The sequence below is a fragment of the Schistocerca americana genome, chromosome 2 (genome assembly GCF_021461395.2).
Source record: "Schistocerca americana isolate TAMUIC-IGC-003095 chromosome 2, iqSchAmer2.1, whole genome shotgun sequence".
Classification (NCBI taxonomy): Eukaryota; Metazoa; Arthropoda; class Insecta; order Orthoptera; family Acrididae; genus Schistocerca; species Schistocerca americana.
In genome coordinates, this window is record NC_060120.1 from 749803621 (window position 1) to 750091978 (window position 288358).

Here is a 288358-nt window from a genome sequence, read left to right on the forward strand (position 1 = left end):
AGGTTGCTAACCGAATGGACCTGAGTTCGATGCCGGCCAGGGTCGGAGATTTTATGCGCTCGGGGACTGGGTGTTCTGTTGTCCTTATATGCGTATCGTCATTACTTACATGAATACGAGTTCAAACACGCTGTCGTATCGTCTCTCCATTGTTGAGATGCTTGTGTGGGCACGAAAAAAGAAGGGGCCGAGGAGACGTGTGTATACATGCACTCAGTACGGCCGCGGTTTGATTTATTGGCTGTTCATATGAACTTATCTCAACAACCAGTTATTAACAGATAAGTTAGTATTCTAATCAAGTAATGAAATTCTTCTACTAAATCTAAGCTGTTTCAGATACACGACTTCATTGCAAGGAAACAGGCAGAAATTCCTCGCACTGGGTGGTGACTTCATTATGACAATGCACAGCCTCACGTCGCAAATAAAGTCATGCAGTTTCTGGAATAGTTCACGATTATGTATGTGCTGCATTCGCCTTATAGCCCCGATCTTTCACCCCGTGATTTTTTCTAATATTCCTTCACTAAAGGCAAAGTTTCGGGGCATTCGATTTGAGAAATCTGAAGCAGTGCTCAAGAAAAGTGAGGCGATTTTCAATGACCTGACAAACAATGGCCTGCACCATGTATTTCAGAACTGGCAGAGAAGCTATAAAAAGGGCATTCAAGTAGGACTACTTTGAAAAAGATCATGAAAACACCGAAATGGAGAAATAAACATCTGTGAAAAGAAATCAGTCTCAAGTCTTTGTTGACCAGCCTTCGTACCTCTACTTAAGAACTATAATAGTAACAAATTGTTGCAACGTTGACAATGTTATAATTTATACAGTATGGAGTCGAAGTGTGCACTCACCATTATCAATATTTCACTTAGGACGAAGACTGTGGACATAGGTCCTATGGACTTCATGAAGCGTGTCAAGAATGGTGTTGACGGCAGGTACAGTAAGACTGCGAATCTGGACCTTTACGTGGCTAGATGTTACCGGTTAGATTGTAAACTCACTCACATAAGCAACTAAAAGTATCCTGTCATAACTGTAGCTTGCAATTTACAGAATTTCTTGCCATTTTCGAGAGTCTTGGTTTTAATGCTACTTTCTTCTCCGAAATATAGCTGTGAAATCTGAAAAGTGGTACACGCAAAAATATAGACGCTTCTACTGTAATGTGATTTTTTGGAGGAGGGAGGCTGGGGTGGGACAACGACCCTATCAACACCTTTCCCCTGGATCTGCACCCTCTACCCTGGATTCGCGCCCACTATACCTAGACATCTACATCTACATTATGCTCTGCAAATCATCGGAGGGTGCTTTCGTACCACTATCTGATTCCTCCAGCCCTGTTCCACTCTCGAACAGAGCGTGGGAATAATGATTGTCGGTAAGTCTCCGTATTGGCTCTAATTTCTCGAATTTTCTCCTCGTGATCATTACGCGAGACGTATGTCGAGTGCAGTAGTATGTTGCCCAACTCTTCCCAGAAAGTGCTCTTTCGAAATTCGAACAGTAAATCTCTCCCTGATGCACAACGCCTCTCTTGAAGCGTCTGCCATTGAAGTTTGTTGAGCATCTCCGTAACGCTCTCGCGCCGGCTAGAAGATCCCGTGACGAAACGCGCCGCTCTTCGTTGGATCTTCTCTATCTCTTCTATCAGTCCTACCTGGCAGAGATCACAGACAGATGTACAGCAGTCAAGAATCCGTCGAACAAGCACATTATAAGCCACTTCCTCCGTGGATGAGGTACACGTCCTTCAGATTCTTTCTATGAATTCCCACTATTTATTTTGTTTGTAAACAACCACGCATGAGCAGCGCCTAATAGACGGAGGGGGTCCGACAGCCGATCAGTTCCAGTCATCCCACCAGGAATGAGGTACACGGCTCGTGTTGTCTGTGGTTCAACCATGCCTAGACAGTCAATACCGCGGTTCGATCGAGTCCGCATTGTTACTTTGTGCCAGGAAGGGCTCTCAACAAGGGAAGTGTCCAGGCGTCTCGGAGTGAACGAAAGCGATGTTGTTCGGACACTGAGGAGATACAGACAGACAGGAACTGTCGATGACATGCCTCGCTCAGGCCGCCCAAGGTCTACTATTGCAATGGATGACCGCTATCTAAGGATTATGGCTCGGAGGCACCCTGACAGTGACGCCACCATGTTGAATAATGCTTTTCGTGCAGCCATGGGACTTCGTGTTACGACTCAAACTGTTAGCAATAGGCTGCATGATGCGCCACTTCACTCCCGAAGTCCATGGCGAGGTCCATCTTTGTCCCCACGACACCATGCAGCGCAGTACAGACGGGCCCAACAACATGCCGAATGGACCTCTCAGGATTGGCATCACATTCTCTTCGCCGATGAGTGTCACATATGCCTTCAACAAGACAGTGTTTGGAGGCAACCCAGTCAGGATGAACGCCTTAGACACACTGTCCAGCGAGTGCAACAAGGTGGTGGTTCCCTGCTGTTTTGGGGTGGCATTATGTGGGGCCAACGTACGCCGTTGGTGGTCAAGGAAGGCACCGTAATGGCTGTACGATACGTGAATGACATCCTCCGACAGATAGTGCAACCATATCGGCAGCATATCGGCGAGGCATTCGTCTTCATGGACGACAATTCGCGCCCCCTACCGTGCACATCTTGTGAATGACTTCCTTCAGGATAACGACATCGCTCGACTAGAGTGACCAGCGTGTTCACCAGACATGTACCTATTGAACATGCGTGGGATAAACTGAAAACGGCTGTTTATGGACGACATGACCCACCACCCACTGTGAGGGATCTATGCCGAATCGCCGTTGAGGAGTGGGTCAATCTGGACCAACAGTGCCTTGACGAACTTGTGGACAATATGCCACGACGAACACAGGCGTGCATCAATGCAAGAGGACGTGGTACTGGGTATTAGAGGTACCGGCGTGTACAGCAATCTGGACCACCACCTCTGAAGGTCGCGCTGTATGGTGGTACAACATGAAATGTGTGACTTTAATGAGTAGTTCAAAGGGCGGAAATGATGTTTATATTGATCTCTATTTCAATTTTCTGTACAGGTTCCGGAACTCTCGGATCCGAGGTGATGAAAAACATTTTTTGATGTGTGTATAAACAAAAATTTAGTTTCTCAATAACTTTTCTAGCACTTTTAATGTACACTTGAAATACAAATTTTAAAACAATACTGCTATTACGGAGCTAATCATAGTCTGCCAGCTACCACTTATAGAAACAAACAGGTGAAGATACAGAAATTAACCAATTGAAGAGCGTATCTCTTCCTTTTTTGGTATCAAAACATTATTTCTGCTGCAAAACAACTCGTTACTTTACTTTTGGCTTTGTGTACATATAGCTTAAATGTACAAAAAGAAAAGTACGGAGAAAGAAAAAATAATAAGAACCGTTACAATGTTTCAGCCTCAGATCACTCAAATGGTTATCATTACCATTTTCGACTTATTACCAAATAATCATTAGGTGATCCATTTAAAAAGAAAGGAAAAGGTGGCAGTAAAATAACAGTCAAGTAAATTATAAATAACAATAACTTCCATTATCTGATCACAAATGTGCAGGCACCAATTAGTGGACTTTCGTATGGGCTGTGTCCATCCTTAGCCTTTACGACGGCTTGAACTCTGCTGGGGACATTTCAAGTGAGGTGTCTGAATGTCTGTGGAGGAAAGGTAGCCCATTCTTCACCAAGAGAAGTAGCCAGAGGAGATAGAGATGTCGGACGCTAGGGAAAGGAGAGAAGCCAGCATTCTAGCTAATCTTAAAGAAGCTCCATTGGGTTCAGGTCTTGACTCTAGGCGGGTCAGTTCATTTCAGGAATGTCAATTTCCACAAACCATTGCCTCACAGATGCTGCAGTGTCATGGAGACACAAACAGTCATCGTCTCCGAACCGTCCCTCTACTGTGTGCGATACACAGTGGTATAAAATGCGTTCGTATACATCCGCATTTAGCGTTTTCTTAAGCGCCCTAAGCGGACGACACCCTAGCCACGAAAAACAACCACCTACCGTATGCTACTCCGCCACCTCGTCCGTAATTCATTGCTGGCATTACATACGATGGCAGGAAATGTTCTCCAGGTATCGGATTGCCACAGGATATAACGTGCTTCATCTCCGCACATTAGTCCTTTCTAGTCGTCCACTGTCCAGTAACGTCGTGCTTTACACCACCTCAAGTGGCGGTTGGCACTGACATACACTGAAGCGCCAAAGAAACTGGTATAGGCATGCGTTTTCAAACACAGAGATATATAAACAGGCAGAATATGATGCTGCATTCGGCAACGTCTATATAAGACAACCCGAACTACCATTTTACGAGTGTACCTTGAATATCAGGAATCCGGTAAAACATCAAGTCTCCGACATCGCTGGGGCCGGAAAAAGCTCCTGTAAGAACGGGACCAATGGCGACCTTCCTCAAATTGCTGCAGATATCAATGCTTGGTCATCGACACGTGTCACCATGCGAATCATTCGACGAAACATCATCGATATGTGCTTTCAGAGCTGAAGGCCCACCGTGTACTCTTGATGACTGCACGATACAGAGCTTTATGCCTCGCTTGGGCCTGTCAACAACGGCATTGGATTGTTGTTGACTGGAAATATGTTGCCTGGTCGGACGAGTCTCGTTTCAAATAGTATTGAGCGGATGGACGTGTATGGCTATGGAGACAACCTCATGAGTCCATGGACCCCGCTTGTCAGCAGAGGAATGTCCAAGTTTGTGGAGGCTCTTTAATGGCGTGAGGCATGTGCACTTGGAGTGATATGGGACCCCTGACACGTCTAGATAGGATTGTGTCAGGTGACACATACGTAAGCAACCTGTCTGGTCACCTGCATCCACTCGTGTCCATTGTGCATTCCGTTGGAGATGGGCAATTCCAGTAGGACAATGCGACACCCCACACGTCCAGAATTGCTACAGAATGGCTCTAAGAACACTCTTCTGAATTTAAAGACTTCCACTGGCTACCAAACTTCCCAGATGTGAACATATTGAGCATATCTGGCATGACTTGCAACGTGCTGTTCAGAAGAGATCTCCATCCCCTCGTACTTGTATGGATTTATGGACAGCCCTACAGAATTCATGGTGTCAATTACGTCCAGCACTACTTCAGACATTAGTCGAGTCCATTCCACCTCGTGTTGCGGCACTTCTGCTTCCTCGTAGGGACCCTGCGCGGTATTAGACAAGTGTACCAGTTGCTTTGGCTCTCCAGTGTATGTAGCTTATGGGGAGATGCTGTACCATTGTACCCCATTCTTTTTAACTCCTAAAGCACATTCATCGTGCTAGCTACGCTGCTGATAACACTTTGTAACCCACGCGCGATTTCTTCTACTGATTTCATGCAGTTTTTTTATTACCAGCCTTCGCAATGCTCGCGTTGCCTGTCCGTCAGCATATGAGATCCCACTGGCCCTGGTTTAGCTGTGGTTATTCCTCTGTGTTTCTATTTCAGAATCACAGCACCAGCAGTCGACTTGGGCAGCCTTAGAAGTGTTGAAATGTCCGTGATGGATTTGTTATTGACGTGACCTCCAGTGAGTAGTACACGTCCGGAGTCACTGAGTTCTCCTGCCCGCACCATTCTGCTTTTGCTGCTTCTCTACTGATGACACAATACTCCACGTTTCCTTTTATATTCACGCTACCGCGCTTCGTGACAGCTAGTGGTCAGTTTCGCTTTACATAGGCGTGTACGAATACTTCTGAATACATAGTGTGTAGACACAACTATACGTACTTGGACACGTTACTTTTTAAACCGTCGACTGAGACCCTCATAGTATAAGCATATCGAAGCTCACATTGTAAGAACAGAAAGGTACACTTAACTAAGTAATAGTATACAGTTCTTAGCTCTTAATTCGCCTTAATAAATTTGAAAATACTCACAACGTACAACTGATTGTCAGACAAAATCTTCTCAAAGTGGAAAACTAGTAAAAATTTACTGCACCACTGGTGTTCACTATTCAAGAGAAGTAAAAACATAGCTGACAAACAAAAGGTGAACGAAGCAAAGACGAGCGTAAGAAGAGCAATGAGAGAAGCGTTCAATGACTTTGAAAGTAAAACTTTGTCTGCCGATGTGCGTAAAAATCCTAAGAGGTTTTGGTCGTAAAATCAGTAAATGAGTCAAAGTCCTCTATTCGTTCACTCAGTGACCATACTGACACCGAAAAGGAAGAGACAGAGAGAAGGCCGAAGTACCGAATTCGGTCTTCGGAAATTGTTTTACCGCGGAAGATCCAACACGGCCCCTCCTTTCAATCGTCGTACGAACATCGAAATGGCAAATACTGAGATAACCTATTGCGCAATAGGAAAACAACCGCAGTCGGTTAGTAGTGGAAAGGCGTCAGGGCCAGATGGGATACCTATAAGATTCTACGAAGAATTCGCGAAAGAACTTGCTTCCCTTCTAGCAGTAATTCATCGTAGAACGCATGAGCAACGAAGGGTGCCTAGCGACTAGAAGAAAGAGCAGGTCATTCCAGTTTTTAAGAAGGCCCGTAGGACAGAGGCATACAGTTATAGACCTATATCGTTGATGTCAATCTTTTGTAAAATTATGGAACATATTTTATGCTCAAGAATTATGACTATTTAGGGGAATGAAAATCTTCTCTATAAAAATCGCCAGGGATTCCGTAAACCGAGACCCTATGAAACTCAGCTCGCTGTGTTTATCCATGAGATCTTGGCTTGGCTCTGAGCACTATGGGACTTAACATCTGTGGTCATCAGTCCCCTAGAACTTAGAACTACTTAAACCTAACTAACCTAAGGACAGCACACAACACCCAGCCATCACGAGACAGAGAAAATCCCTGACCCCGCCGGGAATCGAACCCGGGAATCCATGAGATCCACAGCGCCTCAGACAGTGGCGCTCAGGTTGATGCCGTGTTCCTTGACTTCAGATAGACGTTTAACACCGTCCCGCACTGCCGTTTAGTGAAAAAAAAAATGAGCGGATCGAGTATCGGAGCAGATTTGCGACTGGATTCAAGACTTTCTCGCAGATACAACTCATCACGTCGCTGTAACGAAACAAAATCGACAGATGTGGAGATAATTTCCGGAGCACCCAAAGAAAGTGTGATAGGACCTTTACTGTTTACAACATATGTAAATGATCTTGTAGAAGGTGTGGGATGCTCTTTAAGGCTGCCCGCAGATGATGTCTATAACAAAGTAGCAACGCCAGAAGATATTAACGATTTGCAGAATGACGTGCAGAGGATTTATGAGTAGAACAGGCTCTGGCAGTTGACCCTGAACGTAAATAAATGTTACATATTGCGCATACAGAGGAAAAGAAATCCACTACTGTACAGCTACACTATCGACGACAAACCGCTGGAAATAGTATCTAACGTAAAATACCTAGGAGTAACTCTCCAGAACGACCTTAAGTAGACATCTCTGAACAGTCAGAGGGAGTGTATCTGTGATACAATATCCACAGTCAAAGGCTGTCTTCAGGAGTTCTGGGAACCGGGGTGATGCAAAACTTTTTTTTATATGTGTATATTCTCATCGACCGCACTTATCTGTTCATAATTTCGCTCGTGCCGTGAATCCTGTGTCAGGAGGTTCGGAACAGACAAGAGGAATTTGCGCGAGCAGCGGAGAAGAAATTCTGCATCGGCATTGTTATAATCAGGACTACATTCTACATTTATACTCCGCAAGCCACCCAACGGTGTGTGGCGGAGGGCATAATAGAATTAACGTGAAGAAGTACGTAACTTAAATGATGAATATTGATCTTAAATGTATTGACATTGAAGGTCTGTTGAGGTTAGTACCAGTTAAAGTACACCCAGGATATGTGTACCTTCCAATTTCTTTCAATTATTCATTCTAATTAATTTTTTAATTATTCAGACAGCAGTTATAAATTAGTTTCCATTATTTATTCGCCCTCCTATATGCCAATATTCAACATATAATAAAAATATTTAATAACAATATTTATAGGATTTTCACTTTTGTCCTTAAGGCAGTATGTCTCGTCTGTGCGCTGTTGAATCCTTCCAAACCCATGTTCTGGAGATACCAACACCAGAATGGAAAACATGTTTCTAGAATTAGTGCAAACCCATACAAGGAATATAGATTTTAAAATGAAGTATCCTAAAAGAGATAAAAATATTCGTAGCAAAAAATATTTTCTTTTCATTATTTCTGGAAAATCGTACAAGGGTGTTCTCGTGTGGTTGCTTAAACTTAAGAAATTAACCACACGACCGCTTTCCACCCTACCGAAATACTTGTTAGTTCAACATACTTTCGAAGTCGTGTTACTAAAATTTGCGTTGAGATTTTCTAACTTGTTTTTGATTCCGCGCTGAAATTAGCCTCTCCGTTTTCGTTCTGGGGTTTGAAATTCAGACGAAAAATTAATCATATTCTGACACGAATGCAAGCAGACACTTGAAAGATTAGCCATTCCGTTACAACGTCATTGACGTCGGCTGTTATGAAACGAAACGGGCAGAGCTCTGCCGCTGGACAGGCCGACATTTTCTGCGTAGCAAATGATTGCGTGTCATATTGAACCCATATTCAGTTATAGCAAAGGGTTGACTGGAAGTATCTTGTTAATAACACAGTGCCAGCTTTCGCTGTCCCTGTCGGTATCAGTTTTCCGGGCATTAGGCCATGGCCATCAACTACATTTTTTGGGCCTAGCGTTTCGTCTAATACTGCGTGAGACATCCTCACAGATAATGAATATTTACACTATTGGCCATTGCAAGTTCAACACCATGAAGGCGACACGCAACAAGCGTCAAACCGTCACGAAGTGTACTACGTGCTAGGATACGCAAGTTTCAAATAAATCGCACAAAGTAGATAGAAATAACGCCATCTAGCGTCTATGTACAGGGTGATTCCGTGGCGATGTTATAAACTTCCAGGGGTGAGAGATGAGGGTAAATGTATCAATCTGAAGTAAGGGATCCTGGTCCGGAAACACCAGTGTCGTAAGTTATAGGCAAAAATTGTTCTGATACCTCCGACAGTGGAATACGTGTACCGGTACAGCCGTTGCTAAGACTGAAGAGTAGGCAACTTCCAGAGGTTGTAGTTCGGATAAAAATAAGAAAAAAAATGTCTAATAAAAATGAGCTCCAAAGTCCATACCTTAAGAGCTATGAGCACGTGTTCATTTTCGCTACAGTGAAACACATCTCTTCCATTAAATAAGTGCCAATGGCGCTTAAGGTATGTATTTTAGAGCCCGTATTTATTAGGCCCTTTTTTTCTTCTTTCGGTCACCCTCAAACTATGTCTGAACTGACCTCAGAAGACCCCGACGGTACTGCCTGATCACAAGTGTCATCCTCAGCTGACAGGCGTCACTGGCTGCAGACATGGAGTGGCAAGTGGTCAGCACACCGCTCTCACAACTATTGTCAGCTTTCACGACCGGAGGTGCTGCTTCTCAGTCAAGTAGCTCCTCAATTGGCTTCACAAAGGCTGAGTGCGTCCCCCTTACCAACAGCATTGGTCAGACCTGGACGGTCACCAATCCAAGTGCTAGCCAAGCACAACAACACTCAACCTGGTCTGACAGGTACCGTTGTTACTAACGCGGCAAGGCCGTTGGCGTTTGGTTCATAATACCTCCACCAAAGACAGATTAGATTAGATTAGATTAGTACTTGTTCCATAGATCATGAATACGACACTTCGCAATGATGTGGAACGTGTCAGGTTAATAAAAGGTGTCTGTAAAAGATATTGCACTACACAAAATATTACATGACACTTAATTTTTTTCTTTTGTTGGGGTGGCGGGTGGGGAAAATACCCACTTACTATATCCAAAAATTCATCTAATGAGTAGAAGGAGCTGCCATTCAGAAATTCTTTTAATTTCCTTTTAAATGCTATATGGCTATCTGTCAGACTTTTCATGCTATTAGATAAGTGACCAAAGACTTTTGTGGCAGCATAATTTACCCCCTTCTGAGCCAAAGTTAGATTTAACCTCGAGTTTTGAAGATCATCCTTTCTTCTAGTGTTGTAGCCATGCACACTTCTATTACTTTTGAAGTCGTTCGGATTGTTGATAACAAATTTCATAAGTGAATATATACATATTGTGAGGCTACAGTGAAGATCCCTAGCTCTTTAAATAAGTGTCTGCAGGATGATCTTGGATGAGCTCAAGTAATTATTCTGATTACACGCTTTTGTGCAATGAACACTCTTTTACTCAGTGATGAGTTACCCCAGAATATGATGCCATACGAAAGCAGGTAATGAAAATAGGCGTGGTAAGCTATTTTACTGAGATGTACGAGTATATCGCCAAAATTTGCAATGACCCTAATAGCATAAGTAGCTAAACTCAAAGGTTTCAGCAGATCTTCAGTGTGTTTTTTCCACTTCAACCCATCGTCAATGCATACACCTAGAAATTTTGAATATTCTACCTTAGCTACCGATTTCTGATCGAAGTCTATAATTATTAACTGCTGTGTTTTGTCAAAGTTTAATGAGAGCCCATTTGCAGAGAACCACTTAATGATTTCCTGAAAAACATCGTTTACAATTTCATTAGTTAATTCTTGTCTGTTGGGTGTGATAGCTATATTTGTATCATCGGCAAAAAGTACCAGCTTTGCATCTTCGTGAATGTAGAATGGCAAGTCATTAATATATATTAAGAACAGCAGAGGACCCAAGACCGAATCTTGCGGCACCCCATTCTTGATTGTTTCCCAGTTTGGGAAATCACCAGTTTTTTTGCATATTGTGTGAACTGCTTATTTCAACTTTCTGCACTCTTCCAGTTAGGTATGATTTAAACCATTTTAGCGCTGTCCCATTCGTACCACAGTACTTGAGCTTATCTAGAAGTATTCCGTGATTTACACAATCAAAAGCCTTTGAGAGATCACAAAAAATCCCAATGGGTGACTTCCGGTTACTCATAGCATTTAATATTTCATTAGTAAAGTATATATAGCATTTTCCGTTGAAAAAACTTTCTGGAAACCACACTGGCATTTTGTTAAAACTTTATTTTTACAAAGGTGTGAACCTACTGTATAATACATTACTTTTTCAAGAATTGAAAATGAAAACCAAAGAGCTTGCTGTAGAACAGATGTCTTTCACAGTATTCAAGATGACCAAGTACCCATAGCTCTTAAGGTATGCACTATAGAGCCCATGTTTACTAGACATTTTTTTCTTGTTTTGATGCATACTACCACCTCTGAAAGTTGCCTACCCATCAGTCCCAGCAACAGCATTACCAGTACACGTATTCCACTGTCAGAGATATAAGAAAAATGTTCGCCATTAACTTTCGACATGTACTTTCCAGAGCTGACTCCCTTACCTCAGATTGATACGTTTAGCTTTCTCCATAATCCGTGGAACTATGTTACATGAGCATGGATTCACCCTGTATAAGGAAAGATTACACAACAGATTTCTCGTTAAGAAATTACATTTGAATGCTGCTTGATCCTGAGAACATCGTGTTATGCTACGTATAAGAAGGACAATCGTCAATCACCACAATAACTGTCAGGATCGTGGCTTATTGACAACAGGTTTATCAACGTACGGTTTTGCTGCTCGTGTCAGTCGTGATCACATGACTATAATTCGAATATGAACTCGATGGGTTTAGGACGGCTACTCTCAGTGCCGTTTTAGATCTCAATGGCCCCATGCAAGTACCGAGCAAGAGGACAGACACTATTGTTCGCTAAGGCGCATAGGATTGTGCAGCAACATCATGTACTTTGCACCAAGATATGGACTTGTTTGGAGCAGGACGAGTATCCGCACAGACATTATGACCAGGTCTGGGGCACCGAGGGCTGTCAGCATAGCGACTATTGATGCAGCTTCACTTCAAGCGACAGCAGAGAGAGGCACCACTACAACTGTGAACATACGAGTAGGAGTGGCGCCCCATCCAGTTTTTGCATACAGTTTCAAGATCGACGTATCTGTTTTTGGAGGCTCCGAGGAAAACTGATGTTGTCAAACTGCATCCGTCATTGTTGAATGGACCCAGTATCAGGCAGTAGTGGTGCAGAATGGGTTCTGGCGCAGTGGGGGCATTATTCTCCTGATGTAAACAAGTCAGCCACTTGGCCTAGCATCTTTAAGTAAACAAACCATGTAATTTAGTGATCCTAATGTAAACAAACTGCTCACTTATGCTTTTGGTAATGATTATTTAAGACCAAATTAATGACCAACTGCTTCTGTCTTAATGATGCTAATGTAAACAAGCCATTCATTTGGCTGTGACCTTCAAAACGTCCACTAGTTGCTTTTAGCCAAATGTAAACAGACTGCTCTCTTTTGCTATTAATTATGTTTATGCAAATCTAATTTGTGGCCAAATGCTTTTAATTTCATCTCTGTTATCATAATTTGTTGTACAAAATGGATGCTTCCCTTCTCCCACTCCTCTAATGCAATCCTGTTAGTGTAATTTGAGTCCCCACTTCCACCAACCACCTTTCTTCGAGATACAGTAGTCATGAGATGAACTCAGCATTCCTGCTCTGTACTTTAGTCAATCAACTCTAGCAGCAGCAGAAAATTCAAGTGATATCTGAGATTTAGTCTTTGCAGTTGGCAGCAGAGTATCATGCCCAGTAGTATTTTCTGCAAGTTTGCCAACATATAACGCTATTTACTGTTTTGCGTTAATTTGTTGCTACTTTACTGATTTTCTACTACTTTTCAAGATCATTATTCTAAGACATGTGTAAATGCAAGACTTTAAATATTAAACAATTGGCACAGTGCGACATTTTACCTAATATAACGATACCCCACAGTAAATAATTTCCACAGTGCCTTATTTAACAACAAATATGCGCCTACTACGTATCCTCTGTAAGCACACCAACATATTACCTTGCTATTTATAGTGTTGGGACAGTTGTATCCATTTTCTCCCAATATTCCAGATAACTGCTTTCAGCTCCAAAGACACCCACACAAGTATGAGACTTCAATTGCTTAACGATTACGATAATGTGGTGTTTAAAAAACTGCACCTATATCCCAACTAAAGAATTCCTCAATGTATTATTTAACAGGGGACTGATTATCTCAGGAGTTAAGTCCCATAGTGCTCGGAGCATTATTTAACAAGGAGTATATTCTTCCTACATACCAAGTCTATATTTCATTGTAAGTAACATATTCCTGAGTTATTAGTTACTAAAAACGATGGCCAACACAATCTGTCTGTCTAAGAAGAGTCTGACAGTATAGGATTAGAATAGTGTAGTTATACCATCATGTCCAATCGCCTTGCCTCTGTTGAGCAATTTATCTTGATTTTCTATCTTGCGATTACGTATTTCAATTTTTGTCATTCTGGCGTTCGTGTGGCGATTGAAGGAAGGAACCCCAATACGAAATCTTGTGCAAAACAATGTTGGAAGAAGGAATTTATTGTTTTGGTTGTCCCTTTGCCAAACTTGGTTCCAATGCCATTTCAATTGCTGAGCATCTGGACAGATGGATCTCTTGCTGATTTAAAATAAAACCAAAATGTCTTTGATTTTCCTTTCGGATCGGTAGATAGAATTATGCTTTAGCACTCATTGAACGCTTCACGCTTGTCTCTTCTTACACTAATTTTGAGCTACTTCCACTTTTCGTTTATCTCTATGGCTGTCGAATCACGTCAAATACTTCCAATTCCTTACAGTTTTGCTCAGGAAATACAAGTGTAACATGGGGAACATTTCCAGCGAGAGCAAATTAACAAGAAAGAGCAAACGATGCTGTGTCGCAAATGAGTCGCGTGAGATGGGCTAAGCGCAAATTGAGATGCATATAGCACGTGTGAAGTGACAGGAAAGCAGAAGCTAGCCAGGTATGCCTTGTGAGGGAAGAGTTCACGTTGTTCGAAAAACATCGTGATGGATGTAGGCCTGCCTTTGTCAGCAATACATTACAGTAAATTAAATATATCAAATCACTTGGCAGTCTTTCGTGATACTGAGACTTTCGGAATAATACCGACCAAATTCTTTATTTGTGTAGCCTGTTGCGCAAGTATAGTCCGATCCACGAAAGACAGCGGATCCCGCATATTGAGGCACGGACGGGGATTGCGTTGCTGCCGATTCCAAGCGAAAGTTATGCGCGTGCGCGTGTTTTCTGCTTGGAGAAAGTGTGTTGTTATTGTGGTCTTCAGTCCAAACACTGGTTTGATGCAGCTCTCCAGGCTACTCTATCCTGTGCAAGTCTCTTCACCTCCGAGTAACTACTGTAGTCTACATCCCTCTGAATCTGCGTACTTTTTTTTACCCCCCACGCTTTCCTCCAGTACTAAATTGATGATCCGTTTATGCCTCAGAATGTGTCCTACCAATCGATCCCTTCTTCTAGTCAGGTTGCACCACATATTTCTCCTCTCTCCAGCTCTATTCCGTACCTCCTCATTAGTTACATGATCTACCCCTCCAATGTTCAGCATTCTTCTGTAGCATCACATTTTAAAAGCTTCTATTCCTCTCTTGTCTAAACTGCTACACTCCACAAAAATACTTTCAGAAAGCACTTCCTGACACTTAAATCTGTACTCGATGTTAACAAATTTCTCTTCTTCAGTAAGACTTTTCTTGCCACTGCCAGTCTATATTTTATACCGTCCCTACTTTGGCCATTATCTGCTATTTTGATTTCAAAACAGCAAAACTCATTTACTACTTTAGGTGTCTCATTTCCTAATCTATTCCCTCAGCATCACTTGGTTTAATTCGATTATATTCCATTATCGTCATTTTGCTTTTGATGACGTTCATCTTATATCCTCCATTCTGGATACTGTCCATTCCGTTCAGCTGCTCTTCCAAGCCCTTTGCTGTCTCTGACAGAATTACAATGTCACCAAAGTGTTTATCTCTAGTCCCTGGACTTTAATTCCTACTCCAAATTTGTCTTTTGTTTCCTATACAGCTTGCTCAATATACAGATTGAATAACATCGGGGCTAGGCTACAAACCTGTCTCACTCCCTTCTCAATCACTGCTTCTCTTTCATGCCCCTCGACTCTTATAAATGCCGTTTTTTCTGTACATATTGTAAATTTCGTTCCAATCCCTGTATTTTACCCATGCTACTTTTAGAATTCGAAAGAGAGTATTTAAATCAACATTGTCAAAAGCTTTCTCTAAGTCTATAAATGCTAGGAACGTAGGTTTGCCTTTCCTTAACCTCTCTTCTATGAGAAATTGTAGGGTCAGTATTGCCTCGCATGTTCCTACATTTCTCCAGAGTCCAAACTAATCTTCACCGAGGTCGGCTTCTACCGGCTTTTCCATTCTTCCGTGAAGGATTCGTATTAGTATTTTGCAACCGTGACTTATTAAACTGATAGTTAGGTAATTTTCACACCTCTTAGCATTTGTTTTCTTTGGAATTGGGACTATTATCTTCTCCTTGAAGTCTGGGGATATTTCGCCTGTCTCATGCATCTTGCTCACCAGATGGAAGAGCTTTGTTATGGCTGGCTCTCCCATGGATATCAGTAGCTGTAACGGAATGTTGTCTTCTCCTGGGACATTGTTTCGAGTTATGTCTTTCAGTTCTTTGCCAAGTTCTTGACGCAGTATCATATCTCCCTTCTCGTCTTTCCCTACGTCCTTTTCCATTTCCATCATATTGCCCTCAAGTACATCTCCCTTGTATAGACACTCCTTCCACTTTTCTGCTTTCCCTTCTTTGCTTAGGACTGGTTTTTCGTCTGAGCTCTTGGTATTCATACAGGTGGTTCTCTTTTCTCCAAAGATTTCTTTAATTTACCTGTAGGTGTTATCTATCCCATCCCTAGTGATATATGCTTCTACGTCATTACATTCGTCCTCTAGCCATTCCGGCTTAGTCATTTTGCACCTCCTGTACATCTCATCTTTTAGACGTTTGTATCCCCCTTCGTCTGCTTCATTTATTGCATTTTTATATTTTCTCCTTTCATCAATTGAATTCAATATCCTTTGTATTGCCCAAGGATTTCTACTAGCCTGTATATGCTGCAAATTATGTCTCTCGCTTCCTTATGCAGAATTTATCACTTATCCCCACAATCAGCGATGACAACTCGCAGAAAATGGAATCGAAATTCACTAAACAACTCGCTACGATCACGTTTTATGTTCACATTAGTTACAACATTCACAGCAGAGCGCTCAAGACATTACTGAACACTCATTGGCTGTCAGAGAATACATGACGTGGGTGTGCAGAACAAGCCTAACTCGACCGCCATCGTTCTTGACTCCAACTATAGTTTATTAATGCTGATGCCGTGTATGCAACCACTCGTCGTGTCGCACAAATTAAAACATTGTCAATCGTGGGATTGGGGTCCCTCGAATGTTTCTACTTTACAGTGAAAATGTCATCTCCTCATGCATGTTGTATAAAGTCTCTTATTACATCCAAATCCAAATAATCGCAGTGACACTTAGATACTCTAGATCTTGGGCTGTTTTCACCAGGAGCACAAAGGGAGATCAAATGTGGAAATTCCAACTTTTAGAATTTTCCTAACATATCGTACAGATTCGCCAACATAATAGACAGCATATATATAACCTTATTTCACTATATGTTTAAGATTTCTTGCCTTGCTTCTTGATCACATTTTTTTATACCATTCCTTACTATTTCACAACCCTCACGATGAATCGTCTGTCCCTTCTTCTGGTGTAAAGACGTTGTGGCAGCAGAAGGTATAATCTCAGTGACCAATGGCTCACCAGTCGTTGAACCACGCATTGTTTTTGAAGAAAGAAAGCAAAACAGCGACACTACACTGAGATGACCTCCTAATCCCGTATCGGATCTCATTTCGCCCGGCGTAGTGCAGTAAATGGACGTGGCATGGACTCAACAAGTCCTTGGAAGTCCCCTGCAGAAACGCTGTGTCATGCTGCCTCTATAGCTGTCTGTAATTGCTCAAATGTTCCCAGTGTAGGGTTTTGTGCACGAACTGGCCTCTCGATTATATCCCATAAATGTTCGATGAGTCTCATGTCGGGCGATCTGGGTGGCCAAATCGTTCGCTCGAGTTGTCCAGAATGTTCTTCAAACCAATCATGAACAATTGTGGCTGGGTGACATGGCGCATTGTCATCCATAAAAATTCCATCGTTGTTTCGTAACATGAAGTCATTAATGGCTGCAAACGGTCTCCAAGTAGCGGAACATAACTATTTCCAATCAATGATCGGTCCAGTAGGAGCAGAGGACCCAGTCCATTCCGTATAAAAACAGCTCACACCATTATGGGGCCACCGCCAGATGACAGTTTTTTGTTGACAACTTGGATCCATGGCTTCATGGGGTGTGCAACACACTCGAACCCTATCGTCAGCTCTTACCGACTGAAATCGGGACCCATCTGACTAGGCCAAGATTTTCCAGTAGTGTAGGGTCCAATCGATGTGGCCACAAGCGCAGGAGAGGCGCTGCAGGCCATGTCACACTGTTAGCAAAGGCACTCGCGTCGTTTGTCTGCTGCCATAGCCCATTAACGCCTGACTTCGCCGCACTGTCCTAACGGATTCGTTCGTCGTACGCCTCACATTGATTTCTGCGGTTGCGTCTCGTAGTGTTGCTTGTTTGTTAGCACTGACAACTCTGAAACTTCCTGGCAGATTAAAACTGTGTGCCCGACCGAGACTCGAACTCGGGACCTTTGCCTTTCGCGGGCAAGTGCTCTACCATCTGAGCTACCGAAGCACGACTCACGCCCGGTACTCACAGCTTTACTTACTCACAGCCAGTATCTCGTCTCCTACCTTCCAAACTTTACAGACGAGATACTGGCAGAAGTAAAGCTGTGAGTACCGGGCGTGAGTCATGCTTCGGTAGCTCAGATGGTAGAGCACTTGCCCGCGAAAGGCAAAGGTCCCGAGTTCGAGTCTCGGTCGGGCACACAGTTTTAATCTGCCAGGAAGTTTCATATTAGCGCACACTCCGCTGCAGAGTGAAAATCTCATTCTGGAGACTGACAACTCTACGCAAACGCCACTGTTCTCGGTCGTTACGTGAAGACCGTCGGGCACTGCGTTGTCCTTGGTGAGGGGTAGTGCCTAAAGTTCTGTACTCCCGACACACTCTTGACACTGTGGCTCTTGGAATATGGAATTCCCTAATAATTTCCGAAACTGAATGTCTCATGCGTATGGTTCCAACAATCGTTCCACGTTCAAAGTCTGGTAATTCCCACCGTGTGACCGTAATCACATCGAAAATCTATTCACGTGTATCACCTGAGTACAAAAATGGTTCAAATGTCTCTAAGCCCTATGGGACTTAACATCTTGAAGTCATCAGTCCCCTAGACTTAGAACTACTTAAACCTAACTAACCTAAGGACATCACACACATCCATGCCCGAGGCAGGATTCGAACCTGCGACCGTAGCAGCAGTGCGGTTCAGGACTGAAGCACCTAGAACCGCTCGGCCACAGCGGCCGGCTGTGTACAAATGACAGCTCCGCCAATGCACTGCTCTTTTATGCCCTGTATACGCGATACCACCGCCATCCCATGATTTTTGTCACCTCAATGTATACAGATATCACTGAAAAATGTTATGTACTAGCGAAAATCGGTAGAGAGCTTGAAGGGCCAACAGTAAAGTTCGGTAGTAAGGCAATGTTTTTCAGACTGGCAATACTACCATTGCCCATAAATACGGTGCGGAAGGGAGCGTATGGGAGGACTTTTCCTGCTTGCCGCCTCGGCTCTCCCACAGTGGCGCGTGACGCGAGAGAACTGTGCCACGACCACAACGCCATGCGGCCGGGCGCAGGCGCGAGTCGCGTCGCCACCGCGTCGCGTCCCAATTTGCGCGATCCCACTTGAACCCGTTAAGTCAGAAAAATGCGCGCTGCGCTGCGCTGCGCCGCGCCACATGCGCTATGCCCCTCCCAATTTGCGCCTAGCGTAAGCTGCGTCGCCGGTGCTGATGGAAATTCCGCACTCAGGCTGCCTCAGACGCTGGAAATGCTTTACTCTGCTCCCGGGACTGGACACACGCAGTTAGCTGCACAGTTTACATGCAGGGTTGCACAACATACAGTCAGTGTGTTAGTGCCTCGTAGGATTCGAGAGCAGTTTCCCATCCTACATAATTGTAGTGTCTCAGTTATTCATCAGAGTTTGTCGTCTGTTTCCCATCGAGTTTCCTCATTTTCAAATATTGCCAACTTTTAATCTCAGACACCACGTCTGCTGATGGAAATTCCGCACTCAGGCTGCCTCAGACGCTGGAAATGCTTTACTCTGCTCCCGGGACTGGACACACGCAGTTAGCTGCACAGTTTACATGCAGGGTTGCACAACATACAGCCAGTGTGTTAGTGCCTCGTAGGATTCGAGAGCAGTTTCCCATCCTACATAATTGTAGTGTCTCAGTTATTCATCAGAGTTTGTCGTCTGTTTCCCATCGAGTTTCCTCATTTTCAAATACTGCCAACTTTTAATCTCAGACACCACGTCTACGAATTGGGCGAGCTACTTCACAGCTGGGAACAGCGTCAGCCCCATCTTGATCCGATCGCAGGACACTACAGACGCGAGAACTGGTAGCATTCTTTTGTATCTCCATCAGCATCCGTGTCGTTCTGTGAAATAATATCATGAACTGTGGAACCAGCGGACAAAAACCAGAAACCCACGATTCTCTGATAAGTGAAAACACAATAGTGCTTACAAACGAATAATGTAAGAAACAAAAAAATGTGCGGTGCGTACTCAAGTTCCTGTAAACGAAAAACGTTACTTAAGCTTGTGATGTTCATTTATATCGCATAGTCTAAGTTTTTTCCCTTTTTAGTTTCTAGGAATAAGATAATATTTTTGCCAAAGTGCAAGGAAAAGTGGAAGCTCTTAACAACTGTCTTTTTTAGGGACATGAAAGCTGTACTTACATACTTAGTGTACGATGGTTAGTCACATAGTCTTAATTAACATCTCGAAAAATTCACGCTACAACCATGAAACTCGCTGTTAGTCTTTATTTATTTATTTGCCTTTAATGCAACAAATGTTTGCCAAAGATGGATGATGTGGCAGAGATTTTGGTTCGCCGTCCAGGAAACTTTATACCCCCAAAATGCCTGCCATGAAATGATTTTTGCATCCGAAGAAACAGCATGCCATGCCAGGAGAATACGGTGTGAAGCAAAATTTGACAGTCCAAAGAAGCAGCAAGCGTTACTATGTCCTTTCCACAATGTTGTGGCGCGTTGTCGTGGAGCTCTCAGTCAGTTTGGTCTTGACAGCCTCCTGTAACCTCTTCAGGAGATTCCTACAGTATGCTCCCTAAAAATGTAACCGGTTAGCACAACAGCGTAGCAGTCCCAAAAATGAAACAGTATCACCTTGCCAGATGTTTATTGGGTCTTCGCCTTTTTCGGTAGTCATTTTGAGATAACTGGGTGTTGTGTGATGTCCTTAGGTTAGTTAGGTTTAAGTAGTTCTAAGTTCTAGGGGACTGATGACCATAGATGTTAAGTCCCATAGTGCTCAGAGCCATTTGAACCATTTGAGCCATTTTGAGATATGCATGTCATCTTGGCTATTACGGAATTGTTAACTTGTTACTTCCATGCATTGATATGCACATATCTAAGAACAAGCCATGTTGATCCGCGATCTTTGGTTGTGTTGTTACGCCGTCTCTGCCTGAGGGTTCTCAGAGAGACGTTTTAAGGTGTTTGGGAACCAGTTGTGCAACTGAATGGTCAGGAAATTTTTTCTGGAATTCAGCTGCTAAATACTGATTACAGATTTGCTGGAAATGAATGTATATGATGATGATGAGAGTATTTATGGATTTGTGACTAAAGGTAATTTCACAGTTTTCCATATTTGCCCATTCTGTTTAAAATTAATTGTCGTATCGAGGTTTGGTTGAAGCATTTGTCTCATGGACTGCTCGTTACTAGAAAAGTTATTTCTCCTCACCCGTGTAAACCTTTTTAAAAAAAGACCATTTTGGGTAGGTTAATCTTTTGTGCAAAGTAAATTTTTGAATAATCAATGGTGTCAGTATTGTTCAAGATCCTGCAAGTGAAATTATAAAGTGATTCTTTGCTATAAGATTGTTTTAGAAAATTCATTTGTAGAACATTAGTACTCAAAATTATTCCGAAACTTTGTTGCTTGTGTCCTCAGTGCAAGTGGCGGTACACACCCTTTTGAATAACGACTATTATTTTTAGCTTACCGTTTTAATTTAGCTTTGCTGCAGCGCTGCTCGCTGTCCTCCACTTACGAGAGAAAAATATGCACTGTGCCAGGGCAAATGAAAGAGTACTTCAGCGCCATAGTTACTACATTATACATACTGAACGGTGCCATTACATAGTTAATCAGTGATTATGGCAGGTAGGTTACATTCAGTCTGGAAGTTATTTTCTTGTTATACAAAGTACATTTCAGTGAACAGTGTAATGTACGCGTTTGTGGAACATTTATCGTATTCTAAGTTTTTTCGCAAATTAGCTACGTAAATCAGCAGTGAATTTTTATTAAAGGAATTGTTGGATAATTTATTCAGACAAAAATTTAGTAGTTCATTTGGTAAGGTTGATGCATTAATTTGTTCTGAAAACGGTGCTGATATTCAAGACAATAAAAGCGGGTTAAAAGCTGTGAGCTATCTGGGGAAGCTAACCTTGCAATTTGATGGGTATTTCTGTTGCTTTCATTTTGGCGTATTTTTGAGAATTTCAAAATTGTTCACTGTGACGTTAGGTAACACACCACTATTCACTCGACTGCACAGTACATGGTCAAAGAAATCACGTTTTTCATTAATTAGTTTTATGCACTTACATTCTACACTACACACTCAAATACAGAAAGACAACTAAAATCATGAATCCATGTATTTTCACAGCTTAATTTGCTCCTTTGGGGGCCATAGTGATGCACACAGCTCTCGTCCAAGCTGATTTTTTGCTTGTCATCAGTCATATGACTTGTTTGTTGCGGTCCACCACGGATTCCTCTCTTGTGCCAACATCTTCATCTCAGAGTAGCCCTTGCAGAGTACACCCTCAATTATTTGTTGGATTATTCCAATCTCTGTTTTTCTCTACAGGTTTTACCCTCTACAGCTCCATTTAGTATCATAAAGATTATCCTCTGAAGTCATAACACGTGTCTTATAATACTGTTCCTTTTTCTTGTAACTGTTTGCCACACGTTCCTTTCTTCGCGGATTCTTCGGAGAAAATCCTGCCTTTATAGCCCCTGCTAATTTTCAACTGTCTTCCGTAACACCGCATCTCAAGTGCTTCTATTCTCTTCTCTTCCGGTTTTCTCATTGTCCATAATTCATTACCATACAAGGCTGCATTCCAAACGTACATTTTCAGAACTTTCTTCCTTAAATTAAGGACTATTTTTTATACTAGTGGGCCTCTTTTGGCCAGGAACGCCCTCTTCGCTTCTGCTAGTTTGCCCCACCTTGCTCCGTTCGTCAAGGGTTATTTATCTTCCAAGTTGGCAGAATTTCTTAACTTCGTCTACTTTGTGATCACTAACCTATATGTTAAGTATCTTGCTATTTTCATTTCTGTTATTTTTCATTACTGTCGTCTTTCTTAGTTTCACTCTTAACTCATGTTCTGTACTCGTTAGACTGTCCACTCCATACAACAGAGTTTGTAATTCTTCTTGGCGTTCATTGACGTTAGCAATGTCATCACCGAATCTTATCACTGATATTCTTTCACCCTGAGCTTTAATCCCAGTCTTGAACCTTTCTTTTATTACCATCTTTTTTCTTCGATGTATACCGTGTGATCAAAAAGTCAGTACAAATTTGAAAACTTAATAAACCACGGAATAATGTAGACAGAGAGGTAAAAATTGACACACATGCTTGGAGTGACATGGGGTTTTATTAGAACAAAAAAAAAAAAACACCCCATACTGCTAGATGCGTCAAAGATCTCTTGCGCGCGTCGTTTGGTGATGATCGTGTGCTCAGCTGTCACTTTCGTCATGCTTGGCCTCCCAGGTCCCCAGACCTCAGTCAGTGCGATTATTGACTTTGGGGTTATCTGAAGTCGCAAGTGTATCGCGATCGACAGCCATCTCTAGAGATGCTGAAAGACAACATCCGACGCCAATGTCTCACCATAACTCCGGACATGCTTTACAGCGTTGTTCACAACATTATTCCTCGACTACAGCGATTGTTGAGGAATGATGGTGGACATATTGAGCATTTCCTGTAAAGAACATCATCCTTGCTTTGTCTTACTTTGTTATGCTAATTATTGCTATTCTGATCAGATAAAGCGCCATCTGTCCAACATTTTTTGAACTTTCGGATTTTTTTTTTTGTTCTAATAAAAACCCCTCATTCCAAGCATGTGTATCAATTTGTACCTCTCTATCTACATTATTCCATGATTTATTCAGTTTTCAAATTTATACTGACTTTTTGATGACCTGGTAGATTGAACAGTTGAGTCGAAAGGCTACACGTCTGTCTTACATCCTTTTTAATCCGAGCATTAGTTATTGGTCTCCCAGTCTTATTGTTTCCTCTTGGTTCTTGTACATATTATATGTTACCTATCTTTATCTATAAGCTTTCTCCTATTTCTCTCAGAATTTCGAACATCTTGCAGCATTTTACATTTTCGAACGCTTTTTCCAGGTCGTCAAATCCTATGAGCGTATCTCGATTTTTCTTCAGTTTTGCTTCCGCTACTAAGCGTAACGTCAGCACTGCCTCTCTGGCACCCTCACCTTTCCTAAAGCTAAACTGATCATCATCTAACAGATCCGTCATTTTCATTTCCATTCTTCTGTATATTATTCCCTTTCAGCAGCTTGGATCCGTGAGCTGTCAAGCTGATTGTGCGATAATTCTCGCAGTTATCTGCCCTTAGTATCTTCGGGATTCTGTGGATCATGTATGTCGCCAGTCTCGTAGATCCTACACACCAACCTGAATAATCGTTCGGTTGCCACTTCCCCCAATGATTTCAGAACTCCCGATGCAACCTTATCTATCCCTTCCGCCTTAATTAATCCCAAATCTTTCAGAGCTCTTTTAAATTATGATTCCAATACAGAATCCTCTATCTCCTCTATATCGAGTCCAACTTCTTCTATCACGTCGTTAGACAATTCCTCCCCCTCATACAGGCTTCATATGCACACTTTCCACCTATCCGCTCCCTCCTCTGCGTTTATCAGTAGAATTCCCTTTGCGCTCTTAATGTTGCTAATCTCAGTCTTTATTTCACCGATAGGTTTTTTTGTTACTTTTCTATATACTGAATCAGTCCTTCCGACTTCATTTCTTTTTCGATTACTTCATATTTTTTCTACAGCTACTTCGCCTTGGTTTCCCAGTACTTTCTACTTATTTCGTTCCTGAGTGATGTACATCATTGTATTCCTGTTTTTCCCTGAACTTTTTTGTACTTCCTCCTTTTGTCGATCAGTTGAAGTATTTCTTCTGTTACCAAAGGTTTTTTTGCAGCTACCTCCCTAGAACGTATGTTTGTCTTTCCAACATCTGTGGTTGCACTTTTTAGAGATGTCCAATCCTCTGCAACTGAACTGCGTACCGTGGTATTCCTTATTGCAGCATCCACATCTTCAACGAACCACAAGGGCGCCTCATTGTTCCTCGATACTGCAGTATCACACTTACTTGCACAGTGATTCTTCGATACGTTTCGTAAGCTTCGGTCTACTCTTCTTCGTTAGTGATCCTCAGTAGACTTACAATCAATATCTGATTCCGGAATCCCTTTCTGACCGTCATCCAATTGAATTGTCTTCCCATGTCTCCTCTTATGATTCTTGAACTGAGTATTCAATATTACTAGCCAAAATTTACTGAAAAAAACTCAATTAATCTTTGATCTCTCTCATTCCAGCTACAGAGACCATATTCTCCCGTGACTGTTTCTTCTGTTCTTTCCTCTACTACTGCATTCGGATCCCACATGATTATTAGAATTTCATTTCCCTTTACATACTAAATTACCCGTTCAAAACCCTCATACATATTCTCTACCTCTTCATCTTTTGCTTGTGACGTTGGCTTCCTATTCATAAAGAATCCTACTGACGTTATACCATTTTCTATTGCTATTGGTATTATCCTATATTCGTCTGAACAGATACAGTTTCCTTCTTGCCATTTCACTTAACTGGCCCCCACAAACCTAGATTAAACCTAGATTAGGTGCTGAGGAAGATAGAACAAGGCAGCTGGTACCCCACTTTTCAGTCAGAGTCTTCTATAAACAGGAGCATATTAGTATATTTTGTGCCCCTATGGGTCTACGTAATTGCCTGTTTCTTCTTAATAATTTCAGTCTTTGCAATGCATGCACATTTGTTCACTAAATGCAGCTGTAGATATGATCCGCACCTATTTTAATAACACAATACTCATCTCACAAGCAGACCTATTTTAATAGCACTTCACTTAACTCACAAGTGCACCTAGTTAAGAGGCTTTTATTTTTTGTAACATCTGAAGCTGGCCAGTGTTGCTGAAAATGGTGATGTCTGTTTCATGAAAAAGTGATTGTATTAACAAATAAACAAAAATTACGGATAATTGTCACTAAATTAATGGTTAGCAATTTGTTTTGCCGACCCGTTCAATTGGAAGCAAACCAAAAGTCATTTGAGGAAAGAATGCAGGGCAGAGATGGAGCGCAAGAAGAAGACTTGAAATGTTGTGTGACATTAAAAACGTGACGAAGTCAGTAGCAGATTGGGGAAGGGACATAGAACAGAGGAAAGTGGAAAGCATTCAGTTGGTGACCTGTCGTAAGACACGAAAGAATAAGATCTGCACTGACAGAAATTGAAAGCCTTACACCATAAAGCACCATTCCGATATTTATCTACTTTATGGTGATGCTCATGGCATCACAGGTATTAAACAATTAAACTTTCATTCCATTCGGAACTGATGTCCATAATCAACTTCAGTAGCTCCCATGGTCGTAAATTCGTTGTGAGATGGAAGCCTACAGTCCCCGAACAAAATCACGAGGAATTTTGTTGCAATGCCTGAAGTACACGCTGTATCAGTTCATGAAGATTGCCAGTTGGAGGCCAGTACGGAAGTATACATCTTCCCACCGAAACTCAGACGTGCTAATCGGGGAACAAATCAGGGGACTATGAAGGCCAGTCAAGGATCGTCACATTCCTCGAGGCGTTTGTGACGTGAACTGCAGGGTGACGTCTTGCATTGTGTAGCTGGAATATGCTGTTTGATGCCCTCGTCATACCGGCGAGCATGCGGAATCACTTCAGTAATTACCGAATAAATCCCGTTTTAATATCCAACAGCTCCTCACACTATGATGACAAGAATTGGAGCGGTAATCGTTTCGAAAATCACTGCTTCCATTTACTCTTCACCAGGACATAGACGGACCCGTTGACGTCGACCTGACCTCCACAGACACAAGCGAGACTCCTCGCTGAACACCACACAATGCCACTCAGTCTCCCAGTTGATTCGATCTCTACATCATGTGAGTCTCAGCCGTCTGTGGTTTGGTGTCAGGGGTAAAAGACACATAGCAATTCGAGATTCAACCCAGCTTCCTGTAACCTTTTCGCCCTGGATCCTAGCGATACTCTGTTGGTAGCCTCTGTTGTCATTCATCTGTTCGAGCCGGCCGCGGTGGTCTAGCGGTTCAGGCGCTCAGTCCGGAACCGCGGGACTGCTACGGTCGCAGGTTCGAATCCTGCCTCGGGCATGGATGTGTGTGATGTCCTTAGGTTAGTTAGGTTTAAGTAGTTCTAAGTTCTAGGGGACTGATGACCACAGATGTTAAGTCCCATAGTGCTCAGAGCCCCTTTTTCATCTGTTCGTCAGAGTCTGCCGAACAATCCTACGGTCTTCTCGTGATGTAGTCCTTCTGGAGGGCCCCTCACTCACTTACCCTCCTTGCCACTGTATTGTCCTGAGCCACGTCGTCACAACTCCTTCTGCAGTCATTGCACTACAGTCAGATGTGCGTGCGATCTATCGGTAAGACGTTTCCATGTCACTCATGCCACTGACTCGAATTTCCCTAAAGACTAAAAACCACAGATAAGCTGTACATGTAATACTCTGGGCGTGCATTGTTATGATCTCCAGCTGAAAGGGTCAGTAAAGCTCGACACACCCAATAACCATCACACATCCATACCATTCTTCATCTGTAGGAATGGCTTGTTTCTATACTGAAAATAAGATGGCATAGTGATGAAATTCTCATAAACATATCCAATAGGTATGGAAATGCTGGAGTGCCAGTTTGATAGCGTTCAGTCAAGGTGGTCGTGGTGTAGCACTTTCCATTTTAGTCAGTGCGTAATGACTATAACCATTAATATTTATTTTGCCAAGGCTATTAAACGACACATGAAACATTTTGTCTGTTCCAAGCGTTGTGCGGCAGCGGCAGCTCAGATGCGGATGTGGAAGGTGGAGAGGAAGTCGGGCGCGCGCGTGATGACGTGCTCGAACTCCATGAAGGAGAGCCGGCCGTCGCCGTCCACGTCCGACTCCTCGACGACCTTCTCGCACACCTGGCCCACCTCCTCGGCCGTCAGCTCGTCGCGCGTCAGCAGCCGCAGGGCGCGCTGCAGGTCGGACGGCCCGATGTGCTGGTCGCCGTCGAAGTCTGCAAAACGGAACGTCTCTGTCGTCACGCGGCGCTTTCTGGGACAATGTTAACACGAATAACCTAGCACAATGCAGGGAAGCCAAAGGAAACAATGTCGGGGAAGCAAAATTTTTAGTTATTTGGGAATAACAAGAATTGACTTCCACAGGTTTCGGTTTTAGTGCCACACCTGCTCCTTACACAGCGTGTTTGACTATTATAGACACAAACCAAAGTGGTGAGTAGAGGACAAGGAGACAAGCATATAATACCAATAAAGTAAGTCCCGAAACTAATGGTATCCCCCATACGACGTATGCACATGTGCCTTAATTCCAGTGTTACAATACTGTCAGTTTCTAAGGCTACATTCATTCCTAAGGCATGTTACATCTATTCCCAAACACCGCCACGTCATTCTCAAATTACAGAATGATAATCTGTCCTCGTTTATTTTGTCATCATTCCGCATATCTAAGTACCCGTAAATAGCTTTTTCACAACGAGAATATCGGTCATGCCTCGCCAATACCACGCCTTCCCAGGTCCTCCGACTTGAAGACGTTGGAGTTTTTGTGTGAATTATTGAAAAGTTTGGGTCTATTCCAGCCGTAATGATAGTGTCGATCAGCTCTGTGAACGCGTTGTCGATGGTCGTCAGTGCGTTCAAAATACGCCTGGAATTTTTGAAAGCGTAAGGGCATCAATCAATAGACGTGCTGAAGCCTCTCTTTACGTGAACCGGCGACGATGCGAAACAGTTCTTGTATTGGTTTGTCTTCAAGTGATCTTCTGTAGTTTGGATTCTTGGGGACTCCTCAGTCGTAATAAGTCGTATCAGGGGAACCATCAGTTTCCGAACCTACGTTTGTTAAATGGTTCAAATGGCTCTGAGCACTATGCGACTTAACTTCTGAGGTCATCAGTAGCCTAGAACTTAGAACTACTTAAACCTAACTAACCTAAGGACATAACACACACCCATGCCCGAGGCAGGATTCGAACATGCGACCGTAGAGGTCGCTCGGCTCCAGACTGTAGCGCCTAGAACCGCACGGCCACTCCGGCCGGCTACGTTTGTTAGAATTATTTGCTTGTCTCATTATCACACAGTCGCCCCTCCCACTTGTAGGCCTACTTGTCAAACACTTCGTATATACTTGTATGAAAGCAAAACTTGGCTAACAAAAAACGATGCATTAAGAATCCAGAATACGGAAATGAGACTTCTCAGGCAGGCAGCAGGATACAAAAGACAAGATCGCAAGATAGATACAGAAAGACGATCAGAATTAGGATTAATATCTCTAAATGAGAAATAGATGAACACAGAAGGAAAAGCGAAGACCACATCACTAGACTGAAGGATAATAGACTGCCAAAAATATTGTGCAGATGCAAACCAACAGTATGAAGGAAGTCAAGGAGGCTCAAAGCAAGATGGACTAACTAATCTCTGTAAGTGGGCTAACAGACAGAGCCCAATTCGTAAAGGATAAGAAGAAAAAGAAGACGAAGCACAAGATGATGATGATTTTCCAGCTACCTGAATCAGATAATCAGCGTATCTTTGGACGAGAGGCAGAAATTTAAAATCGAGATTCACAAAACACACAAGAAGCTGGCAGTATGAAACCAGTTCCACATTTGCTGAACACCTAATGAAGCATAAGCATTAACCATCTAAGATGAAACGAGATATAAAAATTATTAGAATGAAAAACTACAAGAGAAAACTCATAATATTTTACAGGGCAGCATTCACACGTAAAGAGCCATTGCAATAAATGAGAAAGTGTTAAATGACCAAATCAGTATAAGCCACAACTTAATGATCATCTTAGACAGTAACACAATAACAAACAGAGATGTAGAACTTAACAAGACTAAATAATAACTTGATCTCCCAAGACAGACATTTAAGAAAATATTTGCGATTTCCTCCACTCGAAATTCTCTTTTTCTCAGTGCAGACCTCACCATAAGCAATAACACGCGTTCATACGTAACTGCAAATGAATATCAAACTGCCTATAAACACCGCAATACAAACAAAAGCCGAATGAAGAACACACAGCGACAACTGGCTACACGGTATATAGTAAACACAAACGACCAACAGAGATTGAAGAGCAAGTGTTAAACTGACATGTCTTTGAAAAAGCCGAAAATCGGACATTCTGGTGCATGCAGGCTAACTAAACAAAACTCCAGGGCGACACACATGGAATAATAGATCACAAAATCGTAAGTTGAACCAAATAGTAATTTGATCTTACGAAATTTGCACTCCAAAAGCGTTTCTTACCTAAAAATAAGAGAATAATAAAATAATGTTATACAGTAACATATCTACAGGGTGTTTCAAAAATGACCGGTATATTTGAAACGGCAATAAACACTAAACGAGCAGCGATAGAAATACACCGTTTGTTGCAATATGCTTGGGACAACAGTACATTTTCAGGTGGACAAACTTTCGAAATTACAGTAGTTACAATTTTCAACAACAGATGGCGCTGCAAGTGATGTGAAAGATATAGAAGACAACGCAGTCTGTGGGTGCGCCATTCTGTACGTCGTCTTTCTGCTGTAAGCGTGTGCTGTTCACAACGTGCAAGTGTGCTGTAGACAACATGGTTTATTCCTTAGAACAGAGGATTTTTCTGGTGTTGGAATTCCACCGCCTAGAACGCAGTGTTGTTGCAACAAGACGAAGTTTTCAACGGAGGTTTAATGTAACCAAAGGACCGAAAAGCGATACAATAAAGGATCTGTTTGAAAAATTTCAACGGACTGGGAACGTGACGGATAAACGTGCTGGAAAGGTAGGGCGACCGCGTGCGGCAACCACAGAGGGCAACGCGCAGCTAGTGCAGCAGGTGATCCAACAGCGACCTCGGGTTTCCGTTCGCCGTGTTGCAGCTGCGGTCCAAATGACGCCAACGTCCACGTATCGTCTCATGCGCCAGAGTTTACACCTCTATCCATACAAAATTCAAACGCGGCAACCCCTCAGCGCCGCTACCATTACTGCAGGAGAGACATTCGCTAACGATATAGTGCACAGAATTGATGACGGCGATATGCATGTGGGCAGCATTTGGTTTACTGAGGAAGCTTATTTTTACCTGGACGGCTTCGTCAATAAACAGAACTGGCGCATATGGGGAACCGAAAAGCCCCATGTTGCAGTCCCATCGTCCCTGCATCCTCAAAAAGTACTGGTCTGGGCCGCCATTTCTTCCAAAGGAATCATTAGCCCATTTTTCAGATCCGAAACGATTACTGCATCACGCTATCTGGACATTCTTCGTGAATTTGTGGCGGTACAAACTGCCTTAGACGACACTGCGAACACCTCGTGGTTTATGCAAGATGGTGCCCGGCCACATGCACGGCCGACGTCTTTAATTTCCTGAATGAATATTTCGATGATCGTGTGATTGCTTTGGGCTATCCGAAACATACAGGAGGCGGCGTGGATTGGCCTCCGTATTCGCCAGACATGAACCCCTGTGACTTCTTTCTGTGGGGACACTTGAAAGACCAGGTGTACCGCCAGAATCCAGAAACAATTGAACAGCTGAAGCAGTACATCTCATCTGCATGTGTAGCCATTCCGCCAGACACGTTGTCAAAGGTTTCGGGTAATTTCATTCAGAGACTACGCCATATTATTGCTACGCATGGTGGATATGTGGAAAATATCGTACTATAGAGTTTCCCAGACCGCAGCGCCATCTGTTGTTGAAAATTGTAACTACTGTAATTTCGAAAGTTTGTCTGCCTGAAAATATACTGTTGTCCCAAGCATATTGCAACAAACGGTGTATTTCTATCGCTGCTCGTTTAGTTTTTATTGCCGTTTCAAATACACCGGTCATTTTTGAAACACCCTGTAGAATCATTACATATCGCAGTTATTATAAACATAGAACAAAGATGTTACTGACCACTGAAGGTACTTCATAAATACAAAGAAGCAAAACGTGTATGGCTCAAAAAACAGCCTTTCATGTAGTAGCATAGATGCACCACATTTCCAAGAAGATAATTTATGTTGACTTTATTTCGTGGTGGCCATAGTAGCTTTCCTTTTACTCACCTACTGAGACAGTGAAATAAAATTAAAACTCAATAATAAAATCTGCCTTCTTTTATTTACAGGGTTTCTCATGTGCCACTCAATATTTCGAAGGTGCAACTTCACTATGAGGGGTTCAGTTGCTATGCAAGGACGAGTAGTAACGAGTTATTATTGCTAATGAGCTTAAGCACACTTTAAATATCGAACTAAAACTACACCATTTCTCTTCAAATGCGAGCCAGAAATTGCACTAAAATTACACCATTTCTCTTCGAATGTGATCCGGAAATCGCACCAGAATTACCCCATTTCTCTTCGAATGCTTGCTGGTATGTGAATAAAGTGAACTAAGACATGTTTTGTAGCGCCCTCTGTACAACTACTAGAAACCAATGTTGACTGCTGAAATGATGGTCAGCCGCACTACGATTACCTCAGCCAAAGGATATTGCTGTCTGTTTTCGACTGCGCACGCTCACATGTGACGTCATCCTTTTCGTCGTTATGAGTGCTACGTTGCTCCCAGCACCAGGTCAGTATTTTTCTTTGAAATTACGTGTAACACACTGTGCAGGCGTAGCAGATGAGGGATTGTTGTGGAATTCTTGCCATAACCGCACTGTGGCTGAGTGGCTAAATGCTCAGACTGGTAATTTGTGGACCCTGTCGAGATTTCTGCTGATACCAACCTTTTCTTCATTTTATTTTATTCCCCACAGTATTAAAGTACCGAATATAATATTTAAATATATTTAAACCGTTCAGTTTCTGTATGTACAGTTAATATATTCAATTTAGTTACGATTACTACCCTTGGAAATCAAAAGGCTAGAGGCCACCACATTGTAGCACATTGGTAAAATTATGCGTGAGCCGCCAATGAGACTGACCTTCAACACGACAGAAACGCTTATTGATCTTGTTGTTGATTTCTTTTGTATATGACATCACAGTGAAGCAACTGCCAAATGTTTACCATACACAGTTTTCAAAGAATATTCCAAAGTTATGGGTGTTTACTGAGGCTCTCATATGGCTAAGTACAGTAACATCTGTTCTGCGCACAGCTGCGAATTCAGGACATGGACAAATCAACATATTAATATGTTTTGCATATTTCTACTCACTATTGTCTTATGCCATAAGGTTCTGGGATAACCCATTATTTAGGAAGACATAATTGATTACACAAAAGTGAGCAGTGAGAAAATTTGTGGTATTCATCAACATTTAATTTGTAGGCGTCACTTCAAGCTATATAGTAAGTAATAGATTATAGTGAAGTAATAGATTATCACGTTTAAAAAGAGCAGCAGTACCCACAGCTAAAATGATACAAGAAAAAATTATCTTCATTATTAAAGACGCCAGTCGCTCATAACATTGTGTAATATTTGATCTCAAAAATATTTTATGATTTACCAGTAATATAAAAAGTGTGACACAGTAGAAAACTTACAATGTAAAGTGAAACTGTTAGTTCTGAATAACACCAACTCTATAAATAAATCACTAGTATTTACTGTTATCGCCAAATTTAAGAATTTTTCACTGGTAAAAATACTAACACACTTGTTTTATTACATTTAAGCCACTGTGATGTTACATGATCTGTAAATTATCTGCGCATAACCATACTCACAAACAAATCAAGTACGCTATCTGGACACTTATTTGTGGACATTAAAGTGAGATGTGTCCACCATTTGTCTTTATGTTGACTTGAACTCTGCTGGGGACGCTTCAGTAAGGTGTCTGACTGTCTGTGGAGGGATGACAGCTTATTCTTCCCCAAAGCCGAAACCCGATGAGGTAGTTGTGTTGAATGCTGTGACCTGGAGCAAAGCCGACATTTTAACTCATGCCTAGGATGCTCCACTGGGTTAAGGTCGGGACCCTGGGGAGGTCAGTCCATTTCAGGAACGTCACTGTCCACAAACTATTGCCTCATAGATGCTGCCTTATGACAGGGTGCATTATCACGCTGATGTCCGCCCCAGTAGCTGAGTGGTCAGCGTGACGGATTGCCGTCCTCTGGGCCCGGGTTCGATTCCCGGCTGGGTCGGAGATTTTCTCCGCTCAGGGACTGGGTGTTGTGTTGTGTTCATCATCATTTCATCCCCATCCGGCGTGCAGGTCGCCCAATGTGGCGCCGAATGTAATAAGACCTGCGATATGGCGGCCGGACCTGCCCCGCGAGGGGCCTCCCGGCCAATGACGCCAAACGCTCATTTCATTTCATCACGCTGATATAAATAATCATCTCTTTCGAACTCTCCCTGTACACAATGCTGTAAAATGAGTTCATATTATTTCGCATTTAGAGCTTTCTTAAGCACAAGAAGGGGATCAGACTATTAACCACGAAAAATACTCCCATAGCGTAACGCAACCTCCTCCGTACTTCACTGTTGGCACTACAAGCGACGGCAGGTAACTTGCGCCAGACGTCCGTCAAACCCTAATCATTCCATTGGAGTACCACAGGGTACAGCGTGGTTCGTCACTCCAAATCAATCGTTGCTTCTCTAAAGTTACGCGTGGTAAGGCGTAATATGCAGGTCAAAACCAGAGAACTTAATAAAGTTCTAAAAAGGCAACTGAGCAGCTGTTCATTATTCATATATCTGATCGCCAATGTCTGAAGCACTAATATGTGCAAAGAGTGGGTAGATGTCCTTCCTCCCCTCGTTTCTATATGTGGTGTCATGGCCAATTCTGTGTCTTTACTAGTACAGATTTTACTTATGTGAAGGCCGTGAAAGAATTTGTTGGCCTTGGTGTGTAATTTGTCGGCCTGGAGTTTTGCCCATGGCGGCATCCTCACACCACGTGCGGGCCAACAACGGCCACTCGCTTGGCGAAAACCACTCGCAGTAACGCTTGAAGCTACCTGCTGCCAATTTGAGAGCCAGCTTACTTCGTGACACTCATATTCCACCAATAGTAGGGGTCGAAGTGTTATCTGCCGGTTAAAAGCTACCTCCTCGATCGCTAGCTATATTGTTCGATGACTGGTTCCTCTCCCCTGGATTTCAGTTTGCTCCGACCGGTTGGCCAGCATTCCTGCTATCTGTCACACATTTTCCTTAATAAATCTGTACTGTTCTCAAAATTCCAAATATTTCCTCATTTAACAGAGTAATATTCGATGAGCGCTTCCTTACCTTATACTTACGACCCGAAGAAAAAAAAAATTGAAGCAACGCGGGATTAGCCGAGCGGTCTAGGGCGCTGCAGTCGTGGACTGTGCGGCTGGTCCCGGCGGAGGTTCGAGTCCTCCCTCGGGTATGGATGTGTGTGTTTGTCCTTAGGATAATTTAGGTTAAGTAGTGTGTAAGTTTAGGGACTGATGACCTTAGCAGTTAAGTCCCATAAGATTTCACACACATTTGAACATTTTGAACAAAAAATTGAAAATAATTTGCAGATGAAAACGACATCTTTACCATCTACTTTAACGTACCGTAGATCTTGAAAGCATAGAAGACCTTAATATCTCTTGGCGCCTGCTCACTGAACACGGAAAGCATGTCCAGGAAGTCCTCGAACGTCAGGTTTCCTTTCCCGTCTCGAGAGAAGACCTCGCAGATTCGTTTGCGAAACGGGTTTTCCTGTAAAGAATATTTTTCAGTTTTTTAAATTTGCTATTTAGATGCAAATACCACATAGGCTACTATAAATTGCAGGATTATTTAAATAATTATAAGACTCGCTGTAAACCGTAATACATCAAGTTTTGTTTCAATAAAAATACATTTACACATTTAGATCCCATAGTACAAAATTGTGCAAATAGTTAGTCGACAGTTGTTAACAGCTGTTCTCCGGAAGGACTAATCATTTTAGGTATGAATACGGGCTGCAAATGGGAAAATCCACCCACATTATCGACTTTGGTGTATATGAGCAGACTGAAACGACGAATGAAAATTTCTAGCAAGGCAAGGATTCGAACCCAGGTGTCCTGCTGACTAGGCAGATTTCTAACCACGACACCACCTTGGCACAATTGCTTTGAACAACTGCACAGTCTACCATTGAACGCTTCCCTACTCAATTCAAATTCCTGTTCGCACCTCAGCCTGGGAGTTTGAGTTGGGTTGTTTTGGAGGAGGAGACCAGACAGCGAGGTCATCGGTCTCATCGGATTAGGGAAGGACGGGGAAGGAAGTCGGCCGTGCCCTTTCAAAGGAACCATCCTGGCATTTGCCTGGAGCGATTTAGGGAAATCATGGAAAACCTACATCAGGATGGCCGGACGCGGGATTGAACTGTCGTTCTCCCGAATGCGAGTCCAGTGTGCTAGCCACTGCGCCACCTCTCTCGGTGGGAATTTGGACTGAGGCGGGAGGTGTCCTCTGGTAGTCCATACAGCTGTGCAAAGCCATTGTGCCAGGGTGACGTAGTGGTTAGTGCATCTGCCTAGCGAGCAGGAAACCCGGCTACGATTCCTGGTCTTGGTAAAAAAAAAAAATATTTTGTCGCTTGAGTCTGCGTACGTACATCAGAGACGTATGAGACTTGAAAAGGTCTCTGCAAATATATAGTTTCGTTGATAAGAGACTTTGATTAAGGGCAATTTGTTACGGTCTGGCACCTGTGAATGAACATCTCAGAAACAGCGAAGTTGGTCAGCATCTCGCATACCACAGTCGTGAGCACCTATGGAAAACAGTTGAAGGACAGAGTAAGCGACAAGGTGTTGAACGTCCATGCCCCATCACAGAGCGTAGAGGTCAGAGGCTTCCTCTCTCTGTGAAGAAGAATACGCAGCGATCTGTGTCAGATTTGACAGAGTACACCGGTGCAGGCACAAGTATTTCGGTGCACACTGTTCAGAACACAGGGTTCAACATGGGGCGCTGCAGCCGGTGATCCCTTTGCGTGAATTACAGTGAGCGCAGGATAATCGAGATTGGATCATGGACCAATGAAAACGTGTCGCCTGTTCCGAAGAATCAGGTTTCTTATAATAGGTCAGTGGTCGGGTCCATATACGCCTTCATACAGGTGAATGACTGCTCGGAAAATGAACTGCACCACAGATGCAGGTGCTGTGAGAGACATTCACCTTTCTTCGGGACCTGTGGTGGTAATCGATGACGCCATATGTGGCGTTTTCGGTATCTGGCGGACCTGTGTTTGCTTCGGAACGGCGCGTCTGCTACGGTCGCAGGTTCGAATCCTGCCTCGGGCATGGATGTGTGTGATGTCCCTAGGTTAGTTAGGTTTAGGTAGTTCTAAGTTCTGGGGGGCTGATGACCTAAGATGTTAAGTCCCATAGTTCTCAGAGCCATTTGAACCATTTTTGTGTTTGCTTCGGGAGTAGTTGTTATGTCCACTGCCAGACCTACTTGAAATCCGAAGCTTCTGGCTGTAATTATCACCTCAGGGAGAATCCACACAGCCAAGTGCTAAACTCCCAAAATATAATCCCCTGCGCATAAACGATCGTCTGCTAATCGTGAACAGGCCCTGACCAACTCTGACAATTCAGAAGAAGTCGAGTTTAATTTCTTACTGTTTTAACCACACATAAGGAGAAATTCAGAAAAGTCGAGGAATGATTCAGTTTCTCAGAATACAACAAACACAATTCGTAAATTGTGCACTAATTCATTTATCGTGGGTCAGTTAATTAGAATCAGCAGTGAAAAACACATCACGCAGCTCACACAGTCACATCAGTATGATGTTAACTACTAAATCATGTTCAAAGGCAATTCACACTAAAACAGTTATATACCAACAGTTATATACAACTAGGCCGTCAAACGCTAACTACTCTCAAATAAGGGTAAAAAATTATTAGATTGAAAAATTTCGAACGAAAAAAACTGAACAAATATTCGATATATTTCGTAAACCAACGAACACATACATAATTATCCACAACCAATCAAGCCACCCGAGGGCACACAAGCTCGCACATTTTCATTCTATGGTGCATAATTGATCAACTCACCACTGGAAAAAGAGAAAATTGAGAAAGAACTAGATCCTCTAGAAATGTGGCTATAAATAATAGCTATTCTAAAAACTTAGTAGACGCATTATTCAAAAACAAAACGAATCTAACGCATACCAGTCTCATAGATGAAATAACTTTAAACAAAGACACAGACGAAACACAGAACAATAATTCTTGTATGGCCATATCTAGGTATCATTTTCGACAAAATTACTCGATGTTTCAAGAATACAAAATCATACACGAACTACAGGACCACGGAAATCTGAGAAATTTTCGAAATCATGAACTGTGAAGAATGCTCAAAGTTTCATATTCGACAAACATGAAGGAAAGCTAGCACACGAATTAAAGAAAACAAGGCAGTAAGTGACAATAACCCATTCACAATTGCTGCACACTTAAAAGACACCATCCACAAAATACCTAATATAGAAGGATCACTTCAAATAAGCTAACAATAAGGAAAAATAATGGATGTAATTGAAGAAATTGAAATTTACATCCATCTAAAAGACCAGTCAGACAGAGTTTTAAATAAGCAAATAGAACTGTGAAGCGGGAAATTCGCAGAAAACTTTTTACCAGATCTACAATGAAGCATTGCAGGACCATAAAATGTAAAACTATCGCTACACTCGTTCATAAATATAACTGTAATGCAAAACATCACGCAACTGTAAAGCAGTTTTTACTCGACTCCAGTAGTGGAGCAAAGCGGGCATGGCCCCATTCTCCTTTGTTGCCAAATTTATTCAAGATGGCGGATCCAAGATGATAGTGATAGATATAGCAACATCATAACGACATCATGGTGGGAAGTTCAAATTTTGACTGGAAAACAGGTCAATTGGGCTACCTCCACTAACCAAACCCCATCCCCCTCCCTTCCCTCCCCCAGAAAATGGCGGGAAGTACAAATTCCAGCAGGACAATGCAACAGACAACGGCTGCCTCCACTAACCTAAGAAAATGGCGGGAAGAAATGTCACTTGGGCTACCTCCACTAACCTAAGTCGTCCAACCGCCACCTCTTCCTAGGAATTGGGGGGAAAGGACTCAACCTCTGCTGGATAAGATGGACATAAGTCTTTATTTTGCATGCAGTGTTTATTTAAACAATTTTGAGGCAGTAGCTCCATCCAGTCTGTTGACTATGAGGTCTGGAGCCCAACTGACCTAATACACAGTACTGTCACAAGAGGGCACCTTCACCCCTCCTATGATGTAATCCAAGATGGCGGTCTGGGGGGCGGGAAAAGGACTCAGCATATGCTGGATAGGATGGGCATAAGTCTTTATTTTGCAGGCAGTCTTTGTTTAAACAGTTAGAGGCAGAACCCCCATCCAGTGTATCCACCATGAGGTCTGAAGTCCAACTAACCTAGTACACAGTACTGCCACCAGAGGGCGCTGTCATCCCTTCTGTGACAGAATCCATGAAGGTGGTCTGGGGGGAAAATGGAGCGAAAAGGACTCAGCCTGTGCTGGGCTGCTGGAGAGAGGAAGGAGTGTACTTTATTTATTTTGGAACAATTTATTTAGGAATGGATTTGACATAAAATGTTTATTACAGTGATACAAAACACTCGCTCTGATGTGCTTCGGGTCACACTAAACAGCATACAGAGCTTCAAACTACTTGTGACTCACCGAAATAATACAGTACACTGCTGTAAAGACATGCAAACAACTTGTAAACTGAGCTGTCTCTAAGTTTTTGATGTTTTTATATTCATTTTGAGCGGCGGCTGTAGATAATTTTTCAGTCTGGCGTCAGCAGCATTCCTGGACCAGCCGTCGGTTATACGCCGCCAGCGGCCAGGCATTCAATCTCCTGGTCGTGGCTGACAGCGTTGCCCACAAGTATTCAATCACTCTGTAACGTATTTCATCACATTAACACATGGAAATTCTCCCTCTTGGACCCTATCTGTATCCTCGGCTGCCCGTTTCCACTCATCTCATTGAACCGACCCCACGACAAGGATGTTACATGAAACATAGTATCATCTTGGCAGTAGGCGGACCCTTACACATGAGAACTGTGGACTGTCGGAACATTTTTGCGGATCACCTGCGGATCATCCTTCATGCTAGATGTCTTTCCCGACGGCATATTCCAATGTGTTAGCTGTATGTGTCACAAGGCCCGAATTGTAATACAAAGGTTTGAAGAGCGTGATAGTGAACTCAGACTGATGTTTTGGCCAACAAATCCGCCTGATCCGAATGCAACATAACTTAACTGGGATGTTATTGGATGGCGTCTCCTCTCCCACAAAACACCGGTCCGTAATTTACGCAAATTGCCTGAACTGTGCATGAAATTCTGGTGCTGCATACTTAGAGAAATCCATCCAGGACTTGTCGAATACAGGCCACGAAGAGTCGCTGTTGTATTGCTTTTCAAAGGTTGTCTACTATAAGCAAGTGGTCGTAGCGTTTTTAGTGGGCAGTGTTGACCTTTTGTTCCCTCTGAATTAAGTTAAACAAGATTTAAAGGGGACATCGCCTACAAATTCCAGTAAAATATTCCTCTTATAACTTTCAGTTTATTCCACTTTCTGTCCCACTACAGTGATGCTCATCTTTTTGGGATTGTGTAAGCCACAGCCACAGCCAAGAACCGAATCTAGGACTTCCGCAACTGCCTAGGCCAGTCGCAGTCGTTGACCTGCGAACGCAGCAGAAGCGAGGCACCTCCTTGACGTCGGACTACTGTGAGTCAAGAGCCTGGGACGCTGACAAAGCTTCAGGAAGTTTCTGTGGTCCGACCCACCACTACGTGACGATACCCATACCTAGAACATTGGCCGCTGTTTGCGATGTTCCTGCGCGACAGAGAAACGTGGTTTCCGAACGTTCAGCGAAGAGAAGCGTTATTTAAACCCCCAGGATCACCGTTTCATCATTCTGGACAGCTGGGCAATTTTGCTGCGCCCAGTCCGTGTTGAGCGGTGCTATGGACTCTATGACAGTGGTGATGCAGTTGCTACCTCTAACATCAGGCCACAAACCGCCGACTGCTGCCTGTTTGCCGGGACTCCTCAGTAGCCAATAAGCCGCTGTGTCCAGAAATCCGTTCAGTGACCTACCTGCTGCCGTCCCGTAGTCTGAGTCGTGAGCGGACTACTACCGCAGCTTAGTGACGCTGGGGAACCGCTGCCGCCTGTTGCAGCGCTGCAGCCTACTCTCCGGGGTTCGTCTCCCTTAGCGGCACTGCTTGTCGCGACACTAGGACACCGCCGGCTACAACATAAGGATGCCTTCACTGCCTTTTTACTGTTGGGTGCCTGTTCCGAGCTGAGGTCCGCGATTACCACCACTGAGGATGTGCCCTGCGTGCCACCAATGCTAATCTCAGCACGCCACCTCCCAGGCGACGTGTTTGCTACACCTACCTCGCCATCGTGCCGGGAGGAAGTATACCCTAAGACAAAAAAAAAGACCCATCACGAAGGAATTATCTAAAGGAATGGAAATCGTTAGATGGAATGTACATGTACAGACAAAAAAAGTATTACAATTTCAGAAAAACTAATGCTTAATTCAAGCAAAAGAACTTCACAAATTGAGAAAGTCAGTAACACGCTGGTCCACCTCTGGCCATTACGCAAGAAGTTCTTGGCATCGATTGATAGAGTTGTGGATGTCCTCCTGAGAGATATCGTGCCAAATTCTGTCCAACTGGCGCGTTAGATCCTCAAAATCCCTGGATGGTTCGAGGGCCTACCCATAACGCTCCAAACGTTTTCTACTGTGGAGAGATTGGGAGACCTTACTGATCAAAGCAGGGTTTGGCAAGCACGAAGACAAGCAGTAGAAACTCTCGCCATGCGCAGGTGGGCATTATCTTGCTGAAATGTAAGCCCAAGATGGCTTGCCGTGAACAGTAACAAATTTGGGGTGTATGATATCATGGACGTGGATGACAAGCGAAGGGGTCCTGCCATGCAATGAAATAGTACCACAGACCATCACTCCTAGTTGTCAGGCCATATGGCGGGCGATAGTCAGGTTAGTATTCCACAGCTGTCTCGGGAGTCTCCAGGAGCTTCTTCGCTGGTCATCAGGGCTCAACTCGATGTTGGACTCATCACTGAAGGAAGTTCTACTCCAGTCAACGAGATTCCAGGCCGAAGAGGTACCTGGAGACGCCCTGGAGAGCGGTGGGATATCAACCTGACCGTCCCCCCCCTCCCCCCCCCCCCCCATAAGGCCCGACAACCAGGAATGGTGGTCTGGGGTGGCATTCCTTTTCAAGCAGGATGTCTTTGGTTGTCATCCGTAGCCCCCTTATAACACAACAATACATCGACGATCGTCTCCGCCCCGTTTTGTTGCCATTCGTGGTATCCTGAGCTTACATTTCAATATAATATTCGCCTACACACGGCGAGAGTTTCTACTGCTTGTCTTCGCACTTGCCAAAGCCTAAGTTGCCAGCAAGGTCGTCGGATCTCGCCGCAAATGACAACATTTAGAGCTTAATGGGCAGGGCAGGGCCCTCCAATCAGCTCGGGATTTTAACGACCTAATGCGTCAATTGGACAGAATTCGGGACGATATCCCTCAGGAGAACATCTACAACTTTATCAATCGAGGCCAAGCCGAATAACTGCTTGCCAGAGGTGGCCCAATGCATTATAGACTTGGTCTGTTTGTGAAGCTCTTTTTCACAAATAAATCATACAATTTTACTGAAACAGTAATCTTTTTTTTTGGCTGTATCTACCGATTCCCAATCCATTCGGACAATTCCTTTGTGGTTCGTCCTTTTTTTTTTTGCCTTACAGTGTATTACTAGGCACCAAGTCGTGCCTAAGACGAGGGCACACACAAATAAATTTCCGATGTAAAGAGAATGAGAAAGAACTGCTTTGTTCATCGGTTGTTTCTCTGCAGCCTGCTACAATGCTCTCCTGTTTTCCTCGCCATCACATTAACCTGGGACAGCTCAGGTGGGAGTGCAGCGGTACTCCCACCACCAGCAGCGTGTATAATTCCCCTGAATCGCTACATTTTCAATGATGCTATTGCTAATATTGATTTCAATGCGGAACAGTTTGAAATAACATGTCTATTGAATGTTTATTACCTGTTTCTGGCAGCCTATCCACACGCTACTTGAATATTATTACTATGTGACCGCTTACCCACATAAACCACATAAACTACACACGCTTACAATATGTACTTTTTCTCCACTTCTTACTTGATACACGAAATAAGTTAGTTGCTCTCTGCGTTATTGTGGGTGTTCTCAGAGATTGAAGGTTAACTGTCATCCGAGTAAATAAAAATTCCGTACCTCACAATTTTCTTCCGTACATTACTGCTCCTCAAATGGCATATGACTCCATTCACAAGACAAACTGTTCTTTAGAGAGAGGTAGAAGAAGTAGGAGTTGTAGATGCCAACCAGCATATCGACAAAAAAAGTGCATCTTAAATTGCTTCCATTATGAGATTTTACTCTATTAGTGTAAAGCTTTTAGTAGTCATAATACTCCTGTTGAATAATGTATCATATCAGCAGATTTTTATGGCTAGTGCTCTTCCTAACGTCATATAATTACAATCAACCTGGATATTATCGATGGGAGCTTCTATCAGTACATCATGCACAGGTGCGTAGATTGTATGTTGTCTACCATTTACCGAGGTGACAAAAGTCATGGGATACCTATTAATTTTGTGTCGGACCCCTTTTGTTCAGCATAGTATAACAGCTCGAAATGGCATGGACTCAACAAGTCATTCGAAGTCCTCTGCATAAATATTGACCCATGCTGCCGGCCGCGGTGGTCTCGCGGTTCTAGGCGCTCAGTCCGGAACCGCGCGACTGCTACGGTCGCAGGTTCGAATCCTGCCTCGGGCATGGATGTGTGTGATGTTCTTAGGTTAGTTAGGTTTAAGTAGTTCTAAGTTCTAGGGGACTGATGACCACAGCTGTTAAGTCCCATAGTGCTCAGAGCCATTTGAACCATTTTGACTCATGCTGCCTCTATAGCCGTCCATAATTGTGAAGGTGTTGACGGTGCAGGATTTTGTGCTCAAAGGGACCTCTAAATTATGTCCCATAAATGTTCGATGGGATTCATATCCGGCGATCAGGGCGGCCAAACCATACGCCAGAATTGTCCAGAATGTTCTCAAACCAGTCGTGAACAAATGTGGCCCAGTGACATGGCACATTGTCATCCATAAAAATTCCATCGTTGTTTTGGAACATGAAGTCACTGAATGTCTGCAAATGGTATCCAAGAAGGCGAGCATAACAATTTCCACTCATCAGTTTAGTTGGACCAGAGGACCCAGTCCATCCCATGCAAACACAGCCCACACCGTTATGGAGTCACCACCAGCTCGCACAGTGCCTTTTTGACAACTTATGTCCACGGCTTCATGGGGTCTGCACCACATATGAACCCTACCATCAGCTCTTACCAATTGAAATCGTGACTCATCTGACCAGGCCACGGATTTCCAGTCGTCTAGGATCCAATCGATACGGTCACAAGCCCAGGAGAGGCGCCGTAGGCGTGGTCGTGCTGTTAGCAAAGGCATTCGCATCGGTCGTCTGCTGCCATAGCCCGTTAATTGATTTCTGCGGCTATTTCAAGCAATGTTGCTTGTCTGTTAGCACTGACACCTCTACGCAAACGCCGCTGCTCTCGTTCGCTAAATGAAGACCGTCGGCCACTGTGTTTCTCGTGGTGAGAGGTAATGCCTGAAATTTGGTATTCTCGCCACACACTTGACACTATGGATCTCGGAATATTGAATTCCCTAACGATTTTCGAAATGGAAATGTCCCATGCGTTTAGCTCCGTGTACCATTCCACTTTGAAAGTCTGTTAATTCCAGTTGTGCAGCCACAATCAGGCCGAAAATCTTTTGACGTCAACCACCAGACCACAAACGACGACTCCGTGAATGCACTGGCCCTTTACACCTTGTGCACGCGATACTATCGCCGTCTGTGTATGTGCATGTCGCTGTTCCATGACTTCTGTCACCTCAATATGTATCACAGTGGTATGTAACATGTGTGCACAGCTGTCGTTTAACGGTGATGGTAACTGTGAGTATTGTATTACGTATCGTCTTGTCAATGTTTTTGACAAGCTGCAAGAGAGGATGCTTGTGGATATCTATTCCACTAACATGAGAGCTCTATTAACAGCTTTACTGTCGCCTCTAATGGTGACATATTAGCTGGTAAGTCTTTGCACCGAGGCATGTGCAAGTATCTACGACTGAGGTCTCTATTGTAGGATATGCTACCACTCTCTATTTCAGTGTGTACTGTGATGTTAAAAGCAGTAGGCTTTACCCATAAATATGTCAAAGAACGGAATGTTTAACTGAGCCATATGTTGTTGTAAGGTCGCGGCCAGACAGGTAAGCAAGATACAAATGCCCTTATGTAGGAGAATAATAAAGAACTGTTTTGTTCATCGATTGTTTCTCTGCAGCCTGTTACAACGTCCTCCTGTCTCCCTGGTCATCGTACAAACCCAGGATATTTTAGGTGAGAGTTGAGCGTATCCAGATACACACGAAGACGGTTGTCATCACCGAGTAGCGGGCATTGCTCCCCTGACCCGCTACAGTTTGAATAATGCTATTGATAATATTGATTTCAATTCGAGACGGTAATGAGAGCTGCCACGTGGCTATGGAAGCCGAGTAGCGTGGCAAGAGCCTGACTATGTCAAAAAACCAAGGCACTGAAATCACTTCTGGAAGAGCTGCAGAAAATGTAATGACAGCTTTGAAATTGCAATTAAGAGACCAGTTCAGTAAAATTATTACCATATTTGTACAGTAGATATTGCCAAAGTTTTTGACTTTTGAATGTGAAGTTATTTACAACAGCTCTAACGAAAGCTACAGAAACGTTACAGTTACGGACGGCATACTATCTGACAGCAATTGAAGTCAGCAATAACATTTGTATATTTGTTACAGTAAGAACTGACTACGTAATTATTATAAATAAATTACCAAGTAAGCTTTGTCCTCAAGCCGAAACAACGAGTTCTCCGTTTTGACACAAAACATTAACGGCAGCATGACCAATTTACGTTGCTATTCAAATTTATTTATACATATTTAATACGGAAGTTGGTAATTTGATGTTGTAAGAAGATCAGTTGATTAGAACTGTGCGGTAGAGGCACGAATAATGAAGATGCGAACTTTACTAAGTTCCTGCGATTGCCATTTGTAGTGTAAAATTTGTATCTAAAAATATAATATCAGCTATGAATAAAATTAATCTGCGCAGTAATGTTATGCAGATGAACTACAAAGGTACAGCGGTTGGGAAAAAATATGGAAACTCAGCGAGGGCAATACATGCTTGAATAAAAATGCAGATGCTAGCCAAGCCTGGAGATTGCGACATTGTAGCGTATTTGACCACGAACGTCACCTGTGCAATCACCTCAAAATGTAGCAAGTGTCATTCGTCGGCAGAAGAGTGTTCTATGAAGTTGTGTTTGCGTTGTGTCGTAGCTAACTAAATTCGAATGTGGGTTAATTGTTCTTGGGCTTGTAGTGGGTGCTCCCGTTTGGAAATTAGAGCACTCCAAGAAGGCGTTTTAGTGTGTAACAGATGTGTTGGATGATTCAAGAGGCGCAGATTTGTACCGCATACAGGGAAAGCGGAAAAAAAAACATCATGTGCTAAGTCACAACGCGGACGTGTGTGTGTGCTGAGTATCGTGACAGACGGTTATTGAAGAGGATTATGACGAAAAATAAGAAGCCGACAGCTACAAAAGTCGCTGCAGAGCTGAATGTCGCACTCGCCAATGCTGTCAGCAACAAAGCAACACGAAGAGAGCAGCAGCCCTATAAGCGCGGAATTTTAGAGCGAGCTGGAATTCCAAAATCACTCATCAGTCATGCAAATGTTCGGAGCGGGGAAACTAAGTACCGAAGCCATAAAACCTAGACTATGGAACATTGTAAGTGTAGTGTCCTGCGGTCGGCAGGAAAGAACTAACGATCAAGTTTGAACACACTAAAACGCCTTCTTGGAGTGCTCTAATTTCCAAACGCAAGAACAACAAGAAGCACAACAATTCTTGTGGAGGCAAGAACCTGATAAGAGTACACGACAATGAATAGAAAATAATAACCAAAATTCTACTCTTCACCGTTACAAAGATACAACTTTCTACTGAAGGCTATGGCGAGTGTCTACTACGCTAGAGCCGGTGTAGGTATTGACCGGAGCTGTCCTAGCTGTAGGTACACACTACCGGTCTGACTCTGCTGGCATGCTTATAACGCCGATTCGGCGGAGAGCTACACGTAGTCACATTAGTTCCAATTGGAGGATCTCTGTCACATGGTTTTTTACGAAGTAATGCTGTGTTTATGTGGAAAGTGTGTTGATGTTTACATCCACTGGCGATGTTTTGATCTGAGCTCTTGAAGGGAGGTTGGCAGCCCATCTTCCTTGTCTGTTGTGTGGGCCCTCTAACTGATAAGAGGCCACTACGACAATAAGGATGTAATTTGGTCAGACGAGTCTTATTTCACAGTATCTCCAACTTCCGGCAGAGTTTATGTTCAGAGAGTGAAACATGGCAGGGGTTTGGCTATTATTTGGGCATCCTTATCGTGGTGCTCCATGTATCTCATAGTACTCTGCAAGGTCACATTATTGCCTAGGATATGTGGCCATTTTATCTGATTTTTTTTTCCCCAACAGTGATGTTGTGTTCTAAGGCGACAGGGCTCCTGTTCACACAGCTCACATGTCCAGTACTGGTTTTATGAGCATGAGGATAAAATGTTGAATCTCCTCTGACCACTGTAGTCACCAGATCTCTATATTATTGAGCCTTTGTGTTCTAATTGAGAGAGAAGGTTCCTTGTTCGCTATCTGCCTCCATCATCGCTTCCTGAACCTGACATTATTCTGCAGGAAGAATGGTATAAGAGTCCCTTAAAAACTATACAGGACCTGTACTGTCCGGGAAGACTGGAAGCTATTTTGAGTGCCAGCAGTTTCCCTACACCGTATTAGGCATGGTAATGTATTGCGTTTTTGGTGTTTACATATTTCTGTCCACACCCTGTATATTTTATTTGTTTAAAAATGGAATATGTTAACAGTTTTGTAAATATATTGGAATGGTAGTCTAGGAATTGAGAACTGACATGACTACAATAGTAATCATGTGGCAGAGTTGAGAAAGGAGCAAGAAGAGGTAGTGTAAGGGTCTTTTGATGTTCTTGGCTTGTTGGATAAGGGAGAGGCTAGCTTCACCCCGGTAACACTTCATGATGTCAGTATGATGTGTACGTGCCCAGTTTCAACCGCCAGGAAAGTCTATCGACTTTTGTCGTCATATGCATGCAAGGTTTTTGGTCAGAATCAGGTGAAACCCATATAGGGCCTTCTGGTAACACGGCCTTGGTTCGCTGACGGCCACTTGAGCGCTGCATGTTTATCAGTCCTAGAGAGCCTATATACAGCATACGCTCTTAACTGGTCCATTATCTCGATTTCTTATTGGGTAATTTTTAGTCTTCCATATTTGTTTTCGCTTCGTAATTAACGGAAGTTGGTTTCGTCACATTGTGCTTCTAATTACTACTTCTCGTGTCTATTGCACTCTTTGAATTGTAGGCCGGCCGCGGTGGTCTCGCGGTTCTAGGCGCGCAGCCCGGAACCGCGCGACTGCTACGGTCGCAGGTTCGAATCCTGCCTCGGGCATGGATGTGTGTGATGTCCTTAGGTTAGTTAGGTTTAAGTAGTTCTAAGTTCTAGGGAACTGGTGACCACAGCTGTTAAGTCCCATAGTGCTCAGAGCCATTTGAACCATTTTTTGAATTGTATGTAAATATATTGCTCGTATTCTGATTGCGTGCTTCTTGCATCCATAATACTCGGTGGGGCAAATTATACCAGATTTAGTATTGTATGTCCATTTTTTAGCGATGGTTGCGGGACTCGGCTGTTCGGTAGAGGATGTCAAGTTAAACACTTTTCAGCCGTCAATTTTCAACCTTATCTTATAAGGCAACCAGTTTCAACGTTTTACTACGCCATCTTCAGGCCCCTCACAGACGTGTAGGAATAATCTACCTCGCTTGTGATGAAAACAGTGGCCAGCAATACTGGCATTAGTAGATATTTGTTACAGTGACTATTTCAATCATCACCTGCCGACAGTTGACAGCTGGGCTACTGATATTCTGAGTGCTGACAAGCAAAAAGATTACTTAAAAGATGCTGGTACCGTTATATGAGGTTTTCTTAGGCCAGTTCAACAATTTAATGCTGAAAAAGATATCTCTCTCTCTCTCTCTTTCTCTCTCTCTCTCTGTATCTTTCTCTGTCCAGTGAATGTGACCTCAGTAGCACAGACGAGTTTCTCTCTTTAACCTCCACTTCCAGTTTCTTTACATTATCCAATCCTGGCAGTTCTTATTGAGCCATGCTGGCCCCAGCTTATGCATTGGTTTAAACCTTGACTGTTACCCTGCGTTTGGTTTCCCGTGGTTGTTGCAGTTACGACATGGTTCTTCCTCTTTCTACATGTGGCAACAATGGTGTGCATCAATATTCGCACCTTGTATTATCTTTGGTCTGGTGCCTATAGTTTTTGGCTAGCTGGTGTGCGGCAGTCGGTCGGTTGGTGTGGATCAGCCAGAAAATCTCCACGCGGCGCAGTGGGCCGGGCCTGCTGGTGGTCTCTACGTAGTGTCAGAGTGTGTGGGAGCTGTTCCGATTGCTAGGAGGTCTGTAGCTCATCGACCCGGAACATCTAAGTTGAGTGGTGATTTAATTACCGAAGCCAGTCTGTTCACATTGTGCTGTTTGTTTTCATGGTTGGCTATTGGGGGTGTTCCCATGAGCAACAGCGAATGTTCGAGTTGGCGAAAGTTTGACCACGATCCAGTGGAGTTTAACTGTATTTGGGTTAGTTAAAGTCCAAGTCCACCAGCGGAATTTTCTGTCTTGTGGCCTTTAGCGTTCCGGGTACCTGCCCTCGCAGCTGACATAAAATTCAGGCAGTGTCCTTTCCTCACTGTGTTGTCGCTTTCCAGCACATGTGTGTAGTTTAGACTGCTTATGCATACTTGGTTGTGGGTGGCTACGCGTTTTACATTTTAGCTTTGGAGTTCCTTGTGTACTAGTCGGATGGAAAGCAAGTTGTCTTGTCGGTGGGTCCGTTGACTGTCTCTTGGTTGGGTTTCCGGGGGATCGGCTATGGTTGGGTCGATTACCTGTCTCCCCTAAGCGAACGTTAATATATCAGATCCAGAGCAACCCCGGAAACTTATGAGCATCGCTGGCTGTACTGTCTTTTCTTATTGGTGTTCAGGTGTGTATTTTAATGGCTCATAGCTGATGGCTTGAATTTGTATGCTTTTTCTTGGGTTTTAAATAATGGGCCTTCAGCCGTTTTAAAATTGAAAGTTCCTTACTTGACAAGTCTTACATTGTTTGGGCCTTCAGCCTCATTTAAAATATTTTTTTCTGGATAATGCCTTGGGCTTTCTGCCTTGTAAAAATTTATTAGAGTTGTGTTCTGAATCATGGGCCTTCAGCCGTTTGAAAAGTAAAATTCCTTATGATTAAGGCTTAGATTGTTCGGGCCTTCAGCCTCCTTTTTTAAAATTATTTAAGGATAAAGCTTTGGGTCTTTTGCATTTGAAAATTTATTGTAGTTATATTTTTAAATCTTGGGCCTTCAGCAATTTTAAAAATTAAAGAGGTTGTGCCCTTAAGCCATAAGATTGTGTGACATATTCAATCGATAGGTAAGCTCGGAAATTTGCGCTGTAATGTTTGGGCAACTACATAAATTTATATGTTTCTGAGTGTAACTGACAGCCGCTCATTTTTGGCCCCTTTCCACAATTGCAACTACCTGTTCTGTCCTGAGGTTTTAACCAGGCGTTTCACTGGCAACAAAGCATGGTTACGCTTGTGCTTGCCATTCTAGCTGCTGTCAGTTTCACTCTTGTTTCTGTTTGTGTCTGGTGATATTGCTTTGGCTGTGACTTGTTTCAGGTGCTTGTCAAAATGGCAATCAGATAGTGTCCGGGGATCGGCCTGCTCCGGTAAGACCACCTTGTATACGAGTTGGCAATAAGGCATCAAGCGATTGAAGGAAGTGTTCTGGAATTGGTAGCCCGTTTGCTGCTGCCATTCTGCAGCCGGTTGACGTCACGCCAGCGCTGGTCGATGAGACAGGAGCGGCAATTCAGTTTTTGTTTGAGGCTTTTAAAGGCCTTGAGGACACTATTTGTCTTCTAGAGGGAACTCAACCTAGTGACAGTCAGCTGGCTCGGGTGCAGGCACAGCTGATGCATTTAACTAATCGGGTAGCTGATTTAAGTATGTTAGATTTGGGAGGATAATCACAAAAAATTAACTGTTGAGTTGGGAACTTTGGTGAGCACATTCCAGTTTAAGCTTACTTGTTTGTAGTTAGATGGGAGGAAATTTGAAGCTAGCGACTCGTGCTATCAGCGAGAGCATGAGAGCCAGCCCGGAAGTGGCACTGTTCCATCAGCTGTCAAGTTAGATGCTGTGTTTGGCAAGTTGTCTAATCCTCTGGCCTATTTCTTCCGAGATATTACTGAATTGGTTGTAGAGCGGCTTGATCAGGTGGAGAAATTATTGTGGTTGCTGGTTCGCCTAGAACAACGCTTGGCCGCCTTTCACGTTCCACACCAAGTAATTCTGTCGTTGTTGTACCCGCTAGCTAGAGGCGAGTTGCAGAACCTCCTCTCGCGAGCCATGGCGGAAGAGTTCTCCTTGCAACAATTAAGGGAGCTTGTAATTAGGCAAAGGTTAACCACCGCAGTTAGTAAACATCTTGGGGGTCGTTATATTTGGGAAGTGCAGCGGGGTGAGGAGCAGTTACGTCAGTATGTCGATAGAGTCCCGACAGCCTCGTTGGCCTTCTTGATTGATTTACCTGAACAAGAATTAGCCTCTATCGTTCTTAAGGGAATGCGTGTGTCCGATAAGTCGCATTTTGTTTTCCATAAGCAGCCTACAACCTGAGGAGAGCTCTGTGATGTGGTCATAGCAGCATCCGCATTACCCCTTGATAACCATGTCCGTCAGGAGCTTAAGGGGCACGACGTCGGCGCCGATTCCGAATTATCGACGTCCGTTGTTATCAAAAGGGAACACCGGCGTTGTTTCAGATCCGGCAGTACGGCTCATTTGGTTCACTCTTGTGTTCAGCCTCATGCTCCTACAGCCAATACATGACGCTGGGTTGCCTCGCGAACCCGGGTGCGAACTTTTAGGCCTTGGCGTACTCGGGTGGGTGCTCCCTCATCACCCCTTTTGCCTTATGTTTGTTCTCGGGTAGGTGTCGAGCCCGTTTATGCTCTCTTGGATTCTGGTAGTTCCTTTTCATTATTAAGTTTTGAGTGGTTTTTGGAATTCGGGCATCTTATGAAACTTCGTTCATTCCCTTCGCCGGTGCAGAGATTTCATTTGGCCAATGGCCAGGTGTTACCTTTGCAGGGTTGGGCCTGCGGGAGTATATCGGTGGGTGATTTTTCGTGGCCTATGTCTTTAGCCTTGGTTAAGGAACTACTTGTTAGTCTAATTTTGGGATGTGATTTCATCAATAAAAGCGAGCTGATCTTGGATTATTCCGGGCACACCTTTTCCTTTGAGTTTACTCCTAGCGAGAAGTTTGGCCTTTGTGAGTGTGCTGAACCTAGTGTATGGCAAACTGCTGGAGCCTTGCCCATTGAGGCTGCAGCTAATGAATTCGACTTGGCCCATCTCTTGCCCCATCAGGCTTCTCAGTTGCGTGATTTATTGCACAGATTTCCCCACCTCCTTAGTGATAACCTGGGTGTCACTAGCGTCTCGAATATCATATCCGTCTGTCCGATGATATTCCGGCAAGGCAATCTCCATACTGACTCTCACCCCCGAACGTGAAGATACTCAAGGCTAAGAGATCTCAGATGCTCCAACAAGGAGTGATTAGGCCCTCTACTTCCGCTTATGCTTCCCCAGTGTTTCTTGTACGTAAAGATCAGGGGTGCGATTTCAGACCTGTGGTTGACTGCCGCCGTTTGAACGCCAAGGTTGTACTTGAATCAGTACTTCTGCTGGATCTGCATAATTCTTTTACTTGGTTTGCCGGCGCTAACTGGTTTACAGTTCTTGATTTGAATCAGGCATATTATCAGAACCTCTTGGCTAAGGAATGTAACCTTGTTACTGTATTTTGTACTGGTTGGAACTTGTTCAAGTTTAACAGAGTTCCTTTTGGGCTAGCAATCGGAGCGGCGGTGCTTAGTCGTTTGTTGGATGATATCCTTGGTGACTTAAAGTTAGTCTGTGTCAATAATTAATTGCAAGACTTGGTTGTCTATAGTCGTTTGTTTGAGGATCATTTGGAGCTATCCAACAAATTCTGTTGAGATTACAGCGAGCCGGTCTAACTGTTAAGCCAAGTAAAATCACCCTAGCTAAGCAGGAGGTATCTTTTTTAGGCCATATAGTGTTTGATCAAAGTATTCGCATTTACCAAGAGAGGACTAAGACCTTGTGGGTTATTGCCTCCCCCTACTGATAAACGGGGAATTGCTAAATTTATAGGCATGGCAAATTGCTTTATGCGTTTTGTTCCCAATTTTGCTCAGTTGGCGGCACCCTTAAATCAGTTACGCCGAAAGGGCATGCGTTTTGAATGGGGACCCGTCCAGAAGGCTGCCTGTGAACACATTAAGACAGAAATAGCCAACACGCCGGTTCTTTGGATACCCGACTTGTTCAAATTGACGCTTCCAATGTGGGTATTTCAGCTGTTCACCTCCAGGAGTTTGAGGGGCAGGACAGCCATTAGCCTATGCGTCTCGTCGGTTAACCGATGCCGAGCTTAAGTACTCTATCCACGAGTGTAAGGCCTTGGCCATTTTATTTGACTTAGAGAAGTACCGCTTCTACCTTCAATATCGGATTTTCCAATTTTAAACCGACAATCAAGCTTTGAGCTGGGTGTTGGCTAGGCCGCATAAAACTGGCTGTATTACTAAGTGGGCAGTACGTATTTCGGCATTTCAGTTTGAAGTCAAACACGTGAAGGGCTCTGTCGTGTTTGAAACCAGTTGTCACTCATCTCGATTAGAGTCTTTTTGCAACCACTGTTCTTACGGCGTTTTACATGACTGTGTGCGACACAACATTCATTGCAGACACGGTGGACAGTTTGCATTGATACAACAACAAAGCACACAGCTTTGTACACATTGTGGTCTTGGACTCGACTCCCTCATCCCATTCAGTTACGTCTCCAAGTCAACCTATCTTTCTGCACTGATTTCACACAACCGACTGCCACATACTGCATTAACTTAGACAGCAATGGAGGGCAACATGGCTGCCGCTACCAGTTTCGGGCCATCTACAGCGCCCCAGAGCGACCAGTGTGTCCTATAACACGATGACTTATATTTTACGTCTACATAAATAAATCCCCAAATTAAAATAATTTATAAACCCACGTAAGAAACGCTGTATTTTTGTATTTATCCCGTAAATTGTCTTTAAATTGTCTTAAAATGTAAAATTGTAGTTAATTCGTAAATATGAGAGAGAATACAGATGTTAAAATTAGCGAAAGACAGCAATTATATTTTTAATTGGCAAATAATGCATCAGACGCAGCTCAAGCGGCGTCAACAATTAAATTTTATACGATCAGCCGAGCCGGAAAGGAGCGCAGCAAAGTCTGTCAAACATTTCTCCACGCAAGGGGCTTCCAGAACAGGAAGAGACAGGAAATATGACGGTAAAGTTGCCTTCAGTTGTCTACTTGTATATGAACACGAGGGCCATCTGGATCGCTCTCTCTCGATAACTTTCTCCGTCTCCTAAGCCCGCTCTCTTTTGATGTCTCCGCTCTTGTCGATAGCTCTCTCTTAATGGTCGCTCCCTCGAATGATTTTGCGACAGGCAGCTGAACTTGAAATATATTCTCAAGCTAGGAGAACGGCACGACTACCGACATATCATTTGCTGGCCGCTGCCGAACATCGTTGATCTTCGAATTTGTAGCAGCCACTCGTGCGTGATTTAAAAACAAAATAACAATAAAGTTTCAAAGGCAAAACACCCAAAGCTGTATCCTTAAATAATTTTAAAAAAGGAGGCTGAAGACTCAAACAATCTAAGACTTAACAATAAGGAATTTTACTTTTCAAATGGCTGAAGGCCCATGATTCAGAACACAACTACAATACATTTTTACAAGGCAGAAAACCTAAAGCTTTAACTTTAAGTAATTTTTTAAAATGAGGCTCAAGGTCCAAAAAATGTAAGATTTAACAAGTAAGGAAATTAATTTTTAGACGGCTGAAGGCCCATGATTGAAAAACACAACTACAATAAATTTTCAAAAGGCAGAAGGCCCAAAGCTTTAGCCAGAAAGAAAAATATTTTAAATGAGGCTGAAGGCCCAAACAATGCAAGACTTGACAAGTAAGGAACTTTCAATTTTAAAATGGCTGAAGGACCATTGTTTAAAACCCAACTAAAAGCATACAAATTCAAACTATCGGCTATGAGCCATTAAAATACATAATTGAACACCAATAAGAAAAGGCAGTACAGCCAGCGACACTGAGAAGTTTCCGGGGGTCGCTCTGGACTTGAAATATTAACTTTCGCTTAGGGGAGACAGGTAGTCGGCGCAACTATATCTGATCCGCCGGAAACCCAACCAAGAGACCCACCGACAAGATAACTTGCTTTCCACCCGACTAGTACACAAGGAACTCCAAAACTAAAACGTAAAAGGCGTAGCCGCCCACAACCAAGCACGCATAAGCTGTCTGAACCACACAACCGTTTTGCACAGCGACAACACGGTCAGGAAAGGACACTGCCTGAATTTTACGTCAGGGGCGAGGGCAGGTAACTGAAACGCTAACGGCCACAAGGCAGAAAATTCCGCTGCGGCACTTGGACTTTAAGTAACCAAAATACAGTTAAACTCCGCTAGATGGTGGTCAAACTTTCGCCAACTCGAACACTCGCTGTTGCTCACGGGAATACCTCCAACAGCTAACCATGAAAACCAAGAGACTGGCTTTGGTAATTACATCACCAATTAACTTTGATGTCCTGGGTCCGTGAGCCACGAACCTCGTAGCAATCAGATCAGCTCACACACACTACGAAACTGCGTAGAGACTGCCAGCGGGCCCGGCCCACTGCGCCGCGCAGAGATTTTCTGGCTGATCCACACCAACCGACCGACTGCCACACACCGGCTAGCTGGAAACTATAGGCACCAGACCAAAGATAATGTAAGGTGTGAATATCGATACACACCGCTGCTGCCACACGTAGAAGAGGCATAACTGCAATAATCACAGGAAACCAAACGCAGAGTAACAGTCAAGGTTTAAACCAACGCATAAGCCAGGGCCAGCACGGCTCAACCTCTCCCCCCCCCCCCCCCCCCCCCCCCACCTCAAACTTAACCCAGGGAGGGGGCAATCTAAACCCTGAGCTACTTGAACTTAACTTGACTAAGGTAAACCCGATATTGCTTACCTGAGGTGTTCTCCTTGACCAACAGATTTCCTGGGCCCAACATACACATGATAGTGCCAGGCCCCAAAAAATGAGGAGTAAATTTACTGATTCCCACCGTGCACCTGCCTCCCCTGGAAATTGCGGACATGAACTTGGTTCCCCAGCCTGCCCTTAAAGGTTTCTCGATTTCTTCAAAACGCTTGAGACGTACATGGCACAAAAGCAGAATTTCTTATACCTAGGTGTGTATTACAATAGTGCAAAATATGAGCGAAATCAATGACCCATCGGGCGTACATTTCCTATCGTGAAGCGTTTGTAGTTTCCGGACGGTGGAAGTTAAAGCAGAGCAAGCGTTTCACCAATCCAACTCGCAGGTTTCTCGATTTCTTCAAAACGCTTGAGACGTACATGGCACAAAAGCAGAATTTCTTATACCTAGGTGTGTATTACAATAGTGCAAAATATGAGCGAAATCAATGACCCATTGGGCGTACATTTCCTATTGTGAAGCGTTTGTAGCTTCCGGACGGTGGAAGTTAAAGCAGAGCAAGCGTTTCACCAATCCAACTCGCAGCCGACGGCCTGGAACATTCACTCAGACATATCCACACCTGTTACAGTGATCCAACGGTGAGCTAACAATGTACATAAATACATTACGGCCGTACAAATAAGTTGTTACCAATGTTTCCTGACGACTGATTATATATGCGCTTTGGTTGTAGTAGCATGTCCTTTATGCGTCAATATACTGGCGCATGCTTCCATTTTTCCGCTGTACTTTGAAATTTGTGCAGAGTGTGAGCCAAGGCGTGACACTGACATTTCAAGTAACACAAGAGAAGTAGCAACCTGAATAATTTTGGCGAAATGCAGGAAAACATGCAGACGTTCCATGCTTGGCGCAGGGATTGGCTTTTGAATCTCAACGTAAACAAATGTATGATATAGAGTGAAAATAAGAAGGATGATTAATGATTCTATGATTAAACAACTACCAAACAATCACAGAAAGCTGCCACATCCATTAAATATCTGCCAGTACCGCGTACAGAGCTATTTAAAGTAGGACGAGCCCACAAAACGAGCGTAGGAAAGGCAGGTGCCAGGCAGAGATTAACTGAAAGAATCGTTAAGAGTAGTCCATTCATTAAATAGGTAACTAACAAAACCCTCATTCGACCGATAGCTAGGTACTGCTTATCAGTCTATGACCCTTACCGGATACTGGTAGAGAAAACAGAGAAGGCGCAAAGGAGATTAGCGCGTTTCGTTACAGGTTCATTTAGTACCGCGAAAGCGCTCCGGAGATGCTCATCTAACTCCAGTGGCAGAAATTACAAGGGAGGCTTTACTTATCACAGTGTAGCTAACTATTAAATTCTGAGCGTGTACGTTCCAGACGAGTCAGCTAACATGTTGCTTCCTCCTACGTTTTTCTCGCGAGGAGGCCGCATAGGCAAAATAAGAGAGATTCCAGCTCGCAAGGAGACTAAGCAGCAACCGTTCTTCCAGCGTGCCATTCACAACTGGTACAGGAAAAGGGGGGAGTAACAGTGTTACACAATGTACTCCCTGCTACACATCATTACGTGACCTGCAGAGATGCAGAGGGCACACCTGGACCTACATGTATTCTACCGCCCTGAGATATGAAGCAGCTGCTGGTAGTGTGCTGTTCTAAAGATCTTCACATACTGTCAGATCACAAAACAGGTCGTTCTGGTTGAATCCATCGACTTCTGGGCTAAGAATCAACATAAGTAGATTACTGTAGTATTACGTGTAATGACAGATAATCAAATCGGTTTAAAATACTTTCAACACGACTGGTATGTATCACAGAATGATTAAACGTTGGAGTCACCAGATTTTATTATTCCAGTGTAGCAGTTGTTGAGTGGGCGGTTGCTCTCTTCTCGTGTGTTACGAGCTATCTGTTCATTGAAGCAGAAAATGGTGGTCATCAAATGGACACTCCACAGCTGATCATCTCTAGTTTAGTAATGCCACGAAAAATGGTCCTTTTTGTGATGATGCGTCTTCCTTACTATCAATACAGCTATAAACAGAATGAAGAATGTTTTTCGCAGCTCTGTCTTATGGCCTATCAATGTAGACATTTACCTGGCAGCTCATATGTATTTCTTACGTCAATGGTACATGATATTTGTTATTTCTCCGTAATGCCCGCACGCATTATACATTAAGCACAGCTTTTTTCTTTAAATGCTGCCCATATGCCATAATTATCCTTTTTGTTGCGCCTAGACTACTTGTATTTTATCTAAGACAATTGGGTGCAGTGCACGTGTTGATGATTTATCGCTTTCTTTATTTCTGACTACACCTCATCGCAACGTCTAAATAATTTATGAGCTGTGAACTTGCGACAAATGTTATAACGAAACTACATTTCGCATATACTTGTTTTGGAGCGAATAGCTGACTTTCAGTGTGCACGGGTCTCATGAGCGGAAGAGAACGAAATCAATAATGCCGCGCTTGCGTACTCTGTCTGGCTCCACCCAACACACACACACACACACACACACACACACACTCACTCACGCACACACACACATACACACATTTCCTGCAGGGGCTATAATACAACGTACAGTGCTCTGTCAGGTGTTAATAAATATTGTGGGTTTGTTCCGCGTAACGCGATTTTAGGGATGAACTGATAACAAACTCGTTACGAATATTTTTTCCTGCCTCAATTTTTTCACATGATCATTGCCGTCAACTGACTTCCCATCTATATGCATACTTAACCTCTAACGTTGAAGTAATATGCACTGCTAAGAGGGCAGTCCTTGTATCCAAACTCAAAATTGTTCCTTTGTTCAGTTATGAAAGTGTGTTTGGGCAAGCTATAATTGTTATAGTCACTTTAACCATTTATTTCTCGGAAAGGTGGTGCGCAGTTACGTCTCCTCTGCATCTTCTTAGAATTTTTATTTTTTTGTTTACTTATTCGTCTCTTAGCCACATGGCTATGGAGCCACTTGCAGTATTATCGTAAATAGTGAACATATGGCAAAATTGTTTTCGGTATCAGAACTCAGAATATAAGCCAACTCACGCCAGATATAAATAGAACCCTAAAAAGTACCAGTTCGAATTAACAAGTATTTAAAAGTGTAGTCGTTTCTTTACAGAAGTAACGAAATAACGACGGTAATGATTTACTTACAGGGTATTAAAAAAGAAAGAACAGATTTCAGTTTTTTATTACGGACAAACTGTGAAAGATAGAAACTCTTTGCGCATGTTACTGGGATAGAGGAAGATTCACAGTTTTATGTTCCCATAGAGACATATCTTACGCTCAATAGGAGCACCATACGTTGCTCGAGAAACATCGAAACGGTACAGTAAACCATTTCATTCCACACTCAAAACAACAGCTTCCTTTTTATTGAATCGACAGCTTCAACATCTCGATTTCTCAGATATTGACGAGTACCATCATAGAGGGCAGTGCCAGTCAAAAATCTGGTTGTGAGGAGGCGGCTTCTTGCTGAATCGACGGCGGAATGCACGTTGCACTTGAACCATGGATTGACTTCGCGCAAATTCCAACACACAAAATTATTTCTATTCTGACGCAGTCGCCTTGTTGCTACAAACAAACAACAACGCAGCTGTGTCAAAACTTTGAAACTTCCTGTGGCAAGTGACATGGGCAATGTGTTTCTATCTCTCATAATTTTCTATAATAATACTAACCTTTTATTGAATGTGTGTACTACTTTCAAATAATAATAATAATAATATGGAATGGGTTTTGAGCGCATCGTATCTGCAGTGTACTACGTACACCTGTAGCGATGGGATGGGATGTATTAAATCACAATCATAGAATCCGGAATTTTTTGTTTTCGGCTTACTGCCAAATGGATAAATTCCATTATTCAATTGCTTTTTTTAAAATTAATGTTGCCACTGGATTGGAAAGTATGGAGTCATGGGAGACATATTATCAGCTTGGGTACAACAGTAAAAATGACGTTTTTCGTCGCTATTTATTACCTATTCGATATATTCATTTTATAGAGATCTTTTCTTTATCATAATTAGGAAGTAGGAGCGGGACTTATCTGTTCATGACAGTTTAATGACAAGTCTGTCAACCTCCTCATTAAATTATGATTAACAGTAAATCTGAATGCACAAAATGTTTACTGTTTTTGTCCTCGTAAAGTATTCTTCCGTCTCTTGAACAACATTTATAGTTATCTACTTTTGTCGTTGATTCAGCCACAATTCTGGAGCGCTTCAAGTGTACTTGTGAGTCCGTCACACTCCAAATTTCTGACATACAGTGGGGCTTTCGCGCACTGCAGTGTCTTAACAATAGCAAAGATTTGAAGTGTATGTTATGAAGAATTTTGGGGCCGTTGGTGTAGTTATAATGATTTACTGAACTAAATCTTCTGAGCACTTTTTGTATCAATCTATTTTATTGTACTGACATAGAAATATTTTAAAATATAATATGTCAATTTGAAGCAGATTCTGCATAGTTTTAGATACACTTTGAAGTAATAAAATTCAGCTTCTTCTGTGTGATTTATTGAAACATACAAACCCTCACAGTCGTATATTGTTGGCTTGTGAAATACATTATTTTCATCATTCTGGTAACCATAGCCCACGGATTCAATATTTCGTCAGTGTTGACGGAAACTATTATTTTATGGCCTGTGTCAAACTTAGCTGGCCTCGCGTGGAACTTGTACCATAACTGAATAGATATGATGCAAGTGATTCTGTTTCATTGCGCTCATTATTTCATCTCGGTGGAGTTTCACTAACTATTATTGTAATAGTATTTTCTGCAGTCAACGATAATTATTAATCAATAATCGAAATCATTCAAAAATTCCGAACAGAGAGCCAGTTTTTTCCACTGATATTAGTCGATGAAACATGGCAGATAATTAGATTTACTCAGAACTGAAAGGTAAGAAAAAATGATAGACAAAATATAGCGTAGATAATGATATCCAATATGGCTACTGTTTCGCTTTATGTACTTAACATGTAGCGTGGTTTAGGTAAAAGAAATTAAATATGCTAACTCAGTGAAATGTGCGACTTTACTTTTAACAGAAGTAGCACGCTTCATTCACAACAAATAAGATAGCTACCTAAGTGGGTCAGAATGTACACAACGGAGATCTGAGCTAGGCAACGCCCAGTAGCTCGCAGCGGCCCTGTTCGCTGTGATGACGCCAGCAGACACCTGTATCGATCGTCCGAGAGGGATGATAGCGGCCGGATTAGTGGTCCTGTTGCAGCCCACAATCGGTCAGTATTGTGTCCTGCTGGTAAGATGTATCCGCTGTCGTATGTGCTTTTCGATGGTACTGACTTGTACCAACATTTTTCACCACCATTCCTTTTTCGTATACTTCAAACTTCTATTGTTTGTGTTCATGGGGTCGTCGTAACTCCTTTGCTTGTGACATGCAATTAGCAGAGTTATACCTGTATAACGATCGATACCTTCTGTATCCCACAAACGAGAATGTGTTTTGGACGACAATTCTGAGTGGCACGCAGCCCTTTGGCTGTGTCGCAATCACTTTCCAAAAGGCCGAGATAACCGACGGCGTATCCGTTACCCAAGTTGCTATCTATAGGTCTTCATTTTCAAATGGCATCAGCCCGGTTCGTAATCGGGTGCGTAATTTTGTGTTTTAATTTGCTTACGGACCTCTATTTCTACATTACATTTTGATCGTTGCTCTCTTGTGCACTTTATATCACTTTTCTACTGGCACTTTTGTACGACCGTTGGTTGTTTAGTGCTTGCCATTATAGATTTTTCTTTTATTTTAAGTGCGTCTGTTTGTTACAATTCTCACAGTGTTATAAAGTGAAGCCCCAAAGAAACTGGTACACCTGCCTAATAGCGTGTAGGGCCCGCGCGAGCACGCATAAATGCCTCAACACGACGTGGCACGGACTCGACTAATGTCTGAAGTAGTGCTGGAGGGAACTGACTCCATCGCTCGTGCGCCGACTAGAACACCATGTTCAAACTCACTTAAATCATGGTAACCTGCCGTTGTAGCTGCTCTAACCGATCTATCAACTGCCCAGACACTTGTCTTATATAGGTGTTGCCGACCGCAGCGCCGTATTCTTCCTGTTTACATGTCTCTGTATTTGAATACGCATGTCTATACCAGTTTCTTTGGGGCTTCAGTGTATGATATTATTTGCAATTCTACTCTTCAGCTAGTGTTGTGCTTACTATATGATGTACGGTGTTTCACATGTAATGTCTTGCCTTTTCTATGAGAGGTACTGTTTGTAATTCTGCTCGAATGTCATTGTCGTCACTGCCGTCGGCTGTCTCTTGTCTGTCTAACTGCGCTTTTATTTAATTTCAGAGTGTGTTTACGTGCTAACTTCGTAATTTTGTGTTACTGTGTTTATGTTTCTTTGGCACTTTATAACCGTTGTCGTTCTTGTAACCCCAAGCCAAAATTAAGAATTAAAAAAAAGTTATTAACCACATTACCTGACTGTGGTGACATGTTTTTGTTTAAATGGATGTAATTACAGCAGAATCTCCACAGTGTGATTCGGGAAACGCCCCCTGTGCACACGACTCCGAAGATCGAATACATCATGCAAATAGCACCGAACAGTTCTGCAACTTCTGGATTGAAATAATGCCAGAGTTTGGAGATGGAATTGTGAAAAAGTTGACTGACTATTCCTGTTTTCATTCACTAGTGTCCATTCGGAGAACACTCTCCATTGAGAAAGGAAGTGCTTGTTGCACAGTAGTACCCTCTTGTAGATACTCTTTAAACTCACAGGAGGCGGTGCCTCACAGCTCTCATATATTTGAAAAAATGACATATTACAGCCTTCAGCTGCTCATAAAATACTTTATTTATACACCAGTTTAAGTCGTGTGACCATAATCAAGTTCATAAAAGTAAATATGATGTTATGTATGCTATTCTGAACCTGATGATGGTCAGACGACTGAAACTGGATGCGTAAATAAATTTTACCAGGAGCTGAAGGTGGTAATATGGTTCCTTTCCATCTCTTTAAATGTTTAGGCATACAGACAAGTCTCTCGGTACATCTACTTCCTTAGGAAGTTCGTTGACAACAATCAATCACACTTATACAATACTACTAAGATTCATAAATATAATGATAGAAAAAGAAATTAGTTTCCTAGTTCATTACTCGGCCTCAGCACAGAAAGGAGTGAGATATACAGTTATAAAAATCTTCCAGTCAATCATCTGAAGATGGACCTGAAAAGGTACGAAAACCGGTTCATGGAATAATAAATAACTAGCCAAAAAAAGTGACTGGTTGCAGTTTTATGTATTTACAACTTTCCCAGTGATGTAAAGAAGCTGCTTGACAATTCCCTCTACTCAACAACAAAAATTCTGAGTGTTTTATCGTATTCACATTCAGAAATTTTTTTTGGTGTAGAAAGAGCTGTCAAACAGTTTACATTGAAAGTTAATAAATTGTCTATTAGATTCTTTACATCACTGGGAAAAATGTCAAAGTGTTTTTTTTTTATTTTTTTTAACTGTACGTCTCACTTCTTCCTGTCGTACGGCCGAGTGACGTAGTGTGTGTGTGTGTGTGTGTGTGTGTGTGTGTGTGTGTGAGAGAGAGAGAGAGAGAGAGTCTTACTCATTCCGCATAACTGAGACTGAGAATGACACATCGGTACGACGTCTGACACCGTCTAGACTACGTATCGTGCGGAACTATTTTACTCTTCCTGGGTCAACGGGCCTGACTCTGAAACATGAGGATCGCATTTAATTCTAGACTGGTGTGCAAAACTTAAGGCCGAAAGTAACTTTCGCATAATATTTCACTGCCACTGCTTGATGAAATGTGGACCATCAGTAGAAAGAACTGCTACAGTATGGTACAGTACATTACATAAGGGAATATGCAATGAGACGAATAGAAATGACTAATTAGAAAACAGTAATTACACTGAACTCTCCGCGATTTATTATATTTCCTTGGTCATTACAGAAGCTGCAAATGCCTCTTAACAGGGTATGCAGTCACCACTCGTGGCAATGCATTTTCGGCAACGTGTTCTCATGCTGCCACAGGGTTGGTAAAGTGTTCCTGTGGTGGCAGGTTCCACCATCGCCGCGGTTGACAACGGCTGCACAGATGTTGCACGTGGAAGTGCTGCAATACTTCTCCCCAACGCATCTCACACACTCTCGATGGAATTTAAGTCGGGGGAACGGGCTGACAGTCCATTTGCCAAATATCCTCTCGCTCGAAGAACTTCTCCACATGCGCTGTTCGATGCGGCCGCGCATTGTCATCCATAGAAAGAAAGCCTGGGGCGAATGCGTCGCTGAAAAGACGCATATGGGGAAGGAGAACCGTGGCACAGTTACGTTGACCAGTAACTGTACAGTGGTCAAAGATTTGGAGGTCATGCAACACTGTGCCTCCTCAGACCATAACACTTGGGCCAGAAAAACGATCAAGTTCCGACGATGTTTCCGGGTGCATTAAAGGGAGTTAGAACGAAAAAAAAATTTTCTTCACATTTCAGATTTTTATCTCGTTATAAAATTTGCAATTTTCCGAATATATATATATATATATATATCACTTATAAACTCACATGGGAAGTATTTCATTTTATTTTTTTAAAATATAATCTACACCGGTAGAAAATGTTAAAATTTTTACGTGCATTACTTCAAGATCTAATAAAATCGGTAATTTTTCGTATAGAGGGCTGTGGACTGCTGTGTTATAAAGGTTAACTGTGTTGGTCATGTCCAGAAGAGGATGGGCACCAGGTTGAGGAAGCTGAAACAAAGTTTGAGAGACAAGAAACTTTCTGATGGTAAAACCATAAGAGGCAGGCTGACAGACAAAATGATTGTTGAATTACAGCAGTATTGTGGGATGGCCATTAGAAATAATATTGAGGATTTGTTGAAAATGAAGCAGGCAGTATGGGCTACCTTCTTCCACAGACTGTCAACTGATGGAAAACCAGTACACCACCTTTGCCCTCCTGCACCTGATTCGCGGTGTAATTATCGCAATGCCCAGTACTCAAACAGTTCGTACAGCCATAAACATTCCATACCAGCAGCAGTCAAGGATATCATAAAACCTATTTACAGAGACCTGGCAGGTCCCGAATTACTGAAGTAGTGTTTGCATGACCAGACTCCAAACCCCAATGAGTCGTTCAATAATCTTATGTGGAGTCACTTACCAAAATATGTTTTTGTTGGAATAAAGACACTAAAGTGAGGGGTCAATGATGCTGTTATTGATTTTAAAGATGGCAACATTGGTAGGGTGAAAGTGCTGCAGCGTATGGGAATTAACCCTGGAGCAAACTGCATCAGAGAACTTGAACGGATGGTCAAGGTCCGCATCGACAAAGCAGAGTATGCAGCACAGTTGGCCACTAAGGAGTTCAGAAAGAAGAAAAGAAGAAAAACTTAGAAAAAGATCAAGAGGATTATGTACAGTATGGTGCAGGGTGCTTCTGAGTGACTGAAAATAGAAAAATAAGCATATATTAAGTGAGTTACACTGAAAATTTACATTTCCTCTTACATTTTTCCCTAAATCTCAGCTGTGCGGGGTAGCCGTGCGGCCTTGGGTGCCTTGCCACGGTTCGCGCGGCTCTTCCCGTCGGAGTGTCGAGTCCTCCCTTGAGCTTGGGAGCGTGTGTGTGTGTGTGTGTGTGTGTGTGTGTGTGTGTGTGTGTGTGTGTGTGTGTGTGTGTGTGTGTGTGTGTGTTTTGTGCTTAGTGTTAGTTTAATTAGATTAAGTAGTGCGTAAGCCTACCTATGACTGAGCAGTTTGGTCCCATAGAACTTACCACAAATTCCCAAATTCATAAATTTCAGAAACCACTTCCAGTAGAGTATTCAAATTTTCAGGGAGTTATAACATACATCTCCTGAGTCTACTGAACTAAAAGAAGAACATAATGTTATGTATTACTAAAATTATTTAGGATAACGTACAAAAAAGTCCACAAAATTTTAACTGTGTAATTAAAAAATTGTATTTACGAAAGCAGTGGCTGAAATGCAATTATTGTAATTCAGTAGACTCAGGACATACATATTAATGTCCTGTAAAAGTTTCATGTCAGTGGTTCCTGAAGTACAGGGAAACCAATTCACTAAATTTAAAATTGTCGAGATAGGGCGTTCCAACTCCTCTTAAAGTGTTCCCACCTCTAGCAACATGAGAGTACCTCCAGAATCCCTACAAAGACAGAATCTGCTCTCATCCAAGAAGAGCACGAGACCCCGCTCCTCGTTGGTCCTGCCCCTATGCTCTGGGCACCATCGCAAACGGAGCCGACGACGGACCGATGTCAACGTAACATAACGTGCAGGTCGTTGGGCAAAGAGACCACTCGCATGAAGTCGCCGTGTCACTGTGAAGCGTCAGATCGCTTACCTTTCAGTGCTATTAAACAATGTTACAGTTTCACTCGTTGACTGATACGGGCCTCTTCTTGACTGTTGTACTATCTAGCACAAAGAAGCTCCCATGTTTGGATGCGATCCTGATCACGCCGTGAGAAGCTGCTTGTTTTGTTTTTGTGTCAAAGCGGTCCGGCCAACGGGTCTACAAGGAAGGATGTACCACTCGCAGTCATATACCATGGACAAAGAACAGTTGTCGTCAACAGATCCTAACCGAAAGGAGCTGGAGACGAACGCCACGCATAGTCAACGGCAGTCGGTTTAAATCCAACAGGAATTGCTGCTGTCAGTGAACGCAATCCATCTCAGCCAGACGTGTTTTTCATGGAGGGGGCTTGCACCCCTTGTTGGTTTGCGTGGCACTATCACAATACAGGCCTACATTGATGTTTTAAGCACTGTCTTGCTTCCCACTGTTAAAGAGCAATTCGGGGATCAAAATTATCCGGACACCTGGCTGAAACTGACTTACAAGTTCGTTGCGCCCTCCATCGGTAATGCTGGAATTCAATATTATGTTAGCCCACACTTAGCCTTGATGACAGCTTTCACTCTCACAGGCACACGTTCAATCAGGTTCTGGAAGATTTCTTGGAGAGTGGCAGCCCATTCTTCACGGAGTGCTGCACAGAGGAGAGGTGTCGATGTCGGTCGGTGAGGCCTCGCACGAAGTCGGCGTTCCAAAACGTTCCAAAGGCGCTCTATAGGATTCAGGTCAGGACTTTGTGCAGGCCAGCCCATTACAAGGATGTTACAGTCGTGTAACCACTCCGCCACAAGCCGTGAATTATGAACAGGTGCTCGATCGTGTTGAAAGACGGAGTCGCCATCCTCGAATTGTTCAACAGTTGGAAGCAAGACGGTGCTTAAAATACCAATGTAGGCCTATCATGTGATAGTGCCACGCATAACAACAAGGGGGGGGGGGGGGGGGGCAAGCCCCCTCCATGAAAAACTCGACCACACCATAACAACACCGCCTCCGAATTTTACTGTTGGCACTAAACACACTGGCAGATGACGTGCAGGACATTCGCCATACTCACACCCTGCCATCGGATCGCCACATTGTGTACCGTGATTCGTCACTCCGCACAACGTTTTTCCACTGTTCAGTCGTCCAATGTTTAGGCTCCTTACACCAAACGAGGAGTCGTTTGGCATTTACCGGCGTGATGTGTGGCTTATGAGCAGCCACTCGACCACGAAATCCAAGTTTTCTCACCTCTCGCCTAACTGTCATAGTACTTGCAGTGTATTCTGATGCAGTTTGGAATTCCTGTGTGATGGTTTGGATAGATGTCTGCCTATTACACATTACGACCCTCTTCAACTGTCGGCGGTCTCTGTCAGTCAACAGACGAGGTCGGCCTGTACCCTGTTGTGCTGTACGTGTCCCTTCACGTTCCCACTCCACTATCACTTCGGAAACGGTGGGCCTAGGGACATTTAGGAGTATGGAAATCTCACGTACAGCCATATGGCACAAGTGACACCCAATCACCTGACGTTCGAAGTCCTTGAGTTCCACAGGGCGCCCCATTCTGCTCTCTCACCATGTCTACTGACTACTGAGGTCACTGATATGGAGTACCTGGCCGTAGGTGGCAGCACAATGCACCTAATATGGAAATCGTGAGAGCTGCATCAAACCAGTCTCAGGACTGAAGACAACAACAACATGAAAAGCGTATTTTTGGGGATCTCCGCGTACTTTTGATCACATAGTGTAGCTACGCGAATTCCATGCAACGGACGTATACCGTCGGGCATCTCGCAAAAGGACGTTGCTTACGGCGTCACATAAAGCTATACGTCTACAACGGGTCGAACAATAAAGATACTGGACAATAGCTGACTGGAGGCGTTATTTGCCGATTCAAGATTTTGTCCCTTTTCAAATGATACAAAGTGTCGAGAATATTGACGGCCGTATGAGGCTGTAGTTCAGGCTGGAAACGGTTCTCTGGTGTTTTTGGGGTGTTTTTCGTATCATGACTTGGGCCAGCTCATGCAGGTTACGTGAATATAAGACAGGATGTTTTATCCACATCCCCGGCGATCAAGTGTTGCCCTTTCCTGGATGTGTTGACGATCTGGAGAGTAAGGCTACAAAATTAGGTTTAGTTAAGAAAACGAAGGGAAGAGGAATGCTGTGCATGAAATTTACAAAGGGAGGATGTCCATAGAGAATTTCATAAATATCATCAACTACGAAGATCACCAGACAAATTCTTCGAATACATGTGAGAGGAGCACTCGGCTATCTCAGCAATAAATTAAAGATGAATGTTTTCTATGTGATCAAGAAGTTTTATCAGCCAATAGATGCGGAAGACTGACTGACTACATGACTGACTACCCTAAATATAAAGATAAATGCACAGATTGATGACAGCAGAAAACAACTAGTCATGGTGTAGCGATGGCGTTACAGTTCGTGATAACGACTTCGAAATGGTCCTGGGTTCTGTCCCAGGGTATTATTATATTTTAACTGACTCAGTTACAGTTCTGTATACTAAGTTTTATGTATATTGTTTACACTGCATCACTAACTATATTATTAAGTTCTGGCCAAAGAACTTGATCTTTTAAGTGTATATACACCGATCCCAGTATATCACACGCATTAAATTCCTAATAAATTACAACGAATCATGAAATTTTACAGATATTTGATGTTGCGAACGTAATTCATCAGTAGTCAGTGTTAGGGCCAAGCTTTTCAATTGATCTAAATAGTCTGTAAAAGTAAAGCATACAAAATTTTTGAAAAGAAAGTCACACGTTTTTTGTAATGATTTGTCTAAAAGTATGAAATAAAAAGTATTAGGGAAACGTTCGGTGCACCTCATTTTCTGTTCGTGATTTCGAACATCATTCAAAGGTACGTAGAACGGTTCTCTGAACTACTTATTTCTTTTACACAAATCATTTCATAAAATATTTGACCGATTTCTTTCATTTTTTATTTTGACTCCTCGTTTGCCTTCCTAACGTTTTCTGTTCTTGAAAATCCTAACTTTGGTACTTGATTCGAAGCAAGCTTTTTTGACATTTAAATACCGTACCGATGTATCTTTTTATGTGCAAAATAGCTAGGACTTGAACAAACGAGATTTTTGACACTTCATTTTAAATAGCTTGGTAGCCGCTTTTCATGAAAATTTTCAATTTTTCCTCGCCTCATTAATTAAGTTTTCGTTAATTAGCCTGATTATTTTCATGCAGTAAAATATTTTCATGCAAAACTAGACCTCTCGCTGGTCAATTTGATACCCCGTTTACCTGTTTCTGCCTGCCGGAGTGGCTGAGCGGTTCTAGGCGCTTCAGTCTGGAACCGCGCGACCGCTACGGTCGCAGGTTCGAATCCTGCCTCGGGCATGGATGTGTGTGATGTCCTTAGGTTAGTTAGGTTTAAGTAGTTCTAAGTTCTAGGGGACATGACCTCTGAAGTTAAGTCCCATCGTGCTCAGAGCCATTTGAACCATTTTTTACCTGTTTCTCTCTCTTTGTTTGGCTATGAAAATTCGGAGTTTATGGTGTAATTTATAGGGGGGCCTTGTTTTCGCTCTGCTCACGAGTTTACAAAAACGTATCGAATGTTAATCATACGATAAAATAGTCCTTTCTGTGTGCTATCATTTCCAAAAATGGTCGTTTCGATATCTTGAACCGTTTGAGATACGACGATTTTTACGACCACTTGATTCCCGAAGTGCAGGAAAGGTTCGGACGCGCCGCGAGCTACCCGTCCACGGATACAACAACCAGTATCTCAAGAATGAAAAGAGATATAATTTCGGTCTCAACTTTAAATACAATTTAGATGTATTGGTTATATTTCATACGCTATAATGTATGGCCTTAAATGAACTGTACGGAAAGTCTACGCAATGTGATTTTACCTCTGCAAATTCTTAAAAATTTCGCGCAGCCATGTACTCAATTTCGTGCAGCACAGTAATTATGACGAATAACGAAAACAAATTCAGACCTTTAGCGAGCTAAGATATCAAGCTATAAGATGCGGAAGAATCAAATTTTTACCCCGAATACGTTTCTTAAAATCGGATGATAAGTATTTCATAGCTGCCGTCGCGTCCGCTCCACGGCTTTGCCGAGAATTCGCGTGACTGTCGCTCTCTGTCGCGCGTGCTGCAGCGGCAAGATTCAAACTGGTTTGAATTCAAACGTCGCCAGTTGCAGCGGAAGAAAGGCAGCGACACAGATGTCGCTCACGTGGAGCACTTCCGTAACTATACCTGCGGTTGTGTTTTGTCGGCCGAAGCTGTCCCTCTCTGTCTGTCGCTTCTGCCGCTTACGTAGGACGCGGACTAGTGTAACTTGCGGACTCTCTTCCCAGGTGAAGCCATGATAAAAGGCCAGAGGCGATGAGTCACGCTATTAATGTAATATCTTCTGGGGGGCGGCGGATTTTTACTATACGACAAAACGCAACTCACCCTATAGCCGCCATGGTAGATGTACGTATAAGACACTTAGAGCAGTTGGTCTACATGACCTCCCTACGCCAAATTGTATCCTTACCTCAACAGTGGAGAAAAGGGTTTAGTGTTGAGTCAACGATGTCGAGATTGGACCATGGATGGGAAAATCAATTCCAGTTCACTTTGTAGAGCTATTCTCATCTCACATTAACTGAACAACTCTGCAGTGCTGAGCATGTTATTTCCATTGGCCATTCTATGGATTACGACGAAGTTCAGAGACAGGTTACAGTGTGTAGGTGCAGAGGGTGTCTGGTCACGATAGGTCGATATTCTTAGGAAGCATTAAAAGACAAGAGAAAGCGTTCCTCTGAACATGACATGATCATTTCTATACGGGGTACAACTGGACACGCCCAGAACACTTCATAAGGCAGCAAGCTAATCTTGGCAAGGCTGAAAGGTTATCACCCTACGCACATAGCAATGCACTAGTGATACCTATCTCCATAAAGGAGTTATGAAGGAAACACATCCTAACTTCCTTGTTACGGTGCCAAAGATATCGGCCAACGCTTCTCGACGGCAGCTGGCAGCCAACACATGATCGATTATCCTCATCAAGTACAAAGTGGGCAGGTTCTTGATCAGCATTTGAGCAAACGACCTCTTCTGAGACTACAATACTTTGATAGCACGTAGGTAAAGTTAAGTCGTATAGCATGAAAGGATGAGAGAGCCCTCAACGTCGGATTCAGTCACCTCAATTGGAAGAGTGTTTACTATCCTTCGTAGCCATAGACATCTTTCCTTCGTAAAGCGTGAGCGTTGTGTGTTGATGAAGTGTAACTCTTACACTAATGAGCTAAAACATTATGACCACCTGCTTAATAGCTTGTTTGTTTGTCTTTGGAACGAAATACATCACTAATTCTGCGTATCAGGAATCTGACGGTTTGTTGGTAGACTCGTGGGGGTATGTGGCATTAGATATCGAACCAGAGGTCATGTAATTCGCGTACGACAACGTTCAAATACAGGCCACAGTGTGAAGATTCAGAGGGCATCTGGTCTGATTTGCGTACGTGGTGATGGCGCCAGATAGCGACACAGATCGGCTCCATAGCATTTACATCAGTCGAATTTGGTCGCCGAGACATCAACGTGAGTTCACTATACTCTTACTCCACTATACTGTTCCTCCAACCGCAGTAGCACGGTTCTGGCTCCGAGGCACTGATGGTTATACCGCTGGAAGATGACACCGCCGTCTGGAAAGACACAAAGCATGAAAGGATGCAGGTACTCCCCAGCTGTCAGTGTGTCTTCGATTACTATCAGAGGTCCCATGCAAGTGCAGAAGAATGTCTCCCACAGCATGATACTACTCCCACCAGCCTGCGTCCATGGCGCGCTTCACTTTTCGAGCTACCACTCACCTTGATGGCGGCGGTTGTGGAGACGACCGTCAACCTAGTGTAGCAAAAATGTGATGCACCCGAAGAGCCGACACGTTTCCACCGATCAAAGGTCGAATTCTGATGGTCCCGTGTCCACTGCAATCGTAATTGACGAAGTCGTTTGGTCAACATGTGAACACTTAGGGGTTGTCTGCTGTGTAGTTCCATGCTCAACAATGTGCAATGAACGATGTGCTCCGAAACAGTTGTGCATGCACCAGCGTTGTGCTCTTTCGGCAAAGATGGCACAGATCACCATCTATCCTACTGTACAGAGCAGACAAGTATCCAAAACCCACTGCCTGTGAAGAGTCATGGGCGTCCACCCATTCAGCACCCAGTGGTAGTCTCACTGTCGTTCTACCTCTTTCTGTAGATGCTCAGACAGTAGCAGGTGAACATTCGACCAGATTTGCCATTTTCGAGATACTCATTCAAACGCTCTTCGCAATAATAATCTGCCTTTTGTCAAAGTCGCTTATCTCAATCGGTTACCCCATTTGCAGCCCATACCTCCGCTAGGATGACCCCGCCAGTGTCTGCTCCGATTACATACTTCTGTTACCGCGTCACGTCGCTGTGGGCAGTGGCCATAATGTTTTCGGCTCATTATTGTAGGCGTAGGTGACTGTAAAGGTGTGTGGGTACTGTGGTGTCATGGCTGTGTTGGATGATAAGGGAGAAGGTACAGGGTGAATCCCAGTGCCGGCACATAGCCCTCTCGTCTCGAAGAGCACGAAGTGGCCTGTCTCATGCAAGTGCTTGAATTTGTGAGTGCGATGATCTGACTGGCTAACTTCGATGTTAAATAACCTGGAAACACCGCAACGTGTCAATTTTTTTAAAGAATTGTTACTCATCACAACCACCCTTGCAACACCCCCTACAAGTTCTCCAAGCTGTTTTCGACCATCCCGTAAATTAAATACAGCTGACAAAGCTAAGTCAGTACACGGTCACATTTTCCCCATGTCTGGAGATCTCGCTAAGGTCGTAACTACACTGACACTCTCTAATAGTCTACCTGATCCACTTCGCCCTTTTAAGATAATGCAGTTTACCAATGACGTTTGTGAAGCATATAGAGATTGCAGCATGGCTGTGGAATTCGGTAAGGTCCTACGGTTAGTCGCATACGTCGACATGATAATACACTGTAGGCCACAATAGATCGTTTAGTGGATAATCATAGTACTGGAGGAAGGCGTAGAAATATCCAGGTCAACTTATGAAACATTTACTTTGTTGGATCTGTAAAAAAAGGAAAACAATGACGCAAAACAGAACAAAATGGAAAAGTAAACATTTGTGTAACTAGTCTGTCAGTTGGTGTCAAAACGGCTGTTTTCGTAACAAAATTGTGGAAGCTTTTCCTCAGCAGCAGTATATGTATTTTGGAAGCTTAATCCGAATTTCATGTTTACTACCTTGTAGAAGGTCGGCTTCACAACGAAAAAGCAAAAAAACCCTCAAATTTTTCGCACTTTTTTCAGTTTTTCTTTTTACATCTCGTAAACTAGGCGTTTTCCGAAAACGACAAACCTGTACAAAATTAAAGTAAAGAAGCGGTATCGGCGTGACTTTATGGCCCTCTAGCAAAAACGTCAAATACACCCGTTCCCATGCCATACATGTACATGTTCTCAACAAAGACCACCAACACCGTGTGAATATACGTTAGATTTCCTACAAATTCGATATTACAGGTGTCTCTTGTAGGAAACCTGACGTACTTTCACGTAGGATTGGGGGTGTTTCTTGAGAACATGAATATTTACCTAGCTGTTTGGCGTAGGAGTGGGTGTATGTGACGTTTTTATTGGAGGGCCATAAAGTCAAGCCGACATCGCCCGTTAGAAAATCAAACCTGACTAGTTTAATAGGTTGAAAATTCTGTCTACTTCAATTTTGTAGACAGTGGTCCCATATTGAAAAAGTATAATTTTCGAGATATATATGAAACCCCCCCCCATGAACCATGGACCTTGCCGTTGGTGGGGAGGCTTGCGTGCCTCAGCGATACAGATAGCCGTACCGTAGGTGCAACCACAACGGAGGGGTATCTGTTGAGAGGCCAGACAAACGTGTGGTTCCTGAAGAGGGGCAGCAGCCTTTTCAGTAGTTGCAAGGGCAACAGTCTGGATGATTGACTGATCTGGCCTTGTAACAATAACCAAAACGGCCTTGCTGTGCTGGTACTGCGAACGGCTGAAAGCAAGGGGAAACTACAGCCGTAATTTTTCCCGAGGCCATGCAGCTTTACTGTATGATTAAATGATGATGGCGTCCTCTTGGGTAAAATATTCCGGAGGTAAAATAGTCCCCCATTCGGATCTCCGGGCGGGGACTACTCAAGAGGATGTCGTTATCAGGAGAAAGAAAACTGGCGTTCTACGGATCGGAGCGTGGAATGTCAGATCCCTTAATCGGGCAGGTAGGTTAGAAAATTTAAAAAGGGAAACGGATAGGTTGAAGTTAGATATAGTGGGAATTAGTGAAGTTCGGTGGCAGGAGGAACAAGACTTCTGGTCAGGTGACTACAGGGTTATAAACACAAAATCAAATAGGGGTAATGCAGGAGTAGGTTTAACAATGAATAGGAAAATAGGAATGCGGGTAAGCTACTACAAACAGCATAGTGAACGCATTATTGTGGCCAAGAAAGATACGAAGCCCACACCTACTACAGTAGTACAAGTTTATATGCCAACTAGCTCTGCAGATGACGAAGAAATTGAAGAAATGTATGATGAAATAAAAGAAATTATTCAGATTGTGAAGGGAGACGAAAATTTAATAGTCATGGGTGACTGGAATTCGAGTGTAGGAAAAGGGAGAGAAGGAAACATAGTAGGTGAATATGGATTGGGGCTAAGGAATGAAAGAGGAAGCCGCCTGGTAGAATTTTGCACAGCGCACAACATAATCATAGCTAACACGTGGTTTAAGAATCATGAAAGAAGGTTGTATACATGGAAGAACCCTGGAGATACTAAAATGTATCAGATAGATTATATAATGGTAAGACAGAGATTTAGGAGCCAGGTTTTAAATTGTAAGACATTTCCAGGGGCAGATGTGGACTCTGACCACAATCTATTGGTTATGACCTGTAGATTAAAACTGAAGAAACTGCAAAAAGGTGGGAATTTAAGGAGATGGGACCTGGATAAACTGGAAGAACCAGAGATTGTACAGAGTTTCAGGGAGAATATAAGGGAACAATTGACAGGAATGGGGGAAAGAAATACAGTAGAAGAAGAATGGGTAGCTTTGAGGGATGAAGTAGCGAAGGCAGCAGAGGATCAAGTAGGTAAAAAGACGAGGGCTAGTAGAAATCCTTGGGTAACAGAAGAAATATTGAATTTAATTGATGAAAGGAGAAAATATAAAAATGCAGTAAATGAAGCAGGCAAAAAGGAATACAAACGTCTCAAAAATGAGATCGACAGGAAGTGCAAAATGGCTAAGCAGGGATGGCTAGAGGACAAATGTAAGGATGTAGAGGCCTATCTCACTAGGGGTAAGATAGATACTGCCTACAGGAAAATCAAAGAGACCTTTGGAGATAAGAGAACGACTTGTATGAATATCAAGAGCTCAGAAGGAAACCCAGTTCTAAGCAAAGAAGGGAAAGCATAAAGGTGGAAGGAGTTTATATAGGGTCTATACAAGGGTGATGTACTTGAGGACAGTATTATGGAAATGGAAGAGGATGTAGATGAAGATGAAATGGGAGATATGATACTGCGTGAAGAGTTTGACAGAGCACTGAAAGACCTGGGTCGAAACAAGGCCCCCGGAGTAGACAACATTCCATTGGATCCACTGACGGCCTTGGGAGAGCCAGTCCTGACAAAACTCTACCATCTGGTGAGCAAGATGTATGAGACAGGCGAAATTCCCTCAGACTTCAAGAAGAATATAATAATTCCAATCCCAAAGAAAGCAGGTGTTGACAGATGTGAAAATTACCGAACTATCAGTTTAATAAGTCATAGCTGCAAAATACTAACACGAATTCTTTACAGACGAATGGAAAAATTAGTAGAAGCCAACCTCGGGGAAGATCAGTTTGGATTCCGTAGAAACACTGGAACACGTGAGGCAATACTGACCTTACGAGCCGGCCGGTGTAGCCGTGCGGTTAAAGGCGCTTCAGTCTGGAACCGCGTGACCGCTACGGTCGCAGGTTCGAATCCTGCCTCGGGCATGGATGTGTGTGATGTCCTTAAGTTTAATTAGTTCTAAGTTCTAGGCGACTGATGACCTCAGAAGTTAAGTCGCATAGTGCTCAGAGCCATTTGACCTTACGACTTATCTTAGAAGAAAGATTAAGGAAAGGCAAACCTACGTTTCTAGCTTTTGTAGACTTAGTGAAAGCTATTGACAATGTTGACTGGAATACTCTCTTTCAAATTCTGAAGGTGGCAGGGATAAACTACAGGGAGCGAAAGGCTATTTACAATTTGTACAGAAACCAGATGGCAGTTATAAGAGTCGAGGGACATGAAAGGGAAGCAGTGGTTGGGAAGGGAGTAAGACAGGGTTGTAGCCTCTCCCCGATGTTGTTCAATCTGTATATTGAGCAAGCAGTAAAGGAAACAAAAGAAAAATTCGGAGTAGGTATTAAAATCCTTGGAGAAGAAATAAAAACTTTGAGGTTCGCCGATGACATTGTAATTCTGGACTTGGCAAAGGACTTGGAAGAGCAGTTGAACGGAATGGACAGTGTACTGAAAGGAGGATATAAGATGAACATCAACAAAAGTAAAACGAGGATAATGTTATGTAGTCGAATTAAGTCGGGTGATGCTGAGGGAATTAGATTAGGAAATGAGACACTTAAAGTAGTAAAGGAGTTTTGCTATTTGGGGAGCAAAATAACTGATGATGGTCGAAGTAGAGAGGATATAAAACGTAGACTGGCAATGGCAAGGAAAGCGTTTCTGAAGAAGTGAAATTTGTTAACATCGAGTATAGATTTAAGTGTCAGGAAGTCATTTCTGAAAGTATTTGTATGGAGTGTAGCCATGTATAGAAGTGAAACATGGACGATAAATAGTTTGGACAAGAAGAGAATAGAAGCTTTCGAAATTTGGTGCTACAGAAGAATGCTGAAGATTAGATGGGTAGATCACATAACTAATGAGGAAGTATTGAATAGGATTGGGGAGAAGAGAAGTTTGTGGCACAACTTGACCAGAGGAAGGGATCGGTTGGTAGGACATGTTCTGAGGCATCAAGGGATCACCAATTTAGTATTGGAGGGCAGCGTTGAGGGTAAAAATCGTAGAGGGAGACCAAGAGATGAATACACTAAGCAGATTCAGAAGGATGTAATTTGCAGTAGGTACTGGTAGATGAAAAAGCTTGCACAGGATAGAGTAGCATGGAGAGCTGCATCAAACCAGTCTCAGGACTGAAGACCACAACAACAACAACATATATGAAAAACTGAGGAAACTGGGAAAATTCTGAGATTTTTTGCATTTTCGTTGTGAAGCAAACCTTTTACAAGGCAGCAAACATGAAATTCGGATTCAGCATCTCAAATATGATATAGAACCTCTGAGAAACATTCTTCCGAAATTTTTTCACGGGAAAACTACCATTTGACTGAGCTATGTGAGGATTGAAGAATACAGAGCAAAAAAGAAGAACCATCCGTTCGGGGAATGTTAACTCATAATTGAATCGTAAGACATACATGCAAACAATAGAGTCGCATACCTCTGGCCCATTATAGTTGCTAATTGTTCACTCCTAGCAGTTATGTTAGAGCATAGAATAATGAGTTGAAAATTAGAAAATTTTATTAAAACTTATTCACCTTGCTACGAGCGAAGTGTGGTTACGCCAGAGGCAGAGACAGAATCAGAAAATAAGCGGTATATCCCAAGAGGGTCAGGTGTCAGCACGTTACAACACCGCCCCGAGAGAGAGGAGGACGAGCTCAGCAGAAAAGAGCAAGGGGCAGAAAACCAAAGGAAACGTGACACGCATATTCGTCAGTTCATATGAGATGTTGAAAGAAACTTTACCCACTTCGTAAGAACCAGTATCAGAGAACCTACACAGCAGTTAAAAGCCTGTTAAGCGAAGGTAGCAGAATAAGAAGGACACGTGCGGTCGTTACGACCCGACCATCAAGTCCCTTTAAATACTCGAGCTCTCCAGCTCTCAAAGAGTTGATCACTGGGATCGATGGCGCTCACAGTAATAGCACTCGATTCCACGATTACGGTACTGTAGCGGATCTATGTCCTAGATACCCTAGAAAAATCTACAAACCAGCCGAAGATGTATTGTAACACCCCCACCCATTGCTTGTCTGGATTTTGCGTGTGTTCGCCCCTGACAAACAACTTACAGAGAAATTGGGAGTGGAACTGTACGCAAAAATGGATAACGCTAGATTTAAACGTGGCCCTGTCACCCCTAATTAATCTGCGGCGGTAGTGTTGACGATAAATCACACCTATTTTTACTTCCAAACATGAACGATCACGAACTATTAGGGTGTTCAATGACATCAAACACACACACAAAATAAAAAATAAGCATAAGCGTGAATTCAGGATCAACTGCTGAAAGTAAAGGCTCTACTGAATCACAATAATTTTATTATAACCTTCAGATCAATGCTGAATAAAACACAATGAATAATTTGCAAACTACCCTCCTAAATGGCATTGGCAGTGAACTGTGTTAAAATCGGTCCAAAACGCGATCTCTTATAACTTGGCTGACCGACTGACATCGACACAAAACGTAAAATACGAAGAACTACTACACCCCAAAGTATCGTGAAACCTCTGTGTAAGCAGCAGTTGCACGTGTTCCAACTATTTAACGTTACTCCTAACACAGGCCGAAGTGGGAGCGATCTCACCGTCATATTCCTGTTGCAGCAGCAGCGGTCTCCGACGGCGACGGCGCAGCTGTGCGGTCAGCGGGTAGCACACTCCTACAATACTCGGACAACAGACCGCTGTCCGTAAACTTCTCTAATTGCAACAGTCTTCCCGGCAGCAAAGAGCTGGTGTGGCTAACGTCCTCTCCGAACGAAAAACCAAGACGGGAGACGACTTGGCTAACGTCCTCTCAGTACGAGAGCCCAGAACGGAAGGACCTCTACAGAGAGTCGAGCAAGATCGCTTTTCACCTCTGTTTTCCCACCTCAACTTTTACCGAGCGAATCACATCACTAAAAGCTCTCAAAATGCCTAGTTTGCAATGCCGACCAATGTACGGCCTGGGAATAGAACTCTTTTCCACAATTCTTCCCTTTCTACAAAATTTCGCAAGTAAACTCCGCCCACTCCGGCTGGGAAGAACCACAGCTGTGGGCAATAACGCCTTTACTGGAATTTTTCTCCTAAGAGACCACTCGAGATTTGCCCGGCAAGCCGGCCGGTGTGGCCGTGCGGTTCTAGGCGCTTCAGTCTGGAATCGCGTGACCTCTACGGTCACAGGTTCGAGTCCTGCCTCGGGCATGGATGTGTGTGATGTCCTTAGGTTAGTTAGGTTTAAGTAGTTCTAAGTTCTAGGGGACTGATGACCTCAGCATTTAAGTCCCATAGTGCTCAGAGCCATTTGAACCATTTGAACAGAATTTCCCCAGGTCACCATTCATGCCGTTAGGCTGTGGCCTTCGGCGGCTAGCCGGGGAGGTAGCCGAGCTCTGTCTTGCGTATTGCATCTCTGCAAAATCTTATAATTACAAAATCACGTAATTCTCGCTGTATTGCCTAGCCAGCGTGTCGATGCGTTTCCACATAGATTGCCTACATCGTAATTTAGAGTATTACTCCAACATACAACAACTACTTATCTACAAAGCGATTGCGCCGCTGTCAGTCGTTTTTATTGACCTAAAGTGCTCGCAAAGTGATTACGGTCACGTTAAATGGACTCATGTAAGGTGCAAGACCGTTGCCACCTTACAGTATTTGTGATTATGGTCTTCGCCTGATGAACTTCATACTGTTCGCCGCCTACCACTGCTGATGGAGAAGCTCACTGTCTTCCGACAACACTGAACTCAGTGTGGAAACCATCAGCAAGGCCTCGGGGAGTCCACGTTCCTGTTCAGCACTTAGGCGCCTCCAGATGCTGAAACCTACCTAGCCGATAGGAAGGAGGTGGACCGACCATACGACTTCCGACAACACCACATCGTGGATGGGTTATCAAGGGTCAACATAGAATTGGGAGTGGGGTCGAACACACTCCAGCAGCTAGCGCGAGACCATTGGAGACCATTCGTGCTGGGCCCACAGCCACGCCGGCAGCGCTCCGCCGCGCCAGGTCACTCACTCTTCGCCTGGACCTGCAGACGAGGAGCTCACTCGGCAGCCGTCAGTGGTAATCCAGCACACAGCTGAATGAGGCGTCGGCTACAAAGCCGTGTGGGACAAGACGACTGTAAACATGGTTAACAAATAATTGAACTTTGACAATGTTTTACTAGCGACAGGACACTTCACAGGTACCCAACTGCTGTCCTGACTTCATGCAGAGGAATCTCCGCTCAGCCCCACTGTACTTGTATTAGGCGTCACAACGTCATGTCTAGGAATGATGTCTTGTGTATCGTCGCTTACAACTAACTGGTAAATCAACATGCTGGATTTCAGAGTCTATGAAACAATTTGTTATTTCCGTCACAAATTTGATGTCGTATGACTCCCAGCGAGGTGCAAGCGTTCAATTAGACGCCGCTTTGGTGGCTTCAAATTTGCATTTGTTTACTCTCAGTTCTTGTAACTATTGGTCACACTTGAGAATTATCTGGAGATGTAGTGGACTAGCTGTGGCACAGCTCAAGCCGTCATTATTACCTATTCTATGCTTATAGAAAGAATTGAGTGATTCGTAGTAACTGTTTGCAGATATTTTCTTTTGTTTTCTGCAAAACGTGGCATGAATAACGCAGTTCTTATGTGCCAGTAGATCTGATGCGCTCACAATAAAGTCACTGGATGTTATGCATCGGTTTGTGACAAGGACACTTTTAGTGCCGGAAATTTGCCTATTGTAACAGGAATTGTATGTGATGGAAACGATAAAATATGCAATTCCAAATTTTTAGCATGTATAGCTCGAGTGAACTGTCGAGTAATAGCTGCTAGAGTACGGCACCCATGGTTGGTGGACTATAGACAAGGGTCAAGGTACAAACCACTCAATCTAGATCCATATTAAATTTCATCGAGCGAGGAGGCAGAGTGGTTAGCACACAGGACTAGCATTCGGGAGGATGATGGTTCCAATCCGCATTCCGGTATCCAGATTTTCCGCGATTTCTCCAAGTCTCTCCAGGCAAACGTCGGGATGGTAGCTTTGAAAGAGCATGGTCCGTTTCCTTCGCCGTGGTTGACACAGTTCGAAACTGTTTTCCGCCTTTAATGACCTCCATGTCGACTGGACGTTGATCCTAATCTTAGTTGCTCCCTTCCATATTAAATTTGACCATGAGAATAACAATATCCGTAGTTAAACCTACCAACGCATGCAACAGGTCCACAAAAGTCCAGCGAACCGGTAAAACGAGAAACTTGGTTCGTCACTCCACTTTTCAGTTATTCTGGTGTGCACAGGTGATGTATTTCGGAATTCTGAAATGGACGACAAGCATTTCATTCAGCAATCTTTGACTTTGTTGCATCCTGCGTTTGGAATGCAAGTGCAATAATCTCTCGGCAAATGGGCCGAGTAATTACATCACCCCCAAGTACAAACAGAAAGTGTGTGAACGTAGCGTGACACCGACGTTTTCCTCATCGCAAAAGTACTTGCGTTCAACTTCCGTGGAAGGTTATGAATAACTGCCTTCCAAACGGAAGCCCTTTCTAATTCTCTAATGTGGCCCAATAAAACCCTATCTTAAATTACAACCTGTGAAGAGCATCAACTCCCTTCCACTCCATTCCCGATATCCAGTTACGTGAATAATTTTATTTGCTGAGGGAGACTCTTAAAGTTGCGTCGCTTTTCTAGTATTACAAATGCTAGTCATCAAATTGTAACACCTCGAAATTGCAATGGGTGCTCGGTAAGGAATGCAACACATTTTTTTTTCTGAAAGTAGGTTGGTTTTATTCAGGAATCAAATACACCATATTGTTCCCCATACTTTTACCTACAAAACCATATTTTCCTCTGTTCAATGCGATGCCCTTCCATCACCTTACTGGAACTACTTGTATGCCCGTATGGTACAAGTCTACTGGTCGACGTCGGAGCCAATGTCTTGCTCCGTCAATAACCTCCCTCGTAGTGCGCAGGCAATTCCGCACAGATAATCCTTCGTTGCTCTTCATGGTCTTCTATTAGGCGGTGAGGAACCCAGCGGACACGTCTCTTTGGGTACCTCAACTGGTGTAAAGGTGCGTCAGTACTGTCAACAGAGACGTGGAGTTGTGCAGCGAGGTGTTTGATTGTGACCCGTCGATCATCTCTAATAAAGTCCGCACGTTCCAACAGTGCAGGCGTCACAGCTGTCTGCGGTCGGCCGGTACGCGGAAGATCGGACACGTTTGGGCGACCTTGTTCCAATGATGGCACACGCCTCGCCCAACGACTCATCACGCTTTTGTTCACTGCCAAGTTTCCGTAGACATTCTGCAAGCTCCTATAAATATCTTTGAGGCTCTGGTTTTCTCAAAAAAAAAAAAAAAAACTCATTGACAGCTCTCTACTTGGACCGCACTTCCGTTACAGGCGCCATTTTGAAGGCTACGTATAGCGCAGCCACCTAGCGGAACTTTTCAACCTAAATTGGCTGAGAAAAAAAGTGTTCATTACATATTAAATGCTCCTCGTATAAAGTTGCGTAATTAATTTTTTGGTTCTATTTAGATACATGTCAGGAGGCCTGGCACATATTGACAATCTCGCGCTACAGTGCCGTAGCACGCCACTAAAAGAGACAAAACAGCACTGTGCATCCCACTAATAATTTGGAGTATTGTGCAGTAATTCTGTTTCTGCAGTTGAAGAGAAACGAGGCAGCTTTAGTTAATGCTAAGTTGGTGCAAGTGTACGGCGACAATGCACTGTCATACGAGACACTGGTTAGGTGGCATATATTCTTCCATTGTGATCAAACTAGTCTAATAGAGGAAGACTGTATTGGCGGACCACCTGTCTGCGAAGAACCTAGAATCGCATGGGAAGTGGAGACACCTGTCCTCGAAGACTGCTGTACCACAAACGAGGCGACAATGGAAGAAGTGAAAATCTATCGTTGACCAGTTTCCAACATTTGCACGACAATTTAATTTCATCATGACAAAGGTCGCCGTACGCTGGTTTCCGAGACTGCTCACACCCATTCGAAAAACCCGCTGAACCGAGGCAGCAGCGGAAAGCTTACAGCTGTGTCAGGCCCATCCAGATGACGAATTTAGCCGCCTCATCTCCATGGACAACTGTTGGGAGAACCACATTGACCCCAAGACAATGAACAAAGCAAGCAGTGGAACATGTGGATTCAACAGCGTCAAAAAAGGCGAAGACCCAACCATCACTGGTTTGTGGGCTGTCAAAGTGTGGTGCTAAAAGGTTGTGTTCGTAATGGGGAAAACCTTCACAGCACCACACAACCAACATCTGACGTGTTTATGGGACGCTACCAAGACGAAGAGCCGCACAGAGCTGTCCAAGGTACAGTTTTCCTCCACGACAACGCCCCGGCTCATTCTGCTAAGGGCAGGGTGACACATGTTGCACCTTTGGACTGTCAGATTTTGTCTCACAACTACCCTGCTTCCCCCGTATTCTCCTGACACTTGACATGGCACACAGTCACTCCTTCCTTCCTCTGACATACTGAGAGGCATTTCTAGATTGATGATAAAATTATTTTGGAGCTTGAACGCTTTACGAAAAGCCCAAATGGAATCTGCAACCAAGATCTCCACCAGGTCATTGATCGTTGAGAAAAGTATGTTGCATTAAAGGAATAAAAACGTTTAAAAGGACTAACCACAGTCACCAAGTTCCATGGTCGCAACTTGAATTGCCAAGGGATAATTAAAACTTTACGACTGCGCCTCGTACTTTCCCTATTGCATACCACGCCTTTTTACAACATGAGACGTTCTACAACGCAAAAAATTTCTGTGAAAACTGTCTCTGACAGCTAAGACATAGAGCCTATATCTGTTGGATTGGCCACTTTCCTTCCATTGTATGAGTGACAGCAGACTTCATCGACAAAAACTCTCCGACGTGCTCAGTAGTGGTAAAAGAGCTCGTGGCACCCACCTCATGCGCCACAAGAATCAACCCAAAAAGATCTTGAAGATTATTTACTGGAGGCTATGATCTACAGCTCTCAAATACTTGCCAAAAATCATGATATGCCACGATAGCTGTATTTTTTTCTTTATTGAGAAACTGCCAGTTCGGTTAGAATCACGGTCATGTGTCCAGACATAATCATTTGCAAATGATCATGTTTGGATGCATGTCTTAATGCTCGAGGATAGCCTTTGTTTGGCCGCATGACTTACGATTAATGTACTTAACGCCTAAAGATGCTTTGTTATTTCGTTGAAACTGGTCCTGTTTCAGTAAAGAAGTGACCTAAAGCCACTGCGTCGGATCGTGACGTTCGAAAAGAATTACAGACAGCTATTTGGGATACTTTCACAGAAGAACGTAAGCTCAGGCGCCCATGCAAATCGGTTGGAGTTCACCTGTTCGAGCAAGAGCGTAGAAGACAGAAGCAGCTTGAGAAAGGCTGTAACTTTGGCAAATCCAACCATGTCCCCCATTCCCACACATATCCTTAGATACAGCATAAGTAAACGCATGTTTTACGAGCGGATTTATCTCTTAAGCAACACCGATTCGACAACATTTTTCCACACGAGTGACATACCATTTGTCACCCACCACACCCCTTTCTCCCATGGACTTTACTTGCTTTTGCTTGGACTCTGGTAAGCTCTGTAAAAAATAAATTTAAAGCTAGTTACCGTGGAAACAGATTCTTTTTCTTCCTCTGTAGTAATACTACAGTGCTGGATACTGAAAGAAGAAATATTTATTTCCTCTAACTTTATTCATCAAATATTTAAAATCGTTTTGTGACAACGGAAAAAACTGCACTTATTGTATTATTCCAATTTCAATAAAAATATGCTGTCTGTTAGACTAGGTGGAAGGAATAAAATTGTAATGTTGCTCTTTTTTGTTTGATAACGGAATTATTTAACTCTATAATTTACAAATTTTTTTTATTTCCATCGGAAAAAGTGGGACAGAAATACAATAATTCGATCTAATTTGATAATGACTTGTTAAACATTAGGCACTGTTTACCGGCAGAAACTGTATTTTATATGTGAAGAAAACTCACTAAAGAGTAAGTCTTTAAAAAATTTGCCATGAAAATAGTTGAAAAAAACAGATATTCTCAAAATTTTTATTTATAAAACAGGAGAAGAAAACAAAAATTTATTTTTGAAACGAAAGAAAAATATTGTATTAGTAAAGTCATGTACAATTCCTACAGTAAACTGTCGAGTGTATGTGTAATCATTGTTGAGGTTGGAGAACTGGAGTAGCGAATTGTACATTCTTGTCAAGATTTTCGGGGTCATCATCGGGTGTTTGAAATAATTTGTAACTTACTACAGAGAAGAACCCAGTAATGCTTTGAAATGTGGGAACGGCACGTGGAACGTATCCACAGGTAAGGGTGTGCAGCAAACTCATGCGTGCAGCGTGCTGAAGCAGTTTCAAATACTTTTGCATTCACTCACTAGAACAATAACTCAAACTTAAGGTAGTGGTAGTCGTAACAACACATTCAGAATCATCTCACAACCAGCTCGTTCGCTGACCCCTGTTCACTACAACTATTTTAGTTCTGTTATCGCATACCTTCACACGTGTCAGCTTTTACTACTTATTATGACACACAGTGTGTACGAACTTTATTCTTGAGCGTCCTCAAGTCACTAGTACGATGTACTCAAACACTATCTATAAGCAGTGTCCACGAGAAACTTCGGGAGTGAAACATGTGTTGGGCGAAGAGAGACGGCTGCTGACTACCGCGAATTGTATCGTTAAATTATACTTTCATGAACTGGTAATTGATTCATATTCTAATCTTAATGAACAACAGAGGATACGACTTCGCGCCGGATCACCAGCGTCCCAGCGTTACTAGTTCTCCGCATATCTCCTCCTAAAGAATGAGCAACCGTTCCTCATTTACTCCTTTGACCTTTAGTACACTAGCGTGGTCGACACCTGTCATAAATTCATATTACACATGAAGCGGACACAGGGGAAAACCGCAGCTACAATTTTACGTGGCTATCAGTATAGTTCTTGATCACTAGTAACTGCTATTTCAGTTCCACAGTCAAGTAGACATACTACGAAGGATTTAACCTGTGAAGCACGGGTACTTACTCTCAGCTCCGGCAGCTTCTCCATCTTCTCCAAAGGTACTTTTATTGTGACAGGTTCGTCTCCCGTCATACTCTTCGGCACGAGTTCAGGGCTGACCTCTCGGAAGCGTTTGTGCACTCTGGAACGTGAAGACGCACACAGAACGATTGAACTAATACCTCTGACGAGATCCTTTTGTAACATTTTATTTTTCAAAGCTATTACTGTGACGCAAGCAGGTGATACTATCGCAGATGCTGCAGACAGCATCTACAAGTAATTTGAATGCTGCGCTCTGCTGTAGCAGCATATATCTGTGGAATATTTACCTGAGAATTTCCTTCCGAGTAAAAAATGTGCAGTCCTGAAACATCGGAAGACATTTTTGTATAGAAACAAGTTGATATGAACGGTTTTAAAGATAATTTGTGTATTTATGTTTGTGGTTATTTTCTTATCATACATATTCCATACAAATTGATTGCACAAAACAATGGCACCACAACTCATGAAACATAATGAAGATGACATTTATGGGCACATTTCAGTAACCCACAACGTCAGACTAGCGAGGTACTAGTTCTTCCGCGTGTGCTTCGGTACACTTTTCAGTACTTGCTAATACTCTCTGCCATATTTTAGGTGATGTTACAGATTAAATTATATTTTCACTCTAAATCTATTTTTTCTATTAGTAACTTAATATTGCGGTGATGTCACTCAAACCGCAGATGTTTTAACTCGCTTTGATTCTTCTCGTGCACATACATTGAAGCGCCAAAGAAACTGGTATATGCATGCGTATTGAAATACAGACATATGTAAACAGGCGGAATACGACGTTTCGTTCGGCAACGCCTATGTAAGACAAGAGTATGGCGCAGTGAGTTCGAACGTGGTGTTATAGTCGTAGCACGAGGATGGGACACAGCATCTCCGAGGTAGCGATGAAGTGGGGATTTTCACGTATAACCATTTCACGAGTGTACCGTGAGTACTAGGAATCCAGTAAAATATCAAATCTCCAACATCGCCGCGGCCGGAAAAAGATCCTACAAGAAAGCAACCAACGACGACTGAAGAGAATCGTTCAGCGTGACAGAAGCAGAACCCTTCCGCAAGTTGGTGCAGATTTCAATGCTGGGCCATCAACAATTGTCAGCGTGCGAACCATTCAACGAAACATCAACGATATGGGCCTTCGGAGCCGAATCCTCACTCGTTTACCCTTGATGACTGCACGACAAAAAGCTTGTCGCCTCGCCTGGACACGTCAGCACCGACACTGGACTGTTGATGACTGGAAACATGTTGCCTGTTCGGACGAGTATCGTTTCAATTGTATCGGGTATGGAGACAACCTCATAATCCATAGACCCTGCATGTCAGTAGGGGACTGTTCAAGCTGATGAAGGCTCTATAATAGTGTGGGGCGTGTGCAGTTGGAGGCATATGGCACCCGTGATACGTCTAGATACGACTCTTATTGGTGACACGTAAGTAAGCATCCTGTCTGATCACCTGCATCCATTCATGTCCATTAGCATTCGGACGGACTTGGGCAATTCCAGCAGGACAATGCGACTCCCCACACTACCAGAACTGCTACAGAGTGGCTCTAAGAACACTCTTCAGAGTTTAAACACTTCCGATGCCCACCAAACTCCCCAGTCATGAACAAAACTGAGCATATCTGGGATGCCTTGCAACGTGCTGTTGAGAAGAGATCCCCACCCCCTCGTACCCTTACGGATCTATGGCCTGCCCTGCAGGATTCATGGTGTCAGTTCCCTCCAGAATTACTTCAGACATTAGTCGAGTCCATGCCACGTCTGGGTGATCGCGGGGGCCCTACACGATATTAGGCAGGTGTACCAGTTTCTTTGGCTCTTCAGTGTAAAATGTGTTGAATTCATGCGATCGGTAAATCTGTTAGAATCTCGCATCAGCCAAGGATGCGGGTTTTAAAAGCGCTATTACTGCCAGTAATTGGCAGAAAGTAATGAACAAATGCTCATAACTGAATGTTGACTGTACCCTACTGATGCAAGCGCAAAACAACTGTGTGTGAGAAACACAAATAAGATGGATACGATTACAAACTGTGATAAGATGGCCATACCATATAAGTTGTCAAATACTACTTTTTTAATAAAAAATTTTAAGTATTTCTTCTCTGCAGATGAAGTTGTTCGAACTCGTATGAGCTGTCGGTTTCCATACAAAAGTCGTCAACATAGGACTTGTCAAGAAATTAAGTGTCTATTTTGTAGAAAAACATACTTTATGAGCAGGTTCTGTATGGTAGCTCATTGCTGGTACATTTAACATATTTTGTGAGTACTTTGTTGACTGATATCATGCATTAATCTCATGCTAACAATTGAATATGTGTTTCATTGTTTACAGGGTAAATGAGCATGTGGAAGAGAAAAATGCTGTTGTGAGGTGAAGGCTACAAAGGTCGTCAGACGATGAGATTTCATTGCAAATGTCATCACGATAGTCTCACTCAGAAAACAATCTGCACATTGGTAAACGAGTTCAGGCGCACAGGATCGCTGGCAAGTGAGCCCGGAAAATGACGTCTGTCAACCTCCAGTGAAAGGATTAAAGCCATCAGGACGTCCATTGAAAGGAGACCGAAATCGGTGAGGCCTCTGTCAGTGGAATTGAGCATTCCACGTTCGACGGTACACAAGGTGTTGCTAAAGAAGAATCTGCAGGTTCCCCACCATCTGCATGAAGAAGATTTTGCAGAAAGCGTAGCCCTGTGGATCGACTTGTTCGTTGCGCATGCATGAAGCGTCCTTCCACATTTGTGGAAGGTTAACAGGCAAAACTGCGTTGTCTGGGCTCACATAGGACCAGTGGACCATGTTGAAGTTATATGAGCGCATCCCAAGGTTATTGTTTGGATGGGCATCACGTGCGACAAGGTTCACGGACCGTTTTTCTTTGCTGAAAGAACCATAAATGGTGTAAGATACCTAGACATGCTCACAAATTTTGTTGCCACAGCTTATCCAGGGTGGGCGTCGGGATGTTGTTTACTTTCAGCAAGATGGGGCACCATGTCATTATGCCTTAGATGTTCGCACGTTCTTGAATTCACAGTTCCCTGGGAGACGGGTTGGACGTGCGGGCTCCTCTGTGCAGCACGTTCCCCTGACCTCACGCAGACGGACATTTTTGTGTGGGGCTTTATCAAAGGACGTGTGTTCACCCGAGGCATTACCACATTGCAGGAGCTCAGGAACCGCATTACACAAGCTGCTGCTGTCGTAACACCAGTAATGCTTCAGAATACTGCTGAAAAATAGGAAGTGTATCGTGATATTGATGGTGAACATGTTGAAATTAATCACTAATAAACCGACACTATAGCATCACTATTTCTGCAAAATAGGTACTTAATTTTTGCACATCCCGTACACTCTCGCTGGCATTATAAACAGCAGATTTGATTAACACAGAGAGTGCAACCGGAAAAACAGCAGAGGATTCTGAGTTAGCTTCTACCATATTATGGTGCACTGCCAGTAAAACCAGGAGAATAGCAGATAGACATCGAAATGGGAGTATTTTCTGTCACCCGTCAAGAAAACAGGAGCCATTTAGTAACGTCAAAAACGCCCTCTGACTACGCGAAGCCGTAATACGTCTTTAGTGCTAACGCGCCTTGACGTACTGTAGTTGTAAAGATTTGTCTGTATCGGCCGTTTGTACACCTGTTTTATTTCGCGCGCCAAGTAATAAGACTAGGAAGATGTAAACAAAACTGTTGCCGAGTGGCAGAATCAAGTTACAAGTGGGGCATTAACCGGGTACTAATTATTTTGAAAGCTGTTATAGAAAGAATAATTGGCCGACACACACGTACTCTGCAGCGCTAGGGAAAGATTTACCTGGCCATATCAGCGTGTGCTAGCTGCCACAAGCGGACGTGCGTGTGACATTTCGCGTCGTTTTTGTGAAGACACGATTAGATTAATTACAGCACGCACAAAGGCATTTAAGCAATCATTCTTTCCGCGCTCCATTCGTGAACAGAATGGGAACAGCCCTAAAAATCGGTACAGTGGAACGTACCTTCTGCCATAGACTTCACAGTGGTTCGCAGACTGTAGATGTAGATGCGGTGACAGCAAGGCTATAATAGACCGGCCACCCCGGAGCGTCGGAGCGTCGGAACGCCATTGCATTTATTCGAGAAATGATAAAAAAATGTTGTAACCGTCAGTCGTATTGCATAACTAGCTGACTGACGTAATGTTTGCTTGTTGCGCCACCTCAGAACTTTAAATGAACTGAATGTTAATTGAGTGGAATATTTAAAGGTAATCAGAGAAAACAAAGAGTATTATGTGTATACAGGGTGTAAGAAAACTGTACAGAAGAAATTGCAGGACAGATTCGTCACACCTAGACGAAGTAATTGAGTTATACGAACACGGGACTGGAAACGCTTTTTTTTTCCATGTTACAACTCATTTCCTCCAGTTCATTAATCAAAGGAAACACACACGAACGGAACGCAGCAGCATACACATGCAACTTTTCCTCACAGAAGGTGTTCAGTATATGCCCTACGTGGGCACTGATACATGCATCAACCAGCCGTTACAGTGAATCTCGGATGCGCTGATGCATGACTGGAGTACTGCGTATGGTTTCGCAGCCTTCCATAATATGGGCACAGGGACTCTGAATGTCTTGTACTGGGGTTCTATACACAAGAGCTTTAAAAAGCCCCCACAAATAAAAGACCAGTAGGTTTGGGCCCGGAGAGAGTGGAGGCCATGCAATTGATCCAATTTTACCTATCCATCCGTCACCGTATCTTTTATTTGGAAGCCGACGGACATTAAAACTAAAATAACGAAGTACCCAATCGTGCATGAAGTACATGTTTTGTCGCACAGTTAAAGACACTTCAGCTAACAGATCAGGTAGAACATTCTCTACAACGTTATGATAGCTTCGTCCGTTGAGCCTGCGTGAAAGGAAGTGAGGACCTACCGACCAGTCACCAATAATGCTGGACCAAACATTGAAAGAAAATTTTTGTTGATGACTTGCTTCAGTAGTTGCGTGAGGATTGACGTCTGCCGATACATGATGAGTGTGAAAATTTGCAGTTTGGTCTCATTGAAACGACACCTCATCTGTGAACAGCACGGATGCTCTAGAATTAGGGCTGATAGTTTGCAGGAAAATCAGCTGCTGATAGTGCCTGCACACTTTGTAAATAGTATGGATATTGCTGGTGCTCGTGTAACACTCGCCAGACAATCATGTGGTCAACATTTATTGTTGCAGCTACATGTCTTGTGCTGATACTAGGGTCGTCGTGAACTGCATGGAGAATTGCCACCTCCCGTTGCGGTGTCCTCGTCCTTCTAGGCCTCTCCCGGCCGCGAGTATCACTGATAAATGCCCCAAGTCCCCTGAGACGACGTTCAGTGGCTTCAAACGTTTTCATGTCGGGGCGGCATCGTTCTGGAAATCTCTCCCGGGACAGACGCTGAGCGCAAGCGCCACTGCCGTCAGCTAATCAATACAGCGAATGAGTAGCTGCCATCTCTGCATCTGTGTGCACTGCCCTTGCACGGGTCGGCTCTGTGCTTAACTCTACGTAGTATCGCGTGTGCTTGCAGCGTTCGTACTGATCGCTGGAACATTTGATGTTACCTGTAAACAACTAATGACGTACGCTGCATGCCAACAGGGACATGTAAAACAAAACACTGGCGGTGTACAACATAACCAGACATAACCAAGAATGCATGTTCCCCGTGATTCTAACGTTCTGTTCATGTGCGTTTCCCATGATTAATGAGTTGGAGAAAATGAGTTGCAACAAGGAAACGAAGTGTTTCCAGACCCATGTTCATGTAACATAATTTCTTCGTCTAGGTGTGAGGAATGGGGTCTAGTGAAGCAGGGGATACAACCCGTCGGCTTTGACCAATGACGTCATACATTATTCGTACATAATAATATCTTCACTTTCAGCCATAGATAATAAAACAGATCTGTGTTCCGGATAAGCGCTATCATTGTACATTAAAATAATTGAATGTGAATTTAAAAGAGATCGCCTCCGCTACCAATAATAGTCTGTTCTTACATAGATAGTAGTACTACCGATGGAGAAGGAGCTATGTACATAATATTTGTATCCCATACTTCTGTTGGCCTGTATACATGTACACTGCTAACGGAAACGTGGAAATGGACGTACGTTACATTTGCAACCTGCACCTTAGTTGAACTACGCGAAGAGGCAATAAGGCAACACATATACAATTTGTATCCCGTACTTCACAATGAAGTACAGTTTTTTTCCGCCTTCGATGCTAATAGTATCGACTGAAATTTACAGTTTTGATCAGAGCAGTGACAATAGTATCCCATTCTTTAGCTGAGCTATATAGCTACGCACAACATTTGTATCCTGCTCTCCAGTTGACATATATAGGTAAATCTCATTAATGTTACATATGTCGTTCTTTTCGAATAGGTAGTGTCAGTGTAAAGGTCAACTGAAGGACGGGATACAAATTTTAGTTGTGTCGGGCGTTTCGCCTTTAATATTGCTAGTACAGATTCGAATCTTGGATACGCTTTAAACAAGTGGTCAACAGGTTTCTTGGCAACTGAAAAGAGCTTGATTACGAGAATCAGTAAGAAACGTGCTGAGACACTACAAAGTATTGGATGCCTCAATGGGCTTAAACCTACACTCTCTAGACTCGTTTCTAGAAAATCTGTGTGCTGTGAGTGAGGAATAGGGAGAAAGTTCCATCAAAACATTAAACAAATGGAACGAGAGTACTAGAACTGATGAGGTTGTCTGCATGATTGCTGACTACTCCTACGTGCTGCATAGAGAAAAAAGGGCAGCAGAGATTGGAGTGGGAGAAGAAGAGACATTAAGAATTACGCCTCTTTATTACACCCAAAGAACACAATGATTCATTATAGTATTAAGAGTGCCTTGCTTTGTTATGTTGAATGTGTGTGTTTTGTATGAATTTTCTGGTTCTTGATCGTTACTTTGTGAAAAACATTATGTGATAGAGAGAAACAATTAGAAATTTTTATCCTATCGTATTAAAAAACCCTAGAATCACCTAAAATGATAAAGAAAAGATTACTAACAAGGGAACCTCCCCATCGCACCCCCCTCAGATTTAGTTATAAGTTGGCAGAGGGATAGGCCTTGAAAAACTGAACACAGATCAATCGAGAAAACAGGAAGAAGTTGTGTGGAACTTGAAAAAAATAAGCAAAATATACAAACTGAGTAGTCCATGCGCAAGGTAGGCAACAACAAGGAGAATATGAGCTTACGAGCGCCGTGGTCCCGTGGTTAGCGTGAGCAGCTCCGGAACGAGAGGTCGTTGGTTCATGTCTTCTCTCGAGTGAAAAGTTTAATTTTTTGTTTTCAGACAATTATCGAAGTTCAGGCACTCACACACAATCAACTTCGCTCTCCAAAATTCCAGGACATGTTCAGATTTGCTTGGACATATGCAAGAGTTGACGGTCTACACACGGAAACATTTGAAAACGTAAAAAACATATGTTTTGACAGAGCTCAGGGGAAACTGTGCGACTGTGAAACTGTTACATTCATTTGTTGCAGTTTATGTGACAAATTCTTATGTTTTCATCACTTTTTGGGAGTGATTATCACATCCACAAGGAAACCTAAATCGGGCAAGGTAGAAGAATCTTTTTACCCATTCGCCAGGTGTGCAAGTTAGGTGGGTCGGCAACATATTCCTGTCATGTGACGCACTTGCCGTCACCAGTGTCGTATAGAATATATCAAACGTGTATTCCTGGTAAGGAACCGGTTGATCTATGACCTTGCGATCAAATGTTTTCGGTTTCTATTGGAGAGGCACGTCCTTTCGTCTACTAATCGCACGGTTTTGGGGTCGGTCGCAAAACACAGACACTAAACTTATTACAGTGAACAGAGACGAAAAATGAATGGACGGATCGTAACTTTGCGAACATAAAGAGAGTAAAATTTTCACTCGAGGGAAGATTCGAACCAAGAACCTCTCGTTCGGCAGCTGCTCACTCTAACCACAGGACCACGGCATTCCTCATCTCATAATGTCCTTGATGTTGCCTATCTTGTGCATGGACTACTCAGTTTGCATATTTTGCTTATTTTTTCATAGTTCCACACAACTTCTTCCTGTTTTCTCGATTGATCTGTGTTCAGTTTTTCAAGGCCTATCCACTGTGTCAATTTATAACTAAATCTGAGGGGGGTGCGATGGGGTGGTTCCCTTGTAAGTACACATTTGTAGACTTGTGCAATTAACAGACAGCGTAAGTTTTATTTAATGTGGAGAACTATTACTAGAATATTTATTCTTTGGAATCAATATAAACTCTTAGGACTATGAACGTTAGATTTGGTGTGAGGAAGAACTTTTTTCAGTACGCAAATGATAAAACAGACTGTTTCAAATAAATATATGTTGCGCACATTCGGGGTGTAAATATTAGACCCCTGTTGGCGGGTGTTTCACGTCAATCGGAGTTGGTTCATTATGTGGGCGCTCAGCGACGGGAGTGTGGGAACAGACAGACAGTTAATTAATTCCAGCTCTCCAAATAGCAGAAGCGCCCCGTAGGCCTGACGGTGCTCACGTGTGACGACCGCAACTGCAAACACGAATGGCGCAGTCCGTCCCCTACCAGCCGAGCGAGGCAGCATTCGCAGAGCATTGTGGCTCGTCGTCTCACCGTTTTATTGAATGAATCAGAAAGTTGAGACACTAATACGAAATATCGGGACTGTGCCAGGAAATAACCTGTCTAGACACGAGTAAGGATGAAGTTAATAAAGAGCGACTGCTGTTACAACTTTAACAAAGCCTAGGAAGCCACAATTAGATTAATTAAAAGGCGAAAACAGCTGCAACAAAACGGTGCGGCCAGACTGACACTGCGTCGTGTGTTAAGACTCGACCGGGAGAGAGAGCCTCGGACGAGGAAAAAACGGACTTCAGAAGGCGTATGGAAGGCAGCGTGAAGGTGAGAACCATCGATGGTGAGCAGTGATTACGTCAACGCTCAGATTGAAAGGAGTCCGTGGCTCGTGGTCTTGGGGTAGCGTTCTCGCTTCCCGCGCACGGGGTCCCGGGTTCGATTCCCGGCGGGGTTAGCGATTTTCTCTGCCTCGATGTGACTGGGTGTTGTGTGTCCTTCATCATCATATCATTCTCATTCGCTTGCAAGTCGCCGTAGTGTCGTTAAAGAGCTTTTGGATCGGCGGCCGAACCGCCCCGCGAGGTGTGTCCCGGCCACGAACAGTTTCCTCCTTTCAGTCTTTCTTACTCTCACGCACCACCTATAACAAACTAGCTCTAAAATTGCACAATATAATGCTTCCTAGCGTATTGCTCAATCGAAAAAAATAGGTTTAATAATTCGCTAAAATAGTAATGTCCTTCTTCTTTTGTCATGGATTGTTTAATGTGTTAAGATAGTTTTTCATGAGTGTTTCCTCTTTGGATTCCACTTTACTCATCAAACAAGAGCTGACAACTGATACACTCGTTAATATTTCTATCAAACTGATTTTATGCCTAGTGCATGTCCCACTAAGGTCTCGTTTTTCAAGACCCAACGTAAAATGTCTCCCCCTTGTTTTCTAACACAAGATTTAATAAGAAGATAGTAATAACTCAACATTATTTTAAAATGAATAGAGCACATCCACAACTCAAAATATCTACAAAAATAATAACAATAATAATACCATAACTAGTAATAAGTAAAATTCCATAAAATAACTTTTTTCTTATATACTAATTATTCTCTGTAAATAACTAGATCGTACAAGCAATGCATATTCCAAATTCACTCTGCCATACGTACAAATGTAGCGTACAAAGACTCATAAAAGCTAAATTGCTAAACTACAACAATAAACGGTGCAAGAAACAACTAAAAAAACTCTGACTGACAGACTCTCGAAAAATACTAAAAAAAAGACACCAAATGAAATAATTACCTGGACAGTACAGTAACAGAAAAATAAAAGCAAAGAATGGATTGTCTCGTCTTTACAAGTAAAATGTAAACTGTATTTGTAAAACGAAATTGTTATTTTGTAAATAAAAGTCTCTATACGTTAAAAAAATGCCATATGCTCATTATTATTATTATGGTGAAGGGAACTCGGGTCGAATATTGAGATCTGGCCACAACGACCGAGAATTATTTCCTCATCATCAACGCCCGGAGGATCTGAAGAAACGAACCATAGTCCTCTCTGTAGCATTCCAAAACAGCCAATTTTTCAGAAATGTTTTTTGTGTCGGTAGCACGCCTCTGGAACGGTCTTCACCAAAATCTCAAACGTTCGTCCGTCTCCCCATCACAACAATAATTCCCACCAAAATCTCAGAAACGTTCTTCCGTCTCCCCATCACAACAATTATTCCTTAAGTTCCTGTGGTCCTAGTTCACTCCACTTCAACTACCCTCAGTCCTCCTGCTAAGAGAACTCTCTTTTGAAATAGTCTGTCTTACCGTTCTTAGTAATTACTTTCATTGTCATTTCAGCTTTCTCCACGTCGTGATTTCCTCACGATTAATATATTGATTGCTGTGTGGCTGCCGGCAATCTCGTGGCAGTCAACGTGTTAAGGGAATACTAACACAGCTTCAAAAACAATGAGATGGTTAAGATATTTACGAATGTTTGCTATCAACAGATCATATTATTATTACTAGGCTATTATCACCACCGTACAATATGCATCAGATGAGTATGTGCCAAGCAAGATCGTAAGAGATGGAAAAGAGTCACCGTGGTACAACAACCGACTTAGAAAACTGCTACGGAAGCAAATGGAACTTCACAGCAAACATAAACATAGCCAAAGCCTTGCAGACAAACAAAAACTACACGAAGCGAAATGTAGTATGAGGAGGGCCATGCGAAAGGCGTTCAATGAATTCGAAAGTAAAGTTCTATGTACTGACTTGGCAGAAAATCCTAAGAAATTCTGGTCTTATGTCAAAGCGGTAGGTGGATCAAAACATAATGTCCAGACGCTCTGTGACCAAAATGGTACTGAAACAGAGGATGACAGACTAAAGGCCGAAACACTAAATGTCTTTTTCCAAAGCTGTTTCACAGAAGAAGACTGCACTGTAGTTCCTTCTCTCGATTGTCGCACAGATGACAAAATGGTAGATATCGAAATAGATGACAGAGAGATATAAAAACAATTAAAATTGCTCAAAAGAGGAAAGGCCCTGGACCTGATGGGATACCAGTTCGATTTTTCACAGAGTACGCGAAGGAACTTGCCCCCCTTTTTGCAGCGGTGTACCGTAGGTCTCTAGAAGAGCGTAGCGTTCCAAAGGATTGGAAAAGGACACAGGCCATCCCCGTTTTCAAGAAGGGACGTCGAAAAGATGTGCAGAACTATAGACCTATATCTCTAACGTCGATCAGTTGTAGAATTTTGGAACACGTATTATGTTCGAGTATAATGACTTTTCTGGAGACTAGAAATCTACTCTGTAGGAATCAGCATGGGTTTCGAAAAAGACAATCGTGTGAAACCCAGCTCGAGCTATTCGTCCACGAGACTCAGAGGGCCAGAGACACGGGTTCCCAGGTAGATGCCGTGTTTCTTGACTTCCGCAAGGCGTTCGATACAGTTCCCCACAGTCGTTTAATGAACAAAGTAAGAGCATATGGACTATCAGACCAATTGTGTGATTGGATTGAAGAGTTCCTAGATAACAGAACGCAGCATGTCATTCTCAATGGAGAGAAGTCTTCCGAAGTAAGAGCGATTTCAGGTGTGCCGCAGGGGAGTGTCGTAGGACCGTTGCTATTCACAATATACATAAATGACCTTGTGGATGACATCGGAAGTTCACTGAGGCTTTTTGCGGATGATGCTGTGGTATATCGAGAGGTTGTAACGATGGAAAATTGTACTGTAATGCAGGAGGATCTGCAACGAATTGACGCATGGTGCAGGGAATGGCAATTGAATCTCAATGTAGACAAGTGTAATGTGCTGCGAATACATAGAAAGAGAGATTCTTTATCATTTAGCTACAATATAGCAGGTCAGCAACTGGAAGCAGTTAATTCCATAAATTATCTGGGAGTAGGCATTAGGAGTGATTTAAAATGGAATGACCACATAAAATTAATCGTCGGTAAAGCAGATGCCAGACTGAGATTCATTGGAAGAATCCTAAGGAAAGGCAATCCGAAAACAAAGGAAGTAGGTTACAGTACACTTGTTCGCCCACTGCTTGAATACTGCTCACCGATGTGGGATCCGCACCAGATACGGTTGATAGAAGAGATAGAGAAGATCCAACGGAGAGCAGCGCGCTTCGTTACAGGACCATATAGTAATCGCCAAAGCGTCACGGAGACGACAGATAAACTCCAGTGGAAGACTCTGCAAGAGAGACGCTCAGTAGCTCGGTACGGGCTTTTGTTGAAGTTTCGAGAACATACCTTCACCGAGGAGTCAAGCAGTATATTGCTCCCTCCTACGTATATCTCGCGAAGAGATTATGTGGATAAAAACAGAGAGATTAGAGACCACACAGAGGCATATCGACAATCTTTCTTTCCACGAACAATACGAGACTGGAATAGAGGGGAGAACCGATAGAGGTACTCAAAGTACCCTCCGCCACACACCGTCAGGTGGCTTGCGGAGTATGGATGTAGATGTAGATGACACATATTGTTAACTGTAAATATGGTAGCAATTCATACCATAATTAAACACAAGGGAGTATAAATACCTACAAATACGAGTAAACTGTATTTTCCAAAAGATTGGGTACGTATAATTTCTAGTACTGTCCCAGGAAAGTTAAACCGGTTATTGTGATGGGGATTCGACCAGCTGTCGGGAACGACTCAATGCAAATCAGCTGAGGCTGAACCGATAGGCCTGGCGCCATCAACAGCGGATCATCGAGCGCGAACAGAAACACAAACGAGGGAAGGGACACGTGGAGATGCCACTACAGATAAACCCAAGTCCAACAAGTTATACGAATAGAGAAAACTTGAGACAATAGAGAAAGTGGAGATCAAAAAACATCGGCGCATTACGATAACGAGAGGATACTAAAGCCAATACACCACTGAGTCGAACGTTTTTTTTTTTCCTTATTATTACTTCATCCAACAAGTCCCATACAGGCGGGGCGGGAGTGGGGGGGGGGGGGGGGGGGTGGAGGTGGACTGTCAGTGGTACGATTCTCCACTCTTCAACCAAGCGAATTTAAAAAATTATAATGAGAAATGGAAACAAAATTTCGTACTGTTTTCTATTTTAAATTAAAAATCAAAGACAGACATTAAAAAAAACGATAGTATACACATTTGCAAAACATATCGCAGGAAGGTGAAATTCTTCTGATATAAACGCTGAAGCTCTGCATTTTCACTTAAAATCTGAAAGTATTGCTGGAGGAGGCAGTATTTTCCAGAGGGTTGAGGGGTGTGGATAGAAAGATAGGGGGTCTGTTAGGTAGGAAAACTATGGAGATGGTTGGTAGAAGTTGAGAATAGTAGGAAATCCATCGGTGGCAAAGACCTAGAGCAAGGATGAGTTTTTTGTATGGGTACGGCAGTGGTTGAAAGGGATGCAGGTGGACAGAGGCGGACAAGGAGAGAGAGGAACCCTAATGTGGATTGGGATAGGTGAGGAAGAGTTAGAGTTTGTAGGGTGGATAAATATCGGAGCAGACCTAATTGTCTGTGAGAGGGTGTTGGTTGAAGTTGCGTTGGGATACGAATGGTGTGTGTGTGTGCGTCTGTGTGTGTGTGTGTGTGTGTGTGTGTGTGTGTGTGTGTGTTTGTAGGGACGGAAGGATTTTTTCTGTGAAGGTGCGGCAGCAGACGAGAGTTGGTGATCAGAGAAGAGACAGTGGGATGATAGGAATCTAGTTTGCTGATAATATAGGAGATGTGGACATTTTCGATGCGGGTGAGGAAGGGTGGGAATTTGATGAGATGGTGGAGGATCCAGGTGGGGAATGTTAACGAATTTGGAAAGCAAGGGGGAGTGTATGACGTTCGAGGATTTGAAAGGACTTACAGAACTTTGGTGGGGCGGAGATACGTGCAACATTTGCGTAACAGAGGATGGATCGGATCAGCGTTTTGTAGGTGTGGAGAATAGTGGATGGGTGTAAAGCCCAAGTTCGGCCTGTTAGTAGATTTAGTCTATTGTGGGCTTTCTGTTGGATGGTTGGTAAGTGAGGTTTCCACGTTAGTTGCCGGTCGAACGTCCAAGATATTTTAGTGTGATAGTTAACTGGATAGCACGGTTGTAAATGGTAAGGTAGGAGCCATGGAAGCGGAAGGTGCAGATGGTTAGCCCTATAATTATTGCCTGAGTTTTGGAGCGTTGATCTTGAGGAGCCGTTGGTTACACCAGGAGGTAAACTGATTGAGTTGGATTAGGAGGGATCGTTGAGATTTCTGGAGTGTAGGGTAGAAGGCGAGGAAAGTAGTGTCATCAGCTTACTGAAGGAGGTGGACTGGTGGGGGTGGTTTGGGCATATCATCAGTTTAGAGGTAGAGTGGTGTGTCGCTGCGCGGTGGAACTTATAGGGCTGCCGAGAGTTGTAATTGGCTGGCAGAAAGGTGTGTGGCACCGCGACCAGCAACGCTAGTACTCGTGGACGTAACTAATTCGCCTAGCGGCCGAGATCCGCTTCCATGTTCTTCGGCGGGCTCTCACAGTCGCCAGTCCGGGATAGTATACTGGTCATGTTATACCAGCAAACTACTAATTAAAATATTCACAAGATATAAAACGTCCTAACATATTAAAACTAAATGCCACTTCATTTCAATTCAGATAGTTGCCTTCCTCGAGCGATGCTCCTACATCTTGCTAGACCAGCATCCTTCGGAGAACAGATATCGCACAGACTGTCTTAGGAACAGTCCATTATTAGTTTCCACAACAAATGTGTCATTTTTAACACAATGCGCTGCGTCATGAAATTCCTTCACAGATTAAAAGTATGCATCAGAGCGGGACTCAAAGCTGGTCCTATACAACTATCTGTCGACTGAACCATACAGGGTGTTACAAAAAGGCACGGCCAAACTTTCAGGAAACATTCCTCACGCACAAAGAAAGAAAATGTTATGTGGACATGTGTCCGGAAACGCTTAATTTGCATGTTAGAGCTCATTTTATTACTTCTCTTCAAATCACATTAATCGTGAAATGGAAACACACAGCAACAGAACGTACCAGCGTGACCTCAAACACTTTTGTTACAGGAAATGTTCAAAATCTCCTCCGTTAGCGAGGATACATGCATCCACCCTCCGTCGCATGGAATCCCTGATGCGCTGATGCAGCCCTGGAGAATGGCGTATTGTATCACAGCCGTCCACAATACGAGCACGAAGAGTCTCTACATTTGGTACTGGGGTTGCGTAGACAAGAGCTTTCAAATGCCCCCATAAATGAAAGTCAAGAGGGTTGAGGTCAAGAGAGCGTGGAGGCCATGGAATTGGTCCGCCTGTACCTATCCATCGGTCACCAAATCTGTTGTTGAGAAGCGTACGAACACTTCGACTGAAATGTGCAGGAGCTCCATCGTGCATGAACCACATGTTGTGTCGTACTTGTAAAGGCACATGTTGTAGCAGCGCAGGTAGAGTATCCCGTGTGAAATCATGATAACGTGCTCCACTGAGCGTAGGTGGAAGAACATGGGGCCCAATCAAGACATCACCAACAATGCCTGCCCAAACGTTCACAGAAAATCTGTGTTGATGACGTGATTGCACAATTGCGTGCGGATTCTCGTCAGCCCACACATGTTTATTGTGAAAATTTACAATTTGATCACGTTGGAATGAAGCCTCATCCGTAAAGAGATTATTTGCACTGAAATGAGGATTGACACATTGTTGGATGAACTATTCGCAGAAGTGTACCCGTGGAGGCCAATCAGCTGCTGATAGTGCCTGCACACGCTGTACATGGTACGGAAACAACTGGTTCTCCCGTAGCACTCTCCATACAGTGACGTGGTTAACGTTACCTTATACAGCAGCAACTTCTCTGACGCTGACATTAGGGTTATCGTCAACTGCACGAAGAATTGCCTCGTCCATTGCAGGTGTCCTCGTCGTTCTAGGTCTTCCCCAGTCGCGAGTCATAGGCTGGAATGTTCCGTGCTCCCTAAGACGCCGATCAATTGCTTCGAACGTCTTCCTGTTGGAACACGTTCGTTCTGGAAATTTGTCTCGATACAAACGTACCGCGCCACGGCTATTGCCCCGTGCTAATCCATACATCAAATGGGCATCTGCCAACTCCGCATTTGTAAACATTGCACTGACTGCAGAACCACGTTCGTGATGAACACTAACCTGTTGATGCTACGTACTGATGTGCTTGATGCTAGTACTGTAGAGCAATGACTCGCATGTCAACACAAGCACCGAAGTCAACATTACCTTCCTTCAATTGGGCCAACTGGCGGTGAATCGAGGAAGTACAGTACATACTGACGAAACTAAAATGAGCTCCAACATGGAAACTCAGCGTTTCCGGACACATGTCCACATAACATCTTTTCTTTATTTGTGAGTGAGTAATGTTTCCTGAAAGTTTGGCCGTACCTTTTTGTAACACCCTGTAGATGCATGCCTGTTCGCCCAGATCAAAAAACTTCACTCCATTAGTGACATTCCTAGGGACAAATATTCTTGAGATAGAGCACAAATAGAAAAAAATCAAAAGCATCGTTCAATATGCCTTAGACAAGTATGTTCCGAGCAAGGCCTTAAGGGATGGGAAAGACATGCCGTGGTTTAATAGGCGCGTTAGAAAACTTCTCCGTAAACAATGAGAGCTGCATCTCACATTCAAGAGAAGTCAAAACCTACCTGACAAACAAAAGGTGAACGAAGCGAAGATGAGCGTAAGGAGAGCTATGAGAGAAGCGTTCAACGACTTTGACAGTAAAATTTTGTCATCCGATCTGAGTAAAAACACTAAGAGGTTCGATATCATCTATTCATTCAGTCAGAGACTATACTGGCACCGAAAAGAAATGTGACAGAGAGAAGGCAGAAACATTGAAATGCGAGTGGCAGAGTATATGTATATATATATATATATATATATATATATATATATATATATATATATATATAGTAGAGAAACCAGAGACGCACGCAGTAAAATCCTGGAGTATACATCTTCCGTATAAAACATCAGTACTCACGTCATACTAGGAAGTAAAAGTTGGTTGAACGCCAAGTAGGGAATAAGAAAATTTTCGACGACATATGGAACGTACATAGGTAAGATACATTAGACACTCCAGAAGGAGATGTGTTTATAGTGGCAAGCAGAAGCATTAGGCCTAGTAAAGTCCAGAATCAATCCGATTACGAATTAACATGGACAATATGGACAAGAGAAATCGAGGTGCTGGACACAGATTAATAATCGCGTGTTTCTACTGACTACCAGATGCAGACGAATCGGTCAGAGTCATTCAAAGATGCCTGAATTCGACAGCGCGGAGATACTCCGAGCGTATGGTAATAGTAGGTGGAGACTTTAAGCTGCAGAATATTGACTGGGGAAACGACGCTTACGTTGTCGGTGGTAAGGACAATCAATCTTTTGGAACAATACTGAAACCTTCAAAATTGTTTAGGAGCCACAAGTCTCCTACAGCATTTCTTATAATTTACCGTCGTGCTTAAATATTAAAGTTCTATGTATTTTACGTCAATAACCAGAAGCTTGAAGTTCATATGCAAGTGGTCCAAATGGTTCAAATGGCTCTGAGCACTATGGGACTCAACTGCTGAGGTCATTAGTCCCCTAGAACTTAGAACTAGTTAAACCTAACTAACCTAAGGACATCACAAACATCCATGCCCGAGGCAGGATTCGAACCTGCGACCGTAGCGGTCTTGCGGTTCCAGACTGCAGCGCCTTTAACCGCACGGGCACTTCGGTCGGCATGCAAGTGGTGATAGACAGTATGTAAACAGCGTATTATATACAGTGTCTTAATAGTACAGTACACTGCCGAGCCAAAAAAACTTATACATCTGCCTAATATTGTGTAGGGCCCCGCGAGCATGCAGAAGAGCCGCAACACGACATGGCATGGACTCGACTAACATCTAAAGTAGTGCTGGAGCGAATTGAAACCATGAATCCTGCAGGCCTGTCCGTAAATCTCTTTTGAACAGCACGATGCAAGGAATCCCAGATATGCTCAATAATGTTCATGTCTGGGGAGTTTGGTGACCAGAGGAAGTGTTTAAGCTCAGAAGAGTGTTCCTGGAGCCACTCTGTAGCAATTCTGAACCTGTGGGGTGTCGCATTGTCGTGATGGAATTGCCCACGTCCGTCGGAATGCACAGTGGAAACAAATGGATGCCGCTGATCAGACAGGATGCTTACGTACGTGTCACCTGTCAGAGTCGTATCTAGACGTATCTGGGCCCCATATCACTCCAACTGCACACGCCCCACACCATTACAGAGCCTCCACAGTCCCCTGCTGACATGCAAGGTCCATGGATTATGAGGTTGTCTCCATGCCCTTTCCCGCCCATCCGCTCGATACAATTTGAAACGAGAGTCGTCCGACCAGGCAACATGTTTCCAATCATCAACAGTCCAATGTCGTTGTTGACGACCCCAGGCGAGGTGCAAAGCTTTGTATCGTGCACGGTACACGAGTGGGCCGTCGGCTCCGAAAGCCCTTATCGACGATGTTTCGTTGAATGGTTCGCACGTTGACACTTGTTGATGGCCAGCACTGAAATCTGCAGCAATTTGCGAAAGGGTTGCACTTCTGTCACGTTGAACGACTCTCTTCAGTCGTCGTTGGTCCCATTCTTTTAGGTTCTTTCTCCGGTCGCATCGATGTAGGAGATTTGATGTTTAAGCGGATTCTTGATATTCACGGTACACTCATGAAATGGTCGAAGGGAAAAATCCCCACTTCGTCGCTAACTAGCAGATGCTGTGTCCCAACGCTCGTGCGCCGACTGTAACACCAAACACACTTAAATGTAAAAAGATGTTCAAATATGTGTGAAATCTTATGGGACCTAACTGCTAAGGTCATCAATCCCTAAGCTTACACACTACTTAACCTAAATTATCCTAAGGACAAACACACACACCCATGCCCAAGGGAGGACTCGAACCTCCGCCGGGACCAGCCGCACAGTCCATGACTGCAGTGCCCTAGACCGCTCGGTTAATCCCGCGCGGCGTCACTTAAATGTAGATAACCTGCCATTATAGCAGCTAAAACCGATCTAACAACTCCGGCAGGCACCTGTTGTGCCGGCCGCCGTGGCCGAGCGGTTCTAGGCGCTTCAGTCCGGAACCGGGCTGCTGCTACTGCTACGGTCGCAGGTTCGAATACTGCTTCGGGCATGGATGTGAGTGATATCCTTAGGTTAGTTAGGCTTAAGTAGTTCTAAATCTAGGGGACTGATGACCTCAGATGTTAAGTCCCATAGTGCTTAGAGACATTTGTACCATTTTTTGCACCTGTTTCGTACGCACATGGCGTTACAGACCGCAGCACCGCATTCTACCTGTTTACATATATTTGTATTTGAACACGCACGCCTATATCAGTTTCTTTGGCGCTTCAGTGTATCTTCCTGATTTATCTTTGAATGTACTTGACCACAGAGTTTACGAGCACAACCAACTTATTCACAGCCAGGTGAATTTGACATGCGGCTCGTGGCTGCTAAATTTCAGTTACTATGTTGTAAGTTGAATCGGTGATTTTATTTTATTAATAGTGCTGTAACTCATTGCAGTTTCCCATAGTTCTGATAATGATCGCGTATGACGAGTGAAACATTGCAAATAAAGGCAAGTTGCAAGCAACTTGTGGCTGCTAAAGAATTTTAATTGCAACGGTCGCTTATCCCCCTGCAGGTGGTGCCTCTCCTCGCTACAACTGAAAGCTTTTTCATCATGTCTGGAAGAACTGTTTCGACAAACCACACGCGAAAGAAATATTCCAGATCTCCTAGTTAGAAACAGACCCGACCTTTTCGTGTGTGTCAGAGAGGGGTCAGCTATTACATGATGCTATTACACGAAGAATGGTCACCAAAGTCAAAAGGGTCATCAAGAAATTACGTCTGTATTCGTTTTTGTTGAACTGATAGAGAGTCATTGTCGACTAAAAAAGAAAAAAAAAAACGAACTAAGAACTTTTAGTTCAGATCCAACCAACATAGAAGAATCGTGGAGTGTTGCGAAAATGAAGACTACTACTCTCTCGCTACAGGGATTACAGGGACGCTGATGAAAAAAGTTAGAAGCAACTCGTGCATCTGCAGGAAGGGCCATGTGTGAACCCGACAGTAAATTTTTACTGTCTGATCTTGGGAAAATATTTATCGGGTAATCCTAGGAAGCTTGTCTGGCGACGAAACTGAAGACAGCAGGTAGAAAGAAGAAACTGTATATTCCGCATTAAAAAATGTGTCACACAAAAGGATACTACCATACCACCGCCGCACAGACTCACAGGTGAGAAATATCGATTTTGGCTCCCACTGCATTAAAAATCTAATTAAAACTATTGATACTGAATAAGGTACAAAGCTCTGACCGAATTCCAGTTATTTTTGCATTGAATACACCAAAGAATTAGCTGTTTTCTTAGCTCACATTTATCGATGATCATTTGCACAGCGGGTATTCCCGTGCTACTGGAAAAGAGCAAAGGTGGCTGCTGCTTACAAAAAAACTAACAGATCGGATCCACAGGATTACAGACCAGTGTTGCAAACGTCTGGCAATTGCAGGACACTATAGCATATTTTAATCTCAAAAATTATCACGTTCCTGGAGGAAAACGAGCTTTTCTCAGAGAATTAGCAGGGATATTAAAAAAAAGAAGAAAAACCACTCGAGTTTCACAGCTTGCTTTATTCACACTCGACATCTTGCAAGCATTACACGAAGATGATCAGGTAGACTGTGTCTTCCTAAAATTCTGTAAGACGATGAGAAAAAGATATGAGAGTTTCGGGCGCGCTCAGAAGTATTTAGGCAGTCATTTTTCCCTCACCCGATGCGTGGATGGAACAGGAAAAAAAATTGATAACACTGATACGATGTGCCCTCCGCCATGCACTGTATAGCTGCTTGTGGAGTATTTATGTAGATGTAGATTCTGAATGGCTATTGTAGGCGCATGGGGAATAGTGTGGCATTCTCGCCATAGCAGCTCACAGCTCGCTGGACTAAAACGATAAACAGTGTTGTGACTGTTCCGTCCCCACCCCTCCCTCTTGCCCCTGCCGTACTCTCCACACACACACACACTACTCTCCACGGCACATGAAAAATGAAGCTAATTTCCAGATAGAAATGGTATAATGGCTTTTACAGTCTTTGGAAGTCATCGTTACAGCAGGTCGAGCCTTGTGCAATGCTTTTAGCTCACACTACACGGAAGAGTAGGCCGTATTAATGGAAGACGAGCGACCGTAATGGTCGTTGCACTGACATTGAATATCTAGAGAAGATGTCTCTTACTGATATTAGACGAGCGAAAGCAATGCTGAATGATTTTACAAAATAATACCTTCGGAAACTAACTCATATTCATACAAGACGAGCGAATGAAATGCTCGTTTCTCTGGAAGGATAATAAGTAAGTCATCCTTGTAAGTGAGTCGCTGTGCACAAGGACGACGTTGACACAGCGAAGTGAACCAATTGGGAATACGACCGGCTTTATTTTAAAGGTCCACCTAACCTGGAAAATTGTAGGACAAGTTGAAGGATCTTGAAATTCAAGACAGGATTGACATTAGCGGTTATCTTTGAGTAACATGAAACACAATGAGATTAACGTAAAGTAAATTTCTGTATGGTTAATATTACGTTACAAAATGACGCTAACACGACGCGAGGTACCAAAAAATGCAGAAGACTGTATAGAGGTGCCGGCCGGAGTGGCCGTGCGGTTCTAGGCGCTACAGTCTGGAGCCGAGCGGCCGCTACGGTCGCCGGTTCGAATCCTGCCTCGGGCACAGATGTGTGTGATGTCCTTAGGGTAGTTAAGTTTAATTAGTTCTAAGTTCTAGGTGACTGATGACCTCAGAAGTTAAGTCGCATAGTGCTCAGAGCCATTTGAACCATTTTTGTATAGAGGTAGCGCACAAGATCTGCTTGTCTGAGCAGCTCGTGTAACAACGTTACAACAAGAAGCCACAAGTATAATCAAAATGAACAATACAAGTTGCGTGGCAAAGTAAGCAAGGAACGAGCTGCATAGAATATGGATCGAGACCACAACCGCGCTTCTTACATCCACTTAACCTGCACCGACCGGCGGCCAGAGATAATATGGATCGAGACCACAACCGCGCTTCTTACATCCGCTTAAACAGCTAGCATGCACCAACCTGCACCGACCGGCGGCTAGGGATAACGCCGTCCCCTCGATGGTTCGAGGCAGAGTGAACTGAATCCCAGTCCACGGCCCTCAACTCTCTGCTCTCAAAAACTCCACGTGGAGGGGACGCTGTTACCAACGTGACAGGCGAAAATTATTGCTACATACATGACAAAGCAGGAGAAAGCACATTTAAGTGTTCTCCTTTTGTGTACAAGATGCACATATTTCAACACTAGTCACTCGCCCGGAGCAATGTCTTCATGACTGGTCAGCATTACCTGCCACGAACTCTATCAATAGTGACGCAATACTATTGGCTGAATCAAATTTTTAGAGTACACGCAATTGATTCTCTCGTGCTGGCGATATGGTGCCACGTCATCTGTCTTTGAAGTCCGAGCGCAACAGAAGGAATGCCGCTTTCAGTTATTCTCTGGCGGATGTACGGCGGCCGTGGCGTACGCTGTATCATAGGGGTACACGCGCTAGGCCGGTTTTCGTTGCCCACGTTCTGCGAAGTGCCTGTTCTCTCCAAAGCAGGCCCCACTCGACGTAATGAAATTTCATCGACGATCTTTCTGCCAACAAGAGAGGCTGTAGGGGTACTTCCCGTGGAAAACCACACGCCACAGCAGGCGCAGGGCTACTTTCTTAGACACACTGCTCCAACTCACTGCATAATTATGTACAAAATGAAATAATATTGCATGGCGGTATATGACAGTAACGTCACAGGAGATTCATTGTTGCTGTTTCAGCTCCGGTGTATAGTTGTAAGAAAGAAAGGAAGACGATGAAGCCATTAGAAACGATGCATCAGCGCGCATAGGGAAAGGTATTCAGCCATACGCTTTATTAGGAGCCATCCCAGCATTCCCCTCAGGTGATTTAAGAAAATCATAGGCTATTATAATCTGAATAAAAATGTAATTTGAACTTCTCTCATTGTGAATTTGAATCCACTGTGCCATCGAGCACGGAGCACTTAAGTATCCAAGAGATACCAGAATAGTTCATTTACCTTATTATGTGGATTTTTTAATGCACACTACTGGGCGATAAAATTGCTACACCACGAAGATGACGTGCTACAAACGCGAAATTTAACTGACAGACAGAAGATGCTGTGATATGCAAATGATTAGCTTTTCAAAGCATTCACACAAGGTTGGCGCCAGTGGCGATACCTACAACGTGCTGACATGAGGAAAGTTTCCAACCGATTTCTCATACACAAACAGCAGTTGACCGGCGTTGCCTGGTGAAACATAGTTATGATGCCTCGTGTAAGGGGGAGAAATGCGTACCATCACGTTCCCGACTTTGATAAAGGTCGGATTGCAGCCTATCGCGAGTGCGGTTTATCGTATCGCAACATTACTGCTCGCGTTGGTCGAGATCCAATGACTGTTAGCAGAATATGGAATCGGTGGGTTCAGGAGGGTAATACGGAACGCCGTGCTGGATCCCAACGGCGTCGTATCACTAGCAGTCGAGATGACAGGCATCTTATCCGCATGGCTGTAACGGATCGTGCAGCCACGTCTCGATCCCTGAGTCAACAAACGGGGACGTTTGCAAGACAAGAACCATCTGCACGTACAGTTCGACGACGTTTGCAGCAGCATGGGCTCTTAGCTCGGAGACCATGGCTGCGGTTACCCTTGACGCTGCATCACAGACAGGAGCGCCTGCGATGGTGTACTCAACGACGAACATGGGAGCACGAATGGCAAAACGTCATTTTTTCGGATGAATCCGGGTTCTGTTTACAGCATCATGATGGTCGCATCCGTGTTTGGTGACATCGCGGTGAACGCACATTGGAAGCGTGTATTCTTCATCGCCACACTGGCGTATCACGAGACGTGATAGTATGGGGTGCCACTGGTTACACGTCTCGTTCACCTCTTGTTCGCATTGACGGCACTTTGAACAGCGGATGTTACATTTCAGATGTGTTACGATTTGTGGCTCTACCCTTCATTCGATCCCTGCGAAACCCTACATTTCAGCAGGATAATGCACGACCGCATGTTGCAGGTCCTGTACGGGCCTATCTGAATACAGAAAATGTTCGACTGCTGCCCTGGCCAGCACATTCTCCAGATCTCTCACCAACTGAAAACGTCTGGTCAATGGTGGCCGAGCAACTGGCTCGTCACAATACGCCAGTCACTACTCTTGATGAACTGTGGCATCGTGTTGAAGCTGCATGGGCAGCTGTACCTGTGCACGCCATCCAAGCTCTGTTTCACTCAATGCCCAGGCGTATCAAGGCCGTTATTACGGCCAAAGGTGGTTGTTCTGGGTACTGATTTCTCAGGATCTATGCACCCAAACTGCGTGAAAATGTAATCAAATGGTTCAAATGGCTCTGAGCACTATGGGACTTAACATCTGAGGTCATCAGTCCCCTAGAACTTAGAACTACTTAAACCTAATTAACCTAAGGACATCACACACATCCATGCCCGAGGCAGGATTCGAACCTGCGACCGTAGCGGTCGCGCGGTTCCAGACTGTAGCGCCTATAACCGCTCGGCCACTCAAGCCGGCGAAAATGTGATCATATGTCAGTTCTAGTATAATATATTTGTCCAATGAATACCCGTTTATCATCTTCATTTCTTCTTAGTGTAGCAATTTTAATGAACAGTAGTGTAGTGTACACTATCTGATCAAAAGTATCTGGACGTATATTAGTGGACCTTATTATGGGGTACTTTCATCCCTTGCCTTTATGATGCCTTGAACTCAACTGATGACCCCTTCAATTAAACGTCTGAATGTATGTGGATAAATGGTAATTCAACCTTCTTAGACAGCCCAAACTAGGAAAGATACTGATGTTGGACGCTGGGGCTGGGGTGAAGTCGACATTCTTGCTCATGCCAAGGCTGTTCAACTGACTTCAGGTCAGGACTCTGGCTAGGTAAGTCCAATTCAAAAATGTTATTGTCCACAAAATATTGCCTCACAGCTGCTTCTTTATGACAGAGCGCATTGTCGTGCTGATACAAAAGTCACAGTCTCGAAACTGTCCCTGTACTGTACGCAATACACATTACTGTAAATTGTGGCATATCCTTCCGCATTTACAGTTTCCTTAAACGCCATAAGGAGATCACGCCCTAATCACGAAAAACGCCCCTGTATCGTAACACCATCTCTTCTGCTCTTAACTGTTGTCACCACAAATAATGGTAGGTAGTATCATCCTCCAAGCAATCGTCAGATCAGACCTCTTCCATCGGATTCCACAGGGAGTGGTGTGGTACATCAAATCAGTCGTTTCCACACATCTACTATCCAATGGTGTCGGCTTTTACATCACCGCAAGCATCGCTTAGCATTGACTACAGAAATATTTGGCTTATTAGGAGTTCTCGAGCATTGTATCCTATTCTTTCTAACTCACCGCGCACTGTAATTGTTCTAGCTGGACTGCTGGTAGCTCTTGGGAATTCACGAGTGGTTCCTTCCGCTGACTTCACGCTAATTTTTACAATCACCCTCCGCAGTGCTCGATCGTTCCTGTCGGGTTAGAGCATGGGATCTGCATTGTCTTGGTTTAGCTATGGTTGTTCCTTCAAGTTTCCACTTCATAATCGCATCAGCAACATTCGACTTGGGCTGCTTTAGATGTGTTGAAATGCACGTGATGTATTTGTTACTCAGTTGACAGCCAATGACTTATTCACGCTCGGAGTGACCCAGCTCTCTTGACCGACCCATTGTGCTGTTATTACTTCTCTTCTCACAACACAATACTCCAATTGTGTGATTGGATTGAAGAGTTCCTAGATAACAGAACGCAGCATGTCATTCTCAATGGAGAGAAGTCTTCCGAAGTAAGAGCGATTTCAGGTGTGCCGCAGGGGAGTGTCGTAGGACCGTTGCTATTCACAATATACATAAATGACCTTGTGGATGACATCGGAAGTTCACTGAGGCTTTTTGCGGATGATGCTGTGGTATATCGAGAGGTTGTAACGATGGAAAATTGTACTGTAATGCAGGAGGATCTGCAACGAATTGACGCATGGTGCAGGGAATGGCAATTGAATCTCAATGTAGACAAGTGTAATGTGCTGCGAATACATAGAAAGAGAGATTCTTTATCATTTAGCTACAATATAGCAGGTCAGCAACTGGAAGCAGTTAATTCCATAAATTATCTGGGAGTAGGCATTAGGAGTGATTTAAAATGGAATGACCACATAAAATTAATCGTCGGTAAAGCAGATGCCAGACTGAGATTCATTGGAAGAATCCTAAGGAAAGGCAATCCGAAAACAAAGGAAGTAGGTTACAGTACACTTGTTCGCCCACTGCTTGAATACTGCTCACCGATGTGGGATCCGCACCAGATACGGTTGATAGAAGAGATAGAGAAGATCCAACGGAGAGCAGCGCGCTTCGTTACAGGACCATATAGTAATCGCCAAAGCGTCACGGAGACGACAGATAAACTCCAGTGGAAGACTCTGCAAGAGAGACGCTCAGTAGCTCGGTACGGGCTTTTGTTGAAGTTTCGAGAACATACCTTCACCGAGGAGTCAAGCAGTATATTGCTCCCTCCTACGTATATCTCGCGAAGAGATTATGTGGATAAAAACAGAGAGATTAGAGACCACACAGAGGCATATCGACAATCTTTCTTTCCACGAACAATACGAGACTGGAATAGAGGGCAGAACCGATAGAGGTACTCAAAGTACCCTCCGCCACACACCGTCAGGTGGCTTGCGGAGTATGGATGTAGATGTAGATGACACATATTGTTAACTGTAAATATGGTAGCAATTCATACCATAATTAAACACAAGGGAGTATAAATACCTACAAATACGAGTAAACTGTATTTTCCAAAAGATTGGGTACGTATAATTTCTAGTACTGTCCCAGGAAAGTTAAACCGGTTATTGTGATGGGGATTCGACCAGCTGTCGGGAACGACTCAATGCAAATCAGCTGAGGCTGAACCGATAGGCCTGGCGCCATCAACAGCGGATCATCGAGCGCGAACAGAAACACAAACGAGGGAATGGACACGTGGAGATGCCACTACAGATAAACCCAAGTCCAACAAGTTATACGAATAGAGAAAACTTGAGACAATAGAGAAAGTGGAGATCAAAAAACATCGGCGCATTACGATAACGAGAGGATACTAAAGCCAATACACCACTGAGTCGAACGTTTTTTTTTTTCCTTATTATTACTTCATCCAACAAGTCCCATACAGGCGGGGCGGGAGTGGGGGGGGGGGGGGGGGGGGGTGGAGGTGGACTGTCAGTGGTACGATTCTCCACTCTTCAACCAAGCGAATTTAAAAAATTATAATGAGAAATGGAAACAAAATTTCGTACTGTTTTCTATTTTAAATTAAAAATCAAAGACAGACATTAAAAAAAACGATAGTATACACATTTGCAAAACATATCGCAGGAAGGTGAAATTCTTCTGATATAAACGCTGAAGCTCTGCATTTTCACTTAAAATCTGAAAGTATTGCTGGAGGAGGCAGTATTTTCCAGAGGGTTGAGGGGTGTGGATAGAAAGATAGGGGGTCTGTTAGGTAGGAAAACTATGGAGATGGTTGGTAGAAGTTGAGAATAGTAGGAAATCCATCGGTGGCAAAGACCTAGAGCAAGGATGAGTTTTTTGTATGGGTACGGCAGTGGTTGAAAGGGATGCAGGTGGACAGAGGCGGACAAGGAGAGAGAGGAACCCTAATGTGGATTGGGATAGGTGAGGAAGAGTTAGAGTTTGTAGGGTGGATAAATATCGGAGCAGACCTAATTGTCTGTGAGAGGGTGTTGGTTGAAGTTGCGTTGGGATACGAATGGTGTGTGTGTGTGCGTCTGTGTGTGTGTGTGTGTGTGTGTGTGTGTGTGTGTGTGTGTTTGTAGGGACGGAAGGATTTTTTCTGTGAAGGTGCGGCAGCAGACGAGAGTTGGTGATCAGAGAAGAGACAGTGGGATGATAGGAATCTAGTTTGCTGATAATATAGGAGATGTGGACATTTTCGATGCGGGTGAGGAAGGGTGGGAATTTGATGAGATGGTGGAGGATCCAGGTGGGGAATGTTAACGAATTTGGAAAGCAAGGGGGAGTGTATGACGTTCGAGGATTTGAAAGGACTTACAGAACTTTGGTGGGGCGGAGATACGTGCAACATTTGCGTAACAGAGGATGGATCGGATCAGCGTTTTGTAGGTGTGGAGAATAGTGGATGGGTGTAAAGCCCAAGTTCGGCCTGTTAGTAGATTTAGTCTATTGTGGGCTTTCTGTTGGATGGTTGGTAAGTGAGGTTTCCACGTTAGTTGCCGGTCGAACGTCCAAGATATTTTAGTGTGATAGTTAACTGGATAGCACGGTTGTAAATGGTAAGGTAGGAGCCATGGAAGCGGAAGGTGCAGATGGTTAGCCCTATAATTATTGCCTGAGTTTTGGAGCGTTGATCTTGAGGAGCCGTTGGTTACACCAGGAGGTAAACTGATTGAGTTGGATTAGGAGGGATCGTTGAGATTTCTGGAGTGTAGGGTAGAAGGCGAGGAAAGTAGTGTCATCAGCTTACTGAAGGAGGTGGACTGGTGGGGGTGGTTTGGGCATATCATCAGTTTAGAGGTAGAGTGGTGTGTCGCTGCGCGGTGGAACTTATAGGGCTGCCGAGAGTTGTAATTGGCTGGCAGAAAGGTGTGTGGCACCGCGACCAGCAACGCTAGTACTCGTGGACGTAACTAATTCGCCTAGCGGCCGAGATCCGCTTCCATGTTCTTCGGCGGGCTCTCACAGTCGCCAGTCCGGGATAGTATACTGGTCATGTTATACCAGCAAACTACTAATTAAAATATTCACAAGATATAAAACGTCCTAACATATTAAAACTAAATGCCACTTCATTTCAATTCAGATAGTTGCCTTCCTCGAGCGATGCTCCTACATCTTGCTAGACCAGCATCCTTCGGAGAACAGATATCGCACAGACTGTCTTAGGAACAGTCCATTATTAGTTTCCACAACAAATGTGTCATTTTTAACACAATGCGCTGCGTCATGAAATTCCTTCACAGATTAAAAGTATGCATCAGAGCGGGACTCAAAGCTGGTCCTATACAACTATCTGTCGACTGAACCATACAGGGTGTTACAAAAAGGCACGGCCAAACTTTCAGGAAACATTCCTCACGCACAAAGAAAGAAAATGTTATGTGGACATGTGTCCGGAAACGCTTAATTTGCATGTTAGAGCTCATTTTATTACTTCTCTTCAAATCACATTAATCGTGAAATGGAAACACACAGCAACAGAACGTACCAGCGTGACCTCAAACACTTTTGTTACAGGAAATGTTCAAAATCTCCTCCGTTAGCGAGGATACATGCATCCACCCTCCGTCGCATGGAATCCCTGATGCGCTGATGCAGCCCTGGAGAATGGCGTATTGTATCACAGCCGTCCACAATACGAGCACGAAGAGTCTCTACATTTGGTACTGGGGTTGCGTAGACAAGAGCTTTCAAATGCCCCCATAAATGAAAGTCAAGAGGGTTGAGGTCAAGAGAGCGTGGAGGCCATGGAATTGGTCCGCCTGTACCTATCCATCGGTCACCAAATCTGTTGTTGAGAAGCGTACGAACACTTCGACTGAAATGTGCAGGAGCTCCATCGTGCATGAACCACATGTTGTGTCGTACTTGTAAAGGCACATGTTGTAGCAGCGCAGGTAGAGTATCCCGTGTGAAATCATGATAACGTGCTCCACTGAGCGTAGGTGGAAGAACATGGGGCCCAATCAAGACATCACCAACAATGCCTGCCCAAACGTTCACAGAAAATCTGTGTTGATGACGTGATTGCACAATTGCGTGCGGATTCTCGTCAGCCCACACATGTTTATTGTGAAAATTTACAATTTGATCACGTTGGAATGAAGCCTCATCCGTAAAGAGATTATTTGCACTGAAATGAGGATTGACACATTGTTGGATGAACTATTCGCAGAAGTGTACCCGTGGAGGCCAATCAGCTGCTGATAGTGCCTGCACACGCTGTACATGGTACGGAAACAACTGGTTCTCCCGTAGCACTCTCCATACAGTGACGTGGTTAACGTTACCTTATACAGCAGCAACTTCTCTGACGCTGACATTAGGGTTATCGTCAACTGCACGAAGAATTGCCTCGTCCATTGCAGGTGTCCTCGTCGTTCTAGGTCTTCCCCAGTCGCGAGTCATAGGCTGGAATGTTCCGTGCTCCCTAAGACGCCGATCAATTGCTTCGAACGTCTTCCTGTTGGAACACGTTCGTTCTGGAAATTTGTCTCGATACAAACGTACCGCGCCACGGCTATTGCCCCGTGCTAATCCATACATCAAATGGGCATCTGCCAACTCCGCATTTGTAAACATTGCACTGACTGCAGAACCACGTTCGTGATGAACACTAACCTGTTGATGCTACGTACTGATGTGCTTGATGCTAGTACTGTAGAGCAATGACTCGCATGTCAACACAAGCACCGAAGTCAACATTACCTTCCTTCAATTGGGCCAACTGGCGGTGAATCGAGGAAGTACAGTACATACTGACGAAACTAAAATGAGCTCCAACATGGAAACTCAGCGTTTCCGGACACATGTCCACATAACATCTTTTCTTTATTTGTGAGTGAGTAATGTTTCCTGAAAGTTTGGCCGTACCTTTTTGTAACACCCTGTAGATGCATGCCTGTTCGCCCAGATCAAAAAACTTCACTCCATTAGTGACATTCCTAGGGACAAATATTCTTGAGATAGAGCACAAATAGAAAAAAATCAAAAGCATCGTTCAATATGCCTTAGACAAGTATGTTCCGAGCAAGGCCTTAAGGGATGGGAAAGACATGCCGTGGTTTAATAGGCGCGTTAGAAAACTTCTCCGTAAACAATGAGAGCTGCATCTCACATTCAAGAGAAGTCAAAACCTACCTGACAAACAAAAGGTGAACGAAGCGAAGATGAGCGTAAGGAGAGCTATGAGAGAAGCGTTCAACGACTTTGACAGTAAAATTTTGTCATCCGATCTGAGTAAAAACACTAAGAGGTTCGATATCATCTATTCATTCAGTCAGAGACTATACTGGCACCGAAAAGAAATGTGACAGAGAGAAGGCAGAAACATTGAAATGCGAGTGGCAGAGTATATATATATATATATATATATATATATATATATATATATATATATATATATAGTAGAGAAACCAGAGACGCACGCAGTAAAATCCTGGAGTATACATCTTCCGTATAAAACATCAGTACTCACGTCATACTAGGAAGTAAAAGTTGGTTGAACGCCAAGTAGGGAATAAGAAAATTTTCGACGACATATGGAACGTACATAGGTAAGATACATTAGACACTCCAGAAGGAGATGTGTTTATAGTGGCAAGCAGAAGCATTAGGCCTAGTAAAGTCCAGAATCAATCCGATTACGAATTAACATGGACAATATGGACAAGAGAAATCGAGGTGCTGGACACAGATTAATAATCGCGTGTTTCTACTGACTACCAGATGCAGACGAATCGGTCAGAGTCATTCAAAGATGCCTGAATTCGACAGCGCGGAGATACTCCGAGCGTATGGTAATAGTAGGTGGAGACTTTAAGCTGCAGAATATTGACTGGGGAAACGACGCTTACGTTGTCGGTGGTAAGGACAATCAATCTTTTGGAACAATACTGAAACCTTCAAAATTGTTTAGGAGCCACAAGTCTCCTACAGCATTTCTTATAATTTACCGTCGTGCTTAAATATTAAAGTTCTATGTATTTTACGTCAATAACCAGAAGCTTGAAGTTCATATGCAAGTGGTCCAAATGGTTCAAATGGCTCTGAGCACTATGGGACTCAACTGCTGAGGTCATTAGTCCCCTAGAACTTAGAACTAGTTAAACCTAACTAACCTAAGGACATCACAAACATCCATGCCCGAGGCAGGATTCGAACCTGCGACCGTAGCGGTCTTGCGGTTCCAGACTGCAGCGCCTTTAACCGCACGGGCACTTCGGCCGGCATGCAAGTGGTGATAGACAGTATGTAAACAGCGTATTATATACAGTGTCTTAATAGTACAGTACACTGCCGAGCCAAAAAAACTTATACATCTGCCTAATATTGTGTAGGGCCCCGCGAGCATGCAGAAGAGCCGCAACACGACATGGCATGGACTCGACTAACATCTAAAGTAGTGCTGGAGCGAATTGAAACCATGAATCCTGCAGGCCTGTCCGTAAATCTCTTTTGAACAGCACGATGCAAGGAATCCCAGATATGCTCAATAATGTTCATGTCTGGGGAGTTTGGTGACCAGAGGAAGTGTTTAAGCTCAGAAGAGTGTTCCTGGAGCCACTCTGTAGCAATTCTGAACCTGTGGGGTGTCGCATTGTCGTGATGGAATTGCCCACGTCCGTCGGAATGCACAGTGGAAACAAATGGATGCCGCTGATCAGACAGGATGCTTACGTACGTGTCACCTGTCAGAGTCGTATCTAGACGTATCTGGGCCCCATATCACTCCAACTGCACACGCCCCACACCATTACAGAGCCTCCACAGTCCCCTGCTGACATGCAAGGTCCATGGATTATGAGGTTGTCTCCATGCCCTTTCCCGCCCATCCGCTCGATACAATTTGAAACGAGAGTCGTCCGACCAGGCAACATGTTTCCAATCATCAACAGTCCAATGTCGTTGTTGACGACCCCAGGCGAGGTGCAAAGCTTTGTATCGTGCACGGTACACGAGTGGGCCGTCGGCTCCGAAAGCCCTTATCGACGATGTTTCGTTGAATGGTTCGCACGTTGACACTTGTTGATGGCCAGCACTGAAATCTGCAGCAATTTGCGAAAGGGTTGCACTTCTGTCACGTTGAACGACTCTCTTCAGTCGTCGTTGGTCCCATTCTTTTAGGTTCTTTCTCCGGTCGCATCGATGTAGGAGATTTGATGTTTAAGCGGATTCTTGATATTCACGGTACACTCATGAAATGGTCGAAGGGAAAAATCCCCACTTCGTCGCTAACTAGCAGATGCTGTGTCCCAACGCTCGTGCGCCGACTGTAACACCAAACACACTTAAATGTAAAAAGATGTTCAAATATGTGTGAAATCTTATGGGACCTAACTGCTAAGGTCATCAATCCCTAAGCTTACACACTACTTAACCTAAATTATCCTAAGGACAAACACACACACCCATGCCCAAGGGAGGACTCGAACCTCCGCCGGGACCAGCCGCACAGTCCATGACTGCAGTGCCCTAGACCGCTCGGTTAATCCCGCGCGGCGTCACTTAAATGTAGATAACCTGCCATTATAGCAGCTAAAACCGATCTAACAACTCCGGCAGGCATCTGTTGTGCCGGCCGCCGTGGCCGAGCGGTTCTAGGCGCTTCAGTCCGGAACCGGGCTGCTGCTACTGCTACGGTCGCAGGTTCGAATACTGCTTCGGGCATGGATGTGAGTGATATCCTTAGGTTAGTTAGGCTTAAGTAGTTCTAAATCTAGGGGACTGATGACCTCAGATGTTAAGTCCCATAGTGCTTAGAGACATTTGTACCATTTTTTGCACCTGTTGTCTTACGCACATGGCGTTACAGACCGCAGCACCGCATTCTACCTGTTTACATATATTTGTATTTGAACACGCACGCCTATATCAGTTTCTTTGGCGCTTCAGTGTATCTTCCTGATTTATCTTTGAATGTACTTGACCACAGAGTTTACGAGCACAACCAACTTATTCACAGCCAGGTGAATTTGACATGCGGCTCGTGGCTGCTAAATTTCAGTTACTATGTTGTAAGTTGAATCGGTGATTTTATTTTATTAATAGTGCTGTAACTCATTGCAGTTTCCCATAGTTCTGATAATGATCGCGTATGACGAGTGAAACATTGCAAATAAAGGCAAGTTGCAAGCAACTTGTGGCTGCTAAAGAATTTTAATTGCAACGGTCGCTTATCCCCCTGCAGGTGGTGCCTCTCCTCGCTACAACTGAAAGCTTTTTCATCATGTCTGGAAGAACTGTTTCGACAAACCACACGCGAAAGAAATATTCCAGATCTCCTAGTTAGAAACAGACCCGACCTTTTCGTGTGTGTCAGAGAGGGGTCAGCTATTACATGATGCTATTACACGAAGAATGGTCACCAAAGTCAAAAGGGTCATCAAGAAATTACGTCTGTATTCGTTTTTGTTGAACTGATAGAGAGTCATTGTCGACTAAAAAAGAAAAAAAAACGAACTAAGAACTTTTAGTTCAGATCCAACCAACATAGAAGAATCGTGGAGTGTTGCGAAAATGAAGACTACTACTCTCTCGCTACAGGGATTACAGGGACGCTGATGAAAAAAGTTAGAAGCAACTCGTGCATCTGCAGGAAGGGCCATGTGTGAACCCGACAGTAAATTTTTACTGTCTGATCTTGGGAAAATATTTATCGGGTAATCCTAGGAAGCTTGTCTGGCGACGAAACTGAAGACAGCAGGTAGAAAGAAGAAACTGTATATTCCGCATTAAAAAATGTGTCACACAAAAGGATACTACCATACCACCGCCGCACAGACTCACAGGTGAGAAATATCGATTTTGGCTCCCACTGCATTAAAAATCTAATTAAAACTATTGATACTGAATAAGGTACAAAGCTCTGACCGAATTCCAGTTATTTTTGCATTGAATACACCAAAGAATTAGCTGTTTTCTTAGCTCACATTTATCGATGATCATTTGCACAGCGGGTATTCCCGTGCTACTGGAAAAGAGCAAAGGTGGCTGCTGCTTACAAAAAAACTAACAGATCGGATCCACAGGATTACAGACCAGTGTTGCAAACGTCTGGCAATTGCAGGACACTATAGCATATTTTAATCTCAAAAATTATCACGTTCCTGGAGGAAAACGAGCTTTTCTCAGAGAATTAGCAGGGATATTAAAAAAAAGAAGAAAAACCACTCGAGTTTCACAGCTTGCTTTATTCACACTCGACATCTTGCAAGCATTACACGAAGATGATCAGGTAGACTGTGTCTTCCTAAAATTCTGTAAGACGATGAGAAAAAGATATGAGAGTTTCGGGCGCGCTCAGAAGTATTTAGGCAGTCATTTTTCCCTCACCCGATGCGTGGATGGAACAGGAAAAAAAATTGATAACACTGATACGATGTGCCCTCCGCCATGCACTGTATAGCTGCTTGTGGAGTATTTATGTAGATGTAGATTCTGAATGGCTATTGTAGGCGCATGGGGAATAGTGTGGCATTCTCGCCATAGCAGCTCACAGCTCGCTGGACTAAAACGATAAACAGTGTTGTGACTGTTCCGTCCCCACCCCTCCCTCTTGCCCCTGCCGTACTCTCCACACACACACACACTACTCTCCACGGCACATGAAAAATGAAGCTAATTTCCAGATAGAAATGGTATAATGGCTTTTACAGTCTTTGGAAGTCATCGTTACAGCAGGTCGAGCCTTGTGCAATGCTTTTAGCTCACACTACACGGAAGAGTAGGCCGTATTAATGGAAGACGAGCGACCGTAATGGTCGTTGCACTGACATTGAATATCTAGAGAAGATGTCTCTTACTGATATTAGACGAGCGAAAGCAATGCTGAATGATTTTACAAAATAATACCTTCGGAAACTAACTCATATTCATACAAGACGAGCGAATGAAATGCTCGTTTCTCTGGAAGGATAATAAGTAAGTCATCCTTGTAAGTGAGTCGCTGTGCACAAGGACGACGTTGACACAGCGAAGTGAACCAATTGGGAATACGACCGGCTTTATTTTAAAGGTCCACCTAACCTGGAAAATTGTAGGACAAGTTGAAGGATCTTGAAATTCAAGACAGGATTGACATTAGCGGTTATCTTTGAGTAACATGAAACACAATGAGATTAACGTAAAGTAAATTTCTGTATGGTTAATATTACGTTACAAAATGACGCTAACACGACGCGAGGTACCAAAAAATGCAGAAGACTGTATAGAGGTGCCGGCCGGAGTGGCCGTGCGGTTCTAGGCGCTACAGTCTGGAGCCGAGCGGCCGCTACGGTCGCCGGTTCGAATCCTGCCTCGGGCACAGATGTGTGTGATGTCCTTAGGGTAGTTAAGTTTAATTAGTTCTAAGTTCTAGGTGACTGATGACCTCAGAAGTTAAGTCGCATAGTGCTCAGAGCCATTTGAACCATTTTTGTATAGAGGTAGCGCACAAGATCTGCTTGTCTGAGCAGCTCGTGTAACAACGTTACAACAAGAAGCCACAAGTATAATCAAAATGAACAATACAAGTTGCGTGGCAAAGTAAGCAAGGAACGAGCTGCATAGAATATGGATCGAGACCACAACCGCGCTTCTTACATCCACTTAACCTGCACCGACCGGCGGCCAGAGATAATATGGATCGAGACCACAACCGCGCTTCTTACATCCGCTTAAACAGCTAGCATGCACCAACCTGCACCGACCGGCGGCTAGGGATAACGCCGTCCCCTCGATGGTTCGAGGCAGAGTGAACTGAATCCCAGTCCACGGCCCTCAACTCTCTGCTCTCAAAAACTCCACGTGGAGGGGACGCTGTTACCAACGTGACAGGCGAAAATTATTGCTACATACATGACAAAGCAGGAGAAAGCACATTTAAGTGTTCTCCTTTTGTGTACAAGATGCACATATTTCAACACTAGTCACTCGCCCGGAGCAATGTCTTCATGACTGGTCAGCATTACCTGCCACGAACTCTATCAATAGTGACGCAATACTATTGGCTGAATCAAATTTTTAGAGTACACGCAATTGATTCTCTCGTGCTGGCGATATGGTGCCACGTCATCTGTCTTTGAAGTCCGAGCGCAACAGAAGGAATGCCGCTTTCAGTTATTCTCTGGCGGATGTACGGCGGCCGTGGCGTACGCTGTATCATAGGGGTACACGCGCTAGGCCGGTTTTCGTTGCCCACGTTCTGCGAAGTGCCTGTTCTCTCCAAAGCAGGCCCCACTCGACGTAATGAAATTTCATCGACGATCTTTCTGCCAACAAGAGAGGCTGTAGGGGTACTTCCCGTGGAAAACCACACGCCACAGCAGGCGCAGGGCTACTTTCTTAGACACACTGCTCCAACTCACTGCATAATTATGTACAAAATGAAATAATATTGCATGGCGGTATATGACAGTAACGTCACAGGAGATTCATTGTTGCTGTTTCAGCTCCGGTGTATAGTTGTAAGAAAGAAAGGAAGACGATGAAGCCATTAGAAACGATGCATCAGCGCGCATAGGGGAAGGTATTCAGCCATACGCTTTATTAGGAGCCATCCCAGCATTCCCCTCAGGTGATTTAAGAAAATCATAGGCTATTATAATCTGAATAAAAATGTAATTTGAACTTCTCTCATTGTGAATTTGAATCCACTGTGCCATCGAGCACGGAGCACTTAAGTATCCAAGAGATACCAGAATAGTTCATTTACCTTATTATGTGGATTTTTTAATGCACACTACTGGGCGATAAAATTGCTACACCACGAAGATGACGTGCTACAAACGCGAAATTTAACTGACAGACAGAAGATGCTGTGATATGCAAATGATTAGCTTTTCAAAGCATTCACACAAGGTTGGCGCCAGTGGCGATACCTACAACGTGCTGACATGAGGAAAGTTTCCAACCGATTTCTCATACACAAACAGCAGTTGACCGGCGTTGCCTGGTGAAACATAGTTATGATGCCTCGTGTAAGGGGGAGAAATGCGTACCATCACGTTCCCGACTTTGATAAAGGTCGGATTGCAGCCTATCGCGAGTGCGGTTTATCGTATCGCAACATTACTGCTCGCGTTGGTCGAGATCCAATGACTGTTAGCAGAATATGGAATCGGTGGGTTCAGGAGGGTAATACGGAACGCCGTGCTGGATCCCAACGGCGTCGTATCACTAGCAGTCGAGATGACAGGCATCTTATCCGCATGGCTGTAACGGATCGTGCAGCCACGTCTCGATCCCTGAGTCAACAAACGGGGACGTTTGCAAGACAAGAACCATCTGCACGTACAGTTCGACGACGTTTGCAGCAGCATGGGCTCTTAGCTCGGAGACCATGGCTGCGGTTACCCTTGACGCTGCATCACAGACAGGAGCGCCTGCGATGGTGTACTCAACGACGAACATGGGAGCACGAATGGCAAAACGTCATTTTTTCGGATGAATCCGGGTTCTGTTTACAGCATCATGATGGTCGCATCCGTGTTTGGTGACATCGCGGTGAACGCACATTGGAAGCGTGTATTCTTCATCGCCACACTGGCGTATCACGAGACGTGATAGTATGGGGTGCCACTGGTTACACGTCTCGTTCACCTCTTGTTCGCATTGACGGCACTTTGAACAGCGGATGTTACATTTCAGATGTGTTACGATTTGTGGCTCTACCCTTCATTCGATCCCTGCGAAACCCTACATTTCAGCAGGATAATGCACGACCGCATGTTGCAGGTCCTGTACGGGCCTATCTGAATACAGAAAATGTTCGACTGCTGCCCTGGCCAGCACATTCTCCAGATCTCTCACCAACTGAAAACGTCTGGTCAATGGTGGCCGAGCAACTGGCTCGTCACAATACGCCAGTCACTACTCTTGATGAACTGTGGCATCGTGTTGAAGCTGCATGGGCAGCTGTACCTGTGCACGCCATCCAAGCTCTGTTTCACTCAATGCCCAGGCGTATCAAGGCCGTTATTACGGCCAAAGGTGGTTGTTCTGGGTACTGATTTCTCAGGATCTATGCACCCAAACTGCGTGAAAATGTAATCAAATGGTTCAAATGGCTCTGAGCACTATGGGACTTAACATCTGAGGTCATCAGTCCCCTAGAACTTAGAACTACTTAAACCTAATTAACCTAAGGACATCACACACATCCATGCCCGAGGCAGGATTCGAACCTGCGACCGTAGCGGTCGCGCGGTTCCAGACTGTAGCGCCTATAACCGCTCGGCCACTCAAGCCGGCGAAAATGTGATCATATGTCAATTCTAGTATAATATATTTGTCCAATGAATACCCGTTTATCATCTTCATTTCTTCTTAGTGTAGCAATTTTAATGAACAGTAGTGTAGTGTACACTATCTGATCAAAAGTATCTGGACGTATATTAGTGGACCTTATTATGGGGTACTTTCATCCCTTGCCTTTATGATGCCTTGAACTCAACTGATGACCCCTTCAATTAAACGTCTGAATGTATGTGGATAAATGGTAATTCAACCTTCTTAGACAGCCCAAACTAGGAAAGATACTGATGTTGGACGCTGGGGCTGGGGTGAAGTCGACATTCTTGCTCATGCCAAGGCTGTTCAACTGACTTCAGGTCAGGACTCTGGCTAGGTAAGTCCAATTCAAAAATGTTATTGTCCACAAAATATTGCCTCACAGCTGCTTCTTTATGACAGAGCGCATTGTCGTGCTGATACAAAAGTCACAGTCTCGAAACTGTCCCTGTACTGTACGCAATACACATTACTGTAAATTGTGGCATATCCTTCCGCATTTACAGTTTCCTTAAACGCCATAAGGAGATCACGCCCTAATCACGAAAAACGCCCCTGTATCGTAACACCATCTCTTCTGCTCTTAACTGTTGTCACCACAAATAATGGTAGGTAGTATCATCCTCCAAGCAATCGTCAGATCAGACCTCTTCCATCGGATTCCACAGGGAGTGGTGTGGTACATCAAATCAGTCGTTTCCACACATCTACTATCCAATGGTGTCGGCTTTTACATCACCGCAAGCATCGCTTAGCATTGACTACAGAAATATTTGGCTTATTAGGAGTTCTCGAGCATTGTATCCTATTCTTTCTAACTCACCGCGCACTGTAATTGTTCTAGCTGGACTGCTGGTAGCTCTTGGGAATTCACGAGTGGTTCCTTCCGCTGACTTCACGCTAATTTTTACAATCACCCTCCGCAGTGCTCGATCGTTCCTGTCGGGTTAGAGCATGGGATCTGCATTGTCTTGGTTTAGCTATGGTTGTTCCTTCAAGTTTCCACTTCATAATCGCATCAGCAACATTCGACTTGGGCTGCTTTAGATGTGTTGAAATGCACGTGATGTATTTGTTACTCAGTTGACAGCCAATGACTTATTCACGCTCGGAGTGACCCAGCTCTCTTGACCGACCCATTGTGCTGTTATTACTTCTCTTCTCACAACACAATACTCCTCGCCTACTTTTATAGTGGTGGATCCGACTCGCGTGACATCTAATAGTCATTTCCGCATCAGATAGGATTGTCCGGATAATTTTGATCAGATAATGTAAGTATTTGCCCGGTTTATTTACTTGAGAACAATACTAGTTTTCGTTGAATCTCTGCAGTATTTCATTTAAGGAAGCGTTGTTGTGCGGTCGCGCAGTGGATTACATTAGATAGAACTTGTTTCAGTCTCTCCGTATCGCCAAGAAGCTGACGGTAAATATTTGCTGATGTAATGTATGCAATCTGAGAGGTGTAGGTCGGAGATGTCCCGCGATCGTCGTGCGTGTCTTCTGTGGTGCTTTATCTCTGTCCATTACATCGACAGGCAAGGCGAAGCACGAATATTCAGATATAGCACAGCACGGAGCCAGAACTTCAGAGACGCGGTGTTTCATGTGTTCAGGCATTACTCCACGTGATAGAAAGAAGAGAGTTACGTATTACGAGTGGTAAGTTATAAATAATGTGCATGGTAAATCTGACCTGTGAGGTACTCCGTCCCGTTAAATGCTAGATTACGGCGGTAAGAATCTGTCTTCTTTCGTAATACATTCCTCATTCCTCTATATACAATCTTGACCGTGTGTATCGAAGTGGGATGAAGCCTCACTCGAAGTTTTTATCCTCCTTTGATTGGTAATTTTACTCCGGACTGAGTTAATTAAATTTCGCAGGATTGTTTTCCTGACGTAATGAGAAGGGTAGGTTCGAACTGTGGCTTATATCGCGTCGCCGTAAGTCCTTAGCTCTATAACGATACGTAAAACAATGCAGCGTCGAGTTCGCAAAATTCTGGCTATAAATGTCCGTCCACACGCAACGATCTGTCTGCGCAAATGTCTGCGCACATCACACCTGCGCAGACAGATCGTTGCGTGTGGACAGAAGATTTGCACCAACCTGAGGTGTGTGCAAACCTGGAAGTTGGAGTTGGAGGTTTGAGCGAAACCTCTCAGATCTGTGGGTTCAAACCACATCTGCGCAGACAAGTTGGAGCGTGTGGACAGGAGATCGCCGCAAATCTGGCGCGAAACAGCTGTTTGCTAAGTCTAGTGTTTGTATTTGTGCGCATAGGGCATTAAAATGGCTGATACTCGTCAGTGTTCTCGAGAGTTTGTAAGTGAATTCATTGAAATATATAGAAACCAACCATGTTTATGGAAGATTAAAAGTAAAGAATATAGTGACTGAGACAAAAAGACAGCAGCATACAATGCTCTAATTGAAAAATTGCGGGCAGTTGACGCCTCGGCAAACAGAGAAACGGTAATAAAAAAAAATAAAAAATAAAAAAAAAATTCGTTGCGAACTGGCGAAATTGTTTGCAGATGGATGTCGAAACTTATAATTATCTCTTAAAGCTTGTAACCCCTCATATTATGAGAAAAAATACTTGTATGAGAAGGGCAACTTCTCCTCATAAACGGCTGGCGTAACATTAAGATTCCTAGCGACAGGAAGGAGCTACAAGGATTTGGAATTTTCAACTGCAACATCGAAACAAGCGTTGAGTAAAATAATACCCAACACATGTGAAGCTATTTACGCTGTCTTGAAAGATGAGTTCATGAAGGCAAGTCAAGTAAATTAAGTCTGCCAGCGAACTGTTTACCGAAAAGAGTTATCAAAAGTTCACAAATCTAGAAGATCTGGTGTAAGAGTGGATCAAGTATACCAGCCAACGTTATGGTATTTTGATCTGCTTGGCTTTCTTAGTGATCAAGAAACGCCAAGACCAAGCAGGAGTACAATTGAAGATGAAATTGGAGTGTCAATGTGCGAGGAAATGGAACACGAGGTAATGTAAAACAAAACAGGTTCGCCCTGCAACTCTCGCAGTAAATGTACGTGAGAAAACTGCTTTCGCTTTAGCAGCCACTGTCTACACCATTTTCACCACCTTCTCTGTTTCCTGCGGTTGGTCTGAATGTTTTTTGCAACACAAGTTGCGCACCCAGACCACAACAGAACTTCCTCCATTTCTATATTTCAAAATAACTGAATTAAGTTTTTGACGTTTACGGGGAGCGTAGTCGCTTGCCACTGATATTTCTTTTCTACACTGACAGATGGCGGGCGAGTAGTAGATTGGGGTTTGTGTCGTGTGAACACACCACATTTGCAGCCATCTTTTGCATGTACAGACATCTGCGCCAATGTCTGTGCAGACAGATCGTTGCGTATGGACCGGGCTTAAGCGATATTGTGAAATTGCGCTGTACACAAATGGTTAACTCCCAACGCTCAAATACCGTGTATTGTAAATATTATGTCATTGTAAGTTCATTAAACAGCGGTTTATGTTTTTAATTAGTTTTGAAAGTCCTTTTTGATTTGCTGCAATAGTTAAAATCTTGCGAAATGAACAATAAAGTTCTTATACCCAGCTTATAAGAGATCGATAATTAGTCACTATGTAGATCAAAATTGACCTCTAGCGCTTTTTGGTAATTGAGCTCTTCAATTATTTATCGCAAAGTACTTTTAAAAATTCTGACTTATCACTTTTTTGCCTTTCTGCAATAATGAAATCACTGTTCTTAAGGCACTTTATCTCAAAATTATCCCAGAATCAAAATCATGAAAAAACTGTGAATTGCGTGATACTAAACGTTTCAGAAAGCACAGTTGAATTACAAGAAATGTCTTCAGGAATTTCAGTAGGCCACTGTTACACGATACGTCTCAATATCGCCTTTCAGCTTGAAGTTATTGCAGATACTTTTGCAAAGTCATGTTCAGAAAAAGTAATTCTTCACTACCTTAGTCAAATAAAGACTTCAACGATAACAGAATTTTAACGATGAACTTACTGTCATTTTTCACAATACAACATACACTCATAAATGTTAACAACTGTACAACTATAAAGTCCAACTAGAAGTCCTTACATTTTACAACATTTTTGTGAACAATTCTTTAACAATAAATTCATAGAATTTTAACAATGGTGGGGCGATGTTCTCGCCGATAACAACTGTCGGCTCTATCAGATTAAGTATGCCGCACCGTCAGACACTGATTTGTGGGGGGAGGGAGGGGGGGGGGGGGAATACCGCATGGAACACCTTGTCAGAAACATGTAACAAAAAATCACATTTTAGTACACATTTTTAACATAAACTGATTACAAAAATTATTCACGTAAACAGGGCTTCCCCGAGTTCGCTAAAGGCTAGAAGCAAGGACAGTGCGCATCCAAATTGGCTCACTACACATGTCATGTACACTGATGCACCAAAGAAACTGGTATAGACATCCGTATTCAAATACAAAGATATGTAAACAGGCAGAACATGGCGCTGCGGTCGGCAACGCCTATGTAAGACAACAAGCGATCTTATTATCAGTTGGTTGCCTACAAAATTTAGTACGTTATGAGTCCTGAATAAACTAGCTATAGTAATGATGCAGTAAATTGGCCGCCGGTCCCCAAGTAGTGATCGTTAAAAGTCGCATCGTTGGGAACACTTCGTGCGACTGTTCGGTTTCAAATTAATGCCAACCTCAGCGGTCCCAACCTTGCTGTACTGTAATTGTGTCATCTGTCTGAATGAATTATTAACTGATTAAAACTTTGACTGCCGGCAGCGCAAATTATATATATTGTTACACATTTTTTACCGATCGAGGTGGCGCAGTGGTTAGCACACTGGACTCGCATTTGGGAGGAGGACGGTTCAAACTGTCGTCCGGCCATCCTGATTTAGGGTTCCATGATTTCCCTAAATCTCTTCAGGCAAATGCCGGGATGGTTCCTTTGAAAGGGCACGGACGAACTCCTTCCCCACCCTTTCCTAATCCGGTGGAACCGATGACTTCGCAATTTGGTCCCCTCCCCCAAATCAACCAACACATTTCTTTCACATAGTATAATGTTTTTGTGTGATAAATTTTGTAACAAGGTTTCTTGTAAATGGCTGTTTTGTCCTCGCTGCAGTGATGAGTAGTGTCTTTTCTCTCAGCCTTTTCTGTTTCCCAATACCAAATCTAAAAATATGTTCCGTGGTTCAGAAAATGAAGAAACTTCAGAAAAGATCGGAATGTTTCAATGAACGTTTTACGACATCAAAACGAGAAATTCTCACCTGAAGTTTGACACAGTTCTTCTTGCACAAGTCAGGATCATCTGAATCGTCGATATCGTCATCCTCACTGTCACTATCAACAAAAATATTGCTCCAATTGGTTCAAATGGTTCTGAGCACTATGGGACTTAACATCTGAGGTCATCAGTCCCCTACAACTTAGAACTACTTAAACCTAACTAACCTAAGGACATCACACACATCCATGCCCGAGGCAGGATTCTAACCTGCAACCGGAGCAGCAGCGCGGTTCCGCACTGAAGCGCCTAGAACCGCTCGGCCACAGCGGCCGGGTATTGCTCCAATTCATGCATAACTTAGTCGTCCGTAAGACAAGGTGAAGCCATGTCTTTCGTTTCTTTACTAACTGAACGATTATATGCTGCTCTGCTGTAGCTTGACTTCATACCGCAAGAGGCTGTTTCAGAATCTACAGGGTGTTTCAAAAATGACCGGTATATTTGAAACGGCAATAAAAACTAAACGAGCAGCGATAGAAATACACCGTTTGTTGCAATATGCTTGGGACAACAGTACATTTTCAGGCAGACAAACTTTCGAAATTACAGTAGTTACAATTTTCAACAACAGATGGCGCTGCGGTCTGGGAAGCTCTATAGTACGATATTTTCCACATATCCACCATGCCTAGCAATAATATGGCGTAGTCTCTGAATGAAATTACCGAAACCTTTGACAACGTGTCTGGCGGAATGGCTTCACATGCAGATGAGATGTACTGCTTCAGCTGTTCAATTGTTTCTGGATTCTGGCGGTACACCTGGTCTTTCAAGTGTCCCCACAGAAAGAAGTCACAGGGGTCCATGTCTGGCGAATAGGGAGGCCAATCCACGCCGCCTCCTGCATGTTTCGGATAGCCCAAAGCAATCACACGATCATCGAAATATTCATTCAGGAAATTAAAGACGTCGGCCGTGCGATGTGGCCGGGCACCATCTTGCATAAACCACGAGGTGTTCGCAGTGTCGTCTAAGGCAGTTTGTACCGCCACAAATTCACGAAGAATGTCCAGATAGCGTGATGCAGTAATCGTTTCGGATCTGAAAAATGGGCCAATGATTCCTTTGGAAGAAATGGCGGCCCAGACCAGTACTTTTTGAGGATGCAGGGACGATGGGACTGCAACATGAGGCTTTTGGGTTCCCCATATGCGCCAGTTCTGTTTATTGACGAAGCCATCCAGGTAAAAATAAGCTTCGTCAGTAAACCAAATGCTGCCCACATGCATATCGCCGTCATCAGCGCCGGCTTTAGGGTGGGGCGACCCGGGCGGTCGCCCAGGGCGCCGGGGCCCAAGGGGCGCCACGTACTAAACGCATGTAAAAAAAAAAAATTACAATTTACAATCACCCATTTCGCGAAACTAAAATATTATTCAGTCTCATTCAACATACGTCACTAATTTCACGAATGCGCGATGAATTCGGGGTAGCAGAAGAGAAATCATGCTGAATGCAATCTTCGTATTGTCTGCAACCATCCATGTTTGACGCGGGCTAGCACGGGCTCTACCAAAGCGCCGCTCTTATTTGTTTCAAGAACTGCAACAAGGAAGAGCCCATGCAGCCGCACCATCTCTCGTTCACAACAGAAACTACCGGTCGCTCCAAATAAAAGAAAATACAGACTGTGAAATATACATTACATTATGATTTAATTAATACGAATGTATTTATATCGAATATTTGTGACTTAATGACTCATGTACATTAATTAATAGATCATGCAATGCGTGCACTGCATTCATAGAGACTTCTCACCTAACTTACTGAAATAATACAGCGCCACACAATGTTTGTTAGACTGCATATGTTGGCAGCGCTACGATTTGCACCTGCATGTCAGTAATTGTCAGTAAGAGTCGGAGGCAGCGGTCATGTTTTCGTGGCTGAATAATTGTGAGTGAAACGAGTGTCGTGACTGTGTCAACATTTTAATTTTCTGGTAAGTGCGAAAAACATTTTTATCTTTCAGTTCAGGTTTTCTTCTAGTTACGTCTACTGATAGGTGAATTTCTTTATTTGTTATAGATCGAATATTGTGGTCGCGAAATAGAGCAGTGTCCAAGCAATAATTTGTCAAATTATTAAATCATGCCAGAAGAGAAGGAAATGATTAAAAAAAAGCTTTCTGGTTCAGAAAATCGGAAAAGGAAAGCTGAAAAAGAAAAAGTTCTTGAAGAAACTAAAGAGCACATGAATATTTATAAGTACCTTAAAGGAAACTCTAACGCAAATACTTCAGATATTGAATCAAAAGTCCATGTATCAGCAAATATTTCTTCAGACTGTGAACAATTATACACAAAAAATATACAATCACCTATTGAAGGTGATCAAATTGACCAGCGCAGTACATCTTTGCATGAATCCTCTGATATTTCTCCAAGTCAAAATCAACACATGACATCTGTGGTCGATGAAAGTATCAACGTTCTTGCAATAAAAGAATACAATGTTTCTGATGTAGGTACGTGGCCAAAAGTACTTAATGCTAGACATATAGATCGCCTTATAATATGTGGACCCTCACAAGTATGTCTAAATAACTTTCCAAAAGATGAAAATGGGCGTCATTTCTCTTCAACTCATTACACAAGAAAACTATCAAACGAAGAAACTATCAGACGACGGTGGCTAGTTTATTCTGTATCAATCGACAGTGTCTTTTGCTTTTGTTGTCGACTGTTTGATTTAAAATAAACTACTAACTTGACTACCACTGTGGGTTTCAGAAATTGGAAACATTTAAGTGAAGCTCTGAAACTGCATGAAAATAGTCCTAACCACAAAAAAGCATTTACTCAATGGACTGAAGCTGAAATCAGGTTTAAAGCTGGATTAACTATTGACAAGGAAGAACAAAAGCTAATTTCTAAAGAAAGTTTACGATGGAGCAATGTGCTTCAAAGATTGATGCACATTACTTTGTATTTGGCTGAAAATAATACGGCATTCAGAGGGTTATCAGATAAATTATTTACCCCAAATAATGGAAAATTCTTAGGTCTTGTACAGTTATTGGCAAAGTTTGATCCAATCATGGAAGAGCACGTCAGACTGGCATTGAGTGGTGATTTGGCTGACCATCATTGCGGCAAAAATATACAAAATGAATTAATAGAACTCATGGCATCACACGCTATGTCTACAATCGTATCCCGCATAAAGGGTTCAAAGTATTACGCAATCATAGCTGACTGTACTCCAGATATAAGCCACAAAGAACAACTTTCGATAACTTTAAGATGCGCCGACATAACAGAGGATGGCGCAAGTGTAAAAGAACATTTCATCTCATTTCTGCAAATAGATGATACAACCGGTGAAGGTCTCACAGAAAGCATTTTAAAAACATTGAGTGATCTTGACCTTAACATTAATGACTGCAGAGGAAAGGGCTACGATAACGGCGCGAACATGAAGGGGAAAAATAAAGGCGTCCAGAACAGAATAAAGAAGATAAATCCACTAGCTTTTTTTGTGCCATGTGGATGCCATAGTTATAATTTGGTATTGTGTGATGCGGCAAAATCATCAGTAAAATCCGTGACACTGTTCGGAATGTTACAAAAAATGTTTAATCTATTTGCTGGATCGGTAAATAGATGGAAAATTTTGACCGACCATTTGAAGATATACACCCTGAAAAATGTAAGTGACACACGCTGGGAAGCTCGAATTGATAGCGTCAAAGCGGTCCGTTATCAATTATGCGAAATGCATGACGCTTTGGTTTCCTTGGCCGATGCTACTGAACAAAGCGATGCTGCGGTGTCACACGAAGCGACAACACTAGGAGGACAATTAAAAGACTTGAGCTTCATTGTTTCTCTCGTGACATGGTATGATGTTCTGTTTCAAATTAACGTTGTGAGTAAAGCAAGTCAGTCACCCACAATCAACTTTGTCGAGTTTATGGGAATCCTTGACAAATGTTGCTCTTATTTGGAAACATATAGACAAACAGGTTTCGAACAACCTATTGTAACAGCAACTGAACTGGCTTCGGATCTTGATACGCAGCCATCATTTAAACCACAAATGCGATTAAGACGTATTAAACGCAGGCCGGGTGAAGAGGCTGTTGATGATCAAGTAACTGACCCAAAAAAGAAGTTTAAAGTAGAGTTTTTCAATGCACTGTTGGACACCGTGCACATATCCATGAAAGAAAGATTTGAACAGATGCAAGAATTTTCTGCGACGTGGAGTTTCTTGTTTGACATTAAAAAAAATCAAAATAAAGAAGAACTAATACAATGCTGTTCTAAATTACAAGAAAAGTTAACTGTCAACATGAAGTCAGATATTGATGGAAATTTGCTGTGCGACGAAATTTTAGGCCTGCAACACTATCTCGAAGACAGTTAGGCAACGCCTATTGAAGCCTTAAACTTCATAAAAAAGCATAATCTTCAAGAGCTATATCCCAACATCTGGATAACGTTACGTATTTTGCTAACAATACCAGTGACTGTCGCAAGCGGCGAACGCAGTTTTTCCAAACTGAAGTTGATAAAAACGTAGTTGCGGTCTACAATGTCTCAAACAAGACTAACCAGTTTGGCCTCACTGTCCATTGAAAATGAAGTTGCAGAAGACCTGGACTTTGCTAATCTGATCAGAGACTTTGCCGACAGAAAAGCGAGAAAAGTAAAATTTTAGTTGTTTATAATTGTTTTTCATTAGGCGTAATATGTTTTGTGTTCAGATGACTGACAGAAAATATAGGTTTATGGCTTACAGTTATATTAAATTCAATAAAAATATGGTACCCAATTCAAAATTAGTGTTTTTTCGTTATACATATTATCTCCTATATATAAAAATCAATTGTTGTGTGTTAGTCTCACCAAAACAAAGAAATGGCTTGACCAATTTGAATAATTTTTGTTTTGTTTTGTTCGCTTTAGTACAGGGGTGCTTCAGAAAAGAAAAGAAATATTTGGGATATACGAGCCTGTTTCAGCCACATTTTACGCATCTTTTCTTTGTTTGGAACACGCAAAAACAATTTTCTGGAGTTTTTGTAGATGTACAGTGCAGTACTACGCAATATTTTAAGACAATTTCCCAAAACGTGAATGCCCAAACAATATATCACTGCTATACTGACTGTTACGGCAGCGACAGCAGCATGCTGGACTGACGTCACAGGCTACACAAGACTCACATGGAGCTTCTTAGCGGGCTTTCAGATTATTTGAATTTCATTTCCATTTAAAAAAATAAAATACTCAAATTTACGATGGAAAAAACCATGTTATGATCATAAGATGACGCCATTAACCACTTAAGACGATTTCTAGAAAACAGTCAAATACCGTGTTGCAAAGCACTGCCAGGTTCGCTATTTGTACAATAAAGGGCGCCAACTGGACGACTCGCCCGGGGCACCTGGATGGCTAAGGCCGGCCCTGGCCGTCATCAATCCTGTGCACTATATCGTTAGCGAATGTCTCTCGTGCAGCAATGGTAGCGGCGCTGAGGGGTTGCCGCGTTTGAATTTTGTATGGATAGAGGTGTAAACTCTGGCGCATGAGACGATACGTGGACGTTGGCGTCATTTGGACCGCAGCTGCAACATGGCGAACGGAAACCCGAGGCCGCTGTTGGATCACCTGCTGCACTAGCTGCGCGCTGCCCTCTGTGGTTGCTGTACGCGGTCGCCCTACCTTTCCAGCACGTTCACCCGTCACGTTCCCAGACCGTTGAAATTTTTCAAACAAATCCTTTATTGTATCGCTTTTCGATCCTTTGGTTACATTAAACCTCCGTTGAAAACTTCGTCTTGCTGCAACAACACTGTGCTCTAGGCGGTGAAATTCCAACACCAGAAAAATCCTCTGTTCTAAGGAATAAACCACGTTGTCTACAGCACACTTGCACGTTGTGAACAGCACATGCTTACAGCAGAAAGACGACGTACAGAATGGCGCACCCACAGACTGCGTTGTCTTCTATATCTTTCACATCACTTGCAGCGCCATCTGTTGTTGAAAATTGTAACTACTGTAATTTCGAAAGTTTGTCCGCCTGAAAATGTACTGTTGTCCCAAGCATACTGCAACAAACGGTGTATTTCTATAGCTGCTCGTTTAGTTTTTATTGCCGTTTCAAATATACCGGTCATTTTTGAAACACCCTGTACATGATCCTCACAACATACTGAAGACCGACTGAGCCCATCAGTATACGTCGTTTCGTAATCAAAGCCACAGAAATTGTATTCCGGCACATTGCAGAATCGGCAGTCTACCGAAATATTCGCGTCCCGTCAATTGACTGGACTGGCGGTTAAAATATTAATAACTGTACTTATGTTTATCTCTTTTAGGTCCTTCATGCACAATTGTGAGTTTCTGGTCTTTCCTGTTTTATTTCTTTGTGATTAAAGCTAGTAAGTTCTGGTCAGCACTGCACGATCGTGGCTGGAGGGTTTTGACGTTTGCAATTCCTTTTCGTTCCGAGACTCGTGACTGGACGGCGCCAGCAGTCAGCCGACTTGTGGTGCAAGTTACGATGGCGGCCAGGAAGCGCACGTAAGGCTGTTTGTCTCTATTGTGATATTTCGTATATAGTTTCGTTTAGATATTTTTCATGGCACAAATCTACTTTAAACATATCGTTTTACATGAATATCTCATAAAGTGTTCGTTTATTTGAAAATTAATGGAGATATCAACTGTAACATTAGCATACGCACAACTGTGCGTGTTGGGCCCATGTCAGATTCTTAAAACAATAGCATGTTGGCAAAGTCCTGATGTGCTCATCTGTTTTCAACACCTGTATCTTCATATCTGACAGCCAGTTGATTTTATTTGATCCTATGGTGTTGTTTCGCCATTAATTTGGTAATATCACCCTGTCTAATATTTATTATTAATCGGAAAGGAAAGTTAAATTATTGGTGCAATTTCAGCAGCCCTGAGAGATTCTGTGATCACTGCTTTCCAAAACGCGGCAGGTACAATTGATTTAAGCAATGATGATGATACTCCTGATTCTACTTGGCTCCCAACTGCAACGAGAAATGCTCGAAACTGTTGGAAAAGTTTGTCTGGGTCGCCATCCACAGGTGAAGATTTTGTAGAAGCATACACATCACAGTACAATGAAGATGACATGCAACAACATTAAAATGGAAACCTGGAGAAAATAAAACAACAACAGCATCATATGCAACAACAAGACGAAGAAAGCACACTTGTTTTGGCGACAGCTGCAGCAGCAAATGGTGAAAAATCTAGTCGACGACACTTTTGGGATAGAAGCCTTTTCTTAGGTGTCACCACCTTCTGAAGACCAGACAGAGCAGTACACCATACCATATGCTTATATTAAAGCAAAGATTTTGTGTGTACAACATTTTTCGAGAAAAGTTGTATTTCATTTGTTTCAAGTTGTTGTCGGAGTTAAAAATCCAGCACGTTAACTGCTAAATTATTATATGCGATTGCAGTCTTTCTCGGCCTATTTTACAAAGATGATGGGTACGAAACTCATTGAAACGTTGCGACAAGACGACGCCACCACTCTGCTAATAATCCGAGAAGAATCCGCGTGCTAAATTATCGTGCCAATAAGCTCTAGACTGTGCAGATATTTACTACATGACTAAAACAGGACCATAACTGGCAATACGTTTATAGGAAATCAAGAAATAGTTTGGTGTGCATACCAACTATATGCAAGTGCAATCAATCACTGGAAGAAATTGATATGTGTGATCAGCAGATGGAGGCGTATCGCACACACAGAAAAACTAAGAAGGGGATCCTGTAGACAAATTTATGTCTGATGGGATGTGGCACATGTGAATTCATTATGGAAACGACAGTAAAGCAAATAAAGTTGTAACAAAAGACGTAAATGATCTGCTTGCATCCCAGACGATTATGAGGGAACACCTCGTCTCAGCACAAAGTGGAAGTCCATACAGGGTTTGATGATTATGATGGAACAGAAGAAGAAGAACACTTAATGACAGCTGAAACCAAAAGATGTATACCATTATGTTCACCATGCACAGATAAGAGGTTGGGCAAATTTGATCAATAGCTTTTTGATGATGATTTAAAATCTGCAAGAAATTGCTGCAGAAACACCTTCCATACCGTGTACAAGAACAAAATGTGATAATTTTGATGTGTACCTGGGATATTCAAAAGACGCCAACTGTTTCCGCTGGTATCTCGTAAATGAAAACATGACATAGATTGTGTATATCATAAAAAAGTTGCAGCAAAGCCTCAACACGCTGAAATGTGCAGTTGCCAAATTTCTAGAAATTTCTGAAAATAATTTTTTTTCATTTTCCTAATGAATTTACGACTGGTTTTTACACTGCAAAAGTTTCTATTTTCAAAAATAACACATGCAATGCAATGTTGGGTATGAAAGGGTTTTAAATGCATTATGCAGTATGATACACAGTCACAAATCTTTCTTTACCCAGTGTTTTCAGTGTCATTGTTGTTCTACTCACTGCATTGTATTACAACAGCCTCAGTTTAATTTTATATTCCTTGTTGGGAATATGTATTTTAGTTGAAGATGACGGTCTCTATAAAGCGCATTCACGAACCCATGCTATTTTCATTTGAAATTTGTACCGTAACAGCTCATCGGAACGAGGCACGTACGCCAATGAGTTGTCAGCACTGGAATACAAACAAGAAGACATTCCCTCTCTCACATCCTTCAATACCGCAGTGGCCACGCTACTTACCCCGCTTTTTGAGGTAAACAGCTAGCTTTCTTTATCTCATGGATGAATTCTCGATGGTCAATTAAAATTAATCACATCTCAAGCTATTAATTTGTCAGTATATTTGTTTGTTACTGAGCAGGAAATCTACACTCTTGCGAAGTTCTTAACGTTAGTTGACGTTTTTGGATTCGGCTGTTAATTGCTACCACCGTATTATTACAAAATACGGCTGATAAGCGCGGGCCGCACGAACGCGTGATTGTGCGCGCGGCGCGCGGGCCGCAGTTTGACGGCCACTGAATCTGTAAGGCTGAGACAAGCGACAGAGAGAAATGCTATCACCGAGAAGCAACAGTGGACCATGATGGCGCGCTACCTAGCCCGTAGGCTATGGCATCTCGCCATGCTGTGGCAACGGCTGCTGGCTGTCGTCCGCGAGGTCATCTGCAATGGACGCGGACGCTGCGTGTTGCAGTGCACCGACGAAAGTGAGGCTGAGTAACCCAGCAGGGTTCTACCTAAAAACTCGGTCTTAGCAAGAAAACAGCAGATTGTCAGGGTGGGCACTGTTTCCTGTTGCCACCCTAAACTGTCGTTCATATGAAAAGCTATGTCATTCTTGCCAGCGAGTTCTGAGGGTGCTCTCTAAATCTCTTAGGTTGCCGTTACCTGATAGGACCTAGTTCAGTAATTTCCGTCTCATTCTCGTCTCAGGATCACACTGAAAATAGAGAGGCATTTTTTAAAAATTTTAGTTTATAGTTTAATTCTCTAATTAAATAGATGTGATATCACAATTTTTCTGCCTATGTGAATAGGCCGTGTCATCCTCAGCCCACAGGCGTCACTGGATGCGGATATGGAGGGGCATGTGGTCAGCACACCGCTCTCCCTGCCATATATCAGTTATCGAGAGCGGAGCCGCTACTTCTCAGTCAAATAGTTCTTCAGTTTGCCTCACAAAGGCTAAGTGCACCCCGCTTGCCAACAGCGCTCGGCAGACCGAATGGTCACCCATCGAAGTGCTAGGCCAGTCCGACAGCGCTTAATTTCGGTGATCTGACGGCAACTGGTATTACCACTGCTGCAAGGTCCCTGGCTGGGACGTACCGTAGAAGGACGAATACGCAGCTCGTATCCATCTGTTCATCGCAGCTCGACCCAAGTAACGTCCTGCCCCGACGTCATTAACTCTAATACTGGCAACATAATTTAAATGTTCAAAAATGTAATCTCGTGTACTTCATAAAATAAAAAAAGCGTAGTATCCTGCGACTATATTACCAATGAGCCACAGTTGGAATCAGCCAACTCACCCAAATACCTGCGTCTTAACGGTTTGTAGGGATATGAAATGAGGTCGTAGGTGAAGCAGCTGGCAGACATCGGCTCATTGATGAGAGACTGGGTCAATGCAATCAGTCTATAAACGAAAAAGCTTTCGAGACATTTGCGCGACCCATCGTAGAATGCTGCTGAAGTGTGTGCGACCTCGCATCGATACATCAGATAGTGTTCTGGGAATATAATGCCCTTACATACCGGCCTCTGAGGCCGAGAGGTTCTAGGCGCTTCAGTCTGGAACCGCGCGACCGCTACGGTCGCAGGTTCGAATCCTGCCTCGGGCATGGATGTCTGAGATGTCCTTAGGTTAGTTAAGTTTAAGTAGTTCTAAGTTCTAGGGGACTGATGACCTCAGATGGCTCTGAGCACTATGGGACTTAACATCTGAGGTCAACAGTCCCCTAGAACTTAGAACTACTTAAACCTAACTAACCTAAAGACATCACAGACATCCATGCCCGAGGCAGGATTCGAACCTGCGACCTTAGCGGTCGTGCGGTTCCAGACTGAAGCACCTAGAACCGCTCGGCCACACTTCAGATGTTAAGTCCCATAGTGCGCAGAGCTACTTGAGCCTTTTTGAGCTTCTACAGTGCTCTTTGTATTTAACCGATACATGTGTCACGTTTGGGCTCTCAGCTCGCATGACAGATTCAACGACCGATACACACGAACACACTCGTTTCTCTTATGTTTTGGTTTGTTTTAATGAGGACAGTAGAACAATAGGACATTATCTGCCCCTCTCACGGCAACTTCGTGCGTTCGTTCTTGTGATCAATGGCTTCCGAGCAGCAGTGTTATCATGAAAACAGAGTCCTATCGTCTCTAGGATAGGTCTGTCACTGACCTTGGTACACGAACTGAAGCGACTGCCAAGGATGTCAGACGATTAGCAAAGCGATACTTGTGTTTAACGTTTTCGTCACATTACCATTTTAATACCACGCTAAATACGAACAAGAATGTGAAACTCCTCTGACAGAGGAGTACTCTCAATAATAGACCGTTCTAATTGTCTCGAATTATTAGTATTAGACATCCTAACAGAAAACATGTTTGCAATGCTGAAAAATCATGTCTGTCCATGCATGGATAGGAAGACGCCACGAAGAAAGACTTGAACAGGCTTTTTGCTACGCAGTGTACATTACTTACTATCACATTTTTTTCTTTACGCCCCACTGTATCAGAGCTTTAGATGAGTATACTTATTAAAAACAACTGTTATTTTATTTATATTTTAGGCAGGCCATATTGATAGAAGACCGACAAGTAGCTTTCATAACTATAGCTAGAAATCAGCGTCACTCACAGTTGAAACAGCGTTTTTGTATCAAAAGTTTGTAGCCGCATGAAACTAAATTGTATGAAGTCAAATGTAAGATGACGACAGAATGAATAAAAGAGATAAATATCACAGCTCTTTCAGGTGCAGTATCTAAAGACGCAAAAGAATAATGTACTTGGACCAAAAGATAGTGTCTGTGCGGCATTTGCGTGGTGAAGTGTGAGGCTACGAAAGGCCACGAAGGCGGAAACAACCGAACCGCAAAAGAAATAAGCAACTGTGGGGAAAGGAGCAAAGCCGAGCGACGTGAGCAGTCAGGAAATGCGGATGAACGAGTAGCCAATTCGATCACGACCAGATCTGAAACAAAAGAACGAGCAGTGACGTCAGCTGCGAAGCAAAATCATTGCACTGTAGCGAGGATGCATAACGATGTTTACTGTTAATGCAGGCATTCACGAAATGCTTCATTTCAGTTTATTTTTTCCACGAATATTGTCTAATATTGTGTTCATCTAGGAATGAGCAGTGAATCTGAAATCTATGAGAATGACAGAGTATTGGTCCATATTCTACTCGTAGATAAGCAATAATAGCATTCAGGTGAATCTTCTGTAATAATTCAACTGTCTACGAAAGGAAGGAAAATTGGGTTTAACGAACAATGTACGACTAATAGAAGACAGTTAGCTAGCACATTCCATCCCCCGCAAGTCATGCATACAATATCTACAGCAACGATCTGAAATGACTCGGTTCATAGGCAACTTAGTACCAAAGTACGTAACATAACTCCTGGGCTGTTGCTGTCAATCGTCGTTAAAAGAAAATAATTTACAATATTTATTTACAGTGACAAAGTGACTGCAGAGAAAACGTACGGTAGTTACATTATGAAGAACTCACATTCATCATCAACATCATCACCACATCATCATCATCATCATCATCATCATCACCATTAGTATTTGTCATCCACTGCCTCTTGACTTAAAAAAAGCTTTTCTGCGTGAGAGGCAAACAATCCATTGTCATCTACTAAATAAAGTGGTTCTGATAGTATCTAGTTACACATATTTCTTCTTCGTTTTCCAATTTTAAACATCTGCCAACTTCCTCGAAGAGTCGTATTGTATTGTTCCAGTTTTCTTCTTCCGTAGACTTCCTGTAAACAACTATATAACTTCCTTTCACATCACAAGCCTCCATCTTTGAACTATTCTACTGAAACACAATAATGCCCAGGCGCCTTCCGTTTCTTCATAGTTTAGATATGGGATTTCTTGTTCGACCCCACACTAGGGGAGGCTGTACCACTGGCTTATATATGCCTCAATATACAAACGTAAGATGAATCAATGCCTTTTTTCTCAAGTGTTTATCAGTAGGCCCATAGATTTTACTGAAACTTAATCAAAAATTTTCTTTACAAAGCTATGAATCCCAGAGGAAATGGTACTTCTTAAGTCTTTCTCCATTCGACATTTTGATAATTTGGAAATAATCTCTTATGCTGTTTTAACTTGTCAAGCCAACTTTCATTTTTGCTACTTTACAAAATAATTTTGTATGCGTCTGGTGATAATTTTAGTGAATATCTGACACATTACGGAGAAGTATCTGATTGACCTACAGCTTTTCATGTGTTGTCTGTCTCCATTCTTTTGAAGTAGATTAATATTACAGCATTCTACCAGATTTTTTGAATTGTCTTCATCGGCACGTACCCTGTAAACAACTACATAAATTCATTCCAGATTACGTTGCCTCCAACTTTGAATTTTTCTGTTCAAACACCACAATCCCCAGGTGCCTTCCGTTTCCTCGTATCGCAATTGGCTTTATACATTAGATCTGGCTTTATTTCTGGAATATCGTTATTTTAAGCACTAATTATCTGTCTCTCTGATTTAGCTCTTGGATAGTTTTTACGGACGAAGGTGACTTGACAGAAAATTCTGTAGCTAAAAAATCAAATATAAGATACGCTCAATGTGTGATTTTTGTCAGCCTTAGAGGAGACACTTCTGTGCTAGGGTTCTTGTTGAAGACCTCTGCTCTGATCTACATCTACACCCATACTCTGCAAACCAGTGTGAAGCACATGACAGAAGGTACCCAGCATCGCACCACACGTTAGGATTTTTTCCAGTTATATTTGTCACGGAGCACAGGAAGAATGACTGAACCTATGCGTGCTGCGATCCCTGGGGGAATGAGTCGTCGGGGGCTGCAGTATATTTCTAGATTCCTTACTTAAGACCGGTTCTTTAAACTTCGTAAGCACACTACTGGCCATTAAAATTCCCACAACACGAAGTTGACGTGCTACAAACGCGAAATTTAACTGACAGGAAGAAGATGCTGTGATATGCAAATGATCAGCTTTTCAGAGCATTCACTCAAGGTTGGCGCCGGTGGCGACGCCTACAACGTGCTGACATGAAAAAGTTTCCAAACGATTTCTCATACACAAACAGCAGTCGACCGGCGTTGCCTGGTGAAACGTTGTTGTGATGCCTCGTGTAAGGAGAAGAAATGCGTACCATCACGTTCCCGACTGTGATAAAGATCGGATTGTAGCCTATCGCGATTGTGGTTTATCGTATCGCGACATTGCTGCTCCCGTTGGTCGAGATCCAATGACTGTTAGCAGAATATGGAATCGGTGGGTTCAGGAGGGTAATACGGAACGCCGTGCTGGATCCCAGCGCCTCGCATCACAGCTCGTTCAGGTGCATTCGAGATGACAGGAATCTTATCCGCATGGCTCTAACGGATCGTGCAGCCACGTCTCGATCCCTGAGTCAACAGATGGGGACGTTTGCAAGACAACAACCATCGGCACGAACAGTTCGACGAATTTTGCAGCAGCATGGTCTATCAATTCGGAGACCATGGCTGCGGTTACCCTTGACGCTGCATCACAGACAGGAGCACCTGCGCTGATGTACTCAACGACGAACATGGGTGCACGAATGGCAAAACGTCATTTTTTCGGATGAATCCAAGTTCTGTGTACAGCATCATGATGGTCGCATCCGTGTTTGGCGACATCGCGGTGAACGCGCATTGGATGCGTGTGTATTCGTCATCGCCATACTGGCGTATCACCCGGCGTGATGGTATGGGGTGCCATTGGTTACACGTCTCGGTCACCTCTTGTTCGCATTGACGGCACTTTGAACAGTGGACGTTACATTTCAGATGTGTTACGACCCGTGGCTCTACCCTTCATTCGATCCCTGCGAAACGCTACATTTCAGCAGGATAATGCACAACTGCATTTTGCAGGTCCTGTACGGGCCTTTCTGGAAACAGAAAATGTTCGACTGCTGCCCTGGCCAGCACATTCTCCGGATCTCTCACCAATTGAAAACGTCTGGTCAATGGCGGCGGAGCAACTGGCTCATCACAATACGCCAGTCACTACTCTTGATGAACTGTGGTATCGTGTAGAAGCTGCATGGGCAGCTTTACTTGTACACGCCATCCAAGCTCTGTTTGACTCAATGCCCAGGCGTATCAAGACCGTTATTACGGCCAGAGGTGGTTATTCTGGGTACTGATTTCTCAGGGTCTATCCACCCAAATTACGTGAAAATGTAATCACATGTGAGTTCTAGTATAATATATTTGTCCAACGAATACCCGTTGATCATGTGCATTTCTTCTTGGTGTAGCAATTTTAGTGGCCAGTAGTGTACTTTTGCGTAGGATGGTTTGTGTCTATCTACAAAGGTTTACCGGTTCATATTTTTCAGCTTCTCCGTGACTCTCTCCCGTGATCAAACAATCCTGTGAGCGTTCGTGATGCCCTTCTCTGTATACGTTGAATATCCCCTGTTAGTCCTACTTGGTACAAAGACCACACATTTGAGTAATATTCTAGGATGGATCGCACGTGTGACTTGTAAGTGATCTCCCTCCAAGACAGATTGCATTTCCCCAGTCTTCTACCGACAAACCGAAGTCAATCAGCTATTTTACTCACGACTGAACCTAGACGAGCATTCCATTTCATATCCCCAGAAAGTAAAGTATATCCGCAGGAAATGTGACCCGTAACTGAAAAAGTATCATGATGATCTCTCCATTGGCAAAAGATTCCGGACTAGTATCATATTCAGATCACCGGGACGAGCTACCAAGGGAGAGGTGATTACGAGATAAAGATCGAATAAGCAACAAAAGGATAACGTTGTTTGGGACAGGGCGTGGAACGTCAAATGTTTGAACGTAACAGGGGATGAAGAAAATCTGAAAAATGAAACGCAGAGGCTCAATCTAGATGAAGTAGGGGTCAGTGAGGTGAAATGGTCAGCGATAATAGAGTAGTATCAACAGCAGCAGAAAATGACATAACGGGAGTAGGATTCGTTAGGAACAGGAAGGTATGGCAGAGAGTGACTTATTGTGATCAGTTCAGTGACTGGTTTGTTCTCATCAGAATATCAGAATCGACAGCAAGCCAGCACCGCCAAAAATAGGTAAAGTATACTCGCCGACGACGCAAGCAGAAGATGAAGAGACAGAGAAAGTATATGAGGATATTGAATGAGTAATGTAGTACGTAAAGGGAGAAAAAATTTGATGGTCATGGGGAATTGGTATGCGGTTGTATGGGAAGGAACAGAAGAAAATGTTATGGGAGAATATAGGCTTGGTAGTAAGAATGAGAGAGGAAAAACACTAATTGAGTTATGCAATAAATATCAGTTAATAACAGCGAATTCTCTGTTCAAGAATCACGATTGGAGGAGATACACTTGGGAAAGGCCGGGAGATACGGGAAGAGTCCAGTCAGATTACATCATGGTCAGGCAAAGATTCCGAAATCAAATAGTGGATTGTAAGGCGTACCCAGAAGCAGATATAGGCTCAAATCACAATTCACTAACGAGGAAGAGTAGGCTGAAGTTTAAGAGACTAGTCAGGAAGAATCAGTGCGCAAAGAAGGAGGATACGGAACTACTAAGAAAGGAAGAGGTCTGCTTTAAGTTCTGTGAGGCTATAGATACTGTCCTCTAAAAAGGACAATCACAGAAGTTGGAAAGAAAAACGGAGGTACAAGTAAGGTAACTGCAAAGAAAACATGGATAACAGAAGAAATATTTCAGTTGATCTACGAAGGAAGGAAGTACAAAAATCTGCAGTGAAATTCATGAATTCAGAAATACAAGTCATTTAGGAACGAAATAGGAAGTGCAGGAAAGGTGAGGCAAAATGACTGCATGAAAAATGTGAAGAAATCGAAATGATGATTGTCTGTAGGACTAACTCAGCATGCAGAAGAAACAACCTTCATTGAAATTAAAAGCAAGGGCGCTAACACTACGAGTCCAACGGGAATTCCACTACTAAATGCAGAGGAGAGAGCGGATACCTGGAAAGAGTAGACTGAAGGCCTCTATAGGGGGGGGGGGGGGGGGGGGCGGGGACTTGTCTGATAACGTGTAGAATAAGAGACAGGAGCCGACAGGGAAGAGTTACGGGATCCAGTACTAGAATCAGAATTTAAGAGAACTTTGGACAAGATCAAATAATACAGAAAGGATAGATAACATTCCATCGGAATTTCTAAAATCATTGCGAGAAGTGGCAAAAAAAAAAAAAAACGATTATTCAATTGGTGTGAAGAATGTATGAGACTGGCGATATACCATCAGACTTTCGGAAAAAAATCATCCACACAAATCCGAAGATAGCAAAAGCCGACAAGTGCGAAGATTATAGCACAATCAGCTTAAACTGCTCATGCATCCGAGTTACTGACAAGAATAAAATACGATTGATTTGGAAAGAAAATTTAGGATCTGTTAGATGACGATCAGTTTGGTTTTAGGAAAGGTAAAGGCGCACGTGAGACAGCTCTGATGTTGCTGTTGATAATGGAACTGAAACTGAAGAAACATCAATACATGTTCATAGGATCTAGCGATCTGGAAAATGCCTTCAACAGTGTAAAATGGGGTAAGATGTTCGAAATTCTGAGAAAAATAGGGATAAGCTATAATGAAAAACGGGTAATGTACAACACGCATAAGAACCAAGAGGGAACAATAAGACTGGAAGACCAAGAACGAAGTTTTCGGATTAAAAAGATTGTAAGACAGGGATATAGTCTTTCGCCCCTGCTGTTCAGTCTATACATCGAATCAACAATGACGGAAATTAATGAAAGATGCAAGAGTGGGACTAAATTTCAGGGTGAAAGGATATTATTGACAAGATTCGTTGATGGCATTGCTATCCTGAGTGAAAGTGAAGAAGACTTACAGGATCTGTCGAGTGGAATGAACAATCTAATGAACACAGATTACGGAGTGAGAGTAAATCGAAGAAAGACGAAAGTAATGAGAAGTAACGGAAATAAGAACAGCGAGAAACTTAACGCAAGAATGGTGATCACAAAGCAGGTGAAGTAAAGGAGTTCTGCTACGTAGCCAGCAAAATAACCCATGACGGATGAAGCAAGGACGACATAATAAAGCGGATTAGTACAGGCAAAAAGGACATTCCTGGCACAGGCGATAATTTGAGGAAGAAAGTTCTGAGAATGCACGTCTGGAATACAGCATTGTATGGTAGTGAAACATGGCAAAACGGAACAGAAGATAATCGATGCGTTTAAGGTGTGGTGCTACAGAAGAATGTTGAAAGTTAAATTGATTGGTAAGATAAGGAATGAGGAAGTTCTCCGCAGAATCGGCGAGGAATACACGGAAAACATTGACGAGAAGGAGAAACAGAAAGATAGGATATCTGTTGAAACTTCAGGGAATAACTTCCATGGTCATAGAGGGAGCTGTAGAGTGTAAAAATTGTAAGGAAGATGGAGACTGAAATACATACAGCAAATAATGGAGGACATAGGTTGCAATCGCTTCTCTGAATTTTCAATCAATATGTGACAAACACGTTCTTTTTATATGGAGGACATAGGTATGGAGGACATAGGTTGCAATCGCTTCTCTGAATTTTCAATCAATATGTGACAAACACGTTCTTTTTATATGCTCACAGTCTCTGCTACCTCTCTCACCTTAATTCGATGGTTCTCTAGCACCGTTTGATGAACCTGAGTAATGTTATCGCCAGTGATTGCAGTTTTTGGCCTTCCCGAACGTTCTTCGTCACCCAAGCTGTTATAGCAACGTTTAAATTCAGCTGCCCCAAAATTTTACGGTGGTAAACGACGGTGCAGAGCCCCCGTAAATAGCGTCCAACTCGTGTTTAATTTGAGTCGGCTTGTTGCCTTTCAAAAGAAAAATCTAATAAAAGCTCTATACTCGATTCTGTCCATATTCATAAAAACACGAGCATCTATCCTCTAAAACGACTGTCAAACAGTAACTGTGCGTCCAGCACGGCTGAAATTTTGGTGAGTGCCTTATTAGGTACGCACAAACAAATTCTTCGACATGTTGTGAAATAGTCACGAAAAGTTTTCAGCGATCCAGGAAAATATTTACTTTGTTATAATTCCAGTCCTGGATCTTGCTTACATGTAATCAGCAATTAATTTCGGTCGGCAATGACCATCTTCAGACCTGAGTAGAAACGCGTCGCATTATACGTTACATGTAACGGTGTGGAATTATAATAAAACAAATTCTTCAGTTTTTGTTGACAAGTGCTGCTATCATCATGTTGAGGTCGGAAACTCTTCAGACCACCCTCGTAGAAGAAAGGGCGATACTTAATCACCAAGAATGTCAAAATAAACACACTGGTGTGAGTGGGCACAAGTACTGGCACGAAAAACGCCAATAAAACCTCAGGTAAACACCTCGAGTCTCTATTGCACCCTCCACATACCGCTGGGTAAACGTCTCTCTGAGACCTCGGATCATTTGAAAAGAGACAAAATCGCCTCCAGTCAGCTACCGTCCAGTTTGTGTATTGTTTGACCCATTGAAGACCTCCAAATGTCCACAGCATTTAGTTATTTGCACAACGTTCACTCGGAAACTGTGGTATCATCCAGAGATCGCGGTGTTACACCGAAGTTGGCAAAGCGAATGGATAACACAGATATTGACGAGAGCTAGCCGCAGTCCATAACGACGTACGGGTGGCTTTCCAGAAGACCACGCCTCCCTCTCAGCAATAGCAGCGCCGTCATGCCGAAGTCAATACAGTGTCGAGCATGGAAGAGGTACGCCCAGTTCGAGATCTCAGCTGCCGCAGACAACATCAACGTGTAAGACAGTGACAGTTAAAGTTACTGATTTAATGTCATTTGGGAAATGTTGAACATCGTACTGCAAGAGAACAGTTTGGTAAACTGTACATCATGTGATGCTTTCATAATTAATGTCAGTTGTAAATCGTCGAGAAATCCTGTGGCAAGGAAGTGCGACAAAAGTAAGTAATTTTTTTATTCATTTATGCCATAAAGTGAATTAATATTGTATCTGTTGTAGTTAAAAATGAACCGTCTCCCACAACACAAAGAACATACAGTTGTGGCCAGATGATTGTAGTTTCGTCAGGGCACAACAGAAACTTGTTGAGATGGGCCTGTAGCGTCGGGTTTGAAACCGACTGTCATTGGTAAGGCGTGACACTCGACTTCTGTCCCTGTCAGTTGGGATATTTTTACGACCATTGCTCTTAATTTGAGTTACATCGCTGCCCTATTCATTCACGGTGTGGTCATGGGCCCATCCAAAAGAGACACTGGCACTCAGTCTCTCCTCCGCATTTGCCCATCCTACAAGCGACTGTCAAGCACACAACGCTTCACTGTCGAGAATTACATTAGTGCCAGTTCGGCCCCATCTACACTGCTCCAGAGCGACTGGTGTACTCTTTTAAGGGGTTGGCTAGTATCTTTCCCAGTAAGCTTGACAACTGGCTTCTTGGAAAGTTAATATCTCTTATGTCATTATCAAAGTATGTTGTAATTTATGATCCACAAGGGTCAAAATTTTTAAATGTTATATCAACTTAGCCGAGTTCTGTTTCAGTTACGCGCTAAGACAAAAAAAAAAAAGGCGCACAGCGAAGGAATTATTCGAATGGAATGGAAATCGGTAGGGGTGATATACATGTACAGCCAAGCAAATGACTACAATTTCAGAAAAAATAGCTTTATTCAAGAGAAAGAGGTTCACAATTGGAGCAAGTCAGTAATGCACAGTCCACCTCTGGACTTTACGCAAGCTGTTATTCGGCTTCCCTTTGATTAATAAGTTGTTGGATGTCTTCCTGAGAAATGTCGTGCCATATTGTGTCCAACTGGCGCGTTAGATCGTGAAAATCACGTGCTTGTTGGAGTGCCCTGCCCTGCCCGACTGGCGAAGCAGTAGAAACTCTCGTCATGTATGGGTGGGCATTATCTTGCTACAGCCTAAGCCCAGGATGACTTGCCAAAATAGGGTATAGAATGTCGCTGACGTTCCACTGTACTATAAGGCTGCCACAGAGGACGACTCAGAGAGTCGTGCTATGAAAACAAATGGCCTCGAGACACGTCTTCGCTGGTCATCGGGCTTCAATTAGAAGTGGGACTCATCACTGAAGACAATTCTACTCCAGGCAATGAGATTCCAGACTGAAGATGTGTCTGGAAACGCCCTGACAACGAAAGGATATCCACCTGACTGTTGAGCGCCATATGGCCCGAAAACTGGGAGTGATGATCTGGGACGCCACTTACATTCCTAGCAGGACCCCTATGGTTGTCATCCGCGGCACTCGTACAGCTTAGCGTACGTCGACGATATTCTATCCCCGGTTTTCTTGCACTTGATGGTCAAATCCTACCTGGCCAGCAAGATCGCCGGATCTTTCCCCAGTTGAGAACGTTTGAACCATTACGGCAGGGCCCTCCAAACATCTCGGGATTTTCACGATCTAACGCACCAATTGGACAGAATTCGGCACGATATCCTTAAGGAGGACGTCCAATAATTCTGTCTCGATGTCAAGCCACATAGCTGCTTGCATCAGGACCAGAGGTGGTCCAACGCATTATTGACTTGCTCCATTTGTGAAGCTCTTACTCTTGGATAACTCATCCAATTTTTCTGAAATTGTAAACATTTGTTTGTCTGTACATGTACATCACGTCCGTCCCATTCGAATGATTCCTTCGTGATGCGAAGTTTCTTTTTTTTCTTTCTTTTTTGTTTCGAAAAATGTATTAATAATGGATTAATTAATGAATTCATTAATTAATTCATTAATAATGAATTGATTAATTAATTCTTGAACGATATCCTTGGAACTACTATGAAGTTGTGGAAGCCACAATGCCTGTGTTTGCTTGTGTGCGATTCTTTAGAAACCAATAAATCTCCGATTCATTAAAGAATCGAACTCACATGTATGATAAAGCATCAAACGTCCGATTACTTTACAAATCTTTCGAATGCGAGAGTTAATCTGTTAAATATTTGACGTTAGGCTTGTAAGCGAGAAAAGTTTCGAAAAGATTTGAAATCATAATTAAAGCTTGTTGGAAGTCAGTAATTGCCCTCATTATCAACTCCTTGATGAATACAATCTGGGTAATTTGCTCTCTGTTTTACGCAAAAGCTAGTGTTCACGCATCCCAATGTTTACGATGTCATACCTGATGAATTGTGGTCGTACAATCGTGTAATCTTGCTGGTACTTTGAGTGGTATATGTGGATATCGTCTGCAAAATATGTTGCAAAGAGTTAATAGTAAAGAAGTAATACATTAAAACGTCATGCCTGACACCCAAGTTTTTCAGCGTCAACAGGGAAATGGATATAAGGGATAAACTTTTCTCTTCAAGTTGTGGAGAGAGTGAGAAAAATTTTCACAAAGATATGAAATTAAGTGCTAAGTTTGCTGGAAGTCGCTCAGTGCTGCCATTCTCAAACACTGGGTAAATATAGGCTGGATAATTTCGGTGTCGTGAATCACGCTGCCTAAAAACACATACACAGTTTCTAAGTGCAGTACTTGTATCGTCTGAAACCACTAACATAAGACTCAACTTCTTAATGAGTAGATTATTATAGCATTTTAAACTTATAAATTCGATCATTTGTATGAAATACCGAAAATCAAATTTTTGCTGCCCATGGAAGCCATTAGACAGGAAATCTGCAACTGGGATCGATTGATCGTGCACCCGGTTACTCGTCTAGTAACATAGATATTTTGTTTGATGTACGTGCAACTAGATCCAGCTTTTGTTAAAGCGTTTTAAGCTGTGGGAGGTCATCTAAGGTGTTCGGCTGCTATTCAAAACGGGAGTGGAAAATAATTAGCCACATCACGTAATTAAACTATTCAGTTGAAGAAACTTTATCGCTGAAATACACAAAGTCAAAAATTTGCGCCAGAGCTTCGGTGTTTATCCAGCTGCAAAAAATGGTTCAAATGGCTCTGAGCACTGTGGGACTTAGCATCTGAGGTCATCAGTCCCCTAGAACTTAGAACTACTTAAACCAAACTAACTTAAGGACATCACACACATCCATGCCGAGGCAGGATTCGAACCTGCGACCGTAGCAGTCGCGCGGTTCCGGACTGAAGCGTCTAGAACCGCTCGGCCACCACGGCCGGCTATCCAGCTGCAGCGCTAGAAACTTAGGCAATATGAAAATTATTATTTTGGTGCATAAGTTCGTAGCATTTTTGTTTTGCATGTTCGTGTCCCGGTTTCTACAGGTTTATTTATTGATTGCCATCTTTTATTTGCAGTTCATCGTTGCTGTTTGAGTTAACGTATTGTCATTTTGTCATTTGAAGATAGAGAGTGGAGCTGAGGAAGCCAGAAAATGGAGCGCCAAGTGGAGAAATCAAAACATTTCCGACGTTTTATTCTGTTTGAGTTCATTAGAGGAATGAAAGCAGCGGACGCAGTCAGAAATATTTGCGCTATGTATGGGGGTAATGACATTGGACGAAGCATGGCAAGAAAACGGTTTTCTCGTTTTAAGGAGGATCGTTTTGACATTAGTGACCCTCCACGTTCAGGAAGACATTCGGGGTTTGATGAAGAGCGTTTAAACCTATAAATCCACAGTGATCCACGGCAGTGTACTCGAGAACTGGCAAATGTGATGAACTGTGATCATTCCACCATCGTGTGACATTTGCATGCAAGGGGAAGACTAAAAAATAGAGTGAGTGTGTGGGTACTGCGTGCTCTAAACCAGAATCATAAAAATCAGCAGGTGGCCATATGTGCATCTGTATTTGCTTGTCATCAGTTCACTCGTGAAAACTACCGACCATTCCTATCCTGTATCGTTACTGGTGGTGAGGAATGCTAACATACGGAAAATCAAGGAATGGTTGAGCACAAACAAAACAGCAACTGCCGGCTGGGGTGGCCGAGCGGTTCTAGGCGCTTCAGTCTGGAACCGCGCGACCGCTACGGTCGCAGGTTCGAATCCTGCCTCGGGCATGGATGTGTGTGATGTCCTTAGCTTAGTTAGCATTAAGTAGTTCTAAGTTCTAGGGGACTGATGACCACAGATGTCAAGTCCCATAGTGCTCAGAGCCATTTGAACCATTTGAACCTGCCTCGGGCATGGATGTGTGTGACGTCCTTAGGTTAGTTAGGTTTAAGTAGTCCTCAGTTCTAGGGGACTGATGACTTCTGATGTTAAGTCCCATAGTGCTCAGATCCATTTGGACCAACCAAAACAGCAACTCCCCACACAAAGACCAGGGCGCATCCTTAAAAAATAATGTTATGCGTCTGGTGGAACAGCGACGGTGTGGTGTAAAATGAATTGCTTCCACGAGGTGTAACCATCACTGCTGGCATTTATTGTCAACAACTGAGACGTCTTGCAGACGCAGACCAAGAACAACGACCAGGAAGACCGCGTAAAGTGATGCTACTCCACGATATGTACGCCTGCATTCTGCTAGCCTGACAAAAATAACTGCATCTGAGTTGGGATGTGAATTCATTCCTAATTCATCTCATTCATCTGATCTTGCGCCCTCAGATTTTTACCTTTTCCGCTTCCCATACAACAACTTTCAAGGCACTTCAATTCCTGTTTTAAATGAGCTCTAAACATAGCTCGACGAGTTCTTCACCTCAAAACCACATGTTTTCCGCAGTCGCCGAAACGAAAGGTTACCCCCCGCCCGCTCCACCCATTGGCAGACTATTGTAAACAGTGAAGGAGAATATATTTTTGATGACTCAAGTCTCTGTTATGTGTATCTGTTGTGTTTACTGAACTTCCGGAGAAACGCTACGAACTTACGCATCAACCCAATCTATTCATCATTCATAATGCTCAAATGTGTGTGAAATCTTATGGGACTTAACTGCTAAGGTCATCAGTCCCTAAGCTTACACTCTACTTAACCTAAATTGTCCTAAGGACAAACACACACACACACACACACACACACACATACCCGAGGGAGGACTCGAACCTCCGCCGGGACCAGCCGCACAGTCATTAACTGCAGCGCCTTAGACCGCTCGGCTCTGTTGTTGTTGTTGTGGTCTTCAGTCCTGAGACTGGTTTGATGCAGCTCTCCATGCTACTCTATCCTGTGCAACCCCCTTGCAGCCTACGTCCTTCTGAATCTGCTTAGTGTATTCATCTCTTGGTCTCCCTCTACGATTTTTACCCTCCACGCTGCCCTCCAGTACTAAATTGGTGATCCCTTGATGCCTCAGAACATGTCCTGCCAACCGATCCCTTCTTCTTGTCAAATTGTGCCACAAACTCCTCTTCTCCCCAATCCTATTCAGTACCTCCTCATTAGTGATGTGATCTACCCATCTAATCTTCAGCATTTTTCTGTAGCACCACATTTCAAAATCTTCTATTCTCTTCTTGTCCAAACTATTTAACGTCCATATTTCACTTCCATACATGGTTACACTCCATACAAATACTTCCAGAAACGACTTCCTGACACTTAAATCAATACTCGATGTTAACAAATTTCTCTTCTTCAGAAACGCTTTCCTTGCCATTACCAGTCTACATTTTATATCCTCTCTACTTCGACCATCGTCAGTTATTTTGCTCCCCAAATAGCAAAACTCCTTTATTACTTTAATTGTCTGATTTCCTAATCTAATTCCCTCAGCATCGGCCGACTTAATTCGACTACATTCCACTATCCTTGTTTTGCTTTTGTTGATGTTCATCTTATATCCTCCCTTCAAGACACTGTCCATTCCGTTCAACTGCTCTTCCAAGTCCTTTGCTGTCTCTGACAGAATTACAATGTCATCGGCGAACCTCAAAGTTTTTATTTCTTCTCCATGGATTTTAATACCTACTCCGAATTTTTCTTTTGTTTCCTTTATTGCTTGCTCAATATACAGATTGAATAACATCGGGGAGAGGCTACAACCCTGTCTCACTCCATTCCCAACCACTGCTTCCCTTTCATGTCCCTCGACTCTTATAACTACCATCTGGTTTCTGTACAAATTGTAAATAGCCTTTCGCTCTCTGTAGTTTACCCCTGCCATCTTTAGAATTTGAAAGAGAGTATTCCAGTCAACATTGTCAAAAGCTTACTCTAAGCATACAAATGCTAGAAACGTAGGTTTGCCTTTTCTTAATCTAGCTTCTAAGATAAGTCGTAGGGTCAGTATTGCCTCACGTGTTCCCATGTTTCTACCGAATCCAAACTGATATTCCCCGAGGTCGGCTTCTACCAGTTTTTCCATTCGTCTGTAAATAATTCGCGTTAGTATTTTGCAGCCGTGACTTATTAAACTGAGAGTTCTGTAATTTTCACATCTGTCAACGCCTGCTTTCTTTGGGATTTGAATTATATTCTTCTTGAAGTCAGAGGGTATTTCGCCTTACATCCTTACACTCAGAACTACCCAGCACTCAGTTATCTCATAAACTATTATCTGTACAAAAAAATGTCATGAAGGTTTTCTATATTTTTTTCGCGAAATTCTGCAGAACTATTCAGAGAGAACACTAAAACTACAGCATATCTATCAAGACCTCTAGAACTAGAGCATATGTATCAAGAACTCTGAAAAATGTGTGTTTCTATAAAGTCTGGTACCAATTTCACAAGTAGTGAAAATGGGTCCCTCTTTGTTGTAGAAAGAATATCATTAGGGTTTTCTGTAGAGCTCTTAGGGAGCTATTCAGCATTGTGATCACAATTTTTTTCACCAATATGTAATTTTTTTTTTGCAAGTTTAGTGTTTTCCAGAGTACTATTGTTTTCTACGCAAAATTTTGCACCATTATTCAAATTTTGTACAGAGCACTCTGGAACTATAGCATATTTATGAAGACCTTTGAAGAAATTTATGTATGAGTCGCAGAGAGTCAGTATGGTGGAAGAGAGAGGAGGTGGTGTCAGTTGGAGACAAAGAGAGAGGAAAGTGATGACGGGAGAAAGTGCCAGCGAAAAAGAAATGAGATGGATGAAGACAACAGCTGTGGGAGCCAGAGAGAGAGGAGATAGTGTTGGTCAGTGAGAGGCAGTGGCAGTAAAAGAGAAACGGAAATGGATGGAGATAGTAGCAGTGGGAGCAAAATAGAAGGGATACAATGCAAATGAAAACCAGAGATAAATGGGGACCATACATAGGCTTGGGGGGAGGGGGGAGGGGGGGCTCTGAACCCTTTAGACCGGCTAACTTTAACATGAAAAAACGTACCTACTTTCCCCCATCCTTATACCCACATGTTAAAGTTTCCCAGTCTATTGGTCAAAATCGGAGAAAAAAAATTCCAAAGGGCATGTGTGGAGAGAAGACAATCGTGACTGAAGAAAAAGACTGCAGACTATAAGTGAGAAAGAAAGAGGCAGTGACAATGGGAGAAAAAAGACTGGGCAAGGGCAATGACAGTAGGACAGAGAGACAGTGGAAATGGCAGAGAAGGAGGCAGTGGCAAGGAAGAAGGAGAGATCGGGTAGAAGACAGTGATAATGGGAGAAAAAGCAGGAGGAAGTGCCAGTGGGAGAAAAAGGAGACAGTTATATATATATATATATATATATATATATATATATATATATATATATATATATATATATATATATTGTTGTTGTGGTTTTCAGTCCTGAGACTGGTTTGATGCAGCTCTCCATGCTATTCTATACTGTGCAAGCTCCTTCATCTCCCAGTACCTACTGCAACCTACGTCCTTCTGAATCTGCTTAGTTTATTCATCTCTTGGCCTCCCTCTACGATTTTTACCGTCCACGCTGCCCTCCAATGCTAAATTTGTGATCCCTTGATGCCTCAGGACATGTCCTACCAACCGATCCCTTCTTCTAGTCAAGTTGTGCCACAAACTTCTCTTCTCCCCAATCCTATTCAATACCTCCTCATTAGTTACGTGATCTACCCACCTTATCTTCAACATTCTTCTGTAGCACCACATTTCGAAAGCTTCTATTCTCTTCTTGTCCAAACTATTTATTGTCCATGTCTCACTTCCATACATGGCTACACTCCATACAAATACTTTCAGAAACGACTTCCTGACACTTAAATCTATACTCGATGTTAACAAATTTCTCTTCTTTAGAAATGCTTTCCTTGCCATTGCCAGTCTACATTTTATATCCTCTCTACTTCGACTATCATCAGTTTTTTTGCTCCCCAAATAGCAAAACTCCTTTACTACTTTAAGTGCCTCATTTCCTAATCTAATTCCCTCAGCATCACCCGACTTAATTCGACTACATAACATTATCCTCGTTTTACTTTTGTTGATGTTCATCTTATATCCTCCTTTCAAGACACTGTCCATTCCGTTCAACTGCTCTTCCAAGTCCTTTGCCAAGTCCAGAATTACAATGTCATCGGCGAACCTCAAAGTTTTTATTTCTTCTCCATGGATTTTAATACCTACTCCGAATTTTTCTTTTGTTTCCTTTACTGCTTGCTCGATATACAGATTGAATAATATCGGGGAGAGGCTACCACCCTGTCTCACTCCCTTCCCAACCGCTGCTTCCCTTTCATGTCCCTCGACTCTCTTATAACTACCATCTGGTTTCTGTACAAATTGTAAATAGCCTTTCGCTCCCTGTAGTTTACCCCTGCCACCTTTAGAATTTGAAAGAGAGTATTCCAGTCAACATTGTCAAAAGCTTTCTCTAAGTCTACAAATGCTAGAAACGTAGGTTTGCCTTTCCTTAATCTTTCGTCTAAGATAAGTCGTAAGGTCAGTATTGCCTCACGTGTTCCAACATTTCTACGGAACCCAAACTGATCTTCCCCAAGGTCGGCTTCTACCAGTTTTCCCATTTGTCTGTAAAGAATTCGTGTTAGTATTTTGCAGCTGTGACTTATTAAACTGATAGTTCGATAATTTTCACTTCTGACAACACCTGCTTTCTTTGGGTTCGGAATTATTATATTCTTCTTGAAGTCTGAGGGTATTTCGCCTGTCTCGTACATCTTTCTCACCAGATGGTAGAGTTTTGTCAGGACTAGCTCTTCCAAGGCTGTAAGTAATTCTAATGGAATGTTGTCTACTCCTGGGGCCTTGTTTCGACTTAGGTCTTTCAGTGCTCTGTCAAATTCTTCACGCAGTATCATATCTTCCATTTCATCTTCATCTACCTCCTCTTCCCTTTCTATAACATTGCCCTCAAGTACATCGCCCTTGTATAGTCCCTCGATATGCTCCTTCCACCTTTCTGCTTTCCCTTCTTTGCTTAGAAATGGGTTTCCATCTATACATCATTAATTGGTTTCAAGGCACATGAAGTTAGTGTGTGCAGTCCCTGAAGATATGTTACAAGTCAGAAGTGACCTCTCCTAAAACAACGGGTATAACAGAAACTCTGACTGGTAGTGCGTATATGTCATAAAAATTAATTAATTGAAAGGGGATATCTTTGACGTTTTCAATTAATTATCAGTCCAGGATCCCGCTGTTTTTGTTACAGGTCGTGTTAACCCTCGCATTACACCCTTGTTGGCAACGCGCATTTTTCCGTCTACTGCGTGAACCACCAGTCCATAAGGAAATCCCACTGCATTCTGGCAGTGACAGTCATTAGGTAGAGTGCAGTGTTCTTTTCCTCGCAGTGAGATAGGTGCTAATGGCCTCATGAGACATCACGTTTGTTTCTTGCAGTTCTTCGCTGATGGTTTACTCTGGACAGCTTAGCAATACCAGACTTTAGTTAGCAGACCAACGTGTTAATTATTGTTAGGGAGGAATTTCATTGTCATACAATGAATAAATTTAGGGAGGAAATTTTTATTGTATGCTCAAGAAGATGCGGAGACAAATTTACGATGGTTGTTACAGCTACGCTATAATATGGGGGCTGATAAGTAAAAACTGCAATTGAATTTTTTTCACAGACGTTTATTACTTCATTTCAATGTTTACATGATCTTTTTCAAAGTGTTCCTCTCCTACTTGAATTCACTTTTTACAGCGTCCCTGTCAGTCCTCGAACATATGTTGCAGGCCATTCTTTGTCAGATCTTTGAGAATCGCCAGATTTTTGTTGAGCACTGCTTCAGAGTTCTCAAACTGACTGCCCCAAAGCTTTGCCTTTAGTGACGGGAATAAAAAAAACTACACGGTGCAAGATCGGGGCTATAAGGCGGATGCGATACACAGGTAATGTTGAACTGAGCCAGAAACTACATGACTCATGACTTGATTTGCGACGTGAGGCCGTACATTGTCGTGATGAAATCGCCAGCCAATCTGAGAAAGTTCTTGTCGTTCCCTAGCAATATGTTTCGTCAGTTTAGCCAATACTGACGTGTAGTACGCTGTTGTAACAGCAGTGAGAGGGGGAACTGCATGCTGGCAAGTCACTCCATGACAGTCAAAAACTGTGATTCCCTGTAGTGGAGCAACTTTCGCCTTTTTAGTGTTGGAAAACCTGGCGGTTTCCATACTGCGTTGGCTCGTTTTCTTCAGGATCATAACGATGCAGCCATGACTCATCACTGATAATGATCGATTCCAGAAACGCATCGCCTCCATCAACAAAGAGACGCAACACCACAAGTCTTGTCTCCATTCGCACATCCTTTTGTTTGGGAGTCAACAGACTTGGCGCCGAACGATCACAGGCACGGGTCACACATAATCGTAAAGACACTGCCGTGAGAAATTCTCAACACCTCACTGAGGTTACATAATGTTGGTCGCCGATCCTCACGGATGATCACAGCAGCTGTGTTGATGTTGACTTCATTCAAAATAGAAGCCGAAACACCCGGCCCACCTTGCTTAACGCAGATAAGTCGGCCTTCTTTGAAGTCCTTGAACCACCTAAACACTGTTGCACTACGTAGTGCATCTTCATCTTACGCTTGCTGCAGCTTTTCGTAAGTTTCATTGGCTGTGTGGTTCAAACGAAAAGAGAATTTAATTGCGCCGTACTGCTCCTCTCGCGTCACCTCAATTTTTTGGTATGCGAGATGCGAAGAGCGTCTACAAAGTAGAGCATTACTACGAACGTACCGATACGAGTGTGCTGCCGCTTACGGACATTATACATAATAACCCGCTCTTTTTAGATACTAGTGGGACGGGACAGATAGGAAACTGTCACGGAAGTTACAGGAAAAAATCAGTCTCAGTCCTTGTAGACAGCTCTCGCGCTACAAACATTTCACATGTAAGATCGCTTAACAAAATATTAGTCACCCTCTTAAAGTAACACACTGATTGCTTTGAAGCGTTGTAGATGGCGTAGATCTTGGACCAGACGGTGAAATGTGCTATTTATTTGTCAGCCGGTTGTTTGGAATAAAGCAGTAATTTGGTTCGACGTAAAGTCGTGACAGAAAGTAGCTATGGAACTTTCGTTTTTGCGACGTGTCCATGATAATTGCTTTATGCAGTTACCCCATTTGTTGGTGTATCAACACCGATTGTGAAACGTGACTACGAGGCATGTAAAAAGTACTAACAAGCGTGAACGGGAGTCGAGGGTCACCGCCTTATCAATGGCAGTCGGTTTGAAACCAGACAGGAGCGGCTGCAAGTCCATCTTAACCAGTTTCCGAGCGAACGCTTCGAAGGCAACTACTGGCTATGGACATTTGGAGCCGGGTATTTCGCAAAAGGACGTTGCTCATAGTGCCATATAAAGCTGCATGTGTTGAATGTGACGAATAACACGGAAGCTAGACACTAGCTGGATCGGAGGCCTGTAGTATGGTAGACGAGTCATGATATTACCTCCTTTCAAATTATTAAAGTGTCGAGTACACCGTTTGGGCAGAGAGAGGCATGATCCGCAGTATGTTTAGAGTACAGTTCAAGCTGGAGGTGATTCTGTCACGTCATTGTAGTGTTTTTCTTACCATGGCTTGCGTCCACTCATTTCAGTCACCACGAATATGAACCTGGATCTTCATTTGAATTTTCACATCTGTCATATCCAACAATATTTCTTTTTTGTAATTTGGTTCAGAAGTAGTTTGTTTTGTCCAAAGACAGAACAAAGTCTTTCACTGAACTAAATCTGTTCTCGTTTTATTATTTAAATGTCTCTAGTCTTCCATACTTTAAAGTAGGACATCACAGCTCTGCTTAACAAGGCCCTTTCGCCGTGTTCAATGGCCCTATCATTTATTCACTAACCGACTAGGTTCCTTCAGTTCACACATTTCTTTTACTTCATTCCACCATGGCTTTCAGTTATTCTCAAATTATTCCTACGCACTACTTTTCCTGATGTCGATCCCTTTAGTCCCCGTTCATCTCTTAAGGCTGCTTCATTGTAACATTCACTGCATCATCAAAGTCAATAACTTCAGTTGCGTCTATTCCTATTATACCTTTCTGCTTTCTTCTCCATTGACATCTTTCTCCCTCACAAAGAAAAGTAGTAATAAAGCTTTAATTATCGCCTCGACTATATCAAATTGAGACCATCAGATTTTGTGACGGCGTTAGTCTTTTTATCCATATTCACCCTTCAATTTAAATCTATATGATTTCACCCCAGTTCACAACTAAGTGCCTGGCAAAGGGTTGCTGTTTCTCTACCGCGCGGGAAAAAATAAAAACTTAAACCTTTCCGTCTGACCTCTGATTTTTCTTATTTTATTGTGATCGTCATTTCTCCCCATGTAGGTGGGCACCAACAAACTATTTTTACGCTCTCAGGAGAACGTTGGTGACTGAAAATTCATGAGAAGGTCCTGCTGCAGCGAAAAACGCCTATTATTTAATGACCCCAATTCGTGCAACATATCCGTGGCAACCTCTCCCCTATTTAGCGATAAGACAGAATGAGCTGCCCTTCTTTGAAATTTCTCGATATTCTCCGGCAATCCAATCTGATGCAGATCCCACGCCGCACAGCAATACTTCAGAAGAGAGTGGACAAGCATATGTGCAAGCAGTCTCTTAATAGATCTCTTGCATTTTCTAAATGTTCTACCAATAAATTGCAGTCTTTGGTCTAGTTTTCCCCACAATCTATGTGATCTTTCCAATTTAAGTTATTCGTAATTGTAATCCCTAAGTATTTTGCTGAATTTACAGCGTCTAGATTTATGTCATTTACCGTGTAATCGAAAATTAGCCGATTCCTTTTAGTACTCAATGGATTACTTGACACTTCTCATTATTTAGACTCAATTGCCACTTTTCGCACCATACAAGTACCTTGTCTAAATCGTTTTGAAATTCGCTTTCTTCATCTAATCGCTTTACAAGACCGTATATGACAGCATCATTTGCAAACAATATAATAGGGCTCCTCAGATTGTCTCCATAAATCATTTATGTACAATTTATCAGGAACAGCAGAGCGTCTATAACACTTCCTTGGGGAACGCCAGATACTACCTCTGATTTACTCGATGACTTTCCGTAAAGGGTGACCTTACTGACAGGAAATCACGAATTCAGTAGTTGAACTGAGACGATACTGTGTAGCGACGCAATTTGATTAGAAGTCGCTTGTGAGGAACGGTGTCAAAAGCCTTCTGTAAATCTAAAAATATTGAATCAATTTCGCATCCCCTGTTGACATTACTCATTACTTAGTGACAATGAATAGCTAGTGGTGATTCAAAAGAACGATGTTTTCTGCATCCGTGTTGGCTATTTGTAAATACATCATTTTCTTCCATATAATTCATAATGTTTGAACATAGTATATGTTCCAAAATCCTACAGCAAATCGACGATAGTGATATTGGTCTCTAATTCAGTGGATTACTCTTGTTTCCTTTCTTGGGTATCAGTATGACTTGGACTACTTTCCAGTCTTTAGGTTTGGACGCGCGAGCGGTTGTATATGACTACTAAGTAGGGAGCTGTTGTATCAGCATACTCTCAGAAGAACCTGACTAGTATAAAAACTGGACCGGAGACCTTGCCTTTGTTAAGTGATTTAACCTGCTTTCCCATACCGAGGATATCTATTTCTAAGTTACTCGCGTTGGCAATTATTCTCGATTAGAATATTGGAATATTTGCTACATTTTCTTTGGTGAAGAAATTTCAGAAAACCGTGCTTATTGACTCTGCTTTGGTGGCAGTATCGTCAGTAACATTAACATTTTTGTCGCGCAGTGAAGATATTGATTGCGTCCTGCCACTGGCGAACTTCACATACAACCGGAACATATTTATGTTTTTCTATCATATTTCAATTCAGCGATGTATTGGCTTGATGGACACCCTGCTAGTAGAACAATGCATTCTGAATGTTCAGGAGACAGTCTATTTCGAAAGTCTCCTTGCTCGAATTGTAGAAATGCCTCACATGGAATAGTTTCCTCATACAGGGAAGAGGAAGAAGTCACTGTGTGCCATGTCACGGGAATATAGGGAAGGGTGAGGGAAGGGTGAGGGAGGGGTGAGACAAAGAGGCAGTATGTGTCCCTGTGCCCTGTGCGGAGTGAGCCGTGGTGTTGTCGTGGAGCAAAAACTCCCTGCTGGACAGCTTCCCTCGACGCTTCGTCTTGACAGCCAGACACAGTTGCAACATTTCGGCTGCTGCCTCGGTTCGGCAGGCTTTCGCGACGTTCGCCATATTTAAAATTTCGTCCAAAATGTTGACAACTGATCCATGATTAATCTGCATTAACAAACGGTAAAACGGTCATCCAGTCACGCGGTCACAGTTACAGGTTGCCTGTGTAACGGCTTTCAGAGGCAACAAAGGTTTGATTTTCTTTAACGTCATATAATTTTTTACCAAATTTGAAAAGCTAAAATGCTATCATAATCTAATCGTTAAGAAGCGTAACCTCACGTTAAGTGTTTAACACAACAAGTCAGGTATTTAAGTTAGAAACTGGTACATGTATAGAGGCAGCGTAGCTCATAGCACGCAAATGACATAGGGTGCAGTTAACTGCAAGTTGTGGCTCGCGTTGGTCCCAATGACACCTGTCGCATGGGTTGTGAGGTCATCCTCAGCTCATACAGACGGCTGGAGGAGTTGGTGAAGGAAGCTGAAAGAGGTGGTGAAGGCTGCTGGCCTTGCGCATGGGGTGCAAGCAGAACCCGTAACTCACATCATTTTTCGTACAGCTGTACTGCTAACAATAAATGGGCATTCGACCAGTTGGTTGTGAGCAGACAGTGTCCAGCAGTGGACGTGAGGCCGTAATGTGTCAGTGTTGTTCAGAACGGAGAAACAGCTCTAAATAAAGTGCACAAAACATTCTCTAGAATGTTTGAAGAAGAAAAAAATGTGGGGCGCAGTGTGAGACCATGTAGAACACGTGAAGAATAAAATCACCGTCTTAACTCTTATCTATTTTTTATTGATCCAATCTCTAAACTTGTGAGATTGACGGGGTGTGGTACCTTAGTTGTGATTCGCCTAATGAAAATGACTATAGCGCAAAACAGATGCCTGTGGCCACTTCGCAACGTAGTCACCTTCAATTTTAATGACAGAAAACTGTCATTCATGTTCATAAGCTTCTTTGGAAAGTTGCCTATTCAAAAACATACAGTCAACATATGTGCAGATTAAGATTATTCACAGCAACAAGAATACAGAATAAATCGACTCAGTCAAATTCTAAGGACAAAATTTTGATAAAAATTTGAATTTTCAGGCATACGTTAAATACCTAGTCTCTGTGTGTGTGTGTGTGTGTGTGTGTGTGTGTGTGTGTGTGTCCATAAAATATCATTTTAGTGTTATATTATTATTTATTAGTGTAAAAATCATTGTAACTGTATGTCTCCTGTATGCAAACCAAATGGATTGCAAATGTACGTCATGCAATGAATAAACCACAACTCACAAAAAAATGAAGTGTTAATGGTGCTCTCTTCCATTTCTATTGTTTCATGTCGCATGACTTTGATCGTCCCAGTCACTTGATAATAACATTTTGGCGATGATCAGAGTTTGGGAGGTTGCCAGCTGACACACTGTGTTCAGTTTGCCTGCCGTAAATTACGTCGGGCTCTCTTTGCACAAAGACTTTGTTCGACTCACTGATTGGGCTATGACGTAATTTAGTCGCATTACCACTGAGGTCCTTGTGATATCTGTTTCAAAGTTCTATATTTCAGTCGCTGGGAATAATATATCACACACTTTTCATTACTGATTTTTATGAGTGGTTCATGACGACTTCAGCTTGGGGATTCTTGCTTTCTACAAGCGTGTAACATAGGCATGAAAAGGTAAGGAGTCTGGGGTTTAACGTCCGTCGACGACAGTGTCATTAGACATGGAGCGCAAGGGGAGATACAGAAAAAACAAATTCGAACCCCTCTCATCCGGAACGAACGTTGACCAGCATCTCTACACGGCGCCATCCCACATTCGTAAATATATGTATACATAAGTAGGAAATTCCATTAGAAAAAGACAACGCTAAAGCTTAAGGCCGTGCAAATAGCTGTCTGAGATTTCTTTGCAGTCAGCATTTCCTTTAGAGACTTCAATGGGAGGGCATCAACTACAGAACGCTAAATTAGGTCTTGGAGACTCAAGAAGTGAAATATGAGGATGCGGCAGAAGAAAAAGGAGATACAGGAATACCACCACTAAAATGAGCCTCCTAATTAGAAGATATTCGTCTGGTTTATAGCCTTGCGCGGGAATGAAACGCGGACGATAAACAGTTCAGAGAAGAAGAGAAAAGAAACTTTTGAAATGTGGTATTACGGAAGAATGCTGGAGATTATATGGGTAGTTTGGATAACTAATGAGGAGTTAGCTGCGGAGAAAAGACATTAAGGAATATCCTGAGGCATCGAGAAATCGTTAATTCGGTGATGGAGGACAATGTGGGGAGCAAATACTGTCGAGGAAGACCCAGAGCTTGGTCACAGTAAACGGGTCGAAACGGACGTAGGTTGCAGAAGTTATGTAGAGGTGAAGAGACTTGCACGGGATTGACTAGGGTGGAGAGCGGCATTAAACCAATCGTCTGCCTGAAGACCAAAACGAGAACAACAACGACAGCCGGTAAACAGCTGGTAACGGGACACATGCAGCTGCAAGCAGACTCACGCGTCATGATAGTTGTGGATCTGATGGGGCAAAACAATACTTGTACAGAGTTGGTTTTGAAACACATACTGGGTGTCTCAAGCCTTTTGGGTCAAATTGAAACAGGTAATAGTGGGTCCACAACCGATTATATTGAGATAGGGAACCAATACTCGGAAATACATATTTAGTGTGTTATGGCATACGCAGCGTACACCGCATGACAAGATCGCAGCTCATAGTAATCGTTCAAAGCGACGACAGCCAGTCTCAATGCATGTATTGACTGCAACGGCACATGCAGTTCTGCTGCACTCTCGCGAAAGTACTGGGTGTATTTTGCACAGTGGAACAGGTAGTGGGTGATAAACAGCGTGCATCTCTGACCACTAAACAGACATACAGTACACAATTTAGTTCACAGCATGCGTGTCATGTGACGACTACGTGCATCGCAACTCACATTAACTTGTGCTGCACGCACACAACTATCCCTGGTATCAGTTTTCCATTGCATCAGACAGCTTATGATGTGTTCATGCTGAGGTGTGTTACTGTTCACAGTACATGACGCGTAGTCAAAAGATGAAGCGTTACTCGTCACGACAGTTGATGCATTTACATCTACATCTACATCTACATTGATACTCCGCAAGCCACCCAACGGTGTGTGGCGGAGGGCACTTTACGTGCCACTGTCATTACCTCCCTTTCCTGTTCCAGTCGCGTATGGTTCGCGGGAAGAACGACTGTCTGAAAGCCTCCGTGCGCGCTCTAATCTCTCTAATTTTACATTCGTGATCTCCTCGGGAAGTATAAGTAGGGGGAAGCAATATATTCGATACCTCATCCAGAAACGCACCCTCTCGAAACCTGGCGAGCAAGCTACATCGCGATGCAGAGCGCCTCTCTTGCAGAGTCTGCCACTTGAGTTTATTAAACATCTCCGTAACGCTATCACGGTTACCAAATAACCCAGTGACGAAACGCGCCGCTCTTCTTTGGATCTTCTCTATCTCCTCCGTCAACCCGACCAGGTACGGATCCCACACTGATGAGCAATACTCAAGTATAGGTCGAACGAGTGTTTTGTAAGCCACCTCCTTTGTTGATGGACTACATTTTCTAAGCACTCTCCCAATGAATCTCAACCTGGTACCCGCCTTACCAACAATTAGTTTTATATGATCATTCCATTTCAAATCGTTCCGTACGCATACTCCCAGATATTTTACAGAAGTAACTGCTACCAGTGTTTGTTCCGCTATCATATAATCATACAATAAAGGATCCTTCTTTCTATGTATTCGCAATACATTACATTTGTCTATGTTAAGGGTCAGTTGCCACTCCCTGCACCAAGTGCCTATCCGCTGCAGATCTTCCTGTATTTCGCTACAATTTTCTAATGCAGCAACTTCTCTGTATACTACAGCATCATCCGCGAAAAGCCGCATGGAACTTCCGACACTATCTACTAAGTCATTTATATATATTGTGAAAAGCAATGGTCCCATAACACTCCCCTGTGGCACGCCAGAGGTTACTTTAACGTCTGTAGACGTCTCTCCATTGATAACAACATGCTGTGTTCTGTTTGCTAAAAACTCTTCAATCCAGCCACACAGCTGGTCTGATATTCCGTAGGCTCTTACTTTGTTTATCAGGCGACAGTGCGGAACTGTATCGAACGCCTTCCGGAAGTCAAGAAAAATAGCATCTACCTGGGAGCCTGTATCTAATATTTTCTGGGTCTCATGAACAAATAAGGCGAGCTGGGTCTCACACGATCGCTGTTTCCGGAATCCATGTTGATTCCTACATAGTAGATTCTGGGTTTCCAGAAATGACATGATACGCGAGCAAAAAACATGTTCTAAAATTCTACAAGAGATCGACGTAAGAGATATAGGTCTATAGTTTTGCGCATCTGCTCGACGACCCTTCTTGAAGACTGGGACTATCTGTGCTCTTTTCCAATCATTTGGAACCCTCCGTTCCTCTAGAGACTTGCGGTACACGGCTGTTAGAAGGGGGGCAAGTTCTTTCGCGTACTCTGTGTAGAATCGAATTGGTATCCCGTCAGGTCCAGTGGACTTTCCTCTATTGAGTGATTCCAGTTGCTTTTCTATTCCTTGGACACTTATTTCGATGTCAGCCATTTTTTCGTTTGTGCGAGGATTTAGAGAAGGAACTGCAGTGCGGTCTTCCTCTGTGAAACAGCTTTGGAAAAAGGTGTTTAGTATTTCAGCTTTACGCGTGTTATCCTCTGTTTCAATGCCATCATCATCCCGTAGTGTCTGGATATGCTGTTTCGAGCCACTTACTGATTTAACGTAAGACCAGAACTTCCTAGGATTTTCTGTCAAGTCGGTACATAGAATTTTACTTTCGAATTCAATGAACGCTTCACGCATAGCCCTCCTTACGCTAACTTTGACATCGTTTAGCTTCTGTTTGTCTGAGAGGGTTTGGCTGCGTTTAAACTTGGAGTGGAGCTCTCTTTGCTTTCGCAGTAGTTTCCTAACTTTGTTGTTGTACCACGGTGGGTTTTTCCCGTCCCTCACAGTTTTACTCGGCACGTACCTGTCTAAAACGCATTTTACGATTGCCTTGAACTTTTTCCATAGACACTCAACATTGTCAGTGTCGGAACAGAAATTTTCGTTTTGATCTGTTAGGTAGTCTGAAATCTGCCTTCTATTACTCTTGCTAAACAGATAAACCTTCCTCCCTTTTTTTATATTCCTATTAACTTTCATATTCAGGGATGCTGCAACGGCCTTATGATCACTGATTCCCTGTTCTGTACATACAGATTCGAAAAGTTCGGGTCTGTTTGTTATCAGTAGGTCCAATATGTTATCTCCACGAGTCGGTTCTCTGTTTTATTACTCGAGGTAATTTTCGGATAGTGCACTCAGTATAATGTCACTCGATGCTCTGTCCCTACCACCCGTCCTAAACATCTGAGTGTCCCAGTCTATATCTGGTAAATTGAAATCTCCACCTAAGACTATAACATGCTGAGAAAATTTATGTGAAATGTATTCCAAATTTTCTCTCAGTTGTTCTGCCACTAATGCTGCTGAGTCGGGAGGTCGGTAAAAGGAGCCAATTATTAACCTAGTTCGGTTGTTTAGTGTAACCTCCACCCATAATAATTCACAGGAACTATCCACTTCTACTTCACTACAGGATAAACTACTACTAACAGCGATGAGCACTCCACCACCGGTTGCATGCAATCTATCCTTTCTAAACACCGTCTGCACCTTTGTAAAAATTTCGGCAGAATTTATCTCTGGCTTAAGCCAGCTTTCTGTACCTATAACGATTTCAGCTTCGGTGCTTTCTATCAGCGCTTGAAGTTCCGGTACTTTACCAACGCAGCTTCGACAGTTGACAATTACAATACCGATTGCTGCTTGGTCCCCGCATGTCCTGACTTTGCCCCGCACCCGTTGAGGCTGTTGCCCTTTCTGTACTTGCCCAAGGCCATCTAACCTAAAAAACCGCCCAGCCCACGCCACACAACCCCTGCTACCCGTGTAGCCGCTTGTTGCGTGTAGTGGACTCCTGACCTATCCAGCGGAACCCGAAACCCCACCACCCTATGGCGCAAGTCGAGGAATCTGCAGCCCACACGGTCGCAGAACCGTCTCAGCCTCTGATTCAGACCCTCCACTCGGCTCTGTACCAAAGGTCCGCAGTCAGTCCTGTCGACGATGCTGCAGATGGTGAGCTCTGCTTTCATCCCGTTAGCGAGACTGGCAGTCTTCACCAAATCAGATAGCCGCCGGAAGCCAGAGAGGATTTCCTCCGATCCATAGCGACACACATCATTGGTGCCGACATGAGCGACCACCTGCAGATGGGTGTACCCAGTACCCTTCATGGCATCCGGAAGGACCCTTTCCACATCTGGAATGACTCCCCCCGGCATGCACACGGAGTGCACATTGGTTTTCTTCCCCTCTCTTGCTGCCATTTCCCTAAGGGGCCCCATTACGCACCTGACGTTGGAGCTCCCAACTACCAGTAAGCCCACCCTCTGCGACTGCCCGGATCTTGCAGACTGAGGGGCAACCTCTGGAACAGGACAAGCAGCCATGTCAGGCCGAAGATCAGTATCAGCCTGAGACAGAGCCTGAAACCGGTTCGTCAGACAAACTGGAGAGGCTTTCCGTTCAGCCCTCCGGAATGTCTTTCGCCCCCTGCCACACCTTGAAACGACCTCCCACTCTACAACAGGTGAGGGATCAGCCTCAATGCGGGCAGTATCCCGGGCAACCACAGTCGTAGTCCGATCAGGGGATGCGTGGGACGAGCTGGCCGTCCCCGACAAACCCCCATCCCGACCCCCACAGTGATGCCCATTGGCAACAGCCTCAAGCTGTGTGACCGAAGCCAACACTGCCTGAAGCTGGAAGCGAAGGGATGCCAACTCAGCCTGCATCCGAACACAGCAGTTGCAGTCCCTATCCATGCTAAAAACTGTTTTGCTAAGAACGTCTGAACTAATCTACAGAGAGCGCAAACAAATCGACAAAATTTAAACGGTTATTAAAATACAAGATTGCCTAGTAAATGCAGTAATGCTGCTACTTGCGCACTGCTGACACTGCTCGGCGGCGGAAGGAGACTAAGTGAAATTACACTATTCAGGTACTAAAACACGATGCTACACTCTCAAATACTATAATACGCCCGAAATTTATGAATTAAACAATGCAAGAACCAAAAACACGCAAAGAAATTAAGAATTAAACTATGTAACAAATGAGTGAGCTAGGAGTATACGACTTGCTGCTCAGCTGCTTATCCAACGGCGGCAGGGAGCACACTCGTACGGTGCGGCAGGTCTTCATGCGCCGTTGCCATGCATGCATTGAGGCTGGCGGTCGTCGCTTTGAAAAATTACTGTGGACTACGTTGTTTGCTGTGTACGCTGTAACACAATAAATATGCTTTTCTGACCATTGGTCCTCTATCTCAGTATAATCAGTTGTGAACCCACTATGATCTGTTTTAATTTGACCCAAAAGGTTTGAAATACCCTGAACTGTGTGCGAACATTATGAATTACCTGGAAGAAAACGATCTATTGACACATAGAAAATATCGATCTTGTGAAACGCAGCTGGCCCTTTTATTCACGTGAAATAATTAGTCTCCTCGACAGCGGATCTCAAGTTATTCCATATTTCTAGATTTCCAAAAGACTTTTGACACCGTTCCTCACAAGCAGTTACTGATCAAACTGCGTGCCTGCCGACTATTGTCTCAATTGTGCGAGTGGATTCATGATTACTTGTCGGAAAGGACACAGTTCGTAGTAATGACGAGAAGTCATCTGGTGAAACACAAGTGGTATCTGGGGTTCTCCAAGGAATTTATACCCCTCTGCTGTTTGAGATCTATTTAAGCAATTTGGGAGACAATGTGAACAGCACTCTTAGACTGTTTGCAGTTGATGCTGTCTTTTACCGTCTAGTAAAGTCATCAGAAAATCAGTGCAAGTTACAAAACGGTTTAGGCATGATATATGAGTAGTGCGAAAAGTGGCAATAAATCCTGAACAATAAAAAGTGTGAGATTCTCCACATGAATACTAAAAGAATCCGTTAAACTTCGTTTAGACGATAAGTAATATAAATTGAAAGTTTGTCGATGCAACTAAATACCTAGGGATTACAATTTCGAACGACTTAAATTAGAACCATCACATTAAAAATGTTATGGGGAAGGCGAACACTTGGAAGATACAACAAATCTACAAAAGAGACTGCCTACACTAGTCTTGTTCGTCCTCTGCGTAATATTCCTGCGGAGTATGGGATTCTTGCCAGGTAGGATTGACACCGAAATAGTTCAAAGAATGGCAGCTCGTTTTGTACCATCACAAAATAGAAGTGAGATCGTCACGGATATACCACGCGAGTTCGGGTAGCTATCACTAAAACAAAGTCTTTTACGTTGCGGCGAGATCTTTTCAGGAAATTTCAGCCACCAACTTTTCGTTCGAATGTGAAAATATTTTGTTGTCTCCCACCTAACAGGGAGAAATGACCATCGTAATAGAATAAGAGGAAATCAGTGCTCGCATGGAAACATTTAGGCGCTCATTATTGCCATGCACTATTCGAAAGTGGAAGGGTCGAGAAATAGTCTTGCGGTTGTGCGATTTCTCTGTCATTATAAACTCTTAACTGTGAAATGTAAGGTAGTGATGTAAATGTAAATATCTGTAGAACTACTTGCACTAGAACCATGAAAGAGTTCCCAATGCGATTCTCTGCTAGCAGTTACGTAGTAAAAACAGCAATTATTCGATTTGAGAAATACACGTGCATGGTATTATTAAATGTATTTTCCCTCATTGTTGGAATCTCTGGGCTTGTCAACCTTGTCAGTGCTGTACGACGCCCTTTCCGTGAAAGCAGCACATACGTTGTGAATCTCATTTGGAAAATATTTGTAGTTTTATATATCATCCGACGTATCCTAAAGTTTATAATTGTTAAATCCATAGTACCCGTTAAGTGACTTTCAACAATTCATTATGAAGTGCACAATTAGAGATTTTCTCTGGAAGATTCGAAACTCGTATCTGAAGGCGTCTGAGGCTGCGAAACTGAGAATTCGCCATTCGTTCCCACGGCCCTCTCGTAGACATTGCGGTTCCCACGCGCTGCGGGGAACAGTCGTGATGAGCCAAATGACGGGAAAGCAGAGGCCAATGAACTGCGTCTCTCCTTTCTGTGACTTACTACCAGCCCGCGCCCCTGCAACCAAACTTTACGTCATCGTCGGTGAGCTATTGCCTTAAACAAGTAATGATACGCACTTCAAGAGGAAATTCCATCACAAGCTCAGGCAAGACACAGTGCAGCAATGACGGAAATGTTTATACAACACCGTAGGGGGAGTATTTTATCAACAAAATCATCCTAAAATGCTACCACTTTGCGGTCAGACTTAATTTCGTACACTGCGTAAGCTTAGTACTGAAATCATAAGAAGTAATTATAGTGGGAATCAAACCAACGGCCTGTAGCAAAAAGTGAGTATGTGCTGACGAAACCAAAACAAGGTCGTCAGCCCAGAAAGCGCAAGCAATTTCAAAAAAAATCATAGCAATAGTTTTCTGGTGTAATACAACTGCTAAATTATGCCATACATCAATAAGAGAAACGCTTGTAATGAGATACGAACACATCGGCAGTTTCTAGAAAGGAACATTGTCATAAATTCAACAACTGTCTGACATTATTAATGCAACAAACAATGTTACAGTAACGTACACTAATTATTTCAGTAAGGAGTGACAACTTTATTTCCAGTGTACCACCTAACTATGATTAGCATTAGTCTGTAGCATCTGTTGGGTACGTGTTTTATACAAGGGAGCCCTGAACCTGTCATGACTTAGATTAGGTATTTCAATTCAAGCTTTTGAACACATGTATACCACAACAACAATTACAAGAACCTTCAATAAACTTTCAAGATTAATTTACTAATACAATTACTGTAGTATATTAAAATCCTTGGACTTCTCTGTGTTCTAACTTTCTCAGCAACCAAGATATTCAAGAATAAAAACTAGCAGCATACGTACTTCCTCACAAACAAACAAATTTCACTGATTACAAACCTGCTGCACTTGTAAAGATTATGTTCATCTGTTATCGTCAGTAAGCTGCCATTTTAACACTCCGTCTACTTGTAACTTTCATATCGTGTGAACTATTTTAAAATCATTTCTTTTCATAGAGCTTAAAGTCACAATACTTCCACTACTAAATAAATACACAACCTTTAACTGATACATGGAACCCTTTCGAAGAGTAAAAAGATCTTTCAAACCAATAAAATGACTCCAGTTAATCTAACATTTTCTTTTAAATGATTTTAAATAGTTATTTCAGTACTTTCTATTTACCATTCATGTAATCGGAGAAGGATCCTAACGAGGTTACTGACTACGGACAAAGAGCGGTATGTAATGCACTGCCGCACTGTAACAATTATATTGCACAAACTTCAGTAAACGGTGGCTCATGCGTGAAAGTACAAAACTAAGTCATTACTTAATCTGAAGGTGTTTGAGGAGACGATCTTCTGTGACGACGACGTTAGGCAGTATGGCGCAAACATTACTCTTGATGTAATGTGCTCATTTTTTTCTTCTAAGCATCGTTATTATAAATTTAGAGCAAATCAATAAATGCCATGTTGCTGCCGCTAATAGCCATTCCCATCCGAGGCATTTTAATCCATTATTATAATCACCTTGAGCTCGCTGAAAATTTGAGATGCTCACGCTTCAAAGGCTACCCACAGATTCGTGCCGACAGAACCACTCGGCGCACTAACTTTGCGCCTCTTCACCTTTTTCTTTCGTGTCTTAATCTTTCCATTACGGAAGACCTTCCCTCCGTCTTTTCCTACTAATTACAGTACTATAGTTCCTATACATGAACCAGCTACTTTAACTAACAATTCGCAAATACAGGGTGTTGATTTTAATTGCAGACATTGAAATATCTAGAAAACTACACATAGGATCAAAAAAAGCTATAATTCCACTTTGTTTGTCTCGGAGGGGGACATCCAGTGATACCACACTCTACCACACTCGACTCTCCACCTCACCCCATGCGGGGGGCAACTTTGAAACTTCAATGGGAACCATCGGTTTTTATTGCAGATTACGATTCTACGGCAAAATCTTCATACGTTTTGTCTGAAGCATTTTCATCGTTTCGCCACAAATCGCGTGTGTAATCGGAGGAATAACAAAGGATACACAATCATAACTTACGACATGCCACTCAATGGCCCTTGAATATCCAATGGCACGTGCGACCACACCCCCATGCTGCGAGGGTGGGACAGGCCAGTATTTCATAACTTCTAATTGGAAGCCCCTTCGCAATGTTGTATTCCTTCAACATATCGGACTGAGCGGGGTGGCGCAATATTTAGCACACTGGACTCGCATACGGGAGGACGGAGGTTCAATCCCACGTCCGGCCATCCTGATTTAGGTTTTCCGTAATTTCCCTAAATCACTTCAGGCAAATGTCGCGATGGTTCCTTTGAAAGGGCACGGCCGACTTTCTTCCCCATCCTTCCCGAATCCGATGAGACCAATTACCTCACAGTTTGGCCTCCTCCCCCCAAAGCAACCAACCAACATATCGAACAGGGGACTACTCGACGCGTAGCTGTGGCCGTGATTCGAAGCGAGCGCTAGTCCGCTTTTCCAATTACAATAACTGTTCAAACGTAGTACCGCCAGCTTCAACACACTTAGTGATAAGCTTTTCAAACGACCGTACACAGCACAGAAGCGCATCTGCGAGAATGTCAGCACAGGCGTTTGTGATGCGGTCGATCATGTCTTCATAGCCTGTTGGCACGTGCTAGTACATCTTATCTCTTAGATAACCCAACAGAAAGAAATCCGATGATTTCAAATCCGGCGACCTAGCGGGCCATTTAGTAGGACCACTTGCCGGCCGCGGTGGTCTCGCGGTTAAGGCGCTCAGTCCGGAACCGCGCGACTGCTACGGTCGCAGGTTCGAATCCTGCCTCGGGCATGGATGTGTGTGATGTCCTTAGGTTAGTTAGGTTTAAGTAGTACTAAGTTCTAGAGGACTGATGACCTCAGCAGTTGAGTCCCATAGTGCTCAGAGCCAGTAGGACCACTTCCGCCGATCCACCGACCAGCGTAAACACAGCCTAATACCTCCCTTGTTTCAATTGCGTAATGCACTGGGCAACCGTCATGCTGAAACCACATACGTTGTCGAACGCCCAGGGCAACATCCAACAGTAATATCTGTTGTTCCTGGCCAAAAAGTTCGATATTTGCTTCCATTCAACGTGCCGTCAATAAAATACAGACCAATGAGTTCGTTCCCCATGATGCAACACCATACGTTAATTGACCAAGGACGTTGATGGGCAACTTGCCGTAACCGGGGAGGATTTTCTAACCTTCAGTAATGCACGTTACGCCAGTTAACGCTACAATGGTTTGTGAATGTAGACTCATGGGAAAGTAGTATCCCGTCAAAATAAATAAATAAATAAAAATAAAAAAGCATGGGGGCGTTTGCACTTGTTGACGTACCCATTCACAAAACACTACCCGGTTATGGAAAGTTCTTGAAACAATTACACCTGGGATGGATGATACTTAGGAAGACCCAGTATTGTGCCAATATATCAACGGCCGTATCGGAAAGACGGTGTAGTTGCCGGGCGCTTGTGTCGCCAGTACAGCTATTTCATTAGCTTCTCCTGTAACACGTTTGCTTCGTTTCCTTCTGCCAGTCTGAGCGCTGCTATCAGACAAAAAGGCGTTCACAACCTTGTAAAAGAACGACCGAGAGCGACCTTTCTCTAGAAAACGCTCTGCGTACAAGGCAACACCAGCCTCAACATTTCTCCCTAGTCTCCGTAAATCAGGATCATTTCAGTTTTATCTTCCGTGGTTGCAACGTTCATCGTTCACTTCCACGTCAGCTATCTAAATGATTGGTTTGCAGGCAATAAGCACAGCGCAAGTATTGTAATGTTTAGAGCCGCTATCCGTTCTATGTCTGCACGATACGTGTGCTCCGACGCGGTGTACTGACTATTATGATACGTCTAATTCGCTACACGGCTACGGTGGCGCGTTGAGTAGCCCCTATTCGATATGTCGGAGAAACAGAAACGTTGCGAATGGGGTTTCCAATTAGAACCTACGAAAAACTGGCCCGTCCTACCCTCGCTGCATGGAGGTGGCTCCCACGTGCCGTTGGATATTTAAGGGCCATTGAGTAGCATGTCGCAAATTGCAATTGTGTGCCCATTTCCACTCCTCCAATTGCAGCGCCAACTGTGGTGAAATGAAGAAAATGCTTCAGGCAAAAAGTATATAGATTTTGCCGTAGAATCGTAATCTGCGTTAAAAAGCGGGGTTCCCATTGATGATTTCAAAGTTACTCCCCGCCAGCCGGGCATGGCGTGGGATGAGGGGTCGAGTGTGGTGTCGTTGGATGTCTCCCTCCGAGACAAACAAATTGGAGTTATAAGTTTTTTTTGTTCCGATGTGTAATTTTCGAGATATTTTAATGTCTTCAGTTAAAATGAGCACCCTGTTCACACTCTAAAACAGAAGTTATCCGAATGGGACGGAAGTCGGTAGATGTGATGTACATGTACAGAGAAACAAACGATAACAATTTCAGAAAAATTGGACGATTTATTCAAGAGAAAGAGCTTCAAAAATTGAGCAAGTGAACAACGCTTTGTTCTTCCTCTATCCCTTAAGCAAGCAGTTATTTGGCCTGACAGTGACTGATAGAGTTCTTGGATGTCCTTCTAAGGGATATCGTGGCAACTTCTGTCCATCATCAAAATACCGAGCTGGCACGAGGGCCCTGCCCATAATGCTCCAACTTTCTTAATGGGGAAGAGATCCGGCGATCTTACTGGCCAAGGTAGCACGAAGACGAGCAGTAGGACCTCTTGCCGTGTGCGGGCGGACATTATCTTGTTCAAATGTGAGCTGTAATATTAGTAATTTTCGCCTCACAAACATTAATATACGCTCAATAGTAAACGCCTGATGGCCTAAAGTTATCGAACAATTGTAAAGTAAAAGAAATGAATCATCGCATAGCAGCGACAGAATCTATTATTCTTTATCTTTGCCGTTCTTGCGCGGTGCCAGTAAATCTCTATGTACATGTATCGATTAATGGTATAAAAAAGAATTCTGTTGTTTCAAGACAAATGAGGTTTTTGGCGCCTCACCTTTTACTGTTTGTATTCCATGAGAGGCGGACGCGGACTTGCTGCGTTCCACAACTGTATTTTATATTTGATGTGAAAATATTGAGTGAATATGCTAATTGTTATTTTTTCCAATCAGAAAAGATGTAGTTTCTTCTAACTGATATCGAACAGACAGCATCAAGAGGACATTTTGACTGTTATGTATAAAGTATTTAACCACAATGGTCATCTATTGTAATTTAATATGAAAAGGTACGTAGCATTAAAAAAAACGTGTGTTAAAGATAAGTGTGCTTATTTTCGTAAATTAACCTTGATGAGTCCATCTCCTTATTTACTTAACTGTTAATTATTTTGTGTTACTTCATCATCAGAAATTACGATCACGCTGATGGGCCGAACGCAGCATGAGGCAGAAGGAACATTATCGTTTTCCTATTATTTCTGAACCAACTCTTTTTTAATTGTGTAGTGTTGCATTTCTTTTAAAGTCTATAAATCTTCTGGTCCCTTAGTGTTGATCCGGGTATGACTACATCGCGACTATAAAAATGCACAGAAATGATAATGTTTCTTCCGAGCGATCTCAAATATATATGTATCAATATGCTGCTCTTATTCAGGTATTTAATGGTCAACGTATGTTATTATAATAGCGTAATAAATCCCTGATTCTGTTGCCAAGTGGCCCACCAAAATATTCACTTTTTCAACATTAAAAAACAAAGTAACAGTTCTTTTTATTTTCGTCCCCCAAGAACAACGCTACAGAGCCCAGGACGACTCGCCATGAAGGGCGACAAAACGAGGCATAGAATATCGTCGACGTGCCGTTGTGCTATGAGGGTGCCGTGGAAGACAACCAAAAGTGTCCTACTATGAAATGAAATGGCTTCCCAGACAATCAACCCTTTGTGTCGGACGATATAGAGGGCTACTGTCAGGTTGGTTCCTCACCGGTATCCAGGGCGTCTCCAGACAAGTCTTCGCTTGTCATCGGGGCGGAATCTCATTGGCAGGAGTAGAATTGTCTTCAGTGATGAATCCCGCTTTGAACTGACCAACGAAGATGGATCTGAAAAGCTCGGGACAGCGGTGGAATACCATCCTGACTTTCGTCCACCATACCGCCCGACAAAAAGGAGTGAAGGTCTAGGGTGCCATTGCCTTTCACAGCAGGACCCCTTTGGTTGTCATGTGCGGCACCTTTACAGCACAGCGGTACGTCGACGATATCCTACCCTCCGTTTTCTTGCCCTTCGTGGCAAGCCATCCTGGGCTTACATTTCAACAAGATAATGCCCGCTCGCTCACGGCGAGAATTTCTACTGCTTTTTTTTTTTTCAGCTTGCCAAATCCTACCTTGGCCAACAAGATCGCTGGATCTCTCCCAAATTGAGAAAGTATGGAGCATTATGGGTAAAGCCTTCGAACCATCTCGGGATTTTGAAAATCTAACGCACCAATTCGACAGAATACATGGCACGTTACTCCTCTGGAGAACATCCATCAACTCTATAAATCTGTACCAAGCCGAATAACTGCTTACAATATAGCTAGAGGTAGACCGAAGTGTTATTCACTTGCTCTCTTTGTGAAGCTCATTCTTTGGAATAAATCATTCAATTTTTCAGAAATTATAATCATTTGTTTGCCTGTAAATGTACAACACATCAACCGATTGATAATTCTTTCATAGTGCATCATTTTTTTCTTTTATCTTAGAGTGTATTATACAAAAGGACATAAATTTTAAAATGACACAAACAGAAAAAGACAAAATTTTACAAATTTACAAAATTGAAAAAAATTTTAATATTCATCCTAAATCTGTGGAGGTAATAGTTACACATATTACATAATCGATATATTACGTAAGTGTTACAAGTTGAGTGTATAATAAACAGTCAAGCAGTACATGTTGTGAATACATTTCATAGAGTTCTGATAAGAGTGAAACCACAACCACCAATAATCGTGCCTGTTCGCAATACTTCCAGCAAGCGGTCGGTATAATGTTTATGATCATTATCTTTTTTTTATTTGCTCTTTAACCTTACATATGACAACCAGGCCATGTGTGTCATAACTTTATCATAACCCGACAGCGTGAAGATGTTCTACGAATGAAAGCGGTCGTAACAAAATGGCTCAAATGGCTCTCAGCACTATGGGACTTAACTTCTGAGGTCATCAGTCCCCTAGAACTTAGAACTACTTAAACCTAACTAACCTGAGGACATCACACACATCCATGCCAGGATTCGAACCTGCGACCGTAGCGGCCGCGCGGTTCCAGACTGTAGCGCCTAGAACCGCTCGGCCACTCCGGCCGGCGCGGTCATAACACATTAAATTTGAAATAACACAGCTGAAGTAGTTTTCGTTAATCATTAACATAGCTGCAGATTGCCACACATTCCACGGCTCCACAATCTTCCACCATGCTTGCTCTCATTATTAGGAGAGCTTCATCGTCACACTCACAAGGGAACCCACCACAGATCGCTCCCTGACATAATTGAAACTAACGGTTCACTCAGGTTGGCTCAGTTTCCGACACTCAATAGTTTCCGAGAAAATGATGGTCAAAGTTTTTAAGCGACTTCGTCAGTCCGGGTTGGGGTTGGGTTGTTTTGGGGGAGGAGACCAGACAGCCAGGTCATCGGTCTCACCGGATTAGGGAAGGACGGGGAAGAAAGTCAGTCGCGTCATAAAGCGATTTAGGGAGATCACGGAAAAGCTAAACCAGGATGGCCGGATGCGTGATTCAACCGTCGTCCTCCCGAATGCGAGTCCAGTATGCTAGCCACTGCGCTACCTCGCTCGGTCATGAGTCCGCCCTCGCAGTGTAAAACCAAGTGAATGAGTGCCGTAATGGCTAAAAGCACCGCCTTAAATCTTTTGTTTCTTCTCCTCTTGTTGTTGCAGAAGTATGTAATATCAATATTTATGGTGACATCAGGAAATATAATGCAATTATTGACAAAAGAAAAAAAACATTTCAAATTATTAAAACAATTTTACTATCGCAAATCTTATGTAACCTCATATTATTAACAATACTTGAAAAAAACTGTTTATTATTTTAAACGTAATCGGCATAGCTTAATACATTTATTTCACTATGAGACAAGACTGTCAATGCTTTCATAGAAAAAATGTTTGCTGTTGCCTATGGAACCATAATTGTACCCCGACCTGCTATCTCGAAATTGCGCAACATACCGCACATATCGAAACATTTTCTTGAAAGCTTCAGTCTGAAATTCATCACTGATCAATCTAATTGTGATTTCCCTTTGTTGTGCGATGAGAGTAGGATACCTCTGTAACAGGCAAATATAATTCTTCACTTGTCGGTAAAGTATATGTTGCAGGGTTGGCAGAATGGCATACACTTTGTCAGGACAATTTTTAATGAACATTTCAGTATTCAGATTTCACCGACAAACGGTCCATCGTAGAAGGAGGGATCGCTTTCCCCTCCTCACGAATCAAAATGTCTATTTTTACTTATGGCCACAAAACTTTGTCCAAAAACTGGTGATAGATTTATTTTGTGATCTTTCTAGAGTTTGTGGCTGATGCACATACATTCCGATTCCGTTCCATTAATTGGTTATCGTTTTCTAGGACCCGAGGGCCAAATTTGCTACAGAGCTCTTGGAGACCAAAAAAGTTGATGACACTTTTCCGAAAAGTATCAAACCGTACTGGACAGTGTACGAGTGCATCAAGAGATTCAATTGACCGACAGATACACAGTCCAGTCACATAAACGTGGCTCCCGATTACGTTCCTCGTCAATGTGCAATAACCATTCACAGAGAGCATGTGGCAGTACTAGTAGTGGAGGGCATATGAAGCATATCAGGGAGACGCTAAAAACAGTGTAGTCGTCCGAAAGGGCATGATCATTGGCTTTTGGGCCAAGAGTGGAAGCATTTCTGAAACGGCTAAGTTTTTAAACTGCTCATGTGCCCGCATGATTAATGCATACCGTGCATGGAAAAATGGCGCAATCCCAAACTGGCGCCGACGAAACTATGGTGCACTGCAGGACATAGACAGCAGGGGAGAACGACGGCTGCGGAGATGTGCAGGAGTAAACACATGTGCAGCTCTTGAGTCACTGACCGCCCAGATGAATCAAGGAGCTACAAACAGTGTCTCCTCAACGACCGTTCAGCAATCTTTGCTGTCTACGGCCGTCCGCAGCTTGGCGCCTGGTTCATGCTCCCACAACACAGAGCATTCTAAATCTTTTTACCCAATCTCTGTTCGTGGTGAAGCTTCGTACTCAGCATCTCCCTCTCACTGCCACGGTATATATATATATATATATATATATATATATATATATATATATATATATATATATATATATATATTGGGATAGACATTTTTTATCTTTGGCATGTGAGGAATCGCGCTGCAAAGCCCGAGTGCTCAAAGATAAAAAAATGTCTATCCCAAAATTTCGTCTGGCGAGTACACCCGGCAGTTAAAGGACGTTAAAGAGTGGCAATCTGTCAACACTGCAACCACATGTACGGTTACTAGCTGTATCAGCGCAAGTTGATCGCACTGTGCAGTTGGTGCAATGTATAGAGTTCTGGGTTAGCATGTAGGAGGTCGAGGGATCAATCCTGGGTTAAGGCATACATTTTTTATTTGGTAAATGTAGTCAAGGTCGTACGGTGTCTGGCATCTTAACGTCAGCAGTGATTGCAGCAGATCCTCTAGAAAACATTTGCACTTACACACTGCAATTGTAGAAATGGAAGACTGGTCAGCTTTGGAAGAAGCCCTTTCCACATCGTGGGCTTGAATTTGTTCGCACCACTTCATCTATTAGATGCGAAACCTGTTTTCTTTGTACCCCCCTCCAATGGTCCCATAGATTAGTACCAACTATTAAGCTTGCCTCGTTCAGTTCCATCACATTTCGTTAGGGCCTTACATTAGCAGTAGTACTAGCAACGTGCTTTGTGAATAATGTCCAAACTCGGTTACTATTTGTATGTGTTATCACCATTGTCCCACTAATTATGCCTTTCAACATTGAGTCTGGTAACTGTATGCTGTTTAGTAAGTATCTCAATGCATTATTATTATTATTATTATTATTATATTCCTTTCTCAGACGTTATGTCTGGTTAAAAATGGAAAGTGACGCGGACCTTGATCAAGCGTGACTTCCTTTTAACTGTGTGGTATATGTTACATTGCATTTAGGAACTTTCGGGTAATTGAACATGTATCAATAATTACAGATTTCTGTAGTTGTATATATACGTTAGGATGTGGCTGTATTGCGTTGATGTACTGGTGGATATTGTGTGGTATGACTCCTGTAGTTGATAGTATAATTGGTACAATGTCAACTTTATCCTGATGCCATATATCCTTGACTTCCTCAGCCAGTTGGATGTAGTTTTCAATTTTTTCTCCTGTTTTCTTCTGTATATTTGTTGTATTGGGTATGGATATTTCGATTAGTTGTGTTAATTTCTTCTTTTTATTGGTGAGTATGATATCAGGTTTGTTATGTGGTGTTGTTTTATCTGTTATAATGGTTCTGAGCCAGTATAATTTGTATTCATCATTCTCCAGCACTTTTGTGGTGCATACTTGTATGTGGGAATGTGTTGTTTTATTAGGTTATGTTGTATGGCAAGTTGTTGATGCATTATTTTTGCTACATTGTCGTGACTTCTGCGGTATTCTGTATTTGCTAGTATTGTACATCCGCTTGTGATGTGATCTACTCTTTCTATTTGTTGTTTCCAAGTCTGCGTTTATCTGTTGTGGTATTGGGATCTTTAATAATATGCTTGCTGTAACATCTGGTGTTTATTGTTTGATCCTGTATTGCAATCATGAATCCTTCTGTCTCACTGTATATATTGCCTTTTCTTAGCCATGTGTTGGATGCGTCTTGATCGATGTGTGGCTGTGTTAGATGATACGGGTGCTTGCCATGTAGTGTTTTCTTTTTCCAATTTACTTTCTTCGTATCTGTTAATGTTATGTGATCTAAAGGGTTGTAGGGGTGGTTATTAAATTGTAGTGGTGTAGCCGATGTATTTATATGAGTGATTGCTTTGTGTATTTTGTTAGTTTCTACTCGTTCTATAAAGAATTTTCTTAAATTGTCTACCTGTCCATAATGTAGGTTTCTTATGTCGATAAATCCCCTTCCTCCTTCCTTTCTGCTTAATGTGAAGCTTTCTGTTGCTGAATGTATGTGATGTATTCTATATTTGTGGCATTGTGATCATGTAAGTGTATTGAGTGCTTCTAGTTCCGTGTTACTCCATTACACTACTCCAAATGAGTAGGTCAATATTGGTATAGCATAAGTATTTATAGCTTTTGTCTTGTTTCTTGCTGTCAATTCTGTTTTCAGTATTTTTGTTGGTCTTTGTCTATATTTTTTTTTAGTTCTTCTTTAATATTTGTATTATCTATTCCTATTTTTGGTCTGTATCCTAGATATTTATAGGCATCTGTTTTTTCCATTGCTTCTATGCAGTCGCTGTGGTTATCCAATATGTAATCTTCTTGTTTAGTGTGTTTTCCCTTGACTATGCTATTTTTCTTACATTTGTCTGTTCCAAAAGCCATATTTATATCATTGCTGAATACTTCTGGTATCTTTAGTAATTGGTTGAGTTGTTGATTTGTTGCTGTCAGTAGTTTTAGATCATCCATGTACAGCAAAAGTGTGATTTTGTGTTGGTATGTTCCAGTGATATTATATTCATAATTTGTATTATATAGCATGTTGGATAGTGGGTTCAGAGCAAGGCAGAACCAGAGAGGACTTAATGAGTCTCCTTGGTATATTCCACGCTTAATCTGAATTGGTTGTGATGTGACATTATTTGAATTTGTTTGGATATTAAGTGTGGTTTTCCAATTTTTCATTACTATGTTTAGGAACTGCATCAATTTAGGATCTACTTTGTATATTTCCAATATTTGTAGTAACCATGAGTAGGGTCCACTATCAAAAGCTTTTTGGCAATCAGTGTATTCGTAGTGTAGCGACCTCTGTTAGCTTGATATGTCACCTCTGCATCTATTATCAGTTGCTCTTTACATCCTTGTGCTCTTTTGCAGCAGCCTTTTTGCTCTTCATTTATAATTTTGTTCTGTGTTGTATGTGTCATCAATTTCTGTGTAATGACTGAAGTTAATATTTTGTATATTGTTGGTAGGCATGTTATGGGGCGATATTTAGCTGGGTTTGCTGTGTCTGCTTGATCTTTAGGTTTCAGATAAGTTATTCCTTGTGTAAGTGTGTCAGGGACTGTGTACGGGTTTTCAATGTAACTGTTAAATAATTTAGTTATATGTGAACGTGTTGAGGTGAACTTCTTTAGCCAGAAATTTGCTATTTTATATTTCCAGGGGCTTTCCAATTGTGAGTAGAATTAATTTCTCGGGTGTCTTCATGTTGCAAAATTATCACTTCAGGCATTTGTGGTATCATCTTGTATGTGTCTGTTTCTGCTTGTATCCACCGTGCATGTCTGTTATGTTGTACCGGGTTTGACCATATGTTGCTCCAGAGGCGTTCCTAGTCTGTTATGTTTGGTGGATTGTCTATTTTAATGTGTGTGTTATCTATTGCCTGGTAAAATTTCTTTTGGTTTATGTTGAATGTTTGGTTTTGTTTCCTTCTATTTTCACTTTTTTTGTATCTTCTAAGTCGTTTGGCCAATGCTTGTAATTTCTGCTTCTTTTCATCTAATTGCTCTATCGCTCCTTGTTGTGAAATTTTACCTAACCTTTTTCGTTTTTTGTCTGATATTTCATTTCTTATGAATTGTGTTAGCTGTCTGATGTCTTTTCTCAGTTTTTCTATTCTGATCTGTAGCCTGTGTTGCCATGTTGGTTTTGTGGGTTTCTTCTGTGTGTTGGTTGGTTCTGATCTCTGCCTAGTGTGTATATTTAGTGTAGTGAGTGCTCCTACATAAACCAGTAGTTGTAACTCTTCCATAGTTGTGTTTTCATTTATTTTGTTGTGTATGATTGTGTTGATAGTTGTTATTTATGTTTCGACTTGTGGGTTATTTGGTGGTCTATGCAAGATTGGTCTAATGTCTGTATTTGTGTCTTTGTATTCTATATAGGTCAGCTGAAATTTTTCTTCTATATCTAACATGTGTGTCACTTCGTGTTCTTTTGTGCTTGTTCTGGTGGCTGTCTTAAGATTTCGTTTTTCTCTGATTGTTTAATTGATGTGTGTTGTTCTTTGTTTGTTTGCTCTGGGATGTTTGAGTCCATTACTGTATTTTCTTCTTCTTCTGATTGCACATTATTTTGTTCCAGTATTTGTTGTACTTGTTGTTTGATGTTTTCTAATTCTGACTGGGGTATCCTGTTATTTTTGATTATTACACAGATCTGATCAGCTAGTTGTTGTTCTGTTAAAAATTTTAGTTCTGGGTATCTGGTAATAAATGTTGTGTATACTTGTGATCTCTATCCAGTTGTGTTGGTTCCTACATTTGTTGCTTGGTAATAACAGAACATGAGGTGTCGGTTAATTTCATCTGACCATCTCATCCTCTGTTTTTGTTTTCCCTCTAGGGTGGTTGCAGGAAGCATTTCCTGCAAAACACCTCTATTTGGATTTAAATCATTTTCCGTGTGACTAGCAGTGTCGTTACTATTGTGCGCGGGCATAGGGTTCAAGCGTCGTCCCCAACCATGACGGCGCTTGTCCGAGGCTTCTTTAGTTCTGTCCTGAACCAACTAATCACACTAAATGGGGGGTTAGCCCTATTAGTAGTTTGTTCTTTTCGTCGCCTTTTACGACTGGCAGAACATACCGAAGGCCTATTTTTTTCCCGGGCCTCCATGGGATTATTATTATTATTATTATTATTCTATCGATAAGATTGTGGAGACATCACATCTATTACCGTTAGGGAAACAGTGTAATTCGAAACAGAACGTTTCACAATTAGCTGTGTCGGGATGAATCATGTAGAAAAATATCAGTCAGAGGGGCAGTGTGCATTATGGGGGACAGCACACAGGACTGACGGCGTGTTTATACGGTATGCGCTGTATGCTGACAGCGGTAGTGACCATACATGTGGTTACAGAGTTGTCACATTTTCATTCTTTAACGTCTTTCTTCTGCCAGATGTACTCGCCAGACGAAATTTTGGGACAGACATTTTTTTATCGCTGGTATGTGAGGAGTCGCGCTGCGAAGCCCGAGTGCGGGAATTTCGCTTCACCCTGTATATATATATATATATATATATATATATATATATATATATATATATATATATATATATATATAACAGCGCAGCTTTTTTGTTTAGGAGAACAATTAAGAAGTTGATGGCGTTTTTAATACCTGTGCATTCTTTACTGGAAATTTAGTATTGCTCACAGTAGAGGCACCTGTACATCATGATACTTCACACATTTCTACTTAATACCCATTTGTGGCAACTACACATTGTCAAATGTTACATTTTCTTAATGAAGCTAAATATATTTATTTATTTGTCCTTTTGACCATTTAACACAACAGTATACGACATATCAAATACATTACAGAGAAAAGATGCACACAGAGTAGGATAGGATTAGGCAAGGATAGGGCAGAACTATGGACCTTGCCGTTGGTGGGCAGGCTTGTGTGCCTCAACGATACAGATAGCCATACCGTAGGTGCAACCACAACGGAGGGGTATCTGTTGAGAGGCCAGACAAATGTGTGGTTCCTGAAGAGGGGCAGCAGCCTTTTCAGTAGTTGCAGGGGCAACAGTCTGGATGATTGACTGATCTGGCCTTGTAACACTAACCAAAACGGCCTTGCTGTTGTACTGCGAACGGCTGAAAGCAAGGGGAAACTACAGCCGTAATTTTTCCCGAGGGCATGCAGCTTTACTGTATGATTAAATGATGATGGCGTCCTCTTGGGTAAAATATTACGGAGGTAAAATAGTCCCCCATTTGGATCTCCGGGCGGGGGCTACTCAAGAGGACGTTGTTATCAGGAGAAAGAAAACTGGCATTCTACAGATCGGAGCGTGGAATGTCAGATCCCTTAATCGGGCAGGTAGGTTAGAAAATTTAAAAAGGGAAATGGATAGGTTAAAGTTAGATATAGTGGGAATTATTGAAGTTCGGTGGCAGGAGGAACAAGACTTCTGGTCAGGTGAATACAGGGGTATAAATACAAAATCAAATAGGGGTACTGCAGTATGTTTAATAATAAATAAAAAAGATAGGAGTGCGGGTAAGCTACTACAAACAGCATAGTAAACGTATTATAGTGGCCAAGATAGACACGAAGCCCATGCCTACTACAGTAGTACAAGTTGATATGCCAAGTAGCTCTGCAGATGACGAAGAAATTGAAGAAATGTATGATGAGATAAAAGAAATTATTCAAGTAGTGAAGGGGGACGAAAATTTGATAGTCATGGGTGACTGGAATCCGACAATAGGAAAAGGGAGAGAAGGAAGCATAGTAGGTGAATATGGATTGGGGCTAAGAAATGAAAGAGGAAGCCGTCTGGTAGAATTTTGCGCCGAGTATAACTTAATCGTAGCTAAAACTTGGTTCAAGAATCATAAAAGAAGGTTGTATACATGGAAGAATTCTGGAGATACTAAAAGGTGTCAGATAGATTATATAATGGTAAGACAGAGATTTAGGAACCAGATTTTAAATTGTAGGACATTTCCAGGGGCAGATGTGGACTCTGACCACAATCTATTGCTTATGAACTGTTGATGAAAACTGAAGAAATTGCAAAAAGGTGGGAATTTAAGGAGATGAGACCTGGATAAACTGACTAAACCAGAGGTTGTACAGAGTTTCAGGGATAGCATAAGAGAACAATTGACAGGAATTGGGGAAAGAAATACAGTAGAAGAAGAATGGGTAGCTTTGAGGAATGAAATAGTGAAGGCAGCAGAGGATCAAGTAGGTAAAAAGACGAGGGCTAGTAGAAATCCTTGGGTAACAGAAGAGGTACTGAATATAATTGATGAAAGGAGAAAATACAAAAATGCAGTAAGTGAAGCAGAGCAAAAAGGAATACAAACGTCTCAAAAATGAGATCGACAGGAAGTGCAAAATGGCTAAGCAGGGATGGCTAGAGGACAAATGTAAGGATGTAGAGGTGCATATCACTAGGGGTAAGATAGATACAGCCTACAGGAAAATTAAAGATACCTTTGGAGAAAAGAGAGCCACTTGTATGAATATCAAGAGCTCAGATGGAAACCCAGTTCTAAGCAAAGAGGGGAAAGCAGAAAGGTGGAAGGAGTATACAGAGGGTCTAGACAAGGGCGATGTACTTGAGGACAGTATTATGGAAATGGAAGAGGATGTAGATGAAGATGAAATGGGAGATACGATACTGCGTGAAGAGTTTGACAGAGCACTGAAAGACCTGAGTCGAAACAAGGCCCCGGGAGTAGACAACATTCCATTAGAACTACTGACGGCCTTGGGAGAGCCAGTCCTGACAAAACTCTACCATCTGGTGAGAAAGATGTACGAGACAGGCGAAATACCCTCAGACTTCAAGAAGAATATAATAATTCCTATCCCAAAGAAAGCAGGTGCTGTCAGAAGTGAAAATTATCGAACTATCAGTTTAATAAGCCACAGCTGCAAAATACTAACACGAATTCTTTACAGACGAATGGAAAAGCTGGTAGAAGCCGACCTCGGGGAAGATCAGTTTGGGTTCCGTAGTAATGTTGGAACACGTGAGACAATATTGACCTTACCACTTATCTTAGACGAAAGATTAAGGAAAGGCAAACCTACGTTTCTAGCATTTGTAGACTTAGAGAAAGCTTTTGACAATGTTGACTGGAATACTCTCTTTCAAATTCTAAAGGTGGCAGGGGTAAACTACAGGGAGCGAAAGGCTATTTACAATTTGTACAGAAACCAGATGGTAGTTATAAGAGTCGAGGGATATGAAAGGGAAGCAGCGGTTGGGGTAGGGAGTGAGACAGGGTGGTAGCCTCTCCCCGATATTATTCAATCTGTATATTGAGCAAGCAGTAAAGGAAACAAAAGAAAAATTCGGAGTAGGTATTAAAATCCTTGGAGAAGAAATAAAAACTTTGAGGTTCGCCGATGACATTGTAATTCTGGACTTGGCAAAGGACTTGGAAGAGCAGTTGAACGGAATGGACAGTGTACTGAAAGGAGGATATAAGATGAACATCAACAAAAGTAAAACGAGGATAATGTTATGTAGTCGAATTAAGTCGGATGATGCTGAGGGAATTAGATTAGGAAATGAGACACTTAAAGTAGTAAAGGAGTTTTGCTATTTGTGGAGCAAAATAACTGATGATAATCGGAGTAGAGAGGATATAAAATGTAGACTGGCAATGGCAAGGAAAGCATTTCTAAAGAAGAGAAATTTGTTAACATCGAGTACAGATTTAAGTGTCAGGAAGTCGTTTCTGAAAGTATTTGTATGGAGTGTAGCCATGTATGGAAGTGAGACATGGACAATAAATAGTTTGGGCAAGAAGAGAATAGAAGCTTTCGAAATGTGGTGCTACAGAAGAATGTTGAAGATAAGGTGGGTAGATCACGTAACTAATGAGGAGGTATTGAATAGAATTGGGGAGAAGAGAAGTTTGTGGCACAACTTGACTAGAAGAAGGGATCGGTTGGTAGGACATGTCGTGAGGCATCAAGGGATCACAAATTTAGCATTGGAGGACAGCGTGGACGGTAAAAATCGTAGAGGGAGGCCAAGAGATGAATAAACTAAGCAGATTCAGAAGGACGTAGGTTGCAGTAGGTACTGGGAGATGAAGGAGCTTGCACAGTATAGAATAGCGTGGAGAGCTGCATCAAACCAGTCTCAGGACTGAAAACCACAACAACAATATATATATATATATATATATATATATATATATATATATATATATATATATATATATATATATACTCCTGGAAATTGAAATAAGAACACCGTGAATTCATTGTCCCAGGAAGGGGAAACTTTATTGACACATTCCTGGGGTCAGATACATCACATGATCACACTGACAGAACCACAGGCACATAGACACAGGCAACAGAGCATGCACAATGTCGGCACTAGTACAGTGTATATCCACCTTTCGCAGCAATGCAGGCTGCTATTCTCCCATGGAGACGATCGTAGAGATGCTGGATGTAGTCCTGTGGAACGGCTTGCCATGCCATTTCCACCTGGCGCCTCAGTTGGACCAGCGTTCGTGCTGGACGTGCAGACCGCGTGAGACGACGCTTCATCCAGTCCCAAACATGCTCAATGGGGGACAGATCCGGAGATCTTGCTGGCCAGGGTAGTTGACTTACACCTTCTAGAGCACGTTGGGTGGCACAGGATACATGCGGACGTGCATTGTCCTGTTGGAACAGCAAGTTCCCTTGCCGGTCTAGGAATGGTAGAACGATGGGTTCGATGACGGTTTGGATGTACCGTGCACTATTCAGTGTCCCCTCGACGATCACCAGTGGTGTACGGCCAGTGTAGGAGATCGCTCCCCACACCATGATGTCGGGTGTTGGCCCTGTGTTCCTCGGTCGTATGCAGTCCTGATTGTGGCGCTCACCTGCACGGCGCCAAACACGCATACGACCATCATTGGCACCAAGGCAGAAGCGACTCTCATCGCTGAAGACGACACGTCTCCATTCGTCCCTCCATTCACGCCTGTCGCGACACCACTGGAGGCGGGCTGCACGATGTTGGGGCGTGAGCGGAAGACGGCCTAACGGTGTGCGGGACCGTAGCCCAGCTTCATGGAGACGGTTGCGAATGGTCCTCGCCGATACCCCAGGAGCAACAGTGTCCCTAATTTGCTGGGAAGTGGCGGTGCGGTCCCCTACGGCACTGCGTAGGATCCTACGGTCTTGGCGTGCATCCGTGCGTCGCTGCGGTCCGGTCCCAGGTCGACGGACACGTGCACCTTCCGCCGACCACTGGCGACAACATCGATGTACTGTGGAGACCTCACGCCCCACGTGTTGAGCAATTCGGCGGTATGTCCACCCGGCCTCCCGCATGCCCACTATACGCCCTCGCTCAAAGTCCGTCAACTGCACATACGGTTCACGTCCACGCTGTCGCGGCATGCTACCAGTGTTAAAGACTGCGATGGAGCTCCGTATGCCACGGCAAACTGGCTGACAATGACGGTGGCGGTGCACAAATGCTGCGCAGCTAGCGCCATTCGACGGCCAACACCGCGGTTCCTGGTGTGTCCGCTGTGCCGTGCGTGTGATCATTGCTTGTACAGCCCTCTCGCAGTGTCCGGAGCAAGTATGGTGGGTCTGACACACCGGTGTCAATGTGTTCTTTTTTCCATTTCCAGGAGTGTATATATATAACTGTCTCCTTTTTCTCCCACTGGCACTTCCTGCTGCCTTTTCTCCCATTATCACTGTCTTCTTCCCGTTCTCTCCTTCTTCCTTGCCACTGCCTCCTTCTTTGCCATTTCCACTGTCTCTCTGTCCTACTGTCATTGCCCTTGCCCAGTCTTTTTTCTCCCATTGTCACTGCCTCTTTCTTTCTCACTTATAGTCTGCAGTCTTTTTCTTCAGTCACGATTGTCTTCTCTCCACACATGCCCTTTGGAATATTTTTTCTCCGATTTTGACCAATAGACTGAGAAACTTTAACATGTGGGTATAAGGATGGGGGAAAGTAGGTACGTTTTTTCATGTTAAAGTTAGCCGGTCTAAAGGGTTCAGAGCCCCCCCCCCCCCCTACCAAGCCTATGTATGGTCCCCATTTATCTCTGGTTTTCATTTTCATTGTATCCCTTCTATTTTGCACCCTCTGCTACTATCTCCATCCATTTCCGTTTCTCTTTTACTGCCACTGCCTCTCACTGACCAACACTATCTCCTCTCTCTCTGGCTCCCACAGCTGTTGTCTTCATCCATCTCGTTTCTTTTTCACTGGCACTTTCTCCCGTCATCACTTTCCTCTCTCTTTGTCTCCAACTGACACCACCTCCTCTCTCTTCCACCATACTGACTCTCTCCGACTCATACATAAATTTTTTCACAGGTCTTCATAAATATGCTATAGTTCCAGAGTGCTCTGTACAAAATTTGAATAATGGTGCAAAATTTTGCGTAGAAAACAATAGTACTCTGGAAAACACTAAACTTGCAAAAAAAAATTACATATTGGTGAAAAAAATTGTGATCACAATGCTGAATAGCTCCCTAAGAGCTCTACAGAAAACCCTAATGATATTCTTTCTACAACAAAGAGGGACCCATTTTCACTACTTGTGAAATTGGTACCAGACTTTATAGAAACACACATTTTTCAGAGTTCTTGATACATATCCTCTAGTTCTAGAGGTCTTGATAGATATGCTGTAGTTTTAGTGTTCTCTCTAAATAGTTCTGCAGAATTTCGCGAAAAAAATATAGAAAACCTTAATGACATTTTTTTGTACAGATAATAGTTTATGAGATAACTGAGTGCTGGGTAGTTCTGAGTGTAAGGATGTAAGGCTAGCTTTTTTGCATTTTCACTACATAAAAAAGCAATCTAGTACACCTGTTCTGATCAAAGTTCTGAATAGCACCACAAGAGTTCTACCGAAAATGATGTGTTAAACCTTGTATTGCATTGTATTGAACTGGGGACCTAGAAACGACAGAGTGTTCGTCCCCGCCGTAGCCATCAGTGGTTCACTACCCCACAATAGGCTACAGCAATCCACGCACTCCACCGCCACCCTACACCGAACCCATGGTTATTGTGCGTTCGGCCCCAGTGGAACCACCACGGGACTGTCTCACGCCAGACGAGTGTAACCCCAATGTTTGCGTGGTAGTGTAATTATGGTGTACGCGTACGTGGAGAAAGTATTTGCGCCGACATAGTGTAACAGGGGCGGAATAACAGGAACCAGCCCGCATTCGCCGAGGCAGATAGAAAGCCGCCTTCAAAACCATCCACAGACTGGCCGCCATACCGGACCTCGACACTAATTCGTGCCAGGGACCAGCAGGCCTTCCCGCCCGGAAAGCAGTGTGTTAGATCGCACGTCTAACCGAGCGGGCTTTGGTAAACCCTTACTCGAACTCGGAAAACTTTCTCCTCAATTAGCAGGATGATCCGACCCCAACTGGTTAGCCACCTTTTCAAGATTCCATAAAGTTTCGTTGTCTAATTTAAGTTACTCATTTAAAGTGATGATGTGGCAGAGGTAGATTTTGCAGCGTTTATAATGGCCGTGATAACATACACTTAATCTGCAGTGCGAAGCGTTCTAGAATCTGAAGCGTTATGGAGATGATGTGGTAAGAATTCATGATGCTTTTTTAATTTATGTACTCGAGGTAGGGAAAATATATTTTTAAGTTCGGAAGACGATCATGAGTGCATACCAACTCCAGAATATTTATTAAACAGGAGAATATCATGGAATTCTGTTAAAAGAAAAGCGAAAATTTGGATGACATGCTTTTGAAGCTCATTCATAAAGAAGTAGATACCAATCAGACAACAAAGCACACGTTTACTAAGAAGGATGTAGGGCAAGCTGTTTTGCAGCTGCTAACCATGGTTTTGTGCTTTGCTTGACAAAAGGCAACAAACAGACGGACAATAGATATTTATTTCCAAAGGCTGCTGATCACTACACGCATTTATCCACTGACCTTAAGTCAATCCTTTCTAAACGACATTTTAATGACTCAGTCACAAGGTTGCCGCTGATCTCTCTTTTATTTCTTGTTTTTAATTTCTCCAATGCTATTAGTAGGTAAATAGGAATCATTATGCAAATTTCCTTGTAGATTTCATGACGGCTGCGTTATTTTTGTCTTTCAATTTATCATTTTATGATGTTGTCTGCAGATTACGAATGTCATCAGATTTTAATGGCACGTGCATTCCTCTTGCTCCGTTCTCATTTCCCTATTATTAACCACCACTAGCTGATACAAGTAAAAAAATAACGTTCATTCCTCGCACGCCAGCATATACCTTTACAGTTTAAACTTTGAATGATTGTTGGTGTACAACACCGATAATGTTTGACCATATCAGTACCTGTGTATTCTTTACTATTTTATTTTTGTGTGAATATTATGTATAATCTTAAATTGTTTAAACTTCCCAAACGCTGTGTTTAGTAACAGTGTAGAGATCGTAATACATCAGCGCCACCTAGTTTTGAACATAAGCGCCTGGTTTTTAACAGTTAGCTACATGCAATACTTTTCAACTGATATTATTAAAAAGTTGATGCATGAACATTTGTTATTCAATGCTGTATGACGGTCACGTAACGCAGATTACTTTTGTAATGCCAAAATATTATGTATCATAACCTGCATGTGTGGATTACCATCTGGTGACCGACTTTTCTTAAATATCTCATGAGTACATTCTAATCGACTTCCACCTATATGTCACGATAATCAAGGATAACGAGATCTTACGCATCTATATCGGTTAAACAAATACATTTTGCCGTTTGTTATTCACAAACCATTGTGTTAAATTTTTGGGTATGTGTTAATCATTCGCTTGCTAAGGTGTACTTACTATTTTGGATGTTATCACATGTTATCATTCGAGAAACATCGAAGCGCGTGAGGTGGAATACAGTCAGTAAAATACTGTGGTCAAGAGAATTAGTGTTATTATAATGATGTAGGAACTTAACGAAACAATACTGCTCACGATCGTTTGAACAGTCGGTCCAAGCATGAAGGTGTACGAGTGCACGGTACCAATATATTCCACAAAGCTGTACGCGAAAATGCGATTCTTCAGGCGGTCATATATCGGGTTCTATTGATCACAGAGTTAAGGAGTCAAGTGTGTTGGATAGTTCTTGGCCTAGCGACCATTTGAATACCTTTCGGAATAACGGGCATACTGCAGGTATCATACTGCACAGGGTCAAAATTTAAACATTACACACTTCCTCCAGTCCAGGAAAATTGAGCAAAGCGGCTGGTCCTTTTTGCATTAGGTGTGGTACAGGGTGGACCTTAGACGGCTTGTAAAAGCACCATTTGCTCACAGACGCTTCCTGAGAAAACTCTGAAAAACCATGACTTTTGGGTAGCAAAAATACCAACTGTGGGGATGGTCACTTGTAAAATTTCTATTCATGGCACATCGTCGGAACGTTTATCATATGTTGTAAAGATAACTTTCTCGGTGAACCTCGAAATTTTTTTTTCATATCATTATCCGTTACCGAGATCCAGAGGTTCATAATTACCTTACCTAAGCACATAGAATATACACGTAATGTCCGGTCTCAGGCGTAAACGTTGCTTTAACTGACGCAGTTAACACGTCGCCAGGGTTCTGGAGTCATCTCAAGGGTTCTGAAGTCACTAAATTATGTTTTTGCTCGCCATTTCTTCACCAAAGGAACCGCGTGACGCGCTCTCTCTGTATAATTGGCACTTCACGCCTGTAAATGCTGCCTTGACCTGGAAATTATTCAATGGCGCCATCTGGCGGCGTAAGCACCTTATAAAAATTATTTTGTCATAGAAAATTCCACGCGTTTCCAAGTAAAACACCACATTTTTTGGAATACTGTAGGTGTAACCTAAAAATATTGTGTATTTTTTGTAAAGGAATGTAAAGTGAGCTTGTGTTGGATGGGAGACGATTTTGTGTTAACCCTTTGGCTGCTGCAGCCGTGCATCCATCTGGCAGGGCGGAGCGCGCCGTTGAGGCCGCCTAATCCTGGTCAGGAGCACACAGCTGCCACTAAGCCGGCGCGCGTAAACACGTTCAGAGTACCAGGTAGAAGGACTGGTGGCGCACGAAAATACATTCAAAGCACACAGGGACAATTCGGTACAAAGAATGCCGGACATTTGCCACACTTGCCTCTTCGCCAGGTAGCTTGAGTAGCGATCTCTCAGGTAAGGGACGCCCTTCCTCGTACTACTTCTGTCCGCTTTCAAACCGCTGTCTCCACATCTTACTCGATACAAGTACGCAAGGGACCTTCTTCTTCGACATCTTGGCGAAATACAGAGCTCCTTTTCCGAAATCGAAATATTTATAACTTTTGGGAAACGAAAGCAATTCCGACGATTATGTCAGTACGTAATTAGTTTTTCCAAGTATAAATATAGATCCCTGTGTCTGTATGGTAGCTTCCTTTCACGCTTACTGATTGCAATAGAAACAGTCCATCGCCATGGGAGCAACAAGAAAGGTACGATGTAAAGAGAATGCGAATTTCTTTTTGATCACTGCATCTGTGCCTACTTCAATTACTACAACTGCATGCCCAAAAGACAAGGAAAGAAGAAATGGGTATGTGAATGTTCGAGAAGAAGAACGACATACTACATATTAATTTACTCTCTAAAATCCGATATCCCTTGTAGCGAAACATCAGTTAGTAAAGTGTAGCGGGACGATGTTCAAAACATGACTGAAAGTATGTTCATAAACAGAGATAAGAACATCTATGATTGAAATGTCATCTAAATTCGACATACAGTTTTAAAATGTTAGAAATAAGGAAATAAAGTAATACAGAATTCTATGCTTGTAACGTACGTTGTTGTTCTACATTGTCTAGCTCTGGTATTTACAGGGTCACAGAGCATCCTAGGTTTTGAAGGGAAAAGCCGTAATTTTAATGATCTCCACAACAACAGAAACAAGAACCACAACTTAAGGAAAAATAATGTAATTTGTGTTCCAGCTCATAAGCGACATTGAAGCAGGTAGTTCCTGTGACTTAGTATGGGCAGAGGTTATATTAGACAACCGGAATAAATTAATAACTGGCACCTTTTACCGACCCCAGTCTCAGATGAAACAGCTGCTGAACATTTCAAAGAAAACTCGAGTCCCATATAGGTACCCTACTCATACAATTATAGTTGGCTATGACTTGAATCTACCTTCCATATGTTGACAAAAATACATTTTCAGACCCTATTGTAGATAGAAAACAACTTCCGTAATTGTTCTAAATGCTTTTTTTAAAATTATTTTGAACAATTAATTCACGAGGCCATTCAAATTGTAAATGGTTATGAAAACACACTTGACCTCTTATCCATAAATAATACTGAGCATCACAATGGATACTGGGAGCAGTGGACACACAGTCGTAGCGAGGCTCAATTTCGTAACAGAGAAATTCACAAAAACTAAACGCGAAATATATCTATTTATAAAAGCAACTGAAAATTCGGTTGACTACTTTCTAAGAGACAGTCTCCAGTCCTTTCAAACTATGTAAGTGAAGACCATATGTGGCTTAAGTTCAAAGAAATACTGTCAACAGCACTCGAGAGATTCATACCAAATAAATTAATAGCAGACGGAACTGATTCCCCATGGTACACTAAACACGACAGAAGTTTGCTGCAGGAGCACCGAAAAAGGCACGTATTATTTAGAGGAGCACAAAATCTCCAAGATTGGCGAAGTTTTACTACGGAGTCTCGAAAGATGATGTGGATTTCAATGCGAGATGCATTTAATAGTTTCCACAACGAAGCTCTCTCTAGAAGTATTGCAGAAAATCCATAGTGATACAGGTCCTATATTAAGTGAACCAGGAGAAAGGCTCAGTAAGTAGTAAGTACCTTTACTGCAGGGCGGGCGACGGGTGAGGCGAAGCAGGAGGAGGGGGAGGGGGAGGGGGAGACAAGGGTCCCAACCCTTGGGAGCAGGTAAAATCGTGGCAAATGTCCGCCTTGGCAAATGTCCGGCGTGGCAAATGTCCGCACACCGGTACAAAGGCGCGCGTTATCACGTCCTGAGCAGTTAAAGGGTTAACCACATATTATTTGTACTTATTTGTTGCTTATATGTCTAAAAGTATGTAAATGTGTTGTAGTATTAAATAAAATGTCAAAACTTTAGTGACTTGCAGAATTCGTTTTATGTAAGCAACACACCATGCTGTATGGAGAAAAGATGGGAACCAGCTGAAAATACTCCTGTGGCAACACAAAAAGAGCGAATAACTCCTCTTTAAAAGATTTTGACACAAAAGAGGGGATCAGCTGTCTCAATGCTCATTCCAGCCTTCCTCACCAAAAAGTTTGGGATCCGAACATATTCGCGCTTTTTTGTTCTGAAACAGTGTAGCAGACAGAGAGAGAGTGACGGTGGAAGAGAGAGAGAGCAGTGCTAGTGGGGGAGAAAGAGAGAGAAGCCAGTGATGGTGGGTGAGAGAATGTGGCAGTGAAAGAGAAAGAGAGATGGGTTAAGACAATACCGGTGTGAGCCAAGAGAGAGAAGTAATGACGGTCAGTGAGAGACAGTGGCAGCAAAAGAGGAAGAGAGATGGATGGAGTCAGTAGCAGTGGGAGCAACAGCGAGAGGAGACAGTGGAATTGAAAACGAGAGAGGAGTAGACACCACGAAAAAATTAATTGCCCACTTTCCCCCATTCTCTATACCCACGTGTTAAAGTTTCCTGGTCTAGGAATCAAAATCGGAGCAAACCATTCCCAGCACAAATATGTTTCCATGCCAAAATTTTTGATGGGGACGGCTTAATAAGGACAGGAAGAGCTTGTTCCACACTTTTTTGTCAGTGTCTTTCAAAGGGGAGCATAATCTCCTTTTTTGTGCTCCAACAGGAGTATTTTTCTGCTGGTTTGGCTACTCTCGTTCATACGGTGCTCTTGTGTAATCGTCGCTTTGGTATAACTAATGTTTACGAACGACAACAACCGTACGAATGTACAATCTACCGGAACTGAAACACCTCGTCGACTTGGAAGAATCTGAAGTGATACATGACGGAGACATTCTCTTCACTCTGTCCCATCCTGTTTTCCAAAAACTGATGTATACTTGAAGGCCTGCAAGCGAATGCGAGAGCTTAAAATTATGGGCATTCTAATGTATAATAGCCACTCAGATATTTAGAATTATGATCATAACTTTTTTCTCGAAATTCTGCAGTACTATTCAAATTTTGTACAGAGAACTCTAGAACTATAACATATCTATCAACAACTCCGAAAAAATGTGTATTCATCGAAAGTCGGGTGGCAAGTTCACCAGACTATGGCGAGGCGTGTTGGTGGCTTCGCAGAATCTCCAGTACTTATTGGGAAGGCCGACGTTCCGTTTGCGCTGCTTGGACTCTTGGTGGAGACCTAGTTATTGCTGGCAGGACGTCCTGCGTTTCTGATATTTTTACCGTCTGCAATTTTTCTCGCTCTATGCACTGTGTGTGCCTGTCTACATGTATATTAGATCCTTCAAATGAAATGGCATTTCATAGCCAGAATGTCTTTGTGCGTGGTGTCGGGCTGAAGTTTCTTAAGAATGGATGCTATTCCTACCAAAGTGCAGTGTACAATAATGCAATTGGCTCTACCCACATCTAACACCACAACTTGTGACGTCACGTCTCTGAGCTACACTTAGCCAAACAATATGATATACAGGGTGAGTCACCTAACGTTACCGCTGGATATATTTCGTAAGCCACATCAAATACTGAAGAATCGATTCCACAGACCGAACGTGAGGAGAGGGGCTAGTGTAATTGGTTAATACAAACCATAAAAAAATGCACGGAAGTATGTTTTTTAACACAAACCTGCGTTTTTTAAATGGAACCCCGTTGGTTTTGTTAGCACATCTGAACATATAAGCAAATACGTAATCAGTGCCGTTTGTTGCACTGTAAAATGTTGATTACATCCGGAGATAATGTAACCTAAAGTTGACGCTTGAGTACCACTCCTCCGCTGTTCGATCGTGTGTATCGGAGAGCACCGAATTACGTAGGGATCCAAAGGGAACGGTGATGGACCTTAGGTACAGAAGAGACTGGAACAGCACATTACATCCACATGCTAACACTTTTTTAGTGGTCTTTTTCACTGACGCACATGTACATTACCATGAGGGGTGAGGTAAACGTACACACGTGGTTTCCGTTTTCAATTACGAAGTGGAATAGAATGTGTCCCACTGGAAACGCGTCGACGTAAATGGTATCAGCATGTTGGTGCACCTGCACATTCCGCAATTAACACTAGGCTGACCCTTGACAGGATGTTCGACGGGCGTTTCATAGGACGTGGAGGACGCACAAATTGGCCAGCCCGTTCTCCTGATCTTACACCTCTGGACTTCTTTCTATGGGGTACGTTAAAGGAGAATGTGTACCGTGATGTGCCTACAACCCCAGAGGATATGAAACAACGTATTGTGGCAGCCTGCGGCGACATTACACCAGATGTACTGCGGCGTGTAGGACATTCATTACGCCAGAGATTGCAATTGTGTGCAGCAAATGATGGCCACCACATTGAACATCTATTGGCCTGACATGTCGGGACACACTCTATTCCACTCTGTAATTGAAAACGGGAACCACGTGTGTACGTGTACCTCACCCCTCATGGTAATGTACATGTGCGTCAGTGAAAAAGACCAATAAAAAAGTGTTAGCATGTGGACGTAATGTGCTCTTCCAGTCTCTTCTGTACCTAAGGTCCATCACCGTTCCCTTTGGATCCCTACGTAATTCGGTGCTCTCCGATACACACGATCGAACAGCGGAGGAGTGGTACTCAAGCGTCAACTTTAGGTTACAATATCTCCGGATGTAATCAACATTTTACAGTGCAACAAACGGCACTGATTACGTATTTGCTTATATGTTCAGATGTGCTAACAAAACTAACGAGGTTCCATATTAAAAAAACGTAGGTTTGTGTTAAAAAACATACTTCCGTGCATTTTTTTATGGTTTGTATTAACCAATTACACTAGCCCCTCTCCTCACGTTCGGTCTGTGGAATTGATTCGTCAGTATTTGATGTGGTTTACGAAATATATCCAGCGGTAATGTTAGGTGACTCACCCTGTATACCTCTGACTGCAACCTGCAAATAGTTCCGCCGGCCGTCGTGGCCGACTGGTTCTAGGCGCTACAGTCTGGAACCGCGCGACCGTTACGGTCGCAGGTTCGAATCCTGCCTCGGGCATGGATGTGTGTGATGTCCTTAGGTTAGTAAGGTTTAAATAGTTCTAAGTTCTAGGGGACTGATGACCTCAGCAGTTAAGTCCCATAGTGCTCAGAGCCATTTGAACCAATTTGCAAATAGTTCCAAGTCGTGAGCAAACAGAGGCGAGATCGTCTAGCAAAAGCTAAAGTGCCCAAGCTTACAGTCTGAATTTTGAAATGATAAGGACCCAGCTGGAACTTAAGAGATTCTGACATCCTCACGTGCGTAATACTTTCAGTATACGCACGACTGAGGCCAAGTTGAGACTAGGAGTAACTACTGCCTGTAGTCAGTAAAGTGCTGAAATATACAGGCAAAACGTAGAGGGACAGCATAGTTCAGGGCTTACCAAGGCTCTCTCGCCGCCTCATATAGACTCTCTCTCATTACTCACTTTAAACTCAACTAACAAGTCGGCTCCGCAACCTCTTGCATGATGACTTTCTACATCACGGCTATCAACTATCTCTCGGAGGATTATAAGCCACTCTCCCTGACGTCAGACTTGACTTATGCCAGATCACGAGATGTTCAGAGTCCATATTCTACATCTACGTCTACGTGATTACTCTGCTATTCACAATAAAGTACCTGGCACAGGGTTCAACGAACCACCTTCAAGCTGTCTCTCTACTGTTCCACTCTCGAACGGCACGCGGGAAAACGAGCACTTAAATTTTTCTGTGCCAGCCCTGATTTCTCTTATTTTATCGTGATGATCATTTCTCCCTATGTAGGTGGGTGACAACAGAATGTTTTCGCAATCGGAGGAGAAATCTGGTGATTGAAATTTCATGAGAAGATCCCGTCGCAACGAAAAACGCCTTTGTTTTAATGATTGCCACTCTAATTCACGTATCATGTCTGTGAGACTATCCCACCTATTTCGCGATAACACAAAACGTGCCGCCCTTCTTTGTACTTTTTCGATGTCATTCGTCAGTCCTATCTGATGCGGCTCCCACAAGGCACAGCAGTACTCCAGAATAGGGCGGACAAGCCTGGTGTAAGCAGTCTCTTTAGTAGACTTGTTGCACCTTCTAAGTGTTCTGCCAATGAATCGCAGTCTTTGGTTTGCTCTACCCATAATATTATCTATGTGATCGTTCCAATTTAGGTTATTCGTAATTGTAATCCCTAAGTATTTAGTTGAATTTATAGCCTTCAGATTTGTGTGACTTATCGCGTAATCGAGATTTAGCTGATTTCTTTTGGAACTCATGTGAATAACTTCACACTTTCCATTATTCAGGGTCAAAAAAGGTTCAAATGGCTCTGAGCTCTATGGGACTTAACATCTGAGGTCATCAGTCCCCTAGAACTTAGAACTACTTAAACCTAACTAACCTACGGACATCACACACATCCATGCCCGAGGCAGGATTCGAACCTGCGACCGTAGCGGTCGCGCGTTTCCAGACTGAAGCGCCTAGAACCGCTCAGCAACACCGGCCGGCATATTCAGGTTCAATTGCCACTTTTCGCACCATACTGATATCTTATCTAAATCATTTTGCAAGTCGTTTTGATCATCTGATGACTTTACAAGACGGTAAATGCCAGCATCATCTGCAGACAATCTAAGACGGCTGGTCAGATTGTCTCCCGTGTCGTTAATATAGATCAGGAACAATAGAGGGCCTATAACACTTCCTTGGGGAACGCCGGATATTACTTCTGTTTTACTCGATGACCTTCCGTCTGTTATTACGAACAGTGACCTTTCTGACAGGAAATCACGAATCCAGTCGCATAACTGAGGCGATACTCCGTAGGCACGCAGTTTGGTTAGACCACGCTTGTGAGGAACGGTGTCGAAACATCTCGTGACTTGGAAAGTTCCTGGTTCATACCAAGTGGGCCTCTGCGGCTACAGCTTTTGACAACATTATCTTATTTCCACAGACAGCTGACTCATGGCAGCGCTTCTGTTGATAATAGTATTTGAAACACCACTCAGCCATGAGTTTAGCCTGGAACACTCATTGTATGCGCACAACCCTTTGGCGGCGCCTTAAGGAGAATGTTATCTCTATGTACGTAGATGCCACCCATCGCCCTCAGCCATAGCTACGCCTTCGCTGGCTCCTAATTAATGCTTACTATTATAAATTTTAGATATCCAATAATTTTAGAGATGAGATTACGTTGTGTGTACACAATACATCAAATTTTCTTCAGTCCGAACTGCGAGCCTTAAATCGGCGAAGTGCCAAATCCACGAAAGAATTTCTATTTTCTGACTGCGCGTGAAATTTTACAAGTGTTGGATGCAGCAAAATGAACGAATAGCGCTCGTCCGTACGACAAGTGAGCGGTCGAATTGCTCCGCAAAACTGACACAGATATAGCATCGAGTAATTCCAAAGTCTAACTGTCCTGAGCGGTTTTGTTTTTCCCTTGCACTTTTCATTCTACACTCCAAGGATTGGAGCGGCTGTTTTGAGTACAGAGAGTTACGGTTCTTTTCAGCCTAGGTGAGTTGGTAACGCGACAGAAGGGTTCCCCACTGATTGTAAATGGGAGGGGTTCATTAGTCTCTACATTGACCTCAAGTTAAACCTCACAGAAATCTTGGTTCAAATGGTTCAAATGGCTCTGAGCACTATGGGACTCAACTGCTGAGGTCATCAGTCCCCTAGAACTTAGAACTAGTTAAACCTAACTAACCTAAGGACATCACAAACATCCATGCCCGAGGCAGGATTCGAACCTGCGACCGTAGCGGTCTTGCGGTTCCAGACTGCAGCGCCTTTAACCGCACGGCCACTTCGGCCGGCACAGAAATCTTGATCAGAACCCGGGGAACTAGAACACTGTTGTCTGGGAACAGTGTTCAATGGGCCAGCGACCCAGAGAAAAATTAAAATTGTGTGTATGTGTATTGGGTATGTATGTTACATACGTGCATGCGTGTTACTGTAGATGTTGCGCCATATGATGGTCTGAAACGTGTTCACACCACCCTTTTGCTACCAGTATCCAGTTTTTCCGTAACTACCTGTCTTGGACCCTCACCTACCCGATACATACAATTTCTACTATTTTTACGTTACATTAAATATAATTAAATCGACAGAAGCACGCTGATCGAACGTTTTTAGTACAATTTCTACGTCTATTTGGTCGGCCGTATTTTGGGAAAAACTGGTCATCCAAACTGCCGACCTTTATATGTAAGTGGACTATGACCAAAATATGCTCTTGACAAAATAATGGTAAGTGGCCGGTGCATTTATTTTTTGCGTAACCCTAATCAATCTTGAACTGGACATGAGCTAATCATCACTAAAATATATACACATAAATAAGCTGAAATCGCTTAATTGGACTGTAGTATAGTATGTTACTAAACATCTAAAAGCATCTGCTGTCCAGTTGTCTAGTGGAACAGTCCTCCATTCATCTTTAATTCAGTTTTAATTAACTTAAAACTGCATCCCATCAGCGAAGTATTGCTTTGCTAATGAGTGTACATATGTGGATATATGCTCCTCGTCGAGCTCTTTAATTTGGTGTATCGATCATTTCCGTGCCTTAAACCAACGAGCTGTAATTAATCTTATTCTAAACGACCGTCACATAATGTGTTTTTCTTAATTATGTACTCAATTTTAGTCGTAAAAATGAGTTCTGGGGTTTGTCACGTCCAACTCATCGCACTCTTTCCGCAGGCATATCTGGTTTCGCTGTATCTGCTTTGTAAGTCTCGATACAAATAGATATTCATAACAGGTGCCACTCGCAGTACCGGTATGCCGTGTCTTTTATCGCAGCACAAAGCGACTTCCTGTAGCGGATACTTTTGACAGGACCACGCGGTCCCTCAGAACCAACCTGACTAGAGCTGTTGCACATCGTATTTATTCGTTACTGAGTAACGAGGGTTCCACGAGACTCTAAGTACCGTTTCGCTACTGCATGAAACATTTTCTAACTCGCGTGATTTCTTCTTCGTATGTTGTTCGTCCTTGACTAAGGTCTAGTCAGCAGGTTTCGTTAGCCTCAGCGAACTCAGAATGATGAAGATGTTTCGATATCCGCCTGTCTTCTTTTCCGCACATTCATGCCGACTCCTAGGCGCGCAGTCCGGAACCGCGCGACTGTTACGGTCGCAGGTTCGAATCCTGCCTCGAGCATGGATGTGTGTGATGTCCTTAGGTTAGTTGGGTTTAAGTAGTTCTAAGTTCTAGGGGACTGATGACCACAGATGTTAAGTCCCATAGTGCTCAGAGCCATTTGAACCATGCCGAGTAAGTATGTTTAGCATTCCTCAGCGAAGTTCGACGTATGTTGCACGCCAGTGGCCGGCCAGAGTGGCCAAGCGGTTCTAGGCGCTGCAGTCTGGATCCGCGGGACCGCTACGGTTGCAGGTTCGAATCCTGCCTCGAGCATGGATGTGTGTGATGTTCTTAGGTTAGTTAGGTTTAAGTAGTTCTAAGTTCTAGGGGACTGATGACCACAGATGTTAAGTCCCATAGTGCTCAGAGCCATTTGAACCATGCCGAGTCCGTATGTTTCGCATTCCTCAGCGAAGTTCGACTATGTTGCACGCCAGTGGCCGGCCAGAGTGGACAAGCGGTTCTAGGCGCTGCAGTCTGGATCCGCGGGACCGCTACGGTTGCAGGTTCGAATCCTGCCTCGAGCATGGATGTGTGTGATGTCCTTAGGTTAGTTAGGTTTAAGTAGTTCTAAGTTCTAGGGGACTAATGACCTCAGAAGTTAAGTCCCATAGTGCTCAGAGCCATTTGAACCATTTTGCACGCCAGTGCGCGGTTCTACGAGGCGTGTGAGAAAAGTAAAGAGACTGATGTCTTATCTACCAAACATTTTGCTTTCAAACAACAATACTGTCTCCTTCAAAGAAGTTCGCTTCGGCAGCTGTGTAGGATCCTTACCAGATAGGACTGACGGAATACATCGAAAAAGTTCAAAGAAAGGCAGCACGTTTTGTACTATCGCGAAATATGGGAGAGAGTGTCACAGAAATGATACAGGATTTGGGCTGGAAATCGTTAAAAGAAAGGTGTTTTTCGTTGCGACGGAATCTTCTCACGAAATTCCAATCACCAACTTTCTCCTCCGAATGCGAAAATATTTTGTTGACACCGACCTACATAGGGAGGAACGATCACCACGATAAAATAAGGGAAATCAGAGCTCGTACGGAAAGATATAGGTGTTCATTCTTTCCGCGCGATATGCGAGATTGGAATAATAGAGAATTGTGAAGGTGGTTCGATGAACCCTCTGCCAGGCACTTAAATGTGATTTGCAGAGTATCCATGTAGATGTAGATGTAGTGTTCATTTTAACGATGGCTAGTAGTAGTGCAGACTCAGTATGAATGGGTGAACATAGGCAACTCAAAAACTCTATTTTATTCGGTATTTTAGAGGGCCAAGCGTAACGTTGCTGACCACTGACTATGGTAATGGGCGTCAGCAAGAGGAGCGAGAGGGGGGGAGTGGGGAAAGAACACCACCCCCACCCCTCCCCTTGTCAAGGATCTGGAGTACAGGCATTCTGTCATTGCAGAATTCTCATGAACTTCTAGAAATGATTGCCTATGATACCCTAAATCACAGATTTTGGGAATTCTAGCATGAACAATTGCCGCTTAACTTACGTTTGTTTGTTGTCACACTGATCACGGGTTATTATGAGGTTTCCTTTGGCGCTGCTGCGTTTTTGCGTTGGCTTTACTCAAAGCAGAATAGTGATGAAACAGAACCTCAAATATATTTCTCTCGATACTCCATTAGTCCAGTGAAATTGCGGATATACCTTGCAAAAGGTGGGGTAGAAGAGTTTATTTTTTCAACTCGTTCTTATGGTTGGAAAGATCAGAAAACCGAGTTTTGCCAACAAAATTTCGCTTGGGAAAACTTTTTGCAGTCAAACAGCATGGGAAATTTCGGCCTTTTTCCAGTTTTTTCAAAATATCTCAGTTTTTTTGCTCCCATCGCTTTGACGCCTATTTTCCTTTTTAAAGAGCATAAAATTCTGTACAAATTTGATTCTTGCCATTTTTTCTTCTCCCAATATCTAAGGCACTACAGCGCCTCAAAAAATGCCAATTTTTCAAATTTTGAGCATAGTGGCAAGATACCTTATTTTTTAACACTATTTTTTCAGTTTCTGTTTGTGTAGTATAAATACATTATACATCATGTTATATGTTAGAATTTACCACCTCACTTTCAGGTATTCAATTTCTCTGTGTGCGAAATGAGGATTGCTGGGCACCCCCAACTATTGTGGGTCTTACATCACTACCTGAAGTTCACTATGGGCCACCTCAGCCCTGGTATTTGTACAACTACAAATATAAAAACACATCATTAAGACACACACAAACACACACACACACACATACACACATACACACGCACACAAAATAAATTGTCTCAGGAAACTGAACTATTATTAGCTGCAATAGGCAACCTAATTAGGTAGGTAATTATTCTTGTGTATAAAAGCCACACAGTTGACATTAAAAATAAGCAGCTTTATTACAATTAAAATGCACTGTCAGTTACTAAAAATGTTGACAGTTCTGGGTGTGTAATACTTGTGATATCGCACTTTAGCGAACTTGAGACGATATGAGTATCACTTCCAACGTTTTGATGGGCCAGGTTCCTCAGTGTCACCAGAAATACCTTGAGTTACGGATTCAGGGTCTGTACATAGAGATGATCCTAGATTGACCTCTTCTTTAAACAGCTAGTCAGCCTGAGCAAGTTCGTTGATTTCGTCAGCGGTTTCCTCAACATCCTCCATAACATCTTCTTCACTGTCTTCATATAAAAATTCTGGCATTTTTTCATAGTTGACCCCAATACATTTCTTGCAAATTGAAGAACATTTCAAACCCGCTTTTCTGCAGGAGCACGCTCCGCCACAGTTCAGCTTGCATGAGTATGAAACAACGTGAAGAAGTGCTTCAGGTGCTGGATCTTGGCTCATTATAACGGGTATTGGACCGTGGTCACTGTGATTCCAGCCCCATTTCTCAGGTGGTTTCCAGTTTCCCATCCAACTTTGGACTTGTTGGTAAGTCCGCAACGAATGATGTACCGAGTGAGGTGGCGCAGTGGTTAGCATACTGGACTCGCATTCGGGAGGGCGATGGTTCAGTCCCGCGTCCGGCCATCCTGATTTAGGTTTTCCGTGATTTCCCTAAATCTCTCCAGGCAAATGCCGGGATGGTTCCTTTGAAAGGGCACGGCCGACTTTCTTCCCCATCCTTCCCTAATCCGATGAGACCGATGACCTCGCTGTCTGGTCTCTTCCCACAAACAACCCAACGAATGATGTTGTGCAGCATTTTGTGTAGGTGGCAACCGTGCAAGATTTGTGGCAGACTTGGCGAATAGCTGGTACCGCAAATGGTCTAGTGTGCTGTTGACACCTCCACTATACAATGCGATAGTAACCTGTTCTCCTGGTGTTATTATTTCTTCACGGGTAGCATGTGGTTTATTGAACGTGCAAAGCGCTGAGGTTAGGTGTTCATTTTTCGCAACAATATTGCAGCACTTAACTTTTCCTTGACCAAAAAAAGCGGATGTTGTATCACATCCGCTAAAGGCGTGAGTGAACAGAATATATTCACTGTCAAACTTGTAAGATGCAGTGGAAAACCACTTGTCTTCTGCATTTCCTCTTCCTGGCTTTAAGAAAAATAAGTTTTCAGTGCCTTGGCCCAAATCGGTCATGAGCACAAGCAGGTCAACATCTTCTCCTACAATGACAACACTTCCAGAATCTTTGGTTCTTGAAATGGCAGATGTTACAATCATAACGTCAGCATCTTCTTGTGCCTGGTACACTTCAATGCTACACTCCAGAAATTCCATTTTAAGAAGTGTGATCAAACGCATCTTGTTTCGTTCGTTGTACAAGAACTTGTCATGAGGGACTTGTTTCACCATCTCTGATTCAACCACAACTTCAACCGAAGAATGTTTTTTGGATCTACGAATCCTCTCAGAACTCTTTGTACTACATTTGTCTCCCTCACATGGATACCCATCAAATACAATAGCAAATTGAGATCCAAAATGACGTAAGAAACATAGCTTTGGGCTATTGACTTGAAGCATACATTTCGAGTCCAAGTCACTTTGTGGATAAGGTACCCTCCATCAATGACAAAAAATTTAGTCGGGCCACCTGACTTCACATCTTCCCCTGGAACGAAGGCATTGTAGAATGAAGATTTTGTTCCTTTTCGCATGCCTTTTTCTCAGAATAGGGACATTGGGTAAGGAGCAAGTTCATATTTCAGAAAGGCTTTTAACTCTTCTTCACTTTGTTTCATTAAACAAATCCTTTGGAAAGGAGTTAAAGGATCAACAGGAGTAATTTTAGTGCTCCCAGCCTTTACAGAATTGAACGCAGAAAGGAGAGTCACACAACTTTATCTTTTCTACGGAACTTTACATCGTGGAAATTGTCACCAACTATTCTTTTCATGCCTTTTTCCCCCTCTTCGTGACACATATGACAATTAACATCCTCCGTTCCGACACACCTCTGCTGATAGACATTATAAAATCACTTTCAGAGAAGGGAGGGTGCACTGAAAACCAATCACGCAGCTTACGCAAGTCTATGCCATCTCGTTCGATGCGACAACTTCTTGCATCTACATGTTGTTCTGACGTTACTGCGCTCACTTCGCAATACGACTCAATTTCTTCACAAATGTTCTGCATGTGAATCATACCCAATGTCCATTTGGTTAATACACTATCCGCAATTCCTCGGCCAGAAGTAAGTCCTCCAGAACTCTTCATGTTTCTCATAAATGTTTGTTCTATAGTCATGTCAGAAGGAACCCCTGACCAATACTTTTCTGATCGCCGGATTGTAAAATGTCCTTTCGTTGTGAACTTCTCATATTCTGATAAATCCATTTTTTCCTCGAGTCTCAACATATTCTGTAAGTAGAGGTAGCCACTTTTAGCGTACATAAAATGTCCAGCTGAATGGAAGTAGGGAAGCATTTTTCGCACGCTTTCAAGATGAAGTTTCCAATTGCCTGATCGATCCGCTTCAATAAATTGTTTCATGAGAGTGACCATCTTATAGTACTGAACCCATAATTTTGCTGTGGGTCCCTTACTTTCAATCGTTTTCAGGGCAGTTACAAATTTTTTTATTACTTGTTCCCTGAGAACACTGGTATCCTGGCCAACTGACAGTTCTGACTCGCCACAAGGAGAAGACAAGTCATTCAATGTCCCACGTTCATCTTCTGTTAGCTCAATGTGATCCCACACTTGTCAGGCCAAAGCAAGGTGGGGTCTGTAAGTAGAGTTGATCCCAGATTGACCTCTTCTTTAAACAGCGAGTCAGCCTGAGCAAGTTCGTCGATTTCGTCAGCGGTTTCCTCAACATCCAATTAGGTAATTTGCCACTTTGCTCGAAATTTGAAAAATTGGTATTTTTTGACGCACTGTAGCGCCTTGGATACTGGGAGTAGAAAAAATGGTAAGAATCCAATTTGTAGAGAATTTTGTGCTCTTTAAAAAAGAAAATAGACGTCAAAGCGATAGGAGCAAATGAAACTGAGATATTTTGAAAAAACTGAAAAAAGTCCGAAATTTTCGAAGTTTTTTGACTGCAGAAAGTATTCCCAAGAGAAATTTTGTTGGCAAAACTTGGTTTTCTAACCTTTCCAACAATATGAACGAGTTAAAAAAATAAAATCTTCTACCCCACCTTTTGCAAGGTACAAGCTTTTTTTCTGACAGTTTCACTGGACTACATCCGCTGTTGTAGGATACAGACCCGGCGCGTGGAGGCGGTTCACTTTCACATTGCAGATTGTTGAACTGATCCCCGAATAACGTGGTTGTGTTATACAGTAAATGTCCTTGTTTCAATTACGGCAAAGCTTTCGCGCAATATCTCAAGTCGCCTGAAAGGTAAAACATGTTTTCTGAAACATTACTACAAACTTTTTAATCTATTCATAGCCCCTAGTATGCACTAATATGTCGATTTTGTACAAAAGCTTTAATATTTTCAGGTTTTCAGAAAAATTACAAATTTTTTGGACGTGTTCCGCGTTTGTAAAGAATATGATCAGCTGTTTTTTTTTATGTTACATGTAACCATTCATACGGGCTGGTGAGGACCAGCACTTGGCAGCGTGCCTTGAGTACAAAAGTACTCAATGTCTTCGTTAATCGTTTATACAGGCCAGAAACAATAATTTCGACAAAAGAAACTATATTTTAATACGTAGTATGTCATTTGAGTATAACAATAGTACAGTATATGCGCCCTCTAAGAAAGACACGTCGATCGAAATCGAATCCCGGTAATTGGTGTAGACTCGTTCCCAATTTCAGAAAGCAGAAACCACTGTCTTTAATGTCTCTAAAATGTCAACAAATGATTCCAAAATCAATTACAGATATCATTTCAGCGACTGTTAGCGTATCACTTCTGATGTCCTGTTACTTCACGTTAGCAGCGGTCAGAAAGCGGTTGATACGGTTGAAAATATTATTAGATTTCAGCCGGCCGGGGTGGCCGAGCGGTTCTACACGCTTCAGTCTGGAACAGCGGGACTGCTACGGTCGCAGCTTCGAATCCTGCCTCGGGCATGGATGTGGTTGATGTCCTTAGGTTAGTTAGGTTTAAGTAGTTCTAAGTTCTAGGGGACTGATGACCTCAGCAGTTAAGTCCCATAGTGCTCAGAGCCATTTGAACCATTATATTTCAATCGATTCAAGTAAGGCCACCAGCAACCTCGCCGAGTCTTCTCGGCGTGTGCGTAGAATTCCTGCGCAGGTAACAACTCACATCTAAGAACAGAATGTAGGATGTAGGGCCTACACTATATTCGATAACTGGGAACTTTACTACCCCAATTAGTGGGGTACACCTAATAGTCAATTTGACAACAATGTGTCGATGGCAGTCGGTATGGCACAAAAGATCATAGTTTTTCGTGCCTTCTTTTGTTACGCGATACAACAGCGATATCCCTCAAAGGAAGTAAATCTGCGCTCCATAATCGAGTGCCTTGTTTTACGCTTTCATATAGAGATGATGGTAGTTCTCGCGCCGTAAACTGAAACTTCTGTCTTAATAAAGGTGTGATGCATTCAGAGCCTCGGGTGTAGCAGTCAATGCTCTGGGATACGAAAGGTTTTCTGTGTCTCATAATATAAAATTCTAATTATTGCGGAATGAAATGTATCAAAACTCACCAACATATATTCTGATTTCGAAATGAAGCTTATGATCATTTTTAGAATTAATGCATTTCCATGGAAACGACCTTCACTGTTCATTACGTTTCAGGTTCAATACTGACCCATTTTGACACAGGGGAATAAAGCCAGTTATGTAAAATATAGATATCTAAGTGTCTTGCCCCTGTTGGGTAAATTCCTGCGGACGCCCATCACTAAAGAACAAGAATGTCGTAAAATAAAATCGAACATGATTCGGCATCTCTATGTACAACTGGAAGCAACATGCTTCATTGAGGCGTGCGTGGCGATACAAAATGAAAAGGCAGAGCTGAAGCGTTTTAAAATTACCCACGGAAAAAGAATGCATTGCAAAAACAGGCTGGAAGCCAGTGTGCTTACTGTGACCGACAGCAGCTTGTTGTTCTGTTTGACCTGCAAGACTAACACTGGCTTCTAGTCACACTCCCTCGCGCTCCAGAGGAATATAGGTCACTGCGACGCTATCAGTGGACACGATGAGGCAGTGCTAATCACTACACCTCTAATTATGGTGCTTGCATTACCGTTCCAGAAAACGTATTCCACGCGCTCTTTAATGCGTACCACCCCTTCACAGTTCGAAGTGGTTTCAAAAGAAAAATTGTGCTTCGAAGAGTCGTTAGCTAGATTTATTGTCTACATTGAGGCGGGAATGTAAGGGAAGTGCACTGAGGAACAGAGCTGAGTACCTGGTAATCTTCGAATTGCTCCTCGGTGAAGGTGACGACCTTGTTACCCATGTCCGGCAGACTGGGGCGCTCGGGACTAAATAAAGCAGAGCTCCTGGCGCGGGATGGGCGTGGTCCCCAGCACCACTCGATAACTGGGCGTCACCGCAAGCCGAGCTCGTGCAGTGCTTCACTGCTGGTTCAGCAAACAGGACCGCGATTTCATGCAGAAGGGCCAAAGCGTTAGCGAGATCTGCTGTGCTAGCTGGACCAGATTTAGACATGTGCGAGCTAGGCGCGGGCCTAGGATGCTGAGAGGAGAGGCCCGTCGGAATACCCTGACCAGTGCACACACACACACACACACACACACACACACACACGCACACGCACATGCAGACACATACGCGCAAAGAATTGCATGGAATTTGGACATATAGAAGGCGAGCCAGCAGCTAGCCGCATTCTCGCTAGTGCAGCGTTTGGTTCAAGGAAGATCAGTTTTAACGTCCCGTCGACAGTACGGTTCTTACAGTCAGAGCACAAGCTCGGATTACGAAAGTATGGAGAAGGAAATCGGCGGTGTCCTGTTTCAAAGCAACCATCTCGGTATTTGCCTGGAGCTACGAGGGGCATTTCATAAATAGTGTACACTAACTTTTTTACTTACACGTTTATTTAATTTTTTCAATATCGCTTTACAGTCCTTCAACATAGTCTCCCTGCTTCTCTATGACTGAATCCCAACGTCTCGGAAGCTCTACTTTTCCATCCACGACACCACTTCTCTTCACCTGTAGAAAGGCTCGTGCAACGGTGGTAGAAAGCTCTCCCAGAGAAAGATAACTACGTCCAAGCATTGGTTTTTTCAACTTCGGGAACAAGTCGAAGTCTGGTGGACTCATACCCGGACTACAGGGAGGATGCGAACACTTCCCATCCGTATTCGTGCAGTTATTGGGCTACAATATTGCCGATATGCGGGAGAACATTGTCAATCTGATTGAGTGACCCAGCCTGGGCAACTGATGTCGTGTTTTGTGCGTTTATCCGAACAGTTTTGCATCAAATTACGATAATACACTTCTGTGACACTTGTTACAGATGGGATTCTATCTGTTATGATGATTCCTTGGTGATCATAATCAAAAATCATCGTTTGCTTGATGTTTGATAGAGCGTGTAGAAATTTTTTTGAACGTGGAGAATCTGAAACTCTCACTCATTGGACTGTGATTTCAACTCTGGTTCAAAGTCTCTAATCCACGTTTCATCAAGAGAGACAATTCGAAGCAAGATTCCTTGACCCTCATGATCGAATCGTCGTTTGAGCAAGGTTGCAATGTAAAGGCTTTTCTGCTTCTCTTCGGCAGTCAAACAGCGTCCGACTCATCTTTCAGAAATTTTTCTCTTCTTCAAATCATTTGACAGAATACTGAATACTGATGCTGTGTGAATGCCCGTGGCTTCAGAGACTTCCTCGCAAGTTGCACTGCAATCTTCTTCAAGAGTATCTGCCACAAGTCTCATACTTCGTTCATGTGTTGACGTTCAGGAATTCCGTTTCTCGGATTTTCAAATGGTTCAAATGGCTCTGAGTACTATGGGATTTAACTTCTGAGGTCATCAGTCGCCTAGAACTTAGAACTAACTAAACCTAACTAACCTAAGGACATCACACACATCCATGTCCGAGGCAGGATTCGAACCTGCGACCGTAGCGGTCGCTCGGTTCCAGACTGTAGCGCCTAGAACCGCACGGCCACTCCGGCCGGCTCGGATCTTCATCTATGCTCATATGACCACGACGAAAACGATTAACCCAACATGAAACTGTACTACGGTCCACTGTAAACTTACCGTAAACTTCACTTAACGCACTGTGGACTTCTGTTGGGTTTATACCGCGTAAAGTTTCGATCGTGATGAACGACTTCTGGTCTTCAACAGCCACAGTACCCGAGACCTCTGCAGAGTCAATTTCTGCCTGTCGCCAATTGTATGTTAGAGTACACAGTGAAAAAACAAAAACACGCGCTTCTTCCTCAGGCTACCAACTACACCTGATGCAATTTTCATTGTTGTTGCATCAAGCAATCCACAATAATACCAACCTGTGCATTATTTATGGAATGTCCCTCGCATTCAGGGAAACCACGGAAAACCTTAATGTGGGTGGCCGGACGGATTTGAACCGCCGTCCTCTGGAATGCGGATCCAATGTGCCAACCACATGTTGCTGCTCGCAACTGCAGTATAGTTGTGTTTCGCATCGGTCTGCGTACAAGTTGACCTACTTTGGCTATCAGTTCTGATCCTTGCACTGATCTGCACTGCATTGCACTGATCACTGCACTGGTCTACTTTTTAAAGAAGGGCAATAGCTAGAGCGACGTGAAGATGCTGAGTGCTACACAAAATGGGAAAATTGACAGACTCCATTGTCTGTGGCTTTCGAGTAATTCCATTATCGATTACATGTTTTGTAATAGGCTGCAACGAAAAAATGAATCAAAACTAGAAACGTCGAAAACCTACGATTTGGGTACAGGGTGGGGGGAGTGGGGGGGGGGGGGGGGGGGTATTCCGAAAAGTTTCTGGCCTAGGGTGCCGCTGACTGTAAATCCGCTCCTGTGTGTTAATTAGTTGTGTGTTTCGTCTACAAATATGATTCATCATAAAAGCCACATGCTGACGTTTTTCTCGTTAGTTCAACTCGTAAATTCTGAATGCTTGTTACAATCCAAACCCTGAGTAAGCTGCGACACATCATCCTTCAGCATTAGCATCTTCTATGTTCTTTACCTTTTGCTTTTGCTTGTAGCAGCAATAAATGAAAATTCTAAATAGAATGATAGTATATTGGACAAGAAATTCGTGTACGTGCGGATTTCTTGCTCATGTCTTTGTCACTGTCTTGTTCATATCTGCTCCAGTATGAAGGAGAGCCAGCTATCTGTATCGCCGCTCTTTATCCCAGCTCCTCCCCTATTTCCTCTCTCTCTCTCTCTCTCTCTCTCTCTCTCTCTCTTTCTCTCTCTACTCCGTTCTCATTTCTTCTCTTAATTTATTATGCCCTGTCATCAACTGCATCCCACTACCAGCTTCCACACCCCACTGCACTATTTCATTTCACATTCTTCTCTAAGCTTAGGTTTCTTTAAAGTTCTTGCTTTATTTCTTTGCCATGTTTGCAGCTTTCTTATCATTAAACTGGGCAAAAGTCTTTAACTGTCAAATAAGCTCAACAGACAAAATTTTAGTCACCCACTGGAAAGAACGCATTGGTTGCTTTGGAGCCCTGTTGATGGTAGAAGTGGGACAAGACCGTCATGTGACCCTTCACTGCTGATGTAGCTTATGGCAGTGAAATGTGTGCATGTGCGCCAGCAAGTTGTGTCGAATCGGAGCAGTAAGATAGATCCACGTGGAGACGTAACACCGATAACAGAAAGGGGCTGTAAAGTTTGGACGAGCCATTACTATACAGTTAACGAAGATGCCCGATTTGTTGTATCGGTGCAGATTGTGCATTGTGTCTACAATGAATGGTATAACACATAAGCCATGCAACATGGTGTAATAAACAGTGGTCATAAAAATATCCTCGACCACACAGACTGGTGAAGAGTGTGACGCTTTGTTAACAACGATCGGTTTCACACCTGCCAGGAATTGATGCCGCTAGTGCACACTTGACCATATAAATCAGTTTACGAGCAAATATTGGCGGGACAAGACCAAAATTTAGTGTGGGTAGAGATAAATCTTGCGAGGCTCCCTGGTGGTGCAACAGGATGTATTTTATACAGAAAATATTCGTAAAAATTAAAACATTTCAATTTTATTTAAAATTATTCAGTAATGGCTGAAAAGATAAACATTAATGAGACGAAAATTTCCTACTTTTAGCCTTACTGAACTCTTTAACAACTGTATCACAGTCCAGTTTAGGTGCTATATCTGCTTCAATAGATAAAACTGTCTGAGCTGAAAGTCTTTGCTGACTCATCGTAAACTTTAATTTTTTTGTGTGTGTGTTAACTTAGAAAAGCTCCTTTCTGCAGAGGTTGCATTGACTGGTGTTGTTAAGAAAATTCGAATGATAATATAAACATTCGGGCAAATTTCTTTTACGTTATTTTCTGTTATATATTCCAGTGCTGCTTCACATCTTTAATCAAATCTGGTAAATTTACCATCATTATTTGCAATTCTTCATATAATTCGTTGGGTTGGAAGTCGCAAATCTCACCCACTCGCAGGACTGTGTGCAAATGTTGACAGCTTTATAATTGATGGTATTTTCAAAATGTTGTTGTAAACACAAAAATCTTGAATTTGTGCGGCTTTCCCCGTCGGAGGTTCAAGTCCTCCCTCGGTCATAGGTGTGTGTGTTGTCCTTAGCGCAAGTTAGTTCAAGTTAGATTAAGTAGTGTTTAAGCCTAGGGACCGATGACCTCAGCAGTTTGGTCCCATAGGAAGTTACCACCACCACTCTTGAATTTATATTGCTCAATGTGGAATCAACATAATCTTAAAAATATCTGCTTCGTATTGGCTTTTGGGAGATTGTGTAGGTTCATCACTGCTTTTATAATTGAATATCCTTTTAATTAAATTTTCCACGAGACATTTGAGGCTCATCTTTATCTACGATAATCATGGAAACTAAAGAAACGAATTAAAATTTGTACCACAGCCAGGTTTCAAACCCAGGTCTCCTTACTTACTAGGCAGGAACGCTAGCCATTACACCTCTGCAGCACTATGGCTTACATTACTCTACGGACTACCCAAGTCCAATGCTCTCCCGAACACAAACCTCAATTCACGTCTTCAGCTTGTATTTCCCTTCTTAGATGGTCACTATTGCCAAGGCTCTCCGGCATTGGAATAGCACCCCAGCACTGGATGTAATGGGGAAATACTGTACCTCAAGTGTAAGTGATCTGTAAACCTTATAATTAAATTTTTCTCGTGGCATTTGACCAAGCGAAAGGTGCTGTGGTTAGCACACTGGACTCACATTCGGGAGGACATTGGTTCAAACCGACGTCCAGCTGTCCTGATGTAAGTTTTCCTTGATTTCTCTAAATTTCTTCAGGCAAATGCCCTAATCTGATGGGACTGATGACCTTGATATTTGATTCCCTTCTCCAAATCAATCCACCAATTTAATTATAAGATCTATGATCACGTACATCTGAGGTACAGGATTTCCCCATTACACCCAATATTGTCGTCCTATTCCAATGCCAGAGAGCCTTGGCAATAGTCCCGATCTAAGAAGAGGAAAATAAGCTGAATATATGAATTGAGGAGACCCAGGTTTGAGTCCTGGCTATGGAAAAAATTTTAATTCATTTTTCAGTTTCCATCATTATCGTAGAATATCCTTTTGTTATAGATTAACTTGGTATTTTTAAAATCTTTTGGCGGATTATAACTGCTTTTCTCAATAAACTGACGAACGTCAGACAAACATTGCTCGAACTCAGCGAATCAATATTCTTTGATCCAACCATAAAATGTACACGAATGTTCAAGCGCAATACTCAAATGGATTCATACAGATTTTCATAATTTGATTATAACATTCACATATGATAATATCTAATACCATAAATGCTATGATATGATAAAATCTAAGCTGAGCATTTTGTTCACAACTGAATCATAATCACTGGGTGTGTCTGATTCTTCCATGTAATTTTTTAAGCTTTCAATGCATTCAACATCATCAAATTGCAATAGTAAGCCCTCCAGTGCCTCAATTCTGCTTCCCCATCTTGTGTCTGATAAAGATTTGATAGTAATGTTTAATTTGCCGATATTAATTTCCAGTGTTTTCTGAATCTTTCTTCTATTTTGCCAGCTGCTGTATTACAAAATCTTAAGATAATTGACATTGTTGAGCTCGACTACAGTTTCTCGTGCTGTCGAGCAAAATCGAATAATATTTTTCTTCTTTAACCATACGAATCACTTCATTATAACTACTTTTAGCATCAATATGGTCAATTCATTCAAAATATCGTGGCTTAGATAACAGTGTGTAAGTTTGTAAGTAGCCTGTTTATGTTTTCTTATTGGCAACGTTATGTAGCGCTCTGTATGAAAATCACTGGCTGTGCTGTGTGCAGTCTGTGGCTAGTTTGCATTGTTGTCTGCCATTGTAGTGTTGGGCAGCTGCAGCTGGATGTGAACAGCGCGTAGCGTTGCGCAGTTGGAGGTGAGCCGCCAGCAGTGGTGGATGTGGGGAGAGAGATGGCGGAGTTATGAAATTTGTAAGACTGGATGTCATGAACTGCTATATATATTACGACTATTAAGGTAAATACATCATTTGTTCTCTATCAAAATCTTTCATTTGCTAACTATGCCTATCAGTAGTTAGTGCCTTCAGTAGTCTGAATCTTTTATTTAGCTGGCAGTAGTGGCGCTCGCTGTATTGCAGTAGTGCGAGTAACGAAGATTTTTGGTGAGGTAAGTGGTTTGTGAAAGGTATAGGTTAATGTTGGTCAGGGCCATTCTTTTGTAGGGATTATTGAAAGTCAGACTGCGTTGCGCTAAAAATATTGTGTGTCAGTTTAAGCACAGTCTTGTATAATTGTTCAAAGGGGACGTTCCATATGTCGACCCTTAGCCGAGGATACCTCACTGGAATCTTCTGATTTTTTCTTGTAGTTTGTGTAATTAGTGTAGATTTTGTTTATTGCTAGCGCGTAATTGTAGAGAGAATCTCCTTTGTAGTTACAGTCTTTCATTGTTGTACAGTAAAACAGGTGTGGCATGCATGTAAATTTGCACCAAGTATTTCGCAGCTTGCAATTAACTAGATATTATTTTCAGCGCTATGTTAATGTGTTCTCTCATTTTCTGTGTTATCGTGTGAAATATTGTGACAATAATGGCGTGTGAAAAACGTAACGGTAGGCTCCAAAGTAAACAGAGAAATAATAGTGACGACGAGCGCAGCTTACCAGCACCGCTGTGTAATGAATTAACAGACATTCAAAGTAGTAATTTGGTAACTGTGCATAGGGAAATGGAGCGGGCGTCAAATAATGGTGTAGACAGTGAAACAGGTAGTGAACAGGGAAGCATTATCGATCGATCGGTCGGCAACAGCTCGCCTCAGGAATCGGGAATGACAGAACACAATATTGCAAATACTGTAGACTCAGGTTTTGGGTTCTCACCGTTTTCTCAAATGAATCAAGACACATTTTCCGCTTGTCAAAATGTGAATTGTGCCGGTGCAAATTCACTGCCGAAAAGCACTCAGGAACATGTTTCAGACACCAGTGCATTGTTATTACAATTAATGCAACAAATGGGACAAAAGCTTCAAAAGTTAGACACAATGGAACAAAATCAGAGACAAACACAGCAAAAGCTTCAAAAGTTAGACACAATGGAACAAAATCTTCAAAAGTTAGACACAATGGAACAACACCAGAGACAAACACAGCAACAGTTAGACGCAATGGAACAAAATCTTCACACCACGCTTGAACAAACACGTGAAGATTTAACTACTGAGTTATATAAAATCGAATCGAAATGTCAAAAAGTCTGTAACGACGTAAAAATACAAATTTGTGAGCATTTTCGACCTATTTTTTCGCGGCATGAAAATGCATTACAGAATCACGAAGCAGCCATAAAAGAACTGCAAATTATTGTTCACGAAAATCATGAGACCTTGCAAGCTAAAATTGACTCAGTTGCATCTACCGATTCGGTTACGCAACTTGCAAAAACTCAGGAAAACTTAAAGGACACAGTAGAAAGACACTTGGAGGAAATTAGTTCATTATCAGAGAAAGTAGTTGAACTTTCGGATCAGCTAAATAATTTACCTACGAAGGTAGATGATAATCTGAATGACACAAAACCGGTAGTCTTGAATGGTACAGAAGAGTGCGAACAAATTAGGAAATTCAAACTACTGAAGGCACTAACTACTGATAGGCATAGTTAGCAAATGAAAGATTTTGATAGAGAACAAATGATGTATTTACCTTAATAGTCATAATATATATAGCAGTTCATGACATCCAGTCTTACAAATTTCATAACTCCTCCATCTCTCTCCCCACATCCACCACTGCTGGCGGCTCACCTCCAACTGCGCAACGCTACGCGCTGTTCACATCCAGCTGCAGCTGCCCAACACTACAATGGCTGACAACAATGCAAACTAGCCACAGACTGCACACAGCACAGCCAGTGATTTTCATACAGAGCGCTACGTAACGTTGCCAATAAGAAAACATAAACAGCCTACTTACAAGTTGTTTGTCATTCATGCATATCATGTATTCTCGCAATGCAGGATCATAGTTAGCAATCAATTTGAACAAGTCTAAGAAGTTATGAGAATTCTCACTGTCATCGTCTATATTGAAAGATTCTATGTGACCTCTAAAAGTCAGATTATGAGAGGCTAAAAAACTTAAAAACTATGCTAAGGTTTGTGTCATTCAGGATTTGGTCTACTGTTTTACCATGCTTTATTCCTTTCTCTATTGTCATCCATTGGAACCACAGAGGTAAATCTCACAAACTGTTAAGCGTTCTGCCTTCAAATACATTTCTGAACGCTGATGTAAACGCTTTGTGAGCAATACCAAAATACCTGTCTACTGACCACCCCTCCCTAAAGGTATATTCGGCGCTATGTTCGTAGTGACTGAGCAAAAGTTTTCACACCACTGAAGTATTGTGAAAATTCCATTAAGGCTGTATTTCCTCTAAGTACTGTCTCACCCAGTAAAAAAATCTGTTATATCTTGAAATGAAAAACGCTTGATAAGCACTCCAACTCGCAAATCATATCCGTGGCCCCTGCTGCCCTCATATTGCGGAGTATTGCTGCCTTCCGTGTGGTGGCACTAAGAGGCAGCGACCCTGACTTATCCCCCTAAGTTAAAGACCAAAGTGTTTGCTGTGTAGTAGCAATATTCGAATTTGTATTTAAACAAATACCTTGCAAGTGAAGCGCTCCCTATTCCGCTACCGCAAAGTTCAGCATCACCAGACAGGCCGAGAAGTCCAGCACCACTCTGTCTATGGTAACCCTACTAAGAGTAAAGTTAGGATCGGAACAACTGCATCTCAAACTCCACGCCAGGGTGGGCCTCTTGCGTAATTTCACAACCTGTGGACTGTCTGTAAACACTCACAGGTCTGGTATGGCTGCTAGCCGCCATAGACAGCAAGCAGGGCCAAGCACACTGCTGCAATAACCATCTCGCCCATGTTATAAAAAGATCACCACATTTTTATGAGTGGAATGGACGACAGTAGCATAACCCACGTCACTGAACTGTACACACCTCCGTGCCACCAAACCCTAAGTTAAAGTCCAAACTGTACTCATAAACACCGGGAGGGTAAGAATCTTCCTGACATGCCCGGACTTATTCCCCTACCTGCGTTAACACCACGCCAACCCGTACTGTGAGACTCAGCGCTGGCGCGCATTGGACCGTCACGCCACTTGTCTCAAAAGACAGTGGATACACAGCACAGTCCTACAGATGAGAAAACTACAAAAGAAAACAAATTCGTGCTCCTAATAACTATAATGCACCACCCTACTCGAGAGAAAAAAATGAGTCATCCTAGGAAACCAGCCACATGCTTATCAGTATGTTGTTGTTGTGGCCTCCAGTCTTGAGACTGGTTTCATGCAGCTCCCCATGCTACTCTATCTTGAGCAAGGTTCTTCATCTCCCAGTACCTACTGTAACCTACATCCTTTTGTATCTGTTTAGCGTATTCATCTCTTGATCTCCCCCATGGTGCTCTCCAACACTAAATTGGTGATCTCTTGATGCCTCAGAACATGTCCTACCAACCGATCCCTTCTTCTAGTCAAGTTGTGCCACAAACTTCTCTTCTCCCCAATCCTATTCAATACCTCCTCATTAGTTACGTGATCTACCCACCTAATCTTCAACATTCTTCTGTAGCACCACATTTCGAAAGCTTCTATTCTCTTCTTGTCCAAACTATTTATTGTCCATGTTTCACTTCCATACACGGCTACACTCCATACAAATACTTTCAGAAACGACTTCCTGACACTTAAATCTATACTCGATGTTAACAAATTTCTCTTCTTCAGAAACGCTTTCCTTGCCATTGCCAGACTACATTTTATATCCTCTCTACTTCGACCATTATCAGTTGTTTTGCTCCCCAAATAGCAAAACTCATTTACTACTTTAAGCGTCTCATTTCCTAATCTAATTCCCTCAGCATCATCCGAGTTCATTCGACTACATACCATTGTCCTCGTTTTGCTTTTGTTGATGTTCATCTTATATCCTCCTTTCAAGACACTGTCCATTCCGTTCAGCTGTTCTTCCAGGTTCTTTGCTCTGTCTGACAGAATTACAATGTTATCGGCGTACCTCAAAGTTTTTATTTCTTCTTCATAGATTTTAATACCTACTCCGAATTTTCCTTTTGTTTTCTTTACTGCTTGCTCAATATACAGATTGAATAACATCGGGGAATAGGTTACAACGCTGTCTCACTCCCTTCCCAACCACTGCTTCCCTTTCATGCCCCTCGACTCTTACAACTGCCATCTGGTTTCTGTACAAACTATAAATAGCCTTTCTCTCCCTGTATTTTACCCCTGCCACCTTCAGAATTTAAAAGAGAGTATTCCAGTCAACATTGTCAAAAGCTTTCTCTATGTCTTCAAATGCTAGAAACGTAAGTTTGCCTTTCCTTAATCTAGCTTCTAAGATAAGTCGTAGGGTCAGTATTGCCTCACGTGTTCCAACATTTCTGCGGAATCCAAACTGATTTCCCCAAGGTCGGCTTCTACCAGTTTTTCCATTCGTCTGTAAAGAATTCGCGTTAGTATTTTGTAGCCGTGGCACATTAAACTGATAGTTCGGTAATTTTCACATCTGTCAAAACCTGCTTTCTTTGGGATTAGAATTATTGTATTCTTCTTGAAGTCTGAGGGTATTTCGCCTGTCTCATACATCTTGCTCACCAGATGGTAGAGTTTTGTCCCCCAAGGCTTTCAGTAGTTCTAATGGAATGTTGTCTATTCCCAGGGCCTTGTTTCGACTCAGGTCTTTCAGTGCTCTGTCAAACTGTTCAAGCAGTGTCATATCTCCCATTTCATCTTCATCTACATCCTCTTCCATTTCCATAATATTGTCCTCAAGAACATCGCCATTGTATAGACCTTCTATATACTCCTTCCACCTTTCTGCTTTCCCTCCTCTGCTTAGGACTGGGTTTCCATCTGAGTTCTTGATATTCATGGAAGTGGTTCTCTTTTCTCCAAAGGTGTCTTTAATTTTCCTGTAGGCAGTATCTATCTTAATCCTAGTGATATACGGCTTTACATCCTTACATTTGTCCTCTAGCCATCCCTACTTATCCATTTAGCACTTCCTGTCGATCTCATTTTTGAGACGTTTGTATTCTTTTTTGCCTGCTTTATTTACTGCATTTTTGCATTTTCCCTTTCATCAATTATATTCAGTATCTCTTCTGTTACCCACGGATTTCTATTAGCCCTCGTCTTTTTACCTGCTTGATCCTCTGCTGCCTTCACTATTTCATCTCTCAAAGCTACCCATTCTTCTTCTACTGTATTTCTTTCCCCCATTCTTGTCAGTAGTTCCTTAATGTTGTCCCTGAAACTCTGTACAACCTCTGGTTCTTTCAGTTTATCCAGGTCCTCTCTCCTTAAATTCCCACCTTTTTGCAGTTTCTTCAGTTGTAATCTACAGTTCATAAGCAATAGATTGTGGTCAGAGTTCACATCTGCCCCTGGAAATGTCTTACAATTTAAAACCTGGTTCCTAAATCTCTGTCTTACAATTATATAAACTATCTGAAACCTTCCAGTATCTCCAAGCCTCTTCCATGTATACAACCTTCTTTATGATTCTTCAACCAAGTGTTAGCTATGATTAAGTTATGCTCTGTGCAAAATTCTACCAGGCGGCTTCCTCTTTCATTCCTTACCCCCATTCCATATTCACATACTACGTTCCTTCTCTTCTTTTTTCTACTGTCGAATTCCAGTCAACCATGACAGTAGTATGTCTATGCTCGTTCTGGAACACTTTGAAGACGTATATACGCAGCGATTACGCGTAGCCGGCCGGTGTGGCCGTGCGGTGTAGGCGCTTCAGTCTGGAACCGTGTGACCGCTCCGGTCGCAGGTTTGAATTCTGCCTCGGGCATGGATGTGTTTGATGTCCTTAGGTTAGTTAGGTTTAAGTAGTTCTAAGTTCTAGGGGACTGATGACCACAGATGTTAAGTCCCATAGTGCTCAGAGCCATTTGAACCATTTTTGATAGAAGTTCTCTGAAAACATGTCATTTTATGGGTATGGTAAGCAACAGGTGGAGGTAGCATCATATCTCCATCTCTCTGTCTCTCTGTCTCTTTCTCTCTCTCTCTCTGTCTGTCTCTCTCTCTCTCTCTCTCTCTCTGCAAAATTTTTTGCACTCATATGAACAGTATAAAACCTGACCGTGTGAGCCCTCGAAGTTCTCCATTTGTGGGAGAGTGCTGTGTAATATGTTGATTATTCCTGGCTACTGTAGGGTTATCGTGAAGCTGTGAGAAAGGAGGACAGGCGCTCCAAGGCGCGGAAGCAGAGATGATGCTGAGGGCAGACGAAACTAGGAGAGATATCGTTACATGAAGTAAACAGTAAGGGGAGAGCCTTGCGAAAATGCAGACGCCCCAAAGGCGGTCCCAGGGCGCTAGTTACTCTTCAAGGAAATAACATGTAACCTCATATGTCGTCTAGACACTGTGGTAGGTTGTCGGGTTCGATTCCCGGCTGGGTCGGGGATTTTCTCCGCTCAGGGACTGGGTGTTGTGTTGTCTTAATCATCATCATTTCATCCTCATCGACGCGCAAGTCGCGGAAGTGGCGTCAAATCGAGAGACTTGCACCAGGCGAGCGGTCTACCCGACGGGAGGCCATCGTCACACGCCATTATTATTATTAGTTACCGTAGAACTTTGTAACCAGCAGGCACGTATTAGCGTATAAAGCAGGCTTGATACCAGCCCTGAGAACAGCAACGTCAGTAGGCTCACAAGGGTAGAAAGAGAGCGACAACGCCAAAAAACTGTTGACCCAGCAGTCCCTACTCCGAGGAGCCCGAGGGCGGGGCTAAATGACGTATAACAATAATGTTGCAAGCCTTAGTTGGCAGACCAGTTACGTTTAGCTTTCAGCTGAACAATGTTGATACCAAATACGGACTTAGTACAACTGCATTAACATCCCCCCCTTAGGAGCAGTAGAGGGGATCTAACTAAACCGTGATTCCTGGCGCCTGCAGGAGACTGGTTTTAAGTGGGAAAAACAGTGCCCCCACACAACTTTTTAAAACCCCTTTTCTCCCTCTCTCACCTATGTCAGGACACGACAGCTGCTGCTGCTGCCGAGCGCGGGTCACTCTTCTTCTTCTGCTGGTGTTTGCTGTTGCTTCGCACTGCCTTCGGACACGCATACACATACGCATCTCTCACCAAAATGTAAGTAGAACATATATAATTCACAGTTAGTATTAACTATGATACATGTTTTGTTTATTGGTTATTTACTGTAACTCAAAAGAACAGGGATGCTTCATTGTAACAGAACTTGAAGAAGTTGGGCGAGGGCGGGAGTTCGAAACAAATACAGCGGGTCTCGCCACTAGAACCAGGCGAAAAATATCCAGTCTTCAGTGCGAGACGAACAACAGCCAAGTTCGCAGCAGCAGTTCTCGTATACCTGAAAGACGTCAAGGTATACCTCCCGTCGCGCTTTTCTGCTCTCACGGAAGAAGAACTGGGACTCCTGAACTCTAGACACGTCGTGATGATCTACCGTGGTAAGCAGAATAGCATGGATGTGATAGATTTTGAGAATGTCCTGTAATTACTAACATATGTCGTTTTAATTTTATGAATATTATAGCACTAACAATGTCCATTCCAATTCGCAAAATATCTAAACATGGAGAGATTAAGGAAACTGATTTACGTTCACTAAAAAAGAGGATAAATGTGGGTTAGAATTTGTGTCTCGCGACACATTAGTATTCTCAATTAAAGTAACAGGTTTTAGTGATAATACAAATGCATATTCTGAAGTAAATGCTAAAATTGTACAATTACTCAAGAAAGACTTTTCCAAGAAGGTGAACATTTTGTTGCATTTGAAATGTATGATAAATATGAATGTTTATACTACACAGAACTACACTCCCGGAAATTGAAATAAGAACACCGTGAATTCATTGTCCCAGGAAGGGGAAACTTTATTGACACATTCCTGGGGTCAGATACATCACATGATCACACTGACAGAACCACAGGCACATAGACACAGGCAACAGAGCATGCACAATGTCGGCACTAGTACAGTGTATATCCACCTTTCGCAGCAATGCAGGCTGCTATTCTCCCATGGAGACGATCGTAGAGATGCTGGATGTAGTCCTGTGGAACGGCTTGCCATGCCATTTCCACCTGGCGCCTCAGTTGGACCAGCGTTCGTGCTGGACGTGCAGACCGCGTGAGACGACGCTTCATCCAGTCCCAAACATGCTCAATGGGGGACAGATCCGGAGATCTTGCTGGCCAGGTTAGTTGACTTACACCTTCTAGAGCACGTTGGGTGGCACGGGATACATGCGGACGTGCATTGTCCTGTTGGAACAGCAAGTTCCCTTGCCGGTCTAGGAATGGTAGAACGATGGGTTCGATGACGGTTTGGATGTACCGTGCACTATTCACTGTCCCCTCGACGATCACCAGTGGTGTACGGCCAGTGTAGGAGATCGCTCCCCACACCATGATGCCGCGTGTTGGCCATGTGTGCCTCAGTCGTTTGCAGTCCTGATTGTGGCGCTCACCTGCACGGCGCCAAACACGCATACGACCATCATTGGCACCAAGGCAGAAGCGACTCTCATCGCTGAAGACGACACGTCTCCATTCGTCCCTCCATTCACGCCCGTCGCGACACCACTGGAGGCGGGCTGCACGATGTTGGGGCGTGAGCGGAAGACGGCCTAACGGTGTGCGGGACCGTAGCCCAGCTTCATGGAGACGGTTGCGAATGGTCCTCGCCGATACCCCAGGAGCAACAGTGTCCCTAATTTGCTGGGAAGTGGCGGTGCGGTCCCCTACGGCACTGCGTAGGATCCTACGGTCTTGGCGTGCATCCGTGCGTCGCTGCGGTCCGGTCCCAGGTCGACGGGCACGTGCACCTTCCGCCGACAACTGGCGACAACATCGATGTACTGTGGAGACCTCACACCCCACGTGTTGAGCAATTCGGCGGTACGTCCACCCGGCCTCCCGCATGCCCACTATACGCCCTCGCTCAAAGTCCGTCAACTGCACATACGGTTCACGTCCACGCTGTCGCGGCATGCTACCAGTGTTAAAGACTGCGATGGAGCTCCGTATGCCACGGCAAACTGGCTGACACTGACGGCGGCGGTGCACAAATGCTGCGCAGCTAGCGCCATTCGACGGCCAACACCGCGGTTCCTGGTGTGTCCGCTGTGCCGTGCGTGTGATCATTGCTTGTACAGCCCTCTCGCAGTGTCCGGAGCAAGTATGGTGGGTCTGACACACCGGTGTCAATGTGTTCTTTTTTCCATTTCCAGGAGTGTATTTGTAAGCTCCTTCAACAACCTAGTTGACAGTTACATCAAAGAAATTCTTTTTGTATTATACACAGTTTGACCTAATAACGCAATTCATTGCCAGTTTGAATTTGTGAACGGAGCAGCTAGTTTAAAAACGTGACTAGGAGGAGGGGATGTTTCCTTCATTTATTCAAATTGTAAAAATTTGTTATTTGCTATTGATGATACTGTGATACAGAGTGAAAGTGAATAATGGGTGAACCACCACCACCAAAGCGCATTAAATTAAATCAGGAAACCAATGATTTAGAATGGGTTCCCACCGAATGTGCTTTTAAGAATCGGATATGTACAGGAGATATACCTAACAGAATTGGATTTAAGGATCCTGGATACTTTTTGGATGCTGTTTGAGAGCAGACTGTGTAAAATCAACATGGCTCTTAAAATTAATTTTTCACTCATCTGTGAGTTTCTCTTGCCTAAACAGGTGAAGTAAAAGAGATGAGCATTAATACAAAGAATATAAATTTATTTTCGTTCGAAATCAGCAATGAGTGGTATTCGAATTGTAGTGTTGGCAGAAAAGCCAACACTGTTTTTCTAGAGGAGGCCGAAATGCAAGCGTTTAATTACACGCTGACTGGCGTGAGGTCTGGAACAGGACAATATCTTGAGAATTGCAAATAAAGTAAGTAGTTGATATAATACTTAACTTTAATCCACAATTGTAGAACATCGCTCTTGATGATACATGCTTCACATAATAAATTTCAATTGAATACGGCGCCTTGCTAGGTCGTAGCAAATGTAGCTGAAGGCTATGCTAACTATCGTCTCGGCAAATGAGAGCGTATTTGTCAGTGAACCACTGCTATGAACGTCGGCTGTACAACTGGGGCGAGTGCTAGTAAATCTCTCTAGACCTGCCGTGTGGTGGCGCTCGGTCTGCTATCACTGACAGTGGCGACACGCGGGTCCGACGTATACTAATGGACCGCGGCCGATTTAAAGGCTACCACCTAGCAAGTGTGGTGTCTGGCGGTGACACCACACGAATAATGTTAGAGACACATTATTAAAGAAACTGGAGAGTTTTCAAACAAGAGATTCCGGTTGGGCATTACTAAAAATAATTAAACTGCATGTAAATGTTAATGAGAATAAAGGTTTCTATGCAGACATATACATAAAATTAACAAAAGTGATTGCTGATAAACATGCAGTAACAAACATTCAGTCAAATGGCAACACCTGTTTCGAGTGGTCAATTCTCGCTGCCCTGTATCCTGTAAATAAAAACGCACATCGATCTGCCTATTTCCCACATGTGAGTAAATTAAACTTTGACAACATACCGTTTCTTACAGAACTGAAACATGTCCACGTATTCGAAAAGCAGAATGAAACCGTCTCAGTTAATGTGTATGGTATTATGTATTCTGATAATGAGTGGCTGGTAGTGGGTAAAGAAGAAAATGTGGAGGATGAGGAAGATGAGGAGAAAGGAGGGGCGGAAAGAACGAGGCGAAGGAGTAGGAGTAAGACGTCGGAAGGACATAATGATTTTCAAGTAGTACCGTTATATGTAACAAAGTATAATCGCGAAAAACATGTAAATCCATTAATGTTGCAGGTTGTTGGTACAGATACATATCACTTCTATTATATAAAAAACTTTTCAAGACTTGCACGCAGTAGTATTATTACAAGCTATAATTCCATTTTCGTGTGTCAGCGCTGTCTCTGTTATTTTAATTCTCGGGAAAGGTTAGATCTCCATTTAACTGACTGCACACAGTTTAAACCAATCACCAGTATCATGCCTGATGAAAGTAATCAGATTGTTAAATTTACAAAATTTCGAAATAAACTGAAAATGCCGTTTGTTATTTATGCTGACATGGAATGTATCTTGCAATCAGTTGCCCGTTGCAGTCGTAATCATGACCTTGGTTCATATTCCGATCCGGTACATATCAGTAAACCACTTAGTATTGCATACTATATACACTGCAGTTATGATCAGAGATATTCCCAGTTCGGAGGCAGTGAATGCATAGAATGGTTCACAAAACAGCTCTATGAAATCACCGAGATTGTGCAAGGCTTCCTTTTATCACAAAATAAACCAAAAAAAATGAGCTCTGAGGAAGAATCGGTGTTTCAATCGGCAAAGATTTGTCATATTTGCAAGAAACCGTTCGAGAAAGACAGTGTTAAACACAGAGGTCATTGTCATTTCTCCGGTGAATACCGAGGTGCGGCTCATCCTGCCTGCAATGTAAACTACAGACCTTCCTTTACAGTGCCTGTTGTATTCCACAATTTGACCGATTATGATGGATATTTCTTGATCACAAACATTTGCGAACAAATGGAAACCGGTGATGATAATAGAACATTTAAATTAAATCCAGGTCGTGTTTCACTTATACCCTCGAATATGGAAAAATACAAAGCTTTTACTAAACGTTTTCTAGTAACCCACAAAGAGCGTGTCTGCAACATGAATTTCCGATTTATCGATTCACTAAATTTCCTGACGTTTTCTCTTGAAAAATGTGCATCATATCTCAAACCAGATCAATTCACAATAATGAAGTCATATTTTCCCAACGATCACGAATTCTGTCTTGTCAATCAGAAGGGGATTTTTCCGTATGAGTATGTGAATAACGACTCTGTTTTACACGGAAGATCGTTTGCCCTCAATCGAAAATTTTAAAAGTCTCTTAACAGGTGAAACGATAACAGATGCAGAGTATCAAAGAGCGTGTAATGTTTGGAATACATTTAATTGTAAGACACTTGGATAATATTCCAATTTATATTTAAAATTAATGTTCTACTCCTTGCTGATGTGTTTGAAAACTTTCGCAGTCTTTGCTATGACACATATGAACTAGACCCAGCACATTATATTACCTCACCTTGTTTAGCATGGGACGCTTTACTGAAAACTACTTAAGTAGGATTACAGCTTATTACTGACATAGAGCAACTTCAATTTATCGAGCGACGTATTAGAGGTAGAATTGTTCACTGTTCGTGACATGCGGTTGCAAACAACAAGTTCATGTCAGGCTATAATAGGAATATTGATGAATCTTACATCATATATATCGATGTTAACCGGTTATACAGCTGGGAAATGTTGCACCATTTGCCTGTATCCAATTTTGAGTAGCTCTCTCCAGAGAGAGTCGAAAGTTTTGTTATACAAGATGTACCTAATGATTCAGGTACAGGGTACATACTTGAAGTAGATCTTGAATATCCTGAAAGTATTCACAATCTACATTCTGATTTACCATTATCCCCTGAGAAAAAGGTACCACCAACTAGCCACGTCAGCAGTAAACTTACTGCTCCAAAAACAAAAACAAAAATAATTTCTACTTTGTATGATAAGAAGAATTATGTAATACACTATATAAATCTAAAACAGTGTTTGCAACATAAACTGATACTGAAAAAGATTCATAGAATACTGTCATTCAAACAAGCGTCATTAATGAAACCGTATCTTAACATTAATGCAGAGAATAGTATGAAGGCAAAAATGAATTTGAAAAAATTTCTTCAAACTCATGAGTAATAGTATCTTCGATAAAACCATGCAGAATGTACGAAAAATGATTGATATAAGACTAGTGTCATCTTGATATAAGACTAGTGTCATCCTGGAAAGGTAGATATGGAGCATCAGCATTAATTGCAAGACCTAATTTTAAAAGGAGCATTCTATTTAAAGAAAATTTACCTGGTATTGAACTGAAAAAACTTAATGTAGTGTTTGATAAACCGTTAGCAGTTGGAATGGCAATTTTAGATATTTCAAAGACACTTTTTGTAGACTTTCACTATGGATATACACTAAATAAGTTTCCAGCAAAGCATGTAAAACTATGTTATACCGACACTGATAGCTTAATTTATCACACTAAGACTGTAAATACTTATTAGACCATCAGAAGTGATGTAGCTAAATGGTTTGACACTTCAGGGTTCCCTGAAGAAAATAAATATAACATTCCCTTTGTTAACAAAAAGAAGGTAGGATTATTGAAAGACGAGTTAAATGGTGAACCTATAACTGAATTTATTGGTTTTCGAGCTAAAATGTATGCACTTCAGACTGAATCACAACATGTAATGCGCAGAGAAAAGGGGGTGAAACAGACCTCTGTTAAGGAATTAAGTATTGATGATTATCGACAATGTATATTGAATTCAAAAGTTAAATCAGCTGAACAGTTTGTAATTGAGTCCAAGTGTCATGTAGTTTCTACTATTAAACAGCAAAAGCTATGTTTGTCAGCAGATGATGATAAACATTTTATACTTTCAGATAAGATCAGTACATTACCTTCAGGTCACTATCAATTGAAAAAAAATGTTAATGATACCTGAATGATTTTTCTTTTTATTGTGTGAACTTTAAATATTGTATATAACTAGCATTTTTACTGTGGAAGAAGTGAAAATATTAAAAGTATTTTGTAAATGATTAATTGTGTGAAAAATTATAAGCATAAAATACATACATTGTATCACAATAAAGATATGTAATAGATTTATTTTATTTTATTTCAACTAAAAATTCCAGTAAGCAACCTCTACAATACATCTTTATAGGAGATGGACCATCAAACTGACAATGTGCATTCAGATCATAATGCTTATAACAATACTGATACTTAGAAATGAAAACATCATTCTGAGACATTTGTGGTAACCTATGGAAGTTATGTGAAATATCAAATAAAGAAGGTAACACTTGTTTACGAAACAAGTAATAGTCAATAGCTTTCAAATTTTTATACTCTTCTTCTATAACTTCCTTATAAATTACACAAAGCAGTTCACAAACATTTTCGATTTAATCCAGTCGAAGAAAAAGTAAGTATTATCATCATCTTCAGTAGCAGCAGCATCAGCAGTTCAGTCGAATCCATAGTCGTCCAACTGCAGCATTTCAGTATCCTCAGGTTTGTTCCAAAATACTTAGGACATTTGGGCAGAGTAAATTTTTTGAAAACACCAATGTTTTACAATCATTGTTCTCTTTTAGCAATGAGTGAAATAAAGAGTGTAATGCACTGAAAGAGACTTCGGTGTTCACAGATTGTAGCACAGATTCATTTCCAACACTTAAATTAGCAACTAACACTCTCACTGGATGTTTGTCTGATTTAGAATCAACTATCATAACTTTATTCATTTTCTTCTGTTTTTGTTTCCACCTCCGTCAACTACTGAAGCGATAGAATGTTAGAAAATGAAGTGGAGGTCTTATTCAACACTGTTTTTATATCTGAGTACGCTTTGTGACTGTTGTATTTTTGGGAATGGTTTTTTTATTTCTATTTCAATCTTCATGTCAACTATAGAAGATTTCAGTGTTTCATCTTGATGTGAACAGTCAATGAAAAATATGGGACAGTTCTCAAACTCGATACGGTTCTGGAGTGGGTTTCCTCTTCTTCTTATATCACTCGCTCCATAATACAGTGATTGAAAATCAGCATACATTTCAAACGCTTGTGCGGTATCTTTCGTTTCAAAATCATCTGCAAAGTTCTCCTCTGGGAATTTAGGTGAATTAAAACACACCTTCAAATCAGATATGTTTATTTTGTCAAATACACTTGAATCAGTAGTAATCGAATTTGTGTTTGACTGAAAAGCCATTATTACATACCTGGCTGTTTCAAGAGCTGTTTAAATTTAATTTGCCATGTCCATGAGCTAATTTCTGGTGCAATACACTCAATCAGGTTCCAGTGACGAAAAGCCAGACTTAGACTATCATCATTTTTAAAAATATTCCATAGTGATATTTGTTGCCTTGCGGACACTTGAACGTGCGGCATCTCCCAGTACATTTTCACCGACACTATTTTTGACTTGGTATCTGCTTTATCTGTGATAATACAGTTAAAATCTTGTCTGTTAGGAATCAGCACCAGTTCATGACGAGCATTTAAAATAATCTTTTTATAATCCTCTGCAAAGCCCTATATCATTTTCAGCGGGGTGCAAACATTGCAACGTCCATCATCATCAATTAGTTTTTTCAAATCATCTCTTGTGGTCCAGCCAGAATTTTGCAAAGCATTCGCTTCACCAGGTGTAAACGAAACATATCCTTTCATTAATGTTGCATTTCCTGGATTACGCACATCATCGATAATTTGGTCATTGAGACGGTACTGAATGTCTGAAAACAGGTAAAGCGCACAGTTTTTAGTTAACTCAATATCGCTAGCTTTTCCTTGTCCCTGTGCATTAAGAAGCCGTCCTTCAATATACAACCGGCTCTCAAAAGGTAACAGGTAAGTGTTTTCATTTTGTATAACAATTGATATGGAATCGTTTGAAGCAAAAGCTGGTTGACCAAATGGTTTATTGTTATGATACTGAAGGCGAGTAACAGAGTCGTCGATGAGTATTTTTTCTCTTACATTCAACATCCTTCTTAAATATCTTGCCCTGTCTGTTGTTGTTGTTGTTGTAGTTCACTGTGAAAGTAAAAAACGCTCGAATGAGAGCTAGCAGAGGATGGTGTCTGTATTTATAGCCCTCTGTGTCCCAGTGATGATAGTATTTGTCTATTTGAGGAGTTAAAACAGTTTTCAATTTCCTTTTCTTTGCTTTTCGTTTCTTGTTATACTTTACAGTGTCAATGCATCTGGTGTCTTTGGTTAAGCGAACATCTTGTTTGTATACAATACCCATTTTTTACCGTATTTTTCGTTAGTGTAGTCGAACATTTATATTTTCACCGTCAAAACTGACAAGATTTCCGTCTTGGTCTCTTATTGCTACACTTCATTCTGATACGTATCTTGTAACTACTGGCATGTAAATGGTCGAGTTTGGTGTCTCCACAATCTTATATCCAGGTGCAACTGTGGGCCAAAATTGATGAAAATTGTGTGTAGGTTCACCATTATGAAATGATCCACCTGAGATGTTACAGTCAACGCATAAGACGTTAACATTCTGAATATTAACTGGATGTTCTGCAGTCTTCAAGGTATCATTAGCAATCACAGTTTCTGCAAAACCTAAAACTGAACCTATGTTATGGGAGATTTTGAAATCTAGAGCCACATTGCTCCTTATTATTTGACATCGACCTAGCGTTTTATTGTAGCTAATTTTTATTAATACTCGAATCCTTTGCTTTTTCGTTGAATTGCCATTGTCATTTTTCAGATTGTATGCAGCAATTTCTCTTGACAACGCTGTAAAAATATCATCGAGTTCATATGTTCCATGCTTCAAGCTAACTTTATCAAAAATTTCTAGATCACCTCTGTAGTTGTAGAAATTATATTTTCCGATGTAATGTTTGGAATGGAATTAGAGGTAAAGAGATTTAGTAGAGCAATTTCGTAAACATGTTGTGATAAATTTAATGCAGGATTGAAGACGGTAGTTAGATATGATTCTTTGCCTGTCAAGCTTAACGTTACGCCGTGCTCAATGTCCATTGTGAGTCTGCAACTATCAATTGCAAGATGGGTTATTTTATTTTAGAAACCAGAAACTTTAAACACAAATGACCATATCTCTGACTATTAAATGATTGAAACATATTATAATTATATTGTATTACACAATTTTTCAAATATCTTACTATTCCTGGAGGAGGTGGTAAATTACCAAAGCTATCGAAATAGTAGACAATATTACCTTTTTTTAAAGCTACCCGATGCGAACCAGGTTCATCATCAGTCTGAAGATTAGCAATAGCACACTCATATCTGTTAGGCCTAGAAGGTAAAGTATCTCTCATAAAGACACCTCTAAAGTGAGCTATCTTTAGCTTTTCGGCATAGTCATATAAATCAATGTTAGTAAGCGGTCTCATAGGAATGTTGCTTAGCGAAACTTTTTTTTCGTTTCATTTACACTTGTTAGATACAGTCCTAAACCATTTTTCTTATATGGTCCTAAATATAGACCTTTCCCTTCACGCAAGGCAATCGCCTCGAGTACTTGATTATGCCTTTGCATCTCAGCTAACTCTTTCCGAGCACTTTTTGCATCATTTACAGCTTCGGCAATTCCGGTAGCGCCACCGGCTAGTCCTCCAAGCGCTGATAGAGCAGCAAATATTGGAATTAGAGGTATTATTCCACCTGTTTTGGGAACAGGTATTACGCGTTCTCTGTCTAGTAATTTCCCCATAGCTTTCGTCGGAGCAACCTGTGAAGCAATTTTTCGGGCCACTTTCACAACGGTCATCAGATTAGCAGCAGACTTCAAGTACTTAAGACCGCTTCGAACTTTTTTAATTACTTGTTCAGTATAAATACCACCTTTCTTTCGTCCTGAACTTTTCTTCAAACCCATTCCCATTTTAACTTTAGCTTTCATTGTTCCTGTCACTGCTATGGCAGCTAACTTTTCCTTCAAAATTAGCGTGTCTTTCTTTTACTCTACTCCACGCTTTTCTAGCCAGAATTCTGTCTGCTCGATGTCTGTCAGGTAAACTGTCTGGATGAGTTGCATAAGCTATGTCGTGTTCTTTACACCCCTCATCTAGTGGATTGATACCGGCATCACCTCTTTTGAGTCTTTCCTCTAACTTTGTGGCAGGACCTCAGGAGGAGTATTCAGGTATATGAAGTTCGACAGGTACTTTATTAACGATGCGGTTAAGAAGGGAACACCACGCTCCTCCTCCTCTTATTCTTGTTGTTGTTGTTGGTGTTGTGATGCTTCTTCCTAGCTCGAGTGTTAACTAACGACTGGTCTTTGCCACACAGAATGTTCTATTATAATAATAATTGTAACACATTTATCAGATTGGCCGAGCGGTCTAGGGCGCTAAATTTACGCTCTGCTTCCCGCGAGAGGGAGCGAGGGTTCGAATCCCGCATCTGACAAAAACTTTTAAGTCTGAGTTAACCACAATCATTGCTCGAGTGCTAACCTTGTCACCCAGAGTGCTCTATTATAATAGTAATTGTAAGATAAGAAGAGTCCTTAGTGTAGTTAAAGATGCAATTCAGGAAACATGCACTTTAACTTCCTACCAAACCTATTGCTGAACATGGAAATGAACTACAAAGGCAAGATCGTAGGTACAGTGATCTATTTCCTGATACGATTAGATGTATTATTGCAGGTCCTTCCAATTGTGGAAAAACAAATGTGATTGTTAATCTCCGAATTCACGAAAATGGTCTCAAATTTAAAAACGTCTACATATTTTCCAAATCACTACAAAAATACAAATATAAATATTTGGAACAAATTTTTAAAAATTTACATGATATTGGCTATTTTACATTTTCCAGTAAGGAAGATGTAATACCACCAGATCAAGCCCGACCTCTTTCAATTTTTATTTTCGACGACATTGCCTGTGACAAACAAGATCACATGAAAGCTTACATTTCGATGGGTCGCCATTACGGTATAGACAGTTTCTATTTGTGCCACACATACAGCAAAATTCCTAAACAGTTAATCAGGGACAATGCTAACGTTATTGTTCTCTTTTAGCAAGATGAGCGTAATTTAAAACATGTCTTCAGTGATCACGTTAATCCTGACAAGACATTCAATGAATTTCTCGAAATGAGCATGGAATGGGAATGTCCACGATTTTCTTGTTGTTATCAAAGATGATGAATTAAATAATGGTCGGTATCGTGTAAACTTTGATAATTATATCTGTATTTAAAGCAACAGCTTGATCATTACAGATTATTATTTCTCATCATCATCATCACCATCATGCTCCTCAGATTCCTGACAGACGTCAACGAGTGCACATCTTACGCGCTAGCAGTAAAGACCTAAAACAAAAAGAAAACAAAAAATAGGAAATGGAGAAGGTGAGAAAAAAGAAAGTGCACTTTCCAAATGAACTATGTACCACAGTGCACATTTTGAATGATTGGGATTTTTCGGTATACAGAGAGGCTTGCACAGGGGTTTGCTGGCAACAGGGAGCCATTGACAGTCTTCGATTCAAGCGACGTGTAGAAGAGATGTTTAAAATAATCTCACCAATCCTCGGCGATGTGCATAGGCAGCATGTGATAAACACATACCTGAAACCTCTAAGTGAAGGAGAATGAAGTAAGGAATCAGGGTTATAAATTGACATGCATACTTAGATTTAGTCCAGATAGTGATTGGACAGTTTTCGGGTAAAACATGCTACAAGATTCGATTAAACGAAACATTAATCTTAAAAAGCAGATTGCTAAAGCTCGACCGAATATGCGAAGAAAGATGCCATCTCTCCATAAAAGAGAAACTGAAACCAAACCAGTGCTAGAAAAAACATTTAAACCCATTTCACAACCACTAAAAGAACTGATTTACCGATTTACGAAAGAAAACAATAGTAATTTTGCTGCTACTGCAGCTAGATGCCAAGACAATATCAACAGCTGTGACATTAAAGAAAAATATGATGGTGTTGTTGATATAAAGAAAGAAATGAAAAGTAGTAGAAAATTAGAAGAGCCACGTATAGCAGAAACTGCTGGTCGACTGTCAGCTTCCTGTTTTAATAAACCTATAGACAAAACCCGTGACACCGTCTACGGCATCAGATTTGATCCGTTATCAAGTTGATGGATGATTGGAAACTCGCCAATGCATGTTGTTGAAAATGATTTAATAATTCACAACGTAAGATATGCTGGAACTAGAGGGTTATACAATTTATTGTTCAAAATCAAGCCTAAGAATTACACGAACCGTGATCTTTAAAATCATGCAAAAATTCTGAAGGCAACCAATGCCTTTAGACAACAATACCTCTCCTTCAAGCCTGTAAATGCAAACAAAGGATATAAGTATACACGTATCATAAAACAATTAATTGGAATACATCAGGCTGCAAAAGGTCGTACTGCAGCAGCAGCAGCAGATAGGAAAATAATGGCAACGAGGACGATGGTAGTGATGATGATAATGATGATGATGACTGTGTTGACCAATATAAAATTGGTAAAACAGCGAAAGTCATAAGTGAAATTCGTTCAGGAAAGGGAGTACCCTCTGCACATAGAAGAAGAAGAAGTTGACTGGAAAGACTACTCAAACAAATCACATGTTGACTACATTCACTGCAATAACCCGAACGAACTTGTTGAACGTCTAGTTTTTCTCCTTGCTTCAAAAACTGCTGGTAACAACTCACACAACAATGAAATCATTTCAATAGAGGAAGAACTCCGAGAAGCTACAATAATTGCTTAACATAAACCAGAAATTTTATATGTCATATCAACTGAGTAAATAAACGTTCTCGCTTGAAACTATTTTTGTGTTTTCTTCTTTTATTTATCTTATCCTGTAAAGATCTTTAAAGAAACAAATCAAAGTATATTTGATCACAGAGAAAACTGAAATCGTAAACATTGTGTGTGTGTGTGTGTGTGTGTGTGTGTGTGTGTGTATTATTACGGCTAGTTTCTCAGATGCTCTGGTAAAGTCGAAGGATAGCGACAGACTTGATCAATCGTGGTGCACAGGACGTGGTACACGGAATGAACTATCTCCGTGATACTTAAACCGAAATTTGTTGGTGGTTGACTTGTGTGTGTGTATGTGTGTGTCCTTTAAAGACCTTTAAAGAAACAAATCAAAATCTATTTGATCTCAAAGAAAACTGTAATTGTAAACATTGTATATATATATATATATATATATATATATATAAGTGTGTGTACGTAACCGACTCATCTGGACGGCTGCCCCGACCTTGCGCAACGGCCACAGGGCGATGACTCAGATGGGTACGGTGCCGTAGCGTACGCGTAATCGCTGCGTATGTACGTCTTCAAGGTGTTCCAGAACGAACATAGACACATTACTCATGACTATTAAATTTTCGTCTCCCTTCTCTATCTGAACAATTTCCTTTATCTCATCATACATTTCATCAATCTCTACGACATCTGCGGAGCTAATTGGCATATAAACTTGTACTACTGTGGTAGGTGTGGGCTTCGTATCTATCTCGTCCACAATAATGCATTCACTATGCCGTTTGTAGTAGCTTACCCGCATTCCTATTTTTTTATTTATTATTTAACCTATTCCTGCATTACCCCTATTTGATTTTGTATTTATAACCCTGTATTCACCTGAACAGAGGTATTCTTCCTCCTGCCACCGAACTTCAATAATTCACACTATATCTAACTTTAAGCTATCCATTTCCCTTCTTAAATTTTGTAACCTACCTACCCGATTAAGGGATCTGATATTCCACACTCCGATAACAACGTCCTCCTAAGTAGTCCCGCCCGGAGATCCGAATGAGGGACAATTTTACCTCCGGAATATTTTACCCAAGAGGATGCCATCATCATATAACCATACAGTAAAGCTGCATGCCCTCGGGAAAAATTAGAGCTGTAATGTGATTCCAATTTCTCCAGGCGTATTTTATGACGAAATAAATCTCGGGTAAACAGCCTGGTATGAGTATCCACAGGACACAATATTTCGGCAATTGACCACCTTGCATCATCAGGTGCGCTGATGTACTGACCGGCGGTGGGCCGGCGCCATGTATATATAGGGTGTTACAAAAACGTACGGCCAAACGTCCAGGAAACATTCCTCACACACAAATACAGATGTGGACATGTGTCCGGAAACGCTTAATTTCCATGTTAGAGCTCATTTTAGTTTCGTCAGTATGTACTGTACTTCCTCGATTCACCGCCAGTTGGCCCAATTGAAGGAAGGTAATGTTGAATTCGGTGTTGTGTTAACATGCGACTCATTGCTCTACAGTACTAGCATGAAGCACATCAGTACGTAGCATCAAAAGGTTAGGGTTCATCACGAACGTGGTTTTGCAGTCAGTGCAATGTTTACAAATGCGGAGTTTGCAGATGCCCATTTGATGCATGGATTAACACGGGGCAATAGCCGTGGCGCGGTACGTTTGTATCGAGACAAATTTCCAGAACGAAGGTGTCCCAACAGGAAGACGTTCGAAGCAAATAATCGGCGTCTCAGGGAGCACGGAACATTCCAGCCTATGACTCGCATCTGGGGAAGACCTAGAATGACGAGGACACCTGCAATGGACGAGGCAATTCTTCGTGCAGTTGGTGATAACCCTAACGTCAGCGTCAGAGAAGTTGCTGCTGTACAAGGTAACGTTGACCACGTCACTGTATGGAGAGTGCTACGGGAGAACCAGTTGTTTCCGCACCATGTACAGCGTGTGCAGTCACTATCAGCAGCTGATTGTCCTCCACGGGTACACTTCTGGGAATGGTTCATCCAACAATGTGTCAATCCTCATTTCAGTGCAAATGTTCTCTGTACGGATGAGGCTTCATTCCAACGTGATCAAATTGTAAATTTTCACAATAAACATGTGTGGGCTGACGAGAATCCGCACGCAATTGTGCAATCACGTCATCAACACAGATTTTCTGTCAACGTTTGGGCAGGCATTGTTGGTGATATCTTGATTGGTCCCCATGTTCTTCCACCTCCGCTCAATGGAGCACGTTATCATGATTTCATACGGGATACTCTACCTGTGCTGCTAGAACATGTGCCTTTACAAATACGACACAACATGTGGTTCATGCACGATGGAGCTCCTGCACATTTCAGTCGAAGTGTTCGTACGCTTCTCAACAACAGATTCGGTGACCGATGGATTGGTAGACGCGGACCAATTCCATGGCCTCCACGCTCTCTTGACCTCAACCCCCTTGACTTTCACTTATGGGGGCATTTGAAAGCTCTTGCCTACGCAACCACGGTACCAAATGTAGAGACTCTTCGTGCTCGTATTGTGGACGACTGTGATACAATACGCCATTCTCCAGGACTGCATCAGGGATTCCATGCGACGGAGGGTGGATGCATGTATCCTCGCTAACGGAGGACATTTTGAACATTTCCTGTAACTAAGTGTTTGGAGTCACGCTGGTACGTTCTGTTGCTGTGTGTTTCCATTCCATGATTAATGTGATTTGAAGAGAAGTAATAAAATGAGCTCTAACATGGAAAGTAAGTGTTTCCGGACACATGTCCACATAACATATTTTCTTTCTTTGTGCGTGAGGAATGTTTCCTGAACGTTTGGCCGTACCTTTTTTTAACACCCTGTATAGGACAAACCCCTACCCGCTCCTCCCTCAGGTGTTTCCTTTGAGTCGGTGCAGTTCACGCCCCGCGCTCGGTCCAGGTGCAACGTTCGTTCTCTCACCGCCTGGGCGCTGCGTCCTAGGTCTTCTCGTTCAGGAGGGTCTGCCGGCACCACTCTCGTTATTCTTTCCTCCTCCGCCGAAGTCGGTACGCTCTGTGAAAAATCCTTTTTCTTCTTAAACTGGATGATCGCGGGTTCCCACGCCTTCCTAGGGATGTAACCGCTGTCACGATTTAGTTGTGGTTCCCTTACTCCGATCTCTATTGCTTCTTCGATGACACAGCCCCAGTATTTGGAAGTCTCTGTCAGGACTCTGATTTGGTCATAATCCATGCTGTGGAGTTCCGACAGGCAATGCTCAGCGATTGCCGACTTAGTGGGCTTTTGCAGTCTAGTGTGCCGTTGAAGTTCCCAGCATCGGTCCTCAATGGTACGAATGGTCTGCCCTATGTCTTCACTACCACATTAGCAAGGTATCTGATAAACTCCTGATTTATGTAGACCACCCGAGATTTATTTCGTCATAAAATACGCCTGGAGAAATTGAAGAATCACATCACATACCTCTACGGGGAGGAGATGTATCACAGCATGAAAAGGATTGACAAGCCGCGTCATCAGAGAAGTTGTCTACTGAGCTCTTTTGTTTTTCTTATGAAGTGCCGAGAAGAACGTGTGGTATCGAATTTTGCTAAGGTCAAGCATCACATCAACTCAGCGGCGGCCAGAAGAATCAAGAAACGTGCCAGCCTAGCTTTGGTATGAGAGAGAGTTCGCTTCACACGGTGGCGCTTGGACACTACCAACAAAGAACTCCTACAGTTACATCTACAACTGGCCAACCGGTTCAAGCCCTGGACGTGGGATTGGGTTGATGGTGTCACATGGGCCACAGCGGACTCAACCGAGAGGAAGTCAGCCGAACAACAGGCATCCAAGTTTGAACTATATCGGAGAAACAACCTTCTGATAGCAGCGGAAAGACCATCACCAATCTCACTAACAAGGAACTGGATGATGACGCTATTTCGGTTCTTAAGAAATGATTGAATTTCGCTCCTACTCTTAAAGATGTACCCATTGCTGACATCATTAGCACAGTGGAACAAACAGCTGCTCGACTTCCACCTGCAGCTGCTGTAGAAGTTTGTCGGGTAAACTGCAGAGCTCTAACCAAAACAAAACTGATGAAACCGAACATCTCTTACAGGGAGCTAAGAGAAGATCCAGACATAGTAATATTACCAGCAGAAAAGGGCAACGCAACAGTGATCCCATCCCAACAGGATTATGCTGAGAAGATGCGGGGCCTACTTGGTGACAGTGCATACCGCAAGACTGACACCGATCCTACCAAGAGGGTCGAGAGGAAGACTTTTGCGCTTCTCAAGGATTCCAGCTTCCCTGACGATATTACCAAGAAACTACACCCGAGGGCTGCTGTTCCTCCTAGATGTTACGGACTGCCAAAGGTGCACAAGGAATCGACTCCGTTATGTCCCATTGTCAGCAATATAGGTGCCCCAATGGACCTTCTCGCCAAGCACCTCGAACAACTGCTTAGCCATTACGTTGGGAGATGTACACACCATATCCGTAACTCCGTGGATTTCCTGGGACGCATCAACAACCTTGCACTTAAGGAATCTGACATACTGGTGAGTTTCGACGTGGTATCTCTATTCACTAAAGTTCCGTTACAACAATCCTTGGAACTCATCAGCCAGAAATTTGACGAAGAGACCACCAACCTTTTCAGACATGTTCTGACATCAACTTACTTCTTATTTGATGGTGGATACTACGAGCAAACAGAAGGAGTGGCCATGGGGAGTCCAATTTCACCCGTTGTCGCAAATATGTACATGGAGCATTTCGAAGAGGAAGCTCTTGTATCAGCACATCTAAAACCCACCCGTTTCTTTAGATTTGTGGATGATACCTTCGTTATCTGGCCACATGGAAGAGATAAACTGGCAGACTTCCTCACACATCTCAACTCCAGACACGAGAATATTAAGTTCACCACAGAGATCGAAACGGATGGGATGCTCCCTTTCCAAGATGTTTTGATTAGAAGACGAGCTGACGGCACTTTGGGCCACAGCGTGTATAGGAAGAAGACACACATCGATTTGTACCTACATGCGGATAGCTGCCACCACCTGGCACAAAAATATGGCGAGCTCAAAATTCTTGTACACGGAGCTCACACCATCTCCGACAGGGACAGTCTCCAACAAGAATTGGACCATCTGAAGACCGTATTTCGGAGGAACGGTTACAAGGAAGGGCAAATTCAGAAGGACCTACATCCCACACCTGCAGCACCTGCGGAAACTGAGGATGAACCTCAGGAGAAGGCGACCTTGGCTATTATTCCGTGTTGTGGGTCCTTATCCCGAAAAATTGGACGCATTTTACGTAAACACCAAGTGGAAACCATCTTCCGTTCTCCAAGCAAAACCGAGAACCTTCTTGGTAGTGTCAAGGACAACCTAGGTCGACGTAAATCAGGGGTTTATTAGATACCTTGCAAAGCGGTAGTGTATACATACGACAGACCATTCGTACCATTGAGGACTGATGCTGAGAACATCAACGGCACACTAGACTGCAAAAGCCCAGTAAGTCGGATTAAGAAGAAAAAGGATATTTTCCAGAGCGTACCGACTTTGGGGGAGGAGGGAAGAATAACGAGAGCGGTGTCAGCAGACCCTGAACGAGAAGACCTAGGACGCAGCGCCCAGGCGGCTGGAATAAGGACGCTGCACCTGGACCGTGCGCGGGACGCGGGCCGCACCGACTCATAGGAAGCGCCTGAGGGAGGAGCGGGAGGGGGATTGTCCTATATATACATGGTGCCGGCCCACCGCCGGTCAGTACATCATCGGACCTGATGATGGCAACGTGGTCGATTGCGAAATGTTGTGTCTTATGCACACTCATACCAGGCTGTTCACCCGAGATTTATTTCGTCATTACGGCTATAGTTTCCCCTTGCTTTCAGCCGTTCGCAGTACAAGCACAGCAAGACCGTTTTGGTTAGTGTTACAAGGCCAGATCAGTCAATCATCCAGACTGTTGCCCCTGCAACTTGCAAGGGGGCTTAATTAAATATAATGCAAATATTTTTTAATTTTAGTCGCTGTATGTCCGGCTACGAAGTCTCGTAACCGGTTGGCCCTGACTAGTATTAGTACGCAATCTGACTGCATAGAATAACAACAAAGAATGAAAGGAAATTTCCGTTACCACAATTAATTAATTAAGTCCCCAGCAACTAGAAAAGCTACGAAACAAAAACTACGGAACAACAAAGCACAAGTGTAACTGTTCTGTGTGTGGAAGTGTGATTCAACGTACACATCTGGCACGGTTCTTCATCAATAAGACAAGTTATTTTAAATACCATTTACACTGAATTAATTAAATAAAACTGAAATACTATAATTGCACATAGAAACCCGAATTACAGTCTAATACACGAACACAAGCAAGATGCTTTGTTGACTGAACCTGTGACCAAGAGGCATTGTTAGTTAGGAAATTTAAAAACAAATAAAAAAATGTTTTTTTACCTTCATATATATTGACTAAAAATACACTCTGATCACTACACCATCCCCATTCAAACAACATTTGCTGTTTAGCCCATCAAAACAACTGCACACGACATGGCCTCAACTAGTACAGCTATCGACATTCTCTCAGCAAAGCACTAACCACCACAACTTCTGAACAAGCACTGCCAGTGGAGGCGGCGGAATAAAACTCTTTGGCGCAATCTCTGGCGCTGTGACTCAGTGTAGCCACCTTTCATATGCCCCTCCTCCACGGGCTAGAATTTGATGGTATTTTTGCCAGCATTGGTGGTGAAAATACCACCAAATTCGTCAAAAAAATACAGACAAAAATAAAAGATAATATTAATAAGTAAATATCACATAACTAAATAAATTTTGGCTTTGCACTGACCCTTCAATAACATAATATATAAAATACAGTAAGGAATACAAATGCTTGCATACATGTGATTTTACATAATAGTTTACACAAGCATCATGTAGTTAAACAATTCAATCAATAGCGTGAGCAATGACGAATAGGTGCAGGTAAGAGTCTCATAACATTTCATAAACAGTAAATACACAAAAAATCAGTTTATACAAATATTCACATAAAATCTTGTCAGTAGTTCAATAAACAAGTAGCACTCCTCAGAGTAGTTGACAGTTCCAACAGTAGCACCCAGCAATGGTCAACAGCTGCAAATAGAAGTCTCATAACATTTCATCAGCAGTATTTAAACAGCTCCAACAGTGGCACCCAGAAATGGCGAGCAGGTGCAGACACCAACAAGTGACCTTATTTCAGTAGAAGCAGTTCCATCAGTGGCACCCAGCAATGTTGAACAGGTGCAGACACCAACAAGTGACATCATTTCAGTAGAAGCAGTTCCATTAGTGACACCCAGTAATGTTGACAGGTGTAGACAGCAACAAGTGACATCTCATCACTGGTTGAGCATTTCCAACAGTGGCACCCAGCAATGTTGAGCAGGTGCAGACAGCAACAAGTAACATCATTTCAGTAGAAGCAGTTCCATTAGTGACACCTAGTAATGTTGACAGGTGGAGAAAGCAACAAGTGACATCTCATCACTGGTTGAGTAGTTCCAACAATGGCACCGAGCAATGTTGAGCAGGTGCAGACAGCAATAAGTGACATTATTTCAGTAGAAGCAGTTCCATCAGTGGCACCCAGTAATGTTGAACAGGTGCAGACACCAACAAGTGACATCATTTCAGTAGAAGCAGTTCCATCAGTGGCACCCAACAATGTTGAACAGGTGCAGGTAACAGTCCATAATATTCACTATCACTAATTAGACAGTTCATCAGAGTTCATCAGCAGAAATTAAACATCTCCTAGTGGCACCCATCATGTTGAACAAGTGCAGGTAACAGTCCATAATATTCACTATCACTAATTAGACAGTTCATCAGAGTTCATTAGCATAAATTAAACATTTGTAAGTGGCACCCATCAATGTTGAACAGGTGCAAGCGTCCGCAGCTCGTGGTCGTGCGGTAGCGTTCTCGCTTCCCGCGCCCGTGTTCCCGGGTTCGATTCCTGGCGGGGTCAGGGATTTTCTCTGCCTCGTGATGACTGGGTGTTATGTACCGTCCTTAGGTTAGTTAGGTTTAAGTAGTTCTAAGTTCTAGGGGACTGATGACCATAGCTGTTGAGTCCCATAGTGCTCAGAGCCATTTGAACAGGTGCAAGCATGAACAACAGTTTGAATGCACACACAATTGCTTTTACAAAATTATCATCAATGCCCTTACACTAAACATAAAAATAATAATAAACACACAAATGATATCAGATAATTGTCTTATTAAATATTACAAATACACACATATCAGTAAACCTATAATATTTATGGGTGTCAGTGCAAGCCACAACAAACAAGTAAAACAATATTTAGGAGATAGGTCGGTACCAATTATTTGGGATTAGGAAAGGAAAACACACAAAACACACTCACTCATCTTTCATCCACATTAAGTACTACTGTGTAATTGAATAGTGTTAACTGTGTAGATGCAATTCTGTCAAAGATTTGATGTTCGACATGTGTATCAAGTAGCAGTGGCAGCAGTGTATAACAGTCAATAACAGTTAGTCAACGTCATAGTCATCATGTCAAGACCAATGTTTGCCAATCCAAATCAAAATGTACGGTTTCTGAACAACTGTCAGTGTGCCAAGATATGCAAATGCTTCCTCTCTCCAAAAAAAAAGTATATACTGCTTAGTGATTTAACAAAGCGTGTGTGTAGACAATCTTCCTTCCACTTGAGTGTTCTAGTTTGCCATCTTCATCCTCCTTGTTCCATATAAACCAACAAAAAAATATGCTCCTCACTTACTTTACCTCTTATCCACGAAAACTCCAATAATCATCAGCATCACATAATCTTAATACCTCAATAATACCTCTTCAATACGTCGACACATATAAACCTTATCGCCAATATCATTTCACTTCCATAACAACTCTTTCCTCTAGTCAGTCTCCTCGAACAAGTACAGATAAAATCCTAGTGCAAACTTCAAGTCATCATCCCATACAATCCGAAGACACAATGTCCACACACAACCTCTGTGTAATCCATCTGACCCAAATCTTCTACTCGTTATGAATCATAAAATACATTTTGGTTACCTTGTCCATCATTAAATAAAAGAAATGCCTACATGACCTCTAACAGCCTTTAGTTTGAATAACTTTCAGTAAGTAAGTACGAGTACAGAGTGTGAATGATAGTAATAATTCACAGTCTGTACACCACTTTAAGAATCATGGCAAAACCGAAGCAAACATGTGGAGTATTTCTTGTGTCAAGTGTCACTTGCTATTTCAATTGCTCACGAAGAATGCAGTGTCATAACTGTCAATGGTCTAAACCTAGTGTTGGTATGTCATGTCGTTAGCTTCCTTCCTATTAGCATAAATTTATACAGCTTCCATAAAACCTCCAGCTCATGTGACTTCTATGAGGTTTCTTGTACTAATGTCGTTCGTCGAATTATAGCAGTTCATTTTCTTATCTTAAAAATATAAGGCACTGAGCGTAAGCAAAACATGCAATAGCGAGTAAATATACCAGTGGAGAACAGAATGTCAACAAGTGGATGCAGCACAATTCCTACAACGAGGCTCTGTCAAGCGAACAATCTATAATTAATACAATAGTGTGACCTAAACTCTATGTTCATTCACAGTATATCAGCATTTCTATATACCAAATTAAAGATTAGTTATGACAACAAAACAGAAATGTGTAAATATGCAGTCCATAAGCAAGGTAGCAAATATGTTATCTAACATAATAAACAGGTCATTAGCATCATATCAGCGTAAGCAAATAAATGTTCATATGTAATCTTAATAAGTAAACATGAAGGCGCAAGCAGATAAATCACAAAGTATAACTTACATACATAACCACATCAGCACAATTAATCAGGTGACAATTATAATTTAAATAAATAAGCACAGCAGGCACATAATTAAAAAATATGACATCAGTGAAAAAGCAGTGCAGCCAAGCGATGCATAATATACACAAGTTACAACCCAGTTCATTAATAATCATTGTCAAAATCAGTTAACGTACGCAAGCACGTCGCTTCACAAGTAAATTCATAGAACATGAAATTAGCACAAAGTATGAATCACGTAATTGCGAGCAGCAAATTATGTCTAAAGTACGTACCAAGTGGAAATATGTTACCTGAAAAATAAACTCAATTAATAGTTACCTTTTTAGTTTATTACTTTCTTCTTCGAAATTACATTCTTCCCGAAATTTTCTCGATAGCAAGTCCTCTTAACGTCGGACACACACAGAATTTACCTGAAGTTCTTAAATATTTTATACAACCGTATCCTGAAAAATACTGAACGTTAATAACATAATTTATCAAGTCACTATAGCTTTATACTGAATTTAATCGGAGAAATTAGACTGTGTATTTGTTTACGGCTGTCAGTGCATTCGCACTGAGCGCTCGATCAGCTGTAGGTACGCGTGACGTAGGAAGTAATTGTTTGTGGTCAACGACTGCCTTGTGCGGCGCGCAGACTTGACTGTTACTTTGAGTATGTGCCGCCGCCAGAACAAGGTGCGGTATCCTTGTACTCTCCGTGTGTTTACGTATAACTGTTAGTTTCTCAAAAGTATGTCATTCCACAAAAATTTTAACGTTTGATATATGATGTATTCCCTTGGAGCGTCGAGATTTAAGAGTTTCTACTTCAACAGTGTTATCATGAATAATTTTGCGAAGTCTATATGGTCCGTTATAAAGCAGAAAAAATTTGCGACACAAGCCTTTTCCTTTGTGAGACAAACGGTGAGACTTAATTAACACCTTTTGACCAACTGACAAGGTTCTTAAACGACCAGGACGTTTAGCTGATTTCTCTCTTCTAGCAGCCGCAGATGCAATATTTCGTAGAGCCAGGTTGACAACTTCAGAATGCCGCAGTTTTCGTGAAGGCGGAAAAGGAACGATTTCAGAAATGCGATTTGTCAGTGCTTTATTTTTTAATATTAATAGAGGCGGTAAAGAAGTTGAATCATTAGGGAGTTCATTCAGAATGTTTTGAAAAATATGAAGATACTGATCCCATGTTCTGTGATTATGATGACAATAAAGTCGACACAATTTATTGATTTCCTTCATCCATCTCTCTGAAGCGTTAGATTGAGGGTGAAAAAGTGAAATGAAAATTGGTTTAATCTTACGACGCCGTAGAGTACGAAGCCAAATTTTAGAGCGAAACTGTGATCCATTATCTGATATAACCTTATCAACATGACCCACTTCTTTCAGAAAATGGTTAATGAAAGCGTTAGATACTGAACGAGCTGTTGCTTTGCGTAACGGTGTAAAACACACATATTTTGATGTCAATTCCACTGCTACCAAAATGTACGCAAAACCATTAGTAGAACGAACCACTGGACCGAACAAATCGACTGCAGCCATGTCCTTTAATTTCGCTGGAATGATAGGAAACAACGGTGCTCTGTGAGAAATAGTTGGCGGCTTAGCCTTTTGACATAATTTGCATTTGGCAAGAACAGATCGAATACATTTTTCCATATTACTGAAGTAGCAATTTTCTTGTAATTTATGAAAGCATTTTCTGGGACCAAAATATGCATAACTGGAATGTGTATACCAAATCAATTTATTAACCCACTCATCAGGAATACAAACTAACCAAACAGAGTTGTCGACCGATTTTCGTTTAAAAAGAATATCATTGCGAACTAAATAATACTGTCTAATCGCTACGCTTTCCTTTCTCCTCCACTTCTCCTTAATGTCCTTCAAGATTGAATCCTTACTTTGCTCCATAGCGATGTCCTGGAGTGAAGACGAAATAAAATTTTCGAATGCAACGCCTTGAATATACATCAAACAATAATTGTTTTCTTTGCAGTCCTCCTCAGCACTTTGTTTGAAACCCATAGGTGCACGTGATAAAGCATCAGCAACAATATTTGAAGAGCCCTGTATGTAAACAATACTAAAATCAAATTCCTGTAGATACAGCGCCCATCGTGACAATCTTCCATGAGTTAATATTGTTGACATAAGAAATTCCAGAGCTCGATGATCGGTGTAAACCTTAGTATGTCTCCCATACAAAAATGTTCGAAATTTTGTGATAGCCCATACAACAGCCAAAGCTTCAAGTTCCGTAATCGAATAATTCTTTTCTGATTTAGAGAGAACACGACTTCCAAATGCAATAGTTTTCTGTACTACAACGCCGTTTTCTTCTATCTCTTGAAATAAATGTGCACCTAGGCCTTTGTATGATGAGTCCATCGCCAAACAAAAATCTTTAGATAAACCCGGATGTGAAAGAAGCGGAGCAGCAACTAAAGCATCACGAAGTTGTTCAAATGCTGATTGAGCTTCCTCATCCCGACACCAATTAGAATTCTATCCAGATAGTTCACATAAAAGAGGTGTGACCAAATTGTCCAGTCTAACAGAGCGTCTAAGAAAATTACAGACACCAGATTCAGAAGGATGTAGGTTGCAGTAGGTACTGGGAGATGAAAAAGCTTGCACAGGATAGAGTAGCATGGAGAGCTGCATCAAACCAGTCTCAGGCCTGAAGACCACAACAACAACAACAACAACAAGGAAACTACGAACATCACATTTTGTGGTAGAAACAGCATAATTACGAATAGCGTCTAGATTCTCTGGATCAGGAAGAATACCTTCTGTAGAAATAATGTGACCAAGAAATTTCACCTGAGAACGACCAAATTCAGATTTTTCCAAGTTCACTGTAATGCCAACTCTTGCAAAAATACGTAATAATGAATCCAAAATTTTGTTGTGCTCACTCCAAGGACGTTTAGCAATAAGAATATCATCAACATATGAAGTAATATTGCCACGAAGATAAACAGGTAAAATTTCGTTTAAATTACGAATGAATGGTGTAGAAGTTATAGTAAGTCCAAACGGTAATTTCCGAAATCACTTTTGGGTAAAATAGTCATATCCGGTTATTCTCTACCGACTCTCTAGATAGATTGATAGTTGAAGAGTTGTTTTGATAGATACAAAGAATAGTAAAAGCGTACACAGCGGTGCAGAAAACTAAAAGGGAGATAGCACTACTACAGCTCGGGGCCCTGTGCACGCTACGGCACATATTCACTTAGTGTAGTGAATCCCCTGAGGACTTAGATAGCCGCACATAAATTCCAGTTTGTGACTTATTGGCCAATTTGGTGGGAGTGCCTGCATAAATTGATCTAACCATGAACATGGATGTGTGTCATTCTTACAATTTCGAAAAATCTTAAATTTCCGAACAGTTAAAAAGTGTTTATAGTGAAAGTTTTCGCTTAGTGGTGACAAAGACCTACCGCGTCTGCCCCAGTCTGAATGTCGATTATTGTCAAGTTCGTGCACCTGGCGCTCTCTTCTTGCATCTCGTAAATGAAATAAATTATTTTCTTCAAAGCCCTCTGCTATCTGTGATTCTAAATTTCTTCTGCTGTCTTTTCCTACGATTTCGCCTTCAATTTATTTGACTTGCTTTCGTAATGCCTCAGATTCCCTTTTAACGCATTCATTAAATTTTCCTTGATTTTCAACATGTTTATTTATGCTCTGGTACTCTTCTGTTTCTGCAAATGGCAATGGAGCTCTATCATCTGAATCTCTGTCCCCATTTAAACTAAGACTTGTCAATTTATCTGAAATCTCCTCAACTCTTTCCGATAAGTCACCTATCTGTTCTTTCTGTTTATTTACGTCTTCCGTAAGTGTCGCGACTCGAGTTTCGGTATTGACACATTTAGTAGTTAACTGTTCATACTGTTGCGTTAGGTTATTTATTCCATCATTTGGTACGGATTCCTCGATTCTTTCAAATATTTCTTCCTTATCGTGTGAACGTTGTAAATTTAACTCTGAAAATTTTTGTACTATCACGCGATCTCTTTCTTCCTGTTCTCTATCCTGTTCCTTTTGTCTAATTTCTGTTGCAATTAATCAATTATTGTGAGACTTCAAAATCGGTTGTACTTCTCCTCTAATTTCTTTCTTTAATTCATCTTTCATGTTTTGAAACATGTCCCTATTCGTGAGTCTAACCGTGTTTCCATTGTTTCCATCCGTGATCCCAAATTCAATATAGCACTCATCAACTGCTCCATATTAACTGATTCGAAATTCTTTTTGCCCCTAACATTTCCCACAAAACCAGCTTCCTTCGTCATAGCTGGAAAGCTATCTGTGTTCGATACTATTCCAGAATCTTCTGTCGTTAATCTCGTATTCTGAAAATTCTTTAGTTGTGAAAAGTTTTGAACTGGTTCTGGACTATTTTCCCTGCTTATTAAATTGTTGTCTACTTCATTATTCATCATACTGTTCTCCTGTGTTGGCGAGTTCGCCATGTTAACAATTTCGTCATTCTCACTATTCATCATTTTTGCCTTTTTCATCGGTCGCGTAATCATTTACAAAACATACAAAACTCGTCACTATACGAAAATTACACACAATATGACACTTTATCACCAACAATACCATTCACATGAAATGCTTCCCTCAAACACGATTAACGAACAATTGAAATCTTCATAATTGCACAAAATTGTCAAACGCGTATACAAGACATCAAAAATTAAATTCTGCAAAATACCATTAGAAGAAAGACTAGAGAACTACAAATGTTCATTACCAAATCTACACATGCAACATAGACTACAATTACTAAACTACAAATTACTATAACAATACTACTGTCTGCTATTTTTACTATCAAAAGAATTCCAAGGGACGATCCAAAGCAGCGGTCGCCACGTGCAAGGGGGCTTAATTAAATATAATGCAAATATTTTTTAATTTTAGTCGCTGTATGTCCGGCTACGAAGTCTCGTAACCGGTTGGCCCTGACTAGTATTAGTACGCAATCTGACTGCATAGAATAACAACAAAGAATGAAAGGAAATTTCCGTTACCACAATTAATTAATTAAGTCCCCAGCAACTAGAAAAGCTACGAAACAAAAACTACGGAACAACAAAGCACAAGTGTAACTGTTCTGTGTGTGGAAGTGTGATTCAACGTACACATCTGGCACGGTTCTTCATCAATAAGACAAGTTATTTTAAATACCATTTACACTGAATTAATTAAATAAAACTGAAATACTATAATTGCACATAGAAACCCGAATTACAGTCTAATACACGAACACAAGCAAGATGCTTTGTTGACTGAACCTGTGACCAAGAGGCATTGTTAGTTAGGAAATTTAAAAAAAAATAAAAAAATGTTTTTTTACCTTCATATATATTGACTAAAAATACACTCTGATCACTACACCATCCCCATTCGAACAACATTTGCTGTTTAGCCCATCAAAACAACTGCACACGACATGGCCTCAACTAGTACAGCTATCGACATTCTCTCAGCAAAGCACTAACCACCACAACTTCTGAACAAGCACTGCCAGTGGAGGCGGCGGAATAAAACTCTTTGGCGCAATCTCTGGCGCTGTGACTCAGTGTAGCCACCTTTCAAACTACTGAAAAGGCTGCTGCCCCTCTTCAGGAGCCACACGTTTGTCTGGCCTCTCAACAGATACCCCTCCGTTGTGATTGCACCTACGGACGGTTAGCTGTACCGCTGCGGCATGCAAGCCTCCCCACTAACAGCAAAGTCGATGGTTCATTGGGGGGGGGGGGGGGGGGAGGGCAGGAGGGGGGCTTAATCAGTATAATCACAATTAAATATTACGATCACAGCGCCATTCTAGTGACATTCGACAACGTGAGACGTACTGGAAAATTCTCCTCCAGACGACTGTGGCTCTGGGAATATCAGTTTCGCTTGTAGATCTATATCCACCTTATGACGAGATAATTTTTCCACACACATTTTTTCGTAACCCTTGTGTCTATCGATTCAATGAAATCATAGTTTTCTACATCAAGTCTATACCTCCCTTACGACTGGACATAGTCTGTATACTTCCCACCCACATCATTTTCTTTGCACGTGTTGGAACACAGACCACAGCAACTTTACATACCAACACATACGCATTTCAGACAAGCAGTGCATTTATTGTTTGTATTTTACGTCCACACTCACACCGGCTGGGTGTCTCGATTCTCCTCATTTCTAGGAAATTATTTGAGATTTAGGTCTTCCAGCCAGTCAGATTCGAGAACAGATTGGATGTATTTTCAATCAACGCTTCCAGAACGTGCTGCATCCCACAGCAACTCTCTCAAACAAGTGTTGCAAAGCACAGTCGTCCAGCGCTATGCGATTACAAACAGCGCCCACGGTCAAAAGTGTTGGAAAGACATCACCATATGGGTTGGTGTACTGTAATAAACATGGCAGTCGATAGTGTGACAAAGAACATGTGGATGTGCCTAGGGGAACCGATGAGAGGATGTTCTGCATATCCATGATGTTACAGCTCCATTGCCTGCCTTTTTTGTACACTATAGTAGATCCAGTTGAACCTTTGCATTGGCATATTATTATGCAGGTGTTTACAAAATGAAATTTATCGACGTTTGCGGTTTAATATACACGTCAATGCTTTGAAATTCCAACTCCCCACACCAAATCTATCCTCCCCTTACGGCTAGACCTACGTAATTTTTTACAGGAATAGTAGCCTGATCACTTTCCACACACATCTGGTGGTATGTCAGAACACTAACCACAGTAACTTTACGTTCCAACAGCATAACATTTCCGACAAGTATCATGATTATCACTTATGTATATATAGCGTCTGAAATATTATGACCACGGCGTACTACAACTTCCCGCCACATCATCGTTATATCATATTTGACGAGGAATAAAGGCCATAATCACAATCAAAAAGCCCTCACACCTTTTATTTATGTTACATACGCTCTTGAACGATAGTCAGCGTATGCCAGAGCAGGAAGAACCAAATGTTCAAATGTGTGTGAAATCTTATGGGACTTAACTGCTAAGGTCATCAGTCCCTAAGCTTACACACTACTTAACTTAAATTATCCTAAAGACAAACACACACACCCATGCCCGAGGGAGGAGTCGAACCTCCGCCAGGACCAGCCGCACAGTCCATGACCGCAGCTCCTCAGACCGCTCGGCTAATCCCGCGCGGTGCAGGAAGAACCGACCCACCTAATGTATATAGGGTAACTTACAAGGGTACCATCCTCCTCCCTACCTCACCTTTCCTAACATTCACACTGGTTTCTCCGATGGTGTTGTCTGTTCTGCAAGATCCAAACACATATATACACACTGAACCTCACATGTATTGACGGACCAAAGCAAGTAGGAGCTGACACTGCTCTGAAACAATAGCGTATTTCTACCTCTGTGTGTGTGGTATGTGCCCAGTGGAACCAAACAGTTTTTCATAAACAAAATTTTTCCCTAGAATAGCCCATGAAACATTCAGCATTCTGCCTTCAAAGCTCTTCCCGAATGCTGGGGGAAAATACTTTCCGCAAACCGAAACATGCCTGCCATGTGAACAATAGCAAAATAACTATCTGTTTCCGCAAACCGAAACATGCCTGCCATGTGAACAATAGCAAAATAACTATCTGCTGACCACCCCTTCTCAAATGTATATCCCCACCTAGTATTTGTAGCTACTGAACAAACATATGCTTTCACTTCGCAAAACTATGGTGAAAATTATGTACAACAGTATGTCATAGACTTAATATGTTTCCTCTAAATATTCTCTCATCTGGCAAAAAAAATAAAAAATAAAATAAAATTTGTTCCTATCAGCTTAATATCTGTTGCGCCTTGCATCAATGGACTAGAATATTAAAATTTTTCTTTCGTTATAGTCACCTGTTAAGTCTCTTGGAGTTGTGAATATCAGGTTAATACTATGTATCACTTTATCGATTTGATATGTAGGTTATTTTATTATGGTGCCTGTATCTCGCTGTGTAGGTGAGAGATCAAAACAACATGTACATGTCCCTAAGCTTTTATCATTACTGGAAGTTAGCTACCAAGTGTTATGAAACACCTCTACTAAATTCTTACGTCACTACAAGTGCTCTGAAATATACATCGGTATTTAGCACAAATATCAAAACATGGTGAAAAGATGGTCTTTCCAAACATTACGATAATCTGCTATCACTTATAACAGCTCACTATATTAAAAGAAAATAGGGTTCGAAAATTTGTGTTATTACGTAACATCCAGAGGGATTACACATCGGAACTCATAACTTGAAAGAGCAGTAACCAATACTGCATGTGTGGTATAAAACAAATGGTACACCGAGTCAGGAGGCATTGCTTAAGTGAAACACTGCAAAGATGTAAACGAGCGGAGAGATTTATACATATTTAAAAGGCATTAGCTACAGTACTATACCAGGAACATGATGCAGGACATCGAACGTTCAGCCTAATGAATAACATGGATATGCCTCTAGTAAGCATAACACAGAGGATAAAGTTATTGATATCCATAAAATGTTTATAAAACAGAACCAGCAGCGATTTTTTTTTCGTTGACGGTTTTTTTCTCAACTGTAAAGTGTTGTCTCCAGGAACAAGTGAACTAACGTAAACGATATATTCAGGAATCAAACACTGCAATATAAATGGAAACGGCGTTGACGCATAAATTAATTGAAATTTCTTGGCCGAAAGCTGTTTAGGGAATACGCGTTGCAGTGGAGCGAGAGTAGATCTGTGGTGGTGTTTTGGTTAAGGTAGTGGGAGCATTGAGGTGGAGATGTGCTGTTCGTGATTTCGGTTACTCAATCATTCTAAGATCGATGAAAATTCATTGCAAGATGGTATACCCACTTCAACCAGTGGTGATTGCAATAAATGTTGAATTCAAAGCAAACAGAAAAAAGTTATTAGCAAATTACTGTCGGGTAGTTTCCAAACCAGTCAGTGCTATTTAAGTACAGCGACGCTATGCATGGTACTCCCTCCAACCATTAACAAATGTGCCATTAAAACTACATACTCCCACATCATGTACACTTGATACAGATTTTTGAAGTATACTTCTGTATCTTTAGCATTTAGACAGTACTGAACTCAAACAGTCCATTTCCATAGTTTTAAATCAGAGTTTAAAAGCCAGATTCTTTTTAGCGAAGGGGTCTGTGACACAGTCACTGCCAGGTAGGTTTCCGATGAAATGGTGACTAGGTGCTTGAAATTCTAAGAAAATAAGCATAGGCTATAGGAAAAGTAGTTGTAAGAACTGGCAGTTACTGTGAAATTCCAGACAGCTGCTCCATCAGAACAGAAATTTTTAATGTCAGCCATTTCCAATTTATATGGTTTGAACACAGGTCTTTGGATGCTTTCGGGCTGTTTCTACCTAGTATTCCTACCATCATCACATTGTCAGCCCCATGTGGGAAAAGGTTTCTCAGTCCTGAGAGAGATGAACTGTGCGAAACCGTGTTCAGTACAGCACTATAGTCTACAGGCAGCTAGTTAGTGTGCTATATCAATCCGAAACCACGTTCAGGTACAGCGCTATCCTCTACCATCCACTTAACGCACTGTGCCACGTGCACGTAAGGGTGCGGCTCACGAAGTGCATTTCCTCCCTCCCCTCCCTGGCACATACTCTCTCTCTCTCTCTGTCTTTCTCTCTCTCATCCAGTCACCACCTCATCAGAAATCTACCCTCCTGGCAGTGACTTTGTTGCAGACTCTCCCCGCTTTTGTAGGAATGTGATATGAAAAACACTCCACAAAAAAAAAAAAAAAAAAAAAAAAAAATGGTTTTTAAGCTCTGATTTAAAGCTTATAGAAGTGGGCTGTTCGAGTTCTATTCTGTCTAAATGATAGCGATCTGAAAGTACATTCCAGAAATCAGTATGGGGTGCATATGATGCAGAAGACTGTAGTTTTAATGGAACATTTGTTAATTGGGGAGGGAAGTACCCCAGACAGCGTCACTGTACTTAAATGTCCCTGACTTTCGATTGGGACCTGTATGACATGCAACTGATTACAATGCATTGTAGAAGTACTGGGTATTTTTTTCTACGTAGCCAAATTACGTTTCGAAATTAGAATGCAATCTCAATGCATGTACATGACATAGAAGATTCTAGTTTTCGTGGAACATTCGTTAATGGTGGGACGGAGCACTGCACATAGTATCACTACACTTAAGTAGCCCTGGAAAAATCTGCAGATTAAGTTACATGCATCTCATTCCATTACACACCTGGGTTAATGGATATTTTTTTCTTTTTAAGCAAATTACATTTCGAAATAGGAAGCGGATCTATATGAATGTATATGGCATGTAAGACTGTAGTTTTAATGGCACATTTGTTTTTGGTGGGAGGGAGTACCACACACAGCATTACTTTACTTAAGTAGCCCTGACAGACATTTCATAACTGTGTTACAGACGTCTGAGTCCATTGCTTTGATTGTATTTCGAAGACAGGATGGAGTCTATATACACGTTTATGACATGGAGTCTCTAGTTTTAATGGAACATTTGTTAATGGTTGGAAGGAGTACCACGCATAGCATCACTGTACTTAAATAGCATTTAAATCATAAAAAGCATTGATTGGCATTTGTAAACTATCCGTTAGTATTTCGCTATGATTTGAATTCCACATTTATTGCATATAACGCCTGTTGGATTAGGTATACCATCTTGCAGCGAATTTTCGTTGATTTTAGAATGATAGAGTATTTAGCACTGTGCTTTAAATACGCGATTACAAGTGTCGTGAGTAGTAGTTTTTAACCTCTGCTACGCTAGCACCCAGTAATTTACAAAGCATTTTCGTGTTGTTTTTGTATCTCACAGCATACAGCTGTAATTTACACGTGACATGGTGTTCCTCTTTGTGCAGTCGTTTTTACAATGGTGTTATTACCAGTAGTAGGTATGTGTGGTCCGATCTTTTAACATCACTGCACTCCTCATTTTTTTCATTTTGTTTTTAAAACATCATAATTTCTATGCATGTACCAGTTTAGGGGCGTTGTTTCAGATATTGTTTTATATTGAGTCTTTTTCCCACCAATTCACAAGTGGAACAGAGAGATTTCTTTCGACTTGTAAGTGAAGTGAGCGTCCTATGCAGGGTTACTATTTATATTGAGTTCTCCTTCTACTTGTTTCAAGTGGTATTGTGAATTTTTTTCCAGCAGGATAACATCAGCTGCATGACATCTTCAATTTTGAGCCATATTACGATTTTAGGCATTTGTTGTGTAGCACTATGCATACAGATGTGCAATTAGGAGCGATCTTCACTTCAGTTTCCCACCATAAATAAATAAAGTACACTGACCTTACCTTCTTCTCCAGAGCTGGACTGAGACAGACCGTCTCCCGCCATTTCTAGGGAACAAGTGTTGGGGAAGGGGGTTGATGTCACAAGAGTGTGGGAGAGGTGTGGGGAGTACCCTACTTGCCCTGTTTACCACCAAACTTTCCTGTCATTTCTAGGGGATCAAAGGGGTTGTGAAGTCATACAGGGATGTGGAAAACACAGCAGCCATTTTGAATAAATTATTTGTCTCAGAAACTGCTTTCTTGCGCTACTCTGGTATGCTGCACAATATGCAGAACAACAACCACAACCATTTCTTACTCCATTCCAGTTTTGTCTAAATAAAGCTAATAATTACTGTGTTAATGCATTTTTTTTTTATCTGGTGTTCCTGGTGTAAGAAAAATGTCTCTTTTCGTCATCCGGTAGTCACCTTACATTTTTGTGACGACTACAGGAATAATAAAGGAACTGACAAATTGCCTTTTGGCTTCTGTCTCAGGTTCTTCGGCCAACATTCATCTGATGATTTTTTTGACGTTTCGCCAACACGAGTGGCTGGCATTGTCGAAGTTTCACCCTCCATTGCTGGTGGTGGACTGGAGTCGAGATCGCGGCCGCAAACTATATGTGCCTGTCGTGCCAACGTCGGTCATTTCCGGTGCGGTTCTCTTGCTACCTGCAAAGGTCATTCGCTGCAGACGGGAAGCCAGGATACGTTTACCTTGAGGCTTTCTTCTTTCTTGTTGAAACTATTCTCGTGTTTTCTACTTCTGTATCTTCTCTGAACAACGAGGTGTGACAGTTCTTCTCTACAGCCAGAACTTCCTTGTCGGCGAATTTTAGTACGTGGTCCGTCTCACTCAGTGCGTGCTCTGCCACAGCCGATTTCTCCACCTGCCCCAATCTGCAATGTCGCTTATGTTCTGTGATCCTGGTGTTGATTGATCGTCATTACAACATAAACGTTTCCACTTGTGCATGGTATACGGTATATCCCCGAAAATGAAAGTGGGTCGCTTTTCTCCTTCGCTGATCTGAGACACTCTTTGACCTTCCTTGTCAGTATGTAAATAGTCTTTACGCCGTGTTTGTGCAGTATACGGTCGATTTGTCCATCACTCTGGGAATGTATGGCAAAAAGGCCATACCAGACATTTCTTTTTCTGATTTGTCACTTCGGCGAGTGTCTGGCTCTGTTACATTGTTAATATAACTTTTGGAGTACCCATTGCTCCTCAGAACACTTTCCAGGTGTTGTATTTCGCGCCTGAGGTGCAGCAGCTCACATACTCGTCTTGTCCGCGCTACGAGGGTGATAATCACGCCTCCTTTCTGGCTCGGGTGGTGATTTGAAGGTTTGCACTGTGGTCAGTCAGTGGGTGTCGGTTTTCGATACACGCTGTGTACCAGGCTTTCACCATCCCTTGTGACCAGCACATCTGGAAATGGTAGTTTTTTTTTCCTTTTCCACTTCCATGGTAAATTTAAATTGGCATGGCGACTGATCAAGTATCTTAGGAAGCCACCAAGCTGTTCTTCATCTTGGGTCCACACGACGAAAGTATCATTGACCTATCTGTACCACACCTTAGGTTTACAAGGTGCCAAGTCCAGTGCCTGTGCTTCGAAATGTTCCATGAAGGAAGTGGCTCAAAATGGTTCAAATGGCTCTGAGCACTATGGGACTTAACTGCTGAGGTCATCAGTCCCCTAGAACTTAGAACTACTTAAACCCAACTAACCTAAGGACATCACACACACCCATGCCCGAGGCAGGATTCGAACCTGCGACCGTAGCGGTCGCGCGGTTCCAAACTGTAGCGCCTAGAACCGCTCGGCCACTCCGGCCGGCAAGAAGGTGGCCACCATGGACTAAGAGGACTACCCATGGCGACGCCTTCCAGCTGTTCGTAGAAGTTGCCATTCCACGTGAAATAACTCTTGGTGAGACATGCTTGAAAGAGCTCTGAGATATCTTGCGGAAAAATAGAACCAATGTGCTCAAGAGAGTCACTGAGTGACACTTCCGTAAACAAAGAAACACCATCAAACCTGACCAGGATGTCGTTTGGTTTAAGTTTTAGTTGCTTCAGCTTCCCAATGAAATGTCCTGAGTTCTTTATGTATGTTTCAATCTTCCCCACGCGCGGCTGGAGCAGAGAGACCACTTGGGAAGTGGTGAATAGACCCTTACATTTCAAGAACTTCGGTGTAGCACCTTCATCCCGGCGGCACCGCGACAGAAAGGCGAGAGAGGACATCAATCGCGCTTTCTTCTTCCGTCGCTGGTCAAGGCGTCGGTACAATCTGCACATCTCCTCCCCATAGAGGCGTAATACAAAACTGTTAAGGCTTTCGTAGTCACTTGTTGACAAACAGCCTTTTGGCTTCTGTCTCGGGCTCTTCGGCCGACGTTCGTCTCAGCACTTGAACAGCCTCCACGCCAACGTAAAATTTATCATAGAAGTAGAAAAGGACAAAAACTATCATTTCTAGATGTGCTGGTCACAACGGATGTTAAATGTCTGGGGCACAGCGTGTGTCGCAAACCGACACACACGGACTGATACCTGCACGAACTTTCAAATCACCACCCGCGCCAGAAAAGAGGCATGATTAACATGCTCGTAACGCCAGAAAGACGATTATGTGAGCCGCAGCATCTCGGACGCGAAATACACACATCAAAAAAAGTTTTGCAGCACCTCGGTTCCGAGAGTTCCGAAACCTGTACGGAAAATTGGATAGAGATCAAGACAAATATCATTTCCGGCCTTTTTATTCCTCATGAAAACCACACATTGCATGTTATATCACCATACAGCGAGAACTTCAGAGATAGTGGTCCAGATTGCTTAACACACCGGTACCTCTGATACCCAATAGCACATCCTCTTGCATTGATGCACGACTGTATTCGTCGTGGCATACTATCCACAAGTTCATCAAGGCACTGTTGGTCCAGATTGTCCCACTCTACAACGGCGATTCGGCGTAGATTCCTCAGAGTGGTTGGTGGATCACGCCGTCCATAAACAGCCGTTTTCAATCTATCCCAGGCTTGTTCGATAGGGTTCATGTCTGGAGAAGATGCTAGCCAGGGACGATGTCGTTATCCTGAAGGAAGTCATTCACCAGATTTTCACAATGGAGGTGCGAATTGTCGTCCATGAAGACGAATACATCGCCAATATGCTGCCGATATGGTTGCACTATCGATCAGAGGATGTCACGTATCGTACAGCCGTTATGGCGCCTTCCATGCCACCAACGGCGTACGTCGGCCTCACATAATGCCACCCAAAACAGTTGGGAGCCTCCACCTTGCTGTACGCGCTGGAAAAGCGTTCAGCCTGACCGGGTTGCCTCCAAACACGTCTCCGACGATTTTCAGGCTGAAAGCATATACGACACTCATCGGTGAAGAGAAGGTGATGCCAATCCTGAGCGGTCCTTTTGGCATGTTGTTGGGCCCATCTGTGCCGCGCTGCATGGTGTCGTGGTTGCAAAGATGGACCTCGCCATGGTCGTCGGGAGTGAAGTTGCGCATCATGCAGCCTATTGCGCACAGTTTGAGTCGTAACGACGTCTTATGGCGGCACGAAAAGCATTATTCAACATGGTGGCGTTGCTGTCAGGGTTCCTCCAAGCCATAACACAGGACAACGATGGAAAAACTTGTTTGCTGAAAATACCTTATTCTTATGTTATTTAGGGTGGTAAATCCAAATATGATACTTAAAAAACTGTATCACCCACCATTTCTTCAGATTTCACAGTTTAATTCATTAAATTAAGCGATTTTTCAAAGGAGGTGTATTGAATGTAGATGACGTTGGTAGCACTGCTGAAAAACAATTGCTGGCAAAAAAGGTCGATTCTATTTTTGTGTTAACAGATGGTGTTTTGTTTACTGTCGACCTAACCTCATTTTCCCGTTTCCTGTACATGTGCTCAGTACAATATCTAATCGTGGGTTGTAAAAACCCTGCTGACAGTTTTTGTTATATTTGTAGTGAATTTGTGATTAAAAAACACCAAAGATACATTACAGACTTTGGATCTAAACTTGGAGATCAAGATAAATCTTGGGCGCCACATAAGATATGTTACATGTGTGCTGAAGATCTGAGAAAATGGTCCAAAATGAGAAAATTCCTTTAGTTTTGCTGTTCATATGATATGGAGGGAGCCAAGAAATCATTCTGATGATTTTTACTTTTTCAGTGTTGATATTACTGGTCATAATTTGAAAAACAAGAAGGTAATAAGCTACCCTAACCTTCCGTCTGCCATCCGACCAGTAGGGCATGGTATAGATTTGCCGGTTCTATTCCAACAGAAGTATTTTCTGATGGACAATCTGATTTAGATGAACCAGACGATGATGAATTGCATTGTGATATAGAAAGTCTAGAGCCTAAACTGTTTACTCAGCCCAAGCTTAGCGATTTGGTTAGGGATCTGAGTTTAATGAAAGAAAAAGCTGAATTGCTTGGCTCTAGATTAAAAGAAAAGAACTTATTGGCAGTTGGTACCAGCATATACATGTATAGAAAGAGAGAGGAGCAATTTTCCAAGTTTTATCAACAAGAAGGTGATTTAGTGTACTGCTCAGACGTTCCCGGGCTGCTGAATGAGTTTGGTATTGAATACAAAAAGGAAGACTGGAGGCTGTTAATCGATTCATCCAAAACTAGTGATGGAAAAACGCTACCAAGGCCGCTGGAAAACAAACTCGATGGGGGACTATTGTTGGTCACTTCACCAAGAAGTTCAGCAAGCGACTCATCACAGAAAAAGCTACACAAGAAGCTTCAAAGAAAATACAAATCAATTCCAGCTGACAAGTGAAACCTCTATTAATACATATCATTGTTTTAAGCATATTACTGTAAATACGGACCATGCTTATGTTGTAACAAAGCGTTTCATTTATTTCCACATTTGCCAAATAGCATAGGATTTTTATACTACGTGATAAAAAGCATATTTCTCGAAACCTATGGGTGATACAAAAAAAAGTAAGGCTAGATTTCGATTTAACTACTAAAAATCTATTAAGATTGGCTATCAAAGTAAAAAAGGCTTTTAAAAAAAATTTCTTTGGTCATCCACTGTAGTAGTGGCCCTTGGGCGGCCTGAGAGAGTCATGTCATCGACAGCTCCTGTCTCTCTGTATCTCCTCCATGTCCAAACAACATCGCTTTGGTTCACTTCCAGACCCCTGGACAATTCCCTTGTTGAGAGCCCTTCCTGGCACAAAGTAACAATGCAAACGCGTCCGAACTGCAGTATTGACTTTCTAGGCATGGTTGAACCACAGACAACACGAGCCGTGTACCTCCTTCCTGGTGGAATGACTGGAAACTTCACCTGCCGGACCCCTTCCATATAATAGCCGCTGCTCATGTATGGTTGTTTACATCTTTGGGCTCGTTTAGTGACATCTCTGAACAGTCAAAGGGACTGTGTCTTTGATACAATATCCACAATCAACGTGTATCTTCTGGAGTTCTGGGAATTGGGGTTGTGGTATCGATAGCTACAATGCCACGGCGTAGGTGCATGTTCGTAGGTTGGCATTATGACACCGACACAGATGACAGCGCACTCTAGCTGGTGTTGCGCAGCTCTACGAGCGCCGCTCCAGATTCTACTCATTTGATTCTGAGTAGACGACCAAGCAACATTGTTTCTATTTCATAGTGGGCGAGCCACTACAGATTCTGCCTTTGTAACTTCTAGCCGATGTAGATTTGATTGATGTACGGCTTCGCACCTACGTGCTCATCTCAGCCAAAGTTAAGTAAGCCTAATGTAATCCTAATTCATACTATAGTAAACTTGTAAAATCTACCCGCGGTACCAAAGCATGTCACCTTTTCCTGCTCCTACTCACTTCCTACATCGGCCTACCCTTCAGTTAACAGGAGCAGACTCAAGCGCCACCTACCAGGCGGGATACAAGAGGGGTGATGCTAAACTTTTTTTTATGTATGTACAACACTTGGAAAAGTGATCTGAGGAACAATGGGTACTCTACAAGTTATATTAGAAATGTAACAGGGCCAAATACTCGACGAAGTGACAAATAAGAAAAAGACATGGTTTTCTGCCATATATTCCCAGAGTGACGGGCAGAATCGGCCGTATACTGTGCAAACACGACGTAAAGACTATTTACAAACCGACAAAAAAAGATCAAAGAGCGTCTCAGAACGGCAAAGGAGAAAAGGGACCCACTTTCAATTTCGGGAATATACCGTACATCATTCAAAAGTGGAAAAGTTTACATTGGAATGACTGGACGATCAATCAACTCCAGGAACACAGAACATAAGCGACATTGCAGGTTGGGGCAGGTGGAGAAATCGGCTGTGGCAGAGCATGCGCTGTGTGAGACGGACCACGTAGTAAAATTCGACGACAAGGAAGTTCTGGCTGTAGAGAAGAACTAACACACCCGCTTGTTCAGAGAAGCTATAGAAATAGATAAACTCGAGAATAGTTTCAACAAGAAAGAAGAAAGCCTCAAGGTAAACGTATCCTCGCTTCCCGTCTGCAACGAACGACCTTTGCAGGTAGCAAGAGAACCGCACCGGAAATGACCACAGAGAAGTCCTTGGACGTTGGCGCGTCAGGAACATATAGTTTGCGGACGCGATCTCGGCTCCAGTCCACCACCAGCAATCGAGGGTGAAACTTTGACAATGCCAGACACTCGTGTTGGCGAAACGTCAGAAAAATCATCAGACGACCGTCGGCCGAAGAACCCGAGACGGAAGCCAAAAGGCAGTTTGTCAATAGTTTGCCACAAAAGACTTAATAATTTTGTAAACAAGGGAGCGTTTCATTGTTAGCTAAAATGACGATATTCAAAATTATCGTATCATAGGAACTAAGCGACAGGAATTGTTATAAAATATTAAACGCTAGCAAAGTTTCGATTGACTGAAGCCATCTGTAATGTAACATCATACATTGCCTTGATTTTCTTTCCTCTGCTATTCATTTATGTAACAATTACTACCGTAGCAATTTTGCTGTTGATATGAACTGCAAGTCATTCAAAAAATTAATGGCTTGAGACATTTTTGATATTTCTTATGCGTTTAAAATTTGTCTGTGTTCACTTTAGGTTTTGCATTACTTGCTCTTGTCACGGCTGCGTCTGTTTATTCACCAACTCGCGCGCTTGTTATGAAGGACTGCACAAACCGCTGTTATAAGCGGTTCTTTGTGTAGCAGAAATAGGTAGCTTTTAACATGTTTTTTAAAAAATAGTTTCAGTGCGCCTTAGCAGCTAAAATTTTGACTGTGCATTTCTTTCCTTGTATTCTTCCTGTGTGAAAAATATCAGGGAGTTTTTGACACGTTATATTGGGCCATTCCCTTGTAAGTTACAGTAACAACATAAAAAGTACTGTAATACCTTTAACTATTTACAGTTGTATGTGGTAGGTATACATTCGAATAGAAAAGTAAAAAATAAAAACTTCGAAAGTAACTCTTTTGAACGTCTGTCTGATATTTAAAAAGGTATCATCCTGTTTTATAATAATAGTTTATTTCTTCTTATAATTATTATTGTCACTTTTTCGTACAAGAGAGCCAGTATGGTGGCGCACCAAAGCACAAATCAGTGTGAAGGCCGAAGGGTCAAAATTTTCTTCGGCAATGCTGATTTTCTTTCTTTTACGATCGATTTTATTTCAGTACACTGTACAAGTGTACATGTTGTACGGAATCACACTACTCCTGCTTACGCTTGTGTGTATGTGTGTGCAAATTATTTCCTACGTTACTCTCAATAAATAACTACGTATGCAGTTGTTTTTCTTCACAAACAAAAGTTCTCGATGTAAAACAGTTCAAATGGTTCAAATGTCTCTGAGCACTATGCGACGTAACTTCCAAGGTCATCAGTCGCCTAGAACTTAGAACTAATTAAACCTAACTAACCTAAGGACATCACACACATCCATGCCCGAGGCAGGATTCAAACCTGCGACCGTAGCGTTCGCTCGGCTCCAGACTGCAGCGCCTAGAACCGCACGGCCACTCCGGCCGGCCTAAAACAGTTCTTTAGTTATTTTAGTTCCTCGTACGATACCGATCAACAACCACTGCCTATTTATTTAATAGTTATCGTTTTTAAGCAATGAATCGCACTCATTTTCACATAATAATCTGTCTGACTTACAAAATAACATAACAGTAAATAAGGAGGTACACTGGCATGACGCCGTGCGGCACTCTGGCTCGGAAAGCCATTGAGAAGCGTTAACACAGATATAACTTGCCCATTTCACAATTGCCATTTTAACTGAAAGCTGTGCGGATTGTTTATGTGTTCTGCTATTGATTGTTTCGAATGACGCACGAGCGGTTAATCGGGCATTTGTCAGACCAAATGGAACACGGATCCTGAACTGGTTGCGAGTTGAGTGCAGCACATAAAGCAAATTTAAAATTACTTTCGCTATCATTATATTCATCTACAGAAAAGCGCAAGAAAATAAAACTTGTTTTTCAGACTAATAAGTGCAGTGGGAAATCACCAGATAAAACTACGTCTGCTATTAACAGCAAAAGAAAAGAAAATTCTTGATTTACGATCTAATAACTAAGGTGTAAAACTGCATTTGCTGTTAATTCACGCTTTTACAGAAAAACGAAGGAAATGAAAACAAGACAATAAAAACGAGCATGCAACACAAGTATATTCTCCTTCTCCACCAGTAACGTTCCTCTATTTTTAAACGATATCTTATCACCTTTAAAATTTTCCAGTAAGTATTTCATCTCGCTTTGAAGTTAATGTCTGGATCTTCATTGACATTCTTCACATTACAAACTGTCCTTACACTACTTCCTATTGTTGCCATTGCTCCATCCACTGTTCTCATTAACGTATTAGCAAACATTTTCGTTTTTCTTCACAACAGATGTGATCTACACTATTTGTTAAAGCTTTACCAACTGATCGTATTCTTCCGTCACAAATGTTTGCACGCTGACAGACCATTTCAGCAGATCATGAATATACGCAGCAATAATAATGTAGCATGAACATCAATGTGACTGTACAGGGTCGAGCTGCGTCCATCATTCACGTTTCATTGGATGCCTTCGGTCCTCTCCGAATGTAAATAAAGTTTAATTTCGTATTCTGCTGTCAGCCAATGTATAACGGACAGGTATAGTACGATTCCAGGAAGAAGGCGCAGGGGCAAGCAGGTAGAGGACAAGCAATGACCAGACCTCCATGGTCGGCCAGGGTTAACAACACACTGATGCGTTTGCCTTATATCGATCTGTAGCTTAGGTATATATCACATAACAAGAATTCACTAAGTGGAATACAGAGACGATGTTTCAAATGTAGGACAATATTTCGCCATTGTCCTCCAGATCGCAGCATTCTGTGACTTGATTTATTATTTTCCGCTTCTCATCGATGACATTTACTCCACACCTTGTAAGTTTTCTACGTGATGTAGGGGAAGACATCGATAGGCTAGTAATTACTTTGTTATTCATTATTTATTGCCAACGACACACAACAAAGAATAACAATATATAGCTCCGTTACTAATACACTACTACGGTTAGACTGCTGAAGTTGGCACTAGCTGTAAGCAAAAGATAATCGACATGAAGTATACTATGGGCCCAGGTAGCCTCCTCCTTTCCGTAATCATACTGTACACTAAATTTCTAAAAAAGTGAATGTTGTAGGTTGATATTACCAGATGGTTGTTAGCCATTGGGGTTTACCGCCTTATGATGATTAAAATCTTTACTTGTAGTCATAGCTTTTAATTATACTAGCTGAATATTTTTCATGAGTTAAAGAACGCTACATAAGCCATGAAGGTGCAAGGCTCCTCAGATTGAATGGCTGTGAGCGGTGGTTCACATCACCCAAGGCTGAAGCCCATCTCACACAGAGTAAGATTCGCTGCAAGCTTACTTGCTGATGTACGTGACAGCTCCCACGAGGGCTGCTGTGCCGTGATATGTCAGGTCACATTCAGTCGCGACATTCACTGCTGTAAAAGCATAATGTTCGTTTTACATCCCTTTCGTACGACATTTACGAAATATTTCAATTACTTTTTTGCCTTCAGGAGTTTGTGTAGAATCAAAAGACATAGATGTTTCTAAAAATGATTCTAAAATAAGTGCATCTGAATCCAATAGCAAGCTACAACATATTCATGAAGAAATACTTGTGACATTGGATTGAACTGCAGCTTACCATGTAGATGCCAAAAGAATTTCGCACGTGAGAAGCACAGACATGTACCTCCACGTGTAAAATAGATCGAAGCCCTATCTGTCGTTCCGTAGACCAGACCAGACCGTGTTTTAGTCATTGTCACCTGTTGCCACAAGCATGACCTTCATCTTTATATTATTCTAAGTGGGGCAAGCAACTGCCAAATAGTGGGAGAAATATGTTGTGCGAGTAAATCCCAAGTCCTAAAAGCCAACAATACTGTCAGAAGTGCTGTCAAATGTTAAATTTCCCATTAGAGACATTTCATCCAATGACAGTTCACTAGTTTATCAGTATCAGAGAAATGCTGTACCTTCTGCTTTAAAAGGTGAACTACACTACTGGCCATCAAAATTGCTACACCACGAAGATGACGTGCTACAGACGCGAAATTTAACCGACAGGAAGAAGATGCTGTGATATGCAAATGATTAGCTTTTCAGGGCATTCACACAAGGTTGGCGCCATTGGCTACACCTACAACGTGCTGACATTAGAAAAGTTTCCAACCGATTTCTCATACACAAACAGCAGATTGCGGGCGTTGCCTGGCGAAACGTTGTTGTGATGCCCCGTGTGAGGAGGAGGATTGCGTACCATGACGTTTCCGACTTTGATAAAGGTCGGATTGTAGCCTACCGCGATTGCGGTTTATAGTATCGCGACATTGCTGCTCGCGTTGGTCGAGATCCAATGACTGTTAGCAGAATATGGAATCGGTGGGTTCAGGAGGGTAATACGGAACGCCGTGCTGGATCCCAACGGCCTCGTATCACTAGCAGTCGAGATGACAGGCATCTTATCCGCATGGGTGCGACGGATCGTGCAGCCACGTCTCGACCCCTGAGTCAACAGATCGGGACGTTTGCAAGACAACAACCATCTGCACGAACAGTTCGACGACTATCAGCTCGGAGACCATGGCTGCGGTTACCCTTGACGGTGCATCACAGACAGGAGCGCCTGCGATGATGTACTCAACGACGAACCTGGGTGCACGAATGGCAAAACGTCATTTTTTCGGATGAATCCACGTTCTGTCTACAGCATCATGATGGTCGCATCCGTGTTTGGCGACATCGCGGCGAACGCACATTGGAAGCGTGTATTCGTATAACCCGGCGTGATGGTATGGGGTGCCATTGGTTACATTTCAGTAGTGTTACGACCCGTGGCTCTACCCTCCATTCGATCCCTGTGAAACCCTACATTTCAACAGAATAATGCACGACCGCATGTTGCAGGTCCTGTACGGGCCTTTCTGGATACAGAAAATGTTCGACTGCTGCCCTGGCCAGCACATTCTCCAGATCTCTCACCAACTGAAAACGTCTGGTCAATGGTGGCCGAGCAACTGGCTCGTCACAATACGCCAGTTACTACTCTTGATGAACTGTGGTATCGTGTTGAAGCTGCATGGGCAGCTGTACCTGTACACGCCATCCAAGCTCTGCTTGACTCAATGCCCAGGCGTATCAAGGCGGTTATTACGGCCAGAGGTGGTTCTGCGGCGTACTGATTTCTCAGGATCTATGCACCCAAATTGCGTGAAAATGTAATCACATGTCAGTTTTAGTATAATATATTTGTCCAATGAATACCCGTTTATCATCTGAATTTTAATGGACAGTAGTGTAGTTTATCAGGATCGGAGAAATGCTGTACCTTATGCTTTAAAAGGTGAAATATATTGTCACTAATCCACATTTTATTTGTATGCCTTCTACATACCTCTGTAATGTATGCACTGATAGAATCCTGAAACATCCAGACAAAACCTGTATGCCTGAGTGCTGTAATATAAAAAAACTTAGAGCAAACAGCTTATTTTCGTCTTTCCATCTTGCAGCACGTTTCTCCCTCAGTGGCGTTCTAATCTGACTGTTAACAACGAGTCAAGGGTACCTTTTTTTTCTTTTTAATATCGGGATCCTACAGTCTTCAAAATTTGTGTGTCGTTCTTCGCTTGATCCTTCCGATACTGTTTCTGTTGCTGTCTGTACATTAAACGATAGGCACTAACCTCGTTCCGTAAATAGTTTTGCACGGAGTCTAGCGATCTGCACATTCTGATGCATCAAACACTTTTGCAAGACGCGAATAACTGCACTTAATTAACCACTTCATTGCCAAAGCAGGTCTGTGCCGACTATTCAGATGAATCTGGCTCTGGTATATGTAGAGTTCAACTGACTGCTTCTGTGCCATAGGACTGTTTTACAGGTTTAGGCGGATTGTCGAATCCTTGTGGCAGTTTCCTCTTCATCGTCAATTAGGGTGGCTTATTTGGGGTGTCAAACAGTGTGGGTACTGCTTTCCACACAAGTTTATTATTGTATGCATTCAAGAAATGGTTTGGTTAGAAGTGTAGCGAACAAAACTTAACTTTATTATAAAGGAAAACAGGACCTTTTTTCATAAGATCTTCTCATCTGCTACTCACTAGCCATTTTCTGTTCCTATAACGAAACATTAATCATCAGTGCACTTGTAGTTTGCGAGCGAATGCTGACGATACAGTTTAGTAACATTATGGTATATACCTCTCAGGGACCTTGGGGAAAAAGACAGGCGTGGTGTCTTCTTCATCCTGTTGCTGCAATTTATTGCGCTACAGACGTTCCCGTTTGTAAAAACCATTGTACAAACCAAAATACACAACTACTATTCGCTTTCCCTTTCACGACAGCGCCGAACTCAACCGTTTTACTTACTGCCCGCTTGGCGCGCTGCTGGCGCAGTAGGCAACAAAATCGAGGTAAAGTGTCGCGACTGCTATGTTAGACTGCGGGTCAGGTGCTATTTTTCTTGTGAGGCCTAATAGGGTGGTTCCCTGAACGCTATCTGCGTTGACGAAAGTCCTGTATGACAAAGGATGTCACAGTCTACAGGGCGGGAAACTCTCGGACAAGGCCAGTTACCCCTCGAGACCAAACAGGACGCCACGTGTCCACCAGCCGATCTGCGGTCTTTCTCAAACGACTGTAATGAAATTATCTGGTAAAAAAATTTGATTCTCGCACATATCATACTTTCATTCATTCCATGGTGAACAGCCTGTCGTTTCGTTAATGGTCAAATTTACTGTGATATTTCAGGATTAAGTAAACTACTGCAAGAATTTCGGAAAGTTTGCAGTGAAAAATAGACGTCGCTATGAATCTGCTTTTGGTGCCTGTTGGATCATATGTTGCTGTGTATGAAATGTAGTTAACATACTGAATTTTTCTTTAAATGTTGACGGATATTGCTATCTATCACCAAACTCGAGAAAATGGACCGTATGTAAAGCGCTTCGTCCCGATCTCGCTCGCCAGCGAAAAAGCCAGAATGAAATATTCACAAAATCCTTCGTCTCTCGTAATCGATTTCGCATATCGAAACAAGATTTTTCACAAATGATAGTACGCAAAGAGGAGAGTACCTCGCCGTATAATTAATATGTGAAACTTGCATATCTACTGCAATATTCAAGCAACTACAGATTTTTTAAATTAATGTAATATTTAAAATGACAGTTAGCTGGTGAAACGAAAATTACTGTTGGTTTGGAACAATATATGTGGAGAAATTAGTTTATTTTTATACTTAAAACGGGTGTTGTCATAAACTATTGACTTGTCTTTCTATCAGTTGCATTAGAACGTGAACGAGACGAAATTTATGCACTCACCTGTATTTTGGCGAAAGAAGCCGATTACTCAGAACTCGTCACTGATAACGTTCCTCTGAAGAAAAATAAAGGTGATAAGTCTAGGGAAAATAAATCTCTACTTCTGCTGAAATTCCGGCGGAATCCTACACTCCAATGTATTGTTAATAACGTATGAGAAGGACTGAAATTGGACAGTCAATCAGGGTACCTTTGTATCACTTTTTTCCATTTCTGCAAAAAAGTGGGCACAAAAAAGTTACACATGGTTGTAACATTTTATATCTATAGTTACTGAGCGCTTGGGAAAGAAAAAGTGTACACTAACTACGCCATATTAGAGGTAAATTTCTATTTAAATACTGGTACAAAGTTACACAGTCATTTAGGGTAACTTGAGACTAGTCTTACAAGAACAAAGTATTTTTCCTATATTTAATGCTATGGGTAAATTTGGATCATGCCAGAAGAAAATCAGGTGTTTCTAAAAAGTAAAAACAAAGTGTTAATTCAGTACTGCAGGTTTACTTTTAAATATCAAGATATCTGTATCGAACTGGCAATGTTCAACTTAAATCACTGTCGCCAGAAGCTCTCATCACAACCAATGCAATTAAACGATAATCACAAGCCTAAGAGCTTGTAAGAAGGTTGTAAAGGGGCACCCTCCTCTAGCATTACTTTTCCTTTACAGAAGTAGTCGATACCAAAAATATTTTCGAATTTTGTACAAGTTAATAAGCTGTTTTTCTAGAAGAGTTTCATATGATTTCGTACACGATGTAATATATTTCAGGATAAAATCAGTAAAAAGAAATTGCGAAATATTTGGCACACTTAAAATTTCCATTATTATTTGCGCAATTTGGCACTATTTATTATGTTAATTTCTGTATTAATTTATAGAATAATAATATGAATTAATAGAAAGTCTTTTGTCAGGAAAATTTGTAAACGCTTTGGAATATTGTTAGTACCGAGAGTGAGGTAGTAGTGGACATGCCTCTGATGCGCCTGGACGTGTTTTATTTTTGGGAAGAACAATATAATTCTTCGGCTTTGTTGACGTGGAAATTGTGAAGACAGTATGATGTAGGAAAATGTAAAGTTTATTGTAAATCTTACTCCTCTCGAAGCTTATTCAAAGAGTTAACCATAAAGACAGTGACATTCAACAAATGATGTAAGGGAGGGGTAGATTATAAGGTGGAAAGACAACTGAAACACTAACCAGAAACATAGAGGTAATAGAACTGTTACTTTTAGTACAAAATAATCCGAATCGGTGCAGCAGTAGCCATTTGAAACTAAAGTAGTAAGTGGTGCAAAAAGTTACCCTGATTGACTGTATCTCAAAATCTAAGCAATATGGAAACAATGAACAGCACACAGTATGCTCTCTTTTCTTTCCTATTCCTATACAAAGTGAGGTATTGCACTTTTTCATCAGAAACATCTCTCAGTTTGTCAAAGATATTGGTAATCTCTTTACACCTTGATAGAAAGTTGACTGGATTTTACAAATTTAAATGTTTTCATATTTCTCGGATCACTGAGACACACAAATGAAATTCTTTGTCCAGTGTCAGTCCACATCATTCATTATTAAAAACATACTCGGGTATAGGATTCCAACGAAATTTCAACAGAAGTAGCGATTTATTTTCCCTAGACTTATCATCGTCTTTATTTTTCCTCAAAGAAACGTTACCAGTGAAGAGTTTTGAGTGTAATGTAAGTCTCCTTGTTGCCATATTAATCGGTTTCTTTTGCCAAAATACAGCTGAGTGAACAAATATTCATCTCACTTCCCGTCCCGTCAAAACAAATGGCGGCATCCACACTGGCTGTCACGTCACATCAAGGCACTTGCAAGATTTCTCGGGAAAAGTTTCAACGGCGTTACGTCATCAGTCCGTTGGTAATCACGTGATATCCCAAGTTCGTTTCTTCGTTGTACACAGCCACGTACAGATCTCCGTATTTCGTTTCGTAGTGGTTATCGTTTTAAATTCTTTCGATTCACTATTTCGTGTTAAAATGTATAATAAATGGGGAAAGATTAATTGAAGCGGTGGGGTAGTAGTCTGAATTGTTCATGAGCGTACTAAATTACTTGCCTCTACTACATTTATATAGTGGGGTTTTTTTATATACCGGTCCCGTATTCAACATTTTACAATGAAATGAATTGCAATGACTGCTACCTGTAGTGAGAGAAAGTACTGTTGAAGAATCAGGTGGAGTTTATTTTCAAGCTGTCAAGCATTTGCAGTGTTTCATAAAGAAGGGACTGGAACCTTCAGGCACTGCTAGTTGCTTGTTTAAACATGTGTTTGTGACAAGCTTATTTATTGTTAAGTACTTCTGTGGATTATAAGTGAAACAGTTTTGCAAGCATCAGTGGTCAATGGGTGTGTGGTTTCACTTGCTAACCCCAGTGCAAATAAGGCACTTGAACTATTAAAAGCAGGACGCAAAGAAAACCATTCAATCTTGAAGGGAAAGGTATCGAGGAAGATATAATTATTGTGCAGAAATTTGCACTGGACTAAACTACACCTTAAACAATCCAATTTTTTCAGGGCATGTAATGGCAGCTAGTAACAGTGCGTTCATTTAATTAATTTTCGGTGCAAATGAAAAAGCTGATGCTGTGACTTTCTAAAATATAAAATGCATATTCTTCTGCCTCAAGCTCCTTGTGTAGTATGTGAAATTCCCCTTCTGTGCCATTTAATGACATTGCGTCAGACCTACACACTTTTTTGTGTTGTTTTCTACTTTTGTCTTCCTTCTGTAATATTAAAGCTATCCCTGCACGTTGCAAACCATTTGAGTCCAATAATGTCATTTTCGTACAAAAATGCATTCCTGCATCCACGTACATAACGGCTTAAAATTATCTTGCAAAATTCGCAATTCCCACAAAAAAAAAAAGCAGCAGTTGAGGACAGCCATACGAATAGAGATCACATGACTTGAACTGACTTGACATGCCATGATGTGACGGGCAGTGTGAATACACGTTGACGTGACGGTGTCTTGATGAGACGGTGCAATGACGTGACGGCCAGTATGCGATTTGTGCTTTTACCAGTTGGGGGGGGGGGGGGGGGATGTCTTAGGGGGTTAGTATAATCATGTATGCTACTAGCTTGGACCGTGGCGTTACCCATGGTTAAACAGTTATTTATAAATAGATTTTAATGCCGAAACTCACTATTCACGCGTATGCACTATCAGAAAACCCATCCCTTGTTATATCTTTAAAAGTACATTATAGGTAAAGCTTATTTACAAAATCATCTACATACACGTATACGAGGGGAATTCAAAAAGTAAAGGCACATTTGTGAAAAGCTGTACTTATTCTGCCGGCCGGAGTGGCCGAGCGGTTCTAGACGCTACAGTCTGCGACCGCTACGGTCGCAGGTTCGAATCCTGCCTAGGGCATGGATGTGTGTGATGTCCTTAAGTTAGTTAGGTTAAAGTAGTTCTAAGTTCTACGGGACTGATGACCTCAGAAGTTAAGTCCCATAGTGCTCAGAGCCATTTGAACCATTTATTTTGTGCTTATTCTGATGATAGAAAACTGAAACATGCGTTATTTTTCTACGTAACCTCCCTGGACTTCAATGCAGTTTTCCCGACGTTTTACGAGTTGTTTTTTTTTTTATTTCAGAGAAAATACGTTTTTCGGTTACATCTGTAACCAATTTTGCACCGCAGCAATGACGTCTTCATTACTTTCAAATCATCTTCCCTTTGGTGCTTCCGTTAAGGTTCCAAACATGTGAAAATCGCATTAGCCAGGTCTGGACTGTATGGTGGATGTTCCAACACCTCGAATCTCAACTCCTTTACTGCGTCGGCTGTCCGTTTGGCAGAATGTGAGCGAGCGTTATCTTGCTGCAGAATGACATCTATTCACAGTTTTCCACGACGTTTGGATCTGATTGCAGGTTTTAGTTTCGTACGCAACACATCACATCCACCATACAATACAGGCCTGGCTCCAAAGCCTCGTTTACGCTGGGGTGAAGTCTTGCAACATTGTGGCATGCTACGGAAATGTGGCGTGCGTCGTCTTGTAGCATGATACAACAGGCAACATCTTGCGGCAGGTTAATTTATACCAAAGTAACAGAATTTGTGCCACACGTGTGTCGGTCTTACAGTATAATGGATGATAAAGTGATAGCAGCGGCGGCCTACTTGGTACTTGCACATGCAGCTAACAACGGAAATGAAAACCAAAGGAAAAGAAAACGATAGTGGAAAAGAAGAGTATTTAAAGAAGGTCCACGAAATAGTTTCCTAGGAACTAGAGGCAGACGATGGTGCGTTATTTAGTAATTTTACGAGAGTCTCAACTGAAGACTTTAATTACTTACTGCAGTTAACTACGCTTCTTATTGTAAAGAAAGATACCAACTGCCAAAATAGTATTTCACCAAGAATTCGATGGGCCATCACATTACGATTTTTAGCCACTGGCGATTCATACAAGTCTATAATGTACTTATTTAAAGTATAATATTCTGCTATCTCCCTCATAGTGCTAGAAGTATGTGAAGCTATTTCATTGGTGTTGAAGAATTACATAAAGGTAAGCATGCAACATTCAATACTGATTTCATTTAAGTAATGTTTTATTGACATTTTTAAGCAAATTAAAATGGATATTAAAGAACTGTTAAAAAATACTTATTTCTAAAATCGAATTAACTCGAGCTCTTCTATTTCTGTTTGAACAATTCGTCACAATTATTATTGTCCACATATACAATTTCACAGCTAGGTTTTGCAACCAATGTTTCGATGCTGGGAGTTTGCTGTTCATACTCCCCCAAGGCCGCTTTAAAAAGAACATTTGAAATTATGTGCTTGACATATGTGGGAGGTACATGTCGTTCAAGAGCTACATCGCCGTCATCTTTTGATACTGTGTCCTCTATGTCATCAGATTGAAAAAATAGGGAAAGTAATGAGTATGTTTAACTTTTCAGATTCCAAAGGATACTGAAGAATGGCAGAAGGTAGCAAAAAATTTCATTGCATAGGAGCATATGGCAAACATGTGCAAATTATGTGTCCTCCGAATACTGGAAGTGAATACATCAACTACAAAGAAACATTCAGCATTGTCTTTATGGCATTGTAGACGCAAATTACTGCTTTCAATATGTAAATGTTGGATGTCACAGGGACAGAAAGAAAGGGGAGGAGGAGATTGACTTAGAGGGGGAGAGAAATTGAGCTTAGTGAAGGGGAGAGTGACATAGGGGGTAGGAGGTGATAGAGGAGAGAAGCAGATGGACAGAGAGAAGGGCAGGAGAAGATGGGGAGTGGAAAAAGAAGGAGATGGACGTAAGGGGAAGGTAGAGACACCCGGGCAATGCCGAGTTTATTTACCTCATTTATAAAATTAATAAATCTTCATATGTTGTTAATTAACAAGTTTGTAAATGATTCATGTAATATACGATACTCAAACTATACTAAAATATGAGATGAATAAAATGCAAAATTAAAATTTTTGTGTTGTTTTGTGCTTAATTTTAACACTCTCAAATTATAAGTGAATATTAATTTGTTAAATCATCGTATTATGACAAAGTCACAGCCGAGTGTGGCCGGTTCAGCTAGTACTACAGTATATAATTGTCATTTTAACTTACAGAGTTTAGTTGAAGAGATGAGATGAATGAGACTGCTCCTGAAGAATCGAGGGTTTGCGTGTTGGCTTGTCAAGGGCGCTATGGTGCTGAGACTTGATCCACCTTGCTGCAAATTTTTTTGCATCGAAGCAATGCAGTGGAGGTCCATTTATAGAAATGAAAAGTAGACTTTAAAGTGTCGGAATTTGTAAGTGATTTCTCTGATCAGTCAGTGTTAGATTCATGGCGCTAAATCCGCGTTCACATTCAGCCGTAGATATAGGCATAACTTCGACTGCTTTCACAAGTTCCTTCACAGAATTGGGCATGTGTTGAGGATTTTCTTTATAGATTCGAAAATCTTTACTAGTGACGCACACGTGCTTTCACGTAATTTAAAATCCACCTTGTTACACAAGCGATAAATTGACATGTGACCATAAAACACATGTTCATAATCATCTGAAGGCCATGTATCTGAATTTAATACAGCTACATCCGAAAAGAAATCCAGGTCCTCAAAGCGATTTTTTATATTGTCTACCAAAGACTGAAAATATTTCTTCCGAAATGTCTGAAATCTGTTATATTCATCACAAGATGGTTCTTTAATTTATAGCCCTTTGAATGTGCGCTTTTCCTCCAACTCTTGTACTGTCATCCTAATTCGTGGCGACTCATTTGTTTTCAGTGTTTCAAGAGTTCTTATAAACCCATAAATTACCTGTTTTGCTTTAAGGACTGAAGACTTTCTGTTCTGCATAAAGAATGATAATACTTGCAGAACTTCTAGGGCCTCATAAAGCATAACTAATTCCATTACAAGCAACCACTTTGTGAGATGTTTTAGTAAACCTTCAAATTTAGATGTCTCCTGAGTTGATCGGGAACCATCATTTCTCAGTTTTTCAAAAAGATGGACAAGAGAACTGTGACTTACAAGAAGAGCTCCAACAGCATTAAATGAGGAAGCGGCCCAACGTAAGCGAAAAATACGGCCTAATTTTAATAGCTGCAAGAATAATTCTTGTGAAACACTTTGTAGTAGTCTCTGATTTTTGGGACTTCCAGAAAACACAGAATATAAGGCATCTAAATAAAAACTGTGTATGGGATACATCAGCTACATCATTCATAACATTGTGGACAGCTAATTGCATTCTGTGGTTCATACAATGAACGACAGTTAAATCCATATCTAAATGACTACGCAGTAGAGCGGCTACGCCTTTGTAAGGTGCAAGCATTGTTGAGGCACCATCTGTTGCGATACATGCAAGGTGGTTTTTTAGTACATCATTTGTAACGCCATACTTTTCAAGAGCTGCTTACAGAGTGCTGAAAATGCATTCTCCTGCCCCACTTTCTAATTCAACAATGACAAAAAAATAATTGCAAGCAATTCCCTGAAAGGGCAAACGTAAACATATTATTAAATAAGTTTTATTGGAAACTGTTGTACTTTCGTCCATCATGATATTAAAATATGTACCCGATTCTACAAGGAAGTGAGCAAGACTCTTTTTCATTTCTTCTCATACAAACATAATGATATTTCGGCATACATGGTCAGAATGAAGCATATTACCGGCTGTTAAACCATTAAGCTTTTGTACTTCGATTACTGCAGGATACGATTGGAATGATAATTTCTGTTTAGCTGTTACATATGCAGATCTGAACAACGAAGCAGTTGCGATTGCTTTTTCTTGATGCTGTTTTCCCCACAACTTTTCACTTTCATTCACGCATTTTTCTAAACTTTTCTTTTATACTCATGATTTCTACGCACTTCATGTGTGATTTGCACTTTGCATGATCCCAGATTTTATCACTTAGTTTTTTGGCGTTATTAGCAGCAACACCATCTAAAAACGCGTTATCGATACGCACACGTTCACTGCTTTCCACCTTAAGTTCACGAACTTGTGAACACACTGTGCATATTACTAAGTTTTTGTCATTTACGGACGGACAGCCACGGCTTAGTTTTTTGCCAGTTTTGAAAACGTGATAAGGCAACACAATTTCCTACTATAATCCCAAGAGTACTGTTACTCCTATTCCTACCTTGAGACGTGTCACAGTTTTCAGTCTCCGGAGATTCAGTCTCTTCCCCCGTATTAGCACCATCATTACCGTTTTCTTTTTTACATTCACTGTCTATTTTAATTTTTTAAGCACCACTGTTAGTATCCTGACTGTCAGGGTTCTTACTCGTATCAGGTAATGCACTGCTCTTAAGGAAATCAGAAATTTTGCTTTGTTTGAATGACATCCTGAAATTCCGTAGTTCTTACAGGCCCGGACGCACTCAACTCACTAATGAAGCTACTGAAGCGGGAACGTGTGAAGATCGCCGTGTGTTTGGCGGAGGCGAGGCAAGGAACGAACGGCACCAATTAATTTGGAGTACGCGATGCTGGGGGGCCTGTGTTAAGCTCCACCCAAGTGGTTATGTTAAGTTTTGCTCCAGTGCATGGGAAATAAACATACCAGGTTGGGATGCATAAACTAAACCCAGAGGAGGGGATGGTCTGATGCAGAGGGGGGGGGGGAAATCCCCCGCTTCAAATCGCACACTGGTGACGTCTAGTGTGAATTGGCCATAATTCTCGCTTCACCAGCTATCGATAGCATTTAAATATTACATTAGCTCATTCAAAAAATCTGTAGTTGCCTGAATATAGCAGTAGATATGGAAGTTTTAACCTTTAACTAACGTTGTGCGGTCTATCTGACGCGCGCTTTCAACAATTGCGACTTGGCCAGTTCCCTACCCATTATTGCGGCCGTCGGCTCGTTAGCTTCAAGTTTAGTTGTGAGTCGTCGGGCAACGCATGTGGTGCTATTCCAGAGCTTCTACAATGTGACTGACGTCCTTTTGAATATCGCTCGCGGTCATTTTGACCGGTCTATGTTGTTTGTGTAATTTTTTTCTGCAATTACTTTCCTTACATGCTATTTTCCATTTCACAGCTTTTGAAATATGGCGGAACCTAGTAATTCTGCAGATAAAGCATCTGATGCAAGTAGCAGACTATGTGTGAACACTTCAGACCGAAACTTTGAGGGAACTGTGAGCAGATGGTTGAAGGAATCAGACGATAGTGACTGTGACGATAATTCCAAAGAAACTGAACCCATTGTGAGTGAGCATGACTGTTTGTCAGAACAAAGTGCAACAGAAAATTACTCTGATGAAAGTAGTGATCCATGCGATGAGCAATGGAGAAGTAATTACTTCCATGGCAAGAATCAGTACAAATGGGCCAAAGCACCTCCAATCAGAGCTGTTAGAACGCCTCGTCATATCATAATGAATTTTCCATTTTTGACTACAGGAAATGCAAAAGAACCATTTTCATTACATTATGGCATCTCTATTTTGATGACGAAGTTCTCAATCACACCCTACTGTGGACAAATGCTAAAATAGATTGCGTCAGGGAGATGTACTCTGACAAAAGCAAGGCTCAGCTTTAGAACCTGGATTAGGATGAGCTTTTGGCTTTTTTTAGGACTTCTGATAAATTCTTCTGTCTTAAATTCAACCACGAAAATGTAAATTATATATTTGCAACCCCCCCCTGAACCATGGACCTTGCCGTTGGTGGGGAGGTTTGTGTGCCTCAGCGATACAGATAGCCTTATCGTAGGTGCAACCATAACGGTGGGGTATCAGTTGAGAGGCTAGACAAGAGGGGCAGCAGCCTTTTCAGTAGTTTCAGGGGCAACAGTCTGGATGATTGACTGATCTGGCCTTGTAACACTAACCAA

At 42.4% G+C, this 288358-nt stretch overlaps 1 protein-coding gene across 1 annotated transcript; it reads right to left on the minus strand.

Annotated features, from left to right (window-relative positions):
* Positions 1–27531: 27531 nt before the first annotated feature.
* On the minus strand, positions 27532–216789 carry LOC124595726 (calcium and integrin-binding family member 2). The gene is made up of 5 exons (XM_047134596.1): positions 216736–216789; positions 87590–87624; positions 87282–87399; positions 35324–35471; positions 27532–27785 (listed from the first exon to the last, which is right to left on the minus strand). Exons 1-5 carry the CDS (start codon positions 216784–216786, stop codon positions 27568–27570), a joined length of 570 nt encoding a protein of 189 aa, XP_046990552.1. The 5' UTR covers positions 216787–216789; the 3' UTR covers positions 27532–27567.
* Positions 216790–288358: the final 71569 nt, after the last annotated feature.

Excerpts from the sequence above, each read along its gene's own strand:
- LOC124595726 (XM_047134596.1), bottom strand. The coding sequence starts at position 216,786 with ATGGGTAACAAGGTCGTCACCTTCACCGAGGAGCAATTCGAAGATTAC. Across the intron at positions 87,400-87,589 it reads ACTCGGAAGGAAATTCTCAG|AGTGCACAAACGCTTCCGAG; the intron begins GTAAATATTCCA and ends TTCACGTTCCAG. Across the intron at positions 27,786-35,323 it reads CTATGCTTTCAAGATCTACG|ACTTCGACGGCGACCAGCAC; the intron begins GTACGTTAAAGT and ends TCCGTTTTGCAG.